Source organism: Macaca nemestrina, chromosome 1 (assembly GCF_043159975.1).
Source record: "Macaca nemestrina isolate mMacNem1 chromosome 1, mMacNem.hap1, whole genome shotgun sequence".
Taxonomy (NCBI): domain Eukaryota; kingdom Metazoa; phylum Chordata; class Mammalia; order Primates; family Cercopithecidae; genus Macaca; species Macaca nemestrina.
In genome coordinates, this window is record NC_092125.1 from 84,366,973 (window position 1) to 84,607,554 (window position 240,582).

General features: G+C 42.7%; 3 protein-coding genes, 1 long non-coding RNA gene, 2 other non-coding genes and 5 pseudogenes across 10 annotated transcripts; 3 read left to right on the forward strand and 8 right to left on the reverse strand.

The window, feature by feature from the left end:
• Positions 1-708: 708 nt before the first annotated feature.
• LOC112426120 (uncharacterized) lies at positions 709-2,366 on the reverse strand (annotated as a pseudogene).
• LOC105478581 (acyl-CoA binding domain containing 3) lies at positions 709-47,142 on the reverse strand. The gene is made up of 8 exons (XM_011736041.2): positions 46,719-47,142; positions 24,071-24,212; positions 23,023-23,163; positions 19,801-19,959; positions 16,042-16,216; positions 10,899-11,085; positions 8,575-8,859; positions 709-2,580 (listed from the first exon to the last, which is right to left on the reverse strand). Exons 1-8 carry the CDS (start codon positions 47,002-47,004, stop codon positions 2,369-2,371), a joined length of 1,587 nt encoding a protein of 528 aa, XP_011734343.1. The 5' UTR covers positions 47,005-47,142; the 3' UTR covers positions 709-2,368.
• Positions 16,230-18,384, reverse strand: LOC112426127 (probable ribosome biogenesis protein RLP24 pseudogene; annotated as a pseudogene).
• LOC105478574 (uncharacterized) lies at positions 47,140-57,540 on the forward strand. Of its 2 annotated transcripts, none has more exons than XR_011614908.1 (2): positions 47,140-47,269; positions 57,202-57,540. It is a non-coding gene; the product is annotated as an uncharacterized lncRNA (long non-coding RNA). The 2 variants fall into 2 exon arrangements; XR_985368.2 differs by having other exon boundaries at positions 47,268-47,407.
• LOC112426126 (large ribosomal subunit protein eL34-like) lies at positions 49,265-49,635 on the reverse strand (annotated as a pseudogene).
• A 30,545-nt stretch (positions 57,541-88,085) lies between the features above and the next one.
• LOC105478590 (Mix paired-like homeobox) lies at positions 88,086-91,825 on the forward strand. Of its 2 annotated transcripts, none has more exons than XM_011736062.2 (2): positions 88,086-88,496; positions 89,945-91,824. In XM_011736062.2, exons 1-2 carry the CDS (start codon positions 88,104-88,106, stop codon positions 90,248-90,250), a joined length of 699 nt encoding a protein of 232 aa, XP_011734364.2. In that variant the 5' UTR covers positions 88,086-88,103; the 3' UTR covers positions 90,251-91,824. The 2 variants fall into 2 exon arrangements, with proteins under 2 accessions (XP_011734364.2, XP_011734355.2); XM_011736053.2 differs by having other exon boundaries at positions 88,104-88,496; positions 89,921-91,825.
• A 4,188-nt stretch (positions 91,826-96,013) lies between these two features.
• LOC105478599 (lin-9 DREAM MuvB core complex component) lies at positions 96,014-184,530 on the reverse strand. Of its 3 annotated transcripts, none has more exons than XM_011736076.2 (15): positions 183,999-184,394; positions 176,137-176,169; positions 172,350-172,444; positions 170,403-170,507; positions 162,401-162,534; positions 161,074-161,199; positions 154,161-154,318; positions 143,427-143,560; positions 141,731-141,850; positions 141,053-141,154; positions 127,401-127,481; positions 103,388-103,513; positions 98,225-98,404; positions 97,977-98,074; positions 96,014-97,484 (listed from the first exon to the last, which is right to left on the reverse strand). In XM_011736076.2, exons 1-15 carry the CDS (start codon positions 184,075-184,077, stop codon positions 97,379-97,381), a joined length of 1,677 nt encoding a protein of 558 aa, XP_011734378.2. In that variant the 5' UTR covers positions 184,078-184,394; the 3' UTR covers positions 96,014-97,378. The 3 variants fall into 3 exon arrangements, with proteins under 3 accessions (XP_011734378.2, XP_011734386.2, XP_070937577.1); XM_071081476.1 differs by lacking the exon at positions 183,999-184,394 and adding an exon at positions 184,516-184,530 and having other exon boundaries at positions 96,028-97,484; XM_011736084.2 differs by lacking the exon at positions 170,403-170,507 and having other exon boundaries at positions 183,999-184,393.
• On the forward strand, positions 179,174-179,273 carry LOC112426182 (small nucleolar RNA U13). The gene has a single exon (XR_003017470.1). It is a non-coding gene; the product is annotated as a small nucleolar RNA U13 (small nucleolar RNA).
• Positions 184,531-192,149: 7,619 nt separating the features above from the next.
• Positions 192,150-192,253, reverse strand: LOC112426185 (small nucleolar RNA U13). The gene has a single exon (XR_003017474.2). It is a non-coding gene; the product is annotated as a small nucleolar RNA U13 (small nucleolar RNA).
• Positions 192,254-193,541: 1,288 nt separating this feature from the next.
• On the reverse strand, positions 193,542-201,887 carry LOC139355380 (Y-box-binding protein 1 pseudogene; annotated as a pseudogene).
• A 1,032-nt stretch (positions 201,888-202,919) lies between these two features.
• On the reverse strand, positions 202,920-216,228 carry LOC105478886 (signal peptidase complex subunit 3-like; annotated as a pseudogene).
• Between the last annotated feature and the right edge of the window lie 24,354 nt (positions 216,229-240,582).

Sequence of the window (240,582 nt, forward strand, 5' to 3'; positions counted from 1 at the left end):
AGTGGGGTCATCAGGATGTAGCAACCTCATTCTGGGACTCCACATCATACTGACTGGGCACTTACCCACAACTGCTCTGCAATCATCCACCCCGAGTGAGTGAGGGCTCTGCCTCTGGAGATCCATTAAAGTGTGCTGGGTCCATGTATTTCATGGAACACACTACGTACATGGTAGTGTAGAGAAACAGCTTTATAACCTAGTCATTTTCAAGAAGAAAAATCAGTGCTAGCCTTTGCATTTGAAAGTGTAGAAAAATTTAAATCTATTTTAACTCAGTAAGGTAATTAATAGTAAAACTAAATAATGGGCCAGAAAGAGTTGTTTTTCAACCACAGCCTTTAAAAAAAAGATATTTGAAACATTTCTTTTTCTCCTACCTGAATGTTGAAATACTGAACTAATGCTTCAGAGAGTAACTATATTAATGAAACATCAACAAGTTACAGATAAACATTTTAATTGATTAAATATATTACTTTCAAGATCTTTCTGAAATCGCACTTGTACTGTACTAATCAACAGCCAAAGGCAATAAAAAAGTTTAAAACCAAAAATATTCTGACATGAACACATGACAGGAACCGCTGCTATGTAAAGTAACATACACTGCTCCCAAGAACAATCATATTTTTAGGAGATAGTTCATCTTAACATGTGCAAGGACAAATTTGTAATCAAAGGCTGGAAGAAATATATATTAGTGCCTGCTTTTTAAAAGTTTATTTTACATTTTAAATACAGTATTTTCTCATAAAAAAAAATCCAGGAAGTGCCTAACTCCATGGTTTCTATACCGTATGTACATGAGAGCTGACAGCCTGACAAATGTTCTGGATGTAACAGTATGAACACCTATGAGCTGGGACTACTTCTGAATCAAAATTAAAAAACACAAATTAAGCACTGCCTAAGAAAAAAATAATCCAGTTTCTGAACAACCAAAAGACAACAGAGTTAGATATGTACAAAACCAGGTATTAAAAAACAGAAAGAAATACAGCACACAAAAAACTCAAACAACCCCTATGTAGTGAACTGTATATATTGCAGCTAGTTAATGAAAACCCTCCTACAAGAAGTGATTTAGGATTTGAAATTTTAAAAATCTAAGTATTTCAGTAACAACATGTAACAACATTAAGTGTATATTGCCATCTTTGTCATTTTCTATCTACACCACTCTCCCTTCTGAAAACAAGAATCACTAGCCAATCACTTATACAAATTTGAGGCAATTAATCCATATTTGTTTTCAGTAAGGAAAACAAAGATGTACCTCTTCCCGCCAATAAAGAAATAATACAAATTAAAGCTATAAAATTTAAGCATGGGCATATGTATTTCTAATTCTCCTTAATAAGTAATTCCAAACTGGAATAACATAGGATTTGTGACTAAGTAGTAACAAATTAAAAGAAAATAGACTGTCTCTGGCAGTGATTTCCATATTAGTGCAATGTTACCTCCCATATGCTGAATTATATTTAAATGATTTTATGTATTTTAATTCAGTAGGTGCCAATTTGAGTTTACAAAATCCCTAATTGTATTCTTTGTGCAGAAAGTTTCTTTCAATTTGAGATACTCTATGAAGCCAAATCAAAACAAAACAAAAAACTTGTATTTTGCTACTAGTAGTATGAATACTAAATAAAGATACAAAGATTCAAAGTTTGTGGAAGTTCCTGAAGAAAAATCTCTGAGGTGTTCTATGTATCTTGATACTTCAATTATCAATTAGTTTTGAACATTCTAGTTTAAGATTATCTCAGAAAATAATTCTCTGTAATATAACTCTGAACTAAACAGCTGCACCTAAAGCAGAAACAATCTGGGTCATTCCAAACAAGATCAAACTGAGGCCATTTCTTTTTCTATTATAATCTGTGAGGTCTTGAGTTTTTAAGTTTTAAAAATGACCTTTAATCAAAGCCAGCTGCACCTGATACAGACTTATTAACTTAAGGATTTCAAATTAGAGGTCACTGTAACTATGGGCTCTCATAAGACACATGGAGCAGGCAGCAAGGGGCTAACCATCAGCTGGGGAAGGTCAACGTTGGGGTGTTTTATTTTGGAGACTTTAACTATTTAACATGTAGCTCATGTAACTTCAGCATCCACTAGTGACTCTGATGGTCAGCACCCAAGGGCTGGATGAGTCTGAGGAATCTCCTTTAACCCCAAAGTATGAATGCTAAAGAGTCTCAAGGAAATTTTGATTCTCAGCAAGAGTTCACAAACCATCAGACCAATATCAATAAGGTAAACCCTGACTCTAATGCTCCACAAAAGTAAAAAGAAATTTCCAAATTAAATGCCATCTTCTGCCCAACCCTAGACTCCAGACTTTGTAACAACATTTTTATCTAGTATAATAGACTCTGTAGTAGACTGATTTTGACCTCCACAAAGAGTAGGAGTTGTCAAACTTGAGGAGATAGACTCCTCTCCCTGGATATTGGTGGCTGCCAGCATACACCTCCTCATGACAGTCCCGTCGGTACACAGGCACAATCTCATCCAGCAGAGGCTTGTTGGCATTCTTTTTGGCTTTCTCTTCACTACTGATGTTTTCTGTAAGAACAGAGACAAGTCAATGAACAGATTCAGGAAAACCACACTTGCATCAAGCAATTAAAATCTATCTTTTTTTTTGGAGACAGAGTCTCACTCTGTCACCCAGCATGGAGCGCAGGGGCGTGATCTCAGCTCACTGCAACCTCGGCCTCCTGGGTTCAAGCGATTCTCCTGCCTCAGCTTCCCAAGTAGCTGGGATTACAGGCGTGCGCAACCACACCCAGATCATTTTTGTATTTTTAGTAGAGATGGGGTTTCATCATGTTGGCCAGGATTGTCTCGACCTCCTGACCCTGTGGATCCACCTCCTCGGCCTCCCAAAGTGCTGGGATTACAGGCGTGAGCCACCACGCCCAGCCTATCCTTTCTTTGAGAAACTGCTCTTGTTGGGAATTCTGTTGAACCATTGAACAAGTTATGTGCATGTGAGCATTTATTAGTTCATTCATTCATTCACTCACTCATTCAAATACCTGAGTATGTGCTATATACCAAACCCTGTTCTGAGCCCTGGGAGCCCAGTGATGAATATCTAGTGGTAGCAGTGGTCAGCATCCTCTCTCTTTCTGTGCTTACTACCATTCCTATTTCTAGGTCCCATTTTCCCCTTTCCATAGCCATTCAATTCCTAATTCATCCCCTGGACTTTCACTCATCTGAGTAACAAGAAAATGTTGCTCTCATCATCCTCTTTCTGAACAATATGATTCCTCCCCATTTTAGAAGGATGGAAGATGATTTGTGAGGACTATTGCTTTTTGTATAACTTAAATAGAAGGAATAAAATGAAAAAACCATAGAAGAGAGACAGGCATTCAGAGATACTCTGAAAATTCAATTATTTTCACTAGGCCAATTTAACCCAGAGATGATCTAAGTGGCAAAAAAAAAAACGAGCTCTGATTATAGGTTTGCCCCCGGTTAATAGTTTTCTGAACTGTAATGCTATGAGGTTCGGAAAAAAAATACCTCTAGAAACCTACAGGAATGAGAAAATTATGAACCAGCTTTGAAGTCTCAGTTTAACATATTTAATACAAACTGGCTCAAAGAAAAGAGGTCAAGGGAGTATTCACTATAGAAGACAAGACTTTCAGGTTTATGGTTTTTTTTTTTTTTAAGAGACTGGGACTACAGGAATGGATTTTCAGGTTTATAACATGGCAGAGTGAATTCTGGCAACACAAATTAACTGAGTGATGCTTGTCAATGGCCCCTATCAGGAAATTAAAACAAGGTAAGTCTGAGAAATTCTCACCGTCTAGAGCAGATTAAGGAGATATGATGACTCACTATAATGTGGCATCCTGGAATGATCCTGGAACATTAGGTAAAAACTAAAAACATCTGAATAAATATGGACTCTAGTTAATTAATGAATCAATGATCAATACTGTTTCATTAGCTGTGATGAGTGCATCCCAGTACAATGTAAGATGCTAACAACAGAGGGAACTTGGTACAGGGTATATGGGTACTCTTTGAACTATCTTTGCAACTTTTCTGTAAATCTAAAACTATTCTAAAATTGAACGTTTATTTTAAAAAAGCAGATGGCACTCTAATAAATGTAGGTCAAAATCAGATTTACTGTACCACAGAAATACCTATAATTAAGCATGCTTCACATGCAAATGAGAAATACAGAACCATCCAAAATGTACACTATTGTTGACATTCAAGAAACAGAGTGGTCCATTGATTCAATACTCAAATTTTGTTCAAAATCTATAAAACTAAAGATTACTGGGATAGATGAAAAGGCATCTTTTATGAGTTTAAGCAAAGGTTTAGGACCTGTAAACAATAAAGTGGAGAATTAAAACAGGAGGATGTGTTACCATCCATGCTTCTTCAAAGAAAGCAAACTCCTCTGTCTACCTTTCAAGATCTAAGGGAGAAAAACCAAACCAAAAAACAAAAAACCCAGACTCTTCTACCATAAGAAATACAAGATACGGTAGGACAGTAGTTTCTAAGGCATATGGACAAATACAGTTTGTGAGCTAATCTTTAAATGGGATAAAGTTACACTCACTTAATGAACAATTCTTAGGAGTGATAAAGCTTCACTGCTGTGAGGCTAAAATGTTTTAGTGCAAATCATTTTATGATTAGGAATGGCACAAGTACAGGTAATGCTATCTTTCATTTGAGGGACACATTAGAGCTAAGATCAAGGATATCAAGGTTCTCATTTCTAGAAATGAACCCCTGCCATTTTCACCAGTGATCTTCCCAACACCAATATAACCCCAAAACTATCAACAGCTGAGGGTTCATAGGCAAGTCAGGAGAAACACATTACCTCAACCAATTTCTGAACAGAGAATTCTTATTCACAAAGCTCTTTCGTTTTTTTTTTGAGATGCAGTCTGGCTCTGTTGCCCAGGCTGGAGTGCAATGGCATGATCTCAGCTCACTGCAACCTCTACCTCCCGAGTTCAAGCGATTCTCCTGCCTCAGCCTCCCAAGTAGCTGGGATTACAGGTGCACGTCACCATGCCCAGCTAATTTTTGTACTTTTAGTAGAGATGGGGTTTCACCATGTTGGCTAGGCTGGTCTTGAACTCCTGACCTCAGGTGATCCACCTGCCTCAGGCTCCCAAAGTGCTGGGATTACAGGTGTGAGCCACCATGCCCGGCCATCTTTTTTTTTTTGAGATGGGGTCAGGCTCTGTGGCCCAGGCTGGAGTGAACTGACTTAATCTCAGCTCACTGCAACCTCTACCTCCTGGGCTCAAGCAATCCTCCCACCTCAGCCACCCAAGTAGCTGGGACTATAGGTGCACACCACCATGCCCAGCTAGTTTTTTGTATTTTTGCTAGAGACAGGGTTTCACCATGTTGTCCAGGCTGGTCTTGAACTCCTGAGCTCAAGCAATCCACCTGCTTTGGCCTCCCAAAGTGCTGAGATTATAGGCAGGGGCCGCCGTGCCTGGCCTCACACAGCTCTTTGTAAGTACAGTAATTTGTACACATACAAAAACTTTCCTTCCCAGACATCTGCAGAGTCTGACTTTAATGAGTCCCTGTGATGCAACAGAAAGGACAGAACAGGTTCTGACATTGCTGAAGATCACGAGAAAACAGTAGTGGCCCCTGGCCAATCTGCTACAGTCCCGCTCTCTAACCGCTTCTTGTTTTTTTTCATCTGTTTTTTTTTTTGTTGTTGTTGTTTAGAGGGAGGGCCTAGCTCTATCGCTCGGGCTGGAATGCAGTGGCGTGATCATATAGCTCACTACAGCCTCGAACTCCTGAGCTCAAGCGATCCTCTTGCCTCAGCCTCCCATGTACCTGGGACTACAGGTACATGCCATCACACCCAGCTAACTAAAAAAAAATTTTTTTTTGGACGGATGGGGTGTCACTCTACAAAACGGTTTGCCCAGGCTGGTCTTAAACTTCTGGCCTCAAGAGATCTTCCTTACTTGGCCTCCCCAAAAGCTGAGATTACAGTTGTGAACCACCATGCCCAGACAGGCTTTTTCTTTTTTTTTTTTTTGAGACGGAGTCTCGTTCTGTCATCTAGGCTGGAGTTCAGTGGTGTGATCTCGGCTCACTGCAACCTCCACCTCCCAGGTTCAAGTGATTTTCCTGCCTCAGCCTCCCGAGTAGCTGGGATTACAGGCACCCGCCACCAAGTTCAGCTAATTTTTATATTTTTAGTAGTGACGGGGCTTCACCATGTTGGCCAGACTGGTCTTGAACTCCTGACCTTGTGATCCGCCCACCTTGGCCTCCCAAAGTGTTGGGATTACAGGCATGAGCCACTGGACCCGGCCCAGGCTTTTTCTTTTTTTTTTTTCTTTTTTTTTTTTTTTTTGAGACGGAGTCTGGCTCTGTGGCCCAGGCTGGAGTGCAGTGGCGCGATCTCGGCTCACTGCAAGCTCCGCCTCCCGGGTTCACGCCATTCTCCTGCCTCAGCCTCCCGAGTAGCTGGGACTACAGGCGCCCACAACCGCGCCCGGCTAATTTTTTTGTATTTTTAGTAGAGACGGGGTTTCACCGTGGTCTCGATCTCCTGACCTTGTGATCCGCCCGCCTCGGCCTCCCAAAGTGCTGGGATTACAGGCGTGAGCCACCGCGCCCGGCCAGGCTTTTTCAATCTTTTATTTTTTCTTTCTGTCTCAGTCAGTATTATTTATGGGCAATGTTTTACCTTGCTTGTGGTACTCAGGAATAAAGACTGATGAAAACAAAATGCCATGTAAGACAAAGCAGCTCATGCTTCCATATTTACCAGCTAGAATCTGGACCTGTGGTATAATGAAGGATTTTAAATCTGCTTCTGGGGTAAGAGTCAATCTGCAAGATGTACTGAAACTTCTGGGATACTCTGATGATTCATGTAGATAATGGTACAGAATTATCTTTGGATTATCTTTTGATTAGCATTAAATTAAATATTAACTATTAAACTGAATATTAAACTTAATTTCAAGAAATGTTATGGCACACCTGCTATGTATGTTTCTGTAGATAGCCCCAGAGGCCCCAGGGTGTTGCATGGTATGGTAACATGATTGGACAACTCTGTATTTCACAAGTTGATAGAACTTTCAGGCTTATTCCATGTACTTCCAACAATATCTTTTTAACTTTATCCCACTGTAATCTGTAAAGCAACAATGCCAACCCTCTTCAAGAACAAGCAGTCTATTTACAAGCCACCTTGTAAATGGTCAGTTATTCCGGAAGAACTGAGACGTGGTGCTTTTCCATTCTCACAGAGCACACATTCCACATCACTTTGAATCAAGTCAACAAATAAGTGCTTATTAAGTGTACATAAACAAACCCTACATTCTAACTTTCCCTGGGTAACAAAAATACATCTTCTCAAAAACCTATTTCTTAGACCAAGATATTTTAGATTGTCCTTTAGACTGTCCTCTAAAACACCCAATTTTGTCTACTTATTCAGACAATAAGTCAATCTGCAAGATGTACTGAAACTTCTGGGATACTCTGATGGTTCATGTAGGTAATGGTACAGAATTATATTTGGATTATCTTTTGATTAGCATTAAATTAAATATTAACTGTTAAATTGAATATTAAACTTAATTTCAAGAAATGTTATAGCACACCTGCTGTATATGTTTCTGTCTACTTATTAGACAGAAACTTATTGTCTACTTATTACTTCTATTTTCAGAGGAAGTAAAAAATTCCACTCTAGCAAAATAGGGATTTCCAAATGGAAAAATAATTGAAATTTTTTTTTAAGTGGAATGTTCTGGTGAGTTTCTGTATTTACATAAAGAATCTTAGAATAATGACCTTAAAAGCTAATATCAACGATATACATTTAAGTAAATGCCAGGGTTGACAGGAATTCTTACTTGCTCCTTGAAAATTTTTCAAAGTGGGCCAGGCGTGGTGGCTCATGCCTGTAATCCCAGAACTTTGGGAGGCCAAGGTGGGTGGAGCACAAGGTCAGGAGTTCGAGACCAGCCTGACCAACACGGTGAAACCTCGTCTCTACTAAAAATACAAAAAATTAGCCAGGCATAGTGGTGTGTGCCTGTAATCTCAGCTACTCAGGAGGCTGAGGCAGGAGAATCGCTTGAACCTAAGAGGCAGAGATTGCAGTGAGCAGAGATCACGCCACCACACTCCAGCCTGGGCGACAGAGTGAGACTCCGTCTCAAAAAAAAAAGAAAAATTTTTTTAAATTTTTAAAAAGTGATCTTGCATATTTGGTTTTTCAACACACAAGGTTAGAAGTAAAACAGTATTCAGAAAGGAGTAAAATAGCGAATTGCCAAATAGATTCTGGCATTCTGAAAAATTCAGGTTCAGGCCCCAATCCCCTACAGGAGCCTGGCCTCACAACCTTTTCAGCCCAAGGTCCCACTAATGAAGAAAGTGTTCCCTAACCATGAAGTGTTAATCAGGAAGCATAAGGCTGGGTGACACCTGAACCATGTACCATTTCTGCCAACATACAACCCAGCAGCTACTGAATATGGACCAAGGTTCTACCTTCTTCCTCCTCGTCGTCATCGCTGGACTCACTGACATGCACGCTGACAGCAGTGTTTGGAGAGTCTGTCCATTCAAAATACACCCCAAACCCAATGTCATAATTGTCTGTAGCAAATTCCCAAAAGAGATATGATCCTTCTTCATGGGTGGGTACTCGAACAGTGACCACTTCTCCTCGGCCCACCGTAATCACGGAATCTGCATCCTGCTGAATCTTCTCTTTGAAGTCTTTGATCTGAGGTCGTGTCCACATGGATGGAGCTGCTATTACTGGAAGAGATTCTAAAGGCAACAGGAATTAAAACGCTAAAGAAAAAGAGCCTTCACCCTGCAGGTAGCCACATTTTCATAGGACTACCTGATCAGTTGTACTCAGGCACCAAGTACAATATGGTCTAGCTTAGATCAAGGAGGAGGAATAAAAAAGCCTCCCTATGGGAGTCTCTCCAGATTACTATGTTTAACAATGTTGCAGGCACTCAGAGGTCATCACACTTCTTCAAGTAACAATGGCAGCCCACAGTCTTAGAAACGAATTTTTTTCAACACTCCCTCTATGGGGATTCAAGAATGACCCTGGGAAGGCCCCAGCTGGAGTGAGGGAAATATTCTAGCAAGGAAGAGAGATTCTGGCTTTAGGAATAAATTACTCTTGTAGATGTGAACAAAGAAAGCTGGACTTTGACTTCAGCCTGTCTGCTGAAAAATTCTTCACCTCCAACTATCCCAAAGTTCTAGGGGCTATTCTAAAGGAGCTCAAAGAAACAAAAACTCAGACAGGATTAGAACCACTAGGGATTAAGAAAAAGGGGTGAAGTCTTGTTACTGAGCAGTATCTATACGTACTTGACTATGCAGTAAGTTTTTCAAAGTTAGTCACAGAGCTTTTGAAATATTTTCTCTCATTTGAAAACGCTAGTATAATCCCCTGATAAGAAAAAAAAGGCACGGGGGCAGTAAACCAAGGGATTTCAAAGCCTTTTCTGAAGCAATTATTACTTGTTCTAAACAGACAAGAAGATCTCTGAAACCAAATTTCTTATGAACCATACCACCATCCGTGACCACTGTCACTGAAATGCTCTCCTCTTCCTCCTTACTTAGTTAATTCTTCTTGCTTCAGATATCTTAGGTCAATGTCCCTTCCTCTGGGAAGCCTCTGGTGGCCTCTCTGACTAGGTCACACTTTCCTGTTTTACATTCTCTCAAAGATAATGTACCTCTCTCTCCATCACCGTACTTACCACAGCTACAATCTACATTCTCTGTGTGTTATTTTGCCTCACCACTGTACTCCTAGCACTCAGGAAACCTTCAACTAATTGCTGAATGAACAAATGAGCTGCCCATGGAAAGTTAGTAGAGCTTTGAAAATGCAGTTATTTTCTAGGCAACATAAGTTAGTCTCAAAAATATATATATTTATATGGTAGCCAGCCTCCAAGATGGTCCCCAGGGATCCTCGCCTCTGGGTCTTCATGCACTTGTGAGGTCACCACCCATAATATATTAGGATTGGTATGTGCGACCAACAGATGATGGTGAGAAGTTCCAAAGTCAAGGCATAAAAGACACTGCCACTTCTGCCCTATTCTCTTTTAGATCATGTGCTCTAGCGGAAGCCAGTAACTGTTTTGAGGACCCTCAAGAAGCCCTATGGAGAAGCTTCATGGGGCCAGTAACTGAGCTTCTGGCCAAAAGCCAGTCATGTGAGGGAACCATTTTGGAAGCAGATCTTCTAGTCTCGGCACCAACACCTTTACTGCAATCTCATGAGGGAGCCTAAGTCAGAGCCATTCAGCTAAACTGCTCCTGAAATCCTGACCCACTGAAGCTGTGCAAGAAAGTAATAAATGTTTATTGTTATTTCAAGCTACTAAATTTAGGTGTAATTTGTTTTTGGTTTTTTTTGAGAGTCTTGCTTTGTCACCCAGGCAGGTGCAATCATACTTCACTGCAGCCTCAAACTCTTAGGCTCAAGTATCTTCCCGCCTCAGCCTCCCAGAGTGCTGGGATTACAGGTATGAATCACTGCGCCCAGCCTGTAATTTGTTATGCAGCAATAGATAATTTTTATATATATATAAAATAAGACAAAACATAACTTTTGTCTTAAAAGTGTCCAAAGACATCTGATTTGCTCTTCTACACTGGTCTATGAGTCACCTGAGCATCAGATTCAGACTAAAAAGAGTAAAAAAAAGGTTCAACTCTCACAAAGATGTAATTGTTCTCAAAAGCTAATTATAACCTGACTTCTTGACTTTTGCCTTTCACAGATTTGGAATTATGACATCCGGACAAACATATGCAAAACCTACCTTTTGGTCCATTCTCCAGGGCTTCTTCTGCAGCTTCTGGTTCCAGTTCTTTTTCGGAGCTGTCAGCGTGTGTTTTGGCCTGTCCATTAACTGACATCACATCACTTGGTACAGTTGCATTTACTTTTGATGATGTAGGCAAGGAAGACCCAGCCACTACTACTTCCTGTTGTTTCTGTAATGCTGCCTACAAATCAAGAGAAAGTGAAGACACACTGACCAGGAAGGCTAGCAAATAGGACACCTGCCCTGGAGTACATCTGATACCATGCTTTTGCCCTACCAAAGTGCTATGCTCAAGAAATTATTAACAATTTTTTATCAGTTTTTATCCTGTCTATAATGAATATTAGTAGTACAATATCAAACTGACAGCTAAAAATAATAAAAAATCAATAATAAAAAATTAATGTAGACAAAAACCTAAAACTAAGGCTCAAATTTCTGTGATCTGAGAATCACTATAAAAACTAACCAGGAAAAATTGAAGTAAGTAAGGCCATTCGAAGTGGCTCACAACTATAATTCCAGCACTTTAGGAGGCCCAGGTGGGTGGATCACTTGAGGTCAGGAGCTCAAGACCAGCCTGACCAACATGGTGAAACCCTGTCTCTACTAAAAATACAAAATTAGCTGGGCATGGCGGTGCATGCCTCTAAGCCCAGCTACTTGGGAGGCTGAGGCAGGAGAATCGCTTGAACCGGGGAGGCGGAGGTTGCAGTGAGCTGAGACTGTGCCATTACATTCCAATCTGGGCAACAAGAGCGAAACTCCGTCTCCAAAAAAAAAAAAAAAAAGAAAGAAATAACCCAAAATAAAACTACTAAAGGCAAAAACTGAACACAGTAACTCGTGCTCTTAAAATTGATGGAAGAAAAAAATCTTGATAAACTTTACACAAAATTTGAATTAGAAAAATTAAACTTGGTAGAAATAGTCACAGAAGAAAATTCACAAAGGCAGAAGCTATAATTGGTAAAATCTGGTATGGGCCCCCAAAGTGATAAAAAAAATCAAATATGGACAACTATTCTAACATAATTGACCCCAAAAAATCAATAAATTAAAACTTCAGGGAAAAATTATGATCACAATGAAACTGAAAATTGTTAATCGTGTTGATCGTGTTGTGAAATGCTGACCTAAGAATTAAACAGGCTTACAGGATGCAATTTGAGGTAAAAATATTTTCTCAATGAAAATCTGTCACTGTTTACATAGTTATGATTGAAACGTGTATTCATAAATACAAAATCAAAATGTCCTCTGAGTCAAAATGGCAGTAAAAACATCTTAAATCCAAAGGACTATTTTGGGACATTCCTCTTCTAAATCAATATGGACAGATACTACTTCAAATATCTTAGTATTACTTAGGTAATTTTGGTGGGGAACTAGAAATTGAATTACAACATACATGTAGAAAAGTGTACAAATGATAAATTACACAGCTTGATCAATCTTCATAAATCAAACACATCCATGTAACTAATACTCAGATCAAGACAGTATCTGCATCCAGAATATTCCCTGGTACCCCTTTCTGGGCACCTGCCCTGAAGGGTAACAACTATTCTGACTTATAACACTATAGATTTGCTTTGCCTATTTTAAAACTTTATAGAAATGGGTTGTATAGTATACGTTCTTTTTTATGTCTGGCTTCACTCAACATTACTTTTATAAGCTACATCTATAGGGTCACAAGTAATCGTATTTCGTTGTTTGCATTACTATTAAGTTATTCCATCATGAAAAGATAAAATCTATCCATTATACTGTTGATGAGCATTTGGGCATGTAAGCAATGTTTTAAACTAAAACACTGTCACAAGCAAGCAAGTAAGCATATGTTCACTGCAGGAAAAAAAATACACACACACACACACACGGAAAAAGTCTTTATGATCCCATGGGGTAGGGATAATGATAAATTTTGGCACATCTCTAAACACATTTCATTGAATGTATCATTTACAAGTCAATTACTTAAATGAAAAGCAATGCCTCTCTTTGCTTTTAATATAGGTTAATAACACGCTTAAGATTTTAAGATATCTTCTTCCAAGGTCTGGATTTTCAGTAATTTCCACATCAGTATTCTAGAGGGGATACTGGCCTTCCAGAAAAAGTACCTAAAATCAAAACAAGTCAGCACACTCAGAGCATTCACTGCATGACAGGAAAGCAAAAGAGCATTTTTGATGATCAATAGGCCCAGCTCAAATGGTCCCTCATCTCCACTAATCCTTTCTTGAAAGGCTCTAGCAGAAAAACAATTTTCTCTGGGATCCCCTGACCATGAGTCTATTGTACTACATGTAATAGATTGTACTGATATATTTACATACTCTTTCCTGTTTTTAGGAAGTTCAAAAAAGCACAGAAAGGTATAAAAGCAATGTAACAAACACCCACAAATGTATCTACACCCCAAAATTAACAAATGTATTCATTTTGCTATTTATATAAAAATTAATATTTTATAGGAGTAAAGTTCCCTTTGTTCCTTCCCCAGTCCCTTTCCTTTTCTCTTCTCAGAAGCAACCAATCAATTTGATAAACTGAGTTTGATCACTCTAATCTCAAATATGGCTTTTTTTTTTTTTTTTTTTGAGATGGAGTTTCACTCTTGTTGCCCAGGCTGGAGTGCAATGGTACAATCTTGGCTCACTGAAACCTCCGCCTCCTAGGTTCAAGTGATTCTCCTGCCTCAGCCTCCTGAGTAGCTGGGATTACAGACATATACCACCATGCCCGGCTAATTTTGTATTTTTAATAGAGACGGGGTTTCTCCATATTGGTCAGGCTGGTCTCGAACTCCCAACCTCAAGTGATCCACCCACTTCAGCCTCCCAAAGGGCTGGGATTACAGGTGTGAGCTACCACACCTGGCCTATGGCTTTTTTTTTTTTTTTTCCAAGACAGGGTCTCGCTTTGTCACCCAGGCTGGAATGTAGTGGTGCCATCACAGTTCACTACAGCCTCAAACTCCTGAGCTCAAGTGATCCTCCCGCCTCAGTCACCCAAGTAACTGGGACTAGAGGCATGCACCGCCATGCCCAGCTGATTTTTTTTTCTTTTTTTAAGAGATGGGGTCTCCCAGTGTTGCCCAGGCTGGTCTGAAACTCCCGGCCTCAAGCAACCATTTTGGCCTTGGCCTCCCCAAGTGCTGGGATTAAAGGCATGAGCCACTATGCCCAGCCTCTATTATGGCTTTCTAGTTTCATTTCAAAGATTTGTGGTTTTGTCCTACTTGACTTTCTTCTCATTAAGTGATAGCAACCTATAAACAGGACAGAGCAAAGTGTATGTGCTATTAAAAATGATCTCACTGCCTATCAAAGCAGGAGGAAAAGTGAAACTAAAGTAGAAACAGGCTTCAGAGGAGAGAGAATAAATCTCTCAAAAATACCACTTATTATCTTGAATAAACTCTGGTTTGGCATCTTTTCCTCCTCTTCAGGATTACAAAAAACTTGCAGTGCTTTTTAACTTCTGATGCTAAAGACTCAGGAGAAAACGCTGTTTAGGTAAGAATACACATTTTCAAGGAATTTAAAGAGTCTGGCAAAAACGACAAAGATTACTTCATGCAATAAGAAATGCTGAGCGGCCGGGGCCAGTGGCTCAAGCCTGTAATCCCAGCACTTTGGGAGGCCGAGACGGGCTGATCACGAGGTCAGGAGATCGAGACTATCCTGGCTAATACGGTGAAACCCCGTCTCTACTAAAAAATACAAAAAAACGGCCGGGCGCGGTGGCTCACGCCTGTAATCCCAGCACTTTGGGAGGCCGAGGCGGGCGGATCACGAGGTCAGGAGATCGAGACCATCCTGGCTAACACGGTGAAACCCCGTCTCTACTAAAAATACAAAAAACTAGCCGGGCGTGGTGGCAGCGCCTGTAGTCCCAGCTACTCGGGAGGCGGAGGCGGAGCTTGCAGTGAGCTGAGATCGCGCCACTGCACTCCAGCCTGGGCGACAGAGCGAGACTCCGTCTCAAAAAAAAAAAAAAAAAAAAAAATACAAAAAAACTAGCCGGGCAAGGTGGCGGGCGCCTGTAGTCCCAGCTACTCGGGAGGCTAAGGCAGGAGATTGGCGTAAACCCGGGAGGCGGAGCTTGCAGTGAGCTGAGATCCGGCCACTGCACTCCAGCCTGGGCGACAGAGCGAGACTCCGTCTCAAAAAAAAAAAAAAAAAAAAAAAAAAGAAATGTTGAGCAACTATAATGTAACACTTTTCTTCCCTCAGATTTTCTGACAGGTGGTAACTGCTTTGTAAGTGAAAATTAAGTAAGTTAAACTAAGCTAGGTTAAGTCTAAGGAGGTATTTTATGCCTGCACAAGATGTAAAAAATGAATGTAAAATTAAGTGTCTTCCACAAGTACAAAAATGGTAACTCTTCTCATTTGACTCCTCTGATAGTCCTGTGAGGTTAACAGGACAAGTGCTTTGATTTTATATCCTATTGTTACGGACTGAAAGAAAGCGCAGAACAATCAGAGCAGTCATAACTTGTCTGAGATCAAACAAGGTAACGTCAAAGCCCGAAGAGAATTCAAATGTTATCAGACTCCCAGTCCCATGTTCTTTCACCTAAAGCAACCTCTCCTAGGTGGAAGCAAAATATTTGGGGGCAGGCAGTTGGAGGAGGAATAGTAATGTGCTGTCATGAGCACTGCCTAACTATGGTGCCTAACACAAAGTCAAATGGACCCAAGCTAGCTCTGCAGAACCATTCCATGGTCTTAGGGCAGGGGAGTCCTCCCACTGGAGGCTGTCCGAGCCTCTGACAGTGCACTGCCTGAAGGACATCTCTGAACTAAGGCTACTTACTCAGGTCCTCATGTTCCAGAACCACCATTAGGGTCTATGCCAGACTCACAGTAAAGACACTCAACCCATACCACTCCCAAATATCCTTATAACAATATAGCATCATCAGTTGCTTTGAAAACACATATTTTCTCTCACAATTGCCTGTGCAATTCTCAAGTCTGCCTAAAAGATCACCCAAAAGTTACTTTACACCTTAGAGGCTAACTAATGCAAAATTCATCTGCGACTGTTAAAAAAGAACTTGGGTTCCAATGAAACTAAAAACTCTCTCTAAGGCTGAAGTCTAGGGTTGTCTATCATACCTGTTGCTGTGCAAGTTGGACTTGATACAACTGCTGCATATACTGCTGATAGTGTTGCTCCTGCAACTGGCGGATGAGAATTTGCTGCTGTTCGTAGTTCCCTGGATACTGTTGGGCTGCATACTGCTGGAACTGCACGGCAGTCTGGGAGTTTAAAGCTGCCATTATCTGCTGCCTAAAAACATTAAAAATATATATACTAGTCTGGCTATAGGAGATTGTTCATGACAAAATAAAATGTCCTTATTACTTACTTTCATAGTTTGTAACTCTTAAAAACAACTAAGCTACTAATGTATACCAATTAGTATGTGTTCTGGGTCCAGAAGAAAGATTTAAGAAAATAAGCCTGGCCTCTAATTTTGTACTTAGGATTTTCCAGGAAAATTTGGGATGGAAGATAAGCATATGATCATCATCATTACCACCATCATAATTACTAACACTTATTGTGCCCTTACTACGTGCCATGCAGGGTTGAAAGTACACATACTAACCCATTTAGTCCTCACAACAACCCTATGACAGAGGGTTCAGTTACTTGCCCAAGACTATACTGCTAGCAGATGCAAATCCAGGACTTCATTTACTTGCCCAAGACTATACTGCTAGCTAATGTAAATCCAGGCAGTTTGGCTCTAGAGCTATACTAATTAACCATGATGCTGTAAGATGATGGATTGTCATCTCTGACATAGATGAGGTATTTAACTGTTGGTTATGGCTTCTCTACCTAAATACATAAAAAACAGTTAAGAGGCTGAAGAATAGCTGGAAGATGTTACAGGTGGCCCTGGTAAGTATAAATAAGGCCAGTGAAAAATTGAGGGTCCACAGCATTTAATTTAAAGCCTGTCTTAATAAAGGAAATACTGAAAATATCTTGGCATGCTTAGTTTAGAGACACTCATATTCTTTTACAGATAAACCACATGCTGTTGCTGCTTTTTTCTTTTTTTTACTTTTTAAATGGTTTTATTTTATGTACAAATAATGAACATATGTTGTACCCACAAATTCTACTTTCCAAAAACAGGAGCTTTTTAAAAGACAACCACATAATAACTTTTCAAAGGTGCTGGGATTCCTCTGCTTCTAGATCATTGCTGGGCTAGAAAAATAAAGTTTGTTCTACCAGGAATCACAAGTTAGAACTGAATATTCTCCAAAGTGGAAATTCTATAGTGTAGTGTCACCCCAGGCAAAGATTATTCAGTTCTCATCCCCAACATCCACAACTACCTATCAGAAGGGTTAAACCAGGTCAAAACAGTCCAGCATAATTTAGGCTGCATCAAACAATGTCATTATGCTCTTCTAAGATGCAAATAAACCAAAACAGGAAATAATAAAATTAAAATAATATCTGACACTGCCATACAAACTGTTAGTTTCTTTTTGTATCCCTCCCTTCTATAACATTAATAAAGGAAATATTTTACTGCAAAGAATATTTTATTTTATACATCACTAGCCATGAATTTTTGCCATTAGTTACTATACAAATGCTGCCTAGTGCCATTATCCAAATGGCATAACCATTTTACATCCACAATTCACTTCTATAGTTACAAGGAGAATTTTCATGATTTACTTAAGTACATCTATCAGTGAAGATTTAACACTGAGATGCAATCTAACATCCGTAATATCTGATGTTAAGTAGATGGCAATGCAGGAAAGATGTATTTTAATCGCTTTTCATTTAAGTGACCTTATGTAAAAAATAAAATAATTTAGCAGTTCCAAGTATCCAAAGGGCATTTTCAAATGTACACAAAAGAAATGGTTACAGAGATTTTTAAGGAGCATCTTTCCATGTCCACATCCTCTTGTAACTGCTGTACCATTTTCTCTTCCAACTGCTTCCCTTTGCCTGCAAGAAGGGCTCAGATAAGATGGATGTTTTGCTTGACTTCTTTAATATCCTGAACTTTCTGTAGCTCTTTATTTTTCTTCAATCTGTTCATTATAAATTTAGCTTGGCGTTTCTGTTTGATCTCTTCAACTCTCTTCATTGCATCAATAGTCTTATTCCATAGCTCTTGCTGGTATTTGATAGGTTCATTTCTACGTTTTCCAAATTCAAATGAATTATCCACTGTAAGCTCTTTGCCAGCTGCTTTCCGGAATGCTTTGGTCCACCTAACTTTGCAAGGATTTCGCTTCTTTTTAAAGTTTTTATGACATTTAGATTTGCAAAATCTGAACACCTTGCAATCGTTGCGGACGAACATCATGCCGTGTCCAGGGTAGATGGGCCCCGAACAGAAATAACACTTCTCAATATGCTTGTTGAACCTGCGTGGGACCCCACCAAACAAATGCCAAGCTTGAGAGGAAGTCCTTTTTTTTTTTTCTTGAGACGGAGTTTCACTCTGTCACCCATGCTGGAGTGCAGTGGTGTGATCTCAGCTCACTGCAACCTCCACCCCCCCGGTTCAAGCGATTCTCCTGCCTCAGCCTCCCAAGTAGCTGGGATTACAGGCACCTGCCACCATGCCTGGCTAATCTATATTTTTAGCAGAGATGGTTTCACCATGTTGGCCAGGCTGGTTTCAAACCCCTGACCTCAAGTGATCTGCCCACCTCGGCCTCCCAAAGTGCTGGGATTACAGGCATGAGCCACCACGGCCAGCAACCACTTATGTGACCAACTTAACAGAGACCTCACAGCCATCTATTAATAGATAACAAAGCAAAGCCTCACAAACTCCTGCACACAGCACAACACTGGATCCACCTAGGACAACCTCCCCGCAAAAAGAACTGCATTCATAGTCTTTCTCCAAAGTTGAATGAGGCCCTGGGTGAGTTTGAGGCTAGCACTAAATCTTTTTCTGAGGAACTACCCAGAAATAATGAGAAGAAATCAATGGACTCTCAACTTCTCTGGTTTAACCTATAAGCCATGCCACCCCTACAACCTCAGACTTACTTCCCACAGTGCTCTATGGGTGTTAAATCACTGCCTCTTTGTACCCACAGTTCCCTCTTGAAGAACCGTCAGTCCCTGTGTCTCAAAGCCCTTACTGAGTAAGCAATAGTTGCAGCCACCAAATCTTGTACTAAGGACCATAAATGGATATCTGACATAGACTGGGCCAAGAAGATTCTCTGTCCTGAGAAGTTGCAACTGGGTCTCACAGATTCCAGCCAGTCTCTGTCAGATGCATGGAAACATGGACCAAATAAATTCTGGGATAGACTTGCATATGCCAAAGCAGACAGTGACATCTTGCAGAGAGCAAGAATGAAGCAGAGACATAAGCTGAGAGAAGCAGAGACAAGAAACAGCACAACCAAGCAACCTCAGTTCCTGCTTCCAATCTCTAGGTTCTGCAAGTGAACCCCAAAACCTTCTAACACATTCCTTTTTTCTTTTTTTTTGAGACGTAGTTTTGCTCTTGTTGCCCAGGCTGGAGTACAATGGCACGATCTTGGCTCACTGCAACCTCCGCCTCCTGGGTTCAAGCGATTCTCCTGCCTCAGCCTCCCGAGTAGCTGGGATTACAGGCATGTGCCACCGTGCCTGGCTAATTTTTTGTATTTTTTGTATTTTTAATGGAGACAGGGTTTCACCGTGTTAGCCAGGATGGTCTCCATCTCCCAACTTCAGGTGATCTGCCCGCCTCCGCCTCCCAAAGTGCTAGGATTACAGGCGTGAGCCACCACGCCCAGCCTGCTCATTTCTTATTTTTATTCTTTTTTTTTTTTTCCATTTCTTATTTTAAAACATAAGCCATATAATAAGCTTACTTTTGCTGCTCCAACCGAAGCCTCTCTTCTTCTATCCGTCTCCTTTCTTCTTCCTCCCGTCGAAGCCTTTCCTCTTCTTCTCTCCTACGTTTCTCTTCCTCCTGTTGCAGACGTTCTCTTTCTTCCTCTTCACGCCGCCTTCGCTCCTCTTCCTCCTTCCTACAAAGCAAAAGATAGAGAATGAACACTATACATTGAATCCTTTTTAAATATAAAACTTTAGTTCCCAGTGAAAACTGACATGACCTTTTTAGAGAACAATGTGGATATATATATCAAAATTTAAAATACACACACTTTACTAGCAGAAACTTATAGGGAATCAATCTCACAATATACAAATCACATCAAGAATAATTCCTGCTGCACAGCAACAGAAATGTGTCCAACATAAGACACTACTTAAATCATTATAATATTCCCATACCCTGAAGGATCCCCTCTAATACAGGCTCACAGCACTAAAAGCTTTTCCTTCATAATACCTGCTGTCATTGTAATTAAATTTGTGTGATACATTTAGCAATAGATCTGCCTTACCCATTAAAGTAGATGCTTCATAGGGAAAGAGACTGCCTATCTCACACCACTACATCCTCAGGGCTTAGCACAGTGCTAGAAAAAACAAGCACTCGACAAATGTGTATAGAAGTAAAAAATCCACCCTGAAACACCGCAGAGCCAAAGGATAGAAATACATGCCTAATATGTAAAGACATTTAATACATTTGCTTAATGAAAAAAAAAAAAAGGTGAATACAAAGGAAAAGATCTGGAAGGATATACCCTAAATTTATCAGTTATTATCTACACAAAGGAGAGTGGAATAAAAAAAAATGTGGGAAAAAGATTTTTTTCAGTTTGTGTTTCACATACTGCCATAAATGAAAATCTTTATATTGAATATATTTGTGTATTATTTCTGAAATTAAAATTTTTTTAAGCTTTTAATTTAAAAAAGAATGGCTAACCTCTCAGTGCGGCCCTTGCCCAGCTTTCACCCATCCCACAAGACCCTTCCAAAAAGAACAGATCCTATTGTGCTAGGAAGGGACATCTTCAGGGTCTGAGACTGGTATGGTGTCCAGGGAGGCTGCAGACAGGATGAAAGGGAAGATTTCTAAGGAGTATCAGATAAAACACCATTTCTTGTTTCTACCACGAGAATTGTCTGGGCTACCTCACCTTTCTCCCCTCTAACTCCTATAAGTGATTAACAACTACCTGAGCCACAGCCAAGGCTCAAAATAAAACAATAACATGACCTACTTTTTTTTTTTTCTGAGACAGGGTCTTACTCTGTCACCCAGACTGGAGTGCACAGGCACGTTCCTGGCTCACTGCAACCTCTGCCTCCCAGGCTCAAACGATCCTCCCACCTTAGCCTCCTGAGTAGCTGGAACTATAGGAACCTGCAACCACACTCGGCTAATTTTTATGTTTTTTTTGTAGAGATGGGGTTTCGCCATGTGGCCCAGGCTGGTCCTGAACTCTTGGACTCAAGTGATCTGCCCGCATTGGCCTCCCAAAGTGCTGAGATTACAGATGTGAGCCACCACAGGCGTGAGCCACTGCACCCAGCCATGACCTACTTTTAATGTGTCACAACTGGTACAGGGCAAGAAGGTTCACAAGCCAGAGCTTAAGCTTCAGGACAGGTGAAATCTACTCTTCAACACTTTAAAATAATTCTATATGGACTTTATCCCATGACAAAAGTATATTTTTAAAAAGAAAATGCAGCTCTATATGTTGAGTAGTAACTTTTGACAATGCTTAAGAGAAATATGCATATATATCATTAAAATAAGAACTTAAAAAGCAATAGATACTTATTCTACAGACATCATAGCGATACCTGATTGATCCAACATCACTACACAAAGGACTATAGGACATAAATCAATTTTCCAGTTAAAGAAATCTCATTCTATTCTCCTAAGAACCAAAACCTTTCTTTTAGATTAAAAAAAAACTTTCTTTGGATAAATATCTTCTGAAAATGTAATTAAGCCATTTCCTATTATCTTAAACAGGAATAAATCATAACTAATGTTCCATCTCTTGATGACTCAGGGGTTACAGCTATAAACATAAAAACTGTACATCATACTATTGTAATGGAGTTTACCTTCATATTATATGACCCCTGAATGCCATGCTTTTATAATTCTCATGTCTATTTTTCATGCTTTCTATTATGTCCCTCATTATCAAGCTATTTTCTCTTCTAATCTGTTATTTTTAATCCAGGTTAAGGCAGGAAACCAGAGAATCAATTGTTTTTAAAGAATAACATCTGTTGGGCAACATGGCTCACGCCTGTAATCCCAGCACTTTGGGAGGCTGAGGCAGTGGATCACCTGAGGTCAGGAGTTTGAGACCAGCCTGGCCAACATAGTGAAACCTCATCTCTACTAAAAACACAAAAATTAGCTGGGTTGGTGGCAGGCACCTGTAATCCCAGCTACTCGAGAGGCTGAGGCAGGAGAACTGCTTGAACCCAGGAGGCAGAGGATCATTTCACTGCACTCCAGCCTGAGCAACAGCAACGGAGCAAGACTCCGTCTAAAAAAAAAAAGTGTAACATAACCTGAAGAAAAATTGGTTTTGTAGCATCATTTTCATCACTTAAAATTTTAGGTAGTCAAAACTGTTGAAAATATAGCTACTAGATAAATAAGGTGTAACTATAATTCTAATTCACAACTACAACGGGGAATCCCATAAACATAAACAGCACATTTAGTAGCTCCTCCTCCAAAACGTGAAAATAATCAATAAGCCAGCTGGACGCCAAAGCCAACATGAATGTCTATATAAGGTAGCATAGTTGCAAACAATGAAATGGAGCATGAGTATTCTAGAAGCTCAAGGGAGACTGCAGCAAAGGGTATGTAAGACCAGAGGATAGGGAGGAGGGAGTGGTTGAGTTTATGGTGGGGCTTATTCAGAAACTTACTGTAATAAAACAAAAGGAAGGCCATGATGGATGGGAGGTTTCTTTTAAGGCACAGCCAGTAGGAAGCAGTTCTCCCTCCCCACAAAACTCATAATATAAATACCTGCTCACATCAGGAAGTTTGAACAATTGCCACAAGAAATGGGGATCCAAGGAAAGCAAAACACCTGATCTAGAACTAGAACAGACACTCCATAAAACAAAAGCATCAGTACACTGGGCTGTGCAGCAGTAAAGTATTCCATGCCCTCAAACTTCACCTTTTTTTTTCTTGCTCTTCCTTCTCTATTTTGTGGGACGCAACGTACGTTGAAAAGAGATGGCAACACCTATTTAAGAGCTTGACAAACTCCACCATGGCATCCTCTTTAGACATGTTTCCCAAGGCTGCCCATTCTCTCCTGTAAGGAATAACAAGAAAAGTTACCTCCCCTTCTTAGTAGAAAGAGAACTTTTAAATTTAAACTAAATATGAATAATTCTCAATTGTAACTAAAATGAAGAATGATTCTACTGTAAGCAAAAGGCTCAAAACTTCAAGTTTTAACAAGTATGTATTGATTTACTAGATATGCCACATACAATCCAAACAACTGCATTGCTGATGATTCCCATACAGCAAAAGGGTATCAATTTTTTTTTTTGAGACAGGATCTCACTTTGTTGCCCAGACTGGAATGCAATGGCGTGATCTTGGCTCACCAAAACCTCTGCCTCCCAGGCTCAAGCGATTCTCCTGCTTCAGTCTCCCAAGTAGCTGGAATTACAGGCGTGCACTACTACCGCTGGCTAATTTTTTTATTTTTAGTAGAGATGAGGTTTTATGTTGGCCAGGCTGGTCTTGAACTCCTGACCTCAAATGGTCCACCCACCTTGGACTCCCAAAGTGCCGGGATTACAGGCGTGAACTGCTGCACCCGGCCTACTTTTCTTATATAATATTTGAACCTTAATTAAACAAAAATACTCAATGTATTTTTTTTGTCACAATTTTTTTATGCCTCAATAACGCAATCAATTACTATGTATTTTAAACGGCTACTTTTAATATTATTTGGGAAGAACCAAATGAACCTCTACTTGTCTTATGTTAATAATCAGATGAATACAGTTCTTCCACAATATTTAGCCATAAACATCTCTAAACTAAAAACAGATAAATATCTGAAGACTCCAGAAGCTACAAGAAAAAATGTTAAGTTCTTATTTTAAGCTAATGAGCCAGCTATTCACGTCTTAACCAATACACATTGTACCCTTTGCCAACATCATTCTCATTAAATTCACTACACAGAAAAACACTGTTACCTCCTGTCATTCCCCAGCACATCAAAGAATCCAACCTCAGGACAAGTGTCTGGATTATATGGGCCCATAAGAACCTGCTTATGCAGTGCCACAAGCTTCAATTTTTCTTCATAAGTTGAATGAAATGCTTTGCCATCTTTTTCTGTAAGAAACACAAAGAAAACAATTAGCACTGGCAAAATACATGATTTTCAGCATTATATACTAAAGTTTTACTACAAAGTATGTCACAAACTGCCTGTAATAGACACAAACACTATTATAGTGAAATTTTTATTTCAATTACTTTTTTAAAATGTTTTTATTTTTAGACATAGTCTTACTCTGTTGTCCAGGCTGGAGTGCAATGGTGTGATGACGGCTCACTGCAGCCTTGACCTCCTGGACTCAAATGATCCTCCCACCTCAGCCCCCCAAGTAGCTGGACTATACGTGCGTGCCACCAAACATGTCTTTTTGCAGAGACGGGGGCTGCCCAGGCTGGTCTCGAACTCTTGGGTTCAAGCAAGCCTCTCGTCTCAGCCTCTTTTTCAAAAGTGCTGGGATTTGAGCCAGCATAGTAATTGAGCCCAGCCCAATTACTACATTTTATGAATAACAGAACCTAAGACAGAAATCCTGTATGATGGTTTTTTTTTTTTTTTGCTTTTTTTTTTTTGAGACAAGGTCTCACTCTATTGCCCAGGCTGGAATGCAGTGGCATGATCACAGCTCACTGCAGCCTCAACCTGCTGAGCTTAAGTGATCCTCCCACCTCAGCTACCCAACTACCTGGGACTACAGGTGGAGCATGTGCCATCATCCCTGGAAAATGTTTTTATTTTTGTAGAGACAAGGTCTCACTATGTTGCCCAGGCTGGTCTCAAACTCCTGAGCTCAAGTGATTCTCCCGCCTCAGTCCCCCAAAGAGACGGCATTACAAGTGTGAACCACCATGCCTATCCTGAATTATGTTGTAAAAATAAGCCAACTATCAATATTCACGCTAAAGCTACTACAGAAAAACCCATCTGTCAAGCTGCAGTCAGCATCTCCCAGGCTTAAGCAATCCTTCTGCCTCAGCCTCCTGAGAAGCTGGGACTACAGGCACGTGCCACTACATCTGGTTAATTTTTTATTTTTTGCAGAGACAATGTCTTACAATGTTGCCCAGACTGGTCTTGAACCCTGGGCTCAAGCAATCCTCCTGCCTCAGCCTCCCAAAGTGCTGGGATTACAGGTGTGAGGCACCATGTCCAGGCCAACAATCGGTTTTTAAAATAGCTTTTAAAAATAATTTTTAGCCAAAAGAGAAAAGAAACACTTAAAATAATTTTATATTAGTCCCTTTTAACACGATCATGCATAAGAGATTACATACACTTTGAAAGGCTGTATTCAAAAATGTATCCATCCCACTGAGGCAGTACAACGTGGTGGAAAAGGCTTTGGAATTGGATGGCCTGGGTTTAAATCTCATCTGAGACACTTCCTAGCTATGTGACCATTCAACCTCTCAGTTTATTCATCAATAAAGAGAGGGTTACACTTCAGAGGTTGCTACTTCAGAGGCAATAGGATTATTATTATTATTTTTTTTTTTTTTGAGACGGAGTCTTGCTCAGTCGCCCAGGCTGGAGTGCAGTGGCACGATCTCGGCTCACTGCAAGCTCCACCTCCTGGGTTCACGCCATTCTCCTGCCTCAGCCTCCCGAGTAGCTGGGACTACAGGCGCCCGCCACTACGCCTGGCTAATTTTTGTATTTTTAGTAGAGATGGGGTTTCACCGTGTTAGCCAGGATGGTCTCGATCTCCTGACCTCGTGATCTGCCCATCTCAGCCTCCCAAAGTGCTGGGATTACAGGCATGAGTCACCGTGCCTGGCAAACAGGATTATTATTATTAAAAACTATTAATGCTTTTCTTCCCTTCATCTGATTGACTCTGGTAAGTTTCCATATAGGCAATGAAGAGTGCGACAAGTTTGACCTATAAAGACTAACTGCTACCAACATTTAAAAGCCGTATGATCGGCCGGGCGCGGTGGCTCAAGCCTGTAATCCCAGCACTTTGGGAGGCCGAGACGGGCGGATCACGAGGTCAGGAGATCGAGACCATCCTGGCTAACACGGTGAAACCCCGTCTCTACTAAAAAAAAATACAAAAAACTAGCCAGGCGAGGTGGCGGGCGCCTGTAGTCTCAGCTACTCCGGAGGCTGAGGCAGGAGAATGGCGCAAACCCGGGAGGCGGAGCTTGCAGTGAGCTGAGATCCGGCCACTACACTCCAGCCCGGGCTACAGAGCAAGACTCCGTCTCAAAAAAAATAAAAATAAAAATAAAAAATAAAAAATAAAAGCCGTATGAAATTAGGTTCTAGTAAAATGGGAAATACTCAGTTCTGCTTCTTTGATAAATGGCAGCATTAACTACTGGTTGATTCCAATGATAACAGACTACCAAATTTAAAGAAAATGGGGAGGGGGCTTGAAAGTAGTATATGCTACCTATATGTCTCATTCATGTATATAGCGGTGAAATAAAATCACTAATGAGTGAGAAGAATATGAGTTAAAGAACAACAGGAAACTCAGAAGAAAAAATATAGAAGCTGCCAATAAATATCCAAAACGATATTCAACCCCACTAGTCAAGAAATACAAATTAAAAGCATTAGATAGCAAGACCCCCCCCATCAGATAAACAAAAAAGATAACATCTAAAGTTATTAAGATCCTACAAGTACCCATTCTCAATAAAATATAACAATTATATAACAATATACAACAATAAGTTATGTGAATGTGGGATCTCTCTCTCTCAAAATATCTGACTGTACTCTACTCACCTATTTTCAGACCTTGATTAACCCTGGGTATCTGAAACCAGGGAAAGCAAAACCATGGACAATGAGAGACACCTGTATTTCAAAATTATAAATGTGTATGCCCTATGATCCAGTCATTCCAGTTCTCATTACATATGCTTGACAAGCACTCCCAAACATACAGAAGGAGGCAGATACAAGGACATTCATTGCAGCACTGTTTTCTTGTGACTGGAAATAAAAGGTTATCAATAAGAGAAAGTCGAAACAATGTGGTACAGCCATGCCTTGCATAATGGCATTTCAGTAAAGGACAAATTGTTTATATGACTGTAGTCCCATAAGATAATAATGGAGCCCAAATTTTCCTATGGCCTAGTGGTGTGGTAGCCACCATAACACGGTGCGACACATAACTCAAGTATTTATGGTGACGCTGGTGTAAACAAACCTACTGTGCAGCCAGCTGTATAAAAGTATACAGCACATATAACACATAATATGTGATGACATTAATCATCAAATACTTAACAAGTACATTAATCACCAAAAGTTTTCTTACACTACTATGACACAGGTGATTATTAGAGAAACACAGCCCAGAACAACTTCCTTCTCACTGTTTTTTGAGACGGAGTCTCGCTCTGTTGCCCAGGCTGGAGTGCAGTGAGTGGCACAATCTCACTGCATAAACTCACTGCAGCTTCCATCTTCTGGGTTCAAGTGATTCTCCTGCCTCAGCCTCCCGAGTAGCTGGGACTACAGGTGTGTGCCACCACACGCAGCTAGTTTTTATATTTTTAGCAGAGATGGGGTTTCACCATGTTGGCCAGGCTTGTCTCCAACTTCCAACCTCAGGTGATCCACCCACCTCAGCCTCCCAAAGTATTGGGATTACAGGCGTGAGCCACTGTGCCCACCCCCTTATCACTTTTAACAAATGGTGATAATTTGAAAAATAGCTCCCGATCTTAGCCTCGTGATTTAGAGAGTTTTTGTTTTTTAAAACAAAAAAAAAAGGCATTAAGCAGCCACTGGCATTAAGCAGCCAGGCACAGTGGCCCACACCTGTAATCCCAGCGCTTTGGGAGGCCAAGGCAGGTGGATCGCTTGAGGTCAGGAGTTTGAGATCAGTCTGGCCAACATGGCAAAACCCTCTCTCTACTAAAAATACACAAACTAGCTGGGTGTGGTGGTGCAGCACATCTGTAATCCCAGCTATTCAGGAGGCTAAGGCAAGAGAATCATTTGAATGAGACAGAGGTTGCAGTGAGCTGAGATCATGCCACTGCACTCCAGTCTAAGCAACAGAGTGAGATTCCATCTCAAAAAAAAAAAAGGGCCAGGCGCGGTGGTTCAAGCCTGTAATCCCAGCACTTTGGGAGGCCGAGACGGGCGGATCACGAGGTCAGGAGATCAAGACCATCCTGGCTAACACCGTGAAACCCCGTCTCTACTAAAAAATACAAAAAACTAGTCAGGCAAGTGGCGGGCGCCTATAGTCCCAGCTACTCAGGAGGCTGAGGCAGGAGAATGGCGTAAACCCGGGAGGCGGAGCTTGCAGTGAGCTGAGATCCGGCCACCGCACTCCAGCCTGGGCAACAGAGTGAGACTCCATCTCAAAAAAAAAAAAATAAAGAAAGAAAAATAAAAAACATTAACCTATGTCATTTTATCTTGAGCCTATAAAAGAACATATTCTGCCAATGATTCAAGAAAAAAAGATGTGGTGGGCCTGAGAGTGCATTTTTCCTTTCTTTTTTTAAGAATAAATTCAATTAAGTGGTTTTATCTAAATACATGTCAGTAAAGATAAAATCACATGGAAACTATGCACCTGAAGACCACTTTTCTGATTAGTCATGCAAAATAGCAATTTCGAACATATGCACACAAAATTTTTTTTTTTTGCCGCAGGAAGGTGATTTGAACTAATAGATGGGGCAAGTGGATATGAAAAAAATTTTTTGAAATCTGTGACTATTGCTATAAAGTTATCTGTAAAATACTGCTATGTGGGTTTTCTACTAATGGAGGGAGGGTTCATTTCCTACCAGATGATAAATTTGCTTCTCTTTGAGACAGGTTCTCACTCTGTCGCCCAGGCTGGAAGGCAGTGGCATGATCACAGCTCACTGTAGCCTTGAACTCCCGGGCTCAAGAAATTCTACCACCTCAGCCTCCTGAGTAGCTGGAACTATCAGTGAGTGCCACTATGCCCAGTTAATTTTTGTTTTTGTAGAGAGAGGGTTTTGTCATGTTGCCCAGGCTGGTCTCGAGCTCCTGGCCTCAAGTAATCAATTGCCTTAGCCTTCCAAAGTGCTGGGATTATAGACATGAGCCACCATGCCTGGCCAACTTGCTTCTTTATTTCAAGCATTTGATAATGTGAACTAAGTGCAGGGGCTTTGAGGGATGGTAAGTAAACACTTTTTTTTTTTTTGAGACAGAGTCTCGCTCTGTCACCCAGGCTGGAGTGCGGTGGCACAATCTTGGCTCACTGCAACCTCCATATCCCAATTTCAAGCGACTCTCCTGCCTCAGCCTCCCTAGTAGCTAGAATTACAGGCATGTACCACCACGTCCGGCTAATTTTTGCATTTTTTAGTACAGACGAGGTTTCATCATGTTGGCCAGGCTGGTCTTGAACTCCTGAACTCAGGTGATCGGCCCGCCTCAGCCTCTCAAAGTGCTGGGATTACAGGTGTGAGCCACCGTGCCTGGTCGAGTTTCAGTACTTTTGGATGTTATTTTAACATCTGCCCTTTTTACACCTGACAGAATTAAAAATATAGTGCAAATTTAAAAAGTGTTTTTATTTATTTATTTTGAGATGGAGTCTTGCTCTTTCACCCATGATGGAGCACAGTGGCGTGATCTCCGCTTACTGCAACTTCTGCCTCCCGGGTTCAAGCGATTCTCGTGCCTCAGCCTCCTGAGTAGCTGGGACTATAGGTGTGTGCCACCATGCCCGGCTAAATTTTGTATTTTTCATAGAGACGGGGTTTCACCATGTTGGGTTGGCCAGGCTGGTCCTGAACTCCTGACCTCAGGTGATCTGCCTGCCTTGGCTTCCCAAAATGCTGGGATTACAGATGTAAGCCACCATGCCTGGCCAATAAATGTATTTTTAAAAAGAGGAATACGTGGCCAGACACAGTGGCTCACGCCTGTAATCCTGGCGCTCTGGGAGGCTGGGGCGGGTAGATCACCTGAGTCAGGAGTTTGAGACCCGCCTGACTAACATGGTGAAACCCCATCTCTATCGAAAATACAAAAATTAGCCGGGCATGGTGGCACATGCCTGTAATCCCAGCTACTTGGGAGGCTAAGGCAGGAGAGTCGTTTGAACCTGGGAGGCAGAGGTTACAGTGAGCCGAGATTGTGCCATTGTACTCCAGCCTGGGCAACAAGAGCAAAACTCCATCTCAAAGAAAAAAAAAAGAGGAATACGTTTTCAGTATTAGTTCTGGTCAGGCAGTCAAACAGATTCGTTCACCTCTGTGAACTTCAGTGCTTAAGCCTATGTTTTTGTTCACAGGCCCTCATCAAAAAACACGCCCAGCAAATCTCACAAAAGAAATTGACTTTATGGGTCAACTACTATGAGAATGAACAAAACAGTATATCCATTCTTGTGAACTGTCCTGGCATTCCCATTTACTCTTTTATGCACTTACTAGTTTTAAGAATTGCTCTGTCGCCAGCTGCAGCGGCATGCACCTATAGTCCCACCTATTCGGGAGGCTGAGACAGGAGGGATCATTTGAATCCACAAGTTAGAATCTAGCCTGGGCAATCCATTGAGATTCTGACTCTGAAGAAAATAAAAATAATTGCTCTATAATCCTTTCTTTAAATCTTACTACTAAATCTCCAAATTAACATTTTTTCTATATGAGAGCCAAATTTGTCTCAAAAAACAAAATCAAGAAAACAAACAGCCAGGTGCGGTGGCTCACGCCTGTAATCCCGACACTTTGGGAGGCTGAAGTGGGAGGATCACTTGAGTCCAGGAGTTTGAGACCAACCTGAGCAACACTGCAAGACCCCACCTCTACAAAAAAACTAAAAAACAGCTGGGTGTGGTGGCATGCGCCTGAAGTCCAGGCTTCTCTGGAGGCTCAGGATTGCTTGAGCCTCAAGGTCGAGGCTCCAATAAACCATGAAAGCACCACTGAACTCCAGTCTGGGTGACAGATGAAGACCCTGTCTAAACAACAAACAAGCAAACAAATAAACCCAGCAGGGACTGGTGGCTCATGCCTATAATCCTAGCACTTTGGAAAGCTAGGGCAGGTAGAGTGCTTGAGCCCAGGAGTTTGAGACTAGCCTGCGAAACACGGTGAAACCCTGTCTCCACACACACAAAAAAACCCAAAAATTAGCTGGGCATGGTGGTGTGTACCACAGTCCCAGCTACTAGGGTGGCCAAGACGAGAGGATCCCTTGATCCTAGGGGTTGAGACTGTGGTGAGCCATGATGGTGCCACTGCACTCCAGCCTGGGTGACAGAGTGAGACCCTGTCTCAAAACAAAACAATGTTAATACTAATAATTATTTTTGAAAGACTGTATTACAAATTAATTTTATTTTATGTATTCATTTTTTATTTCCCCAAATTTTCAGTAAGCATATGTACTTTGTAATCAAACACACATATACATTACCTTTTTTAATACACATTTTTAAAGTCAAAGCAATGTATTTTCAGCCTTTGGGATTAGGTTAAGAGATTATTCTCCCAAGGAATATACAAAACCCAGGAGGCTGTGCTAATCCCAACCAGTTTTGGTATAGCACAGTTCACACAGTACTGAAATCCTAAGCTTCAAAAAAAAAACCCACAGAAAAATAAAAATCCTTCATAATCTATATTGTTAGGCAGACTACTAGTATTACACAAAAAGTTACTTCTCTCTTACTCTTCAGGTGGCTCTGGTTGACACATCACAAGAGTTTAGTCTTTTAAATCAGATGAGAATAATTTTCTTCTTCTTTTTTTTTTCTGAGACAGAGCCTCATGTCGCCCAGACTGGAGTACAGTGGGACGATCTCAACTCACTGCAACTTCCGCCTCCCAGGTTCAAGTAATTCTCCTGCCTCAGCCTCCCCAGTAGCTGGGATTACAGAAGTGCACTTACCACACTTAGCTAATTTTTTTTATTTTTAGTCAGATGGGGTTTCACCAATGTTGACCAGGCTAGTCTCAAACTCCTGACATCAGGTGATCCGCCTGCCTCAGAATCCTGAAGTGCTGGGATTACAGCATGAGCCACCACGCCCGGCCAAGAATAATTTTCTTCTAAATTATTTCTGGTACCGTAAACGTTAAATGTAGTTAGCAGGAAAGTAATAACTCCACTAACTGCACTGACACAAAAAGCCTTGTAGAAACTCAAAAATCTTTAACCAGGGCCCTATTCCTAAAGGAAAGTTCTATTTCAGTCCTCTCAGAAGGGAATGCAAGCATCATCCTCAGCTCTTCCACTCATTAATTATTATTATTACAAAGTTATTTAATTCAATCAATTTTGGAATTCTGCTTTCTATGGCAAACAAAAGCAAACACAAATCCTGCTTAGAAAAGAAAACATGCAGATAAACCTTCAGTTAAACATGATAGATTGAACACACACAATTACCCCTGATCCTTAATGAAATCCCACTAAAAGGAATAAGGAAGCCAATTTAGAGAACCCTGGAAAGGGCTGGGTGTGGTGGCTCATGCCTGTAATCCCAGCACTTTGGGAGGCCAGGGCGGGTGGATCACCTGAGGTCAGGAGTTCGAGACCAGCCTGATTAGTGTGGTGAAACCCAGTCTCCACTAAAAATGCAAAAATTAGCCAGGAGTGGTGGCGCATGCCTATAATCCTAGCTACATGGGAGGCTGAGGCAGGAGAATTGCCTGAACCCGGGAGGCAGAAGTTGCAGTGAGCCAAGATCGTGCCACTGTACTCCAGCCTGGGCAACAGGAGCGAAACTCTGTCTTGCAGGGGAAAAAAAAAAAAAAAAAAGAGAACCCTGGAAAGGTTCACAAATTAAAGGCATCAGGTTCTTTAAAAGCTGAAGTCTAGATGAAAACAGGAATCTGGTTTAAAGTCTATATAAGATGTAAGGAGCCACCCTCCCCCATCCCATTGCGTTTGCCAACCCCAAGCAGGCAGATGGCTACCCTGCTCCTACTCAGTAGAGGGCTGGATATTTACTACAGAAAAGGAATCAGGGATGCTCCAGATGTTAGGACACTTTGGCTTAGAGTATGCTATTAGACAGATAAATGAAATGTTTCCCCAGTAAATGGTAAGTACCTCCCACTCATCCCCACTTCTCCTGCCTAGTTTCTGAATGTTGGCAACCAGGTTCATATATCCCATGCAAGAGAGAGGAGTATTTTCTTGAAAAACTGGCTCCAAATAATGACCTACAGACACTGATTTGAAAGATGCTGACATTTGAAGGTTCTTCTACAAAACTTCTGTCTCATCACCTTAGAAAAAAGGTTCCTACTTTAATGTTACAATTAGGTGTTCTGTACCTTATCCTTTAACATGAAATACTCAAGGATCACCAGACATTTGAGGAAAGCTTCCAATATGGAAACAAAAAAAACTACAATAAATTTTAACAGTGAAATAACATTCAAAATTTATACTCAACATCCTCAGGAACAGAAGCTAATGCATCTATGAAGCAAAACAAGTTACTTAAAAAAAAAAAAAAAAGACAATTCAGAGAAAAAAGAACTCTTGGAAATTAAAAATGTAAAAAAAAAAACCCACAAAAACACAAAAATTAAAAAATCTAGAAGATGGAGCTGAGGATATTTCCTAGAAAACAGAGCAAAAATATAAACATGAAAAATAGGGAAGAACAGATAAGAGAATTAGAAGTTTAATCCAAAAGATCGATTATCTATTAACAGTACCAAAAAGTGAAAAGAGAGAAAATTACCAAAGAAATATGGCTGGGCGCAGTGGCTCACGCCTGTAATCCCAGCACTTTGGGAGGCCGAGGCAGGCGCATCACCTGAGGTTGGGAGTTCGAGACCAGCCTGATTAACATGGAGAAACCCCATCTCTACAAAATTAGCCAGGCATGGTGGCACATGCCGGTAATCCCAGCTACTTGGGAGGCTAAGGCAAGAGAATCGCTTGAACCCGGAAGGCGGAGGTTGCGGTAAGCCAAGATCGCACCATTGCACTCCAGCATAGGCAACAAGAGCGAAACTCCGTTTCAAAAAAAAAAAGAAAGAAAGAAAGAATACAAGAAAATTTCCCTGAAATGAAGGGCCCAAGTTTCTAAACTGAAAAGACTATCAAGTATTCATCAAAATCACTGAAAACAAACAAGGAGACAATACTTCTCTAATTTTTTAACATGGAGATAAAACAGGAGATCTACATACTTCTAGAAAGAAAAACTGGTCACATACACAAGACAAACAATTAGAATGACTATAGACTTCTTAAGAATATGAATACTACTGAGTGTGGTGGCTCACGCCTGTAATCCCAGCACTTTGGGAGGCCAAGGAGGGTGGATCACGATGTCAGGAGTTCAAGACCAGCCTGGCCAAATGAAACCCCATCTCTACTAAAACTACAAAAATTAGCTGGGTGTGGTGGTGGGTGCCTATAATCCCAGCTACTTGGGAGGCTAAGGCAGAGAACTGTTTGAACCGGGAGGCGGAGGTTGCAGTGAGCTGAGATCATGTCACTGCACTTCAGCCTGGGTGACAGAGTCAGATTCTATCTCAAAAAAAAAAAAAAAGGAATACTGAAAGCTAGAAAACAATGAATGGGAAGTTGGGTACAGTGGCTCAGGCCTGTAATCCTAGAACTTTGGGAGGCCAAGGCAGGCAGATTACCTGAGGTCAGGAATTCGAGACCAGCCTGACCAACATGATGAAACCCCGTCTAGCCCTACTACTAAAAATAAAAAAAAAAAATTAGCTGGGCATGGTGGCATGCACCTGTAATCCCCGCTACTCAGGAGGCTGACACAGGAGAATCGCTTGAACCCAGGAGGCGGAGGAGGTTGCAGTGAGCCAAGATCGCCACTGAACTCTAGCCTGGCAACAGAGTGAGACTCCATCTCAAAAAAACAAAGAAAAAGAAAATAGAAAAGAATGAATGGAATAATGCCTTCAAAATTCCAGAGGGAAACTATTTCCAATCTAGACTTTTATGCCCAATCAAATACATCAAAAGTGACAGTAAAACACATTTTTGGAAAGGCATGGTCTCAGGTACTCTTTTCACAAGAAGATACTAAGGGGTGTGCATTTCCAAAGTAATGGAATAAATAAAAACAACAACATAGGAAAATAAGTGATTCAGGGGAAACAGAATCCAACACAATAGGAAAAGGTGAAGGTAATTTCCAGGATGACAGCTGGGCAGCTGACTTAACTAAGTCTTACCACAAACACTAAGACTAGTTCAAGAATTTAAGGACATTTAAGATAGATGTCTTTACAAAAAGGTTTGCACAAGAACAAAAATATAATCAAAGTGCATGATCTGTTTCAGCAAAGAATAACATAAAAACAAACAGCAGACAACAATTTAACCACAAAACAAAAGTAGGAGTCTGAGAAGAGGAAAGGAGAAAGATATAGACATACATAGGTTAGAATTTTTTTTTTTAAATTAAAGCAGCAGTAGGAAAATGGAAGCAAATACCAGAAGAAACAATTAAATAATGGAAAGTAGTTGCCTTTGGGGAGAGGACCTAGGAAATGGGAAAAACACCAGAAAACAGGGTGACTATTTTTCATTATAAATATTGTAGTACAATTTCACCTTTTCAATTGCTCTGGTTTCCATTTTTAATAAAAAGGTAAAACGAATAAACTCATGCACAATTTCAGTAATCAGTTCATAAGCTACTACAACACAAGTGGTGGGCAGAATAATGGCTCCTTAAAGATGTTTAACTTCTGGAACCTGTGAATATGTTAGGTTACTTGCAAAGGCAGAATTAAGGTTGCAGGTGACCTTTTCCTGAACTACTTATGTGGGCCCAATGTAATCATAAGGGTCCTCATAAATGGAAGGGGAGAAAGAGTCACAGATTTGAAGAAGCTCTGGTGGCTCTGAAGATGGAGGAAGGGGCATAAACAAAAGCTTATGGCTGGGCGCAGTGGTTCACGCCTGTAATCCCAGCACTTTGGGAGGCCGAGGTGGGCAGATCATGAGGTCAGGAGTTCAAGACCACCCTGGCCAACATGGTGAAACTCTGTCTCTACTAAAAACACAAAAATTAGATGGGCGTGGTGGCACGTGTCTGTATTTCCAGCTATTCGGGGGGCTAAGCCAGGAGTATTGCTTGAACCGGGACTGGGAGGCGGAGGTTGCAGTGACCCGAGATTGCACCACTGCACTCCAGTCTGGGCTACGGAGCTAGACTCTGTCTCAAGAGAAAAAAAAAAAAAAAAAAAAAAAAGCTTGCAGGTGCTCCCTGGAAGCACATGGAAAAGACAAGGAAACAATTCTCCTCCAGAGCCTCCAGAAGAAACAAAGCCCTGCCAACACCCTGATTTTACCCCAACAGGACCTATCTCTAAGTGTGTGTGTGGTTTTTTGTTTGCTTTGCTTGTGGTCATATTTATTACTACAATTTTTTACACCTTCTTTAACAACAGTTGTGATCCTGGTGGTCTTCGGCAAGAGGGCACTCAGAAAAGCACGATCTAACTTTTGGTATTATGAGTGAGTGAGACATTACTATCATAAAAACTGCGACTATATGAATATGAAAAGTAAAATATACGTGAAGAAAAAAATGCCTCAAGTTCTGTGCATATAATACTGACTCACAATCAAATGAGCAAAATTATAAGGCTAATTATAAAGTTTATCTGATCCAGGACTGTCAATGAGATATTTTAATATTTCTTCTCAGTAAATTAAAAATATATATATTTGTTAGTAGATAAATTGTTAGAAATTGTTTATTAACTGCTTTCAAAGAAACATGTCCAGCAACTTTGAGGAAAAAATGCACATTCTTTTTAATCACCTATAATCAAACATAATTGATAATCTACTGAAGATTACATTCAGCCGTGAATAATAGGCAACATCAACAATATTCCTGATATGAGGAAAGTGCTTATTCTCACATTAAAGTACTGGGTGAAACCAGTCACTGCACAATGCGGCAGAGGAACAAACTTCCATGTAGCTGGATTTTTTTTTTTTTTGAGACGGAGTCTGCTTTGTCGCTTGAACTGGAACTGGTTCAAGTGGTCCCAGTTGATGCTGGAGTGCAGTGGTGCCATCTCAGCTCACTGCAAGCTCCACCTCCCAGGTTCACGCCATTCTCCTGCCTCGGTCTCCCGAGTAGCTGGGACTACAGGTGGCCACCACTCCCAGCATTTTTTTTTTTTTTTTTTTAGTAGAGACGGGGTTTCACCGTGTTAGCCAGGATAGTCTCGATCTCCTGACCTTGTGATCCGCCTGCCTTGGACTCCCAAAGTGCTGGGTTTACAGGCATGAGTCACCGTGCCCAGCCCCATGTAGCTGTTTTTGACAGTACCATTGTAGCTGTCATCTTGAATCAGGAACAGTCAATACCAGTATGAACAGAGGAGTTTACTATACAAATCAGATCTTCTATCAATTTAATCCATAGACTAGGAGAGTCAGATCATCAGAGGATATTCCCAACCATGAGAGTCTGAATTGGTTGTCTGGTACACACGTCAGGGCTTGCAGGAAAATCTTAAGTACAGATGGATTTTTAGCAAGAGTTGTTTTAAGCCACAGATTTTTTGTTTGTTTGTTTGTTTGAAGACGGGGTCTTGCTCTGTAACCCAGGCTGGAGTGCAGTGGCACGATCTTGCTTACTATAATCTCTGCCTCCTGGGTTCATGTGATTCTCCCACCTCAGTCTCCTGAGTAGCTCGGGCTACAGGTACAAGCTACCAATGCCGGGCTAATTTTTGTGTTTTTTTGCAGAGATGGGGTTTCCCCATATTGCCCAGGCTGGTCTCGAACTCCTGAGCTCAGTGATCCACCTGCCTCAAACTCCCAAAGTGCTGGGATTACAGGCATGAGCCACTACACCCAGCCCAAGCCAATAAATTTGTGGTAATTTGTTACAAGAGCAATAGGAAACTAACATGATATACAAAACACATTTTTCAGGCAATTAAAAACAGATAATGGGATCTACATTATGTTCTTACTAAACTTACAAGTATTTAACTTTACAGTTCAAATAGGACAGCATAATTTGATACCAAGCCCAAAGCTCTGAAAGATTACAATTAAGTCCCTCCCACCTGAAATTAAGTATACAAAAGACTATTAGGCTCACACTTCAACTGCTATTTTATAGGATAAATAATATTTTTTCTCTTCTCTCTGGAGGAAAAGGAATGTACCAAATTATTTCAGTGTCCCTTCTAGCCTTCATGTAATGAAAAGACCATAAAATCTACGGCGTGGAAGGGATATTAAAGGTAGGTGATTGAATTGCAAACTAAAGCTCAAATCCTCTCTACAATATCCACCCAGCAATTGCTAACTTATGCTTGAATACTTCCTGGTAAAGAGAACTCACTGTCCCAAAGCAGTCTAATCCATCTCTGAATAGCAGTGATTCTTAGCTCTTTATTCTGAGGTGGTATCTCTCAGCTCCATCCACAGGGTTTATTTCCTGTCCTCAGCATTAACTAAAACACATCTAACTAATTAGACCTCAAGAAACTCACAAAATACCTACTATGTTTGCCCTGAGTTCTCTAATCTCTTGGCTAAACATTCTCAGCTTAATCATACCTCAAATTTAAATTTAATTCCCAGCTCTGCTATTAAGTATACAACATCGACAAGTTATTTAATCTTTTGAAATCTGTTTTGTTATCAATAAAATAAAGGTAATACTGCTCCTTAGGGTTCATGCGAGGGTTAGAAATGTGTCCCAAAATTTTGGTATAGTGCCTGCATAGAGCAGACACTGACTAAACAGCAGCCATTATGATAATAATGGCAGGGATTTGAATTCCCACTAGATACAAGTTGCTCTCTTCTGAATGAGCTCCATTTTGTCTTTAACCCTAAAGGATGATGCCTCAAACAAGCAGTATCCAGGGCTTGAGGTGTACTCTTTGGTGCAGAGGAGAGCAGGACTATCTTTCTCTTTCCCTCATCCTAGGTACCATAGTTCCATCAAAGCAGCCTAAGATCAAATCTGTTTTATTTCGTGGCCATATCACACTGTCGCCTCATAGAGAATACACTTTGATTAAAATCCATCTTTTAGAAATATTAAAACTGGGCCAGGCGTGGTGGTTCATGCCTATAATCCCAGCACTTTGGGAGGCCGGGTGGGCGGATCACTGAGGCTGGGAGTTTGAGACCAGCCTGACCAACATGGAGAAACCCCGTCTCTACTAAAAATACAAAAATTAGCCAGGCATGGTGGCAGGTGCCTGTAATCCCAGCTACTTGGGAAGCTGAGGCAGGAGAATCGCTAGAACCCAGGAGGCAGAGATTGCAGTGAGCCGAGATCATGCCATTGCACTCTAGCCTGGGTAACAAGAGTGAAACTCTGTATCCACAAAAACAAAAACAAAAACAAAAAAAACCCTAAAACTGAAAAACCGCCCGGGTGCAGTGGCTCACACCTGTAATCCCAGCACTTTGGGAGGCCGAGGCAGGCGGATCACCTGAGGCTGACAGTACGAGACCAGCCTGACTAACATGGAGAAACTCCGTCTCTACTAAACATACAAAATTAGTCGGGCGCAGCGGTGCATGCCTGTAATCCCAGCCACTCGGGAGGCTAAGGCAGGAGAATTGCTTGAACCCGGGAGATGGAGGTTGCGGTGAGCCAAGATTACGCGATTGCACTCCAGCCTGGGCAACAAGAGTGAAACATTGTCTTAAAAACAAAAACAAAAAAACCTGAAAAACCACATCTTCCTCACGTTGGATTGAGAAAAAAAAAATCTCAATTGACAAATGCTTATACTACCTATAAGAAAGGATAACATGGCAGGCGCAGTGGCTCACACTTGTAATCCCAGCACTTTGGGAGGCCGAGGTGGGCAGATCACAAAGTCAGGAGTTCAAGACCAGCCTAGCTAACATAGTGAAATCCTGTCTCTACTAAAAATACAAAGATTAGCTGGGTGGTGTGGCATCTGCCTGTAGACCTAGCTACTCGGGAGGCTGAGGCAGGAGAATTGTCTGAACCCAGGAGGCGGAGGTTGCAGTGAGCCAAGACAGGGCCATTGCACTCCAGCGTGGGCAACAGAGCAAGACTCCGTCTCAAAAAAAAAAAAAAAAAAAAAGGATAATACAATGCAGTATTCCTGAATCAATGAGTAGGAAATACTCTGGGAATTGCCTAGCATGTACTAACTGCTTAGTAAAACTTTCAAGACTTCCCCTCCATTAACTCAAAACATCCATAATCAATTCTCAGAAGTATCTCCTTTTCAATAACATAAGCAGCCACAAAAATACCAACAGCTAGGCATTCTGCTAAGAGTTTATATATATAATTTCTTATAATTCCTAAAACAACCCTTTGAGTACAGCAAAGCACAAAAAGTTAACACAATTAAGTGGCAGAGCAAGGAAAACACACCCTAAAGAGTGTTGACTCCTGAGCTTACCTTTCTTTCTTTTTTTTTTTTTTTTGAGACGGAGTCTCGCTGTGTCGCCCAGGCTAGAGTGCAGTGGCCGGATCTCAGCTCACTGCAAGCTCCGCCTCCCGGGTTTATGCCAGTCTCCTGCCTCAGCCTCTCGAGTAGCTGGGACTATAGGCGCACGCCACCTCGCCCGGCTAGTGTTTTGTATTTTTTAGTAGAGACGGGGTTTCACCGTGTCAGCCAGGATGGTCTCGATCTCCTGACCTCGTGATCCGCCCGTCTTGGCCTCCCAAAGTGCTGGGATTACAGGCTTGAGCCATCGCGCCCGGCCCGAGCTTACCTTTCTAAATACTGATTCACAGTAGCTCTTGTATTAGTTAACTGATAAAACATCTGCTCCCGGGCATTGGCTACACTGTCCACTTCGTGAAAATTCATCAAGCTACACACTTAGTATTTGTGTACTTTAGTGCATTGCATGTGTGATAAAGGCAAGCCTCAGGAAAATGTTAAAATCACTTACATCAAAAACACATACGCGCCGGGCACAGTGCCTCATGCCTGTAATTCCAGCACTTTGGGAGGCCGAGGTAGGTGGATTACCTGAGGTCAGGAGTTCAAGACCAGCCTGATTAACATGGTGAAACCCCGTCTCTACTAAAAATACAAAAATTAGCTGGGTATAGTGGCATGTGCCTATAATCCCAGCTACTTGGGAGGCTGAGGCAAGAGAACTGCTTGAACCCAGGAGGCGGAGGTTGCAGCAAGCTGAGATCGCGCCACTGCACTCCAGCCTGGGTGACAGAGTGAGACTCCGTCTCAAAGCAAGCAAACAAATAAACAAACAAAAACAACACATACACACCCCTGAATCCAGTTAAAGGAAAGTTTTGGTTCAGCTCAAATTTAACATGAAACTGGTGGCTATAATTGTTTTTGTCTTGTATCTGTCTCTCTTAGGTCTATATATCCTCCTACAGTATTACATACTTATGTCTAAAGGTAAAGATAACAAAAGGGGAAAAAAAATGTAATAGATGTTCCATAGTAACAAACTTGAAATTATCTGAGGATAGACCACTTAAGTCCAGGAGGCATGCTAATTATATATGTTTCCAATGAATAAATTACAGCTGTACAGTATTTTAAAACATTAAGGAAGCCATTTATAAATGCTCTTGTAGTTGCCTATGTTTAAAGACAACAGGAAATGGAACCATTTCAGTTGTCCATTTGATTGCGCTCATTAATATAATTCTCTCCCAACATAAAATACTCCGCTATCAGTAATATAATTGGGTATAATCAATAGCAATGCTAGTATAATTAACTATTCCATAAAGAAAACGAGTCCAAGACTTACCTTCCAAATAACTGAGGGTCCTGAGGCAGGATCCTTAACTCAGAAATGGGGTTAATACCCTTACAGAAGGCCTCTTGGAGGATTAAACAGTAATGCATATACAGTTTGTGGCACCGTACCTGAGATTTAGTAAACATCTACTCAACTATTGACAATTATTACTCTGAAATTTTAAGTTAATGTAAACAATCTACCAGCTTAATGTAATAGGGTAACAAAGTATTAGAGAAGGAGAAGTCCACCCCAAAGAACTCTAAAAACCAAAATACAATTCCCCAGGTCAACTCCATCCAAGAAGTATAAAGGCTACAATAAAACGAACCCACTGGATTCCTGTGGGTCCTTAACCCATGGAGATAAGAAAACCTAGCTCAACATTGCTAAAATAGAACTGGGCAACTCTGGCTGGGCGTGGCAGCTCACACCTGTAATCCCAGCACTTTGAGAGGCCACAGCGGGTGAATCACTTGAGCTCAGGAGCTCAAGACCAGCCTGGGCAACAAAGCAAGACCCCTGTCTCTACAGAAATTAGCCACGCATGGTGGCTTGTGCCTGTGGTCCCAGCCACACAGGAGGATGAGGTGGGAGGATGGCTTGAGCCTGGGAGACACAGGCTGCAGTGAGCCAAGATCGTGACACTGCCCTCTAGCCTGCATAACAAAACCAGACTGTCTTAAAAAAAAAAAAAAAAAAAAAAAAAGACTTAAGCAACTTTGCTCCTCCCTTTAAAAACCTCCAGCAGTTCCTCATCTTCTCATTTACTGACAAAAAGGCCGAACTACTAATATTTACATGGCCAGGCGCGGTGGTTCATGCCTGTAATCCCAGCGCTTTGGAAGGCCGAGGCGGGCAGATCAACTGGGGTCAGTTCAAGACCAGACTGGCCAACATGGTGAAACCCACCTCTATTAATAATACAAAAATTAGCTGGGCGTGGTGGCACAAGCCTGTAAGCTCAGCTACTCAGGAGGCTGAGGCAGGAGAACTGCATGAAGCCAGGAGGCAGAGGTTGCAGGGAACAGAGATCATGCCACTGTATTCCAGCCTGGGTGACAGAGACTCCATCTCAGAAAAAAAAAAAATTACAATGGCATGCAAGTCCATCCAAGATCTGAACTCAGTTACCTTCCCAGCTCTCTCCATCAAATTGCTTTCTATTTTCCATTCTGCAAACACACATGCTTTGCCTTTTCATGGCTTTCATGGCTCTTGGCCTTCCCCCACCCTGGAATGGCATCTGCTCCCTCAGTCCTCCACACTGTATTGCAGTTGTCACTGGGTCCTTAACTCCTCTTTTGGACTCTAAGCAAAACTGAATATACTATTCATTTATAGTTGTAATCTAATACAAAACTATCCATACTGAGGAGTCAATAATGTTTGAAAGTTAGATGGTAAAATGCTAACTTACATTTACCCATATCTTCATCTATTTTACTTTTACTGTCATAAAAAATTAAGAATAGTTGACATAATCGATTCAGTCACTGGTCTATTACCACCCTGACAAGGATGGAGTAAGAAATAGGGCTTGTCATTTCCAATCCAAGCTATTTGCAATGGAAAAATATATCCATGCTTGCAAGATTCGTATTTATTCCACAGTGGAAAAGAAAATGTAATGTTCTTTCCTTTTTTTTTTTTTTTTTGAGACAGAGTCTCACTCTGTTGCCCAGGCTGGAGTGCAGTGGCTCAATCTCAGCTCACTGCAAGCTCCGCCTCTCAGGTTCACACTATTCTCCTGCCTCAGCCTCCTGGGTAGCTGGGACTATAGGCGCCCGCCACCACGCCCAGCTAATTTTTTGTATTTTTAGTAGAGATGGGGTTTCGCCGTGTTAGCCAGGGTGGTCTCGATTTCCTGACCTTGTGATCCGCCTGCCTCGACCTCCCAAAGTGCTGGGATTACAGGCGTGAGCCACTGCACCCTGCCGAAAATGTAATGTTATTTCTAATTCCTGTGAGATACTGGTACAAAACCATAGAACAGTGATTAAAAGTCCTTGCAAGACTGACAAAACACCAAGTGTTCCACTAGAAAAATCCACACATTAAAACAAAGGTGCCAGGCGCGGTGGCTCACACCTATAATCCCAACATTTTGGGAGGCCAAGGCAGGCAGATCACCTGAGGTAGGCAGTTCAAGACCAGCATGGAGAAACCCCATCTCTATTAGAAATACAAAATTAGCTGGGCGTGGTGGCGCATGCCTGTGATCCCAGCTACTTGGGAGGCTGAGATGGGAGAATTACTTGAACCCTCGAGGCGGAGGTTGCAGTGAGCAGAGATCGCACCATTGCATTCCAGCCTGAGCAACGAGAGTGAAACTCCGTTTAAAAAAGAAAAACCCTCAAGCCTGTAATCTCAGCACTTTGGGAGCTCGAAACGAGTGGATCACGAGGTCAGGAGATTGAGATCATCCTGGCTAACACGGTGAAACCCCGTCTCTACTAAAAAATTTTTTGTATTTTTAGTGGTAGCCGGGCGAGGTGGCGGGCGCCTGTAGTACCAGCTACTAGGGAGGCTGAGGCAGGAGAATGGCATAAACCCGGGAGGCGGAGCTTGCAGTGAGCTGAGATCCAGCCACTGCACTCCAGCCTGGGCCACAGAGCGAGACTCCATCTCAAAAAAAATAATAAAATAAAATAAAATAAAATAAACAAACCAAAAAAAACAACAAAAAAATAAAGGAAGCATTGCTTGGCTCACTCCACATTCCATAATTCTTCTGACTGCTTTTACATCCTTCCCTTTCTTTTTTCAGTTAGTGTCTCATATACTAAGTCTCCAATGATCCATGCAGAAAGGTAGCTTTTAATTGCTATGCAGCTATTTCTCCTTTTTAGTACCTGGATATTGCTTTGAGAACTTAATTTAGGAAGTGAGTGAACCACACCTATCAATGTAGCTTTATTCTCTAAGGTGACTAACACCTAGGCGCCAAGTTTTAAGTTTCCCCAGGATTCCTACCACTCAAGACACATGCTAAATAATCTGTTAGGTTTAGACCACTGAATCTTAAATCTGAGACATCATATTTCATCGAATCCAGCTCCCTTTATACATATGAAACTGAGTCTGGAAAAGTTAATTGTCTAGTTTACAAGGTAACTAGAATCCAGAGCTTCCTGACTCTCCAAACAATGCTAAATGTACTACACGTTATAGTGTTTTAATCTTTTTTTTTTTGAGACAGAATTTCACTTTGTCGCCCAGGATGGAGTACAGTGGTATGATCTCGGGTCACTGCAACCTCTGCCCCCCAGATTCAAGCGATTCTTTTTTGTTTTTAGACGGAATTTTGCTCTTGTCACCCAGGTTGGAGTACAATGGTGCCATCTTCGCTCACTGCAACCTCTGCCTCCCAGCTTCAAGTGATTCTCCTGCCTCAGCCTCCCTCAGTCCTGCAACAGAGCAGGACTCCAGCTCAAAAACAGAAACAAAAAGTTCATTTTTAGTCTTATTCTCTGCTACAATATACTTTACTGAAAAATAAGTTCCAAGAATAAAAATTTAAAGTGGAATGTAGCTATATGAGTTGTACAGAAACCATCTGATTTTTATAAAGTGGTAATATATCATCACTACAGCAAACTCTAAATTCAAGCCAGTGATCTAAAAGTCAAATGATCCAAAACCCACTAGCCATTACCAATTCCCCAAGCTAGTTAGTACACAGAGGGCTACTCATTGTGCAATGACCACGAATATGTCATTGAATGTGAAATGATCAAATGTTCTGGAGAATTTATAAAACTTTCACTAGTTTGCACGATTAAAGTTATTTTGAGAGAAAACAACTTCCGTGTGTATCATTACATTGAACTACTCAATTTCGGCTAGTAAAGTATGTACTCCAAAAGGTACCACCTCAGGGGAAAGTGTCATAAATATGCTGTTCTGGAACGTACGTGGAACCTAGCAACCACTTTTAAAGTTTCATTTGCTGATGTCCCTCCCTGTCCGTTCGCCCTAAAAGACTAAGTATCTTTAAGAATCAAACTAACGGGCTTTTCATCAGGTTTTCCCACTGACAAAAATCATGTGATTGGTCTCTCCACTATTTGACTAAGTGAATCACCCAATTAAAAACAAACAAACAAAAAAAAAAACCCAAAAAACCCGCACACTACAATCTTGTTCTAAGACAAGAGACGTTTAACAATTAATCATGCGAAAAGCACAGAAGGTACTGTTAGGCCTTACTCTGAGAATTCACTCTTGCACATTGCTTACAATGTAAAATTTTAACCACCTAGAAGTTACTAGAACATAGTGGACATCCCTCCTCAAGAGTTTGACAAGCCGGAGGGGATGATGAGCTTAACATTTTACTTCCTCTCTGCCACATCAATCTGCCTGGGGATCAAGTCCTATTCGAGTTTATGGTTCCCAAGAATGGCTGCAAAGGCTATATACGGAACCTCTTGACAGATTTCTTCCACTAAGGGTAAAAATCGGCGGGTCCTGATGTGACAAGCCACGGGAAACAGGAAAAGAAAAGAGTCAGTAAAAAAAAAAATAATACAAGGCAATCCCAGAATGGGATCCTTTGGAAGAAAGTGGGCCCATTCTTCCACCCTGGCTCCTGGAAATCCCAGAAGCTAAATCAGGTAAAATGCCCCAGTAACCTCTGGGAGGCGAGACATGACTGCTAAACCAAGGTTGCAGGCTCGTCAGGGGTGTGACCTAGTGGCCAAGCAGGTAGTGACAAACTTGGGGTACCCCCAAGGAGGGAACCCCGCTTGAGTCACCACGGCCCAGTATGAGTGGGTGAGGGTAAGTCTGGTCCAGTCACCCTGGAGACCACAGCCCGTGCCGGGCTCCCGGGACCGGGCAGAAGCGGCAGGGGTGGGGCTGGCCCGGCTCACCTTTGAAGAAGCGCAGTGCCAGGCCGTACAACTCCTCCAGGCCGAAGCCCCAGCGCTGCTCCAGCCGCCGCGCCTCCTCCGCCGCGCCCCCAGCCGCCGCCTCCCCGGGCTCGGGCTGCTCCCCTGAGGCGCCCGGGCCGCGACCAGATCCGGGTGGCGAGGGCGGTGGCAGCGGTGGCGGCAGTAGCGGGGCGCCTTCCGCGCCGGGCCGCTCCTCCGGGTCCGGGCTGAGCGTGAGGCCGTCGACGGATACCTCGAGTCGCTCTGCGTTCAGCACCGCCGCCATCTCTGGCTGCTGCGCCTCCTCCGCGGGGACAAGCGGCGGCCACGTATCGACTTCCTGCTGACCTCTCACCTCCGCTTACCGATACCGGAACTTCCGCTGCTGAAGAGGCTGGAGGGCTCCGGGAGAGGGGCTGAGGCTTGGTGCCCCGCCCCCTCCGGAACCATCAGTTGCCCCGGCTCCGCGACTATCTTTCAGGCTCTCCAACTCCCATTGGTCCCGACCTCCACTCCACCCCCCCCATCCTTTCGGATCCCAGTTGCTCCAGGTGGGCGGGTGCTACCACCCCCACCCCTCGGTTCGGTGCTGCGGCTGTCAGTGCCCAACAGGGGCGGGGTCAGTGGATCCCAGCGCGGGGGTCGGAGCAGGGAGGATTGACTAGGTTGGCCAGCACCCAACCCTCCAGGTCAGAGACCCTTCACATTTGCAGGGGTTTGCGTGGTTTGCAGAGCTCTTTTGCCCACCACAATCTCGTTTGGCCTTCACAGCAACTCTAAGGAAATGCAGGGCAAATTCCCAATTTTTTAAAAAGGGGAAACTGAGACTGCAGAGAAATTCAGTGACTTTGAGGTTGCAGACGGGGCTGATCCTGGTTTTGCAGGAAGCGCAGCTCATACAATTTGTGGGGACCCTCATTAGGAAAGAGTACAAAAAGTTACCATAGAGTTAATGAAGCTCAAGCTTCAGGGCCCCTTGCTTACAGTGGCCCCTCCCAAGGCCCTTAGAGTGGCCTTAGCAGTATACGCTTCTGTAAGTTTTGAGAGTAGGATATTCAAGACCTCTCTCTTCGTTTCTAACTTCCCTTCATCATCCTCCTCTGGTTAGGAGGTACTGAAATGGCTTATTCACCCCTTCAGTTATTCTCTGAAGCCCTAGAGAGTTTTTTCAGGACAAGATTTGTATGCCACATTCAGACAGGATCTGATCCATTAAGGTGAAATTAGGAGGTACTGAAATGACCCAGCGGTGGGGGTGGTAGCACCCGCTCACCTGGAGCAACTGGGATCCGAAAGGATGCGGGGGGAGGGGAGTTCGGGACCAGTGGGAGTTGGGGAGCCTGAAATGTGCAGAAGGGTAGGAAAGTGAATGTATATTTAGAAAGAGAAAGAAATAACAAATGACATTTTAAAAGTTAACAAAACCCACAAACTGCACACATAACTGTAATGTTTTCATTGACTGCCTGATATTCTTCTACAGGGCTTCTGAGAGCCGGGAAACCAATTTTTTTCTAAAAGATTGAAGTCTCCCCCGACATTATGTATATTCACCTGTGTTTCCAGACTTTGGGAGCACCATTTATGATCATTTTTCCCACCTTTGTTTTGGCTGCGTACTTTTGATTGCCTTTTCCTATAACAATTATTTTGTAACTTTTTTTTTTTTTTTTTTTTGGAAATAGTCTTGCTGTGCCACTCAGGCTGGAGTGCAGTGGCACAATCTCGGTTCACTGCAACCTCTGCTCCTGGGTTCAAGCAACTCTCCTGCCTCAGCCTCCTGAGTAGCTGGGATTACAGGTGCCCGCCACCACGCCCGGCTAATTTTTGTAAATTTAGTAAAGTCAGGGTTTCCCCATGTTGGCCAGGCTGGTTTCGAACTGCTGACCTCATGTGATCTGCCCACCTCAGCCTCCCAAAGTGCTGGGATTACAGGTGAGAGCCACCGTGCCCGGCCTATTTTGTAATTTTCTGTAAAGAAAAGAGAAAGATCAGTCTTTTCTCCAGTATGGCTGATTAAATTTGTTTCTTAATAATTGTTTATAAGTTTATTTCAGCATCACAACTCATTACTGATATTGTTATGTACTTTTTTAGGGCTATTGTTCAGTTTGGGAAACCTCTCTCAAGTTTCATAGATGTGCTATGAGATTTTATGGCTGTTTGGCTGCTTCAGTGACAATTTTGTGTGTGGTTTTTACTGAAGCCCTAGAGAGTTTTTTCAGGACAAGATTTGTAGGCTACATTTAGACAGGATCTGATCCATTATGGTGAATAAGACATATAACTTCACATACAGACAGACTCACTGTAGTACAACTATAAGTTTATGTCCCATAAACATAGGGATTCTAATCTATTCCCTTTTGCATGATTCACATAAAAACAGAAGTATGGTGCAGTTATAATTGCAGATATGACTTAGATTCTCAGTGAGTGAGAACCTTCATTTTGATTAGGCTTTGAGAAAATTGATCCCTCTCCTTATAATTTTTCACTTCTGATGGTTGGAAGCATTTTTTTTTAAGTCTTCTAATTTTAATTACTCAAAAAACCTTCATTTTTTGTTTAACTTTCTGACCCTGTGCTTGAGCCTTCAACACTCTCACAATGATTTTCTTTTCCTCGATAAGGAAAACGTGCTTGATCCAGTCACGAACACATATAACACATATGGAACCACCATAGGCCCTGCTGACGGTTTTTCTTGTTTTGGACAATTTCATAAGAACTTTGGGTCTTACAGCACGAACCCCTTGAAGTCTGCTTGGGTACACACCACAGTAGATTTTGGTGCTTTCCCAGCCTTCTTGGTATAAAGGTAAGCAATTCTATTACCAGGGGTTCAGGACAGCCTAGTTTTGTTAGAAGCTGTATTGTAGGAAAGCCTACAACAGTATGTCAAACGCTGGACCATTCTGTGTGCCTATAGGCAACGTCCCCAGAGGAGGAAAAGCAATGGAAGAATTTTACTAGCTCTTTCTTTTCTTTCAAACCTTGTTTCTCCTCCACTACCCAAGTACTTCCTGTGTCAGGCAACATAGGACTCCTTCCCCCTCTGGCCTTGCACTTTTGTGACATGGTGCTGGCTAAATTGACATAATGGGCAGTAGGTATATTCCGAAAAGCCATTCCTACACCCACGGTGAACAAAAATTTAACAGCATGCAGAAGTGACTGCAAACCACTTAAATGCATGCCACTAACTCCAAATTAAATGTATCCCTATTCATTGTCTCCTTAGCCAAATCCCCCACAAAGCCTATAGCCATTTCAGCAGCTCCTAACCAGAGGAGGATGATGAAAGGAAGTTAGAAATGAAGACAGAGGTCTTGAATATCCTACTCTCAAAACTTACAGAAGCGTATACTGCTAAGGCCACTCTAAGGGCCTTGGGAGGGGCCTGTGTAAGCAAGGGGCCCTGAAGCTTGAGCTTCATTAACTTTATGGTAAACCCACTTCTAGCTGTAGGGGACTAAAAACTAATTCTACTGCTCTAAGGTCTGTGTTCTTCCCGCTTAGCTTGGATCTTTATATTTAGCTTTCATTAGCTTAAAAATATGCATATTATGTGCCTAACCTTCAAAATGTTATAAATATATTCCCTTGTGTTTAGCTCAGTGTCCTACCTTTAACATTCAGTAACCGTTGGGATGATAATGAGTAGGGTAAATACAACCCTTCTTCATGAAATGATAGATTCTGTTTTCCAAGTTTTCACAATAAGCATTTCTTTTGTAATCAGAAAAAAAAAAGGTTATTTTAAAAAGTATACAATAATTATTAAAACCTATAGAATACACCTAGGAAGGTAGGTAAAATGTGCTAATTAATTAATTAATTACGTGGACTTTTTATACAAAAATTAGCCGGGTGTGGTGGTAGGCACCTGTAATCCCAGCTACTCAGGAGGCTGAGCAGGAGAATTGCTTGAACCTGAGAGGTGGAGGTTGCAGTGAGCCGAGATCGCACCACTGCGCTCCAGCCTGGGTGATGGAGTGAGACCCTGTCTCAAAAAAAGACATACATTAAAAAAATTATATGGACTTTTTTATTGTTTTGTAACTTAACATATTGAATATGCTTGGAAAACCCAAACATCCTCCAGACCGAGCATCTGAACCTCTTGCTTATAGAACCGTCAAAGGCCATTGTGTAGGTGGTTGCCCTTAATGACTAAAAACATTAGGGTTTGGCACAGTGCATTATGCCTGTAATCCCAGCACTTTGGGAGGCTGAGGCAGAAGGATTGTTTGAGCCCAGGAGTTTGAGAACAGCCTGGGCAGCATAGGAAGACCCTGTCTCTACAAAAAATAAAAAATTAGCTGGGCATGGTGGCATGCACCTAGGGTCCAACTACTTGGGAGGCTGAGGTGGAGGGATCACTTGAGCCTGGGAGGTCAAGGCTGCAATAAGCCCTGATGGCGTCACTGCACTCCAGCCTGGGCGACAGAATGAGACCCTGTTTCTAAAAAATAAAATAATTAGAGAATATAACTTCCCTTTACAGTTCACTGTGGGAGATGAATTCCAGACAGGCTCACCTGAATGTCTTATTAAACTGCAGATTCTGACTCAGTAGGTATGGATGGAGGCCTGAGAGAATACACTTCTCATAAGCTTTCTGGTGATGCCGATGCTGCTGTCTACAGACCACACTTTGAATAGCAAGGCTAGGAAACGTGTTTTTCCCATGCTTTATTGAGTGTAATTGTTGTATAATAAACTGCAAATATTAAAGTTTACAATATGACGAGTTTTGGCACAGCCATATAACTGTATAACCATTACCATAAGATAACAGACATCAATTACTGTTTTGTAATTCCTCCCCCAAGGCTTTTCAATAGATCTTTGTTATAATGCACTTGTCACAATAGAATCTAACTTACATAAACAGTTCAGTGCAACTACCTGTTTTTCTTTTTTTTCTTTTTTTTTTTTTGAGATAGAGTCTCGCTCTGTAGCCCAGGCTGGAGTGCAGTGGGGCGATCTCAGCTCACTGCAAGCTCCGCCTCCCGGATTCACGGCATTCTCCTACCTCAGCCTTCTGAGTAGCTGGGACTACAGGTGCCCGCCACCATGCCCGGCTAATTTTTTGTATTTTTAGTAGAAATGGGGTTTCACCGTGTTAACCAGGATGGTCTCGATCTCCTGACCTCATGATCCGCCCACCTCAGCCTCCCAAAGTGCTGGGATTACAGGCGTGAGCCACCGTGCCTGGCCAACTACCTGTTTTTCTATATCCCTATCTTTTATATGTGAGGAGGCACACAGATTGATCAAAAAGGTGTATTTTTGAAACCTTTCAAATATCTTTTCCATGTCTGTTCTTTTATAAAAGAGGATACTTTTGGGTGTTCTGCCTATGGTGTACCCGTTCTTTTATTCCTTTACTTTCTTAATAAACTTGCTTTCATTTAAAAAAAAAAAAAAAAAGAAAGGATAGTTTTTTTTTGAGATGGAATCTCACTCTGTTGCCCAGGCTGGAGTGCAGTGGCGCAATCTTGGCTCACTGCAACCTCCACCTCCAGGGTTCAAGCAATTCTCTTGACTCAGCCTCCTGAGTAGCTGGGATTACAGGAATGCACCACCATGCCCAGCTAATTTTTGTATTTTTAGTACAGATGAGGTTTCACCATGTTGCCCAGGCTGGTCTCGAACCCCTGATCTCAGGTGATCTGCCTTCCTTGGCCTCCCAAAGTGCTGGGATTCCAGGCATGAGCCACCGCACCCGGCCAAAAAAAGGATACTTTCCAATCCGCCAACTTTGCTGTGTGAATTTCTTAAGCTCCATTCCATTCAATAATTTTCCAGATGAAGTGTTTACCATTTCTGAAATGCTTTCTGAAATTTAGACTTTCCATTTGTTCTCTCCACATATTTTCATCTTTTCTGTAAATATCATGGATCACTAGATAGGGACTGAGTTCAACTTTTTGTTTCCTCCTTTTTCTGGTGAACTAATAATCAGTACTCAGTAAAGTTTTGCAGTTAGTCTTATTTAGTAATGCAGTACCCTTTAGTAGTGAAAATTATTTTGTACTCCTGACTGCAAGCACTTAGAAAGAAAGGACTTTTGCTCTCTTCTACAGTCCCTAGCACAGGATAGGAAACATAGTAGGCACTCAGAATGTTTTATTGAGTGAATGAATGAAGGTGTAATTACACTATTACATACAGTATCAGTTCAGCTCAACATACGTGTAAGGAGTGCCTTGTATACCAAGTATTTTGTTTCATTTTATTTTATTTTTTATTTTTATTTTTTTGAGACGGAATCTTGCTCTGTTGTCCAGGCTGGAGTGCAGTGGCATGATCTTGGCTCACCACAACCTCCGCCTCCCAGGTTCAAGCGATTCTCCTGCCTCAGCCTCTTGAGTAGCTGGGACTATAGGTGTGCACCACCATGCTCAGCTAATTTTTGTATTTTTAGTAGATACGGGGTTTCACTATCTTGGCCAGGCTGGTCTCGAACTCCTGACCTTGTGATCTGCCCACCTTGGCCTCCCAAAGGGATTACAGGTATGAGCCACCATGCCTGGCTGTATACCAGGTATTTTAGAATATAAAGGTGAGCGCTGTGGTGTCTATACCCAAGGTGTTTATGGTCCAGTAGGTGAGACTGTGGCAGAAGCACCAAATTAGAGCCAGGCTTCCAGTGCTGGAATTTTACTTACTAACTCAAACTCGTGACCTTGAGCCAGTTACTTTACTTCTGTTTCCTCCTTTATAAAATGGAAATAATAATACTATCCCCCTCTTAGGCTGTTGAGAGGACTGAATCTATGAATACTGTACGTGTAAAGCAGATAGAAAAGGACCTGTTTGAGGCTAGGCACAGTGGCTCACACCTATAAACCCAGCACTTTGGGAGGCCAAGGTGGGAGGATCACTTGAGGCCAGGAGTTCGAGACCAGCATGGGCAACACAGCAAGACTCTGTCTTTTCAAAAAATTTTAAAAATTAGCCAGATGTGGTGGTGCACACCTGTAGTCCTAGCTACTCAGGAGGCTGAGGTAAGTGGATATTTGAGGTTATAGTGAACTATGATCGTGCCACTATACTCCAGCCTGGGCAACATAGCAAAAAGGACTACCCTGACACATACTGAGCCTTTAGTAAATTTTGTCCACTATTCTATACAATGTTCCCTTACAATGTAAAAGAGAGTTTGCACACTTGGAGCTCCCAAGATAAACCCTACCCACTAGTATCTTTTATTTGGCTTGGAAGAATTAGCCCGTATAATGCTTTAAATTTGAATTGGTTGCTAGAATTTTAAAATCTGGAATTTTAATGTAAAAATCCAGATTTATGACTTACCTTAAAAAACTAAGAAATCTGGCAACTGTGGGCCTGACATTGGTGCTTGACAACAGTGAGGTGGAGTTGTGTAGAGAACGCCTTCTTCAGGAGAGACGTGCGCTCAAGTTCTCAATAGTCCCCCAGCCCATAGTGACAGACACTGTCCATGCTATCTATCATGGACCTATATTTGGTTTTATATAAAATGATAAAAATCAGTTTATCAGCTGGGCGCAGTGGCTCACACCTATAATCCCAGCACTTTGGGAGGCCAAGGCAGGCAGATCACCTGAGGTCAGGAGTTCGAGACCAGCCTGGCCAACATGGCGAAACCCTGTCTCTACTGAAAATACAAAAATTAGCCAGGTGTGGTGGTGTGTGCCTGTAGTCCCAGCTACTCAGGATGCTGAGGCAGGAGAATCACTTGAACGTGGGAGGCGGAGGTTGGAGTGAGCCGAGATCGCGCCACTGCATTCCAACCTGGGCGACAAGAACAAAACTCTGTCTCAAAAAAAAAAAAAAAAATTGGTTTATCATCCTATACAGCTCTCTATCGATTTATATTGTTACTTGCCTGACCACTGTCTTAGTCTGCTGGAATTGCTATAACAAAATACCATTTACTGGGTAGCTTAAAAACAACAGAAATGTATTGCTCACCATTGAAGAGGCTGAGAAGTCCCAGATCAAGGCTCCAGCAGATTCAGTGTCTGGTGAAGTTCTGCTTCCTAGTTTATAGATGGCCGTCCTCTGGCTGAGTCCTCACATAGTAGAAGGGACAAAGGAGCTCTCTGGGGTCTCTTTTATTTTGGAGACAGGGTCTCATTCTGTCACCCAGGCTGGAGTGCAGTGGCATGATCTCACTCAGGTGAGATCCCAGGCTCAGGTGATCCTCCCACCTCAACCTCCCAAATAGCTGAGACTACAGATACACTCCACCACACCTGGCTATTTTTTGTATTTTTTTTGTAAAGATGGGGTTTCTCAAGCTCATCTTGAACTCCTAAACTCAAGTGATCCACCTGCCTCAGCCTCCCAAAGTATTGGGATTACAGTTGTGAGCCACCATACGTGGCCTGGGGTCTCTTTTATTTTATTTATTTTATTTTATTTTTTTCTTACCTGGGGTCTTTTTTATAAGGGCTCTAATCACATTCATGAGGGCTCTCCCCTCATGACCTAATAACCTCCCAAGGGCCCCACCTCCTATACCAACACACTGGAGATTAGGTTTCAACATACACATTTTAGGAAGAGATAAACATTCTGTCTACAGCAAACTGTAGGCATTCATGACTCCCTAAGATAGAAGAAAGAGGAATGCACACTGTCTGGAAGGTTTGCAGATGGCTTCCACAGAGGATAGAATTATTTGATTGGTCCCCGTGCTCCTTTACATCTGAAGGATGTGGAAACAATCGGATAGGCAGAAGGAATACCATCTGCTAATGCCCTGAGGTCTAAGAGAGCCTGGCATGTTTAGTTACCCCTGGCTGGAGCATTTACTGCAAGGGCGGAGAGACAGGAGATGAGCCTGGGGAGGCCAGCAGGGGCCAGGTATGCAGGGCCTAGAAAGATTGGCCCGCAGTGGTCCTGTAGGTGGTGGGGAGCCAGTGAAGGATTTTATGCAAGGGAATGTCATGAAGGAGAGGCTGGTAGCAGGGAACTCAGAATGGAGGCTCCCATTACAGTCCAGGTGAAGATAATGAGATCCAGAAGAGGAGCAGGGTAGGGAGATGACAAGAAAGAGGAGATCAGCAGCTCTGTCAGTAGAGCCAGCAGAGCCATCCAGAGTAGGTGAGGGAATGGGAGTCCATTACATTTAACTGTGGCAATCTGAGACCCACTTTTTGGACCTCTGTGTCTTTATCTGTAAAATGTAGAAACTGTTTCTGCCCTGGTTTCATCACATGATATTGATAGGTCTGAGTTAATTTATCTCTGTGAAAATTCTCTAGAAACTTTAAAATATGATAAATAGAAAAGATATGGTTTTTATAGTTGCTATCATTATTTCTCTCTGGTCTTCATGTCCAAAACACTTTTTTTTTTTTTTTTTTTTTTTTGAGACAAGGTCTCACTCTGTTGCCCAGGCTGGAGTACAGTGGTGTAATCACAGCTCATTGCAGCCTTGACCTCCTTGGGCTCAGGTGATTCTCCCACCTCAGCCTCCCAGGTAACTGGGATCACAGGCACACATGCCTGGCTAAATTTTTTTGTATTTTTTGTAGAGACAGGATTTTGCTGTGTCACCCAGGCTGGGCTCGAATTCCTGGGCTCAAGCAGTCCACCCACTTCGGTCTCCCAAAGTGCTGGGATTACAGACATGAGCCACTGTGCACAGCCCCAAAACACTCTTAAGGACCACTGTCCATTATGAAATTATACATATTTTTTTTCAGATCCAAAAGTAAAGATGATTCTAACAACAAAAAAAATCAAATACTGGTGGGCAGATCACTTGAGGTCAGGAGTTTGAGACCAGCCTGGCCAACATGGCGAAACTCCGTCACCACTAAAAATACAAAAATTAGCCTGTCATGGTGGTGCATGCTTGAAGTCCCAGCTACTTGGGTGGCTGAGGCAGGAGAATTGCTTGAACCCGGGAGGCAATTCTCAGTTGCAATGAACTGAGATCACGCCACTGCACTCCAGCCTGGGTGACAGAGCAAGGCTCCGTCTCAAAAAAAAAAAAAAAAAAGAAAAAGAAAAATCAAATACTTACAGCAATTTGTTTTTTTAAAAACAAGTATCTGGCCAGGCACGGTGGCTCACGCCTGTAATCCCAGCACTTTGGGAGGCCGAGGCTGGCGGATCACCTGAGATCAGGGGTTCGAGACCAGCCTGGGCAACATGGTGAAACCCCATCTCTACTAAAAATACAAAAATTAGCCGGGAGTGATGGCGGACGCCTGTAGTCCCAGCTACTCAGGAGGCTGAGGCAGGAGAATCGCTTGAACCCAGGAGGCGGAGGTTGTAGTGAGCCGAGATCGGGCCACTGCACTCCAGCCTGGGAGACAGAGCGAGACTCAAAAAAAAAAAAAAAAAACACCAAGTCTCCCATAATCCCATAACATTGACAATGTTGGGAACGTTCTTCCACTTGTCTTGCAAACTAACATTCATATAGTAATAATAACGATAATTAATATGAAAAAATATCCTCCAATTACAGCAAGAAGGTGTGAAAGTTTGGGAAAGGACACCTCTGATTCCGAGATCAAAAGATGCTGAGAGACCGAGGCTTAAGCTTCAGGGCCCTTCGGCCCCACCTGCTGGCCGGAGACGGTAGCGCTGCCCCAGCCGCTCAGTGCTTATGGGGCTGCCAGTCCCGTTTCCACCTCCTGTCAGAGAGATGGGATGGGGCTGGCGGGGAAGAGGAGGCCGCTGAGGCCCCGCCTGGGAGCTGCAGAGCTGGGGCAAACCTGGGGCTCTGGGCAGGTCTGCCCCAGGCAGTATACTGTGGAGAATGAAACTTTTCTAAATGATCAATAAAAAAGCCAAGGTGCAGTCAGCCGTGCTGGAGGAAAGACTGAATTATCTTTCTATTCTCTCTATAGACAAATTATGAACTTATATGGAGACCAAAGAGTATGCAGTCAAAAAACATAGGAAGAAAAATGAGTACAGAGCTGTGTCACGAAGTTAAATAATACTAGCAACAATAATATAACAGGCCAGGTGTGGTGGCTCACACCTGTAATCCCAGCGCTTTGGGAGGCCAAGGCGGGCAGATCACTTGAGGTCAGGAGTTCGAGACCAGCCTGGGCAACACGGTGAAACCCCGTCTCTACTAAAAATACAAAATTAGCTAGCTGGGGTGGCATACACCTGTAATCGCAGCTACTCAGGAGGCCGAGGCAGGAGACTGCAGTGAGCCAAGATCGTGCCACTGCACTCCAGCCTGGGCAACAGAGTGAGACTCCATCTCAAAAAAGAAAATAAAATTGGCAAGTGCACACCAATAGGAAGAGTGGGAACTGGGTCCCCATGTGCTGAAAGGATGATCAGGAAGGGGCTGTAATAATTGCTTAGTGCACTTTGCGAAGGCTTCCTGGACGAGGGGTATTTTAGAGACTTAATTAAAATCAACAAACAAAAAGATGTGAGAGGTGCAGTAAAAGGATCTGGGATAAGGAGGTTGAACCTAAGAATGAGATATGTCAAGGAATCCATGATGGCTATAGTTATCCCAATGACTCTCATGTAAACAGAAGCTGGTCTTCTTTTTTATTCGGTTGTGCTCACAGACCTGGCCCAGTTCCTGGCACACAGGAGATGCCCAATCAGTGTTTGTTGAACAGGCTGGGCACGAGGGCTCACACCTGTAATCCCAGCACTTCGGGAGGCTGAGGCAGGTGGATCATTTAAGGTCAGGAGTTTGAGACCACCTTGGCCAACATGTCAAAACCCCATCTCTACTAAAAAAAAATTACAAAAATTAGCCAGGCATGATGGCATGCGCCTGTAATCCCAGCTACTAGGGAGGCTGAGGCAGGAGAATCCACTTGAACCCAGGAAGTGGAGGTTGCAGTGGGCTGAGATCTTGCTACTGCACTCCAGCCTGGGCAACAGAGCAAGACTCCATCTCTTAAAAAAAAAAAAAAAAAGTTTGCGGAATTACTGAAACAGTATGCAGAATTCCTGGCTTAGCAACACCAGGAAGTTATAGGAAACCGATGTCATCTCAATAGCTTTCTAACTATTAGAACTGACCATTAAAGAGTGCCCGTAATAGCTACCAAACACCTCAAAAGTGCCAGGAACTAGGCTAAACTCTTTATATACATTGTCTCATGTTAGCTTACAATAGCTGTTGAAGAATCATTGTCCCTATTTATTTATTTTGAGATGGAGTCTTGCTCTGTCACCCAGGCTGGAGTGCAGTGGCGTAGTCTCGGCTCACTGCAACCTCCACCTCCCAGGTTCAAGCGATTCTCCTGCCTCAACCTCCCAAGTAGCTGGGATTACAGGTGTCTGCCACCACGCCTGGCTAATTTTTGTATTTTTTTAGTAGAGAGTGAGGTTTCACTGGGTTGGCCAGGCTGGTCTCGAACTCCTGACCTCTCGTGATCTGCCTGCCTTGGCTTCCCAAAATGTTGGGATTACAGGCATGAGCCACCATGCCCAGTCTGTCCCCACTTAAAAATAAGGAAGTTCCAGGTTCAGTTCGATTAAAACATAAAATAAAAATTAGGAAACTAGGCATGGTGTCTCTCACACCTGTAATCTCAGCACTTGGAGTTCTGAGGTGGATGATAGCTTGAGGCCAAGAGTTGGAGACCAGCTTTGGCAACATAGTGAAACCTTGTCTGTACCAAAAAAAAAAAAAAAAAAAAAAAAGGAAACTAAATTACAGAGGTTAAGCAACGTGCATAGGGTGCATGTTATCTATTTACCTGTAGATAGACTTTCAGATTTCTTCAAATTCTGGGCTAATACAAATTAAACTGCTATGAACATGTAGGTACAAATTTTTGCATAGACATGATTTCATTCCTCTAGAACCTGACATGTGTCCTGATCCCATCCTGAAGGTCTAGCAGCGCCTCCAGCCCTGGCTGGTCTTTGCCTCATGCATCTTGCTCACATGTGACGTGAAATCCATCATTTTCCCTCCATAGATCTGATCAAGAGCATTCCTCAAGGGTATATCCTTGGAAGGCCAAGGTCCATATATAGCACACCTCCCAAACCCCCATCCCTCTCAGTGGGATCTCCCAGGATATTAATAATGGTTAGTTAATTTTTTTCTTTTTTTTAATCTTTTCTTCTTCTTCTTTCTTCTTCTCCTCCTCCTCTTTCTCCTTCTTCTTCTTCCTCTTCACTCTCCTCTTTTTCTTTCCTCTTTTCTTTTCTTTCCTCCTCCTCCTCCTCCTCCTTCTCTTCTTCTTCTTCTTCTTTTTCGACAGGGTCTTGCTTTGTTGTTCAGACTGGAGTGCAGTGGCACTGTCACAGCTTACTGCAGCCCCCATCTCCTGGGTTCAAGTCATCTTCCTGCCTCAGCTTCCCAAGAAGCTGAGACCACAGGCATGTGCCACCATACTCAGAAAAATTTTAAATTTTTTTTGTAGTGGTGGGGTCTCCCTATGTTGCCCAGACTGGTCTCCAACTTCTGGGCTCAAGCGATCCTCCCGCTTTGGCCTCCCAAAATTAGTTAATGTATTTCACATACACTATGCCCTACACACTTTATCTATTTGGTCTTATTTCTCAAATTTTTCTGGAAGTAGATGTTTATGGGTGAGGAAACAAAGGATCAGGGAGACCTATTATAAAAGAACATTACTCAACAGAGAGGTGAGAGAGGGCAGTGCTAAGCAGAGTAGAATCTAGAGCTGGTTTGCACAATTTTGGAGCCAGTTCTACACTATACTAGCTGTGTAATCTTGGGCATGTTGCATAACCACACTATGCCTCAGTTGCTACGTCTGCAAAGTGGAACAATAGTGATAGTACCTAAACAGAATGTTGTGTATGTTAACACATATAACCACAGTTAGAATAGTAGCTGGCACAGTTAATTCTCTGTAAGTGTCAGCTATTTAATTATTGCTATTTTTATAAAACCCTCCCAGAGTCCTGAGTCAACAAGGGGATAAGAAAGATCCTGTCACCAGATGCCAGAACACAGGCAGAAATCCCAGCTCCCACTCCACATCCAGGCTGCTGTAGGTAAACCACTCAAGGGAACACTGCACAAGAAGGAAAAGGCATTCCTAGCTGCCAAAAAACTATTCAAGATAAAATCTAGGTGTTTTTCTTTTTTACTGTAAAAGTACATGTTTGTTGTGGAAAAATTTTGTTAACACAGAATAATATAAAGAAAAAAATTTAGATAGAATTCTGCCACCAGAAAGCTTCTATTAACACAGGTTCTGTTAACACCATTATTTCCTAGTGGGGTGCTTTCTTGGCCTGGCCCAGCAGAGGTTGCTGTTTGAGAAACAAAGCCCTTCTCCCATCTCTTTGCTTGGGGTTGGCCAGGGGAAAGCAAGATTTAAATCCAGTGTCTTGGCGAGGAGTGCAGAGAGCTCTCAAAAGTGTGCACGGGATAGAGACACTGTCGAGTCCCCATCAATAAGGGACAAGTGACATACATTATGGTACGTCCATTCAGTGGAGTATCTGTTAACAAGCATGCCGTAAAATGGAAAGATCTCAAAAATATATTACTGTGTTACAAAAGCAAGATGCAGAGCCGTGTTTATAGTATGGTTCTTTTTTCTTTTGTTTTCTTTCCTTTCCTTTTTCTTCTCTTTATTTTATTTTATTTTATTTTATTTTATTTTATTTTTGAGACAGAGTCTCTTTCTCTCTCTGTCTGTCGCCCAGCCTGGTATGCAGTGGTGCAACCACAGCTCACTGCAGCCTTGACCTCCCAGCCTCAAGCAATCCTTCTCCCTCAGCCTTTGGAGTAGCTGGGACCATAGGTGTGTGCCACTATGTCTGGCTAATTTTTAAATTTTTAGTAGAGACAAGGTCTCACCATGTTGCTCAGGTTGATCTCCAACTCCTGGTCTCAAGAGATCTTCCCTACTCAGCCTCCCAAAGTGCTGGGATTACAGACGTAAGACACCATGCCCAGCCGTATAGTAGGGATCTTTTGGATTGAAATATTTATGTAGATTAAAAAATAAAATATATGGGATATATATGAATGAGATTTAACCTTTCATTTCCTACTTTCTATACTGTTAGAATTTTCCAGTCTTCCACATGCATTATTTTTTAAATGTCACTGAGAATTAACTGGGAAGGAAGATTATGGCTAATTTCAAAAATATTTATATTGTGTACATACTTGTATTTTTTTTTTTTTTTTTTTTGAGACAGAGTTTTGCTCTGTTGCCCTGGCTGGAGTGCAATGGTGTAATCTTGGCTCACTGCAATATCCGCCTCCTGGGTTCAAGCGATTCTCCTGCCTCAGCCTCCCAGGTAGTGGGGACTATAGGTGCCCACCATCACGCCCCGCTAATTATTGTATTTTTAGTAGAGACGAGGTTTCACCATGTTGGCCAAGCTGGTCTTGAACTCCTGACCTCAGGTTATCCACCCGCCTCGGCCTTCCAATGTGCCGGGATTACAGGCATGGGCCACCGCACCCAGCCCATACTTTCATTTTTTAAAAATCGTCTTTTTCTCAAAGCCTATTGTAGGATTTTTTTGAGCCACAGCACCTGTCGCTACCATAGCTGCTATGCCTCCTAGTGCCTGACACATAGTAAATATTGAGCAAACATTTGTTCAGTGGGTGAATAAATCTAATATAAAGGTCAGAAGCATTTCTTCTTAGCTTTATTTCCCTTCAGAGAATATTTCCTGAATTAAATTTACTGCATCATCCCCTCAAGTGTTCCTACAATCCCTGAAGGGCAGGTTAGGTGACAAGGTTATCTTAAACCTATCTTTTGCAGCTTTCCTCTTCTGCCAAAAGCTCAACCATCTCACTCATTTCAAAATTATGTAGCTGGGCACAATGGTTCACACCTGTAATCCTAGCACTTTGGGAGGCTGAGGTGGGTGGATCACTTGAACCCAGGAATTCGAGACCAACCTGGGCAATATGGCAAAACCCCATTTCTACAAAAAATACAAAAAATGAGCTGTGCGTGGTGGCATGCGCCTGTAGTCTCAGCTACTCAAGAGCCTGAGGTGGGAGGATCGCTTGAGCCCAGGAAGTTGAGGCTGCAGTGAGCCATGATTGCACCACTGCACTTCAACTTGGGTGACAGAGAGAGACCCTGCCTCAAAAAAAAAAAAAAAAAAAAAGAGAGAAAAAGAAAAAAGAAATATGTATTGGTCACTTAGTGCAAAGGGCTGGTGCTAATTTCTTGGAAAGATTTTCCTAATGAAGTTATTCATTTAACAAACATTTATTGAGCACCTACCATATATTCCTGGTGCAGGATGATTGGGGTGGTCTCTGTTCTAATGTACCCTAAGGCCTGAGTGCCATGGATCTCAGCCCTATCAGACCCAAAGCCTCTTTGTTAAACACACAGTTTTTAATATCCCTTTTACCATCTGAAAGAAATTCATAGGTAAAACAACATATCTACCCAATGAATTTGTAAATGTCCTAATTGTAATATAAAGGAGAAATTACAGGGAAAATGACTAATAACAAAACTGTGAATGTTTGTACATGACTCCTAGGATGATCATGAAATGGTCAGGGGTTTGAACCTATCTATGGAACCACCCTGAATATATCTGCTGCAAATGCAGATGGATACCAGCTTCTCTGTGGGTGATGTGATCTTTTAAATTTCAAAAAACCCTTGAGAAACAAATTAGTTTCTATAGTAGATATTTTCTTGAAAAATTTAGCGTATGTTAAAACCATGCACAAATGCACTGTGTTTATTTATAAAAACGCAGGTTCTAGGCTCAGATAATTATAGATTGTGTTTTTGTCGCCATAACTGTCCAGAGACGAGGGATGTTGAGTGAACTGATCTGTGCATTGCAGGACATCTGGCATCCCCTGCCCCACACAGCAATCACCAGGCCCATCATCTCCAGGCCTAAGCCTTTTCTCCTCTGAGGAGAGATCCCCCACTGTTGAGAACACTGGGTCCGGGGGGCTGCTATGCAAGGCATCAGAGGCAGGAACTCTGAAAAGTCAGAAACAGCCCTGTCTCACTGCATATCTTCAAGCACCAGGAAGTCCTGACACCCAGGAAAATGTGGTGTGCAAACCCCAGAGCAGGGACTAGGGTGATGGATTCCCAGGTGTCACACAGCAGGATTCTGGCTGCAACAGACATAAAGGTGATAATCGAATAAAACCCCCAGTAAGAAGGACCTTATAATAAGTACCAAGAGAGCAGGCCAGCCATGCTCTTCCTCATGGCACAGGCATGTGTGCCAGGCTACATCTATCTAAAACAAAACAACTTTTTAAGTTGTCTGGGAAGCAGGGCTATGACGGCTGTTGTATTAGGTGCAGAACAGGTGAGAGGCTCATAGTACATGCAGCACACATCAGTCAAAAGGCAGACAAGCAGGGGATAAGGCAATATTTTCTTATATAATTTTTATTCCTTATGTGATTTATTAATCCTTAATATTAATTATACTTAATATATTTTAATATATAATGTATTTTAATAAAAATAAAATATATATTCTACAACCGTAATCAAATAATATAATCATATAAATATTAATGATTAACATTAATTATTAATAAGGAAATACACCAGCCACCAGGCTTGGTGGCTCATGCCTGTAATCCCAGCATGTTGGAAGGTTGAGGCAGGAGGATCATTTGAACTCAGGAGTTCGAAACCAGCCTGGGCAACATGGTGAAACCTTGTCTTTACCAAAAAAAAAAAAAAAAAATATATATATATATATATATATATATATTGTGTGTGTGTGTGTATGTGTATATATATATATATATATATATATATATATATATATATATATACAAAAATTAGCCAGCTATGGTGGCTCATGTCTGTAGCTCCAGTTATTCAAGAGGCTGAAGTGGGAGGACCGCTTGAGCCTGGGAGGCGGAGCTTGCAGTGAGCTGAGATCGCGCCACTGCACTCCAGCCTGGGCGACAGAGCGAGACTCCGTCTCAAAAAAAAAAAAATCCTTTATTCTTATTAACTTCTTTTCTAATAATATATTTACTTTTTTATTTTATTATTATTATTATTATTTTTTTTTTTTTGAGACAGAGTTTCGCTCTGTCGCCCAGGCTGGAGTACAGTGGTGTGATCTCGGCTCACTGCAAGCTCTGCCTCCTGGGTTCACGCCATTCTCCTGCCTCAGCCTCCTGAGTAGCCGGGACTACAGGCGCCCGCCACCTAGCCCGGCTAACTTTTTTTGTATTTTTAGTAGAGACGGGGTTTCACCGTGTTAGCCAAGATGGTCTCGACCACCTGACCTGTGATCCGCCTGCCTCCACCTCCCGAAGTGCTGGGATTACAGGCGTGAGCCACCACTCCCGACCTTACTTTTTAATTATCACAAAATAATACATATTTGTGGAAAAAAATAAAATAAAAGATTAACACAGTACTGAAAGGTATAAGGGTGAAAAGTAAAATTCCTCTTCCCTACCCGAACTTCCCAGTCCCACTTCCCAGGATTGAGTTTCTACTTATTTATTTATTTATTTATTTATTTATTTATTTATTTATTTTTCAAGGCAAGGTCTTGTTCTGTCACCCAGGCATGATCGTGGCTCACTGCTGCCTCAACCTCCCAGGCTCAAGCAATCCTCCTGCCTCAGCCTCCCTAGTAGCTAGGACTACAGGGCTGTGCCACCACACCTGGCTAATAAATTTTTTTTTTTTTTTTTGTAGAGACAGGATCTCCCAATGTTGCCTAGGCTGGTCTTGAACTCTTGGGCTCAAGGGATCCTCACACCTTGGCCTCCCAAGGTGTTGAGATTACAGGCATGAGATATCATGCCTGTCCCAGAATTGGGTTTCTTATGTGTCCTTCCCTGATATTTTTTTCTATACATATGCAAACATATACATATATAGTCAGTATAGATCCTTTTTAAAATCATACAGATGTGCTTTTAGTATACATCCTGTTGGGCAGTTTGCTTTTTCCATTTCACAACATCTTGAGGAACCTCTTTCTATGCTATTTAGAGCCACAGATTTTTTTCTGTTGGGGTCTAGGTTTCCTTTGAATCAATGCACCCCAGTTTATTTACCAGCGAGGAGGCACCCTCAGGAACCTTGAGTGGTTGAGGGCACAGCACACAGGCATGATGAGCTCACTCAGGCAGGAGTCTCCCAGGCACACCTGGGAAAGGGCAGAGAGGCCGTGTCCCAGAAAGTGGCTGTGCTGGGTCATGTTAAAGAAAAAAATGACTCAGTATTACGTTGTTGTTGTTGTTTGAGACGGAATTTCGCTCTTGTTGCCCAGGCTGGGGTGCAATGCTATGATCTCAGCTCACTGTAGCCTCCATCTGCCAGATTCAAGCAATTCTCCTGCCTCAGCCTCTGGAGTAGCTGGGATTACAGGTGCCCACCACCATGCCTGGCTAATTTTTTGTATTTTTAGTAGAGACGGAGTTTCGCCATGTTGGTCAGCCTGGTCTTGAACTCCTGACTTCAGGTGATCTGCCCATCTCGGCCTCCCAAAGTACTGGGATTACAGGTATGAGTCACCGTGCCCGGCCAAGTGATAACTGTTAAAGCACAGCAAGGAAGACTTCATTTAGGACCCTCGTGATAGGTATAGAGCCCATGGCATCAGGTCTTGTAGTGGGAGAGAAATGCTGGGCTCAGCTCCAAACACAGCATGGGCAGGTGGGTATTTGTAGTCAAGGAGCAGGGTGGGGTCAGTGGATGGAAAATTACTAATAGGAAACATCAAAGTAAGGGTGATTCCGGCTAAACCTAACTAACAGATTCTTGCTGAAGACAGGCCAGGGTGAACAGACATCACCCGGAGGGTGGTGGAAGACGAGGAACCAGATAGGATATTGAGGGTGGCTAGATAGAAGGAGTTGGGGTCCTTGCTAAATTGACAGGACTTTACAAGGAAGTGCACAGATGGGCCTAGAAGGTGTTTCAGAAGCCTGACTAAAGTTTGACCAAGCAAAGACCCTTTGTCTGTAATTATTCCTCTCCCCAGTGATAGCTAGGTAAGGGTTTGAGTCACGGAGTTAGAAGGAAACTAGCAGTCCAGTGCTCTCACTATATGGGTGAGAAATCAGGGGTTAAGTGTTGGCCCAAGCCACTGCAAGCTGATGGAAGGGCCCATACTTGACCCAAAGTCCCACTCGCCCAGGCGACCCACCAGATCTGCGCTGGATATCAGTCCCTCCCCGGCCTCGCGCCCCACCTGGAAACTGTGGCAGCCTGGCCTTCCATCAGAGAAAGATGGGTTCTCTGGTCCTGTACCCAGTGTCAGAGCCCTAGGGACAGCAAACACCAAGGATTCAAATAGGCACGGGAAGATCTTTGAAAACCATTAAGGGGGTCCTCATGGGCAGTGGGGATGTGGCAGCGAGTGCCCTAACTTTGAGCAGCTTCTTTGAGGGGGTGAATTCATCTGACCGAGGGATTTTTAAAATAATGCTTAGCCAGGTGTGGTGGCTCACACCTGTAATCCCAGCACTTTGGGAGGCCAAGGCGGGCAGATCACGAGGTCAGGAGTTTGAGACCAGCCTGGCCAACATGGTGAAACCCCATCTCTACTAACCATACAAAAAATTTGCCAGGCGTGGTAGCAGTAATCCCAGGAGTAATCCCAAGTAGCTGTAATCCCAGCTACTCAGGAGGCTGAGGCAGCAGAATCGCTTGAACTCAGAAGGTGGAGGTTGCAGTGAACTGAGATGGCACCACTGCACTCCAGCTTGGACAACAAGAGCAAAACTGTGTCTCAAAAAAAAAAAAAAAGGGAGTATTTCCTCCCAAAAATTAATAAGCGAGTAAAACCTGTAATCTCATTATCTAAAAATAAGCAGAGTTAATATTTTGGAAAATGCTTCCTCCCGCCAGAATTTTTCTGTGAGTATGTACATGCATGTGTCTTTTTAATTTAAGAAAATGGGGGCCGGGCATAGTGGCTAGTGCCTGTAATCCCAGCACTTTGGGAGGCTGAGGTGGGTGGATCACTTGGGTCCAGGAGTTTGAGACCAGCCTGGCAACACGGTGAGACCCCATCTCTACAAAACAAAGTAAAAAAATTAGTCGCTGGGTGTGGTGGCTTATACCTGTAATCCCAGCTCTTTGGGAGGCCAAGGTGGGTGGATCATCTGAGGTCAGGAGTTTGAGACTATCCTGGCCAACATGGTGAAACCCTGTCTCTACTAAAAATACAAAAACTAGCCGGGCATGGTGGCGGGTGCCTATAATCTCAGCAACTCAGGAGGCTGAGGCAGGAGAATCGCTTGAACCTGGGAGGCGGAGGCTGCAGTGAGCTGAGATTGCGCCATTGCACTCCAGCCTGGGCAACAGAGCAAAATTCTGTCTAAAAAAAAAAAAAAAAGGCTGAGCACAGTGGCTCATGCCTGTAATCCCAACACTTTGGGAGGCCGAGGTGGGCAGATCACGAGATCAGGAGTTTGAGACCAGCCTGACCAACATGGTGAAACCCCGTCTCTACTAAAAATACAAACAAAATAGCCAGGAGTGGTGGTGAGCGCCTGTCATCCCAGCTACTCAGGAGGCCGAGCAGGAGAATCGCTTGAACCCAGGAGGCACAGGTTGCAGTGAGCTGAGATCACGCCACTGCACACCAGCCTGGGCGACAGAGGGAGACTCCGTCTCAAAAAAAAAAAAAAAAAAATAGCCAGGGGTGGTGGCACATGCCTGTAATCCCAGCTACTCGGGAGGCAGGAGAATCGCTTGAACCCAGGAGGTGGAGATTAAAGTGAGCCGATAGGCCGGGCGCGGTGGCTCACGCCTGTAATCCTAGCACTTTGGGAGGCCGAGGCGGGCGGATCACAAGGTCAGGAGATCGAGACCACGGTGAAACCCCGTCTCTACTAAAAATGCAAAAAAAAAATAGCCAGGCGCGGTGGCGGGCGCCTGTAGTCCCAGCTACTCAGGAGGCTGAGGCAGGAGAATGGCGTGCACCCGGGAGGCGGAGCTTGCAGTGAGCTGAGATCGCGCCACTGCACTCCAACCTGGGCGACAGAGCCAGACTCCGTCTCAAAAAAAAAAAAATAAATAAAGTGAGCCGAAATTGAGCCACTGCACTCCAGCCTGGGCAACAGAGTAAGACTCCGTCTCAAAAAAAAAAAAAAAAAAGAAAGAAAGAAAAAGAAAATGGTATCTTGGCCGGGTGTGGTGGCTCACGCCTGTAATCCCCACACTTTGGGAGTCTGAGGCAGATGGATCACCTGAGCTCAGGAGTTTCAGACCAGCCTGGCCAACATTGTAAAATCCCGTCTCTACTGAAAATACAAAAATTAGCCGGGCATATTGACACACGCCTGTAATCCCAGCTATTTGGGAGGCTGAGGCAGGAGAATCACTTGAACCCAGGAGGCAGAGGTTGCAGTGAGCCAAGATCATGCCACTGCAATATAGTCTGGGTGACAAAGCAAGACTCCGTCTAAAAAAAAAGAGAGAGACAAAAGAAACTGTATCTTTTCCATATTGTTTTATTGTGTAGCTTGCTCCCCCCTCAGCAATATATCATTATCCCATGACAATCAGTGTTATTTCACAACACAATTTTAATTAATTAATTTTTTTTTGAGACAGGGTCTCACTTTGATGTTTAGGCTGGAGTACAGTGGCTTGATCTTGGCTCACTGCAGCCTTGACTTTCTGGGCTCCAGTGATCCTCCCGCCTCAGCCTCCTGAGTAGCTGGGACTATAGGTACACACCACCACGCCTGGCTACGTTTCTGGACTTTTTGTAGAGATGGGGTTTCTCTGTGTTGCCCAGGCTGGTCTGGAACTCCTGGCCACAATCCATCTGCCCACCTTGCCTCCCAAAGTGCTGGGATTACAGGCGTGGAGCACCGTGCTTGGCCACAACACATTTTTTAATAGTTGCACGGCATTCTGTCTTATGGATGTACCGTAATTCACCCAAGCAGTCCTCTACTTGTGCTGATTTATAATCAGATCAGATGTGGAGAGGTCAAGTGACCAGCGACACGTATTCCCTGTGCACCTCTTCTGTGTTCAGTGTGTGCTGAGGGGAGGAGAGAAGGGTGGGTCATGGGCCTGTCCTCAGGAAGCCAGCCATCCACAAACACAGCTACAGGAATGACCCGAGGCTGTGTGTTGTTAAGCTGGGAGGTTAGGAATGTGCTGGAGTTGAAGAAGTGAGTGATGGAGTATTGGAGGTTTGCCGTGGTGAGGAAGTTAGACTGTGGTATCAGGCAGATCTGGGTTTGAGTCCAGGCTTGGCTGCCAAACAACTTGGGTAACCAGGTTTTGGGTAAGTTATTTGGCCCTGTCCTAAAGCCTCAGCAACTTCATTTGTAAAATAAATTGTAGTATCTATACAATGGAATATTATTCAGTCATAAAAGGAGTAAAGTTCTGATACATGCCATAACATTAGATGAATCTCAAAAACACTACACTAAGTGAAAGAAACCAGGCACAAAAGGTCACATCTTGTATGATTCCATTTTATTTTTTTAAGAGACAGGGTTGGCCAGGCATGGTGGCTCACGCCTGTAATCCCAGCGCTTTGGGAGGCCAAGGTGTTCAGATCACTTGAGGTCAGTAGTTCAAGACCAGACTGAGAAACATGGTGAAACCCCGTCTCTACTAAAAATACAAAACTTAGGTGGGTGTGGTGGCACACACCTATAGTCCCAGCTATTCGGGAGGCTGAGGCATGAGAATCACTTGAACCTGGGAGGCGGAGGCTGCAGTGAGCCAAGATCATACCACTGCACTCCAGCCTGGGCAACAGAGCAAGACCCTATCTCGGAAAAAAAAAAAAAAAAAAAGAGAGACAGGGTCTCTCTCTCGCCCAGGCTGGAATGCAATGGTGTCATCATAGCTCATTGCAGCCTCAAATTACTGGGCTCAACTGATTCTCTGGCATCAGCCTCCCAAAGTGCTGGGATTACAGGCACAAGCCACTGCATGCAACTCTAACCATTCTATTTAAAATTGTAATCTCCACCCTATTCCCTATCCTCCTTCCCAGACTATATGGACAAGAAATCAGGGGTTACGTGTTGGCCCAAGTCACTACCAGCCGATGGAAAAGCCCCTACCACTTCTAACAAAAAACATAATTATACCATACTAAATGATTTTATAATCATGGATTTTTTTTTTTTTTTTTTTGAGACGGAGTCTTGCTCTGTTGCCCAGGCTGGAGTACAGTGGCCGGATCTCAGCTCACTGCAAGCTCCGCCTCCTGGGTTCAGGCCATTCTCCTGCCTCAGCCTCCTGAGTAGCTGGGACTACAGGCGCCTGCCGCCTCACCCGGCTAGTTTTTTTGTATTTTTTAGTAGAGACGGGGTTTCACCGTTTTAGCCAGGATGGTCTCGATCTCCTGACCTCGTGATCCGCCCGTCTCGGCCTCCCAAAGTGCTGGGATTACAGGCTTGAGCCACCGTGCCCGGCCGGATTTATTTTGTTTATTGTCCCCAAGATGGCTGAGATTTTGCTGTTTTGTTACCTGCTGTGTTCACAGGGCCTAGAACAGGTAAGCTCAAGTGAGGTGCTCCATGAATACCTTGTGAATGTGTCAGTTCCGGGAGGCCAGGACATCTTCCAGGAGATGCATGGAATGAAGGAGCCAGGGCCAAAAAGAAGGTCTGGGGCTGAGTGAGGGACCTTAGGGGCTCAGAAATCTTAAACTTCTGGCCAGGAGTGGTGGCTCATGCCTGTAATCCCAGCTTTTTCAGAGGCCAAGACAGGCGGATCACTTTAGGCCAGGAACCCTGTCTCTACAAAAAATACAAAAATTAGCCGGGCTTGGTGGCGCCTGCCTGTAATCTCAGCTACTCGGAAGGCTGAGGCAGGAGAATCGCTTGAACCTGGGAGGCAGAGGTTGCGGTGAGCCAAGATCACGCCACTGCACTCCAGCCTGGGTGACAGAGTGAGACCCTGTCTCAAAAATAAAAATAAATAAATAAGTAAATCCTAAACTTCTGTTTGATTGTTCTGATTGTTCTGAGAGAGGTTGGGAAGGAGGGCACTCTGACCAGATGGTAGGTTCCAGCAGAGCCAGGGCATGACATTTTCCCCAAATGGATTGTCTGATACACAATTGTCATGTCAAGGCCCAGTCCCTCTGGGGTTCCCGGGGAAGAAATAGCTTCATTCCTGGATGCTCCTAAGTGGCTGGAGGGGAGCAGGAAAGCTCTGAGGCAGGTGACTCTGGCTTTCCCATGGTCTCCAGTGGAGTGCCAGGAGTCCACAGGGTGGTGGCAGAAACGGAGTGGGGTTTGGAGGGGGTGAGCAGACCCATCTCTACCACGTACAAGCTATAGAAGCTTGGGCACTTCATCTACATTCTCAGAGCCTCAGTTTCCCAACCTGTCAAATGGGAGAAATGGTGCATAAAGAGTGGATTGTCGGGGAATTTGTTGAGGTAATAATGTGTAGAACACCTAGAAAAGTGCCGAGCCCAGCACAGACACTGCTTTCTCCTTCTTGCCATAGGCTGCCGTGGGCTGTAGGGCTTCACTGGATTGTGGAGTCACCGCTCATTTCTAGGTGGGTGTGTTTGAGAGCAAAGCCTCAGCAGGTTTGTGACTCGAACCTCCATGCAGCACACTGTTGATCAGAGTCCACGAAAAGATCTTGTAATAAAAGCCCAACATATTCATTCCTAAGGGTTTTTATCAGTGGTCAGAGGAACACACGACTCCATGTCCTGTGGAGCCGTGGAAACGAGGGGAGCTGCCTGGGCAGTTTGGGGCCACCTTCTGTCTGCCAGGCCTCGTGCGATATGGTCAGTGAGGGCCTGCCCCAGGGCCTTCTACAGAGCCTCAGACACTGGGAGTGTGGGGAGAGTCTGGATCATTGAGGGGACACGCATCCAGTCCCAGCACAGGAGGGTCCAGGTGGCACCAATGAAAAGCCCACCGGGCATTTGGCCGTCTCCGCCTGTCCACGCTGTTCCTGCAGCTCTCAACACAGCGCCAGTCTTTTTCCGTTCTCCTAAGCTGCCTCTGACAGATGGCTGAAATACCCCTCTGAGCCAGGAGGTACCTGCGCTATGTGTGGGAAGTGGTTGGATTCCCAAGGTCATCTCTTCTCTGGAGTCATCTCCTCTCCTGAGATGACAACTGTGTTCTCAGAGTGTCCTTGACACTCAGGCATTGCAGGTTCCCTCTCTGCACCCAGGGTTCCAGGACAGGTCCAGAGCCCCATCATGGGACTTGGTGAGGATCTGGAGCTGGTGCTCTTCTGGGTCCACTCTGGACAGGGATGAGGAAAGTTCATTGGAGTCTCTGAGGCAGAGAGAGGGAGAGAAGCCAGGCCTCAGGCTTTCCAAACCCTTCTCCTTCTGGTGATTTGAGGCTGGTGGATAGTCCTTGTGCTGCTTCCCTCTCCCGGCTGCTGACTTTCAGATCATATTTCACTGTTCATTGAGGTTTCTACCAAAGAGGGCCAGGAGAAAAGAAAATAAATAAAAAATACCAAATCGTTTAATGAGATTATCTACTTGCAACTCTAAGTTTAAAAAAAAAAAAAAAGGCCAATGGGGAGAATAAAACCTGACCAAAAAGAGTACTGGAAAGATTACAGATGGATTTCAGTTCTGCCATATTTTACCTTCTGATGTACAATTGAGAAATGGTTGAAAATAAGTTAATACTTGAGTACTGCACACATAGGGTGCTCCAAAGACTCAGACAGAGCAGTTAAATTTCCAGATCCCCTACCAAAGCTCCCAGAGCCTGCTCATGTGGTAGGAAAGTGAGTTATGATTATGGAGTCACAGAATTCTAGAAATCCTCTATTCCAGTCTTCGAATCAGGCCGCATATTGGAATCATCCAGGGAGCTTTAAAAACTCCTAATATCGGGGTCCCATCCCCCAGAGACCCAGATTTCTTCCATCTGGGGTGCAGCCCAGTGTCCAAATTTTAAAAATGTCCCCAGGAGATTCTGATATGCAGCCAAGTTTGGGAACCACCCCATCTCCTCCTTTGACACATCTGGAGACTGAGGCTCAGAGAGGAAAGGCCTTGCCTGAAGTTACCAAGGCGGCCTTGTGGGCCTCCATCCCTTGGGCCCAGTTTCCTCAGCGTGTTGCCACAAGTCCCCTCCTTGGGGAAATGACAGATTCTCATTCCTGATAAGGCTCTCCTCCCGCATCCCATCCCCCTCGCGCCCTCGGTGTGACTGATTGACATGCTAATTCCGCACCGGCATCACCCTCTGGGGGGCTTCACAACTACCTGTCAGCTGACCACTTCCTCTTGCCGCTCCTCCAAGGCTTCAAAAACCCAGGAGAAACTTAATATGGCCCCAAGACCCTTTCATCCCATGGCTGCCTTTCATCTGAGCCTTTGAAAGTGCTGTGAAAAGTTTCAACTATCAAAGAACCCCAAAGAAGAAGGCAGCAGGCAAGGACCACTTCCCCATTTCACTGCTGGCAAAACTGAGGCTCTGGGAGAAGCTGACAGTTGCTCCAGACTGTAAAGCTGCAAATCTTCAGCTCAGCCCTCTGGTTCCTTTTTGAGATAAGTTAGTTGACAGAAACCTGTAGGGGCTGAAAGAACCCCTACTGAGTCTTCCAGAAAGAGATAGTGAACCAGACAGTTGCTCTTGGGTGGACATTGTCCCTTGTCCTTGTCCTTATCCTCTTGTATCTCAGCATCTTGAATGGGTTCCTTACTTCTGCACCCTCAGAGTGGGAGTTGGGGTTCCAGCTTTTCCTACAGCCAGTACCTGAGCGACCACCATTTAGCTGGTCACTGAGTCTGGCATTAACATGGAGTCCTGCCCACCAGGAGCTCACAGACCAGATGGGGTCCAAGATGAGCACACCTGAAAAAACACTGACTTTGCAGAGCAGTGTGGTGAGATGTGACAGACTGGCAGTGTGAGTGCCTGCCAGGGGCCTGGCCAGGTGGAGGCCACGGATGGCGGGAGGGGCTGTCGACCGAGCTAAAGTGAGTGTCTCCACCTCATGAAATCTGCAGTATCAATAATATCAGCACCAACATTAGTGTAGGAAGAATCACCAAGATACTCCACGAGCAGTGGTTTGTAATGTGTTCATTACTATGCACATGTTGGCTGTGACTTGTATAGGTAGGGCTATACAGCTTAAAAAATGTAAATATGCCAGGTGCAGTGGCTCACACTTGTCATCCCAGCACTTTGGGAGGATTGCCTGAGGCCAGGAGTTGGAGGTAAGCCTGGGCAATATAGTGAGATCTCATCTCTATTAAAAAAAAAAAAAATTCAAAATTAACCAGGCATGGTGGCACTACCTATAGTCCTATCCTAGGACTATAGGCACCACCTATAGTCCTAGCTACTTGGGAGGCTGAGGTGTGAGGATAGCTTGACCCCAGGAGTTGGAGGCTGCAGTGAGCTATGATCGCACCAATGCACTCCAGCCTGGGCAACAGAGCAAGACTCCATCTCAAATAGTAATAATAATAATAAAATTAAAAATAGGACAAAAACAAATTCAAGAACCTGTACCATTTGTAGCGTTAGAGTCTTGACCTGGTGAGGGCAGGACCTGTCAGAGCTCATACAGGAGGCCAGCAACAGAGGCACCCTCACCCCTGCATGTTTATTCATTTCTGAAGTGTTCATTGGGCTTTATGCAGTACCACATTCTGGGCTGGGGTTGGAAGTGTGGTGAACAAGTCAGACCTGGCTTCCGACAGTCTCCCAGGGATGACAGCCCATCACACAGGGAATCCCGGACCACGGAGATGAAGAGTACACACGGGAGGGCTGACGGTGCCCTGCAGAAGACCTTGACCTGGTCTTGGGGTCTGGGCTCTTTTAGTGTGTCTTCACCCACCTTTCCACGTGGGACAGACCTCAAGCCATCTACGTAGCTCAGGTCAGGAACTTTGATGGCCGTGTGGGTGGAAGGGGGAGTCATTGGACGGAGCTGTGTGTGAGGGGGTGCCCTGTCTGGATCCTGGCTGTGGAATGACACACAGCCACCGTTTAGTATTAGGCCTGAATGCACGCCTGCTGTGAGGAAAAGCTGTGGAGCTAAACCAGGGAGATTACTTTTAGGGTCTGAGATGGATGCTCGCCCAACAGCCTCCACCAGCCCTTCCTCCCCCAGGCCCTGGCTGGCTCAACCCCTTCACCCCTCAGACTTAGGGTGCCTCATGGAGGCCCAAGTAAGAGATGCAAGCTTGTCCTCACACCATGCTCTCCACCACGCCTCGTTCTCTTTCTAGGAAGCAGAGGCCTGCTCACGTTCCTGATCTTCTGACTTAACGGCTTTCGAAACATCTTTGAGTCTAAACAAAGGCTGTCCCAAAGTTCCTCGCTCAAGACAGATCTCTCTCAAGGCCCTCCTGGAGTAAATGTAATTATGTTCCTCTCCCACCCCCAGACTGAGCAGGCCTGGCCCTGGGCACGGCAGGGTCTTCTGGGACCTGGAGCTTTTGGGAGATTTCCCTGGGGCATCCTGAGTCCTCTCGAACCTACAACATACAGATGATCACAAAAGTTTAAAACATGATTGCTGAAAAAAAAATACAAATACTTTAAAAGTGCATAAGTGAGAAAGCTCCTTTCACACCCATTTAATTCACTTTCCCCTACAGATGTGCATACACACAGATTTTGAATTGTGAGTGCAAAAGTTTATTTCAATTAATTGATCAAATATGTATTGAGAGCCTATTACAGATTTTGTAACATCCTAGGCATACAGCAGACACAGTATTACCAAATATTTGTGCCCTCAAAGAAATGTTATTCTGCCTAGGGGAACAGGATTAGTTTACATAAAAACTATACATGAAATTTACATATATGTGTGTGTATACACACACAGAGAGAAGGCTTTATTTGAAAGGGTTGATAGTGGCTGCCCCAAGATAGATTTATTTATGGGTTTTTTTATGGTTTATGTTCGATTTCTCTGTAGTAAGGATAGAATATTTTGTTCTTTGTAGAGACAGGGTCTCCCTTTGTTGCCCAGGCTGGTCTTGAACTCCTGGGCTCAAGCGATCCTCCTGCCTCAGCCTCCCAAAGTGTGGGATCACAGGTGTGAGCCACCAAGCCTGGTCTAGCATAGAATACTTTTATAATAAGAGAAAACCTTGGCCGGGCATGGTGGCTCACGCCTGTAATCCCAGCACTTTGGGAGGCCGAGGCGGGTGGATCACGAGGTCAGACAATCGAGACCACAGTGAAACCCCGTCTCTACTAAAAATACAAAAAATTAGCCAGGCGTGGTGGCAGGCGCCTGTAGTCCCAGTTACTCGGGAGGCTGAGGCAGGAGAATGGCATGAATCCGGGAGGCGGAGCTTGCAGTGAGCTGAGATCTTGTCACTGCACTCCAGCCTGGGTGACAGAGAGAGACTCCGTCTCAAAAAAAAAAAAAAAAAAAAAGGAAAACTTTACAAAAAATAAGACTAGCATAAGCTGATAGAGAGCAGCACATAACTAACAGAGAAACTGTGATGTGGACAGCTCCGGGCAGAGAAACTTTTGGTTTCCAAGGGAAGGAGGACTTGAACCAGCCGTGCAGCAAGGTGGGTGGGACTTGCAGCAGGAGGAGGAAACGTCTTAGGCTAGAGAAGGAGCAGGGAGTGGAGAGTGGGGTTTGCAAGGTGAAGAAGGATGGCCTAAAGCAGGGCCAGATGGCTAGGCCCTGGATTTGGTCCACCTTGTTCTGATTCCAACAACCTGGTGCCTCCTGAGCCCGTTCCCTCCGCCTGGGTCATCCTCCACCCCATGGAGTACAGGGAGGAAAGGCCACATCTATGAAATCATACATAAAAGGCCTGTCTTTGGTGCCTCTGAGAGCCACTCAGGGACTTCCAGGCTGGGCAGCGCCTGGCAAATCCTCCGTTAGGCCTGCGGGAGGCAATGTGGAAAATTTAAAGCAGATTCTTCTGCTGCGGTGGACCGAGAGTGGTCCACCCAACTGGAAATTTCCCAGGCTGGGCTCCTGGGCTCAGCACTGCCCAGACAAGTACCTGCTTGCCCCAGTCTGTGCTTCCAGCCCAGGAACCCAGGACCGAGTGTGCAGGAGGTGGGAGTGGCCTTCCAGAGTGGGCCCCCTACCCGCAGCTGCTTCCCCAAGGTGAGGCCTGGGCCTGCACACCCCATCCCTGCTAGAGCTACCAGAAAGGATGCACCCTCGGTGTGTCCCGATGGTGAGTGCGTTTCTGATGCCTCACTGAGGGTCACTGTGAGGAGCTGTGGTTAGGGGAGTCCCTTCTCCCAGACTTCTAAATGAACAGTTTTAAGCTGATCAACTGTGCGGCCATCTTGCCACCTGTGCTGATACAGTCTCTAGCGCCTCATTTGGAGTAAATTTAACAGATAAGAGAAAATTCCTGGAGACATCTAGAACTCAACCCAAAGCCCCCAGAAACTTGCACAGGACAACAGGGGAGAAGAAATGGCCCTCCCAGGTAAAGGGTTGTTTGTGGAAGGAAAAGCGTCCCCCTTGATTTTCCTTGTCTGTGTGTCCCAGGTCTTCCTCTGGGGCCGCTGGTCCTCAGGGTCCATGCCCTGCAGCCTCATGCCTGTGCTGGGGGTAGCGTGCAGTCTTCCAAGCCTGGGCCCCAGCCTGCCTGCTGTGCTGGCTCTCCACAGACCTGGCACATTCTGCATTTGCACTTTTGTTCACACCTCTGCTCCCAGGGTCCACCTACCTAAACCCTGCCTCTTTCAGGCTTGGCCCTGGCCCCCTTCATCCAGAAAGCCTCCTCCCCACACTCAAACCTGTCCTTACCTCTCCACCAACCCCATATCTCCCAGACACTGAGCACAGCCAGGTGTTCTGTGGTGGGTGTAGGAACTAGGGCTTGGTGGCTGTGGCTTGTGCAGCCTGCCCTGGGGCAGATTCCCCAGAGGAAAAGTCATGCTCACATCCGGCACTGCACTTCTCCAGCCCCTCGCTCCCCAGGGAGGGACTGGGGCTGTCAGCTCTCCTCTGGGTTCACAAAGCGAGAGCCACCTCAGACCAGAAGACCTTGCCTTCCCAAAATGGTATTTTTGTTCTCATGCTCACTATCTTCTACTTCTCTCAAAGACGCATTTTTTTTTTATAGCTTTTTATTCTGGAAAATCCCAAATATACACAAAAGTAGAGAGAGTCGTAGAATGAATCCTCATGACCTAGCTTCAACTGTTACCAGTTTCCAGCCGCCAACCTTGATTCTTCTCTGTTTTCCTCTCCTTCCGTTAGCCTCAAACTAGATTATTTTGAAGCAAATCCCAGACATTTTATTATTTCATCTGCCAAAATTTCTGCATATATCTCTAAAAGACGAAGAGGCTTTTAAAATCACCATATAAACTAAAAGAAAATTAACCACAATTCCATTATCTCATATCTAATGCTTAAATGTCCCAACTTTTCCTAGAAATAAATATTTACAGGTAGTTTGCTTCAATCAGGATCCAATCATTGCATTTGGTTCATATGTGTTTTAGGTCTCTTTGAATCTATAGGTTATTTCTTTTTCTGCCTCTCTCTTTTGCAATCGTTTGATTATCTGATGAAGCAGCTGGCTGTTTATCCTGTAGACCCTGCAGCAGTCTGGTTTTTGTTGGTTGTCTTCCTGTAGTGATGTGGGCGGAGTTCTTGTTCCCTGCAGTTCTTTTGAATGGGCAGTGAGTTCCAATGCTGGATTCGATTCTGGTTTTATATTTTGGCAAAAATGATTCATAGGTGGTAGTGTGTATTTCTACAGGGAAGTAGTTATCAGTGGCCACGAAGGTCATTGCTTAGGCCCATTATTTCATCAGAGGTTGCAAAATGGGGTTATTCTAACTGTAGCATCTCTTCTTCATTTACTAGCAGAATATTTACATAAGGAGGAACTTTTCTTCATCAGCAGTCTGTTTACCTTGAGTTGCAGTAATACAGAAAAGGCAGGACAAATGCTTGCCTCCTTCTCTTGGCTTACCAGTTTGCAGAATTAAGCGTTTGTTCCCTAGAACCTTCCAAGGGGATCAGTTTTTTTCCCCCAGGATCATCACGAAATAATGGATTTTAACACATTTAATGTGTTTCAGTCTACTGCTATTATTTTTCTTATTGATGCTCACACTGTCCTATGTTTGGCCAGAGGAAGCCTCTTCAAATTATTTATTGAGAGGATTTGCTACCTCGGTAGATTAATGTTACAGTTTTCTTGTTTTCCACTATGACTATTCCAGGCCTGTGGTGTTTTTGTTGTTGTTGTTGTTGTTTGTTTTTTGAGGCAGAGTCTTGCTCTGACACCCAGGTTAGAGTGTAGTGGTGCGATCCGGGCTCACTGTAACCACTGCCTCCCGGGTTCAAGCGATTCTCCTGCCGCAGCCTCCTAAGTATCTGGGACTATAGGTGCGCACCACCATGCCCAGCTAATTTTTGTATTTTTGGTAGGGATGAGATTTTGCTATGTTGGCCAGGCTGGTCTTGAACTCCTGACCTCAAGTGATCAGCCCGCCTTGGCCTCCCAAAGTGCTGGGATTACAGGCGTGAGCCACTGCACCTGGCCCAGGCTTGTGTATTTTTTGGCCCAGGCCTAGAATGAGCCATTTCTCACTGGAATGTTTTTTCCTTTTAGTGGGAAATGGTATGGAGAGACCAGAGTCCGAGTGCTAATGGCTGTCAATGATCGCACAATAGGCAACCACGTTATAAACACGGCTCTCTTTGGCACTATTTGTACAAGTGATAAACCCAAAGTGAACGCAGATTTTGGGCAGTGTATGGGAATGAGCTGAGTGTGGGTCTAAGGGAGATCCCCGAGAGGGGTGAGTTGGCTGAGCCAAATGGGCTTCCTCAGTGCCGGCCAGCCACTCACCCAAGCAGCCAGGTTGCTAAAACAGAAGAGATTCTTAAGTACTGCAACTCTGGGCCTGGCCTGACACGAGTTGGTGCTTGCAGCACGTGAGTTCAATGTAAAAGAAAAGGTCAAAGTTATTTCCTCTTCCATCTAAATGAGTACAGAAAGTTCAGGTTACTATGAAGGCTAAATGCCCAATTGCCTGAGAGAGTAGAATTGTAGATTTCAAACCACATCTTCCTAGTGCACACTGAAATGAATGAGGATCTATTTGAAAGTATCTTATTATATCCCAGATCCACCAAGAATCTGTGTTTGATTAGATAGCATCCTGCATTTTACCTGCAGGATGTCTTCCAGCAGTTATAGGCAATCCAAAGAGACAGTGTTTGGGAAATACACACCCAATGCCGTCCAGAATTGATCTTAGGTTACTCTGGGTGTCTGCTAACACTTTAATAAATTATTTGGGGCAGGGTGCAGTGGCTCACGCCTGTAATCCCAGCCATTGGGAGGCCAAGGCGGGCAGATCACCTGAGGTCAGGTGTTTGAGACCAGCCTGGCCAACATGGCAAAACCCCGTCTCTACTAAAAATACAAAAAAGTAGCTGGGCATGGTGGTGTGCACCTGTAATTCCAGCTACTAGGGAGGCTGAGGCAGGAGAATTGCCTGAACCTGGGAGGTAGAGGTTGCAGTGGGCCGAAATTGTGCCATTGTACTTGAGTCTGGGCTACAAGAGCAAAACTCTGTCTCAAAAAATAAATAAATAAAAATTTTAAAAAATAAATTATTTGGGAGCAGAAAAGACAAATATTGGCAGGTTCTATGTTCTCCTAATACCTCTCTCTTTACTTGTCCTTGTCCAGTATGACTTCATGCAAGATATGTGATACACACGAATTCAATATCATGTCACATCCCACAGAGTCAGTGAACGATAGCAGAGTTTCAGTGTATGGTTAGAAAAGAATTAAATGAAGCTGAAGTCAAATGACAATGTTAAAGAAACTTGTATTATTATTCCTTAGTAGTATCATAATTCTTTAACCAGCAAGTGACCTCAAATTGTCACTTTTGAAGAAATACAATTTATGAATGCTACAGTAACGTGTTTTTGTTTTTTAAAGACAGGGTCTTGCTCTGGCGTCCAGGCTGGAGTGCAGTGGTGTAATTATAGCTCACTGCAGCTTCAAACTCCTCCTGGGCTCAAGCAATCTTCCCACCTCAGCCTCCTGAGTAGCTGGGACTATAGGTGTGCACCACCATGCCCGACTAATTACAATAATATTTAACACACTTTTGCCAAACCTATAGGAGTCTGTCGGGTATAAAATGAAGTAACAGGCTTGGTGCGGTGGCTCACACCTATAATCCCAGCACTTTGGGAGGCTGAGATGGGCGGATAACCTGAGGTCAGGAGTTCAAGACCAGCCTGGCCAACATGGTGAAACCCCATCTCTACTAAAAATACAAAAATTAGCTGGGCGGGGTAGCACATGCCTGTAATCTCAGCTACTTGGGAGGCTGAGGCAGGAGAATTGCTTGAACCTGGGCGGCAGAGGTTGCAGTGAGCCGAGATAGTGCCACTGCACTCCAGCCTGGGTGACAGAGCAAGACCCTGTCTCAAAAAAAGTAAATAAAATAAAATTTAAAAGTTATCAAAAAAGGGTGATTTGCTGGTTGATGGTTTAGAGCTGTGCTGGTAGATATGGGTGTTATTAGCCACCTAGGGGTAAATTCAAATCTGCTAAAATGAAATGAAAAATTCAGTTCTTCAATCACAGTAGCCCCATTTCAAGTGCTCAGTGCGTACACTGAAGAAAGGAATATCAGTCAAATGTCAGGTTTGAGAATATTCTGCTAGTTGTTTCAGTTCTTCATTTCAAGTATGCAGACATAAGTTTGGGAAACTTCTGGATTCTGTTCTCTGAGGTTGAAATGTTATTTTAACTTTATTGGTTAACTGTGTGGATTGGGGTTGCAAAAGACTCCTCTGTGTGAGAAGAGGCTTCAGCCAGAAACAGTGGGAGGAAGGAAAGGAATCACTATTTTAAAAAACACGTTGGGTTCAGCATCTATTGTGTGCTTGGTTTTTTAATGTATATGGTGCCAAATAAACAGCAATAAAAAAGGCTTCTTAATGAGGGGATTTAATCACTTTCCTGGCACATTAATACCTTTTGGGGGGTGTTGTCTTTCAGTCTGTTGTAACCACTGGTTCTGAAATAAACTTCAGGAACTGCGGAGGCCTGGGCAACCAGAGGAGAGGATATCAAAGTGAGGCCAGGATCAAAGGGGCTAACAGCACTGCGGATCTCAAGGTGGAAGCAGAGCTGTTGACTCCCCTCGGCTGCCTTTTCCTGGTTTTCCCTTTAATGAATACCCAGGCTCTCGTGCCCGGTCTTAGGCAGTGGAGGGCCTGACTTGAACAACAAAGAGAGGCCGGGGAAGAGAGTATTTAGCACTTGGGGAGGAAAGACAGGCCTCTGTGATATTTGGGTGATTCAGTGACAGGAACCTTGGTGGGAAATGCTGAGGATGCAGAACGGGACAGTGACCCCGAGTGGCCCCATCCTGCCCAGCCTGGGCTGCTGTAGAGCCAGCCTTGGATCCAGATAATCATGGTTTTTTTCCCCCTACTCCTCTTGTATTTACTGGTCTTCCCCCATTATACAGGAAGCATCTTTGAGGATTGTCTTCTATTTCACCTTGCTTTCCCTTGTGTCTGTTTCAAATTACTGACAGACTCAATGTAAATAATGGCCAAAATCTCTCAGCAAATCGAGTGGTGAGCTCGCCCAGGTGCTGGAGAGGGAGGAATCCAGATCCTAATCTCAGTGATTGCTGTCTTCAGCTAACCCTGAACTTCAGTTTGCTATGCTGAAGCTGGTCAACTGACGTGCTTCTGTAGAAAAAAGCACTTTATGGAGCTTTATATATCACAGGGTATCTGTTTTGGGAAAAAACTTGCAATAATTATTTTAAAAATTATATTGCCAAGGATAGGGCTATTCCCATTTTCCTATTGAAAAAATGAATATAGAAGAATTAGTAAATGGATATATGACATACATATCCATTGTATGCCTGCAGCAGGGTAACTGAGTCAGGAATCTAGAACTTGGATATAGTGAAAACCACTTATGCGTTTATAAGGGTCTGTCAAAGAAAAGAGAAGTAGCAAATCATTTTAATTTCAAGTGAATGTATAATACATAGCAGTGCTTTTACAGAGACCCAATATGGCTTCTATCTTTCCAACCCTAGTCAATGAAAATCCCAAGTGAAACGGGAAATCCACTTGTATAGAGAAGTAATTTCTTTTTTCTTTTTCTTTCTTTTTTTTGAGATGGAGTCTCACTCTGTCACCCAGGCTGGAGCGCAGTGGCGTGATCTTGGCTCACTGCAACCTCTACTTTCCGGGTTCAAGCGATTCTCCTGCCTTAGCCTCCTGAGTAGCTGAGATTACAGGCATGTGCCACCACGCCCAGCTAATTTTTTTTTGAGACGGAGTCTCATTCTGTCACCCAGGCTGGAGTGCAGTGGCATGATCTCGGCTCACTGCAAGCTCCGCCTCCCGGGTTCATGCCATTCTCCTGCCTCAGCCTCCCGAGTAGCTGGGACTATAGGCGCCCGCCACCACACCTGGCTAATTTTTTTTTTTTTTTTGTATTTTAGTAGCGATGGGGTTTCACTGTGTTAGCCAGGATAGTCTCTATCTCCTGACCTCGTGATCTGCCCGCCTCGGCCTCTCAAAGTGCTGGGATTACAGGTGTGAGCCACTGCACCTGGCCAACGGATGTTGGCTGTTTTGGAGATGCTGGGGAACAAACTCTTTTTTTTTTTGAGATGGAGTTTCACTCTTGTTGCCCAGGCTGGAGTGCAATGGCATGATCTTGGCTCACTGCAACCTCCACCACCTGGGTTCAAGTGATTCTCCAGCTTCAGCCTCCCGAGTAGCTGGGATTACAGGCATGCACCACCACGCCCAGCTAATTTTGTATTTTTAGTAGAGACAGGGTTTCACCATGTTGGCCAGGCTGGTCTGGAACTCCTGACCTCAGGTGATCCGCCCGCCTCGGCCTCCCAGAGTGCTGGGATTATAGGCGTGAGCCACGGTGCACTGGCTGAAAAGTAATTTCTCTTTCCAGATGTATTACACTGCATCCTCTGCTTTGGTTTTGTAGAATTACTTTTTTTTTTTTTAATTCAGATTTTACTAATTTTCCAGCTAGTGTCTTTTTTCTTTTCCAGGCTCCAGACCAGAATACCACTTTACATTTAGTCATCAAAAACTAGGGTTAAAAAATGTACTTATAGCAATAATACATGCAAATGATTAAAAAATAATAAAGCAGTCCTGAAGGGTATAAAAGTCTCCCTTTCCAACCCTTGTCCAGTATGACTTTATGCAAGATATGTGACACAGGCTAAGTCAATACCACATCCCACAGAGAGTCAGAAAACTTCTACAGAAGAGTTTCATTGTATGGTTAGAAAACCAAGTGAGTTATTTGTTCATTTAGTTAGAAATAACTATTAATACATGAGGTTTAAGTCAAATGGTAATGTTAAAGAAACTTGTAGTATCAGGTCAGGAGATCGAGACCATCCTGGCTAATGTGGTGAAACCCTGTCTGTAGTAAAAAATACAAAAAATTAGATAGGCGTGGTGGTGGGCACCTGTAGTCCCAGCTACTCGGGAGGCTGAGGCAGGAGAACGGCGTGAACCCGGGAGGCAGAGCTTGCAGTGAGCTGAGATTGTGCCACTGCACTCCAGCCTGGGTGACAGAGCAAGACTCCATCTCAAAAAAAAAAAAAAAAAAAAAGAAAAAGAAACTTGTAGTATCATGATCTTTTAACTGATTCCAACCCTGACTTTCCACTGTATCCTTGTGGAGGTTGTTTTTTAGACATATATAAGCATATTCCATAAGAACTTCATTTAGAGCAAAAGGAAGAGAGAATGGGAGAGGCTGAAATCTTATTTCACTTATACAAGATTATGATCTAACACAAACTCCCAGGAAAACATTCATAAGAGAATAATGCCTGTTTAGTCAGTTTGGAGGATTATCAAACCACAAAGTGAAAGCTGGAATTTCTTTTTTCTTTTTTTTTCTTTTGAGACGGAGTCTTGTTCCATTGCCCAGGATGGAGTGCCGTGGCACAAGTTTCGGCTCACTGCAACCTTTGCCTCCCAAGTTCAAGTGATCCTCCTGCCTCAGCCTCCCAAGTAGTTGGGATTATACGTGTGTGCCACAATGTCTGGCTAATTTTTGTATTTTTTTGTAGAGACAGGTTTTCACCATGTTGACTAGGCTGGTCTCAAACTCCTGACCTCAGGTGATTCGGCCACGTTGGCTTCCCAAAGTGCTGGGATTACAGGTGCAAACCACTGAGCCTGGCCTGAATGCTGGGATTTCTTCTCATGAGTTTAGATTGCTTTACCTGTATGTTTATGCTTCACTAAACTACTGCCTGCTTCTGTGATGAGCAGGCACTTTATTTGTCTCTGCAGGTCCATGTTCCTGGCTATGACAAAACAGGCAGGCTCTGGGTCCCCTCACAAGTGAGCAGATGGCGGCAGAGGACCGAGGCCTGGACGGAGGACCCAGGGGAAGGGAGTGGATTTCCACACGGTGGGCTGGAGAATTCCTATGACACCTAGCTCCTGGGCAGAGTTTCTGGGCTGCTCAAGCCATCTCTGGCTCTTAAGCTTCAGCTGGCGGCCAGCAGCCAGCAAACCTCCAGTGTCCTCCTGGGGCTGGCCTCCTGGTCCCTGTAGCTACATGCAGTAATGCATCCATCACTGCAGCCTGCAAATAGGAACCTGAGGGGCCCAATGTGCCTGAAAGATGACAACCCCCGAGACTGGAGTGGGGCCAGGCTTCATCGTCCTCCCGAGGGAGACAGAGGAGCTCCATGTAACCATGGGAGTCATGCCTCGAGGTCAGTTTGGCACACAGGCTCTATAGTTATTTGGGCCTCTGTGTAGATTGTGGCATATCTCCTGATTTGTGAAGTTGGAATAGGAATAACACACACAAAGCCTGGCCTGGCACAGTGACACTTCACACATTTTTTTTGAAATAGTGAATGAATGAGCATAGAGAAATATTCCTGAACTCGTGTTCCCAGCATGAAAACCTCAATGAACTGGCAAAGGAATAAAAGAGAAAGAAAAGAAGGGGAAAGAAAGGAGAATGGGTGGAAGGAAGATGGAAGAGCAGACGGTAAGCATATCAGCTGCCCAGAAGGGCCTCAGGGGCTGCACAGGACACAGTCCCTGCCAACCCCACCCCTTACCCCAGCCAGGAGAGAATCGAGCCCAAAATTCTTCTCTGCAGCAGCTCCAAGAATACTTTCTGCTTTGCCACGTGGAATGTCCACGCAGGATAGAAAGATCCAAGATCTTCTGAGACTGTCTATTGACCTTCCAGAATGCAGACAGGACGGGGATTGTGCCCTGAAAGATCCTCCCAAGAAAGATCTCCCTTTGAGTCCGCTACAGTGAGTGAATCCCGGTGAAATCGGCGCTGAGGTGCTGGGAGCAAGAAGACCTGGGCCTCTATGCTCCTCTCTTGAGTTCTTGCACTGTGGTGGGGCAGTTCCCATAGTGGATCATGGGTTTCTCTTTCAGTAAGGGGAACTCGGTGACATCCAATTCGACAGACATTCACTAAGGGCCTAGCACCGCGCCTCACGCAGAATAGGTGTACAGAGTAGACACTTGATAAACTCAGAAAGGGAGACGTGGGTTCCTGCTTGCTAAGACTTTATAATCTAGCAGGGGAAACAGAGAAACCATAACCATAGCACAAAGTAGAGAAAATGGGAGCTTTCAGAGCCCCAAGGGGCAGAGGAAAGAATGACGATTCAGAGCGCGTGGAAACTTCATGAGGTGGCTTTCATCTCCTCCCATCCAATGGATGGGTCTTGTGCATTGTTGAGTAGCTCCAGAAAGGCCAAACTGCTCATCTCCTCTGCTAATGGGGCACGTTGCCAGCCCCGTCCTACCTAGGGTATCTTTATCGGTGGGCCCATGTTCATTCCGGCCAAACCCCCCTACTCCCCCCACCCATTTAATCAGGAGGAATGTACTGCCCCCTGGATCCCTTTATCTTCACCCCCCTCCCCGCTTGGATTCAGGATGTGTTAGGGAGGCTTGCAGAAGACAGGGGCCGGGCTGTTTGACCAACCTGGTACAGGGTCTAGCACATAGCAGGGGTGGTAAATAAATAGCTTTGATGAGAACAGACGGGACCAGGGCAAGGCACAAGGCCCGGGCCATGTAAAGCACAGGCCAAGCAAGGCCCTTCCGCTGTTCATAGCTGGGATCTGACCCGGAGAAGAGAGTTCTGTCGCCTGCGGTCCGCGCACCCGGGCCCCTCCGGGCTGCCCTCCCGGGCAAACCGTCCTTCGGGAATGTGGATTGCGCCGGCGGGGCGGGTGGGCGGGGAAGGACACTGAGGGGGCCGGGACCCAAGTTCACGCCTCCCTCCTGCATCCCGCGGCCGGCGGAAGCGATTATCCCCGGCGTCTGGCGGGGCCGGGGCGGGCTCGCACCCCGAGGAGACACGGGCCTCCCCGCGCCCACCTTTGATCGCGCCGCGCCGCCTTCCCCGCCCCCGGCTCGGGAGGGTATAAGTGGAGCCCGCGCCCCTCCGGGCGGCGCGCTGGGCTCCTGAGCGATGGCCGCAGCCGAGTCCACTGAGCTCCAGTTCGCCGAGGGCGCCGCGTTCCCAGCGTACCGGGCTCCCCACCCCGGCGGGGCGCTCCTACCGCCCCCGAGTCCCGCCGCAGCCCTGCTCCCCGCACCACCCGCGGGCCCCGGCCCAGCGCCCTTCGCTAGCTTCCTCGGCCGGGATCCCGGGCCGGCCCCGCCGCCCCCCGCCAGCCTGGGCTCGCCTGCGCCCCCCAAAGGCGCGGCCGCCCAGTCCGCGTCGCAGCGCCGCAAGCGCACGTCTTTCAGCGCAGAGCAGCTGCAGCTGCTGGAGCTCGTCTTCCGCCGGACCCGGTACCCCGACATCCACCTGCGCGAGCGCCTGGCCGCGCTCACCCTGCTCCCCGAGTCGAGGATCCAGGTGAGGGCCCGCCGCGTTCGCAGGTGCGCCCTGGAGCGGAGGCGCTGCGGCGTCGAGGTCTGGACTCTGGGCTCCTGAGGCCACACCCCGGGACGTTGCAGGCAAGGTGCTTCCCCTGAGGCTCTGTGTCCTAGACTGAAATAGGGCGTGATATCGGCACCTGCTGCACAGGGTGATTGTGGGGCTTATGTGAAATAATTCAGGCCTGCACTGAACGATTTCTAACTCTCATTATTAAATATAACAAGGGCTCCTAGGAGATTAGCCGGTCCCTTGAAATGGCCAAAAAATAATTCCCAGCAGGAAGATAAGAAGTTTTATACTTTTTCCTTATCCAGGAAGAAGACACAGATGAGGGGCAGTTGGGGTTTTCCTCTGGCTTTGAGTGTGAGAATGGTAGCTGAGAGCGGGGAGGGCTGGCTTGCCAAGTTACCCCCTATGCTACTTTCTTGGCAAGTGTTACGTTTTGGGATTAGATTTGAAAGGATGTAGCGAATTGAGGTAAAGCGAGAAGCACCTGGAACTTGTCAGTTTGAAAAATCCAGTCCAAGGTGTGTTTATTTTTATTTATTATTTATTTGAGACGGAGTTTCGCTCTTGTTGCCCAGGTCGCCCAGGTTGGAGTGCAATGGCGCAATCTTGGCTCACTGCAACCTCAGCCTCCCGGGCTCAAGCGATTCTCTTGCCTCAGCCTTCCGAGTAGCTGAGATTACAGGCGCCAGCCATCACGCCCAGCTAATTTTTGTATTTTTAGTAGAGACGGGGTTTCACCATGTTGGTCAGGCTGGTTTCGAATTCCTGACCTCAGGTGATCCACCCGCTTTAGCCTCTCAAAGTGCTGGGATTACAGGCGTGAGCCACCGCGCCCGGGCAGTGTTTATTATCTAAAGTAATCTAGATCAAAATCTTAGAGTTGGTAGGGAGAAGCCTGCCTTTTTGTCTGTCTGTAGCCCCTTGGTCGGTGTCCAAGCGCGGTTTTAAGTAGCAGCCCTCATTTAAACACCGGGACAGTGGACTTGTTTTCTTTGCACCGCTGGCGGTCATACAGCTGTCAGTCTCAACAGCTGGCATGAGCAAAATACCTCCTTGATTAGTCTGACAAGGGAGTATAGACCTTCAAAAACCGATTTTCTTCATAATTTAATGCAGTTTTCTTCTAAGAATTCTAAGGGCTTCCATTTTTGTGACTCCATTTTTCATGAAAATTTCTCTAACTAAAGAACAGATAGAACTAGGCATTATTCCAATATTTGCATCTGGGAATGGGGAGGCAAGGAAAGCCAGGTGCTCTGAACTTCTAACCGTCAACCCAAGTGCTTTATGAAGACAAGACTCTGGAGAGGAAGCCAGGGGATGTTAAACTGGAACTTACTAGTATGAACTGTGAACATAATGTTAGCATAAAAAACTCCAACCAAAAGCAGCTTTTATTTTCTCCCCTCTTCCAGGTATGGTTCCAGAACAGACGTGCCAAGTCCCGGCGTCAGAGTGGGAAATCCTTCCAACCTTTGGCTAGGCCGGAGATTATCCTCAACCACTCTGCTCCTGGAACTGAAGCGAAATGTCTGAAGCCCCAGCTGCCTCTTGAGGTGGATGTGAACTGCCTGCCCGATCCAAACGGGGTTGGAGGGGGCATCTCTGACTCTAGCTCCCAAGGTCAGAATTTTGAAACCTGTTCCCCTCTCTCTGAAGACATTGGTTCAAAACTGGACTCATGGGAGGAACACATCTTTTCTGCCTTTGGTAACTTTTGAGGATTCTGGGAGAATTCGGGATAAGCTCTGAGGAGTCATGACTGATAGCCTGGGAGAGACACATCAGCATACTGTCCTTTCTGACTTCCATGCTAAGGACATGTGCTTGTTAACCTTGATGATGGTTTTGACAGCACCTCTCACATTTGAAAATACCCCGCGACTCTGTCAATGAAGTAATTTTAAGCCCACACTCCCACCCCAGAGTTCCGGCATTCATTTTTACCTGTGTTCTCTCCAAGCCTGCACATTCCACTTGGTCTGCATCCCTGTGCCTTCTTGCCAGGCCTGTTCTTCGTTTTTGGACTGGTTGTTCAGAACTCATTATTTTCTTCACAAGAATGCCTCAGCTTGACTCAGTTTCCCCTTGTGCTTGATAGCTGCCATTTTCTCCTGGTCCCTCCAAGGCTTATAATCTTAAACTCACTCTACACCCCGTCTCTTCAACCCTCATCCTAGGTTTATTACTTTTTAAAATTGGGCCTGTTATCTTCGCGTTCAACCATAGCTCCAATGACTCTGCATGCAGATTATTTTGACAGCCCCCCCCCCCACTGCCTCTAGCTTCTCAACTACTTAAAAAAAATTACCCTCTGTGGGCCAGGCATGGTGTCTCTCTCCTGTAATCTCAGCACTTTGGGAGGCTGAGTGGGTGGATCACCTGAAGTCAGGAGTTCAAGACCAGCCTGGCCAATATGGCGAAACCCCATCTCTACTAAAAATACAAAAATTAGCTGGGCACGGTGGCGGGAGCCTGTAGTCCCAGCACTCAGGAGGCTGAGGCAGGAGAATCACTTGAGCCTGGGAGGTGGAGGTTGCAGTGATCTAAGATCGTGCACGCCACTGCACTCCAGCCTGGGAGACAGAGGGAGACTCTCAAAAAAAAAAAAAAAAAATTACTTTATGGTTCTGTGGTAACCTCCAGTTCCTACCACATTATAAAAAGCTTTCAGTTATCCTCCCAGATAACCGATACCCTTAGCCTGCAGGACAGCTACGCAAATCTGAAGGTCAACTTTCCACAGCATACATTTTGGTCTTAAGGTCACTCCTTTCAGTTTTGAACCAAATTCATACCTTTCACTTTCAAAACACTCGAGGACTCCCCGCCCGCTTTCTGAAGTCTGAAATTTTCTCTAATCCTGATTTGGCACCTGTTACTTCGATCACTCCAATGTTACCCTTAGCACTTGTTACTGTATTTCCTATGCAACTTTTGTGGATTATTAAATGTCTTTCACAAATGTTTCAATGTAATTTCCATTTAAATGAATTCTTTTAGATAACTCTTAGTACAGTGCTTCACTCCACAATTGCTCAGTACATACTATGTGGCCATGAAAGACATTTCTAAAAGTTTCTGCAAATGTAGTTTTTAGCCAGTAATTGATATTATATCACTAGGCCACTGAGCTGAGAAATTTAATTTGGTTAAAAACATATTTTTGCAGGCTGGGCGCGGTGGCTCACGCCTGTAATCCCAGCACTTTGGGAGGCCGAGGCAGGTGGATCACGAGGTCAGGAGATCGAGACCATCCTGGCTAGCATGGTGAAACCCTGTCTCTATAAAAATACAAAAAACTAGCCGGGTGTGGTGGCGGGTGCCTGTAGTCCCAGCTACTTGGGAGGCTGAGGCAGGAGAATGGCGTGAACCCGGGAGGCGGAGCTTGCAGTGAGCCGAGATCACGCCACTGCACTCCAGCCTGGGCAACAGAGCGAGACTCCATCTCAAAAAAACAAAAACAAAAACATATTTTTGCTTGAATATTTAATAATATTTTATGAGTATTTGGTTTTGGGAGATTTCTCTTTGCAATTTATAATTCTAAATGTATATAAATAACCATTTCTAAGTCAGTCTAAGATCAATTAAAATATTTTGATATTTTGAGAGTTTTCGAACTCCTTTAGAGTCAAAGGAAATGGTCTGTGTTATGAGGTAACCCATAGAGGTGAGGTTTCTTTGTAAACTGTGCTTTGAAGTAGGCTCATGGGATGCCATAGCTAGCGAGGGCCAGGACATCATGTCTTGATGGTTACTAGAAGAGCCTGAGATTATATATGCCAGATGCCCTAATTTTCAGAGATGTTATTCAAGTGGTTTGTACTTTTCTTTTTTCTTTTTCTGAGATGGAGTTTTGCTCTGTCACCCAGGCTGTAGTGTAGTGGCATAATCTCGGCTCACTGCAACCTCCGCCTCCTGGGTTCAAGCAATTCTCCCTGCCTCAGCCTCCCGAGTGGCTGGGATTACAGGCACCCGTCACCACGCCCAGCTACATTTTGTATTTTTAGTAGAGACAGAGTTTCACCATGTTGGACAGGCTGGTCTTGAACTCCTGACCTCAGGTTATCCGCCTGCCTCGGCCTCCCAAAGTGCTGGAATTAGGTGTGAGCCACCGTGCCTGGCCTGTACTTTTCAGGGTAGCAAATCTACCATTTAAAACAACCAAGAGCTGGGAGACAGAGCAAGACTGTGTCAAAAAACACCACCACATACAAAAATTAGCTAGGCGTGGTGGCACATGCCTGTAATCCCAGCTACTCGGGAGGCTGAGACAGGAGAACTGCTTGAACCTGAGAGGTGGAGGTTGCAGTGAGCCAAGATCGCGCCACTGCACTCCAGCCTGGGCAACAAAGCAATAATCCATCTCAAAAAACAAAAACAATAACAAAAATAACAAAAACCAACCAAGAGTTTCCAAGCACTTATAAGTTTAGGAAAAAAGCAAGCACGCAACCAACCAGGAAGTTGAGCACAGTAGCTCATGCCTGTAATTCCGGCACTTTGGGAGGCTGAAGTGGGAGGCTGTCTGACCCCAGGAGTTTGAGACCAGTCTGGACAACATAGCAAGACCCTGTCTCAAAAAAATAAAAAGCCAGGCACAGTGACTCACACTGTAATCCCAGGACTTTGGGAGGCCGAGGTGGGCAGATCACTTGAGGTCAGGAGTTCAAGACTAGCCTGGCCAACATGGTGAAACCTTGTCTCTACTAAAAATACAAAAATGAGCTGGGCGTGGTGGCAGGAGCCCGTAGTCCCAGCTACTCGGGAGACTGAGGCAGGAGAACTGCTTGAACCCAGGAGGCAGAGGCTGCAGTGAGCCGAGATTGGGTCACTGCACTCCAGCCTGGGTGACAGAGTGAGAATCTGTCTCAAAAAAAAAAGTCAGGCATGGTGGCATGTGCCTGTGGTCCCAGCTACTCGAGAGGCTGATGTGGGAGGACCGCTTGAGTTCAGGAGTTCAAGGCTGTAGTGACCTATGAGCGTGCCACTGCACTTGGCCTGAGTGACAGAGACCTTGTCCCTGCCATCCCCCCAACAAAAAGCAGCCAAGAGAACATAGTTGAGGCCTTAGCAGCAAAGTGTACTTCTCAATTCTTTGAAAACTGTTTGAAACCAAAAATGAGCTGATAAACATTAGCTATTAACATTATGCTCAGGGCCCATCCTGGAGGTGCTCAGGAGGTCTCACAATCACATTTAAACTTGTGACACGGCCAAATGACATACTACAAATACATTCACAAAACTGAAAGACATATAACACTTTAAATTATGGTCCACTAAGAATCGCACTTACGAAAAAATCTTGTAATTATTGTATTATTGCTTTTATATTGTTTTATGTTGTTTCCCCAGTGAACAACTGTAAAAATCTACAAATATGTAAATCCTGTTGTCACATTTTAAATTGTGGGATCCTCTACGAAGTAGCCTGCAGCTCTCTCAAACTTTCTAAGAGTCCCTAACTGTTAAATGTGTTACAGACATTATCTATTTTATTCTCACACCTACCATGTAAGACAGGGACTAATCTTCCTACTTTAAAGATCAAGAAACTGAATCTAAGTAGTGGTTCACAACTGTACAGCTTATAAATGGCATGGCCAGGACTCAAACTCAGCCCACCCATTAGTCTACCACCATACTCCTATATTGCACTGGTCTTGTTAGTCAGGACTAATGATACTGATGATAAAGTAATGTGATAGGTTTAAAAGCAATCCCCAAGTCAGAATTTCTACATGCCAGTCATTACTGTCTCATCTTCCAAAGAAATCATCACGGAAGACCTCACTCTTATTCTGATGATATTAATGATGCTTAGACCTTTTTTAAACTCTCATTTGCCCACTCATTACACAAATATTTATTTGTTGCCCATGAACAGGCACTTTACCAGGACCTGGAAATAAATGGTGAACAAAAACAGAAACAGTCCCTCCCCTCATGGAGCAGAGGCCAGTAGGGAGACAAAAGACCTCCAGGAAATATTAATATTAAATTGCAAATGTGACAAGTGCTGGAAGGAGAGAGATATGATCTGGAGACATTATAATAGGAGATGTGTTGTGGTCAAGGAAATCTTCCTTGAACAAGTGATGCTGAAGGTGAGATCTAGAAAATGATCAAGAGTTACCAAGGAAAGGAGAGGGAACGTAGGTACTGCATGTGCCAAGACCCTGTGAAGTAGTGAGCAGATAAAGAAGTTGGGGAGGGAGGCAGATCATGCATGACTTTATAGGTCTTGTAAAAGAGTTTTGAATTTGTCCTGAAAGCCAAATGAAGATTTTAAAAACATTTATAGACAGAGGGGTAACATGATTAATTCCGCATTTTAAGATGATCCCTCTGGCTGCATTTGAACAGGGCTGAGTAGATGCTGGGAGATGTTAGAAGACAACTGCAGTGTTCCAGGTCACTGACGATGGCAGCTGCGCTGCAAGTAGTGGTGGTAATGAAGATGGAGAGAGGTGCATGGATTCAAAAATGCTAATGGGCAAATCTTTTTGTAGATTCTCAGTGGTTACGAGTGAATGTGACTTTTGGAACTAGCTTAAAGTAACTCAGAACCAAATCTATATATAAAAAAAGCCATGTATGTGCTTGCATATTTGCTCAATCTGGCTTTGATAGCTTTCTTTAGAGCTCCAGAAGTGTGTTAGGCAGTGGCATATCATTCAAATCAATGTATGGCTGACCCAACATGACTACTTTGAAATACAGATTTCTTCCTCCCTAAGCAGAAATAAAATTCAACTGTATTCTTCAGCACAGTCCCTGCTGTCAACACATGAAGGCACTGAAAGACAAACAGTGCTCAATTAAATATGTGTAAAATGAGGTACTATTTAAGTGTGACAAGTAAGCCTTAAGAAATATAAGAGAGGCCGGGTGTGGTGGTTCATGCCTATAATCCCAGCACTTTGGGAGGCTGAGGCGGGTGGAGCACTTGAAGTCGGGAGTCCGAGACCAGCCTGACCAATACGGTGAAACTCTGTTTCTACTAAAAATACAAAAATTAGCTAGGCGTGGCGGCGCGTGCCTGTAATCCCAGCTACTCAGAAGGCTGAGGCGGGAGAATCCCTTGAACCCGGGAGCTGGTGGTTGCGGTGAGCCGAGATTGCACCACTGCACTCTAGCCTGGGTGACAGAGAAAAAAAAAAAAAGAATGTAAAAGAAAAAATGCACAAAATACTTACCCAATTCTAGGCAGAATATATTGCAATCAACCTTTCACTAGGTCTATACCAGGCCAAATAACTTACCTGCTCAATACCATACCACTGGATGGTATGGCAATAAATAAAATCCATATCACTGGATGGTATGGTAATAAATAAAATCCATACCATTGGATGGTATGATACTTCAGAGAGGCTCGGTAATTTGTACTGTTTCCCCTAAAAACATAACTTAATGGAAATTATAATTCTTCAAAACTTTTTAAACAGAAGGTATGCATATCGACTCGAATTAAATGAAAATATAGAAAATAATTTTCATAGATCAATTTATTTAGAATTACAAATATTAAGAATAGAAGATTTATGCATTTCTTAATTAACATAACAGTTTAGCTAAATATAAACTCTGCACTAAAGTTTTGCAGTGGCACAATACCAACAAAGAATACAGAAGCCTTTTTAAACTATACAAAAATTCCAAATGGAAAATAATCTTGTTTATTATACATTAACATATAAAAAGTCTCATTTTATGAGACATCTAAAGGAATTAAAACCACCTCTACAGCTATATCTTAAACTCCAAATTTGAAAAAAATGTATTATATTTTGACTTTATAATATTCTATATTAAAATGAAGAAAATTCCAAATACATACTTTTTACAAGATTAACATTTTAGGCAAGGTTTTCCTAAAAAAGAAAAACAACCCAAACAAACCTTTCTTCTGCATTTCACAGCACTGGTTATTATATTTGTTTTCTTTATAAAATCTTTTTACTTTATAAATTGTGTACTGTTGGATTTTAACCAGTAATCTGGTTTAAAAGTTGTGCAAATAAACAACAAAAAAATATGAAAATAGTGTGTTATCAGTCTTTTTTTTTTTTTTTAAATAAATCTCATAACAATGCACTTTTGACCTGAACTGACGGGAAGACATGCCAAATCCATTTGCAGAAATTTAGCATTTTGCACCTTTCTTCCTGTTCCTTCATTTTCTTTCAACAAACAGCAAAGGTTTCTTTTATATAAGTTATGATAAATTAAAATATTTATTATTATAAAATGATCTATAGAACCATGTCACATTGCAAGTATATATAACATATACTTGTATAGTCCACATTTCCCATCTATATTTCAGTGGCTTCCTTAAAACTAGGACTTCCCACACCTCATGTTATCTTTTGAAGACTGAGATGGTGATCAACTAAATCAAGTGGAGTTGTAATTTTCTGGATGGAATTTCCACACTGCCACCGACATGAACAAAAAGACCAGGTTTCTTCATACTCTCCATTGCAGCAGTTGTCTGCATGTGTTGCGGTGAATTCATGCACATTAAAAAAAATGGTCAATGTATTCTTCCATGAAATTATATTATGTTCAGATATTTCAGTTTAAAAATATTTGTGAATATAAACATATGTAACATAAGCAATGCTACTGCATCAGAATAATAAAAGAAAAATAAATATAATGCTGGTCAGCAATGCTGGTTTAAGAAGCAGTACAGTCTATTAAAATGCCTTATTTGGAGAATTAAATTTCCCTTGTTTTCCAGCAGTTAGGTTATTTGGTGTTGGAAGCCTATATAAAGGAAAAGAACTTCTCAAAAACAATGTCCCGTGCAGTTGGAATAATGAAATCTTTACTCAGTCTCTGTTGGTGTTATTTGCTGCAAAGGCATGTAAGTTTCCCATCTGGCTCAGGCCACTCTGAATATGTGCAACATGGATTTCTACATTATTCTGAAAGCAACTAGAGAAAGAAGAAACATGGTTAACTACTTTATTTCAAAAAATTAAGAAATAATTTTTAAAAAAAGGAAGAGCTGAATTTTAGTTAGGAAACAGCTATGATAAATCTTAGGGAAGGAATAAATCTCCTATAATACATTAGCCATAATTCTACTTCAGTAGTAGTTGAACAAATATGCTCTAAAGAAGCAAAGGAGCCATGTGGGGCTGGAAGGAGAAGATGAGCCTCTCACTGACTGGGGAAGCTCTACTTCTAAGCTGAACCTCCATGCTAACCCCAAACCTAAATACATCTCTTGATTTCTTTATATACAAAATCCATGTGAAATTTCTATTCTGTCAATAGGCTGGATATAAGTGAAAAGCTCTTAAAAATATATTTAATGGATAATAATATATGAGTACTTCACAAATATGCATAATTCTTAAAACTTGGACAGAAAATCACTATGAACTTCACATTAAAATGATTAGAGTGTACCTAACAAATTACCTGATATTAGAAGCATCTATTGTACTCTTGATATCATTTAATGAGTCTGTAAGTGATTTGAATTCAAAGGAATTCAGGTCTCCTCCTTCTGCTAGACACTAAAGGGAAAAAAGTTTCAAAATTTAATTGAATTATAGTTCAAATACAGTCATAAAATACCTGATAGAATCAATTAATTAATTTCTTAGCAACAAGTCAGCATGGGTTGCTTTGTGTCAAATTAAGAAAATATTTTCTCTAAGACTTACCTTAATTTGTAACAAAATAGCTGTAAGCCTGGAAATTAAGTCTGTCAGATTTTCATTTTCCACACAGGGCTGTCCTGTTGAGGAATTTGCATGCCGAACAATTTCCTGTGCTTCTTCCTCACACCTGCGTCTCATATCTGTTGGCTGATCTGCAGGCTGGAGCCCCTGGTCTGGAGCAAGCTGAATACAGATGATTGAAGCATGAGATGCATGTTCAAGAAGCCATGATTATTTCTGTGTTTCTGCCCTCTTTTCAGATTTTAATTTTTATAAAACTAGCATTTAAACTAAAATGGTACTTTTACCTTACAAGTTTTTTTCTTTAACAGTTTCGGATTTATTTTCTATTTTTTGTAACTTTTAATTTTGATATAATTTCAAACTTCTAAAAAAAGTTAAAAGAATAAAACAAAGAACTCTTGATAACATTTACTCAGATTCACTGTTTATGTTTTACGACATTTGATCTGCCATTTGATCTCTGTGAATGTATAATTCTTCCCATTAGTAATTTAAGAATAAGTTGCAAACATTGTGCCTCATTACCTCTAATCAATCCAGTTTGTATTTCCTTGGTATTTTTGAAGAGTACGAGCCAATTATTTTGTGTAATATCCCCCAATGTGGGTTTGTCTGTTTCCTTATGATTAGACTGAAGTTACGCATTTTTGGGCAGAAATACTACAAACATGGTGCTGGGTTCTCTGGTATCTTTATTAGAAGGCACGTGATGTTGACCTGTCCCATTACTGGTGATGTTCTCTTTGATCAATTGGTAAGTGTCTGCCAGATTTCCCTACAGTAAAGGATTTCCTTTTTGTAAGTACTAAGTAGTTGTGAAGAGAAACTTTGAGGCTATGTAAACATCCTATTTGTCATCAAACCTCTACCTACCAATTTTAGCATCTGTTGATGATTTTTGTCTATATCAATTATTACTATGATGGTTGCAAAATGGTGTTTTTCTCACTCTTAACACTGCTTCTGTATTTATTAGCTGGCATTTTACTACAAAGTAGTTTCCCTTAAAAAATGAATTAGTATGAACCCATACTGATATGACTTTTATTCTATGGGTTATAATCTCTTACTATATTTATTTATTCTGAAGCTCAAATTGTCCCAGATTTGGCCAGTGGGAACCCTGTCAAGCTGGCTCTTTTTGACACGTCCCCATAATTTGGGGGCACATTTTACTTCCTTGGCATAATAAGGTGGGCCAGGCTCATCTTCTTTCTCTGCCCCAGGTCTGGAATCAGTCTCTTTTTCAAGGAGTCCTGCTTTTTAAAATTGGAGAACAGAGTTGAGAGACCAAGATCTGGGTCTAGGTGTGTTCTTTGCTATTAGGGTGTATTGCTTTTGGCCCTCTCAGCAGACATATACACTCACTTATACTTGTATCATAAAGATAAAATAAACCATGAATTCATACTGATTCCCCCTATTCCCATATAATGCCACAGGGTTCACTCTAGTCTTCTCCCTCTTCATAACTGCCTTCTTCAACAGTGAGAAACCTGGCTTCCATTATCCTCAATTTTTTTTTTTTTTGAGACAGTCTCACTCTGTTGCCCAGACTGGAGTGCAGTGGTGCGATCTCAGCTCACTACAACCTCTGCCTCCCAAGTTCAATATACTTACTTGCTTCTTTGCTGTCCTAGAGTACACAGTAAGAGTTTCAGAACTGCTGCCGGGCGTGGTGGCTCATGCCTGTAATCCCAGTACTTTGGGAGGCCAAGGTGGGTGGATCACCTAAGGTTAGGAGTTCAAGACCAGCCTGGCCAATATGGTGAAACCCCGTCTCTACTAAAAATATAAAAATTAGCTGGGCATGGTGGTACGTGCCTATAATCACAGCTACTGGGGAGGCTGAGGCAGGAGAATCGCTTGAACCCGGAAGGCGGAGGTTGCAGTGAACCGAGATTGCGCCACTGCACTCCAGCCTGGTGGACAAGAGCGAAAATCCATCTCAAAAAAAGAAAAAAAAAAAAAAAAGAGAGAGTGTTTTGGATTTAGGATTTTTTAAAATTTTAGAATATTTGTATTATACTTACTGGTTGAGAATCCCAAATACAAAACTCCAAAATCCGAAATGCTCCAGTGAGCATTTCCTTTGAGTTTCACTTTGGCACTCAAAAAATTTTGGACTTTGAAGCATTTCAGACTTGGGATGCTCAACCTATGCTATGTTCAAGCTATCTGAATCAGTTTTTATCCCCTTCAGTAACAGTAAGTTAATGTCACTCGTTTGAAATATAGTTAGGTTCGTTTATTTCTGTTTGTACTATAGAGTTTACTTGTATTTGTTGGGGAAATGAACACTCAGAAAAATGTCATTCCTTCTTACTCACCAACTCCTACCCCATTCCCAAATTAGTTTCTAATATAACCTTTCTGTGTTTCCTTTTGAAAAATTAAGCTGATACATATATATACTATTTCCACTTATTTCCTACTCCAAAGGTAATATACTTTGGAATATGTATGTGTATTTTTGTATTTGCTTTTTGCATCTAATAACACATCCTGGAAATCACTCCATATCAGTAAAGTAGAGAGCTTCCTCTCTTACAGCAGCATAATATTCAATTGTGTGGATGTACCATAAATAGTTTCCTATGTGTGGGCATTTATGTTTATTTCTAACATTTTATAATTACCAATACTGCTTCAATGAATAACTGTATCCTCTAATACTTTTGTAAAATTTAAATTAAAGCACACATAAATACATAAAAGTACACAAATCATGAAGTGTACAGGCTAATGAGTTTTCACAAATGAAACATTCTCAAAAATGAGAAGTCAGCAACTAGATTAGGAACCAGAATACTACCAATGCCCCAGACCCCCTGATAATGCCATCTTCCAGTACCACCTCCCTCAGGGTAACCACCATCCTGACTTCTAGCATCAGAGGTTAGCTTTTCAGTTTTATAAAAATGTAATCATACATTATATATTCTCTTGTGTCTGACTTTATTTGTTCAACATTGTATTTGTGAGATCCATCCATGGCGCTGAGTTGTAGTTGAGTTCTTTCATTCTCACTGCTGGGTAGCATTTCCATTGTGTAATTATACCATGTTTATCATTCAATTGTAGTACTGATGGGTATTTGGGTAGTTTGTGATTTCTGGCTATAATGAACAGTGATGCTATGAATATTCTAGTATATGTATTTTGGTAAATACATGTTGATGTATCTTTTTGGTATATATTGAGAAGTAGAATTGCTTAGTCATGGTGTACTCTCTGATATGTTCTTTATTACTATAACTTCTATATTGTAGTTCCTTAAGAGTTTTGAGAGGATTACATCACTTTACTTCATTAGGAAAGGAGCCTATCACAAATGGCCTTGGGTACTACAAAAAGATTGATGAGCAACCCGTTTCTGCATGTACCATCGGCTTTGTTATGTGTCATCCTGGACTGCATAGTCTGCATGTCTTGTGAATAGCTGCTAGTCTAGGGGAGAAAATCTATTTACTAATACAATGCATATTGTTATGTGGATGACTGACAACCATTAGGAAAATAAGCCAACTGTTTAAAAATCTGATACTGCTGGGCGCAGTGGCTCACGCCTATAATCCTAGCACTTTGGGAGGCTGAAGCAGGCAGATCACCTGAGGTTGGGAGTTTGAGACCAGCCTCACCAACATGGAGAAACCCCGTCTCTACTAAAAATATACAATTAGCTGGGTATGGTAATGCATGCCTGTAATCCCAGCTACTTGGGAGGCTGAGGCAGGAGAATCATTTGAACCCGGGAGGCGGAGGTTGCAGTGGGCCAAGACTGTGCCACTGCACTCCAGCCTGGGCAACAAGGGTGAACCTCTGTCTAAAAAAAAAAAAAAAAATCTGATATCACGGCTGAGCATGGTGGTTCACGTCTGTAATCCCAGCACTTTGGGAGGCCGAGGAGGGCGGATCACTTAAGGTCAGGAGTTTGAGACCAGCCTGGCCTATAATATGGTAAAACCCCATCTCTACTAAAAATACAAACAAATTAGCCATGGTGGTGCACAGCTGTAGTCCCAGCTACTCAGGAGGCTGAGGCAGGAGAATCACTTGAACCTGGGAGGCAGAGGTTCCAGTGAGCTGAGATTGTGCCACTGCACTCCAGCCTGGGCAAGAGAGTAAGACTCCGTCTCAAAACAAACAAACGAAAAAAGAATCTGATGTCACAAACAGAGATGGCTTTCCTGGAAACACACAACCTCAAAGTATGCAAATGCAGGAGCATTTTAAACTCACCTGAATCATTTTAATTCTTACTCTGTAGTAGGAAACTCAATTGTTGAACCACTCTTATATAATCACATGTGAATGAAAATTCACAAATAACCCTGTTATCTATGTATTTGAAATTCAAGAATTCATAGTTCTAATGCTAATTTAAGGTTTAAAAGAGAAGGCAACAAAATTGTATAGCCAGCATGATCAGAACTTTATGAGAAAAAGCATGTATTGTTTAAAACAAAACAAAACACCAAAAAAGACTAAGGAGAAATAGACCAAAATTTGCTCTTTGGGGCTGGGCACAGTGGCTCACGCCTATATCTCAGTACTTTGGAAGGCCACAGTAGGAGGATCGCTTGAGCCCACGAGTTTGAGACCAGCCTGGGCAACATAGCAAGACTTCATCTCTACAAAAATAAACTGGGCATGTTGTGCACCTGTGGTTCCAGCTACTCAGGAGGCTGAGGTTGGGGGATAGCTTGAGCCTGGGGAAGTTGAGGCTGTAGTTCACCAAGATTGCAAGACTGTACCACTGTACTCCAGCCTGGTCAACAGAGCAAGACCCTGTCTCAAAAAAAAAAAAAAAAAAAAAAGAAAGAAAGAAAGAAAAAGAAACAACAACAAAATTTGGTCTCTGGGGTAGTGGAATTAAGAATAATTAGTTTTCTGGATTTTTCCAAAGTTTTTTGGAGGGCCTTATTTGTATCTTGAACCAAAAAACTCAAAATTGACAGCTTTCTATGTATAAAGCACTCTTCAACACTGATGCTGGGAGGAGTAAGAAACTTCATATAATACAGTTTTGCTAAAGGACTTTATGAAGATATTGGCTTGGTATGGATTTTCTAAAGTGTGAAGGTAAAAGGATTAAGCTTTAAATAAAAATATGGAGGGAAATCTATACATATCACTTACCTCATAGCAATACTGTTGAACTTTATGCAAAACTTTGTTTAGGTCCTTGTTCAGCTGTTCAAGCTCTAGAACAATTGTTGCATATCTCCGCTGAAATTCAATGCTGATGGGCATGGAATATGATTTCTGAGAAGAGAGAAAAATCAGATCGTGGTAAGAGTTTGTTTTTTAGCAATACAATTTCAATGATCTAAAAGATGTGACTTATCTAAAAAGCAAACTAAAGGTTATTAAATTTGTTCTAATTGTTATAGTTCTTGTCTGTGATAATGGTATTGTTATTTAGGAGACTGTCCTTGTTCATTGGAGCACCATGATGTCTGCCATTTGCTTTTTTGAAAAGGAGATCTTCTATAGAGATAAGTTAAACGGAGCAAAATGTTAATTGATAAACATGTATGCGATGTTCGTTATATTCATCTTTCAACTTTTTCATAGGATCGTTAGTTGTTAAATCGTATGTCCTCATTTGAAGCATTCTAGTTATTTAAACCAATTGATGCCGTACCTGGAATCAATTCAGTATAGCATAATGGTTTAAGAGCATGGGTGTTAGAATCAGATTATATATGTTCAAATTCCACCTCTATCACCATCTAGCTGTGTGATGTTAAGGAATTTCCTTAATCTCTCTGTGCCTCATGTTCCTCAACTGCAAAATGGGGATTATAAGAATATCTATCTAGTGAGGTTGTTGCAAAGATTAAATGAGATAATACATGCTAGCACAGTGCCTCCCACATAGAAAATGCTCAATGAATATTAACTTTTTATTGTGTCATCATTCCATATATGCTCCTTACCAAGGAGCATTATCAAATTATCCATTAACCAAAGTTAATGGACTTCGACGCCATTTCCTTCCCTCTCTTCACAGTACTTCCAATAAATTATACTCTCCATTTCATTCCTGCTAAAAATGCTGGCAATGAAACCTCTCTAGTCAAGGAAAATTTAACCACATTTCTTTTTTCAGGGGATTTCTGAAAAAGCACATTGTCATGTACTAAGGAAGCAAAGTTGCTCCTTTTAATAAGTATAGGTAGGGAAAGAAAACTTTCCTAGACCTAGGGAGGAACTACTTTATATAGATTCTAAATCACAGAATTATAGACTGAGCTAACAGAAACCTCAGAGATCATCTAGTTAAGCCATACCATTTTACAGCGGAGAAAACTGAGGACTAGAAAAGTTAAATGACTTAACAGCACACACTATTAATGATGTGTTGATTACTTAATGATGACAACAACAGATATACTAAATAGAGCTGACTAATGTGCCATGCACTAAGTGTGATTTTGTTGTTGTTTTGGGGATGGCATCTTGCTAGCCCAGGCTAGACTCGAACTCCTGGCCTGAAGCAATCCTCCTGCCTCAGCCTCCCAAGTAGCTGCGACTATAGGCATGTGCCACCACACCCAGCTTGTTCTAAGTTTTTTTTTTTTTTTTTTTTTGAGACAGGGTTTCACTCCCATCACCTAGGCTGGAGTGTAATGATGTGATCTCTGCTCACTACAACCTCTGCCTCCTGAGCTCAAGCAATCCTTCTGCCTCATCCTCTCGAGTAGGTGGGACTACAGGCACCAGCCACCACACCTGGCTAATTTTTGTATTTTTGGTGGAGATTGGGTTTCACCATGTTGGCCAGGCTGGTCTCAAACTCTGACCTCAAGTGATCCACCTGCCTTGGCCTCCCTAAGTGCTGGGATTACAGGCGTGAGCCACTGCGCCTGGCTTGTTTTGTTGTTTAGAGACAGGGTCTCACTCTGTTGCCCAAGCAGGACTGCAGTGCACCCTCAAACTCCTGGACTCAAGGGATCCTCCTGTCTCAGCCTCCCAAGTAGCTTGGACTACACGCATGTGCCACTATGCCTGGCTAATGTTCTAAGTGTTTTTAAAGGATTTCATTGAATCCTCACAATAACCCTATGAGAAAGATATTATTGCTTATTGTCTCCCTTTTACATATGAGGCCCATGTACCACAGCCAGTAATTGGTAACCTTGTGGGATCTGAAGCCAGTTTGCATCAGTTAGAATTTCTCTGCTACTATGGATCTGAAGCAGTAAAAGAGAAAGAGGGGAGGGAATGCCACAGTGGGAATAGGGAAGGGATAAGTTCCACATAGGCCTGGAATCATATCCAGGACATCCTACTTTTAGTTTACCATTGGTGCTTCCTGAATTGCTTCCTCTTCGTAAACCTCAGTTTTTGTTAAGTTAAAACCATTGGATCATCTGAAAGATTTTCTATAAGAATGCAGGGATAATGCAGGACATGCTGAATTTAATTTCATTTCCTTGTTGGGAACTGGGGGTTACTGAGGACATAGTGTAATGTAAATTATAACTAAGTATTTGATCAAGCCTCTTCTCGGGGATAAGTGTATACTTTTGCAGACTCAGAACTAGTTAATCAAAATCAAAATCATTAAAAGCTCTGTATCTCTTAGAGCGAAATTGAGGGTGTCAAGTCTCTATCTTCATCTTTCGTGTTCAACATTTTAATGAATTAAAGATGTACAAAGGGTTTACATATACAGCATTACATCAAAATGTACGAAACTGGGAGATGGCTAATGCATTACAAAATGGGGTGATGTAACTAATGAACCATAAAAAAAAAACTCCAAAACTAGACAGATATATACTTCCCGTCAAAATTATCATCTGGTTATACCTCCAACTTCTAAAAATATTTTTGAGCCCCCGTTTTTGAAGCTGTTCTCAAAGTCTTTATCTTTTTGAATATCCCCCAATGATGGAAAAAATTTCCCTTATCTTCTTAAACATCTAAATAATGAAGGGTTAATATAGAAGAATAAATGTACAAGAATGACCAAACCAATTTTGAAAGAGAAAGACAAATGGAGGTACCTGTACTGGTAGTTATCAAACAGTGTGGTATTGACATGGGAGACAAATACACCAATGGGAGAGAATGGTGGCCAGTCTTTATACTAAATTCCAACATATATGTATATGTATGCCTGGCACATATGCTTGTGTATGAATATATGTATATTAATGTTTGGAAATTTCATATATAATAAAGCTGGCCTTTCAAATCAGTGGGAAAGGATGAACTATTAATAAATTGGGACAATTATATATTTGAGGAAAAAAGGTCTTTACACTCAAATCATTCACAAAATTTTAGGATGTACTGAAGGTCTAAATATTAAAAGAAACTATAAAAGTATCATGAGAAGACAGGAGAATATGTTTATGAATAAGAGGGAGAGAAGCTATTTTAAACAAGTTACAAAAACCAAAACCAGGAAAAGGAACAGGCTGATATACAGCTGACCCTCAGATAACACAGGTTTGAATGGTGCAGGTCCACTTACATTACTTACATGCAGATTTTTAAAAAATTAATTTTTGTAACGGCCCACCAGATCGTATACATGCACTTTTTCAAAAGTTACACTGGTGTGCCTGCTTCTCCTGCCTTCCCTTCCATCTCCTCTACCTCTTCTGCCTCTGCCACCCCTGAGACAGCAAAACCAACCCCTCCACTTCCTCCTCCTCCTCAGCCTACTCAACGTGAAGATGACAAGGATGAAAACCTTTATGATCTACTCCCACTTAATGAATAGTGAATATGTTGTCTTTACCTTATGATTTTCTTAATAACATTTCCTTTTCTCTAGCTTACTTTATGTAAGGATACAGTACATAATGCATATATAAGATATGTGCTCATGTACTATTTAGGTTATCAGTAAAGTTCCTGGTCAACAGTAGGCTATTAGTAGTTAAGTTTTGGGGGAGTCAAAAGCTGTATGTGGATTTTTGACTGCTGGCGGGGGTTGCATCCCTAACCTCCACGTTGTTTGAAGGTCAACTGTATTTGACTACATCAAAATTTAAATTTTCTGTACTATAGTAACATGAGAAACAAATAATTTTGTTAACATTAATAGCCAATTAACACACAAAAAGATGCTTAATTCCACTAGTAGCCTTAGAAATACAAAATAAAACAATGACATTTATATTTCACCTATCAGACTGCTAACAATTTAAAGATCTTCTAACACTAGGATTGAAGAGAGTGATCTATATTTACTGATACTATAGAGTGAAAAGCAGAATGTTACATAGTATAAAATTTATTTTAAAATGTCTGCCCTTGGCCAGGCGTGGTGGCTCAGGCCTGTAATCCCTGCACTTTGGGAGGCCAAGGCGGGCAGATCACTTGAGGTCAGGAGTTTGAGACCAGCCTGGCCAACATGGTGAAACCCTATCTCTACTAAAAATACCCAAAATTAGCTGGGCGTGGTGGTGCGTGCCTGTAATCCCAGCTACTTGGGAGGCTGAGGCAGGAGAATCACTTGAACCCAGAAGGTGGAGGTTGCAGTAAGCCAAGATTACACGACTGCTCTCCAGCCTAAGCAACAGAGCGAGACTCCATCTCAAAAAAAAAAAGGTCCCCTCCTCAAAAAAACCCAAAAGTATATATTGTTTAGGTATTTATACATAGAAAATAAATACAAAGAAAGAAAAACATACATCAAACTCAATAAGAATGGAAAATTTTTAAGAAAAGTACATTCATTTTATACATACGCACACACAATTAAAATTATTATTATTTTTTGAGATGGAGTCTTGCTGTGTCGCCCAGGCTGGGGTGCAGTGGCACAATTTCGGCTTACTGCAACCTCCACCTCCAAGGTTCAAGTGATTCTCCTGCCTCAGCCTCCTGAGTAGCTGGGGTTACAGGTGCGGGCTACTGCGCCAGAATAATTTTTGTATTTTTACTAGAGGCGGAGTTTTACCATGTTGGCCAGGCTGATCTCGAACTCCTGGCCTCAAGTGATCCACCCACCTCAGCCTCCCAAAGTGCTGGGATTACAAGCATAAGCCACCGTGCCTGGCCTAAAAATAACTTTTGGAGGCTGAGGCGGGTGGATCACTTGAGGCCAGGAGTTAAAGTAACAGCCTGGCCAACATGGTGAAACCCCGTCTCTACCAAAAATACAAAAAACTAGCCGGGCATAGTGGCGCATGCCTGTAATCCCAGCTACTCGGGAGACTGAGGCAGGAGAATCGCTTGAACCTGGGAGGCAGAGGTTGCAGTGAGCCGAGATCGTGCCTCTCCACTCCAGCCTGGGTGACAAAGCGAGACTCCGTCTCAAAAAGTAAATACATAAATAAAATAAAAACAAGTCAAAAATATGACATTCAATTAGGCCTGCATGAATAAGGTGAGGCATTTGAACCATTAGAAATAACTAATACATTCTGATAAAAAAACCAGGTATGATCACAAAGTAATGAAAGATTTTCTTGTGTGGCTTACAGGTTCATGTTGAAGGCAGTCTGTAAACATATAAGCTTATAGGGGACAAGATGGAAAATACTAGATTTAGCAGTTCAAGATCAAGGGTATGGATTTATTTGACTAGTCCTCTACAGATGTTCGTTTAAGCATTTACAATTTTTTTGCTATTACAAACAATGCTGTGATGAACATCCTTGTATGCACATCTTCGGAATGGTACTCTAAAAGTAAAATTTCTGGCCCATCATTATGGCCAAGCTGCCTTCCGAAAAGACTTCAATTAACTTATATTCCCACCTAGAGTGTATAAATGTGCTCACTTCTTCACCCATTCGCTAATGCTTTATTTGGAACATTTATAAATCTGATGGGAAGACTAGTAATATTTAGTCTGAATAAGAATAGAAGATGGTAGAAATGTAGGTTGTCTTCAAATAATTTACTTTTTTCTTTTGTTTTACATGCACAGATTGTGTAATGATCAAGTCAAGAGTATTTGGGTATTACCTTGAGAAACAAGGGAGCTTGCAATGTACCTTAATACTACTAACAATAAAGTTGGAGATATAACCAGATGATAATTTTGAAGGGGATTACATATCCATATATCCGTTTTGTTTTAGAGTTTCTTCACGGTCCATTAGTCACATCACTCTATTTTGTAACATGTTAGCTATCTCTCAACTCTACCCTTTTTTTTTTTTGAGATGGAATCTCACTCTGTCACCCAGGTTGGAGTGCAGTGGCGTGATCTCAGCTCACTGTAACCTCCACCTCCTGGGTTCAAGTGATTCTTCTGCTTCAGTCTCCCGAGTAGCTAGGATTATAGGCGTGTGCCAACACGCCTGGCTACTTTTTGTATTTTTAGTAGAGACAAGGTTTCACCATGTTGGCCAGGCTGGTCTCCAACTCCTAACCTCAAGTGATCTGCCCACCTCAGCCTCCCAAAGTGCTGGGATTACAGGCATGAGCCACCATGCCCAGCTATTTTGTACATTTTTATGTATACTGTATATGAAAACCCTTTGTACATTTTTAAGTGATTCATTACAATATTGAACACAAAAGATGTAGAGACTCTAATACTCTCAAAAAAAAATTCTCTGTAGGAGATACTGAGTATTTAATAATTTTGATTAACTAGTTGAGTCTGTAAAAGTATACATGTATCCCCAAGAAGAGGCTTGATCAAATGCTTAGTTATGATTTATGTTACCCTATGTCTTCGGTAACCCCCAATTCCCATTTGAAAAGATAATCCCAATCTGAAAGACAAATACCTCATATTCTTACTCATGTGGGAGCTAAAAAAACATGAATTCATGGAGATAGAGTAGAATGATAGATAACAGAGAGTGGGAGGGAGAGTATTACCCAAAATACTCTGACTTGATCATTACACAATCTATGTATGTAAATACTCAAGGTAATACCATTATCTCTATGTGACTAAAATATTTAAAATCCTATTTTGAAATATACATTTTTGCTAACTATAGTCACTCTAGTCTGCTATCAAACATTAGAACTTACTTATTCTATTTGAAACTATTCAACAACCTCTCTTCATTTCCTCCTCATACCCTCTGGTTTCTATCACTCTACTCTCCATCTCCATGACTTCAAGTTTTTTTTTAGTTCTCACATGAGTAAGAATATGAGGTATTTGTTTTTCTTTGCCTGGGTTATTGTACTTAAAATAACAACCTCCAGTTTCATCCAGGTTGCTGCAAATGACAGGATTTCATTATTTCTTATGGCGGAATAGTATTCTATTTCTTGATCCATTTATCCATTGATGGACACTTAGGCTGATTGCACTTCTTTGCTATTGTAAATAGTGCTATTATAAACATGTGAATACAGGCATCCCTTTGATATACCGATTTTCTTTTCCTTTGGATAGACACCCAGTACTGGGACTGCTGGATCGTATGGTGGTTCTTAGTTGAGAAATCTCCATATGTTGTACATAGTGATTGTACTAATTTGTATTCCCACCAACAGTATGTAAGAGGTCCCTTTTCTCCACATCCTTGCCAGCATCAGTTATTTTTTGCCTTTTTAATAACAGCCATCCTAACTGGGATAAGACGATATCTCATTGTGGCTTTGATTTGCATTTTCCTGATGATGAGTGATGTTGAGCATTTTTTCACACACTTGTTGGCCATCTGTATGTCTTCTTTTGAGAACTGTCTATTCATGTCCTTGCTCACTTTTTATGGATTTACTATTACTTTTATTGTTATTTTACTTGTATATTCTGGATATCAGTCCCTTGGCGCATGAATAGTTGATACTTTCTCCCATTCAACTGGCTGTCTCTTCACTCTGTTGTTTTCTTTAATGTGCAGATTTTTAAGTTTAAAATAGGACCATTTGTCTATTTTTGTTTTAGTTGACAGTGCTTTTGAGGTCTTAGTCTTAAAATCTTTGCCTGAACCAATGTCCTGAAGGGTTTTCCTTATGTTCTATTCTATTATGGTTGTAGCTTCAGATTTTTTGTTTAAGCCTTTAATCCCTCTTGAGTTTTGCATATGAGATAGGGATCCAGTTTCATTCTTCTTCATATGGATTTCTGATTTTCCCAGCACCATTTATTGAAGAGGGTATTTTCCTCAACACATATATGTTCTTGGCACGTCTGTCAAAAATCAGTTGGCTAAACATAAGTAGATTTATTTCTATGTTCTCTACTCTCTTCTGTTGGTCTATGTGTCTATTTTCATACCAGTATCATGCTGTTTTGGTTACTATAACTTTGTAATATAATTTGAAGTCAGATAGTGTGATGTTTCCGGATTTGTTCTTTTTGCTCAGAATTGATTTGGCTATTCTGGCTCTTTTTTGTTTCAAAATGAATTTTAGGATTGTTTTTTCTATTTCTGTAAAAATAACATTGGTATTTTGATAGAGATTTAATGGAATCTGTATATTGCTTTGGGCACTATGGTCATTTTAACGATAGTCTTCCAATCCGTGAGCATGAGATGTCTTTCCATTTATTTGTGTTATGGTCATTTTAATGATATTAATTCTTCTAATCTGTGACCATGAGATGTCTTTCCATTTGTTTGTGTCCTCTTCAATTTATTTCATCAGTGCGTTTCCTTGTAGAGATCTTTCACCTCCTTGGTTAAACTGATTCCTAGGTATTTAATTTTCTGGCCAGGGGTGGTGCCTCACACCTGTAATCCTAGCACTTTGGGAGGCTGAGGTGGGTGGATCACCTGAGGTCAGGAGTTTGAGACCTGCCTGACCAACATGGAGAAACCCCATCTCTACTAAAAATACAAAAATTAGCCAGGCATGGTGGCGCATACCTGTAATCCCAGCTACTCGGGAGGCTGAGGCAGGAGAATCGCTTGAACCCAGGAGGCGGAGGTTGCAGTGAGCCGAGATCACACCACTGCACTCCAGCAGCCTGGGCAACAAAAGCGAAACTCCGTCTCAAAAAAAAAAAAAAAAAAAAAAAAAAATTTCTTTGTAGCTACTGTAAATGAAATTGCCTTCTTGATTTTTTGGCTACTTCATTACTGGTGTGTAGAAATGCTACTGATTTTTGTATGTTGATTTTTGTATCCAGCAACTTTACTGAATTTGCTTATCAGCTCTAAGAGTTTTTTGGTGCAGTCTTATGGTTTTACTAAATGTAAGATCATGTCATCTGCAAAGAGGGACAATTTGACTTCCTCTTTTCCAATTTCGATGGCTTTTCTTTCTTTCCCTTGCCTGATTGCTCTGGCCATGACTTCCATTACTTTGTTGAATAAGAGTGGTCAAAGCAGGTTCCAGTTCTTACAGGAAAGGCTTTCAACTTTTCCCCATTCGGTATTTAGCTGTGGGTTTGTTATCTATGGCTTTTATTATTTTGGGGTGTGTTCCTTCTATGCCTAGTTTACTGACAGTTGCTTTTTTTTTTTTTAAATCACAAAGGAATGTTGGATTTTATCAAATGCTTTTTCTGCATCTATTGGGATAATCATGTGGTTGTTGTCCTTCATTCTGTTGATGTGATGTACATGTTTATTGATTTACTTATGTTAAATCATCCTTGGATCCCTAGTGTAGATCCCTCTTGATAATGGTATACTATCTTTGTTATGAGATGTTGAATTCAGTTTGCTAGTGTTTTATTAAGGATTTTTGTGTCTATGTTCATGAGTGACATTGGACTAGTTTTTTTAGTTGTGTCCGTATCTGGTTTGGTATCAGGGTAATGCTGGCCTTGCAGAATGAGTTGGGAAGAATTCTCTCCTCTTCAATATTTTGGAATAGCTTAAGGATGACTGGTATTAGTTTTTTACATATCTGGTAGAATTTGGCCTGTATTCATGTGGTCCTGGGCTTTTCTTTGTTGGGGGGCTATTTTTATTACTACCTCAATCTCACAAATTGTTAATGGTCTGTTCAGGTTTTCTATTTCCTTCTGATTTAATCTTGATAGGCTGTTTGTGTCCAGGACTTCATCCATTCTCTCTAGGTTTTCCAGTTTGTTAGCATATAGTTATTCATAACAGTCTCTGATGATATTCGGTCTTTCAGTGGTACCAGTTGTAATGTCTTTTTTTCATTTCTGATTTTAGTTCTTTTCTTGGCTAGTATAGCTAGCAGTTTATACATTTTGTTTATTTTTTCAAAGAACCAACTTTTCATTGATCCTCTGTTTTATTTTGTTTAGTCTCTATTTTGTTTAGTTCTGCTCTGATCTTTGTTATGTTTTTCCTTCTGATAATTCTGGGTTTGGCTTGTTCTTGCTTTTCTGGTTCCTTGAGGTGCATTACTGGATTGTCTACTGGAAATTTCGACTTTTTGGATATAGGCATTTATTGCTATAAACTTCCCTCTGAGTATTGATTTTGTTTTATTCCACAGGTATTGGTATGTTGTATTACCATTTTAAGATTTTTAAAAAATTTTCCATCATAATTTCTTCATGACTTAATGGTTGTTCAGGAGCATGTTGCTTAACTTCCATGTATTTGTATAGTTTCCAAAGTTCCTCTCAGTATTGTTTTCTAGTTTTATTCTATTGTGGTCTCAGAAGATACTGGATATGATTTTGATTTTTAAAAAATTTGTTGAGACTTGTTTTGTGCCTTAACATAGGGTCTATCCTGGAGAATATTCCATGTTTTGATAAGAATGTACATTCTGTAGTTGTTGGATAAAATGTTCTGTAAATGACTGTTAGATCCATATGGTCTAAAGTTCAGTTTAAATTCAATATATACATATATATTTTTCTGAGACAAGAGTCTTGCTCTGTCACCCAGGCTGGAGTGCAGTGGTGCAATCTCGGCTCACTGCAATCTCTGTCTCCTGGATTCAAGCGATTCTTCTGCCTCAGCCTCCCAAGCAGGTGGGACTACAGGCATGCGTCACCACGCCCAGCTAATTTTTTTTGTATTTTTAGTAGAGATGGGGTTTCACCATATTGGCCAGCCTGGTCTTGAACTCCTGACCTCGTGATCCACCCGCCTTGGCCTCCCAAAGTGCTGGGATTACAGGTGTGAGCCACTGCGCCTGGCCAAAATCCAGTATTTCTCATTAATTTTCTGTCTAGATGATCTGTTTAATGCTGAGTGGGGTGTTGAAGTTTCCCACTATTATTGCATTGGAGTTTATTATTATTATTATTATTATTATTTTCTCTTTCCCCATCATGAAATAGCTCTGTCTTTAGATCTAGTAATATGTGCTCCGTGAATCTGGGTGCTACAATGTTGGGTGCACATATATTTAGAATTGCTGTATACTCTGGCTGGATTGATTCCTTTATCACTACATTATATAATTACCTTGTATTTTAAAAAAGCTGTTACTGACTTAAAGTTTGTTTTATCTGGTATAAAGTGTAGCCACTTCTGATTTCCATTTACATGGAATATCTTTTTTCATTCCTTTACTTTCAATCTATATGTGTCTATACAGATAAAGTGCATTTCTTTTTTTTTTTTTTTTTTTTTGAGATGGAGTCTCGCTCTGTCGCCCAGGCTGGAGTGCAGTGGTGTGATCTCGGCTCACTGCAAGCTCTGCCTCCCGGGTTCATGCTATTCTCCTGCCTCAGCCTCCCCAGTAGCTGGGACTACAGGTGCACACCGCCACACTCAGCTAATTTTTTGTATTTTTAGTAGAGACGGGATTTCACTGTGTTAGCCAGGATGGTCTTGATCTCCTGACCTCGTGATCCACCCGCCTCGGTCTCCCAAAGTGCTGGGATTACAGGCGTGAGCCACCACGCCCGGCCAAAGTGCATTTCTTATAAGCAGCATATACTTGGGTCATGTTTGTTTTGAATACATTCAGCCAGTTTATACAAGGAGAGAATTTAATCCATTTACATTTAAGGTTATTGATTTGGGTGTTTTTGTTCCTATCATATTGTTATTTGCTAATTGTTCTATATATTCTTTATTTCTTCTCTTAATGTTTGTCATTTTGGTCTGGTTGTTTTCTGTAGTGGTACCATTTGAGTCCTGCGTGCTTGCTTTACCAGTGTTTTATACTTCCATGTGTTTTCATGATGGTAAACACTTTCAGGTTTAGGATGCTCTTGAGCATTTCTTGTATGGTCAGTCTAGTGGTGATGAATTCCCTCAGCTTTTGCTTGTTTGGGAAAGGCTTTACTTCTTCATTTAAGAAGCATTAGTTGGCCGGGCGCGGTGGCTCAAGCCTGTAATCCCAGCACTTTGGGAGGCCGAGACGGGCGGATCACGAGGTCAGGAGATCAAGACCATCCTGGCTAACACAGTGAAACCCCGTCTCTACTAAAAATACAAAAACTTAGCCGGGCGAGGTGGCGGGCGCCTGTAGTCCCAGCTACTCGGGAGGCTGAGGCAGGAGAATGGCGTGAACCCGGGAGGCGGAGCTTGCAGTGAGCTGAGATCCGGCCACTGCACTCCAGCCTGGGTGACAGAGCGAGACTCCGTCTCAAAAAAAAAAAAAAAAAAAAAAAAAAAAAAAAAAAAAAAAAAAAAAGAAGCATTAGTTTCTTTCAGCACTCTAGATATATTATCCCATTCTCTCCAGGCCTGTAAGGTTTCTGCTGAGTGATCTACTCTTAGTCTGATGGGGATTCTTTACAGGTAACTAGATGCTTTTATCTTGCTATTTTTGGAATTCCCTCATCTTTGACTTTAGACAGTGTGACTATAATGTGATGTGAAGAAGTCCTTTTTGATTATTTGGAGATCTCAGAGCTTTCTGTATCTGGATGTGTACATCTATTGCTAGACTTGGGACGTTTTCCTCTATTATTTCATTAAATAGGTTTCCTAATCCTCTTGTTCTCTCTTCACCCTCTGGGACCCTAATAATTTGAATATTTGGTCACGTTATGGTGTCCCATATGTCATGAAGGTTTTGTTCACCTTTTTGTTTTTTTTTTTCCGTTAGCCTGAATAGGTTATTTCGAAAGACTTGTCTTCAAGTTCCAAGATTCTTTCTTCTGCTGGATCTAGTCTATTGTTGAAGCATTCTTTCTTCTTTTTTTTTGAGACGGAGTTTCGCTCTGTCACCAGGCTGAAGTGCAGTGGTGTGATCTCTGCTCACTGCAACCTCTGCCTCCCGGGTTCAAGTGATTCTCCTGCCTCAGCCTCCTGAGCAGCTGGAACTACAGACTCATGCCACCATGCCCAGCTAATTTTTGTATTTTCTAAGTAGAGATGGGGTTTCACCAGATTGACCAGGATGGTCTCGATTTTTTGACCTCATGATCTGCCCACCTCGGCCTCCCAAAGTGCTGGGATTACAGGCGTGAGCCACCACGCCTGGCGAAGCTTTCTAATATATTTTGTATTTCATTTAATGAATACTTCAGTTCCAGAATTTGTTTGTTTGGTTCTTAAAAAGTATATCTTTATGGTGAATTTATCATTCACATCCTGAACTGCTTTTCTAGTTCCTTTGTATTGTTTTTCAGAATTCTCTTCTCTCTCACTGAGCTTCTTTAGAATCAGTAATTTGATTTTTTTTCAGGATTTCAAGAATGTCTTTTTGATTGGAATCTGTTGCTGGAGAATTATTGTGTTCCTTTGGAGGTGTCATATTTCCTTGTTTTTAAATGTTTCTTGTCCTTAAGTTGATATCTGTGCATCTGGGTATAACAGTTGCTTCTTCCAAGTTTTTTGAATTTGTTTTTTTTTTCTTCTTTTAGAGTTGAAATCTTCCTCTATCACCCAGGCTGGAGTGCAGGGGCACAATTACAGCTCACTGCAGCCCAAACTCTTGGGCTTGAGTGATCCTCCCACCTCAGCCTTCCAAGTAGCTAGGACTATAGGCATGAACCACCATGCTTGGCTAATGGTTTTTTTGAGAAGGAGTCTTGCTCTGTCACCCAGGCTGGAGTGCAGTGGTGCGATCTCGGCTCACTGCAAGCTCCGCCTCCCAGGTTCATGCCATTCTCCTGCCTCAGCCTCCAGAGTAGCTGGGACTACAGGCGCCCGCCACCATGCCCGGCTAATGTTTTGTATTTTTTTTTAGTAGAGACGGGGTTTCACCGTGTTAGCCAGGATGGTCTTGATCTCCTGACCTCGTGATCCGCCCATCTCGGCCTCCCAAAGTGCTGGGATTACAGGCTTGAGACACCACGCCCCGCCAGCTAATTTTTTAAAAAATCATTTTTATGGGCCAGGTGCGGTGGCTTACAACTGTAATCCCAGCACTTTGGGAGGCTGAGGTGGGCTAATCGCCTGAAGTTGGGAGTTCAGGACCTGCCTCACCAACATGGAGAAACCCTGTCTCCACTAAAAAAATACAAAATTAGCCAGGCATGGTGGTGCATGCCTGTAACCCCAGCTACTTGGGAGGCTGAGGCAGGAGAATCGCTTGAACCCGGGAGGCGGACATTGCAGTGAGCCAAGATTGCACCATTGCACTCCATCCTAGGAAACAAGAGTGAAACTCTGGCTCAAAAGAAAAAAAAATCATTTTTATAGAGACGGGGTGTCACTGTGTTACTTAGGCTGGTATTAAACTCTTGGTCTCAGGCAATCCTCCTGCCTTGGCCTCCCAAACTGTTGGGATTACAGGCATGAGTCACTGCACCTGGCTGAAATTGCTTTTGTAGGGGAGGACTTTTTCCTGAATATGTATCTATGGTATTGGTTGGGTGGGACACTTTGGCTTGATTTTGGATGCATGCAGCAGTGTAGTCTATTTCTTTGACTGTAAACAGCATTAATGGTATCTATGGCTTCCTCAGTAGTTCAGGGTAGAGTTATTTGTGGATGCTCTGGTGAAGTTTTGCAGAGGACTGGGATGCCATGTAGGTCGGTCTTTGGGCCCCAATGGTGGCAGTGGTGGGCTAAGCATGCCTGTCCTTGGATTCCAAGGTGGTGTATGCTGGCACTGATGTTAAGAGGTCCAGGCACGCCAATACTTGTGGTTCCAGGTGGCTTACTGGATGCTGGTAGGGTAGTGGCAGCTGTGGGCTGGGTGGGTGGGCAGAATTTTGGGCCCTGAGGCAGCCAGTGTCACATGAACAATGACAATGACAGTGGCAAGATGACCTTCTAGGTCCCCAAGGACCCAGTAATGCTGGTGTTGGCAGTGGCTGTGATGGGCTGGGTGGGCCAGTCTCCAGGTGTGCAGGTGGCATGTGCAGGTAGGTGCCAGCTGTGGTGGTAGTGGCTGGGGGGTAGGCCCAAACTCAGGCCCCTGGGAGGAGTGTTCAGGTACAAGTGGTGGTATACTGGGCTGGGCAATAGCCTGGCTGTTGGACTGTGTACTCTGGCACAAGGGGCAGGGGGACCGAAGCTGGGCTGAGCAGTCTTGTTCTCAGGCTCCCTGATGGTAAGGGCAGGTGCAACCAGTGGCAGGCAGGGGTGGGGCAATTCCCCAGGCCACCAGTGGAATGCTTGGGTGGGGAGCTGCCCTGCCACACTGGGGAGGGAGGCATTGCCTTCAATGGTGGGCAGCCTAGGCCAGTGGGTGCAGAACACGCATGCCGCTTGTACTTCAGCCCCTGCTGCCATAGCCAGTGACTCACATGTGCTTCAGTCCCTGGTGCAGTAGCCCATGGTCAAATGCACGTAAACCCTAGGGGTAGCAGCCATTCTTCTCTTGCATCTCAGCTGTGGTGCCACTAGGTTCTGGGATAGTGCACAGTCTGTTGGGGCTGGGCTCTAAAATGGCACCTTGTTGTAGCTGCTTAGGTCTTAGGGAGCATGTGAGACGCAGTGCAAGCTTCCTCTCTGGAGCAGTGCTGTTGCACAAGATCCCGAAAGCTCTGTGTGTTAGTTTCAGGACCCATGAGAGTCAAGGGCTCTCCTGTGGCTAGGATTGCAGGAGCTGACAGTGGGAATGAGGACTTCTGAGGGTCTCTTGTTTACACTTTCCCTGTATTGGGGAGTCTCTCTTGGCTCTCATCTGATCCCAGCCTAGCAGGCTGTCTCACTTTCTTCTTCCTTGCTTTAAATATTTCCTGTCACTTTTCTGCTGAATTCCAGTATTCTCTTTTGGATGATCTATTTGAAGTGTGATTATCTACTTACTATTTTGCTTCTTAGTGGAGGAGTTGAGTACAAAAATGCCTATAGTCAGTCATCTTGAAGCCTCCCATCATATTCTCCAAATATCTTAATAGTTACCACATGGAAGATGTAGCAGACTTATTAAAACTGTTTCAGAAAGTGAAACTAGGATTAATGAAGGAAAGCTACTGAGTCAACATTAAGAGTAAACAGTGAGTTAGGTCACTTTCTTCTTTAGCTTTGGGAAATTTTCTTCTATCATTGTTTTGATAACTCCCCTCCCCTCTATTTTCTCTGCTCCATTTGTGGGTACCCTATTGGCTGAATGTTGGACAATGGAATTGGTACTCTCTGTTTCTTAATTTTTCTCTCAGATTTTCCATTTCTGGCTTTCAATAGTATGTTCTGAGAGAGCTCAACCTTTTCTTCTTAATCTTCTCTTGAAGATAATTTTAATTTTTTTTGGAACAGAAAATACATTTGCATGGTTTAAAATTCAAAAATTAGGTCTCCCCCTAATGCCACTTACTTATTCTCTTCTCTTTAGAAGTAATCAGTATAAAAAAAAAAAAAAAGAAGTAATCAGTATTACCAGTTTCTTAAGCATCTTTCCAGAGATAGTCTATTTACACACAACAAAAAAGGCACATATTTCCTCCTGAATCCACCCTTCCTTTTCCAAATGAATGGGAATGTATCATAAACATGCTCAGCACTTTCATCTTCTCACTTGAAATCTTCAGGTTTGTTCAAGTGAGCTTCCCTGTTACAGGGTGTTACACTGTATAAATATATTACACATGTAACCAGTTCCTTATTATGTTTTATTTTTAAAATTTATTTTAAAAACTATATATTTTTTTGAGACGGAGTCTCGCTCTGTCACCCAAGCTGAAGTGCAGTGGCATGATCACGGCTTACTGCAACCTCTGCCTCCCGGATTCAAGCAATTCTCCTGCCTCAGCCTTCTGGGTAGCTGGGATTACAGGTGCACGCCACCACGCCTGGCTAATTTTTGTATTTTTAGTAGAGATGGGGTTTCACCATGTTGGCCTGACCTCGTGATCCACCCACCTCAGCCTCCCAAAGTGCCAGGATTACACGCATAAGCCACCGCGCCAAGCCAAAAAACTATTATTATTATTATTTTTAGAGATAGGATATTGCTCTATTGCCCAAGCTAGAGTACAGTGGTACGATCACAGCTCACTGCAACCTCAAACTCCTGGGCTCAAGCAATCCTCCTGCTTCGGTCTCCTGAGTAGCTGAGACTACAAGCATCCGCAACTGTGCTTGGCTAATTTCCTAAACATTTTTGTAGAGACAGGGTCTCACTATGTTGCCCAGGCTGGTCTTGAACTCCTGGCCTCAGGCAATCTTCCTACCTTAATCTCCCAAATTAGCTCCTTCTCGATGAACATTCAGATTGTTTTTCAGATCTTGCAAACATGCTGCAATGAACATGTAGTCATTTTGGACAAAGGCAAACATATGTGTGGAAGTTTCCAGGAGTGCTACTGCTAAATCAAAAGACTTGAGCATTTTAAATCTTGACAGATATTGCCGAAGCACCTGTAGGGGCCAGAGGGACTTCCCCTTCACCTTCTGAAGGCTCACTGAAAATCACTGACAAAAGAGAGACTAATAGGAAAAAAGGCATACACATTTATTTGGTTATAACTTTATGTGACGCCAGAGTCTTCAGAACGAAAAATACAAAATACACTGTCAATTTTTGTGCTTAGGTTCACAAAGCATATGGACAGTGGTATGGAAATATGATTGGACACAGGAGGCTAAGGCACAAGTATTGCTTGAGCCCAGGAGGTGGAGGCTGCAGTGAGCTGAGGTTGCACCACTGCACTCCAGCCTAGGCAACAGAGCAAGACTCTGTCTCCAAAAAAAGAAAAGAAAAGAAGAAAAAAGAAATATGATTGGACAAACAGAGTATGATCTAATGCTAACAAAGTAGGGAAATCCAAGTAAGGCCTGTCTAGATTTCTCTTGGCCTCTCTCTGCAGCAATCCTTCCTATGGGTATGAGGCAGAATCCTGTCTGGAATGGGGGTCTTATGACCTATAGTCAAAGTAGGTCAAATAATTTCTTTATGACCAATTTTTACACACAAAGGTGATGGGCAAGCTGGAGTAATAGTCTCAGATTTTATATAAGGCTGGCTTCTGGGAAAAGGAGTTCTGGTTTCTATGACCTGCTTTGGGGAAGAGGGATTCTGGTTTCTACAGTTAGCCTCAGAAGAAAATGAGAGATCAAAGATAGGTGGGCAAAAAAAGGTCAGAGAGAGCTGCTCCTGAGGCCTTCATTTCGGGGTATCATTTTCTGAGACCCTGTACACCCTTCATAAAAAATGTACTAATTTATGTGTAAGAATGCCTACTTGTCCACATCCTCACCAACACAGTGTTCTGTTAAAGTTTCTTAGTTCTGCCAGTCGCATACTTTTTTTTTTTTTTTTTTCAAGAAACAGGGTCGCATTCTGTCACCCAGAATGGAGTTCAGTGATATCATTCTAGCTCACCACAGCCTCAAACTTCTGGGCTCAAGCAATGCTCCCCCATCAGTCTCCTGAGTAGCTGGGACTATACCATGCCTGGCTAATTTTTCTAAAAAATATTTTTTTTTTTTTGTTTTTTTTTTTGAGACAGAGTCTTGCTCTGTTGCCCAGGCTGGAGTGCAGTGGCATGGAGTGCAGTGGCAACCTCTGCTTCCTGGGTTAAAGTGATTCTCTTGCCTCAGCCTCCTGCATAGCTGGGATTACAGGCATGTGCCACCATGCCCGGCTAATTTTTGTATTTTTAGTAGAAACAGGGTTTGGCCATGTTGGCCAGGCTAGTCTCAAACTCCTGGCCTCAAGCAATCCAATGGCATGAACCATTATACCCAGCCCCAATTAAACATTTTTATTGTTCCATTTCCCATCTACTTCCCCCTAACTAGCTTGATATTCATCTTTTACTATTATTTTAATAGGTTCCTTAGAGATTAAAATGTCATCCATCTTTGATTTATCTAGGCCTATATGTATATACACCCCTACCCTGACCAACAGGCAATTATAGTGTATTTTAATTCTCTCTATACTTTAAGTGCCACAAGAATTATTTAATGTGTCACTTAGATTAATCCACATATTTACCCTTTTTGTTTCTTCATTCCCTGAATCTTCATGTTTCTTTTACAAACTTCAAGTTTTTTCTTCTATTTAAACAAAAACTTTAGTATTTCCTTTAATGTAGATATTCTGGTAAGAAAGTCCATAAATTTGTCTACAACTGTCCTTGTATTAACTTTATCCTTGAAGGCATTTTCACTGGTTATGGAAATTTAGGTTGGCAGTTATTTTGTTTCAGCCCTGTGAAGATGTCATTCCATTATCTTCTGTCTCCTGTTGTTTTTGTGGAGATGGGAGCTCTCAGACAAATTGTTGGTTGCTCGTTTGTACATACTTCTCACTCCCATCCTGCCCTGGGTACTCTAACATTTTTTCACTTTGTGTTTAGTTTCAGCAGTTTTAAGATAATGTGTCTAGGCTGGGCGCGGTGGCTCAAGCCTGTAATCCCAGCACTTTGGGAGGCCGAGACGGGCGGATCACGAGGTCAGGAGATCGAGACCATCCTGGATAACAAGGTGAGACCCCGTCTCTACTAAAAAAATACAAAAAAACTAGCCGGGCGAGGTGGCGGGCGCCTGTAGTCCCAGCTACTCGGGAGGCTGAGGCAGGAGAATGGCGTGAACCCGGGAGGCGGAGCTTGCAGTGAGCTGAGATCCGGCCACTGCACTCCAGCCTGGGCCACAGAGCCAGACTCTTGTCTCAAAAAAAAAAAAAAAAAAAAAAGATAATGTGTCTAGGCTGGGTGTGGTGGCTCACACCTGTAATCCCAGCACTTTGGGAGCTGAGGAGGGCGGATCACGAGGTCAGGAGATTGAGACCATCCCGGCCAATATGGTGAAACCCCGTTTCTACTAAAACAAAACAAAACAAAACAAAAAACAAACAAAAAATTAGCCAGGGGAGGTGATGGGCGCCTGTAGTCCCAGCTACTCGGGAGGCTGAGGCAGGAGAATGGTGTGAACCCAGGAGGCAGAGCTTGTAGTGAGCCGAGATCACGCCACTGCACTGCAGCCTGGGCGACAGAGTGAGGCTCTGTCTCCAAAAAAAAAAAAAAAAAAAGATAATGTGTCTAAAAGTCACTATCTTTTTATTTATCTCATTGGGGTTGATAAGAATCTATCTGTGGTTTGTTGTTTTTTGACAGTTTTGTAATGCCTTTAGTCATTATCTTTTAAAATACTGCTTTTGTTCCATTCTTTCTTTTTCCTTCTGCTATTTCATTACACATTAGACCTTCCTCACTGTATCCCCTATTTATCGTCTCTTCTCTTCTATATTTTCCACTCATTTTTATCTTCATGTTTCATTCGGGATATTTTCTTCTGATCTATTTTAAATTATTAGCTCTCTCTTTAGTTGTTTCTAATCTGCTGTGGTTGTATCCACCAACTGGGTTAATTCTGATTGCTAGAGTTTATAGTTTTCATTTGGTCTTTTTTATTGTTGTTTCCAGTTCTTTTCTAAAATTCTCAATTTTGTCTCATCTCTTTTAACAAATTAAGCATTTAAAATATATTTCTAAAAACTACATTGTCTGGAGTCTGCCTATGGTCTACAGTTTATTTTCTTTTTTCCTTAGGATTACTGTGTCTCCTATTGTGTCTTGAATTTAAATTGAGTGTTAGATACTATATATACAAATTTATAGAAATAATTTGAGGCCTATAAAAATGCTATATTCCTCCAAAGAGGACTTAAAAGTTTGCCAACTTCCCCCAACCCTCGGTGGGTCTCTGGACTCTAATTTTGGCCTCCAACCCCTATAAGCCTTTCAAGAATGCCACTTAGCTTCTCAGCTACCTTTTCTGGAACTTGCAGAAGCCCCCAAGGAAAAAGCAATCCTGAACATCAGGTTCCCCCTTACTTCTTTCCTTCTTTTCCCAGATCCTATAATTCCTTAATGCCTTGTTGTTTATTTTCTTTCTTTCTTTCTTTTTTTTTTTTTTTTTTGAGACAGAGTCTTGGTCTGCTGCCCGGGCTGGAGTACAGTGGCACGGTCTTGACTCAGTGCAACCTCTGCTTCCTGGGTTCAAGCGACTCTCCTGCCTCAGCCTCCCAAGTAGCTGGGGATGCATGCTATCACACCCAGCTAATTTTTCAATTTTCAGTAGAGACAGGGTTTTGTCGTGTTGGCCAGGCTTGTCTTGAACTCATGACCTCAGGTGATCCACTTGCCTCGGCTTCCCAAAGTGCTGGGATTACAGGTATGAGCCACTGGACCCGGCCTCCTCAATGCCTTGTTAATGCTCCAGTGTCTTCAAGCAGGTTATTTTAATATTTTATTCCAGAGGAAACAGCTATTCACAGCAGGAAGGTTAATCCAAATTACCCAGTCTACCCTTACCAAAAGCAGAAAAAAACCTTAACTTTCCCCAAATAGTACATTCAAATTCTTTAGAGAAGTGCTTCTTTCTCTCCTTTTAACTTGAGTAAATGCCACGTTTGAGTTCTGTCACTGAGATGAAGGGGAACAAGGAGAAAGACCTTGAATTAATTGCCTTTTAAAATACTAATCTCACTTCTGCACTTCATCATATTTGCCAACTCTGGATCTAGGGCCTCTTGTAGCCATGGTTTCTGTTTCATCTAAAAACATGCCAGAAAAAATTTTGAAATCTCATAGACATTGTTAAGCAGACTGCTTCATTTTTTTTCTGTTTACTTCTTTTTGTACTTCATATTCTATGTGCAATTATAAAGGATATGAAAAAAATATGTTCAGCCTACCTCTTAAACTAAGTTTCATTAAATCTTTCATTTTACTTTCTAAAATTTATCCTACAGATAGACACAAACAAATGCACAAAAATATTCACACTATATTAATAAAGTGATGGAAATAACTCAAATATCTGTTAATAGGAAGTTGTTTAAACTATGGTACAATACAGTCATATATATCATAATTTAATTCCATTCTGCATGAAAATAATTTTTAGTATATGCACAGAAAAAGAAATCCATATGGTAAACACATAAACAAACATATTTATAACATATGCTAACTTAATACTATTTATGGAGAAGGCATTATAAAGAACTACAGTTTGACTGATTAAATCATTTCATAATATTTGAATTTTTATATGGAAACTATTTTTACATAAATAAAACAAATAATAAAACATATCAAGCCAGTTAGATTACTTCTACAGAGTTCTCATATGCTAAGAAGTCAAGCCAACATCAAAACGGTCTCTGTGAATACAAATTCATTTTACACTGAAGGCTGCATCTTCTTGGTTTGCAAAACAACCCGAAATAGGTCGCTATTTGAAAGTAGATAAGATTAACTGGGCAAAGGCAAGCCCAGTGCTTTAAAGCATGGAACTTAGAAGAAAACAGTCCTAACTAGTGATATTAAAGGGAAATACTTCATTTATACATAAAGATAGAAAAGATGATAAAGCGACCAGAGAAAAATAGAAGTGGGGTGGAGGAGCACTGAAAAGGCATAGAATATAAAGGGCAGAAGTAGAACTGATGGAAACCAAGATAAGAATGAGTCCAGTAGTAAAGAAGCATGCACATACATTTCTGTGTTTAAGATATGTAATGGCAATACGCTATAGCTAATCTTTTTCACTTCTGGATGGCTTGTGTATCTGACAATACTAATTTCATATTATGCTTAAACGAGTTAAACTCAGAAATAAGCCCAAGTTTTAATATCTGTACTGCTAAAGAGAGCAGATGATCTTACGCTGAAATCACCCGACATTTGTGGTCTTAAAAATTCAGTACTTTTCAAATAAAAAAATTCTATAATCCTAAAAGAGAACTGTTCCTTATTCACTTAGGTATCTACTTTTGCAGCTGTAGATACCTAACTGTATCCACACCTATACCCTTACAACATTTCATTCCAGAGATTCCCAGTGCTACTACTCCCATTCTTGCACTTACAACAGACACTGATAATTAGTCACAGCACTTTGCCCCCTGAGCACAGTCACTGAGCCCTCCCTTTCAGACTTCTATACAGTCATTTTCAATAAACTGGAGATGGTACATGAGATAAAACCTATTTGCCATCCTACATACCCTTAAGCAAGATGTGAATTTCATTACAATTCAAAGACTTTCCTAGTGAATAGTGTCTACATAAACAGCTTTTTAAAAAAACTCTGGGCCGGGTGCTGTGGCTGGCTGGGCGCTGTGGCTCACACCTGTAATCCCAGCACTTGGGAGGCCGAGGTGGGTGGACCACCTGAGGTCAGGAGTTCGAGACCAGCCTGGCCAACATGGCAAAACCCTGTCTCTACTAAAAATACAAAAATTAGCTGGTTGTGATGGTGTGTGCCTGTAATCCTAGCTACTTGGGAGGCTGAGGCAGGAGAATCACTTGAACCCAGGCGGCGGAGGCTGCAGTGAGTCGAGATTGTGCCACTGTACTCCAGCCTGGGAGACAAGAGCAAAACTCCATCTCAGAAAAAAAAAAAGACTTCTGGTAATTATCTTATAAATAAAATTGGCTCTCATTTTTTGAACTCATTAGATTATTAGGATATAAATGTTGTCAAGATAACCTAAAGATGACAACACAGATATTTCCTGACTTACTTATTCTGAAACATTTTTTATAACCTGTCATTACAACTTCCTTGGTCACAGGTATCTGTCTGAGCAATTCCAGACTCATGTAAACTGTTCAAAGAACCTAATATACTCATTAATCCTATTCAACTGTACAGTCAATGGCATAATGAGGTCTGGGGCAATGCATTGCCAGTTTACTTAGCATATGTTCAGTATAACAAGAGATAGTGATAGCAATGAATATTTACTTTTTTATGTATGTATGTATGTATTTATTCCTGTATTCATTCATTTACTGAGATAGGGTCTTGTTATCACCCAGGCTAGAGTGTAGGGGTAGAATCATAGCTCACTGCAGTCTCTGACTCTAGACTCAAGCAATCCCTTTGCTTCAGCCTCCCAAGAAGGTGGACTACAGGTGTGAACAACCTCATGCAAATGAGGATTTAAAAATAGTATTTATCTGAATGTTTCCTCCCATAGATATTTTTAAATCAATAGATATAGATGGTCTCACCATTTTAAAATTAGACAAGCAAATGAAGGAAAAAAAAGAGAAACAAATTCTTACCAGTTTTTCTGCGTCTGTGTTCATTTCCCTTAATTTCTTGATATGTTCCTTTTTAATCATGAGAATTTTTGATAATCGGGTCTGCAAAAAAAGAAGAAATATTTTAGAATAAACAGAGGCATTTAGGTATATTGGTTAGACATTAAATTTCCAATTTTTTAGTAAGATATTTTAGCAATAGATTTTAGTGTTTCAACACATACATACATACATACATATATATATATCATAGCATTTTTTTTTTTTCTGAGATAGAGTCTCACTCTGTCACCCAGGCTGGAGGGCAGTGGCACAGTCTTGGCTCACTGCAACCTCTGCCTCCCAGTTCAAGCAATTCTCGCCTCAGCCTCCCGAGCAGCAGGGATTACAGGCACACACAACCACACCTGGCTAATTTTTGTATTTTTTTTTTTGAGATGGACTCTTGCTCTATTGCCCAGGCTGGAATGCAATGGCGTGATCTCAGCTCACTGCAACCTCCGCCTCCCAGGCTCAAGCAATTCTCCTGCCTCAGCCTCCCGAGTAGCTGGGATTACAGACACCCACCAACATGCCCGACGAATTTTTGTATTTTTAATAGAGACAAGGTTTTGCCATGTTGGCCAGGCTGGTCTTGAACTCCTGACCTCAGATGATCCACTCACCTTGGCCTCTCAAAGTGCTGGGATTACAGGTGTGAACCAGGGCACCCGGCCATTTTTGTATTTTTAGTAGAGACGGGGTTTCACCATGTTGGCCAGGCTGGTCTCGAACTCCTGACCTCCAGTGATCTGCCCACCTTGGCTTCCCAAAGTGCTGGGATTACAGACATGAGTCACCACACTCAGCCTCATAGCACTGTATTTTATATATCTGATTAAACTGACAAGCAAATATTTTTTAAAAAATCCATTGTAATGAGTACATGTCAAAAGGACTAAGGAGTCAATTTGAACAAGCTTTTTCACTGGTCCAAAATAGGGAAATTTGTAGACCAGTAAGAATAATAACGGTAACAAACTAAAGCCAAATGTTAAAATCCATGAGTTTACAATGATACTTAGGAAGAATAAATGACAGAGTGAGAGCCATTTTGAAATCTTATTGAATGAATGGATCTAAGCATTGATAATCAATGGCAGCTAATGTTAAAAAATAAATAGGTCAGAGATACAGTGGCTCACACCTGTAATCCCAGTACATTGGGAGGCCAAGGCGGGAAGACCACTTGAGCCCAAGAGTTTGTGACCAGCCTCAGCTTCCCAAGTAGCTGGGATCGTGAGTCCAGGAGTTTGAGATCTTATCTCCACAAAAAATAAACAAAATTAGCCGGGTTTAGTGGTTTACATCTGTAGTCCCAGTTACTCAGGAGGCTGAGGTGGGAAAACTTCTTGAGCCTGGGAGGTGGAGGATGCAGTGAGCTGAAATCATGCCACTGGACTCCAGCCTGGGCAACAGAGCAAGACCCCATCTCAAAATAAATAAATAAATAAATAAATAAATAAATAAGTAAATGCCTCCTATCAAAAGAACACAAAACCACCTGTAAAAGTAGTCACATGAAAACAAACAGCCAATCAAAAAACCTAAATCCAATCAAACCTCTAGATATAATTTTCAATTTACATAAAATACAAAGAACAAGTTAAATAATCCCACAAGGATTTAGTCAGAAAAACTGAGACTATGGGAGACTGTATGGATCCAGTTTCTTCAATAAGCTGAATGGAGAAAAAAGGCACTCAACATTTAAAAAACAACTGAAAAATCTGAATACCAACTGGATATTTGATATTGACATTTAAGTTTTTATAGATGTAATAGATAGTGTAGTTATGTTTCTTAAAAAAAAGAAATCCGCCTGTAATGGGGTTTCACCATGTTGGCCAGATTGGTCTCAAACTCCTGACCTCAGGTGATCCACCTGCCTTGGCCTCCCAAAGTGCTGGGATTACAGGCATGAGCCACCACGCCCAGCCCTTATTATTTATTTCTAAGAGATAACCCTTTTTTGGCCAGGCATGGTGGCTTATGCCTGTATGTAATCCCAGCACTTTGGGAGGCTGAGGCTGATGGATCACCTGAGGTCAGGAGTTCAAGACCAGCCTGGCCAAGATGGTAAAACCTCATCTCTACTAAAAATACAAAAATTAGGCAGGCATGGTGGCTCGAGCCTGTAGTCCCAGATACTCGGGAGCCTGAGGCATGAGGGTTGCTTGAACCTGGGAGGTGAAGCCGAGATCACATGACTGCTGCGTTCTAGCCTGGGCAACAGAGCAAGACTCTGTCTCAAAAAAGAAAAAAAAAAAAAGAAAGAAAGAAAGAATAAGGTCGGGTGTGGTAGCTTATAGCTATCCAGGCTGAGTGCAGTAGCGTGATCATGGCTCACTGCAGCCTCAACCTCCTGGGCTCAAGTGATCTTCCCATCTCAGACTCCCGAGTAGCTGGGACTACAGGGGCGTGCCACCACACCTGGCTAATTTTTGTATTTTTTGTAGAGATGGGGGTCTCACTATGTTGCCCAGGCTTGTTGTCAACTCCTAGACTCAATCCTTGTCTATGTTGCCCAGGCTTGTCTTGAACTCCTAGACTCCCAATCCTCCCAGCTTGGCCGCCCAAAGTGCTGGGATTGCAGGTGTGAGCCACTGTGCCTGGCAGCAAAACATTTTTAACGTGTCTTTTGTCATAAGAAAAAATATATTTGGAACAGCAAAAAATCAAAATATCAACTTCAACACTTAAGAGCAAAACTGAGTTTTATAAAACCTCACATACTATAAAAGGTAAGGACATAAAATAATTTTTATTTTTACCTCTTAAATATCTTAAAATAATAGTGGAAGTAGTGTTTTAACTAGGCTTTACATATAGATTATAAATTTTAAATTAAGTACTAAAATCAAATACATAGACTTTCAGTTTACAGCCTGGGATATAAGAAGCTTGGAAGATGCTACTCCATCCTAACACCAGGTAAAAAACTGAACATACTTAAAAAATCAACGACACTTCTTAGATCTCTAAGAGAATTGAGGGCCAAGGCAAACTGTCCATAAAATTAGAAAGAATGAAAGGCAAATATGTAGAAATCACGATTTACTGGAGCAGAAACATGTGAGCAAAAACCTCTAGGAACCAGTGCTGGGGTAGGAAAAACGGAACTGTAATTTATGTGGTAGGTGCGGGCAAGTCTGACCATTAAGCATTTACTCAATGGGACCCAGTTATGTGGGTTTTTTGAAAAGCATACTTTTGTGAGTTTTACTTCCAGGGGCTTAATCTGTTTCCTAGTGAATACTGCAGAAATACACCCTCTTGTTTCCTGCAAGGGGAAGAGAAAACTAACAATTTTGAATTAAAATGGAGCATTCTGTTCTTCTTAGCAAGGCCTGACCTCAGGAAAAAGTATTTAACCAGAAGCTAACATGCTAGGGTTTTATCAGAGGCTAGCTGACCTGGGGCAAGAGAAAAACCCAATCCCAGCCCACTCTAGCCACCCCGTGCCACCTAAAAGGAGGAAAAACTGAGGTGCATTTGTGAAGTTCACAGTCTAGAAGCTCAGGCTGACACAGTTCCTTTTACATAGTATATCTTGTTTGGCAATTAAGAAAAAATTACAAGGTACGAAAAGAGGCAAAAAACATAGTTTGAAGAGACAAAGCAAGCATAAAAACCAGCCTTAGATATGGCAGGGATGTTGAAATTTTAAAGAACTATGAGTAATAAGCTAAGGCCTCTAATGGATAAAATAGCATGCAAGAACAGATGGGCAATGCAAGCAGAGAGATGAAAATTTCTTGAGCTTGAGGATATATTATTTATTTTTCTTTTTTTTTTCCTTCCACAACAGTTATCTCAGAAGAGGATATATTAATAGGAACTTCCAAAACTAAAAAACAAAGAGAACAAAGACTGAAAAAGTCAGCACAGAATGTCCAAGGATTGTGGGACAGCTACAAAAGGTGTAACTTTATGCATTAATGGAAATACAAGAAGGAGAGGAAAGAGAGAAAAAAAGGAAGAACTATCTGAAATATAATGAATGAGAGTTTCCCTAATTTAATGTCAAATACCAAACCAAAGATCTAAGAAGCTCAGAGCATACCAAGCAGAGAAAATGCCACAAAAACCTCTAGATTTACACCTATCATATTCAAACCACAGAAAATCCAAGACAAAGAAAAATTCTGGTTCAGCTATGGTGGCTCACACCTGTAATCCCAGCACTTTGGGAGGCTGAGGCGGGCAGATTGCTTGAGCCCAGCAGTTCGAGACCAGTCTGGGCAACATGGCAAAACCCCATCTCTACATATGAAAAAAAAGGAAAAAAAAAAATCCTGAAAGAAAAGACTTTGCCGATAGAGGAGCAAAGATAAGAATTTCATCTGACTTCTTAGAAACCAGGCAAGCAAGAGGAGACTGGAGTGAAATGTCTTGTGTTGAGAAAAAAAATCTGGCAATCTAAACCCCTGCACCCTATGAAATTATCATTCAAAAGTAAAACAGGACTGGGCATCATAGCTCACGCCTATAATCTCAGCACTTTGGAAGGCCAAGAGGGAGGACTGCTTAAGCCCAGGAGTTCTGGAGCAGCCTGAGAAACACAGCTAGACTTCATCTCTACAATAATAAATAAAATAAAATAATTTTTTTATTTTTTTATTTTTTTGAGACGGAGTCTTGCTCTGTTGCCCAGGTGGGAGTGCAGTGGCACAATCTTGGCTCATTGCAAGCCCTACCTCCCAGGTTCACGACATTCTCCTGCCTCAGCCTCCCGAGTAGCTGGGACTACAGGCGCCTGCCACCATGCCCAGCTTATTTTTTGTAATTTTAGTAGAGACGGGGCTTCACCGTGTTAGCCAGGATGGTCTCGATCTCCTGACGTCATGATTCACCCGCCTCAACCTCCCAAAGTGCTGGGATTACAGGCGTTAGCCACCATGCCTGGCCAATAAAACAAAAATTTTTTAAGTGAAAGAAAAATAAAGACTTTCTCAGAGAAAGAAACTTGAGAAAATCTGTCACTAGTAGGACTGCCTTGTAAGAAATGTTTTTTTTTTCTTTTTTTTTTTTTTTGAGATGGAATCTTGCTCTCTTGCTTAGGCTGGAGTGCAATGGAGTGATCTTGGCTCCCTAAAACCTCCACCTCCCAGGTCCAAGCGATTCTCATGCCTCAGCCTCCCAAGCAGCTGAGACTATAAGCGCCACCATGCCCGGCTAATTTTTGTATTTTTAGCAGAGATGGGGTTTCACCATGTTGGCCAGGCTGGTCTTGAACTCCTGACCTCAAGTGATCTACCCACCTCAGCCTCCCAAAGTGCTAGGACAACAGGTGTGAACCACCATGCCCAGCCAGAAATGTTAAATGATGTTCTTTAGAGAAAAAGAAAATGATACATGTCAGAAATTCATATACAAATAAAGGAAGTGTATCAAAGAAAGAATACATTGAAGGTAAAATACAAACTTTTATTTTCCTTATTCCTAATTGTTCCAACAGATAACAGTTTGCTCAAAATAATAACAGCAACAGCATATTTGATTATGTATGATTATGTGTATATATGCTTATGCATGCTTAGGTATAAATAAAATAATGACAGCAATGATACAAAGGAAAGGAGGGATTAATTAGGATTATTTTGTTATTATCAGGTACTAATACTACCCATGAAGCTGTACAGTGTTATTTGAAAGTGGATGTGGATTAGTTGTAAAAGCTTATAATGTAAACTCTAGAGCAACCATTAAAGAAAGTTAAAAGAAAAAAGTATAACCTATATGCTAAAAAAGCAGAGAAAAATGGAATTACATAAATTAAACCATAAAAGGCAAAAAAAGAGTGGAATATAAAAATAGAAATAAAGAATATGAGCAACGAATAGAAAATAGTAATAAATATGACAGATATTACTGTATGATAATCCAATTATATCAATAATCACTTTGAAATCTACTTTAAACATAAAGACACAGATAGATTAAAAGTAAATGGATGAAGGCCAGGTGTGGTGGCTCACCCCTATAATCCCAGTACTTTGGGAGGCCGAGGTGGGTCCCATTGCTCGAGCCAAGGAGTTCAAGACCAGCCTAGGGTACACTGACACCCCATGTCCATACAAAAAATACAAAAATTAGCAGGTGTGGTGGCTTATGCCTGTAGTCCCAGCTACTTGGGAGGCTGAGGTGGGAGGATTTCTTAAGCCCAGGAGGTTGAGGCTATAGTGAGCCACTGCACTCCAGCCTAGGCTACAGAGGGAGACCCTGTTCTCAAAAACAAAAAACAAACAAACAAACAAAAAAAACAGGGCTAGGCTCAGTGGCTGACACCTGTAATCCCAGCACTTTGGGAGGCTGAGGCAGGCACATTTCTCGTGGTCAGAAGTTCTGGACCAGCCTGGCCAAGATGGTGAAAAAACCTGTCTCTACTAAAAATACAAATATTAGCCAGGTGTGGTGGACACGTAATCCTAGCTACTCGGGAGGTTGAGGCATGAGACTTGCTTGAACCTAGGAGGCAGAGGTTGCCTGGGTGACAGAGCAAGACTTCGTCTCAAAAAAAAAAAAAAAAAAAAAAAAAAAAGTAAATGGATAAAGAATATGCCATGCTAACACTAATCAAAAGAAAGGAGGAGCAGTTATATTAATTTCAGACAAAGTAGACTCCAGAGCAAGAAAAGGCGTCAGGAATAAAAAGGGGCATTACATAATGAAAATGGGGTCAATGTTCCAAGAAGACATAATATTTTTTCTGGTTTTTTTTTTTTTTTTTTTTTTGAGACAGATTCTTGCTCTGTCACCCAGGCCGGAGTGCAGTGGTGCAACATCAGCTCACTGCAACCTCTGCCTCCCAGGTTCAAGCAATTCTGTCTCAGTCTCCCGAGTAGCTGGGATTACAGGTATCTGCCACTACACCTGGTTAATTTTGTATTTTTAGTAAAGATGGGGTTTCACCATGTTGGCCAGGCTGGTCTCGAACTCCTGACCTCAAGTGATCTGCCCGCCTAAGCTTCCCAAAGGGCTGGGATTACAGGCGTGAGCCACTGCACCCGGCCAACAATACTTAATATTTATGTGCCTAATAACAGAACATCAAAACATGAGGCAAAATACATTAACTACTGACAAATAGATCAATCCACCAGTTGGAGATTTGGATACCCCCCATCAGAAATGAACAGATCCAACGGGCAGAAAATCAGCAAGGACATAAACTCAACAATATCATCAATTAACTGGATATAATTGGTATCTATAGACTACTTCATCCAACAACCGCAGAATATACTTTCTACTCAGGGTTGTACAGAAAATTCATGAAGATCTCATTCTGGGCCATGAAACATACCTTAACAAAATTAAAAGAATAGAAATCATACAATGTATGCTCTTACACCACAATGAACTTCTACCAGAAATCAATAACAAAGAAAGCTGTAAAATCTGAAGATATGTCTAAATAATACATGAGTCAAAAAAGCAATCTAAAAGAAGAAATGGAAAAATATTCTGAACTAGATAAAAATAAAGAGACAAATTGTCAAAATTTGTGTGATGCAGTCAAAGCAGCACTTAGTGGGAAATTTGTAGTATCGAATGCATTTATTAGTAAAGAAGATCTAAAATCAGTAATTTAAGCTTCCACCTTAGGAAACTAAAAAAAAAAAAAAAAAAAAGGCAAATTAAATACAAAGTAAGCAGAGTATCATAAATTAGAGCAGAAATCAATAAAATTAAAAATAGGAAATTAAGAGAAAAAAATCAACAAAACCAAAAGTTGGTTCTTTAAAAAGATCAATGATATTGATAAGCCTCTAGCTAGGCTAAGAAAAAAGAGGACACAAATTATTAATTTCAGAAATGAAAAAGGGGCCTCATTACAGATCCTATGGACTTTAAAAAGATAATAAAAGAATACTATAAACAACTATATGCCCATATATATATATATATATATATATTTTTTTTTATAACCTAAAAAAAAAAAAAATGAACAAACTCCTTGAAATTTCTAAAACTCGCACAAGAAAAAAGTGGAAGGCTCTGAATAGGTTTATATCTATTAAATAAATTGAGTCAATAATTAATAACCTTCCAAAACAGAAAGCACCAGGCCCAGATGGGTTCACTGAGGAATTCTACTAAACATTTGAGGAAGAAATTATACCCAACCTCTGTAATGTTTTAGAGGATAGAAGCAGAGAAAATACTTCCTAACTCATTCTCCAAGGTTAGCATTACCTTAATACCAAAATCTGACAAAGACACTGTGAAAGACAACAAGAAGCCATGCATAATGGAATGTACTCATAGTCCTAGCTACTGGGAGGCTGAAGTGGGAGAATCACTTGAACCCGGGAGTCTTAGCCCAGCCTGGGCAACATAGATCCCCTGTCCAAACATGAAAAGAAAAAAACTATAGATCAGAATCTCTCATAAACACAGAAGCAAAAATCCTCAATAAAATATTAGCAAATTGAATCCAATGATGTATACAAGGATTTAAGATCACAGCCAAGTGAGACTTTTTTTTTTTTTTTTTTTGAGACAGAGTCTTGCTCTGTCGCCCAGGCTGGAGTGCAGTGGCGTGAACTCGGCTCACTGCAAGCTCTGCCTCCTGGGTTCACGCCAGTCTCCCGTCTCAGCCTCCCAAGTAACTGGGACCACAGGTGCCCACCACCACACCCAGCTAATTTTTTTGTACTTTTAGTAGAGACGGGATTTCACCATGTTAGCCAGGATGGTCTCGATCTCCTGACCTCGTGATCCACCTGCCTTGGCCTCCCAAAGTGCTGGGACTACAGGTGTGAGCCACCGCACCTGGCCCCAAGTGAGATTTATCTGAAGTATGCAAGGCTGATTCAACATTTGAAAATTAATTAATATAAGTCAGGCGTGGTGGCTCACGCCTGTAATCCCAGCATTTTGGGAGGCTGAGGTGGGTAGATGATTTGAGGTCAGGAGTTCAAGACCAGCCTGGCCAACACAGTGAAACCCTGTCTCTACTAAAAAGTTACCCAGGCGTGGTGGCATGTGCCTGTAGTCCCAGCTACCCAGGAGGCCGAGGCAGGAGAATGCTTGAACCTGGGAGGTAGAGGTTGCAGTGAGCCGAAATCGTGCCACTGCATTCCAGCCTGGACAACACAGCACGACTCCATCTAAAAAAAAAAAAAGGAAAAAAAAAAAGAAAATTAATTAATATAATCCATCACATCGGTAGGCTAAAGAAGAAAAATCATATGATCAGATTGATAGAGGCAAAGTATTTGACAAAATTCAACACTCATTCATGATAAAAACTCTCAGTAAACTAGGAATAGACAACTTTCCCAACCTGATAAACAAAAAAAAAAAATCTACAAAAAAACTCCATGTCAAATATCATATTTAATGGTGAGAAACTAGAAGTTTTCCCACTAAGGTCAGGAATAAGGCAACGATGTCCTCTCTTATCACTCTTTTCAACATCATACTGGAAGTCCTAGCTAATGCAGTAAGACAAGAAAGAGGAATAAAAGGTAGAATTGGGAATAAAAAAAAAAAAATGTCTGTTTTAGGCGGGTGACACGACTGCCTATGTAGACAATCTGAAAGAACTGACAAAAAAAAAAAAAAATCCCTGGAACTAATAAGTGACTACAGCAAAGTTGCAGGATACAAAGTTAACATACAAAAGTCAACTGCTTTGTCATATACCAACAATAAACAAGTATGATATGAAATTAAAAATATAGCACAGTATCATTTACCTTAATACTCCCAAAATGAAATACTTAACTATAAATCTAACAAATATGTACAAGATCTATATGAGCAAAACTCTGATGAAAGAAATCAAAGAACTAAATAAGAGATATTTCATGTTCATGGATAAGAAGACACAACACTGTCAAGATACTAGTTCTTCTCAACTTGATCTATAAATTCAATGCGATACAAGTCAAAATCCCAGCAAGTTGTTTTATGGATTTGACAAAATGATTCTAAAGTCTATATTGAAAGGCAAAAGACCTACTATAGCCCACACAATATTGAAGAAGAAGAACAAAGTTGCATGGCTGATGCTATTCAACTTTGAAACATACTATAAAGCTACAGTAACCAAGACAGTGTGGTAGTGGCAAAGAATAAAATAAAATAGATCAATGGAACAGAATAGAGAGCCCAGAAATAAATCCACATAATCAATTATCTTCAACAAATGGGCAACAGTGGAGAAAAGTCAGTCTTTTCAATGAATGGTGCTGCAACAACTGGACACTCACATACAAAACAAAACAAAAAAAGAATCTAGAGAAAAACCTTACACCTTTCACAGAGAGAATCACAAACATAGATGTAAAATCCAAAACTATAAAACTCCTAGAAAGTAACACAGGAAAAAAAAATCTAGATGACTTTGGTTTTACGACAACACTTTAAATATGACACCAAAGGCATGATCCATGAAAGAATGAAATGATGAGCTGACCTTCATTAAAATTAAAGACTTCTGTTTGGTTAAAGATGTAAAGAGAATGAAAAGACAAGCCACAGACTGGGAGAAAATATTTGTAAAATATACATCTGATAAGGAACTGCTTTCCAAAATATACAAAGAACTCTTAAAACCCAACAATACGAAAACAAACAATTGGATTAAAAAATGAGCCAAGGATCTTAACAGACACCTCACCAAAGAAGATATACAGATGGCAGATAAGCATATGAAAAGATGCTCAATGAGGAAATGTATATGTCATCAGGGAAATGCAAATTTAAATAATAAGATACCACAACAAACCTATTAGAATTGCCAAAATCCAGAACACTGACAATACCAAATGCTGATGAGGATGTGGTGCAACAGGAAATCCCATTCACTGCTGATGGAATGCAAAATGGTACAGCCACTTTAGAACACAGCTTGTCAGTTTCTTATATAACTAAGCATACTCTTACCATATGATCCAGCAATTACACTCCTTGGTATTTACCCAAAGGAGCTGAAAACTTACGGCTACACAAAAACCTGCACACAGATGTTTATGGCACCTTTATTCGTAATTGCCAAAATTCGAAAGCAACCAAGATGCCTTTCAGTTTGTCAATGAGTAAATAAACTGTGGTACATCCCAACAATGTAATATTATCCAATGCTAAAAAGAAATGAGCTATCAAGCCATGAAAAGACATGAAAGAAACTTAAATGTATACTAGTAAGTGAAAGAAACCAATATAAAAAGGTTATATACTGTATGACTTCAAATATATGACAGTCTGCAAAAGACAAAACTATGAAAACAGTAAAAAGATCAGTGATTTCCAGGGGCTCAGGGGAAGGGATAAAAAGGTGAAACACAGAAGATTTTTAGGACAGCGAAACTACTCTATATGATACATAATGGTAGATACATGATATTATACATTTGTCAAAACTCTTAAAATGTTCCACACCCTTAAACACATTAATGTGAACTATGGTCTTTAGGTGAAATGATGTGTTAATGAAGGTAATGACTGTAACAAATATACCACTCTGGTGGGAGATAATAGGGGGAGACTACACAGGTGTGGGGTCAGGAAATATGGGAAATATCTGTATCTTCTTCTCAATTTTGCTATGAACCTAAAACCTCTCTAAAGAAAAAAGTGTACTGAATCAAAAATCAAATATAACAAGGATCGATAAAAATATCACTATGTAGACATAGCGTAGTAGTACTTAGCTTCTGGCTCCCTTTGCTTATGGATCTCTCTCAAACTCACACACACAACACCTGTTCAAATATAACATATTAGCTTTGTTTTTACTTCTACTATTTAAAAGAAAGAATTAAAAACAAGTGTCTTCTTTGTGAAAATAATAAGTCTTTGCTCTTATCACATTTTCAATCTTTCATATAAAAATATTCATCTGCCTCAAGAAGCCAAAGGTGTGAGAAACTTTATACTGCAAGGATAACTAACAATATATCATTGGCTGGGCATGGTGACTCAAGTCTGTAATCTTAGCACTTTGGAAGGCCAAGGTGGGAGGATCATTTGAGCCCAGGAGTTCGAGACCAGCCTAGGTAACACAGTGAGACTCCATCTCTATAAAACCAATAAAAAATATATTAGCTGGGAGTGGTGGTACATGCCTATAGTCTCAGCTACTTGGGAGACTGAGGTGGGAGGACTGCCTGAGATTGGGAGGTTAAGGCTGCAGTGAGCCATAATGGCACCACTATACTCCAGCTTGGACAACAGAGTGATACTTTCTCTCAAAAAAATAAATAGGCCAGGCACAGTGGCTCATGCCTGTAATCCCAGCACTTTGGGAGGCCGAGGGCAGATCACTTGAGGTCAGGAGTTTGAGACCAGTCTGGCCAACATGGTGAATCCCCGTCTCTACCAAAAATACAAAAAATTAGCTGGGTGTGGTGGCATGCACCTGTAATCCCAGCTACTTGGGAGGCTGAGGTGGAAGAATCACTGGAACCCGGGAGGTAGAGGCTACAGTGAGCTGAGATCGTGCCACTGCACTCCAGCCTGGATGAGAGAGTGAGACTCTGTCTCAAATAACATAAATAAATAAATAAATAAATAAATATTAAATAAAAAATGTGATTGAGGAACACAGAATGCTATACACAGACACACAACTGACAAGACTTTTCCTCAAAATAACATCAACTGCAAAAGAACACTGTGAATATTTTCACGGATTATGTTATAAACATTTTTATTTATAAAGATCGTATCGGCCGGGTGTGGTGGCTCACGCCTGTAATCCCAGCACTTTGGGAGGCCAAGGTGAAGTTAGGAGTTGGAGACCAGCCTGGTCAGCCCAGTGAAACCCCATCTCTATTAAAATTACCAAAAAAATTAGCTGGGCGTAGTGGTGCATGCCTGTAATCCCAGCTACTCAGGAGGCTGAAGCAGGAGAAAAGCTTGAATCCGGAAGGTGGAGGTTGCAGTGAGCCGAGATCGACCCACTGCACTCCAGCCTGGGCAACAGAGCGAGACTCAGTCTCTAAATAAATAAATGAAAATAAAGATCCTATCTATCCCAAGCCAAAATAGTTTTCATTTTCCAAAAAGGAAATGAAACAATACATTATTAGACTATGATTCAAACTAAAAAATTTATTTAATCTAATTTTCAAACTCATTACATTTTTAAGAGTTCAGCTATAAGGAAAATTTTCCAATATAATACTTATACTTATTTCAGTTTAGGCTTAGATTTCTCAGTGTCTAATCACTAAGTACTTAGCAAGTGAATACCTGTTTCTAGTCTCTGAAAAGAAATAAAATTTCTTCTAACCATATAAGCTAGCCAGGACATCATAACTGTTGAACTGACTAATGATAGCAGAATATGCTGAGGTTACTAAATAAAAGCCTTCATAGTTACCCAAGTTATTAACAGCCAAACATTCAGAATTTCACAGAACATATGCAAGAATGTTTGAACCCTTAAAATAGCAGAATAATAAGAACTCAGACACAAGACAAAGCTCAAGAAAAAGATCTGTAAGTCTTTTCTTTTTTTTATAACTTTTATTTTTAGGCTTTGTTGGAAATAGTACCTCTTAAAACCTACACGGTGATAAACCTACACGGCCCTAGAAAAATTTTCAACCTTAATAACATAAAATACATTGAGTTTTTAAACAAAGAGCCAAGATACTCAGAACAATTCTTACCACTTGGATAAGAAATTCTACTGGAAAACCACCTAATGTTTCAGTGTCAGAGCCAGAAATTTTACTTCTCCACGGCGACTGTCCCAATAAAGGATCATTATCCTGTGGGAATAAAAGGGAATTATTTAATCATTGACTATTCAGAGGAAGAAACTTATTTTTTTATTTTATTTTTTTAAACAGAGTCTCGCTCTGTTGCCAAATGTGATCTCAGCTCACTGCAACCTCCGACTCCCAGGTTCAAGTGATTCTCCTGCCTCAGCCTCCCAAGCAGCTGGGATTACAGGTGCGCACCACCATACCCAGCTAATTTTTGTATTTTTAGCAGAGATAGCATTTCACCATGTTGGTCAGCTGGTCTCAAACTCCTGACCTCATGATCTGCCTGCCTCGGCCTCCCAAAGTGCTGGGATTACAGGCGTGGGCCACTGCGCCCAGCCAGGAAGTATCTTACTTTTAGAAAAACAGAAAATTCTGTTAAAATTAATATTATATTAAAATCCAATAAAAAGGAAAATATTTCTGGAGGTGAAGCAACTATTTATGTTATTTAATATTTTCAATTCAAAACAGTCTGCGTATCTTTTGTAGTTGTAATAGATGTGTATTTCTTAAGAATATAGTTCACCTTCGTAATAATCAATTAAATTATTGATAATATTTCTAAAATATACTTACCATAATTGGTGACTGGAGAGGAGGAGTATAATGTAACCGTGGTGGGGTCATAAAAAATCGAGAAGGCCGCTGTTTCTGTCCAAAGGCAGCAATTGGCATTGTCTCATGAGGCTCATTACTCTGAGAAAACAGATTAATCCACAAAACTTAAAGAAATTTACCATCATTTAAGCTTTATAATTATTGTATTTCAGCTTGAGATATATATTCGCGCATATTCTATGATTCATATAGAATTTATTACTTATATATTTAATTATTTATAGAGTAGCATATTAGTCTATACAGATCAAAGGCTAGAACTTAAAACAGAGTATGAAAACACTACTTTGCTGCCAAAAGGATGAACCTCCAGAAGACAAAAAGAAATGAAAAAAAAAAGGGGGGGGTCAAAATAGTTCAGAGAATCAAAGATTATTATTAAAGTTTTCTATGGCCACCTTTGGTTATCTGCATTTAGACTTTCCGAATATATTCTACAATAATTAAAAATCAATTCTTATTTAGCCAGGGAGAAATATTTGGGTGACCTCATAAAAACAGTTAAATTAATTAAACAAAGAAGCAATTTACTTTTTTTTTGAGACCAAGTTTCACTCTTGTTGACCAAACTGGAGTGCAATGGCGCGATCTGGGCTCACTGCAACCTCCACCTCCTGGGTTCAAGCAATTCTTCTGCCTCAGCCTCCCAAGTAGCTGGGATTACAGGCGCGCACCACCACGCCTGGCTAACTTTTTGTATTTTTAGTAGAAATGGGGTTTCACCATGTTAGCCAGGCTGGTCTCGAACTCCTGACCTCAGGTGATCCACCCACCTCGGCCTGCCAAAGTGCTGGGATTATAGGCATGAGCCACCGTGCCCAGCCAATTTACTTTTTTTGAAAGGAGAGTTTAAAGATTTAATCCTTTAATGTAAAAACTTAAGAGTAGTGTATTCTGTTCTACATTTAGTTCCAACTTTCTTTCTCTCCTATTGTGGAGAGATATCAAGCAATATTGTATTTCTGCACTAAGGAGATATATATATATATATATATTTCTTTTAGGAAATATATTTACAAAGACAGACATACATATATAAAAATACATTCTAGGCAGAGGTTGCAGCGAGCCGAGTTCACACCACTGCGCTCCAGCCTGGGCGACAGAGCAAGACTCCGTCTCAAAAAAAAAACAAAAGATCTCGATTCTAGTCTCAGCCTAATAGGAAACCAGATCTAGAGCCTTGAATAAACTACGCAACTGTACTTATGTCTGAGTTTCATCATGCAAAAGCGAAGGTAATTAACACCCATCCTGCATACCTCTGAAAATAAAACAGGAGAACAAATAAGTACAAGATGTTACTTCATACTTTAAAAATAATTTTGCAAAAGGACTATACTTTAACCTAACAGCTGCAATGAAAACGTTATGTAGCTTCTTCTCCAAGGTTATTTAGTCAGGACTCATCAGTTTGGTTATACTGAAGTGCCGTGTCGTTAAGGTCCAACAGAGAAATTCTAGTTCCTGGAAAATGGAAGACTTAAGTATAGTTCCGAACCAGGGGTCTAGCAAATAGGGCTGGGGGCCCCTAAGGATCTCTTCCTCTGTGAGCTAAAGTCTTGATTCTAACATAAAACACGATTTCTAAGAAAACTCTATATAACACATTTAACAGGCATAAAACACAAATGTATTATGAAATACTACTTACGAGAACTTCATAGTCAGGGATGGTATGGGTTCCAAGCCCTGTCCTATCAAAAGTTACTCTATAAGTAGCATTAAGAGTATCCACAGCATCTATTTGTCCAGTGAACAAACCATCATGAACACCACGTAATCGTGCTGAGAAAAGAACAAAGGCATTATGATGTGTGGGAGATACAAAGAAGAGTCAAATATAAAACTGTTCCAAGCATGAAATTTAAATCATAGTACAGTATTTTGTCTATTAGAGTTTCAAAACAAGCATGCACTTTATTTTTGGCTTAGAGAAACAGCAAAGATTTTTCGAAACAAAAACCAAAACTATATATGATGATCCCTAATTTCACATATGAATAAAATTATATTACTCCCAAATTAAGAGAAAAATATTTTAAATAATTTAACTGCAAAAAAAAACAATAAAAGAACTTTGGTCATTAAACTCATGAGTGAAGCACCAGGAGTAGTTCAATTTTAAAAAAAAAGACAAAGATTTTGTGTAGAAAAGAATTAAAGAATTTAATACAGCAGGCCTGAGACTGCTATACTTAGGAAAACCTCCTTGCAAGGTTGGCCTTTGTCTGGTATCTGGGAACTTTGATTTCAGAAGTGTTCCCACTGTTCCCTAATTAATAATGGTGGTTTACTGTGTCTAGATCATGCAGACGATGTGGTTAATGCTGGATACCTGCTTTCCCTCTAGAAGACTGGAATTTTAATATGTACTAGGCAAAAGTTGCCTACATACTCAGCCCCCAGTAGAAACTCTGGTCACTGAGTCTAATGAGCTTCCCTCGTAGACAACACTTATAAGCGTTGTGACAACTTGTCTCTGGGGGAATTTAAAAAGTCTTGCATGACTCTATTGGGAGAGGACTTTTGAAAACTTGCCCATGGTTTCCTCTGGACTTTGCCCCAGGCACCTTACTCTTTTGCCAATTTTGTTTTGTATCCTTCACTGTAACAAATGTTACCCATGAGTACATGTACTGAGTACTCTGAGTCTTTCTAGTGAATCACTAAAACTAGTAGTCTTGGAACTGATGACACAGATGAACTCTGTCACTATTATTTAAGTCCAGCCTAAAATAACATCAGAGAAATCCAAACAAACATCCAACATGAGTAAAAAATTTAAGAACAGCAGCATCGATGGCTTTAAACTGGGCAAACTAATATATTTTAGACTAACCAAATAGTAATAGTATGATACACAACATTTTAATAGAACACAGAAATACACAATGCAAAACTGTTTAAAATAAAAGGATCAATTGATAAAAACACAACTGTAGAGGACGAAAATCCCTCTCAGTTTCTGACAGATCCTTTAAGGGAAAAGTAAACATGGATACAGAAGATGTGAATAATGAAGCTGAATAAACAAATATAAACATAGAAAAGGACTACTAGTTATGGTGGCATGAAGAGGCTGGTAATTCCTCTCCACAAAAAACAAGTACGAATGAGATTGTCATGAGATTGTCAAAAACCATTCCAGGGTACTGGAAATGGATCAAATGTAGAAAACAAGAAACGTTTATTGTTGAAAAAGTGCTAGAGCTTCAAGTTAGGGCAGGGGGACTCAGTGGCCTTTTTGTATGAGGTTATTCACATACCCACTACTACCATCAACGTGGTTGATGAGAATGGTTTTATTAGTTCAGGGTTGGTCACAAAAACCAGCCAGAATTTTGGTTGGTCATGAAAGACAGTCAGAAATTTAACAGGGAGGTCCTGGAAACTAGAGAGCTATAAAAGGGTGGAAATAAGCTCTCTCTACCATCCCTGGCTAACTGGGTTACTACGCAAATGGATGGGGAAGATCTAATAGTCTGGCAAAAAGTCAAAGCTAAAGATGACTTGAAAACTAGCAGCAACTTTGTATATACGTTCTCCAACTCACATATAAATCAATGTGAGGCTTTTCCCAATCAAGATGTTTGAGCATAACCTCTGTTCAAATCATTAGGTGATCATTAAGTTATTATTATTATTTTGAGATGGGAGTCTCGTTCTGTTGCCCAGGATGGAATGCAGTGGCATGATCTCAGCTCACTGCAACCTCCGCCTCCTGGGTTCAAGCGATTCTCCTGCCTCAGCCTCCTGAGTAGCTGGGATTACAAGTGCCCGCCACCACACTCGGCTAATTTTTTTTTTTTTTGTATTTCTAGTAGAGACAGGGTTTCACTATGCTGGCCAGGCTGGTCACAAACTCCTGACATCAGGTGATCCACTCGCCTCAGACTCCCAAAGTGTTGGGATTACAGGTGTGAGCCACCACACCCAGCCCTGACCACTAAATTATATGCAGACACAGGCACAACTCTTTGGAAGCCAAGTTTAATAATAAATATAAGAATAAAAACATGAAGCAAGACATCAGTATTTGCATAGCCAAGTTATTAAAGCAAATCCAACTCTCCAAAAAATCAGAATACATAGTTGCTATAATGTATTATCTGAAATATCAAGTTTTCCACTACTAGACATGTAAAGAAGTAGGAAAGTATGGCTCTTAATCAAGAAAAGTACAGTAACAAATTGATAGAGATAATATATTTAGCAAAGACTTAAAAAGCAGCTGTTATAAATATATTGAAAGAATTAAAGGAAGCTGGGCGCAGTGGCTCATGCCTGTAATCCCAGCACTTTGGGAGGCCCAAGTAGGTGGATCACTGGAGCTCAGGAGTTCAAGACTAGCCTGTGCAACATGGTAAAACCCCATCTCTACAAAAACATACAAAAACATTAGCCAGATGTGGTGGCATGTGCCTGTAGTCCCTGGAGGCTGAGGTGGGAGGAATGCTTGAGCCCACGAGGTAGAGATTGCAGTGAGCCAAGGTCATACCATACCACTGCACCCCAGCCTGGAAGACAGAGCAAGAGTCTCAAAAACAAAAAACAAACAAAAAACAAAAAACAAAAAAAAAGTTTGTGTATGTACGCACTTTTTTTTCTATTCATTTCTATTTTTTGAAAAATTTATTTGATAAATAAAATTTTTATTTATTTTCCATTTACTCCTTTAGATAACCTACAGAAAATCCCAGATAACCTGGAATTATTGTTCATTTTACGAAGATTACTTTCAGGACAGTTCAGATTCTTATAATTTCTTAACAAATCAATGATTTTAATATCTTTTTTAACACTCTCATTTCTCCAGGGGTAAACAACTGTGGCTTAAGTATCACGTCTCAAACAACTTCCTATATACTGTAGCTAAAGTATCATGTCTAGACATTTTTCCAAACTTCTCTACTATTCAAATTTTCCATTACTTTGAATACCCAGTGCATCTGTCAAACTCTTGTGCTTCTAACTCTGTATGTGACAATCACAAAGTCCAGTCACTTTTTACCTGCCAGATTCTTTGTTCCTACAGCAAAATCCCTAACAGAGTGACTTTTTTATTCTTTTTGCTCGTTTTTGAGGAATAATCTACTACTCTTTGTTTACTAAAATATTTTCTAAAGAAGGAATATGTTTAATTAAATTCTGTTGTGGTCAGAGAAATTCTCTATATGATTTCAATCTTTCAAAATTTATTGACATTTTTTAATGGGCCAGTATATGGTATATGTTGATAAACAAGTCATTTGCATATATATTCTGCAGTTGTTGAGTGTAGTATTCTAAAAATATTATTTAGATCAAGATAATTGATAGTGTTGTTGAGATCCTCTATATGTGTACATACATGTTTTGGCTTCTTCTACCTATTAATTATTGGAAGTGAGATGTTAAAACCTACAACTACGTTGTGGATTTGTCTATTTCTTTCTTTAGTTATCTCAACTATTGCTTTCATGTATTTTGAAGCTCTATTGTTAGGTATATAGTATATACATACATAATATTAGGATTGGTATATCTTTCTGATGAACGGGCCATTTTTATCATTATGAAGTACTTCTCTCTGACAATACTGTTTTGATACCTATTTTTCTCTAATGTTAAAATAGCCACTTTAGCTTTCTTCCAGTTACTATTTGCACTGCATATCTTTTTCATCTTTTCGCTTTCAACCTGTCTATGATTTCATATTTTAAGTATAACTCTTGAAGACAGCATATAGATGAGTCTTACTTTTTTTTAAATCCAGTCTCATAATCTTTACTTTTTTTTTCTTTGAGACAGAGTCTCACTGTTGCCCAGGCTAGAGTGCAGAGTGCAATGGGTGTGATCTTGGCTTGCTGCAACTTCTGCCTCCCAGGTTCAAGTGATTCTCCTGCCTCAGCCTCCTGAGTAGCTGGGATTACAGGCGTACGCCACCACACCCGGCTAGTTTTGCATTTTTAGTGTAGACGGGGTTTTACCATGTTGGCCAGGCTGGTCTCAAACTCCTGACCTCAAGTGATCTGCCTGCCTTGGCTCCCAAAGTGCTGGGATTACAGGCGTGAGCCACCATGCCTGGTCAATCCTTACTTTTTAATTGAAGTGGTTTTTTTTTTTTTTTTTTTTCCTAAAGAGACAAAGTCTAGCTCTATTACCCAAACTGGAGTGCAGTGGCATGATCATAGCTCACTGTAGCCTAGAACTCCTGTGCTCAAGTGATCCTCTCATCTCAGCCTCCTGAGTAGCTGGGACTACAGGTGCCCACTACCATGCTTGACCTTTTTTTTTTTTTTTTTTAAATTTTTGTAGAGACAGGGTCTCACTATGTTGGGAAAAAGCTAAGTGTTAGGAAAAAAGCTGAGGCAGGGCTTGCATGTCTGACATAATGTCCCCTAGAATGTGTCTAGACTTGCTGGCTTTCTTCTAACCCTCCTAGGCTCCTAGATTGTATTCTTGTTATCTCAAGTAGCAGAACATGTTCTATATAAATGCTAAGCTGTCACAGCTGTAGATCATGTGCCTGCCTTTTTGACCCCCACATTCTCACCACCTGTTTCTTTGTTGGATTACCAATAAACAGCAAGGGCTCCCAGAGCTTGGGGCCTTCACAGCCTCCACAATTGCGATTGGCCCCTGGTCCCACCTTCTTTCTCAAACTGTCTTTTTTCTCAATCCTTTGATTCAGCCGGACTTCATCGTCCCCACGACCTGGTGTTGGGTCTTATCACTGCAACACACTATGTAGCCGAGGCTAGTCCCAAACTCCTGGGCTTAAGTGATCCTCCTGCCTTGGCCTCCCCAAAGTACTGGGATTACAGGTGTGAGCCAGTGTGCTTGGCAGAAGTGTTTATAGTTCACTGGCATTTAATATAACAATAGGATAGCTAGACTTAAGTCTACCACCTTGCTATTTTCTATTTATCCCATTTGGGTTTTTTGTTGTTGTTCCTTGTCCCTTCTTTCCTGCCATCTTTTTTTAAAATCAGATAATTTTTTTTTTTTTGAGACAAGGTCTCACTCTGTCCAGGCTAGAGTGCTGTGGTATAATCACTTCTCCCTGCAGTTGAGACTCAGGTAATTCTCCCACCTCAGCCTTCCAAGGAACTGGAACTACAGAAGTACATCACCACACCAGACCAATTTTTGTATTTTTTGTAGAGACAGGGTTTCACCATGTTGCCAGGCTGGTCTCAAACTCCTGGGCTCAAGTGATTGGCTTGCCTCGGCCTCCCAAAGTGCTGTAATTATAGGCATGAGCCACTGCACCTGGCCAAATTCAGTATTTAAAAAATCAAATTCTCTTTTGACTTTTTAGCTATACTTCTCTGCATTTGTTTTGTTTTTGTTTTTTTTTAAAAAAGGCAGTTCCCAAACCTGCAGCATTACTTTGAAACTTGTCAGACACGCAAATTCCCAGGCCCTATCCCAGACCTTCTGAATCAGAAACTCAGAGGTAGAGCCCAGCAATATGTTTTATCAAGCCCTTCAGGTGATTCGATTCTGATGCATACTAAAGTTTTTCAGCCACAATGGGCTAGGAACTATAATGCTCACTCTCAACATTATTTTCTTTTTTTTTTCTGAGACAGAGTCTCACTCTGTCACCCAGGCTGGAGTGCAGTGGTGCAATCTCAGTTCACTGCAACCTCCGCCTCCTGGGTTCAAGTGATTCTCATGCCTCAGCCTCCCGAGTAGCTAGGATTACAGGCGTGCATCACTATTCCCAGCTAATTTTTGTATTTTTAGTAGAGACAAGTGATCCACTTGCCTTGGCCTCCCAAAATGCTGGGATTACAGGCGTGAGCCACTACGCCTGGCCTTTACTTTCTACTAAATTAATACTGTGTGTTCATACATAAAATTTAAGAACTTAGCAACACAATAATTTCATTTTATTCATATATTTATTCATTTCTGGTGTTCTATGGTCCTTTCTGTAGATTCTAGTTTATATACGATATCATGTAATGTAAAAAAAGTTCCTTTCAGTCTGAAGAACTTTTTTGGCATTACTTCTAGCATTTTTTCTGATATGAAGTTGGCTGCCATCCATATCAGTGCTCCTCTTACATAATATGCTGTTTTTCTGTGACTACTTTTAAGAGTTTCTCTGAAGATTTTCTGTGTTGTGTCTAATGATGGGTTTTGTGTATACGTGGGTATCCTGCCTGGGGTTCAGAGTACCTTAGATCTATACTTCTGGAAAAATTTCAGCTTTTGTTTTGTCTAATATTTTTTATGTGCCAATGCTTCTCTGTCTTTATGGGAACCACAATTACACATATGTTATCTTGCTTAATACTGTCTCGGGGGATCTGAGAGTCTATTTTTTTTTTTTCATTTTTTTCCTACCTGTTTTCATACTTGGATAATTTCTACTGATACATTCTCAAGTTCACCAACCCATTCTTTTACTGTTTCCAATTTGCTTTTAAGCTCATTCAGAAGTTTTTCTTTTCAAATATTATACTTTTCAGTTCTAAATTCATTTTCTTTATCTGAAAAATGTCCATTTATTCACTCAGATTTCCTGTGTTCATTATATTTATATTTACATTTAAGTTCATGAACATGTCTTATGATAGCTATTTTGAAGTCATTGTCTGCTAATCCCAACATCTGAGTCATCTCAGAGTCTATCTCTATTGATGGCATTTTTATTGACTATGGAATTGTCTTTTTTTTCCCCACAAGTATAGCAATTTTTTATTGTATGCTGCATAGGGTATTGAATTTTTTTCTTGTAGGCAAAAAAAATTACTGGCAGATCTTTTTGATCCTGTCACACTTGCTTTTTGTGTGGGTTGGTCTGTTTCAGTGGAGCATGTTTACTCCTTAAGGAGGCCCTGTGAACTTGATACAATTTCCATAAGTCACAACATATCATTATTCTTTTGATTTTTTTCAACCATTTACAAATAAAAAAAGTATTCTAGGCTCACAAACTATACATAAATGGGTGGCAGCCTAGATTTGGCCGACAGGCCATAAGTTTACTGACCTCTGCACTAGCCCAAAGAGAAAATGTAAAACATTGCTTTAAAAAAGCCCTAGGCTAGGCCAGGGGCGGTGGCTCACACCTGTAATCCCAGCACTTTGGGAGGCCAAGGTGGGTGGATTACGAGGTCAGGAGTTCGAGACCAACCTGGCCAACATGGTGAAACCCCGTCTCTACTAAAAATACAAAATACGTCGGGCGAAAATACAAAATATGTTGGGCATGGTGCCGTGTGCCTGCAGTCCCAGTTACTCGGGAGACTGAGGCAGGAGAGTCACTTGAACGTGGGAGGCGGAGGTTGCAATGAACCGAGATTGAGCCACTGCTCTCTAGCCCGGCGACAGAGCAAGACTCTGTCTCAAAAAAAAAAAAAAAAAAAAGAAAAGAAAAAAAAGGAAGAAAAAGAAAAAAAAGCTCTAGGCTGGGTGCAGTGGCTCATGCCTGTAATCCTAACACTTTGGGAGGCCAAGGCGGACAGAAGATCACTTGAGGTTGGGAGTTTGAGACCAACCAGCCTGGCCAACTTGGTGAAATCTCATCTCCACTAAATAAATTACAAAAATTAGCCAGGCGTGGTGGTGGATGCCTGTAATCCCAGTTACTCAGGAAGCTGAGGCAGGAGAATTGCTTGAACCCTGGAGGCGGAGGTTGTAGTAGGCCAAGATCGCACCATTGCACTCCAGCCTGGGCAACAGAGCAAGACTTTGTCTCAAAAAACAAAAACAAAAATAAAAAACACAACACACAAAACAGCTCTAGTAGTTTTCTCACATTTTGCTACAGCCTGTCTAACCTATTCACCACTGTAACAAGAGTACTTATATAAAAACACTATCTAAGATTTTCAGTCTTGTCAAATAATATCACCAGTCCTTAAAATTCTGAAACAATGAATTTTTAAGGATTTCCTAATATGTCTGAGAGTCACTCGACTCACGTCAGCATTTCTCTGGCATAAATCAGTATGTCAGCATTAGTACTTATACTAGACTTTATTGCTGTAGTTATTTATATGGAGTTTTTAGAACTAATATACTTTTCGGCCGGGCGCGGTGGCTCAAGCCTGTAATCCCAGCACTTTGGGAGGCCGAGACGGGCAGATCACGAGGTCAGGAGATCGAGACCATCCTGGCTAACACGGTGAAACCCCGTCTCTACTAAAAAATACAAAAAACTAGCCGGGCGAGGCGGTGGGCGCCTGTAGTCCCAGCTACTCGGGAGGCTGAGGCAGGAGAATGGCGTGAACCCGGGAGGCGGAGCTTGCAGTGAGCTGAGATCCGGCCACTGCACTCCAGCCTGGGCGACAGAGCGAGACTCCGTCTCAAAAAAAAAAAAAAAAAAAAAAAAGAACTAATATACTTTTCAAATATGCTGTCTACCCATCTCATCCCATTTCCACCTCTATTTCCTGACTAGTTTTAAGACAGGGATCATATCATCTATAATCTGTTGATTACACAGTAAGTTGTCAATATACACTCATTTATTACCAAATCTAGTCTCTCCTAGATAAACTGTGTTAGGATTTCATATGCATAATTTGGTCTCTTCTCTATTTTCTACATTTCCTCTTAATCATTTTTATAATAGAAACATGTACCACTTTTAGAGTCAGGAAGAATGACATAAATATGTAACTCCAGGTTCCCTTCCCTCCAAAAACTATTCTCGAATTACTCCGACCATTTTTCAATGGTTGAAGTCCACTTACAATTACTCAGTACAATTACTAGCCTATTCTATCCACTTAATACCTTATTTCTTGTATTACATATATTGTAATTTGCCTTCACCAAGTAATTAAGGATTAACTTAAACCTGAGATTTTGCACTTTCTCTCCATATTATAAGTACACAGAATCACATCTATAAAATGGACAAAATTTACACCCTTAAAAATGTTGAGCAGACTAGTGAATAATTCAGTTTTATTCGATCATTAGAAATGGACTATTTCTAGACCCAAAGTCCAGGAGAACAATGGTGTTTGTGAACTAACCAGACAAGGCTTGTTAGGAAAGGAAAACAAATAATGTAGAAGGAAAATATAGAATAATTTAAAATTTAAAAAATTTATGGCCAGGTGTGGTGATTCATGCCTGTAATCCCAGCACTTTGGGAGACTGAGGCAGGAGGATTGCTTGAGCCCGGGAGGTCGAGGCCACAGTGAGCCAAGATCACGCCACGGCACTCCAGCCTAGGTGACAGAGGGAGACTCGGTCTCAAAAAGAAAAAAAAAACAAAAACAAACTTTAAAATAATACATAGCTATACTTACTCCAATAGATTATTAAATTTCATCTTTGTGGCAGTTGGCTTTAGTTTACATTGTAGTAGATGTTACTTTGAACCAATACACTTTTTCCCAATTACTTTAAAAAATAGATTTCATGCATGAAGAAAGAATAACTTCTTTTTTTTTTGAGACGGAGTCTCGCTCTGTCACCCAGGCTGGAGTGCAGTGGCCGGATCTCAGCTCACTGCAAGCTCCGCCTCCCGGGTTCACGCCATTCTCCTGCCTCAGCCTCCCGAGTAGCTGGGACTATAGGCGCCCGCCACCTCGCCCGGCTAGTTTTTTGTATTTTTTAGTAGAGACGGGGTTTCACCGTGTTAGCCAGGATGGTCTCGATCTCCTGACCTCGTGATCCACCCGTCTCGGCCTCCCAAAGTGCTGGGATTACAGGCTTGAGCCACCGCGCCCGGCCAGAAAGAATAACTTCTATTGTAAACTGCACAGAGCTATAGTTTAAGCTTTCTAAATTTAAAAGCCATTTCTCGAATGGAGATTATCTGGTTTACTTACACCTTCAGAATTTTGTCCCATGTGTACATGTAAACACATCTTAGTGAAAAATCAAAGTCACTAAGGAAAAAAAAGATCAAGTGATGTGTACTACAGAACTCCTACTCCATCCCTGAGCATCAATCAGGCTCAGAGAGAGGTGAGGGATAGGGATAGGGTGAGGGTTAACGATGTCTATTGTAAATATTTCTTGGTAATTTTTTTTTTTTTTTTTTGAGACGGAGTCTCGCTCTGTCGCCCAGGCTGGAGTGCAGTGGCGCGATCTCGGCTCACTGCAAGCTCCGCCTCCTGGGTTTACGCCATTCTCCTGCCTCAGCCTCCTGAGTAGCTGGGACTACAGGCGCCCGCCACCGCGCCCGGCTAATTTTTTGTATTTTTAGTAGAGACGGGGTTTCACCGTGGTCTCGATCTCCTGACCTTGTGATCCGCCCGCCTCGGCCTCCCAAAGTGCTGGGATTACAGGCGTGAGCCACCGCGCCCGGCCTCTTGGTAATTAAAAATGAAATAAAATAATAAAATAAGAACCAAAGAAACAAAAAAGATTACCTTGATTAAAAATTACAAGTCAAAAGAGTAATTAGCTTGTTTTCATTTACCTGTAACTTTCGTTCCAATAACCAGAGGCAAAGGAATTTCATCTGGGAGATCTTTGAATTGTGAAACATCTGCAACTTTCCTTTGTTGTAAGAGCCTTATTTTCTGCCGTTTCTGTTTTAATGCTGATCTCTCTTCCTCAAAAAATGCAGAAGAACATCTAGAATAAATTATAAAAAACATACAAACTGATAACTACCCCATATAAAAACTTAAAATCTTTTTTTTTTTTTTTCTTCTTTTTTTTGAGATAGGGTCTGGCTGTCACCCAGGCTGGAGTGCAGTGGCACGATCTTGGCTCACTGCAACCTCCACCTCCAGCTCAAGCGATTCTGGGCTCCACCTCCTTGGCTCAAGTGCTGGGATTAAAAACTTAAAATCAGCTGGATGCGGTGGCTCACACCTGTAATCCCAGCACTTTGGGAGGCCGAGGTGGGCAGATCAACTGAGGTCAGGAGTTTGAGACCAGCCTGGCCAACATGGTGAAACCCCGTCTCTACTAAAGTACAAAAATTAGCCAGACGTGGTGGCATGCGCCTGTAATCCCAGCTACTCAAGGGGCTGAGGCAGGAGAATTGCTTGAACCTGGAGGCAGAGGTTGCAGTGAGCCGAGATTGCGGCACTGTACTCCAGCCTGGGTCTCAAAAAACAAAACATAAAGCAGGTTATTCCTTCCTACAAAGCAAAATAATTTTTTCACCATCCTGTGACGAAATTGTGCCTGGAATCTAGATCTCATAGGGACCAAGTTCAATTTCAATATTCTACCCAAAAGAACGTGACATTTTCTCTGTGACCCAGTAAACACACCAATGCAGGAGTTACAGATGAGACCTGCTACTATGTAAACTTTTAATCATGCTTTCTGCCTTAAAAGTATAAATGCTGAATTCCCTTTTATTTCTAGAGCCTATCTTGCTTCCATTTTCAAATCCCAGGATGAAGTAAAGTATTTAAACATCATGTTCATGCCATGTTATGGCTTTCACTTTCAAAGGTACATTATGAGCTCTATTGTCATTTAAGTTGTCTCAAAAACTAAACAAACATGATGAGAAAAAAGGATATAAAGACAAGCAATGTATAAAGTAAATTGTTGTAAGCAATGATGAATAAGGACTGGAATACACATAGATCTGAGCTGATAATATGACTTTTTGTATGATTTCTGAACTTGTTGAATATTGATTCAAGCTGTATATATGGGAAGAATATGAGAAGATAAAGCAAAGGATAATGGGTTACTAGTAAGCTAAGTAGTATCATAAAAACAGACTTGTGGCCTGGTGCGGTGGCTCACAACTGTAATCCCAGCACTTTGGGAGGCCGAGGTGGGCGGATCATGAGGTCAGGAGATTGAGACCATCCTGGCCAATATGGTGAAACCCATCTCTACCAAAAACACAAACATTAGCTGGGCGTGGCAGTGTGTGCCTGTAATCCCAGCTACTCAGGAGGCTGAGGCAGGAGAATCGCTTGAACCCAGGAGATGGAGGTTGCAGTGAGCCAAAATCATGCCACTGTACTCTAGCCTGGCAACAGAGCGAGACTCTGTCTCAAAAAAAAAAAAAAAAAATACAGTGAGATAGAAGGAGTAAGTTCTAGTATTTGACAGTATAGTAGGAAAATTATAGTTAATAATTGACTATTTCTTGTTTTTATTTTTCTTTTACTTTGTTTTTTGTTGACTATTTCCACATAGTTAGAAGAGAAAAATTATAATGTTCCCAACACAAAGAAAAATGTTTGAGGTAATGGATATCCCAATTACCCTGATTTGATCATTACATATTGTATACATGTACTCCCAAAATATGTATAACTATTATATATCAATTTTAAAAATATACCAAAAAACTCTTCTTGACATTAGAACCCAGGACCCATACTATTTCCCTATAGTTGACAATTTTTTTTTTTTTTTTTTTTTTTTTTTTTTTTTTTTGAGACGGAGTCTCGCTCTTTGCCCAGATCACAGTGGTGTGATCTCGGCTCACTGCAACCTCCACCACCTGGGCTCAAGCAATTCTCCTGCCTCAGCTTCTTGAGTAGCTGGGACTACAGGTACACACCACCACACCCAGCTAATTTTTGTATTTTTAGTAGAGATGAGGTTTCACCATATTGGCCAGGCCGCTCTTGAACTCCTGACCTCATGATTCGCCTGCCTTGGCCTCCCAAAGTGCTGGGATTACAGGTGTTAGCCACCGGTGCCCAGCCATTATACTTTTCTTATAGATCCTTCGTTGACACCTTAGACATATACAATCAAAAAATGCATATGTTCCTCTATTTTTCTCAAATAGTCACAATATGCACTGTTGTGTATTTTGCTTTCTTGACACAGCATAGCAATGTTTCCATATTAGTACATAGAAACGGTCTTCTGTTTTTGTTTTACGTTAAATGGTTTCACAGTTTTCTATTATATGGAGTACCATACTATAATCATTCCCCCATTTATGGACTTTTAGGCTGTTACCAATCTTTTGCTACTACAAACAATACTGCAATAAATACCTTTGTACATGTAATTTCATCTGTGTGCAAGTAGTTCTGTGTTATACATTTTTAAAAGTGCTATGTCAAGGGAATGGAAATTTGTAAATTTTATAAATATTACCAAATTGTCCTCCAGAGAGATTATATAAAATTAATCTCTCACTAGTAATACGTATGACTAACCATGCCATTACTAACCCAACACATTAAAACCTTTATGAACTCTGTCCATCTGATAGTTACAAGCAGTATCTTGGCTGGGTGCCGTGGCTCACGCCTGTGATCTCAGCACTTTGGGAGGCCGAGGTGTGCAGATCACCTGAGGTCAGGAGTTCAAGACCAACCTGGCCAACAGGGTGAAACCGTTGTCTCTACTAAAAATACAAAAATTAGCCAGGCGTGGTGGCGGGTGCCTGTAATCCCAGCTACTCAGGAGGCTGAGGCAGGAGAATTGCTTGAACCTGGGAGGCAGAGGTTGCAGTGAGCCAAGATCATGCTACTGCACTCCAGCCTGGACAACAGAGTGAGACACTGTCTCAAAAAAACAAAGCAAAACAAAACAAAACAAAAACTGTATCTCAGCAAACTTTGATTTTGCATTTCCCATTATGAGTAAAATGGAATTTTTTTCATATTTACAAGAGCCATTTCTTTTTCCTTTCCTATGAATTATCTGTTGCTGTTGTTTTTTTAAACAGTCAGTGTTTCCCTTTATTGCCCAGGCTGGAGTGCAATGGGGCAATCATAACTTACTGTAGTCTCAAAGTCCTGGGTTCAAGTGATCCTCCCACCTTGGCCTAGTGAGCAGCTAAGACCACAGTCAAGTGTCACCCAACAGGCTAATTTTATTTTTATTTTATTTACTTATTTTTGAGGCAGGGTCTTGCTCTGCTGCCCCGGCTGGAGTGCAGTGGCATGATCACGGCTCACTGCAACCTCAACATCCAGAGCTCAAGCAATCCTCCCCGCTCAGCCTCCCGAGTAGCTGGGACTACAGGTGAATGCCACCATGCCCGGGTAATTTTTGAATTTCTTTTTTTTTTGGTGGAGTTGGGGTCTTACCATGGTGCCCAGCCTGGTCTTGAGTTCCTGAGCTCAAGCAGTCCTCCTTGCCTCAGCCTCCCAAAGTGCTGGGATTACAGGTGTGAGCCACCACACTCAGCCTGAATCATCTATTTATAATCATTTTTATTATCGGTTACCTGACATTTTCTTATTGATAGGAGTTCTTTATATAGTAGGGAATTAGCTCTCTGTAATAAGATGTGATGGATATTTCTGTCACTATCTTTCAACTATTTATGGGCTTTTGTTTTTGGCCATGTAAAATGTTCTTATTTTTGTATAGTCAAATTTATTAATGTTTTCTTTCATGGCTCCTAGGTTTGAAGCCTGCTTTTTCAGGCCAGGCATGGTGGCTCATACCCATAATCCCAGCACTTTGGGAGGCCGGGGCAGGCGGATTGCCTGAGGTCTGATGTTTGAGACCAGCCTGAGCGACATGGCGAAACCCCGTCTCTACCAAAAATGCAAAAGTTAGCCAGGCACGGTGGCGGGTGCCTGTAGTCCCAGCTACTCTACTCAGGAGGCTGAGGTAGGAGCTTAGGAGGCGCAGGTTGCAGTGAGCCAAGATTGCACAACTGTACACCAGCCTGGGCGACAGAGCAAGATTCCCATATCAAAAAAAAAAAAAAAAAGGGAGAGAGAGAAAGGCCTTTTCCAATTCAGGATTAAGTAAAACTCTCCTATGTTTTCCTCTTGTGGTTTTATTCTTTCATTTAAAAAAAAATTTAAATCTTCAATCCTTTTCAAATATTGTAAGGCCTGAGAACAACTTGTTTTTTTCTTTTTTTTTTTTTTTTTTTTTGAGACGGAGTCTGGCTCCGTCGCCCAGGCTGGAGTGCAGTGGCTGGATCTCAGCTCACTGCAAGCTCCGCCTCCCGGGTTTGTGCCATTCTCCTGCCTCAGCCTCCCGAGTAGCTGGGACTACAGGCGCCCGCCACCTCGCCCGGCTAGTTTTTTTTGTATTTTTTTTAGTAGAAACGGGGTTTCACTGTGTTAGCCAGGATGGTCTCGATCTCCTGACCTCGTGATCCGCCCGTCTCGGCCTCCCAAAGTGCTGGGATTACAGGCTTGAGCCACCGCGCCCGGCCAAGAACAACTTGTTTTTTTCTATAGACTACTAAACAGTAGTCTCGATTTCCATTAAACCAACAATCCATCCTCTTCTTCACCATGTACTTGAGAGGCAACCATTGCAACTATTATACTAAATTCCCATAGACATCTGTGACTGTATCTAGATTTTCTTCTTTTTCATTCTTTTTCTATTTATGCACCACTACTACTCTGCTTTAATTATGATCACTTTATAATCTATTTTAAAATGCTCTTTAAAATGGAGTCTCTCTTACTTTGCTTTTTCAGAATTTTCCTGCTTGATTTCTCCCCTCTTAAATGTGAATTTTAGAATTAACTCATCTAACTTAAAAAAAAAAAAAAAAAAAAAAAAGAGAAAAAAAAGAGGCCAGGCATAGTGGCTCACACCTGTAATCCTAACACTTTGGGAGGCTGAGGTGGGTGGATCACCTGAGTTCAGGAGTTCAAAACCAGCCTGGCCAACATGGCAAAACCTTGTCTCTACTAAAAACACAAAAATTAGCTGGGTGTGGTGGTGAGCACCTATAATCCCAGCTACTCAGGAGGCTGAGGCAGGAGAATCACTTGAACCCAGAAGGCAGAGGTTGCAGTGAGCCGAGATCATGCCACTGCACTCCAGCCTGGGTGACAGAGCGAGACTCCGTCTCAACAAAAACAAAAAAGGCCTGTTAATATTTTTATTGGGACTGATTTTAACTTATAGACTAATTTAGGATGCTGAGTCTTCTTTTCCAAGATCCTGTATGTCCTAACATTTGTTCATATGTATCTTGCACATTTCCTCTTAAGTTCCTTCCTGGTGGTTTATCTCTCTTTGTTTCTTCCTTTTTGCCTTCCAACTGGATGGAGTTTCACCAATTGATTTTTCAAATTAAGATATTTTAAGGTTTACTGTATCAATAATTTGTATTATACCTAGCTTTCCTCAAAGAAAGAAAAACTACATATTTTATTGAGAAAAGACTTCAACTATTAATTAACCTTGATGAATTAAAGGACTATAAGATTAAATAATGTTATGGTAAGAGAATAGAAGATAAATTAACAAGAGAAATATTATGACACCCAAACTACAGAATTATGACAAAACAGTAAATAGTGACCAATATCTCACTCTGATGGACAATAATTAGAAATAGTGTAACTCAATTTGCTCAAACACACAAAATGACAGCAAAAAGCCACCAAATGGCCTACTGTAATTACCAAAGGCCATAAATTATGAGTATGAAACACACTAAATAACATACCAAACTTTAATTTTGTTATTATAAGAAATATTAAAAACATCACCATCAAGGTCTTTTAATACAAATTGGCAGTTTAATTAAAAGTTCTCTTTGTATTTCATCACCATCTAAAGAGATCATTAAATCTAAATTCCATTTCTATTTGACCAAATCACTTTATATTTACAGACCTTCCTTGAACTTTCCCACCATTTAAAATGAAAAAGTCTTGCACATTTTACCAGGCAGATAGACATAATGTGAGAACTAATGATCTAATTCTTCTTCTAACATATTTCCAATTTTCACTCAAAAGTAATATAGGGTTTTCCAATGTGTTACCAGGATAACACTGGAAAAGAAAAAATCATTTCGCATGAAGAGGAATTCCCAGGAACTAACATATTAGATAAATTTGTCTTCTACTTTTATATAAAGTAAAATAGGCATTTCTGGGAAGGTTCCTGAGATGATAAAGGATTTCACAAAAGATAACAAAAATGTACACAGAACTTTACAGTATCCTTAAATACTTTTTAGGACACTCAAGTATTTTTTGGAACACAGAGGGACATAGGTAACGTAAAACAAAAAAATTATGTTCAAAACCTGTGATCCTAACAAAAATGAAATTGTGCATTTAATTATAAGATACATAAGCATAAACAGCACCTACATTAAAGTTGGTTAACAGGATATATTTAATACATAATCAATTATTCTGAAAAGTTATGTTTTGGTACTAGTCATTTCAAAGATTAAAAAAAATCAATGTAGTAATGATACTAACAACTATTATTTATTGATTTTATTTTTTAATTCTTTTTAGAGGAAGGTTCTCACTGTGTTGCCCAGGCTGGAGTGTAGTGACTATTCACAGGTGTAATCACAGCATACTACAGCCCTGAACCCCTGGCCTTAAGCAAACACCCCATCTTAGCCTTCCAAGTAACTGGGATTATAAGTACATGCACTGCTCCTAGCTTGAATTCATTTTAAACAAAAACAAAAACATTATTTTTACCTCCGTGGTTTTCCCATAAGCCGCCTAATTTTTCCCCATTCTACTCTTGTTAACTTTCTTGTTTTCAAATTAGGAAAAGATTCCTTTAGACATACACAGAAGTCATTATCACCTTCAAAAAGCGGTCTGTAAAACAGAAATCGTATTTTAATGGTTACATACAATGTGTTACTTTCTTAAAACACATAAAATCACAAAATGCTAAACTTTCATTTCTACCCCATATACATAAAAACTGGCACAAATTCAAAGTGCTAAAACTAAATCCTTGGCATTTGTGAAACATCTAATGTGTAAAAGTTGCTCAAGAAATATTATTTGTGTTGTGATTCTAAAAGACACTGATTTTTGTTCAATTTCTTATACAGATATATCCTTTGGGAGGCTATCCTGGCCCTGGCCTTATATCAGGTGAAGATAAACCAAGGCAGCTACAAAGTATCTTTGTCCCAAAGGAATACCATCACCAAGGAGTCCTCTCTTGAATTAAACCAGTCTTGGGACACTGGAGGACTCTAGAGGGTTAGATTAGCTTGGGGGAATCCCAGAAGAACTCAGATCACACTGAGACACCCTGAAAACTCTCTTAAGCCTATGGACAAAAATAAAACAATTCTATTCATGAGTCTGGGAAACCAGGAACCAGTGTTGGCAATGATACATCAATGCCTTGGGCTCACATATGAACATTCATGAGATTCACAAGCTCCAGAGTAGGCAACTGGTATAGAAAACAGAGAAGGGAAGTAAACATAAATATCCAGCAGAGCAAGCAGCAATGACTGGCATATGAGGAAGGATTATAAATAAGAACTTTTCCTCAGTAAATTCCATTGTTGAATAACTGTATTTCAGTCAAATCTCATACTATGTTATACTTAAGCATATGTGTATACCTAACGTGCTTAAGTACCATATCCAAACTAGAAAGACTACCCTCCTAAAAATCTTAAGCCATTTTTACCATTAGTAATGGTTTCTCTATGATTATACCAACACTTAACATCTCAATTATAAAATGAATCTCATTCATTGCAAATAATGGTGTTTTAAGGTATCTCTACTCCATAGTCTTTAAAAATTATAACACAGAAATTATACTCTAATCAATTCTTCACAAAAATGTATAGTTTTCTTCCCCAACAAGGATAATGGGGAAGAAAACTATAACAAACAGAATAGATCCAACTGGAATGTGGAATAGAAAAATGAATTCAGGGAAAAATAAGATCAAAATAGACCTATAGAAAATGTTGTAGTTTAAAACACTTGAAAAACTTAAATTTACGATTCAAGTAATATTCATAATATAAGCCATGATACATACTTATCTATATTTGAATAGAACCACTCGTATATACACCATTTATGTGCTTTAGGAAGCTTGAGCAGATTACGTAATCGAAAACCAATCTTCTGTGAAGCTTTCTTATCTGGTGTTGACATTGTTGCTGTAAATTTCTATACAATAAAAAAAAAAGAGAGAGAGAGATTAATTTATAGCTCCATTAAGTAAAAATGAACATTTATAACCCTGAAAAAATTTGCAAAAGGTAAATTATGTTTAAGTACTCAAAAAGATTCACCAATATTCAACATGGAATTTTTGTTGCTGTTTTAAACACTCTGATTATTTTTGATTATTGCTGTTTTGGTTTTTTTTTTTGAGACAGAGTCTTGCTCTGTCGCCCAGGCTGTAGTGCAGTGGCATAATCTTGGCTCACTGCACCTCTGCCTCCCGGGTTCATGCAATTCTGCCTCAGTCTCCCGAGTAGCTGGGACTACAGGCGTGCACCACCACACCCAGCTAATTTTTGTATTTTTAGTAGAGACCGGGTTTCACCATGTTGGCCAGGCTGGTCTCGAACTCCTGATCTCAGGTAATCTGCCTGCCTCAGCTTCCCAAAGTGCTGGATTACAGGTGTGAGCCACAGCGCCCGGCTTAGATGGATACTTTTTTAATCTAGTAAAACATTTCTCTCCACTCCAACCCAAAAACCAGTATCATAATATTAAAAGACAATCAGAATGACAAGTATTTCAACTACCACCACTAACCTAGTATGACAAAGATTTCAACTACGACTGCTATTTCATAACACTGTTTTGAAGGAGTTGGCTAATCAGGTAAGAATAATAAAATTTAGAAAGAAGATAAAACTACCATTTTCTTGTAGCTGAAAACACAAGAAAATCCACTGTAACAATTAAAAACAGTAAGAAAATTTAATGAAATGGGTAAATACAAAGTTGATACACAAAAACCACAATTCAAAAAAATCACTATCTTTTCTATATATAAATAATAACTGGACAGGTCATTAGAGTTTATATCCTGTTTATCATAGCGAAAAAAATTGACATAAACAAAAAAATATTAAATATGTAGAAATATACTTAAGAAACATGCAAGACTGATATGGAAAAAAATGTTAAAGTCTGTGGAATACTAAGAACTAAGTGCAACTACAATCAGTTTTTAGGTAGTCTCAATGTTACCTATAGATATGTCATTTCTCATAAATTAATTTATAATATTAGTCCAACCCCAGTCAAAATGCCAACAGGCCATTTTTTTCCCTAGTCAAGTTGATTCTAAAGTCTACATGGAAAAATAAATGCACAAAAATATTTAGGAAAAAATCTTAGGCCAGGTGCGGTGGCTCACACCTGTAATCCCAGTACTTTGGGAGGCCAAGGCAGGTGAATCACAAGGTCAGGAGTTTGAGACAGCCTGGCCAATACAGTGAAACCCTATCTCTACCAAAAATACAAAAATTAGCCAGGCGTGGTGGCTGTGCCTGTAGTCCCAGCTACTCGGGAGGCTGAGGCAGAAGAACAGCTTGAACCTGGGAGGCGGAGGTTGCAATGAGCAGAGATTACACCACTGCACTCCAGCCTGGGCGACAGAGTGAGACTCCGTGTCAAAAAAAAAAAAGGAAAAAAATCTTAAAAAAAAATATGTGATAATATCTTAACAGGCATTAAAACATAGTATAAAGTCATGTTAAACCAATTTTGTGCATGTGTGTGTGTGTTTTGGTTTTGTTTGTTCTTTTGAGACAGGGTCTCTCTCTGTCACTTAGGCTGAAGTGCAGTGGTGCAAACATTGCTCACTACAGCCTTGACCTCCTGGGCTCAAGCCATCCTCCCACCTGAAACTCCCAAGTAGCTGGGACTGCAGGCATGTGTCACCACATTGGGCTAATTCATGTTTTTTTGGTTTTTTTTGTTTTTTTTTTTTTTGAGACGGAGTCTCGCGCTGTCGCCCGGGCTGGAGTGCAGTGGCCGGATCTCAGCTCACTGGAAGCTCCGCCTCCCGGGTTTGAGCCATTCTCCTGCCTCAGCCTCCCGAGTAGCTGGGACTACAGGCGCCCACCACCTCGCCCGGATAGTTTCATGTATTTTTTGTGGAGACGGGCTCTTGCTATGTTGCCAGGTTGGTCCCAAACTTCTGGGCTCAAGCAATCTTCCTGCCTCAGCCTCCCAAAGAGCTAGGATTACAGGTATGAGCTGCCATGTCCAGCCAAAATAATTTGATACTAGCAAATACAGAGATATGCTAGACGTAGAGACAGAAAGCCTAGAAGTAATCCCAAATACTTATGCGAATTTAGCTTTGATGAAGGCAGCATTTTAAATCAATGTTTAAAAGATGGATTACCTAATAAATGTTACTAGGATAACTAAGTAGCCCTCTGGGGGAAAAAAAAAGCTAGGTTGCAGTCTTACTTCATCCCTTATTCCAAAATAAATTCCAGATGTACTGAAGATTTAAACCAAAAAAATGAAATAATACGAGAGAATTCTAAAACTATAAATTTTAGTGTAGAAAAGGTCTTTCTAAGCATGACAAACTCGAAGCCATTAAAAGGTAAGAAAGTTATATTTGACCCTTAAAATATTTTAAAATCCCATATGTCAAAAACGACAGAAAGAGTCAAAAGCAAACTATAAACTCTAAAAAAAATTACAGCCATTATAAACGTCCAAAGGGCCAATATTTTTAATATATACAAAATTCTTATAAACTAGTAACAAAATGACCCACAATTCAATAGAAAAATGGGGAAAAGGCATAAACAGTTTACAGAAAAGGAAAGAAATCATTTTTAAACATATGAAAAGTGTCTCAACTTTGCTCTTAGATAAAATGCCAACTAAAACAAGTGATAGGCTATTTCTATATATCAGATTAGCAAAAATCTAGATGCTTGCTTCTGTACTGAGTTGGAGGCATTTGGAAAATAGGAACTCTAATATATATAAACCAGTATAATTTCTTTTTATTTTTTAATTTTTTTTAACACAGTGTCTTGCTCTGTCACCTAAGCTGGAGCGTACTGACACGATCGCAGCTCACTGCAGCCTTCACCTCCCAGGTTCAAACTATTCTCGTGCCTCAGCCTCCCGAGTAGCTGGGACTACAGGCACGTGCCACCACGCCTGGCTAATTTTTCTATTTTTAGTAGAGATGGGGTTTCGCCATATTGGCCAGGCTGCTCTTGAACTCCTAACCTCAGGTCATCCACCCGCCTCGGGCTCCCAAAGTGCTAGTATTATAGGTGTGAGTCACTGTATACCGTCCCAATTCAATTTATTTGGAGAGTATTTGGTACGCTTTAAAAACTTTAAATGTACATATTCTACGATCCAGCAATTCCACATTTTAGGCATCTGTCCTAGAAAAAAACTTGTAAATTTATGTAAACATGCTCAGGACGTTCACTGCAGCATTATTTGTCAAAGTAAAAATTTACAAACAATTTAAATGCTTCCAAATGGGTGAATTTATAAATAATGATATAAAATTGATACTATTCAACAGTAAAAAGAAATGAAACACTGAATTCTATCTATTTCAATCAATCAACATGGCCAGATCTCAAAAAAAGACGGTAAAAAAACTACAGAATGACACATGGCACAATACCATGAAAATGATATTACAAATGTAATTTTTAGAATACATACATTTAGAAAATGAAAAAATATATATACATCTAACAATATTATATATTTTCTATGAATACATTAAAAGTATATTTAAAAGGTCTCAAAAGGATAATCAAACTAATTATAGTGGCTATCACTGTATGAGGGAAGTACACATTGGGATGGTTAGTTAGGGTCAAAATTTAAAAATTTTTATTATAAACTTTGTATTTTGGAAAAGTTGTAGATTTACAGGCAAGTTGCAAAGATAGTGCATATTCCCATATGCCCTTCACCTAGCTTTCCCTAACATTAATATCTTATAGTAACTTTGGTATATTTGTCAAAACTGGTGTAATACTATTAACTAAACTACAGGCTTTATTTGGATTTTACCAGTTTTTTCACTAACGTCCTGTTTCTGTTCTAGAAACCAATTCAGGATATCACACTGCATTTAGAAAAATAACTTTGTTTTTCTTTTTCTTTGTTTTCCCTCAGTGACCATTCTCAGGAGAAAAAAAAATTTTAATGTAAAAAAAGAAAAAAGAAAAATTTTATAAGTGAGGAGATGTTTAGCATAAATAACCAAATTACTATATTCTTATCACAAAAAGTGTTATTTCTTTCTACTACATTATTGACCCAGATTTTTAAATAGGGTATACAGGGTATTAGTAGCTCATCGAATATAAAACTATATTAAGGACCCGCTTGTTGGGTATGGGAAAATAGATTCACATTGTTAAAGGGAATCTTTTATTGATTGTTTGAGACAGAGTCCTACTCTGTCACCCAGGCTGGAGTACAGTGGCGCAATTTTAGCTCACTGCAGCTTCCACCTCCCAGATTCAAGCGATTCTCCTGTCTCAGCCTCCTGAGTAGCTGGGACTACAGGAGTATGCCACCACACCCAGCTAATTTTTGTATTTTTGGTAGAGACAGGGTTTCGCCATGTTGCCCAGGCCGATCTGGAACTCCTGAGCTTAAGCCATCCACCTGCCTTAGCCTCCCAAAGTGCTACAGGCATGCACCACTGCACCAGACCAGAAACATAAATTATTAAAACAGACAGGATCTCTGTTCTATTGCCCAGGCTGGACTGCAGTGGTCTGAACATAGCTCACTACAGCCTCAATCTCCTGGGCTCAAGTGATCCTCCCACTTTGGCCTCCCAAATAGCTGGTACCACAGGTGTGCTACCACCATGCCTGGCCAATTTTTTTTTTCAATTTTTTTGTAAAGACAGGGTCTCACTTTGTTGCCCAAGCTGGTCTCAAACTCCTGAGCTCAAGCAATCCTCCCACCTTGGCCTCTCAAAATGAGCCACTGTGCCCAGCCAAACTGTATGCTTTAAATATATGATTTGTATATGTAAAGTCTATCTTAACAAAGCTGGGTTTTTTCTTTTTAAAGTAGGACTCTGGAGACAGGATGCCTGACTGTTATCAGTCTTTACTTCCTAGCTTTGAGTTCTTGAGTAAGATACTTATCTGTGTCTGTTTTCTTATCTACAAAATGGGAAATAATATAACAGTAACCTATTTCATAGTTGTTGTTGAAGATTAAATCAAAGTAATACCTATGAAGTGCTTAAAACAGGACTCAACACGTAAGTAATTAGTAAAAGTTTTCATAATTTTTCAGCTCTGGGTGGTGTTCTTTAAATAAACATATAGACAAAATGCAAGAGATTTAGAAGATATGACTAAGGAGGGTAAGGGAACAAGCCATGTCAGGTAAAGGAAGATGGAAAGAACTAAAGATGCTACAACTAGTAAAGAGAAAACTCAGAGGATATAAAAACTTTTCACATATTTGAAGAAGTCTCATATCACGTTTATCCTACATTATATTTGTTCTGTATTGCTCAGAATTCTCTCCATTGCTAAAAAGGGCTCTGTAAAATAGTCCCAGAAGGAGTGATGTGCTCAGGAAGGAAGGCAGTGGATAGAGTTGCAACAGGACAGTGTCACAGTCTTAAAGATCAGTTTTCTATATGCTTGTGAATCATCTAGATTATCTTAGTAACATAGCTATTCCAAAGTCTAGCTAACAAAATTGTTACTTAACTATTTCTTGTTCATTCAACCTTGTATACAACAGCTAACTTAGCCAAGAAATGCACATTGCATTTCAGTTTCAACAAGATCAAATTCCTATTATTTTAAATTTATTTTAGTTAATCTATTTTTTGAGACAGACTCTTGTTCTGTCACCCATGCTGGAGTGTACAGCTGTGATCTCGGCTCACTGCAACCTCTGCCTTCCAGGTTCAAGTGAGGAGCTGGGCTTATAGGTGTGTGCCACCATGCCCAACTAATTTTTGTATTTACTGTAGAGATGGCATTTTGCCATGTTGGCCAGACTGGTCTCAAACTCTTGACATCAAGTGATCTGCCTGCCTTGGCCTCCCAAAGTGCTGGGATTACAAGATCAAATTATTAGATGCTTATGTGCACTTGGCCTTGACAGCATTTTTTTTGAAGTTCAAGATACATTTTTGTTCATTCTACAGAACATGAACATATTTTCCTGTTTAAAATTATCACAAGGCATTTAAGAGTTTTTATTGGTAGGGTAGATTGCTGGTCATGCTTTTAATTTACTTAATGCTAAATCCTTGGGTCGAGTGCAGTGGCTCACACCTGTAATCCCAGCACTTTGGGAGGCTGAGATGAGTGGATTGCTTGAGGTCAGGAGTTCGAGACCAGCCTGGCCAGCGTGGCAAAAGCCTGTCTCTACTGAAAATACAAAAATTAGCCAGGTGTGGTGGTTTGTGCCTATAGTCCCAGCTACTCGGGAGGCTAAGGGACAAGAATCACTTCAGTATGGGAGGCAGAGATTGCAGTGAGCCAAGATCATGCCAATGCAGTCCCCTCCCCCACCCCCAAAAAAAAACCTGGCTGGGAGCAGTGGCTCATGCCTGTAATCTCAGCACTTCGGGAGGCCGAGGCAGGCGGATCACCTGAGGTTGGGAGTTCAAGATCAGCCTGACCAACATGGAGAAATCTGTCTCTACTAAAAATACCAAATTAGCCGGGCATGGTGGCGCATGCCTGTAATCCCAGCTACTCAGGAGGCTAAGGCAGGAGAATTGCTTGAACCCAGAAGGCAGAGGTTGCAGTGAGACAAGATCGCACCACTGCACTCCACCTGGGCAAGAAGAGCAAAACTCAGTTTCAAAAAAAAACCTAATGCTAAATTCTTGGTTGAGACTATCACCTCTACCATCTATTACACTAGAAAATCTTGTTTTATAAGACTTTGGAAAATAATGAAAGAGAAACAGGGAATGATTATATCAGAAGTTATAAAATGGATAAGACAAAAATTACATTACCCTTAAAGTTAATATTTCCTTATCTAATTTTAATTCCTTTGATTTTTACATGTCTAATTTTTTTTTTTTTGGAGACAGAGTCTTGCTTTGTTAACCAGGTTGGAGTGCAGTGGCATGATCTCAGCTCACTGCAACCTCCGCCTCCTGGGTTCAAACAGTTCTCATGCCTCAGCCTCCCAAGTAGCTGAGATTACAGGTGTGTGCCATCATGCCAGCTAGTTCTTTTGTATGCTTAGTAGAGACAGGGTTTTCTCATTGTGGCCAGGCTGGTCTCGAACTCCTGGCCTCAAGTGATGTGCTCACCTTGGCTTCCCAAAGTGCTGTGACTATAGTCATGAGCCACCGTGCCCAGTCCACTATGAGTTTTTAAATGCCAAAAATAAATAAGGAGATATGATTTCATGCTAAATATTTTCCTCTCGGCAGGGTGCAGTGGCTCACGACTGTAATCCCAGCACTTTGGGAGGCTGAGGCGGGCAGATCACTTGAGGTCAGGAGTTCAAGACCAGCCTGGCCAACATGGTGAAACCCCGTCTTTACTAAAACATAAAAATTAGCTGGGCATGGTGGTGTGAGCCTGTAATCCCAGCTACTCGGGAGGCTGAGGCAGGAAAATCGCTTGAACCCAGGAGGCAGAGGTAGCAGTAAGCTGAGATCGCGCCACTGTACTCCAGCCTGGGCGACAGAGTGAGACTCCATCTCTTGGATAAAGGAAGTCTTCAACGTACTTGTCTTGGTGATCAAGTAAAACATTTTTTCCCCCTTATTTCAGTGCAAATCTAAAAATTGATTCCATGCTGCCAAATTCTTCCACTATCTCCATGCTTAAAAGAAAATTGTGCATTTGTAGGACTAATGACCAGCTTTCTATCCTGTTTCAAAGTTGATCAAAAAAATAACGTTTTCTAGGTAACTAAAACAGGACCAGAGTAGCAGTACGAATTTAAAGAAAAGAACTTGTTACTAAAAATGTAACAGAAATATAAACTTTATTAGGTTGAGCATTTGCTTACTTCCTTTCCAATGAAACGAAATTTTAGCACACACATACCTGTGGAACCATTGCAACCCTCTGGTTTCTTTTAGGTGACCTTGTATTTATTTGCCTATCATCTTCATCAGAAAAAAGTCGACTTCGTTTTGAATTTCTGAAAGGCTATGATAGAAATGTTTCATTTAATGAAAAAGCTGAACCCTCCCATTTTTGTTCCAAAATACAATTCTATACTTGGAAAACTGAGCTAACTCTGGATTATCAGCAGTATGGAAGAATAAAGTATGGGCAACACAAAGCACACAAAGCCAAATATAAATAACCTCAGATTTAGAAAGCAGTAAGATGTATTTATGCAAGTTGCTTATGAATGAAATACCTAGCTGATGAATAAAGTAAAACTTGAACCCCAAGTCTCCTTAGTACACTGGCAGCCTTGGACAGTGGTGATAGGAAAATAAGTTCCAGAAATTCCAGTTCAAATTATGTTGGTGCTTGGGTTAATACCAATCAGGCGTGTGACATATGTCTGCTGCATAGGGCTGGGCTGGGCCAAAGATTCTAAACCACTCTAGAAGAGTAAGCCTAAATGTGTATACTATTATACTAGATCTGCTGTCAAAAATCGTTAACCAAATTTTCATTTGTAAATAAGAATACAAGATACACATGATAGATATCTGATAATTACCCATAGAACTAAAAAAATTGTTTAAGTACCAAAAGTACATCATACACTTAAGGGTCTGTAATAGGAAAAATTTTACAGTTCACCCTAGGTTCAGAGGTTTCATTAATAGAGAGAAAAAGAAATAATATTGCAATAAGACCTACACCCTTTTCAAAGCCTTCTCCCACTCCTCATGGCTATTTGGAAGAGAAACATATGCAGAGGGCTAACAACATATGGGCAACATCCACTCAGGTCTACAAACCCTTGAAATTAAACCCACTCTGGCTGGGCACAGTGGTTCATGCCTATAATCCCAGCACTTCGGAAGGCCGAGGCAGTAGGATCACTTGAGCCCAGGAGCTGGAAACCAGCCTGGGCAACACAAGGAGACCCCATCTCTACAAAAAAAATTTTTTTTTTAATTAGCTGGGCATGGTGGCACACACCTGTAGTCCCAGCTACTTGGGAGGCTGAGCGGGGAGCATCGCTTGGGCCTGGGAGTTCCTGACCAGCCTGGGCAACAGAGCGAGACCTCGTCTCAAAAAAAGAAAAACAAAAAGAAATTAAACCCACTCAGAGTCTTGATACTCTATAGTCCTGACAGGAAGTCCATTCTACACTGGCCCCCTTCCCTGACCACAAGCAGAGGAGGAAGGGAATGAAGATGATGGAATTGACATGTGAGGAAAGCCCCTCACATTCATTGTGGCCAGCTGCCCAGGCTACTGCGACTGCTGCTGTCTATCCCAACTCCAGGATTGTTTCAAGACAGACCCTTAAAACCTCCTGGCTACCTGGCAGGGCAGGAGAGAAACAGAGTTCCTAAAATCGTTAGTCATGTCAATTATATGCTCATCTCTACTTCCCATCTCTAAATGCACTTACCTTTGAGTTACACAATGATTTTTTTTCTTTTTGGCTATACAAGATTTTAATACCTTACCACTTATATATATATATATATATATATATATATATATATATATTTATACACATATATATATACACACACACACACACATATTTTTGCAGGTACTGAATGAAGCCATGTAAAATTTTTTGCATATCTGATAAAATTTTAAGTTGTAGTTTTTTGTTTTTCCTATTTAAAGAAACTATTACACAATTACTGAACAAATGCTTAATGATGACCAGATCATCATTGGGTACAAATTAATTTATCTAAATAAGATCAAACAGTGCTTAATGACACATGAGGTTGGGAAAAAAACTTGTACATTTTTTACTGTGCTGCGAGAATTTACACATGACAATAATACAGACAACTCAGCTATAATTATTCTAAAATGTAAGAAAAACTCACTCCTTACCATTTCCACAGCAGGGCTTGTATTCCTGCCTTTCCAAACAGGTGTTTTCTGTAAAGAACTGTACTTTTCATTCCATGTGTTAGATAAGCTTCCCTCTGTAATAAATAATTAATACTAATAAAATTTTGGCTTAGTTCAAAGGATTTCATACCATGAATACTGGCTTTTTCATAACAGCCATATATCTAAAATATTTACCAATATGGAAAAAATATACTTACTATAATAATTTATTATAAATGAAAAAGCTCTTCTGTATTTTTCTGTCAAACTCTCTAAATAATTTGATAAAGCAATGCATCTTGAAAGTATTAAATGTCCATACTGAAACATGTGCTTCTTTTTCTTTCTTTTTAGATTTTTAATAATTTCTCCATTCCAACTTGCCAAGAACTATATCATAAATTTTGGTACAATTCTGAAAGCCGGGGAATCAAAAATGGAAAAAGCCCTTTCTAACCTTGAATTTAGAGCACATTTCTTTTTTTATTTTTTCTTTGTGTATGAGACAGTACTTGCTCCATCGCCCAGGCTGGGGTGCAGTGGCACAATCTTGGCTGACTGCAACCTCTGCCTCCTGGGTTCAAGTGGTTCTCTTGCCTCAGCCTCCCCAGTAGTGGGATTACAGGTGTGTGCCAAAACACCTAGCTAATTTTTGTATTTTTAGTAGAGACAGGGTTTCTCCATGTTGGCCAGGCTGGTCTCAAACTCCTGACTTTAGGTGATCCACCTGCTTCGGCCTCTCGAAGTGTTGAGATTACAGGCATGAGCTACCACGCCAGACTGTATTTAGAGCATATTTCTAAATGTTTTCTGATTTAATATGTGAATCACTTGATATATAAAAAGGAAATTAGGCCAGGTGCAATGGCTCATGCCTATAATTCCAGGACTTTGGGAGGCCGAGGCGGGTGGATCATTTGAGGCCATGAGTTTGAGATCAACCTGGCCAACATGGTGAAACCCCACCTCTACAAAAAATACAAAAATTAGCCGGGCATGGTGGCGCACCCCTGTAGTCCCAGCTATTCAGGAGGCTAAAGCAGAGAATCGCTGGAACCTGGGAGGCGAAGGTCGAAGCGAGCCAGGGTCGAAGCAAGCTGAGACAGTACCACTGCACTTCAGTATGCGCAACACGGCGAGTCTCTGTCCCCTCACAAAAAATGAAAAAGTAAATCAGCGTGGTTATTTCGTTTTCCTTAATTCAGAGAAATGTCTTCAGAGTTGTACATAACCACAAAAAAAGTTGTATCAAATAGACATTATGATTACACACATTATAATGATTAGACATATTGTGAAAATAAAGAGGGGTGAGTTTAATTTTTGTAAAAAAGATGTTTATATAGAGGCATAGAAAACTAGGATGAATATACAAGATGGTTATTTTTATTTTCTTCTAGTGGCTCATCAGCATTTTCTCATTTTTTCCGTAAGAAATACATAATACTTATATAAATGTTTTTATAAAGATGAATGAGTGCCAGGTATGGTGGCTTACACCTGTAATCCCAGCACGTTGGGAGGCCAAAGTGGGAGGATCACCTGAGGTCAGGAGTTCAAGACCAGGCTGGCCAACATGACGAAACCCCACCTTTACTAAAAATACAAAAATTAGCCAGGTGTGGTGATGCCTGCAGTCCCAGCTACTCAGGAGGCTGAGGCACAAGACTCACTTGACCCGAGCTGAGATATTGTGCCACTGCACTCCAGCCTGGGCAACAAAGCAAGACTCAGTCTCAAAAAAAAAAAAAAAAAAAAAAAAAAAAAAAGGGAGAGAGAAATGAGTTTAATATTGGGAGAAAAAGAATAATGGAATAATTTTTAAGAATCGCAAAAGAGGCCGGGCGTGGTGGCTCACGCCTGTAATCCCAGCACTTTGGGAGGCCGAGGTGGGCGGATCACAAGGTCAGGAGATCGAGACCATCCTGGCTAACACGGTGAAACCCCGTCTCTACTAAAAATAGAAAAAATTAGCCGGGCGCAGGGGCGGGCGCCTGTAGTCCCAGCTACTCGGGAGGCTGAGGCAGGAGAATGGCGTGAACCCGGGAGGCGGAGCTTGCAGTGAGCCGAGATTGCGCCACTGCACTCCAGCCTGGGCGACAGAGCGAGACTCCCTCTCAAAAAAAAAAAAAAAAAAAAAAAAAAAAAAAAAAAAAAAAAAAAAAAAAAAAGAATCGCAAAAGAACAGAAGTGGGATGGAGTTGATCCTGCTAGGCAAAGAAATTGGGGTGTTCTGGAAGACAAGTGGTCTCCTCAAGCTAGAAGGATTTAATTTGGTAAATCACCAATCCAAAGAACAATATAGTAGCTTTAAAAACTAAAAGTACTAATGAACCTTTGAGAATATTTAACTTGGTTCCAAATTTATTGACCTACTAGAATCTTAATCAAGAGGTAAAATTTTAAAGGAACTGTGTTAAAAGGGTTAGTCTAATGTACCTGCCAAAAGAAATAGTGAGACCAAGGAACATGTCAAACTTTTTCTTAGAATGAGAAAAATACTATCATTCTTTTATTTCAGGGCATTATTACTTAGAAAGCAAGATTTTTTTTTTTTAATTTGAGACAGAGTCTCACTCTGTCACCCAGACTGGAGTGCGATGGCGCAATCTCGGCTTACGACAACCTCCGCCTCCCAGGTTCAAGCAATTCTCCTGCCTCAGCTTCTCAAGTAGCTGGGATTACAGGTGTCTGCCACCACTCCCGGCTAATTTTGTATTTTTAGTAGAGACGGCGTTTCACTATGTTAGCCAGGCTGGTTTCGAACTCCTGAATTCAAGTGGTCCACCTGCCTCATGAGGCCTCCCAAAGTGCCGGGATTACAGGCATGAGCCACCGTGCCCGGTGAAAGCAAGACTCTTAAAAATAAGCTATTACAGGCCAGATGTGGTGGCTCATGCCTATAATCCCAGCACTTTGCAAAACTGAGGCAGCAGGATCCCTTGAGTCCAGGAGTTCGAGACCAGCCTGGGCAACAAAGTGAGGCCTCCTCTCTACAAAAAATAAAGAAATTAGCTGGGCATGGTGGCATTTGCCTGTGGTCCCAGCTACACAGGAGGCTGAAGCAAGAGAATCACTTGAGCCCAGGAGGTCAAGGCTGCAGTGAACTGTAGTCACGTCACCGCACTCTAGCCTGTGTGACAGAGTGAGACCCTGTCTCAAAAAATAAATAAACAAAAAATCTGCTGGGCACAGTGGCTCACGTCTGTAATCCCAGCACTTTGGGAGGCCAAGGTGGGCAGATCACTTGAGGCCAGGAGTTTGAGGCCAGTCTGGCCAACATGGTGAAATCCCATCTCTACTAAAAACATAAAAATTAGCCAGGCATGGTGGCACATGCCTGTAATCCCAACTACTCAGGGGGCTGAGGCACGAGAATCACTTGAACCTGGGAGGCAGAGGTTGCAGTGAGCCAAGATTGCACCATTGTACTCCAGCCTGGGCAACAGAGAGACTGTCTCAAAAACAAACAAACAAACAAACAATTATGCTAACATATAGCTCAGCACAGTTGTTTAACAAATGTTTTTAATCTAAATATTTATGGAATGTTTAATTAGAAAAGTTTTTAATCAATAATTTTAGAAATTTTTAAAAACAATTTCTAACAACTGAGGATCAATTCTCCTATAAAAGCATATTTATTTAAGGTTATCAGTGAAAACCAATACTGAAAAGCTACAATGAATCATAACTTAGAAGGAAAAGGGAAACACTATATCCAGATGAATTTAATGAATTAGACTTTTAGCTATGGTATACCTAAAAATGCGATACTTCTTACCTTTTAAACTGACAAGGGCTTTTGCTGAAGAACCTGAAATTAAAAATAAAACAAATCAGTAATTATTTCATAACCAAAGTAAGAGAAAAAGACTTTGGTTTGGGGGTAAAAGTGATCCATTTAGTTTTAGTAATACTGAGTTTGAAGAGATGGTGGAATGTGCAATTAGAAATATCTAGCATACCATTCAAACTATAAACCAGAACTCAGATAAAGAAAGAACTGGAGAGAGACATATGAGAGTCTTGCTGAAGTTGTGAGAACTGGAGACCATTCCAGGAGAAGAAAATGAAGAAAGAGAAGAAAGAGCAAGAGTGGGGACAGAGGTAATTTTGGATCCTCATCCAGGTGTGCTGTGGTGCTGGAAGAAAAGAGAAAGGCAACTGACTGAGGCAAAGACTGACGTGGTAATGGAGTGGGAAAAACAGACAATGGAAATGATTCAGGGACTGTCATAGCAAGCGAAAGTCTAGAATGCAGGGATATGCAATACTTCAAGATTTAAGCTGGAAAAGGGAATACAGAATGGCCAAGAGGGGCTAAAGCTGGAGGGGTCCACTGGATAAAACAAACTCTACTGTACATTAGAGGCCAGGTGTGATGGCTAACAACTGTCATCCCAGTGCTTTGGAAGACCAAGGTGGGAAGGATCGCCTGAGGCCAGGAGTCTGAGACCAGCCTGGGCAACATAGGGAGATCCTGTCTCTAAAAAAAAAATTTTAATTCACTGGGTATGGTGGCACGTGCCTCCAGTCTCAGCTACTCAGGAGGCTGATGTGAGAAGCTTGCTGGAGCCTGGGAGATTGAGGCTGCAGTGAGCTGTGACCGCACCACTGCACTTCAGCCTGACAGACAGAGTAAGCCTCCGCCTTAAAAAAATAAAAAAGAAATTAGAATATCAAGGAAGCTCCTCATACACGCAGAATCTAGACTCAATCTATATTATTAATAAACAACAGGGGATTCTGTTGCAGGTAACCCCCTTTGAGAAACATCAGGCCACAGGTTCTGGTGTGAATGAATGATAGGATCTATGGGTAGGGAAAGTAGAAAAGTCAATAGAGAAAGAAGCTTTTTGAGAGTGAGAAAGCACTAAATTTAAAAATCTCAGAACTGGATGTATACATTGCAAAGTCCAAGTCATCTGAAAAATAATAATTAAGGATGATCTCAGGGGATTAAATAAAAAAGAACATGAACTAGGAACAAAAATCAGAGAGGACAGATTAATCCTCTTTGCTGTTTAACAAAAGCAGCCGTGATTTACACCTCCTATAAATGGGTAACAGACTTAAAATGAGAAGCAACAGATAAAGTATGGCAGTTATGAAACACTTCATCTCAGATCCTTAAACACTCTGCATCTCTGATCACTAAACTTCAACTGATTTGTTCCTCCACAGGTCAGTATAAGAGACTTGTAAAACAGACACCTATTAGCATTAAAGACACTTATTTTCACTCTACTCTCTTGCCTAGATGTGAAGAATAGTTAACAGGACACCATAACAGCTTCCGTACGGCAAATGAAGCTTAACGACACAAGGCAGTAAAGTCATGGGGGTGAATGACACAAAATCTTGCTAAAAAGTCTCAAACAACGCAACACAACTGTAAAGCAGCAACAGTAGATAATACACACATCTGTTTACCAACAGATATGTAGTGCATTTGAGAAAAAGTAGTAACCATTCACTCACTGAATATGTAGAGTGCTGATGGCATGCCAGTCCCTACCTGCTCTAGGCAATGGGAATACAACAGCAAGCAAAACAGTCAAAGTCCCCGCTCTCATGGAATGTACATTCTAGTGATGGGAGACAAACAAAAACAGCTATCGAGTCATGATAAGCACTCTGGAAAAAATAAAGCAGAAGAATATGCAGGTTGGGATGGGGGGGAAGGAAAACTATTTGTATATAAGGTGTTCATGATTAGCTTCTATGAAAGGTGATGTTTAAGCAGAGAGCTGAAGAGGTATAGGCCATAAGAATATCCATTCCTGCTCCATGAAGGCAGGAACCGTATCCTGGGGATTCTGACCAATCACCTTTAACCTTTTTTCCTTTTCCTTTTTTTTTTTTTGAGATGGAGTCTCACTCTGTCACCCAGGTTGGAGTGCGGTGGCGTAATCTCAGCTCACTGCAACCTCCACCTCCCAGGTTCAAGCAATTCTCCCTGCCTCAGTCTTCCAGGTAGCTAGGATTACAGGTGCATGCCACCATATGCAGCTAATTTTTGTATATTTAGTAGAGAAAGGGTTTCGCCATGTTGGCCAGGCTGGTCTCGAACTCCTGACCTCAGGTGATCCACCCAGCTTGGCCTCCCAAAGTGCTGGGATTACAGGCGTGAGCCACCGCCACCGGCCCTTTTTTCCTTTTTCTAGATGCAGGATAGCATAGTGGTTAAGAAAACAGGTTCTGGCCGGGCGCGGTGGCTCAAGCCTGTAATTCCAGCACTTTGGGAGGCCGAGACGGGTGGATCACAAGGTCAGGAGATTGAGACCATCCTGGCTAACACGGTGAAACCCTGTCTCTACTAAAAATACAAAAAAAAAAAAAAATAGCCGGGCGACGTGGCAGGCGCCTGTAGTCCCAGCTACTTGGGAGGCTGAGGAAGGAGAATGGCGTAAACTCAGGAGGCAGAGCTTGCAGTGAGCTGAGATCCCGCCACTGCACTCCAGCCTGGGCGGCAGAGCGAGACTCCGTCTCAAAAAAAAAAAACAAACAAAAAAAACAGGTTCTAGGTTGAGACTAGCTATGTTTGAATCTTGGTCCTGACACTTTCTTGCATGTTACCTTAAGCCAGTTACTTTGCCTCTCTGTGCTATTGTTTCTTCATGTGTAAAATGAAGATTAAATGAGTTAATACACGTAAAAGTGCATAGAACAACTAATATATTACAGTTAATTTTGATATAATGCCGTATTATTTTAAGCAATCAAAAAATAGGTTAAGAACATGGATTTTTCAGTCAGGTGAATCTGATTAAATTAGAATCTTGCTCTAACAAGGTGTTCATTAATCCAAAGATTCTACCCTTCGTAGTTCATAAGCATGATGATTGGGTTTTCATACTCATGTGTGAGATGTGTCTCTCAAACTTTGTGAAAAGTCAGCACATGACCCATCTGATGTGGAAAAAACATTTTATTGAATGCCTACCATAAGCACTGTTAGGGGCTAGGGTTACCCCAAAGAACAAGACAAACAAAGCCTCTGCTCTCAGGAAGCTTAAACTCTAGTAGAAAGACATATATATAATAAACAAGTACATAAAAATTATAGTTCATGAAAAAGGAAATAAACAGGGTGTTATTGGTGGGGAGGGGGGAATTACTCTAAGTACGAACTACTTTACTTTTGAGTACAAATGGTTTCTCTGAGGAGGTAACATCTAAAAAACTAGCTGTGACAGAGGAGGAAATCAAAGCTATGAGTCTGGGCAGAACAAACAGGTTAAGTATTAAGAAGGGAGGAGGGGTGACTGTGCTTGCATAGGGAAGAATAGTATGAAAGGTCAGAGGTAAGCCAGGTGTTATGCATGGAACTGGGAATGCAATTAGGGAGACAGAAACAATACCTGCTCTGATGGGGCTACTAACCAATCACATAAACAAATACAAAACTGCAACTGTTAATAGCTGTCACTAGGAAGTTGCATAGCAATGCAAAAAGATTTAAAGAAAATGGGCCCTGGCCTGGCACAGTGGCTCACACCTGTAATCCCAACACTTTGCGGGGGCCAAATGACTTGAGGTCAAGAGTTCGAGACCAGTCAGGTTCCACTAAAAATACAAAAATTAGCCAGGCTTGGTGGTACACACCTGTAATCACAGCTACTCAGGAGGCTGAGGCAGGAGAATCGCTTGAACTCTGGAGGTGGAGGTTGCAGTGAGCCAAGATTGCACCGCTGCACTCCAGCCTGGGTGACAGAGCAAGATTCCATCTTTAAAAAAAAAATAAAGAAGATAGGCCCTGCGTGGTGGCTGAAGCCTGTAATCCCAGCACTTTGGAAGGCTAAGGCAGGAGGATAGTTTGAGGCCAGGAGTTTGAGACCAGTCTGAGCAACATAGGGAGACCACCTCTCCATAAAAAATAGAAAAACAAAAACAAAAACCTTGTTGGGCATGGTGGTACATGCCTGTGGTCCCAGCTACTGGGGAGACTGATGCCGGAGGATCTCCTGAGCCCAGAAGATCAAGGCTGCAGTGAGCCATGATCATGCCTCTGCACTCAAGTCTACACAACAGACAGAGACCCTGTCTCTTTAAAAAACAAAAAACAGATTTAAAGAAGACATAATTTAGTCAGGGAGGATGGGAAATGGCTCTCTGAAGAAGCATAAAAGGGGATCTAAAAGATAATTACAAGTTAACTGAAAGTAAGGGGGGTGTGAGGGGTTAGCATTCCAGGTTGAGAGAACAGCATGTGCAAAGACCCTGGAGAAAAGGGGAGACTGGTGAGTATAGGGAATGAAAAAGGTCCAATTTAACCCAAAGGGATAGAATGAGGGGACAAGTGGTACGACATAAAGCTGAGAGGTAGGGAGCAGCCAGACCACAAAGGGTCTTACAGCTACTAAGGGTTTCTAACAGGAGGATGTCATATATTCATTTTGAAAGGATCCCACTCGCTTTGTGTTTGTGGGAAGGGGGCTGAATTAATAAGAGGCTGAGGTAATTGGTAAAGAGAAGAAATAGTGACAGTTTGGGCTATGGTGATGGTAGGAAATGGGTAGAATTGATAGATATTTAGAAGGTAAAATGTACAGACTTAGTAAAGGCTTAAATAGGGGAAGTGAAAGAGAGGAAAGTGGCCGGGGGCGTGGTGGCTCACACCTGTAATCCCAGCACTTCGGGAGGCTGAGGCGGGCGGATCACCTGAAGTCAGGCGTTCGAGACCAGCCTAGCCATGGTGAAACCCCACCTCTACTAACAATACAAAAATTAGCCAGGTGTGGTGGTGGGCGCCTGTAAACTCAGCTACCCAGGAGGCTGAGGCAGGAGAATCGATAGGAGGCAAAGGCTGCAGTGAGTTGAGATCACACCACTGCACTCCAGCCTAGGTGACAGAGCAAGACCCTGTCTCAGGAAAAAAAGAAAAAAGAAAACAAAAGTGAGAGAGGGAAGTGTCAAAGAAAATCTCTAGGTTTCTGCCCTGCCAGCTGAATGCACAGTGGAATCATTCGAATCACTAGAAGTATCTGTCATGGGGTAAGACTGAGGTGGATTTTAAACTCGTGCAGTTCTAGGGGCCTTTGAAGCATCTAAGAAGAAATGTGAAATAGGCAAGAGATATCAAGAAAGGGAGCTCAGGAAAGATCTGGGCTGAAGATAGCCTTAGTTTCCTCATATAAAATGTGAGCACTTACGTCAATTGAAATGAAGATTAAATGAGCAAATACATATAATATCCTTTGCATGGCATCTGGTTCATAGTAAATACTCAATAAATGGTAGCTTTGATTATTGATAATGTTATATTGACTACTGAATAATATATTGGCTAGACTCCTTGACTAAATGTGGCCAAAAAACATACTGTTATTTCCAGTATCAAATTGAAATTGCTTTTCCTTTTCAAGACCCTCCTCCAGTTTCATTAATAATACCTGTTACTTTGCATTAATTCCATATAAATTAAGTATTTATGTATACTTGATTTGTGGCACTGTATAACAAAGAAAGAAAATCCCTGGTTTCAACAAAGCTGAAGTCTGGTTAAACAAGACATACACACGAATACACATCAATGTACCAGAGATGTCACAAAGTAATATAAATGATTAGGTTATATTAATTTGAAAGTGGAGCTGGAATTTGAACCCTAATATAAATCCCAAGTCCCTACAAAGAACCACAGTAAATTCTCAATAAATGTTGGATGATATGAAGCAAATATTCCCAATGGCAGTTGTAAGAAAGCCACGTAAAACACCTCTCATTACAACAGAATGACTGCAGTAACCAAAATAGGAGCTCTAGTGATTGTGACATCCAAGAGGTGATAAGACATCTTTATGATAAAGATACCAAGGATGACGAAAAACATTTTCGGATGACAAGTACACTGTGCTTAGTAGGTCCACACTCATTTGGGAGCATTCAAAGTCACAATCAAGGCCACCCACGGTGGCTCATACCTGTAACCCCAGCACTTTAGGAGGCTGAGGCGGGCGGATCACCTGAGGTCAGGAGTTCGAGACCAGCCTGACCAACATGTAGAAACCCCGTCTCTACTAAAAATACAAAAAAATCAGGCGGGCGTGGTGGCTCATGCCTGTAACCCCAGCTACTCGGGAGGCTGAGGTAGGAGAATCGCTTGAACCCGGGAGGTAGAGGTTGCAGTGAGCCGAGATAGCGCCATTGCACCCCAGCCTGGGCAATAAGAGTGAAACTCCATCTCAAAATAAATAAATAAATAAATAAAATAAATCACAATCAATTGTATTCTACAAATAAACAATACAACTCATGACTGGTCAATAGCTGTTCCCTATCCAATACAGTGGCTACTAGCTACATGTGACTATACAAGTAAAATTCAAAATTCAGTTCCTCCATCACTCTAGCCACATTTGAAATGTCCCCTATGGCTAGTAGCTTGGCTACCCTATTGGCCATCACAAAAGAGAACAGTTCCATCACGGACAAAGTTCCTTTGGTACTTAGTGCTGCTCTCTATCAAATTTAAAACACAACACTTTTAATACGACTTTTCACCAACTTGGCAACTTGAACTTTTAACTTTATAACTTATTAAGAATACATGACCTCACAAAGAAAATGGAATCGGTATGTTGAGTTCTCTTTTTCAAAGTCCATTTGCCTTGTGCATAGATAGATTCAATAGTGATTGAGCCTTTCACAAATATGTATAAACTGAATAGTGAATGTGGATTCAGGACTTTTTTGTAATTAACTAACATATTTGCCTTTTCATATAATTTATGCAATACTGTAAATTACAAAAGTTCCATTGCCCTTAAACTACGGAATTGGTGCTTTTACTTACTCAACACAAGTGAGTATACACGTCTTAGATGTCAGGGTGAGTAAACACGGATAGGTGAGGCAATGCCCTAGGGTGGGTGTCAGGCAGGGTACTGCACATGTACGCTGTGTTGGTCACATCCATACATAAAGGTACCTTCATGGCTCTTAAGACACATATAGAATAAACTCTGCGGGACGGGGGCTACCTGAACACTGAGTATCCGGGCTGGATGATATCAGGAAAGGTCCACAGCCACCTGTGGTCCCAGGGGAAGGGGCCAACCCTCTGACACGGAAACACTTCCAGGGGTGGACACACCGGTGGGGGGGCGGGGAGGACAGTGAAGATCACAAGTGCCCGTAGAGGCAGGAGCTGTGACAGGACAAGATCAGAAGCTGGGGCAAGAAGAAGGGGCCGTGGACCACACCGTGCCCAGCCCGAGCCCTCCCCCGGCCCCGGGACAGGCGAGTTACATAACCCCGGCGGGCGTCTCTCGGCGCCGGGCGAGTGGTGCAGGCGGCGAGGACAGCCCCCGCGCCCGGGGGCCGCTCTTCCCCCCATCTCGGCTGGGGGCAGGAGTCGGGCCAGGGGAGCAGCCACCGCCTCCGCCTGGCACAGGCTGGACTCCCGGGCTCTCGGTTTCCGGCCCTGGCGCTCACACAACCCCAGAAACCAACACACAGACACCATAACAAAGGCGGCGACGCGGCGGCAACACCGGAGTGGGAGGACTAGAGGACCACAGTGGGGCTGGCAGTCAGCCCACCTGCCCAGCTGAGGGCACGGCCGTCCGTCCCGGCCGGTGCAGCCGTGGGGCAGGCAGCAGGCGGGAAAAGGCGGGGGTGCTTTGAGGTGCTACTCACTCTCGTCAGGCAACTGGTCGAGCTCCGCCATCTTGAACGAGCCGCGCCGCTTTTTCAAAGGCTGCCCGCCGCGGTGCATTGTGGGGCGGAGACTGTCTTTGCGAGGGAGGTTCGAATGCGGAGCTCGCTGCCCGCGGCGCTGCGCCGCGCTGCTCCCGCCGCGGCTGGCTGAGGCGGGCCGGGCTCCGCCCGCGCCTGCCTGGGGAGGAGGTGCCGCCGAAGGGGGGCCGCACCTCGCCCCTCCGCCGCCGCCTCCGGCCGAGCAGGGCGGGAGGAAGGGAGAAAGGAGGCCGCGCGGCGAGGCCCGGCGCCGGAGTGCTGGGGGAGCAGCACCAGCTCCGGAGTCCCGCCCGGGCCCCGCTCCAGGCGCGTGTTCCGCGGCCCGCGCTGCAGCTGCGGGAACTGCAGGCTGTTTGTTCCGAGTGGAGAACTGGAGGGAAGCCCTGGCAGGGGGAAAGAAGCCCTCTGTTCTGGGACGTATTGCCCGAGGGGGCTCTACGCAAAGTGAAATATTCACGGTTCCCGAAACCCACATTGCTCGGGCGCCTCCGTCCCCTCACTTTTCCCGAGAGCGCCGGCTGCAGCAGCCCACTGCGCGTGGCGACGTCCGGGACTCGGCCCCAGCGGCCCCTCACCGGCCGGGCACGCCTTTCCCGAATGTTGGAAGCTGAGCTGCGTGCAGCGGGGGAGCGAGACCTTGAGAGGTCATGAAGTTGGTCATTTAGGCCGACAGCTAAAGAACTGTTCTGCTCAGCTGTTTCATCCATTCGACACTAGATCGTGCAGTGGGCTGGAAGAGAATTAGGAAAGGAAAAACAGGAGGCTTCGAGAGGATACAGAAAGGAACAGTGACACTACAAGGTGATAAACTACCTGATCAAATGTTACGATGATATTGGACGAGAATTTAACGAAATTGAAAGAAGCCCTAGGAAAAAAATTCACAATATCTGTAACACTTTCCAGTAATAAAGCACTGTTGCTTTTCAAAAATTCATTTAACAAATGTCATTGAGCTCCAGTCCTTTTCTCCAGGAATTTATGGGTTTGGAGGAATGGGACCGCTAAGCAAACATGGGTGAATCCCAGGAACTACAAAGTTAAAAGGCGGTTTACTAAGATGACACAGAGGCCCGCCCAGGCTAAGGAGTTGAACTTGCTTAGTGCACTGGAGCAGTGGAAAAGTCGGGTTTTACCTAAAGATGGGGTATGTTTCTATTTGTGTTTTCGAACAAAAATATGGGAAATGGATTGGTGGGGGACAAGATGAGAGCCTAGAAACCAGTCAGGAAGAAGCTTATTGGGGGCATACAAAGGACAGAAGAGAGATGACTGCACTGGTAGCTAGAGAGGTGCAGAGGGTGGGCTCTGGAGCCCCAGGGCCTCGATGGGAAGAATCCAGATGGGCTGCTAGTTGTATAATCTCCGGCACGTTGGTTTCCTAACCGAATTCTCTGTGCCTCAGTTTCTTATCTGTAAAATGCAAGTAACAGAGTTGTTTTGAGGGCTAAATGATTTGATAGATGTAAGGACCTTATAATAGCTGCTAACACCCATCAGTTAGCCACTACCACCACCATCACCACAGCATAGGCAGTATTAGACAGAGGTGGCAGCATGCACTCCACCTTTCAAGACGTGGAAAATAAAGGATTGGGTGAGTCACTGGGTGTGAGGAGAAGGAAGTCTCATTGCTGATGCCAGCTTTGTGCCTTGGGTAACTGGGTGCTGCTATGCTAAGGTAGGAGGGAGAGCAGGGAGGGTGAAAGTTCAGTTTTACAAAGTAATCCTTCAGAGCTAGCTTAACCTCTCCTTTGCCTTCTAAACACACTCTGATCTGCTCTCTAAGAAGATTAAAACACTGGTCCTTGTTGTCAGCACCTGGGGGGCGGGCTGCAGCAGCTTGCACTTCACTATCAATTTGGAGAGGAGAGCAGGAAAAGGTCAGCCCTTTAAGAATGAAAGAATAGAAATTTAAACATGAGAGGCCGGGCGCGGTGGCTCACGCCTGTAATTCCAGCACTTTGGGAGGCCGAGATGGGCGTATCACGAGGTCAGGAGATCGAGACCATCCTGGCTAACACGGTGAAACCCCGTCTCTACTAAAAACACAAAAAATTAGCCGGACGTGGTGGCGGGCGCCTGTAGTCCCGGCTACACGGGAGGCTGAGGCAGGAGAATGGCGTGAACTTGGGAGGGGGAGCTTGCAGTGAGCCGAGATTGTGCCACTGCACTCCAGCCTGGGCGACAGAGCAAGACTCCGTCTAGAAAAAAAAAAAAAAAAACATGAGAGGTTATGAGTGGGAGAAGCAAAAGCCTTGTGTGAATGTCATGATGGTCAAGGTGTCATTAGACCAAGGCAAACCTGGTTTTATTATGAGGCAGTTTTCATGTACACGCAACAACACAACCACTGTTTAAATCAATGTTTTTAGACCCTTCCCTGATAATCTGCCTTTTAAACAAAAACTCTAAGTGACTCTTCTCATAAATCCAAAGCCTGAAGCTGTATCCTAGCCCCAGATCTAGCACTTAGCTGTGTGATCGAAGCCAAGGCACACCTAACTCTTCAATAAGGTTCGTTATTGAATATTTATGACAGATGTTACAAGGATTGGCTTACTTGATTCTCCCAACAACCTGGTAATTTGTCCAAAGACAATGGCAAGCAAGTACTAGAAGCAGGAATCTAGCCCACTTTTCGGTGCCTCAGTGACTCCCTCTGTGATGGGAGGATTACACGTATGTTTTTGTCCATTTGTGCTGCTATAACAAAACATCTGAGACTGGGTAATTTATAGAGAATTTTTTTTTTTTTTTTTTTGAGACAGAGTTTCGCTCTTGTTACCCACACTGGAGTACAACGGTGTGATCTCGGCTCACTGCAACCTCTGCCTCCTGGGTTTAAACAATTCTCCTGCCTCTGCCTCCAGAGTAGCTGGGATTACAGCTGCCTGCCACCACTCCTGGCTAATTTTTGTATTCTTAGTAGAGAGACAGGATTTCACCAGGTTGGCCGGGCTGGTCTTGAACTCCTGACCTCAAGTGATCTACCTGCCTCAGCCTCCCAAAGAGCTGGGATTACAGGCACGAGCCAGCGTGCCCAGCCAACAACAATAATTTATTTATCACCGTTTCAAACGCTGGGGAAGTCCAAGATCAAAGTGCCAATGTTGGCGTCTGGTGATGGCAGCTCTCTGTTTCCAAGATGGTGCCTCATTGCTCCATCCTCTGGAGGGGATGCATGATGTGTCCTCACATGGTAGAAGGGACAGAAAGGCAAGAAAGCACTTCCATCAACCTTGAGCCCTTTCACAAGGGTATTAACCCCATTCACGAAAGCAGAACCCTCATGACTTAATCACCTCCCAGAGGCCACACCACTTAATACTGTTGCATTGGGGATTATGTTACAATTGAATTTGAGAGGGAAAACCATCATTCAAACCATAGCAACATGCGACACGGGTATTAAATTTCCTGCAATCACTTATTCCCATTTTAAATGATGTGACTGTGTGTGTTGTTTGCTTTTTTAAAAAAACAAACCATGGTATGGATAAGGTCATCAAGTCGTGAAAAACCTAAATAAAAATACACCATAAGAAACATCTCATGTACCTCATAAATATATCCACCTACTATGTACCCATAAAAATTCCAAAAATATTTTTAAAATACCGTAAGAAAAATAAACATGGCCACATTTTAGAAATATCCGGTTTGACCATTATCTAGTCCTATGGTCTATTTATCAATTATTGGGTTAGATTATTTTTGTGAAAACAGTTGCAGTGACTAAAGATAAAACGTGTGTGTCGGGGGCCTGGTGCAGTGGCTCACACCTGTAATCCCACCACTTTGGGAGACTGAGGCAGGTGGATCACCTGAGCACCTGAGATCAGGGGTTTGAGACCAGTCTGACCAACATGGTGAAACCCCGTCTCTACTAAAAATACAAAATTAGCCAGGAGTAGTGGCTTGCGACTGTGATCCAAGCTACTGGGAAGGCTGAGGCAGGAGAATTGCTTGAACCCAAGCAGTGGAGATTGCAGTGAGCTGAGATCACACCACTGCACTCCAGCCTGGGTGAAAGAGTGAGACTCTGTCTCAAAAAAAAAAAAAAATAGTGTGTGTGTATATAATATGTGTGTGAATGTTTTTATAAATACTATTGATAAACTTTGGAATTTGAGTTAGTAATGAACAAATAAAGACAATTCAGCTTGCCTTGCTTGAGTATCTCAGCCAACAATGAGGTAAAAAGGCTCTCCAGCCTATACATATATATATTTTTAAGTTATGTTGCTGGTGGGACTCCACACTCAGCACTTCCTCTTCCAGCATCCAAGTACACCAGGAGTACTGATGGCCCCAGGATCTAGGTTCAAATTGCAGTTCACCTACTTCCCTTGTGTGTGTTCTTGAACAAATTACACTCAGTAGTAGTTTTTAGCTTTCTTCTCCCTTTCTTGAAGGGTTATTAGGAAGATTACATGATATATTATAAATTAAGTGCCTATCAAGATCTCTAGTGACTGTTGGTATCTTTCCTTAATGAGAACCCCTCTTTTACAACATAAATATTCTCAAAAATGTGCCCAATGGCCCTCCCGGTAATTCCCTTCAGAATCCTCTCCCTGAACATGTTCAGAGCAGTGGAAACAGGCACGAGGAGTGAGAGCAGAAGACATGGGTTCTAAGCCTTGCTTTACCTCTTGTGAGCACCATGATCTTGGACAAGTCATTCAACCTTTCTGCCTTTGTCTTTCCCGTTTGGGGAGTGAATATAACTACACTGCCCTATCTAGATCACAATGTGAGAATGCATGTCCATAAAATTGAGATAATAAAAGATAAAATTCTTTACATGTGCTAGATACTATGGATAACATCCAAGTTTAGTGGAGTTTAGTATGTTACACTACTCTAATGAAAACTATTACAAAACTTTTTAAAAAATCATATACAATACAAATGTGAAACTGATAATGAACCAAAGACCTAAATGTAAAAGCTAAACTATAAAAATTCCTAAAAGAAAACATAGGTGTAAATCTTCATGACCTTAGATTAAGCAATAGTTTCTCAGCTATGACACAAAAGCACAATCAACCAAAGAAAGTATAAATTGGACCTCATCAAAATTAAAAATTTGTGTGCTTCAAAGGACACTATCAAGAAAGCAAAAAGACAACCCTTAGAATGGGAGAAAATATTTGCAAATTTTATATCTGATAAAGCACTTGTATCCAAAACATTTTTTTTTTTTTTTTGAGACGGAGTCTCGCTCTGTCACCCAGGCTGGAGTGCAGTGGCCGGATCTCAGCTCACTGCAAGCTCCTCCTCTCGGGTCTACGCCATTCTCCTGCCTCAGCCTCCCGAGTAGTTGGGACTACAGGCACCCGCCACCTCGCCCAGCTAGTTTTTTGTATTTTTTTTTAGTAGAGACAGGGTTTCACCGTGTTAGCCAGGCTGGTCTCGATCTCCTGACCTCGTGATCCGCCCGTCTCGGCCTCCCAAAGTGCTGGGATTACAGGCTTGAGCCACCACGCCCGGCCTCAAAACATTTAAACACATTTAAAACTCTGATAGGTTGATAATAAAAAGACAAATAATCCTATTCAAAAATATGCGAAGGATCTGAATAGACATTTCTCCACAGTAGATAAGTCAATAAGCGCACAAAAGGCTGTTCAAGATCATTATTATTGGGGAGCTACAAATCAAAACCACAATGAGATACCAATTTACACCCACTGAGATAGCTATGATGAAAAAGACAGATAATAACAAGTGTTGGCAAGGATGTGAAGAAATCAGAACACCGTGTACTGCTATTGGGAATGTAAAATGGTGCAGCTGCTATGGAAAACAATATGGTGAGTCTTCAAAGATTTACACATGCAAAAGTACTATACTATTATGATCCAGCAATTCTACTCTGAATATAAATACCCAAAATAATTAAAAGCAAGGACTCAGATATTTGTACACCCATGTTCTTAGCAGTATTATTTCACAATAGCCAAGAGTTGGAAGCAACTTAAGTATTTATTGATGGATGAATGGAAAAAGAAAATGTGGTATATAAATACAATGGAAAATTATTTAGTCTAAAAAAGGAAGAAAATTCTGTCATATATGAGGGGTCTTAAGAAAGTTCATGGAAAATGCATATTATGAAAAAACTGGGCCGGGCGTGGTGGCTCAAGCTTGTAATCCCAGCACTTTGGGAGGCCGAGACGGGTGGATCACGAGGTCAGGAGATCGAGACCATCCTGGCTAACACGGTGAGACCCCGTCTCTACTAAAAAAAATACAAAAAACTAGCCGGGTGAGGTGGTGGGCGCCTGTAGTCCCAGCTACTCAGGAGGCTGAGGCAGGAGAATGGCGTCAACCTGGGAGGCGGAGCTTGCAGTGAGCTGAGATCTGGCCACTGCACTCCAGCCTGGGCAACAGAGCGAGACTCTGTCTCAAAAAAAAAAAAAAAGAAAAAAGAAAAAACTGGCCATGCATGGTGGCTCATATCTGTAATCCCAGCACTTTGGGAGGCCGAGGCAAGCAGATCACCTGGGGTCGGGAGTTCAAGACCAGCCTGGCCAAAATGGCAAAACCCCGTCTCTACTAAAAATACAAAAAATAGCTGGGCATGGTGGCAGGCGCCTGTAATCCCAGCTTTTCAGGAGGCTGAGGCAGGAAAATTGCTTGAACCCGGGTGGTGAAGGTTGCAGTGAGCTGAGATTGCATCACTGCACTCCAGCCTGGGCAACAGAGCAAGATTCCATCTCAAAAAAAAAAAAAAAAGGGGAAAAACTATGCATGAATTTCAAAATTTTTTTGCACAAAAATAAACTTGTACTTACTTGTTATAACATGTCTGAATGGGATCTAGTCTGAAACATCAATTTGAACAGAGTCGGCCGGGCACGGTGGCTCAAGCCTGTAATCCCAGCACTTTGGGAGGCCGAGACGGGAGGATCACGAGGTCAGGAGATCGAGACCATCCTGGCTAACACAGTGAAACCCCGTCTCTACTAAAAATACAAAAACTTAGCCCGGCGAGGTGGCAGGCGCCTGTAGTCCCAGCTACTCGGGAGGCTGAGGCAGGAGAATGGCGTGAACCCGGGAGGCGGAGCTTGCAGTGAGCTGAGATCCGGCCACTGCACTCCAGCCTGGGTGACAGAGCGAGACTCCGTCTCAAAAAAAAAAAAAAAAAAAAAAAAAAAAAAAAAAAATTTTGAACAGAGTCCCTTTCAGAGCAACATAAATTCTGCTAAAATTGAAGCAAGAACAAACATCAGTGGTGAAGCTTGATGGTGGACAAATGGAAGCTTTACAGTGAAGCTTGGGTGGAAGAATGATGAAATTGATGCTCTTAAAGCAAACTAAATATGGCCTGAGAAGAAGTCCATACTTCTATATTTGAGTCCTTGTGGACTAACTATAACCTACTGTAATAGGCAGACAAGATTAAAAACTTAGGAGTATGTGCCTGTAACAATCGCTGAGTCTTGGCCAATCCCAGCAGCCATACTTCAACCACTCATAGACTGCTGAGTGTTCAAACTGTGTTCAAATAAGGCAAACGTCAACCTGTAACCAATCCAGCTGTTTCTGTACCTCACTTCCGATTTCTGTATGTCACTTTACTTTTTTTGCCTACAAATTTGTTCTTACCATGAGGCACCCCTGGAGTCTCTCTGAATCTGCTGTAATTCTAGGGGCTGCCCAATTTACGAATTGTCCATTGCTCAATTAAACTCCTTTAATTAGGCTGAAGTTTTTCTTTTAACAATGATTTGCAAAAAGTTTTTGAGGATGATGCACCAAAGAATTCAGCAGTTTACAAATAGATAACTCATTTTAAGAGAGGACAAGATGATATTGAAGATGAAACCTGAAGCAACAGAGCATCCACATCAATTTTCAAGGAAAAAATTAACCTTATTTGTGCCCTAGTTGAGGAAGACCAATTATTAACAGCAGAAACAATAGCCAACACCATAGATACCTCAATTGGCTCAGTTTACACAATTCTAACAGAAAAATTAAAGTTGAGCAAACTTTTCATTTGATGGATGCCAAAACAGTTGCATTCAGATCAGTTGCAGACAAGAGCAGAGAACAGAGCATATTTTTTTCCTTCCATATCAGACAGGTAATGTGCCGATGTTGTAACAAGGTTCAAGGGTGGGACACCTCACAAATGAGCATGAACACGCAGTCATCGTGCTCAGCAGCTACAAAAGGATTGAGCAGAGCTTTCAATGGAAATTTTAAACAAGTGGGGTCAGGATCCTGAAGCACTTCCTTGAAAAATCATAACAGGAGATGAGGCGTGGCTTTACCAATAGGATCCTGAAGACAAGGCACAATCAAAACAATGGCAACCAAGAGGTGGTCCAGTCACAGAAAAAGCGGACCAGTCAAGAGCAAAGGTCATGGCAATAGTTTTTTGGGATGCTTGAGGCATTTTACTTTTTAACTCTCTGGAGGCCCAAAGAATGATAACATCTGCTTATTATGGGAGTGTTTTGAGAAAGTTAGTCAAAGCTGTAGCAGAAGATGCCTGGGAAACCTTCACTAGGGAGTCTTTCTCTGCCACAACAATGCTCTTGTTCATTCCTCTCATCAAAATGGGTAACTGTGCAAGCAAGACTTTCAACAGGCTGGACGCGGTGGCTCATGCCTATAATCCAGCACTTTGGGAGGCCAAGGTGGGTGAATTGCTTGAGCCCAGGAATTAGAGACCAGCCTGGGCAACATGGTGAAACCCCATTTCTATAAAAAATACAAAAATTAGCCAGGCGTGGTGGCGCATGCCTATAGTCCCAGCTGCTCAGAAGGCTGAGGTGGGAGAATTGCTTGAGCCCAGGGGGTAGAGATTGTCGTGAGCCGTGATTGTGCCATTGCACTCCAGCCTGGACTACAGAGTGAGGCCCTGCCTCAAAAAACAAACAAACAAACAAACAAACAAATAAATAGAGTTTCAAAAGGAAATCATTAGGCATCTACCTTACAGTCCTGATTTGCCTCCTTTTGCCTTCTTTTCATTTCCTAATCTTTTAAAAAACCGTAAAAGTACACCTATTTTTCTTCAGTTAATATCGTAAAAGAGACTGCACTGACATGGTTACATTCCCAGGACCCTCAGTTCTTTAGGGATGGACTAAATGGCTGGTATCATTGCTTACAAAAGTGTCCTGAACTTGGTGAAGTCTCTGTTGAGAAATACAGTTTATATTTTTTATTTTAATTTTTTCGACAATTATTTAAGATCTTTATTGACAAGTGCTTGCAGTTCATTGACTATTTTGAAAAAACACCAAGTTGTAAACTTTTATTACAAATTTAAAATGAAGTTCTTGTCTCATCTTGACCAGATATGAAACAATTTAAAAATCTTTAGAGACATATTGAGAAAAACCAGACTTTTTTTTTTTTTTTTTTAGAAAACCACATTTGTTATTACCGAAAAGAGTTGTCTCTAGGAAAAAAGTGATTTAAAAAACCCAAGCTGCATAGATAATGCAGATAGTTCTAGTAACTGGTCAGCAGCAAAAAGCAAACAATGTCTTCAGCTCCAATCTTTTGTTCATTTCTTATTGCTGCAGTTTCCCATTCATTTCTTCTTGTTGTATGACTAAAGGGGATGATGGTAGAGATGGTAAGTTGGTATTTACTCAGCCCTACCCTGCTCAGCCTTGGACATGGGCAAATTTTCAGCTGCTTTTGTCTCTTTGCCATATTGTGGTTTAGGGTTTTCTGGGTCTCCATCTGGGTACCAACATTGCTGCTGACCTGGGGTCTAATCTCCTTGATTTTTTTTTTTTTTAAATCCTCTTCATCACCATCCTCTCAAGGCTGTCTTTGGCTAGGAGGGCCCCAGCGGAATTGTGGCCTATAGCCACATACATATCTTGCCTCATTGGTCTACGTGGTGCTCCTGCACCCTGGCTGTCAACACCCCCCATCTCCGCTCCCTGCGCTGGAGGGCTGGAACACTGTGGTCCACGCCCATAGGGTCTCCTCAGGTAGTAGGGCAGGAACCCTCTCCTGAGGAAGGGCCGGTCTTGTTGGGCCTGGCCTTTGGGAGCACTCTCCCATCCTTCCTTCTTTTCCCCACGCTCACTGTTCTGGTAATTCCACTCGTAATTGTGTGGAGGACCCCCAGGATGTGGATAGCTTCTATAATGGTTACGACCTGCTCCACATTTACTGCCTTGCAGTGGAACTCCACCAGGGCTGTGACATCTGCTGCCTCCGCACCCTTTTCTCCTTCAGCGTCAGACTCCACAGTCTCTCCAGCTCCTACACTGCCAAGGTACTTCCTGGGGTTCTTTTTAAATGGCAGATGCGTTTCTTACATTGAATCATTTTCCTTTTCCCAAAATCTTTGCTATGACCTTCTTGTCCCTACCCAGAGGACCATGGATGTGAGGCCGCCAAGGCCAGTACTCCCTGGGCAGCCAAGGCTGGTGGTAGAGGTGTGGCTACTATCAGGGCTTTCTGGGGTATGCTCTCAGCTCCTGATCAAACTTGATTTTTTTATTTTTATTTTTTGAAACAGGGTCTCACTCTGTTGCTTAAGCTGAATTGCAGTGGTACAATCGTAGCTTACTGCAGCCTCAACCTCCCTGGCTCAAGGAATCCTTCCACTTCAGCCTCCCGAGTAGCTGGGAATACAGATGCGTACGACCACCCAGCTAATTATTTATTTTTTGAGACAGAGTCTTGCTGTGACGCCCAGGCTGGAGAGCAATGGCGCAATTTCGGCTCACTGCAACCTCCGCTTCCTGGGTTCAAGCGATTCTCCCGCCTTAGCCTCCTGAGTAGCTGGAATTACAGGCACGTGCCACCACGCCCAGCTAATTTTTGTATTTTTAGTAGAGACGGGGTTTCACCATGTTGGTTAGGCTGGTCTCAAACTCCTGGGCTCAAGTGAACCTCCTACCTTGGCCTCCCAAAGTGCAGGGATTACAGGTGTAAGTCACTGCACCCAGCCTTTAAAAAAAAAAAATCACTTAATTCAATTTTTCCACTAACTTCTTGAAGTCCTCTTGTACTACAGCATAGATCAATCTTGAAGACTTTATGCTCAGCCAAATAAGCCAGTGAAATAACACATAAGGATAAATACTGTAGGATTCCACTTATGTGAGGAACCTGGAGTTCTTAAATTCATAGAGAAAAAGCAGAATGGTGCTTGCCAGGGGTTGAGGGGTAGAGGAGTGAGGAGTTATTGTTTAATGGGTACAGAGTTTCAGTTTTGGATGATAAAAAAGTTCTGGAGGTGGATGGTGGTGATGGTTTCACAACAATGTGTATATACTTAGTGCCACTGAACTGTACACTTTAAAATGGCTAAAATGGTAAAAATTATGTGCATTTTACCATAAGAAAAAAATTCATATTACACAAACATTACAAGTACAATTCCAATTACTAAATATATTTGCATATTTAAAGCTCAGAACAAAAGATATCCAATGTTTATGGTGGTTATCTCTGTGTGATAGGGCTATGGGTGCTTTTAATTTTCTCTGAATCTGTATTTATAACAGAGAAGTTATAAGTAGTAAATTATATAAAATTATGAGCAGTAAAATGTTTTTTATTACTTTTGCCGGTAATGCAAGCCCGAAATATTTTGTATTATCTTTTTTTTTTGAGACAGAGTTTCTCTCTTGTCACCCAGGCTGTATTGCAATGGCACGATCTTGGCTCACTGCAACCTCTGCCTCCCAGGTTCAAGCAATTCTGCCTCAGCCTCCCGAGTAGCTGGGATTACAGGCACCTGCCACCACAATGGCTAATTTCTATATTTTTGGTAGAGACAGGGTTTTGCCATGTTGGCCAGGCTGGTCTCCAACTCCTGACCTCAGGTGATCTGCCCAACTTGGCCCCCCAAAGTGCTGGGATCACAGGCGTGAGCCACCATGCCTGGCCTTGTATGACTTTTGTAATAAAAGCAGGCATTGAAAAATGTGGTAAAAGAGGGGAACAATAGACACTTGAGGGTGGAGAGTGGGAGGAGGGAGCAGATCAGAAAAATAACTGTTGGCTAATAGGCTTAGTACCTGGGTGATGAAATAATCTGTACAACAAACCCCCATGACATGAGTTTACCTATATAACAACCTGCACATGTGCCCCTGAACCTAAAATAAACGTTAAACAAAAAGAAAAAAGTGGTATGTCATAAAATGAAGTATTATTCATCCATAAAAAGGAATGAAGTACTGGTAAATGTTACAACATGAATGAACTTTGAAAACATCATATGCTAAGTGAAAGAAGCCAGCCATAGAAGATCACATATTGTGTGATTCCACTCATGTGAAATGTCCAGAATAGGCAAATCCATGGAAAGAAAGGGCAGATTAGGGATTGCTTAGGGCTGATGGGAATAGGGGCAGGGGTGGGGGATGGGGAGTGACTACTAATGAGTACAGGGTTTCTCTCTTCTCTCTTTCTTTTTTAGAGACAAGGTCTTGCTTGCTGTTGCCCAGGCTGAAGTATAGTGGCCTTATCATAGCTCACTGCAGCCTAGAACTCTTGGGGCTCAAGCAATCCTCCTGCCTCAGCTTCTGGAGTGGCTGGGACTACAGTGTGTGCCACCAAGCCTGGCTAAATATTTTTTTTTTTTTTTTTTGCAGAGACAGGGATCTCATCATGTTGCTTATGCTGGTCTTAAACTCCTGGTGAGAGGTGAAGCCAGCTGGGCTTCTGGGTCGGGTGAGCACTTGGAGAGCTTTTCTGTCCAGCTAGAGGATTGTAAATGCACCAATCAGCACTCTGTGTCTAGCTAGAGGATTGTAAATGCACCAATCAATATTCTGTAAAAATTGACCAATCAGCACTCTGTAAAATGGACCAATCAGTACTCTGTAAAATAGACCAATAAACAGGACATGGGCGGGGCCAAATATGGAAATAAAAGCTGGCCACCCAAGCCAACAGCAGCAACCTGCTGTGGTTCCTTTCCGGTGTGCGGTTTAGCTCTTTATAATAACCCTTGCAGCTGCTTATTCTTTGGGTTCACACCACCTTTAAGAGCTGTAACACTCACCACGGAGGTCCGCCGCTTCGTTCTTGAAGTCAGCAAGACCACAAACCCACCAGAAGGAAGAAACTTTGGACACATCTGAAGGAACAAACTCCGGGACACAACGTCTTTAAGAGCTCTTAACACTCACCAGGAAGGTCCACAGCTTCATTTTTGAAGTCAGTGAGACCAAAAACCCACCAGAAGGAACCGACTCTGGACACGCTGGCCTCAAAGGATCCTCCTGCCTCAGCCTCCCAAAGTGCTAGAGCCACCATATCCAGTCCACTGTACAGGGTTTCATTTTGGGTTGATGAAAATGTCCTCAAATTGACCAGGTGTGGTGGCTCACGCCTGTGATCCCAGCACTCTCGGAGGCTGAGGAGGGTAGATCACCTGGGGAGAGGAGTTCAAGACCAGCCTGACCAATACGGTGAAACCCTGTCTCTCTTAAAAATACAAAAATTAACCAGGGGTGGTGGTGGGCAGCTGTAATCCCAGGTACTCGGGAGGCTGAGGCTGGAGAATCACTTGAACCCGGGAGGTGGAGGTTCAGTGAGTTCGAGATCATGCCACTGCATTCCAGCCTGGGCAACAGAGCAAGACTCCGTTTCATAAAAGAAAAAAACAACGTCCTGAAATCAACCGTGGTGATTGCACAACTCTGTGCCTACAGTAGTCCCCACTTCTCCAGAGTTTCTCTTGCCATGGTTTCAGTTACCCCTGAACCACTGAGGTCCGAAAAGAGATGAGTACAGTGTAAGATATTTAGAGACAGAGTTACAATATACAGTAACTTTTATTACAGTATACATTTGTTACAGTATATTGCTGTGATTGTTCCATTCTGTTTTATTATTTTTTTTGAGACCGGGTCTCTGTCATCCAGGCTGGAGTGCAGGGGTGTAGTCATGGCTTACTGTAGCCTGGACCGCCCCAGGCTCGGGTGATATTCCTACCTCAGCCTCCACAGTAGCTGGGACCACAGGCATGCATCACCACACCCGGCAATTTTTGTATATTTTATAGAGTTGGGGTTTTGCCATGTTGCCGAGGCTGGTCTTGAACTCCTAGGCTCAAGCAATCCGCCTGCCTTGGCCTCCCAAAGTGCTGGGGTTACATGCCTGAGCCACTGTGCCCAGCCTGTTCTATGTTATTGTTAGTTATTGTTAATCTCTTAGCTAATTTACAAATTAAACTTTATCATAGGTATGTAGGTATAGAAAAAACAGTATATATAGGATTCAGCACTATCATCAGTTTCAGGCATCCAATGGGGGTCTTGGAATGTATCCTCCAGGGTTAAGTGTGAACTATATACAATAGTATATACTAAAAACTATTGAATTGTATATTTTTAAATAGGTGAATTGTGGTATGTGAAGTATAACTCAATAAAGGTGTTACAAGGAAAATCTTGTTTTCAGACTTTAGGTTTTATCCCAATCTAAAATCTTTAGTAGTCATTTTGTATTAGACCCATTCCTAGGTACTTAATGAAGATGTGAAGTCAAAGAGAGACACTGCTGGGCAATTTTATTTATTTTTCGAGATGAGATCTCACTGTGTTGCTCAGGCTGGACAGCAGTGGCACAATCACAGCTCCTGCAACTTCAGCCTCCCAGACTCAAGCCACATCCTCCCACCTCAGACTCCCAAATAACTGCAACTACAGGGGTATGCTACTACAGGGGCACACTGCTATTTTTTGTAGAGACAGGGTGTTGCCATGTTGTCCAGGCTGGTCTAGAACTCCTGAGCTCAAGCAATCTGCCATCAGTCTCCCAAAGTGATGGGATTACAGGCACTTGGCCTGTTCAGAATTTCTTTCTTTTTTATTTTTATTTTTTGTGAGACGGAGTCTCGCTCTGTTGCCTAGGCTGGAGTGCAATGGTGCGATCTCGGCTCACTGCAAGCTCCGCCTCCCAGGTTCATGCCATTCTCCTGCCTCAGCCTCCAGAGTAGCTGGGACTACAGGCGCCCGCCACCACGCCCGGCTAATTTTTTGTGTTTTTAGTAGAGACAGGGTCTCACTGTGTTAGCCAGGATGGTCTCGATCTCCTGACCTCGTGATCCACCCACCTCGGCCTCCCAAAGTGCTGGGATTACAGGCATGAGCCACCGCGCCTGGCCCAGAATTTCTTAAATGAATTAGCAAATATAAGCTAGAGGAGCCCACCAGCCCAGGCTACCCAAGGAGGAATACCTTGTTATCAGAACTGCCCAAACCAGAAAGATTGGATGACTCAACACAGTGCAGATTTGTGAATTCTAACCCAGAAAGATTACCCCTTCAGGACACGTATGTGTCCAAGGAAACATTAAGAGTTCAATAGCCTGGGCAACATAGTCAAACTCTGTCTCCACAAAAATTACCTGGGCAAGGTGGTGTGCGCCTGTAGTCCCAGCTACTCAGGAGGCTGAGGTGTGAGGATCAGATGGGCTGGGTAGGTTGAAGCTGCAGTGAGCTATGATTGCACCACTGCAGTCCAGCCTGGGAAACAGAGCAAGACCCTGTCTCCAAAAAAAAAAAAAAAAAAAAAAAAAAGAGGTTTATAGTCATCAATTCTGCTTTCTCTTCATAACCCCTAGTATTCTAGGCAATTTAAAATTTAATAGGGTACAATTATCCAGTAGTTGGCCAGCAAATACTTATTAAGCACCTACTATGTGGTAGGAACTAAGGTTGCAAAATTCAATGTGACATAGTGCCTTACTCTTACAGAGCTTTCAGGCTAATAGAAGATAGAGACACATGCCATAAGCAATTGCAATAGTTTGACAAGAGCTACCCTAGAGCTGAGGTCAAGATACTGTAGGAGCATAGTGGAGTGTGGGGTGTAGGATAGGAAAAGAACTATTTTTTTCCTTGATAATCATTGGGTTTGTGGCTGAAGCCCCTATAACAAAAGATAAACAAGAAAAGTATACACATTTATTTATTTAAGTTTCATGTGACATGGGAGACTTTAAAAGGAAACAGGGCTGGGCACAGTGGCTCACACCTGTAATCCCAGCACTTTGGGAGGCTGAGGTGGTCTGATCACCTGAGGCCAGGAGTTTGAGACTAGCCTGGCCAAGATGGCAAAACCCAGTCTCTACTAAAAATACAAAAATTAGCCGGGCATGGTGGTGTGCGCCTGTAATCCCAGCTACTTGGGAGGCTGAGGCAGGAGAATCGCTTGAACCCGGGAGGCAGAGCTTGCAGGGATTCGAGATCAAGGCACTGCACTCCAGCCCAGGCGACAGAGCAAACCTCCGTCTCAAAAAAAACAAAAAAAGGAAATAGCCCAAAGAAACAGGTAAATCTGTGTATATTTTGATGGAGAAGTGGATGGTCATGGAAAAATATAATTGGATAAAAAGTATGATCTAATGTTAATAAACTGTGAGGGGACCACTTAGCAAGATCTATTTGTTCCAATTTTTCTTTGTGTCTCTGTGTGTTCAGAGATAAGGATGTCCTTTTCCTCTAGGTATATGGATGGACCTCTCCAATGAGGTCTCATGACCTGCTTCAAGGGAGAAGGCTGAGAGGAAGATGAGAATGACCTACTTGCTTCTGCTGTTTTCTCAAATACCAAAGTGCCGTATTTGTGGGTAGGATGTCCTAAACTTATTCAGAGGTTGGTAGGGGTTGAGGTAAGAAATGTTTTCCAGTCTTTGAACTGAGACCTGAAGCCTGAGTAGAAGTTAGAGAGAGGAAGTGGAAGAAGAAAGTACTATGATTGGCAGAAAGTCATGCGTAAAGGCCCAGGGCAAAGAAAGAACATAGCTTTTATCCCAGGAACTTTACGTAGTTGAGGATGGTTGGAGAGTTTAAAATTAGATGTGGCAAAAGGTAAGACTCAAGAGATAAACAGGGGCCTCATAAATATAGAGGGCTTTTGAAACCTTTCCTGAAGTGCGTTTTGATACCTATGGAGGTGCACCACTGTTAGGGTTCTCTAGAGAGAGAGAACCAACAGGGGATGGTTAGATAGATAGATAGATAGATAGATAGATAGATACCTAGATAGATACCTAGATAGATACATATACAGACAAAGGAGAAGGGATTTATTAGGGAATTGGCTCACATGATTCTGGAAGCTGAGAAGTCCCATGACAGGCCATCTGCAAGCTGGAGACCCTGGGATGCTGATATTGCGGCTCAATCCAAGTCAAAAAGTCTTAAAACGAGGGATGCCAATGGTGTAATTCTCTCAGCCCAAGCCCCAAAGCCTGAGAACCTGGTGAGGTGGTGCTCATGAAAGCCCTAGAGTCTCAAGGCTGGAGAGCCTGGGGTCCTGATATCCAAGGACAGGAGGAGAAGAGTATGTCCCAGCTCCAGGAGAGAGAGGAAATCCTTTTCTCTCCTTTTTTTTTCTATCTTGGCCCCGAGCCAACTGGATGGTGCCCAGCCACACTGAGGGAAGATCTTCCCCTCTTAGTCCACTGACTCACAAGCCAGTCTGCTTTGGAAACCCAGACAGACACACCGAGAAGGAATGTTTTACCATCTCTCTAGGTGTTCCTTAATCCAGTCCAGTTGACACCTAACCTTAACCATTACAGCCACTGAGATCTCCAGCCTCCAACTGCTGCCCCTAAGATCTGCCACAGTATTCATATCAACACCATGCTCTCCCCAGGCTGCTCCTAGCCAATAACTGTGCATGGCCGAGCTGCTCAAACCAGGCCATATCCATGCCTCCTCTAATGAGCTGTCTTGGTTGTGGGGACTCCTGTGTGGTCTGGTCACAATAGGCTGCACGCTTACCTGTGGAGCTGCCTGGAGCCTGATGGTGACCCTTGGCCAACACTATGGAATATATCAAATGATGTTCTATAACCATCAGTGTGTGGATTGTTTGGGGAACAGGACATACTGGCCTATCAGCATTGTTTAATAATTGTTTCTTTGATGGAGCCTGGAGGATTTCAATATTAAGGCTGGTCACGGAGCTAAAACATGCCTACGTGACCAATTCACTCTAAGAGATCCCACCATGAGTGAACTTTGGACTTCCTGGTATATACACACATGACGGTTCAAGACCTGAGCATGTAGCACATCCAGTGGGAGTCAGCAGAGGGAGGACAAAGAAGCCTGTGCCTGAGATCTCTAGCCCCTTCTTTGCATAACTTTGCCTGCTGTTACCATACTGTATCCTTTGCCTGTTAAAAACTGATATGTGAGGGCTGGGTTGGGTGGCTCATGCCTGTAATCCCAGCACTTTGGGAGGCCAAGGTAGGTGGATCATGTGAAGTCTGGAGTTCAAGACCAGCCTAGCCAACATGGTGAAACCCTGTCTCTAATAAAAATACAAAAATTAGCTGGGCGTGGTGGTGCACACCTGTAATCCCAGCTACTCAAGAGGCTGAGGTGGGAGAATTGCTTGAACCAAGGAGGTGGAGGTTGTGGTGAGCCAAGATCCGCCACTGCACTCCAGCCCCGGTGACAGAGCGAGACTGTGTCTCAAAAAACAAAACAAAACAATGCAAAACTCATCTGTATGAGTATAGAAACTGTTGGAGTCCTGTGAGTCCTTTCAGCAAGCAAACATGGAAGGTAATCAGAGCATCATGGACACAGTCCCCCATTGGCCTAGCCAAGATTTTCGCAGAGCTGCACTCTGTTCCGAGGCTCTCCCTGCATACTCCTGCTGTCTCTCTGCTTTATCCCTCAAAAGCATTTCCCCGAATAAATAAATCAATCTTCTGCACATCTGATTGTGTCCTAGCCTCTGCTTCTCAGAAAACTTGAACAGGAACAGGGTATCAAGAGTGGCTGGAAAAGCACACAGTTTAGGATTGACTGATTTCTCACCTGGCTGGCAAGGAGTATCCCATCCCAAGTGGAATGTGGGGCACGGATAATGCCTGATTCAAGGTGTCCCAAAATATCCAAGCGGAGGGGAACGCCTTTGCTGGTGAGATGATTCAGGCATTGAAAGACAGGGGAAAGACACCGCTGTAAAAGCCAGTGGAGTTGGCTGGTTGTTAATGCCCTGTATAGGAATAATGAAAAGCGAGAGTTAAACACATACCAGCTAAGTGGAGAGCCAGAGCCCTTATTGGTAGCTTACAAAGAGGTCATCATTGCCTTTACCAAGAGTGAACACAGCTGAGGAGCAAACTAGGTCTTAATGTTACTGAACAGAATTGGGGTCCGCTTGCCTGGTGCAATAAGGCCAAAACAACCACACTGAGGTTTGCAGCAGGAGAAAGGAGGGAGTCTATTTGCAGAGTGCCAAGTGAGAATCAAGCAGCTCTTGCTTAAATCTTGACCTCCCTGATGACTTGAAAGTAAGGACGTTTTGTTTTGTTCTTTGAGACAGCATCTCGCTCTGTCACCCACGCTGGAGTGTGGTGGTGCAAATCATAGTTCACTGCAACCTCAGACTCCTGGGCTCAAGCGATCCTCTCATCTCAGCTAGGGCTATAGGCATGTGCCACCATACTTGGCTAGTCTTTAAATTTTTTTGTAGAGATCCGGGGCAGGTGTGTGTGTTTGGGCGGGGCGGCGGGCGGGGGGGGGGGGGTTCTTGCTATTTTGCCCAGGCTGGTCTTGAACACCTGGCCTCAAGAAATCCTCCTGCCTCAGCCTCCCAAAGTGCTGGGATTACAGACGTGAGCCACTGTGCCTGGCTTGAAAGAAAGAATTTTTAAAGGTAGAGGTAGATTTTAGGAAAGCAGAAGTTACAGGCAAAATCATAAATCAATACATGGAGATTATACACTGGTTTGGCCTAAAAGGGTGGGATGTCTTGAAGTGGGGGCTTACAGGTCACAGATAGACTCAAGATTTTCTGATCTGAAATTGGTTGAGGAAGAGAAGCTTTGTTTAAAAATGTGGGGTCAGCAGCAAAGAATGTTAGCTCTGGCTTGTGGGTGTGACCTCCTCCAGGCCCCTCAGGAAGAAATTGAGAACAAAGATAGTGGGCAGAGTTCAGTTCTCAGCTCCCTGTTCTCTGAGGTCTAACGTGCCAGCAGATCCATTTGGTAGGGGTTTGAGTTCCTGAAAAATAACTCAGAGACATATGTTAAGATGTCATCTTTAGTTTCTGTAGGGGAACCAAACATCCTGTGATTCTAACTACTGTTTTAAACTACCATTACCTTCTTATCAAGTTGCTTATTTACTTCTCAGGACTAGCTAGGAGCCTGGAATTTCCCTTGAAGGAATTCAGGATTTTCCTTTATTTCCATGCTTGGGTGCCTGAAGGCCTCAAAAAGGGGTGGTCCCTGCTCCCTCTCATTAATAGTTAAAGTCATTGAGTTCCAGAGGCATTTAAATGCTCAGCCAAGGCTGGGCAGGGTGGCTCATGCCTGTAATCCCAACATTTTGGGAGACCAAGGCAGGCAGATCACTTGAGGTCGGGAGTTCAAGACCAGCCTGGCCAACATGGTAAAACCCAGTCTCTACAAAAAATACAAAAATTAGCTGGGCCTGGTGGCACGCGCCTGTAATCCTAGCTACTCAGGAGGCTGAGGCACGAGAATCACTTAAACCGAGGAGGCGGAAGTTGCACTGAGCTGAGGTCACACCACTGCACTCCAGCCTGGGCAACAGAGTGAGACTCCGTCTCAAAAAAATAAGTAAATAAGAATAAAAAATAAATGCTTAGCCAAGACAAGTTGTTTACACAACCTCAGAGCCCTAGTTGAGAAAACTTGGGAACCTGACACTTAGGAAGGAGACATCTGGGGATGTGTCCTAAAGGATTTGGCTCTGCAGACTCAAAGGTTACAGAGGTATCCAACCTTCTCCATTAAAAGATAGCACTCCCCGGCCATGCGCAGTGGCTCACGCCTGTATTCCCAGCACTTTGGGAGGCCAAGGCGAGTGGATCACAAGGTCAGGAAATCAAGACCATCCTGGCTAACATGGTGAAACCCATCTCCACTAAAAATACAAAAAATTAGCTGGGCGTGGTGGCAGGCGCCTGTAGTCCCAGCTACTCTGGAGGCTGAGGCAGGAGAATGGCGTGAAACCGGGAGACGGAGTTTGCAGGGAGCCGAGATCACACCACTGCACTCCAGCCTGGGCAACAGAGCAAGACTCCGTCTCAAAAAATAAATGAAATGAAATAAAATAAAATAAATAAAATAAAATAAAATAAAATAAAATAAAATAAAATAAAATAAAATCTCCCTGCATGCAGGAAGACCTGCAGAGTTCTCTATCTGACAAAACAATACATTTCCCCCTCAGGAGCTTCCCCCGCCTCCTCTCTTGGCTTCCAGGCTGATAAGCAGGATTAAATTCTATTATAGCATAACCTGGCAGAGACTATGTTGGGCTTGATAAGGAAGAAGAGATATCACACCCTCGTGGAGCTTCAAGAATTACCTAGCATGTATTGGCAGGACCGGGACAGTATACCTGGGATTAGATTTTCAGGGTTGTTAATTAGAAAGACCAGAATATAAAACTGGATGAGTGGCTGGGTGCGGTGGCTCATGCCTGTAGTCCTAACACTTTGGGAAGCTGAGGCGGGCAGATCACCTGAGGTCAGGAGTTCGAGATCAGCTTGGGCAACATGGTAAAACCCATCTCTAATAATAAATACGAAAATCAGCTGGACATGGTGATGCACACCTGTACTCCCAGCTACTTAGGAAACTGAGGCTGAGGCAGAAGAATCACTTGAACCTGGAAGGGGGAGGTTGCAGTGAGCCGAGATCATGCAACTGCACACAGCCTGGGTGACAGGGGGAGACTCTGTCTCAAAAACGAACAAACAAACAAAAAAACCAAAAAAAACCCAAAAAACCAAAAAACAAAAACTGGATGATTGAGAATTCATAGACTTGAGGACCTCTTCTTGGGACACAGGATTTAATGCCCTGGCAAGGACATTAAAGGCATGCTGGAGTGTAACTGAGAAGTCTGGAGAAAGCAATGGCCCACAAAGAATAAAGTGGAAATTCTTTAGTTGCTCTGGCAGATGATAGAGGAAGGAATAAAAAGGCTCAGGGAGGGCTGGGGGCGGTACCTCATGCCTGTAATGCCAGCACTTTGGGAGGCTGAAGCGGGCGGATCATGAGATCAGGTGTTTAAGACCAGCTTGGCCAACCTAGCGAAACTCCTTCTCTACCAAAAATACCAAAATTTAGCCGGGCATGGTGGCGGGTGCCTGTAATCCCAGCTACTCAGGAGCCTGAGGCAGGAGAATCGCTTGAACCTGGGAGGTGGAGGTTGCAGTGAGCTGAAATCACGCCACTGCACTCCAGCCTGGGTGACACTGCGAGACTCTGTCTCAAAAAAAAAAAAAAAAAAAAGGCTCAGGGAGATGGGCAGACTGGACTGGATATATTATATGGGGTTAGAAGCCGCACTAAGAGAATTATGTGACTCCGGGAGGCCCAGAGGACATATCATTTGCCAAGACCAGCAGGAATGTGCTGATGGGAAGGATAGCAGCATCGAAGGGAAATTCAGGGGTGACTACTCTGTATGCTGGGTGATAGGAGAGGCAGTCACAGGTTGGGTAATGGGTCCCCACTGGGAGTAACAGAGACCAGGTGGTATGCTTAACCAGAAGTCAGGGGGCCGTATTGACCATAAAAATTGGCAAGGTTGGACGAACAGCCAAGGGACGCTGATCCACAGGGATATGTGGAAATGGGAATGGTTCATGGAACATGGTGTCTCTAGTGGCAAAATGGCCAACAAGGGTGCTACTCAATGTCTATAATCAAAAGAAGGCAAAACTAGAGGGGCAGGAGGCCAAGAGCAATCACCCCAAGAAGCCACTATCCCTTGCCCAGTTCTCAGACCTGCACCAACTTTCAGATCTGGAACTCACTGATTGAACACATGGCCAGGACCCTAAGAGGAAGGGTGATGGCACATGTTTAGTACTGTAATAATTCCCAGCCATTCCCCAATGGGACCACTTATTTAAGTGACTGCACACTGAGGAAAGAGGGATACCCCGATATTTCAAGGGCCATTAGAAACAGGGTCTAAGTTGATATTAATAGTCTACACTGGAAGTCATCATAAACCGTCTTTAGAGTTGGGGAATTCAGGTTGGAGGCAGGTATTAAATAGAATCCTGATTACAGTGTAGCTTACAGCACGTCTAATAGGTCTGTGGACGCACTTGATGGTCATTGCCCCAGTCCCTGATGGGAGAACTTGGCAGTTGGAATAACCCCTCTCATTAGGTCCTTGGCTACTATAGTGAGGGAAGGTTAAAAAGGTAGGTAAAAGTCCTAGAAACTTCTCCCTGCTTTCCCCACAAGATATTTAAAAAAAAAAAAAAATTGGTTGGGCACAGTGGCTCACGCCTGTAATCCCAGCACTTTGGGAGGCCGAGGTGGGCAGATCACAAGGTCAGGAGATTGAGACCATCTTGGCTAACATAGTGAAACCCCATCTCTACTAAAGCTAAAAAAATATTAGCTGGGCGTGGCAGCGTGCGCCTGTAGTTCCAGGTGCTGGGGAGGCTGAGGCAGCAGAATGGCGTGAACCCGGGAGGTGGAGATTGCAGTGAGTCGAGATTGCACCACTGCACTCCAGCCTGGGTGACAGAGCAAGACTCCGTTTCAAAAAAAAGCCTGGGCACGGTGGCTCACACCTGTAATCTCAGCACTTTCAGAGGCTGAGGTGGGTGGATCACTTGAGCTCTGGAGTTTGAGACCAGCCTGGCCAATGTGGTAAAACCCCGTCTCTACTAAAAATACAAAAATTAGCTGGGTGTGGTGGTATGTGCCTGTAATCCCAGGTACTCGAGAGGCTGAGGCAGGATAATCACTTGAACCCAGGAGGTGGAGGTTGCAGTGAGCCGAGATCCTGGGCAACAGAGTGAGACTCCATCTCAAAAAAAGAATTAAATCCTGGGGTGAGGATGGTGAAGATCAAGATGCACCATCAAAGATCTAAAGGGACTGGGTGCAGTGGCTCATGCCTGTAATCTCAGCACTTTGGGAGGGTGGGGTGGGAGGATCACTTGAGCCCAGGAGTTTGGGACCAGCCTGGACAACATAGCAAGACTCCATCTCTACAAAAAATAAAACAATTAGCTAGGCATGGTGGTGTGCCATTGCACTCTAGCCTGGGTGACAGAGCAAGACCTTGTCTCAAAAAAGATTTAAAGGATGTCAGGTCTGTTGTTTGATGTTTTAAAAAAATCACCCTAAATTTAATATAGATAAGTTTTTTTAGCATTTGTAAAATCATTCAGCCACACTTGAATGTTCTAAATATTTTCCCATGTTCAACAAACTGATTTAAATGAAGTGATTCCACCACTTAAAGAGAAAAGTCTGTGCAATCACTTTAAACCTTGTAGTTACTTTAATTTCATCATTGAGATAGCAATAGCTCTTAATCTCACTAGGATCTGGATCCAAACTCACATTCTTCCTCACAAAATGTAATCAATTTTGTGTTCACCCAAATATCATCAGATTGAGCCTTGTGAATTTATCTTAAATAATTAACATCTTCTGGGGAAACTTGTTCCACTGGAATTCCTAATTCAGCTTTTAAAGGCCCCTGTGCTGCCCTTTCTACTCTGATTGCATCATTTTTTCAAGGTCTCTTGGATGGATGACTACAGGTATTGATAAACAACCTGGAAAGGTCATTTTAGTGTATGATCTCGCTGTAGTAGTAGCTGATTTTCTGTGTTTAATAAGATGACACTGGCAGTGTGAGATGGTTCACAGTGGTAATGCCAGCATTTTGGGAGGCTTAGGTGGGAAGATTGCTTGAGCCCAGGAGTTTGAGAGCAGTCTGGGGAATATGGCGAAAACCCATCTCTACATAGAATTCACACCTGTGGTCCCAGCTACTCCAGAGGCTGAGGTAGGAGGATCACCTGAGCCCAGGTAGGCTGAGGCTGCAGTGAGCCGTGATTGAGACACTGGATTCCAGCCTGAGTGACAGAGTGAAAAAAAAAAAAGAAAAAGAAAAGAAAAATGAAAAAAAAAGTCACTTAAGGTGCAATGCAATAGTCCTTTTTCAATGTTTTCATTCAGGTGAATGAAACAATTTGTTTTGGTTCCATGTCCAGTTGTATTGTCATTGGAATCACTCAAAATATACATCACTAGGCTGGGTACAGTGTCTCATGCCTGTAATCCCAGCACTTTGGGAGGCCAAGGCGGGTGGATCATTTGATGTCAGGAGTTCAAAACCAGCCTGGCCAACATGGTGAAACCCCATTTCTACTAAAAATTACAAACATTAGCTGGCTGTGGTGGCATGCACCTGTAATCCCAGCTACTCAGGAGGCTGAGGAAGGAATTGCTTGAACTTGAGAGGCAGAGGTTGCAGTGAGCTGAGATCATGCCCCTGCACTCCAGCCTGAGCAACAGAGTGAGACTCTGTGTGTATATATATATATGTGTATATATATATATATACACACACACACATATATATACACACACGCACACACATATATATATGGGTATATACACACACACACACACACACATACACATCATTCCAGAATTGGAAAATTTTGTTCATCAAAATTGTCAATATTTATTTCAGGCATGATTGAAATATGTGTGTTCTGTCCTCAGTATCCTTGCTCCAGCTCCAGCTACGGCTGAGTCAGACAGCAAGAACCAAACACATTCCTCAGGGCTTAAATGTGTCTCCTTCAGGCCTGCAGTAGAATGGTTCACAACCAACTCCTACCAAAGATCTTCTTTCCTATGCCTTGACATACTTGCTGATTCAAGGATAGGAACCTAAATCAAGGAGTCTGTTCCATAGGGACTGGGAAATGGATCCAGAAAAGTGGATTTAATCACTTTCCAAGTGGCTATACCAAAACACACAAACCTGTCCTTTCCTTTGGCTATACTTTTCACCAAGGGCTAGAAGCAGCAGAAAAGGCCAGTGCACAAAGAAAAGGTAGTGAGCTCTCAGGAGCCTCCAAGAGCGAAGAGGGAAAAGCTGCAGCAGTGCTCTCTGCCCTGGTTCCATCTCTCCTTCCTTAAGCCCGGCTGCACTCTCACCCTGGGGTTATTTGCAACCCAAGGCCTCACTAACCTATATTTCTATGCTGACATCAAACTAAACTATGCATATATGCAGAGGATGGCAAGCAAAGTAGAAAAATGAAAACAGCTTAACTTCTTTAGAGGGTGTGATCATGGATGAATGTTTGTCTTTATTATTATTATTATTGTTAGTTTTTTAGAGACAGGATCTTGCTATGTTCCCCAGGCTAGTCTCAAACTCCTTAGGTTCAAGGGATCCACCCACACCAGCCTCCTGAGTAGCCGAGATTACAGGCATGCACCTAGCAGGGGAGGCATATTCTTTTTTTTTTGAGACTAAGTTTTGTTCTGTCGCCCAGGCTGGAGGGCAGTGGCACAATCTCGGCTCACTGCAACCTCAGCCTCGGAGTTCAAATGATTCTCCTGCCTCAGCCTTCTGAGTAGCTGGGAATTCAGGCAGGCATCACCATGCCCAGCTAATTTTTGTATTTTTAGTAGAGATAGGGTTTTGCCATGTTGGCCAGCCTGGTTTAGAAGTCCTGACCTCAGGTGATCCGCCCACCTTGGTCTCCAAAAGTGCTGGGATTACAGACATGAGCCACTTTGCCTGGCCATGGCAATATTCTTTTTTTTTAAAGACAGAGTCTTGCTCTGTCACCAGGCTGGAGTGCAGTGATGCGATCTTGGCTCACTGCAACCCTCTGCCTCCCGGGTTCAAGCGATTTTCCTCCCTCAGTCCCCCGAGTAGCTGGGACTACAGGTGTGTGCCACCACGCCCAGCTAATTTTTGTATTTTTAGTAGAGACGGGGCTTGACCATGTTGGCCAGGATGGTCTCGATCTCTTGATCTTGTGATCTGCCCACCTCGTCCTCCCAAAGTGCTGGGATTACAGGTGTGAGCCACCGTGCCTGGCCGGATAATCTTTTTATCCTAAAAATAGTTTGCACTAAAACTAATCTTTAGGCCTGGCGCAGTGGCTCATGCCTGTAATCCAAGCATTTTGGGAGGCCAAGGTGGGTGGATCACCTGAGGTCAGCAGTTCAAGACCAGCCTGACTAACATGGTGAAACCTGGTCTCTACTAAAAATACAAAAATTAGCCAGGTGTAGTGGTGGGCGCCTATGATTTCAGCTACTCAGGAGGCTGAGGCAGGAGAATCACTTGAACCCGGAAAGCAGAGGTTGCAGTGAGCTGAGACCCCACCATTGCACTCCAGCCTGGGTGACAGAGTGAGATTCCGTCTCAAAAAAAAAAAAAAAAAAAAACAAAAACAAACAAACAAAAAAACTAATTTTTAAAAATTGAGGCTGGGCGCAGTGGCTCACGCCTGCAGTCCCAGAACTTTGGGAGGCCAAGAGGTCAGGAGATCGAGACCACCCTGGCTAACACGGTGAAACCCCGTCTCTACAAAAAATACAAAAAACTAGCAGGGCGTGGTGGCGGGCACCTGTAGTCTCAGCTACTCTGGAGGCTGAGGTAGGAGAATGGCGTGAACCCAGGAGGTGGAGCTTTCAGTGAGCAGAGATCGTGCCACTGCACTCCAGCCTGGGCGACAGAGTGAGACTCCATCTCAAAAAAAAAAAAAAGGAAACATACATTCAGTAAAGTGCACAAATCTTTAGTGTATTACATCTTGACAATTTGTTTCTTTTTAAAATCAACTATTATTGAGATAAGAATTATATATAATAAAATGTACCTATTTTTAGTGTATGGTTTGATGAACTTTGACATCTATGTATGTATCATCATAATGAAGATATATAACATTTCCACCACCAACAAAATTTCCCTCATACTCCTTTGTAGTCAATCCCACCCCTCCCAGTACTAGGCAAACACTGGTCTGCTTTTTGCCACTATATAGTAGTTTTTCCTGTTCTAGGACTTGACATAAAAAAATCTTACTCTCTCTATATATGTATTATACACACACACACACACACACACACACACACACTTTTTTGGATCTGGATTCTTTAGCTCAGCAATGAAGTTTTCAAGATCTATTCATGTTGTTGTGTGCTGTGTCTATCAGAAGTTTGCTCCTTTTTATTGGTGAATAGTATTCCCTTGTATGGACAAACCAATTTGCTTATCTATTTGCCTATAGATGGATATATATTTTTTGAGATGGAGTTTTGTTCTTGTCGCCCAAGCTGGAGTGCATTGGCATGACCTTGGCTCATTTCAACCTCTGCCTCTAGGGTTCAAGGGATTCTCCTGCCTCCGCCTCCCAAACTGCTAGGATTACAGGCACTCACCACCATGCCTAGCTAATTTTTGTATTTTTAGTAGAGATGGGGTTTCACCATGTTGGCCAGGCTGGTCTTGAACTCCCAACCTCAGTTGATCAGCCCACCTTAGCTTCCCAAAGTGCTGGAATTACAGGCATAATACATTATATATTATAATATATAATATTATTAATAAAACTATTATTAATAGCTATAACTATTATTAATAATAGCTGCTATGAATATTTGTGTACAAGTCTTTTGGGGCTCATGGGATTTCATTCTCTTGGGTAAGTACCTAGGAATGGAATGGTTGGGTCATATGGTGGGTACATATTTAACTTTATAAGAACCTGCCAAATGGATTTCCAAGGTGGCTGTGCCATTTGACATCCCTATCAATTCTGGCCGCTGTCTATCCTCTTCAGGGGTTGGCAATGTCAGATTTTTGACTTTTTAAAATGATACACCTATCAGAAGGGCACACACATTGATACTGATTTCTAGATTCTTTTGTGGTCAAATAAAATATTCTATATTGTGGGCCAGGTGCAGTGGCTCACACCTATAATCCCAGCACTTTGCGAGGCTGAGGCGGGCAGATGATTTGAGGTCAGGAGTTTGAGACCAGCCTGACCAAAATGGTGAAACTTCTCTACTAAAAATACAAAGAAATTAGCTGGGCTTCGTGGTGCATGCCTGTAGTCCCAGCTACTTGGGAGTCTGAGGCGGGAGAATCGCTCGATCCGGGAGGCGAAGGTTGCAGTGAGCTGAGATCGCGCCACTGCATTCCAGCCTAGGCAACAGGGCAAGACTCCGTCTCAAAAACCAAAACCAACAGCAAAACAAAACAACTCTGTATTGTGACAGTCTTTTTCATTGTAAGATTTGTTTCATGCCCAGGACATGGACTGTCTTGGTGAATGTTACATTTGCACTTCAAAAAAAAATGTTTTTAGCTTTTTTTTTTTTTTTTTTTTTTTTTTGAGACGGAGTCTCACGCTGTCGCCCAGGCTGGAGTGTAGCAGCGCGATGTCGGCTCACTGCGATCTCCGCCTTCCAGGTTCAAGTGGTTCTCCTGCCTCAGCCTTCTGAGTAGCTGGGACTACGGCATGTGCTGCCACGCTTGGCTAATTTTTTTTTTTTTTTTGAGAAGCAGTTTCGCTCTTGTCGCCCAGGCTGGAGTGCTATTTCGCCATCTTGGCTCACCGCAACATCTGCCTCCCGGGTTCAAGCGATTCTCCTGCCTAAGCATCCTAAGTAGCTGGGATTACAGGCATGCGCCACCATGTCCAGCTAATTTTGTATTTTTAGTAGAGATGGGGGTTTCTCCATGTTGGTCAGGCTGGTCTCGAACTCCCGACTTCTGGTGATCCACCCGCCTCAGCCTCCCAAAGTGCTGGGATTACAGGCGTGAGACACCTTGCCTGGCCCATTTATTCTTAATCTATTGTCTTTGTATTCAAATTAGATTTCTATATATATAGTTTGATCTCACTCTTTTTTTTTTTTTTTTTTTTTTCAGACAGGGTCTTCCTCTGTTGCCCAGGCTGGAGCGCAGTGGTGTGACCTTGGCTCACTGCAACCTCTGCCTCCCGGGTTCAAGCGATTCTCTTGCCTCAGCCTCCTGAGTAGCTGGGATTACAGGCATGTGCCACCACACCCGGCTGATTTTTGTATTTTTAGTAGAGATGGGTTTCACCATGTTGGTTAGGATGGTCTCAATCTCTTGACCTCCTGATATGCTTGCCTTAGCTGGGATTACAGGCGTGAGCCACCGTGCCCGGCCTCATTTTTTTTTTAAAGGTCAATGAGATACAATTCATTAAGAATAAAAATATATTGTTTCGCCAGGTGCAGTGGCTCATGCCTGTAATCTTTGGGAGGCCAAGGTGGTGCGTCATTTGAATCCAGGTGTTTGAGACCAGCCTGCCCAACGTGGGGAAACCCCATCTCTACTAAAAATACAAAAATTAGCTGGGTGTGGTGGTGCATGCTTGTAGTCCCAGCTATTCAGGAGGCTGAGGCACGAGAATCAGTTAAGCCTGGGAGGCAGAGGTTGCAGTGAGCTGAGATTGTGCCACTGCACCCCAGCCTGGGTGACACAGCAAGACTCTATTTAAAAAAAAAAAAAAGTTAGCCAGTGTGGTGGCCTGTGCCTGTAATCCCAGCTACTTGGGAGGCTGAGGCTGGAGAATCGCTTGAACCTGGGAGGTAGAGGCTGCAGAGAGCCGAGAGGGCACTGCACTCCAGCCTGGGTGACAGAGGGAGATTCTGTCTCAATAAAAAAATAATAATAATAATAAATAAAAATACATTGCTTCAAACTTAGAATAATTTAATATTTTCTTTGTTATTTCATATGTATCTGGAAATGGGATACATGTTCTCATCCTGTCCTGAGGTAGCATTCTACCAACTGGTACAGGGCTCCCAGATAGAGTCAAAGTGACATTCCTCTTGCAACCATTTCCATTGTCAAAAAAAAATTTTGTTTTCATATATTTCAACAGTAGCTTCAGATTAATATCTCTCAGAAGAATTTCATCCTAAAGCCCAATTTGGTTTAGAGCCTTTAACTGCAAATAATTTCCAGGTGACACTAACGACCAACATAAGGATAACGCAGGTAAAAAAACATATAGGTACATTTCAGTTCCATGGATTTCACTTTCATATTTTAAGTCTATCACTTTATACCTTCAGTATCAACATTAAAATAGAACCTAAGAAGATTCCTGTTTGAGCAACGTTCTATATAAATATCTCCACCTCTACCCTACTTGCAACAAAAGTTCTAAATCAGACTAGATTAATTAGCTTTCAATTATAATAACTGATATCTTTAATAGATTTTTAATCTAAAGTTTAACAGCTTTTAATTATAAAACTTATTCTCAATTATAATTTATAATTTTTTAATTTAATTTTTTTTGAGACAGGGTCTTGCTCTGTCACCCAGGTTGGAGTACAATGGCACCATCATGGCTTACTGCAGCCTCAACCTCCTGGGCTCAATCAATTCTCCCACCTCAGCCTTGCCAGTAGCTGAGACTACAACTGTATGTCACCATACCTGACTAATTTTTTAAATTTTTTGTACAGACAAGGTCTCACTATGTTGCCCAGGCTGGCCTTGAACTTCTGGGCTCAAGTGATCCTCCCCCCTCAGCCTCCCAAAGTGCTGGCATTACAGGCATGAGCCACTGCACCTGGCATGTAATTTACAATTAAAAAGACTAGTTCAAGTACTTAGGTTGATAAATCCCATACAACACAAAAGCAAAGGAAATTATTCTCAATAGGCAGAGATACAATTAATTGCAGATATATGGCTTACTAAGATTACTAAAACAGCTCATGCTGTATATTGAAACAAAAACAAAAAAATGCCTGAGGCAAGGAGATTGAGGCTGCAGTAAGCTGTGATTGCCCCAGCCTGGGTGACACAGTGAGATACATCTCTTAAAAACAGAAAAAAATTATGAAAAGAAAAAAAAGTTGTACTGAGATGGATTTTAAAATAATCTCAGAAAATACAAAAATTATTAATAATCTTTACAGCTTTTGATTACATATCTTCATAATGATAATTTTAATCACAGGTCTCAAATTTTATTGCAAATATATTGCCATTAGGTCTCTAATCGTAGATTATTTTTTGTTGAATATTCTGCTGATAAACAACTGCTTAACATTCCAATAAAACATATTCTCACAATTAACTATGAGACTGGTGCCACCACTGGGAAATGAGCTGAGTTAATCAGCAGTTACATCGAATGTAACGAATCCCAAATCACTTCTTTCTCTAGGTCCGCTGAAGTCATCTAAGTTTTTCAGCTTGATCGGCGAGTCATTGCCACCACACCCGGGATGCTTCCGTCTTTGAAGGCGGTGCTGATGGTGAAAGCAGCTAAATATGAGCGCCGCCATCAGGCTGAGAAGTGGCAGAGAGTTCACCTGCGACACCACCGCGTTCATCTCCCATGACCCTGCGTCCACATGCATGCTTGGGCTCCTGTTTCAGGAGTGTATCCCGTAACTTTAAATATTGTTATGCTACTTTACATATCATGTAAGAACCTTTTAATAATTCAACTCCATTTTTCCTTTGGAACCTTTGTGCTATTGTTTTAAGACATTTCATTTCCATTTCCATTAGGAAATTTAAAATATATTTTTATATTTGCTTTAAATGGTTATCTTTTTAGAGAAAATTTTTAAAATGAAAAAAGTATTTTATATTTACCATGTATTTACATCTCTGTATTTCTTTCTTTTTTTTTTTTTTTAAGATGGAGTCTCGCTCTGTCGTCCAGGCTGGAGTGCAGTGGCATGATCTCGGCTCATTGCAAGCTCCGCCTCCTGGGTTCATGCCATTCTCCTGCCTCAGCCTCCCGAGTAGCTGGGACTACAGGCAACTGCCACCAAGCCTGGCTAATTTTTTGTATTTTTAGTAGAGACGGGATTTCACCATGTCAGCCAGGATGGTCTCGATCTCCTGACCTTGTGATCCACCCACTTTGGCCTCCCAAAGTTCTGGGACTACAGGTGTGAGCCACTGTGCCCGGCCACATATGGTTATTTATTTGTGTAGATCTCATTTTTCTATCTGTCACCCAGGCTGGAGTGCAGTGACACAATCATGGCTCACTGAAACCCCAAACTCCTGGGCTCAAGCAGTCCCTCTATCTTGAGCCTCCTGAGTAGCTGGAACTAAAGGTGTGTGCCACCATACCCAGCTAATTTTTCTCTATTTTTGATAGAGATTGTGTCTCGCTGGTTGCCCAGGCTTGTCTTGAACTCCTGGCTTGAGGCAATCCTCTCCCTACGGTCTCCCAAAATGATGGGATTGGCTGGGCGCAGTGGCTCATGCCTGTAATCCCAACACTTTGGAAGGCCAACGGGGGCAGATCACTTGAGGTCAGGAGTTCAAGATCAGCCTGGCCAACATGGTGAAACCCCATCTCTATTAATATAAAAAATATTTTAAAAACAACAACAACAAAAAGCCCAAAGTGCTAGGATTATATGCATGAGCCACCGTGCCCAGCCAAAAAAATATTTCTTATAATGCAGTTCTCTGGAAATGACCTCACAGCTTTTATTTATCTGAAAAGGTCTTTCTTTTATTTTTTTTGAGATGGAGTCTTGCTCTGTCGTCCAGGCTGGAGTGCAGTGGTGCACTCACCGCAACCTCTGCCTCCCAGGTTCAAGTGATTCTATTCTCCTGCCTCAGCCTCCCCAGTAGCTGGGATTACAGGCGCATGCCACCACGCCTGGCTAATTTTTGTATTTTTAGTAGAGATGGGGTTTCACCATTGTTGGCCAGGCTGATCTCGAACCCCTGACTTCAAGCATTCTGCCCACCTTGGCCTCCCAAAGCACTGGGATTACAGGTGTGAGCCACTGTGCCTGGCCACAACATTGGTAGTTTTGATATTTGTCTTTTTTTTTCTTCACACTCACAGACTCAGGTCACAACTTTTGACATTTGGATTGACAAATTCTTGGCACTGTTGACATTTCTTTGTTGTGGAGGCCTTTCCTGTGCACTATAGGATGTTTAACAGCATCCCTGGTGCTATGGTCTGAATGTTTGTGTCTCTTCTAAATTAATATGTTGAAGTCTAAGACTAGTAGTATCAGAGGAGGTGGGGTGTTTGGGATTGGTGTCTTTATGAAAGAGGCCCCAGAGAGCTGCCTTGTCCCCTTTCACTATGTGAGAAAGCAGCAAGGACACATTCTCTAAACCAGGAAGCTGGCTCTCATCAGACACCAAATCTGCCAGTGCTTTGATCTAGGTCCTCCCGGCCTCCAAAACTGTGAGAAACAAATTTCCGTTATTTATACACCACCCAGTGTTTTGTTATAGCTGCACAAATGGACTAAGACACCTGGCCTCTACCTTCTAGACAATGGTAGCATCTTCCCAGTCATGACAATATAAATTGTCTCCAGATATAGCAAAATATCCTCTGGGGAGTAAACTCACCCCTGGTTGAGAATTGCTGTTCCAGGTCTATTTTAGTTCTACTCCTAAGGTGTAACACTTCACAGATCTTTACCACATATCCTGAGTGTTTAATCAGGTCTCTTCACTCAGAGTCGGAACTCAAACATACCCCAGTAGTGTGTGGGCTCTGGGAACTGTCCAACTTACATTTCCCCATGGTGATTTTTTGCTTGACTTTGCGGAGTTTCCTGTTAGAGATACAGTTTAATATTTAGCACAAGATTCCAGGGCACTGTTATGCGGATTTCCTAGGCTCTTTCTCTGGACTCTTTTCTCTGTGTTACTTTGCCTTGCAAATTCCAGCCACCTTAGCCTCCTGAAACCAATCTCTGTCCTTCAACTTGGTGAAATGACCATATTCTGTTTAGGTTCCCTCTTCTTGCACCACAGCAGTCTGGGAAGTATCTCCAGGCAGACAGCCTAGGTCATTTTTGGACTCATTCCATTTCTTTTCCTTCTCACAGTCTTGAATTGCCTGTAGTATGTGTATGAACATTTGTTTCGTATATTTTGCCCAGTTTCCTTATAGCAGGAGGGCATGTATGGTACTTGTTACTTTGTCAGGGCTGGAAACAGAAGTCTCCCTCAATAATTACATTTTTAAACATTTCATCTACTAACATGCCCTGTTGGTGTTGGTCTTTCTTTCTATCACTCTTTACTACTTTTCTTTTCTAAACACATAATTACTGAATAGGCCAAGAAAGACATTTCAATTAAATGCTACTTTGTTTTCTATGAGATCACCTTTTCTAAAATGCATCAGATCTCTATTTTGCTTTTGGGCAGTCACATTCATCCTTGGGTAAATACTGACCACATCCATTATTTGCTGTACCCAAGGCAGATACACTTGCATTTCAAATTAGAGGTAAGCAGAACGGTCCTCTGTTCATTGATATAGGAAAATGATGGGCCAGGAAAATGATTATCCAGGTGTGATGGCTCACGCCTGTAATCCCAGCACTTTAGGAGGCTGAGGCAAGAGGATCACTTGCATCCAGGAGTTTGAGACCAGCCTCGGCAACAAAGTGAGATCTTGTCTCTACAAAAATTAGCCAGGGGTGGTGGTTTGCACCTGTAGTCCCAGCTACTTGGGATGCTGCACTGGGAAGATCACTTGAGCCCAGGAGGTGGAGGCTGCATTAAGCCATGTTCATGTCACTGCACTCCAGCCTGGGTGACAGAGCAAGAACCTATCTCAAAAAAAAAAAAAAAAAAAAAGAAAAAAGAAAAAAAAAAAAAAAAAAAAGAGAGAGAGAGAGAGAGACTTAAGATTGAGATAGACCCCTATCCCCTTCCACCATTTGAGGACATAACAAGAAGGTGGTGCCTGTGAACTAGGAGACAGGCGCTCACTGGATACTGAACCCGCTGCATCTTGATCTTGGTCTTCCCAGCTTCACACCTGTGAGAAATAAATGTCTGTTGTTTATCAGCTACCAAGTCGATGGTATTCTGTTATAGCAGTCCAGACGGATGAAGATGATAATAGTAGTAGTTAACATTTACAGACTACCCACCACACACTAGTCACTAGTTAACACTTTACCTACATGTTTCTCAGTTATCTTCACAGCCTTTTGAGAGGGCCAGCCTTATTATCTCCATTTTACAAATGTACCAAGAGTTGAAACAGCTTTCCAGGGTCACACAGCCAGCAAGCAGCAGTCAGGTGGCTCATGTTCCTCACCATGGCATGGCTGTGACAGCTCCACCGTCTCTACAACGTGGGCACCAAGCTTTACAAAGGCTCTCTCTTTCAGCGAAGCTTCTACATGGTGTCCATTTATTAATTAAAAAATGTAAAAGTCACTAACATTGAAATGAGTGATACAAGGATTGTATTAGTCACTCTCGAGCTTTTTCATACATTTTTCTGTTAGAATGGAATAATTTGCATTTTTTGAAATAGAAAACAATGAGTCACACATCAAATTCTACTGCATCACTAATACACATGTCTCACGAGCATACTACTAGGAATTATTTGGCCTGCCATGGCTGCCAGGGATCTACAATTAAGAATTCACCCACCATGTTGTTTTTAAGTCTCATTGCATTTCCTGTGCCCAGATAAATCCTCTGTCCCTAGTTGATTCAAGAAATATTTATTGCATGCATCTTGTTTGCAGGATAAGTGCTCTCCGGTTGTTTTTGTTTGTTTGTTTGTTTGTGGTTTTTTTTTTTTTTCTGTTTTGAAAGCAAATCTTGTACTTTGGTTGCAAGTGTTCTTATATTTATTGTGTCACCTGCATGAGCAAACACAGACTAGGTATTTAGTAACTATCTGTGCATTCACTGACTCCCACCCCTAGTCCTGGAACTTGCTCTTTTTCCTACTACCGTAGTTCTATAATTCTAATCCTTCCCCTGGGCCTCTGTGTTAAGGAAACCATATTACATCTCCATTAACCATCAGTGTCCTTAAGTTCTCAAAGTTATTTAGGACCTCCTCTTAATTTGTTCCTGTATCATTCTCATTCCACTTCTAAAGCATAATTTCCTCTCAAGCTATATGAATTTTTCTCTATATTTAGCTCTTGGTTTTTCTAATCCCCTACCCCTCCCTTCCTCTCATGTTTTGCTTCGTTTGCTCCTCATACATTCCTGTTCCTGTTCCTTTAGGGAGAAAACTGACACACATACACACTCACTGAGGTCTCCCTCCAGTAGGGAATTTTTTTTTTTTTTTTGAGACAGAGTCTTGCTCTGTCACCCAGGCTGGAGTGCAGTGGCATGATCTTGGCTCACTGCAACCTCCGTCTCCTGGGTTAAAGTGATTCTCCTGCCTCAGCCTCCCAAGTAGCTGGGATGACAGGCATGCCCCACCATGCCCAGCTAATTTTTGTATTTTTAGTAGAGATAGGTTTCACCATGTTGGCCAGGGTGGCCTTGATCTCCTGACCTCGTGATCCACCCACCTCGGCCTCCCAAAGTGCTGGGATTACAGGCGTGAGCCACTGTGCCCAGCTCTTTTTTTTTTTTTTTTTTTTGAGATGGAGTCTCGCTTTATTGCCCAGGCTAGAGTGCAGTGGCGCGATCTCGGCTCACTGCAACCTCTGCCTCCCAGGCTCAAATGATTCTTGTACCTCAGCCTCTTGAATAGCTGGGATTATAGGTGCAAGCCACCACATCTGGCTACATTTTGTAATTTTAGTAGAGACGGGGTTTCACCATGTTGGCCAGGCTGGTCTTGAACTCCTGACCTCAAGTGATCCACCTGCCTTGGCCTCCAAGAGTGCTCACACCGCCATACCCGGCTTTTTTTTTTTTTTTTTTTTTTTGAGATAGGGTCTTTTTCTGTCACCCAGGCTGGAGTGCAGTGATGCAAGCACTGCAGCCTCAACCTCCTGGCTCAAGTGATCCTCCCTCTTCAGCATTCCAAGTAGCTGGGACTACAGGCGACTGCCACCACACCGACTATTTTTTGTAGAGATGGGGTTTCATCATGTTGCCCTGGCTGGTCTTGAACTCCTGGGCTCAAGTGATCCACCTGCCTTGGCCTCCCTAAGTGCTGGGATCACAGGTGCATGGCACTACGCCTGGCTAATTTTTAATTTTTTGTGGAGATGGGGTCTTGCCATGTTGCCTAGGCTGGTCTTGAACTTCTGGGTTCATGCAGTCATACAGGCATGAACCACTGAGCCCAGCTGGGAAGTCTTTCTAAAGACCTTTATGTATTGAGAATTCTTCACTGTATCAGTTATACCTTTTGTTGTAAATAACAGAATCCCCTCACTTGAATGGATTTGGTTTCAGGTAATGAGAATCCTGGAGGAGGACATCTTCAGGTTGGTGGATGTGCAGTTTGGGGAGGTTACCAGGGACCTAGGGGTATTCTCTCCTTACTCTCCCTTCCCCCAGCACATCAGCTTGTCCTTGGGAAAGCTCTTCTTAGGGCACCAATGGTTATGACACATCTAGGAATCCTGACATCGGCATGCCCTTATTGTACCATCTCAACTCACTGGAGCCTAGACCTCCTGGGCTCAAGCAATCCTCCCACCTCAGCCTCCCGAGTAGCTGGGGTCACAGGCACATGCCACCATGCTTGGCTAATTTTTAATTTTTTTTTTTTTTTTTTTTGGTAGAGACAAGGTCTCACTAGATTGCTCAGGCTTGTTTTGAATGCCTGGGCTCAAGTAATTCCCCTGCCACAGCCTTCCAAAGTGCTGGGATTACAGGCATGATGAGCCACCACACCTGGCCACATTCACTTTTTTAACTCATGCACTAGTAAGGGCAATGGGACAACCACGATTGACTTAGACCAGAGGTGTCAAGTTAGCAACCAAGTGCCAGGTGTATGTGGAATCATCTGTGTAGTTTTAAAAAACGACTGATGCCTGAGTGTCCATGCCCCCATCATCCATTTTCATTGGGATATGGTCTGGCTGTGTCCCCACTCAAATCTTGAATTCCCACATGTTGTGGGAGGAGCTTAGTGGGAGGTAACTGAATCATCGGGGCAGGTCTTTCCCATGCTGTTCTCGTAATAGTGAATAAGTCTCACGAGGTCTGATGGTTTTGAAGATGGGAGTTTCTCTGCACAAGCTCTCTCTTTGCTTACTGCCATCCATGTAAGATGTGACTTGCTCTTCCTTGCCTTCCACCATGATTGTGAGGCTTCCCCAGCCACATGGAACTCTAAGTCCAATTAAACTCTTACTTTTGTAAATTGTCCAGTCTTGAGTATGTCTTTATCAGCAGCATGAACATGGATTAATACAGTAAATTGGCACCCGTAGAGTGGGGTGCTGCTGAAAAGATATCTGAAAATGTGGAAGTGACTTTGGAAATGGGCAACAGGCAGAGGCTGGAACAGTTGGAGGGCTCAGAAGACAGGAAAATGTGGGAAAGTTTAGAACTCCCTTTAGTTTAGACTTGTTGAATGACTTTGACCAAAATACCAGTAATGATAAGGACAATTAAATCTAGGCTGAGGTGGTCTCAGATGAAGATGAAGAATTTGCTGGGGACTGGAACAAAGTTGACTCTTGTTATGTTTTAGCAAAGAGGCTGGCAGCATTTTGCCCCTGCCCTAGAGATTTGTGGGACTTTGAACTTGAGAGAGATGATTTAGGGTAGCTGGTGGAAGAAAGCATTCTAAGCAGCAAAGCATTCAAGAGGTGATGTGGATGCTGTTAAAGGCATCCAGTTTTATAGGGGAAGCAGAGCATAAAAGTTCAGAAAATTTGCAGCCTGCCAATGTGATAGAAAAGAAAATCCTATTTTCTTTTTTTTTTTTTTTTGAGACGGAGTCTTGCTGTGCCCCAGGCTGGAGTGCAGTGGCGCGCGATCTCGGCTCACTGCAAGCTCCGCCCCGCCGGTTTCACGCCATTCTCCTGCCTCAGCCTCCCAAGTAGCTGGGACTACAGGCGCCTGCCACCTCACCCGGCTAATTTTCTTGTATTTTTAGTAGAGACGGGGTTTCACCGGGTTAGCCAGGATGGTCTCGATCTCCTGACCTCGTGATCCGCCCATCTCGGCCTCCCAAAGTGCTGGGATGAAAATCCCATTTTCTGAGGAGAAATTCAAGTTGGCTATAGAAATTTGCAAAAGTAACGAGGAGCCGAATGTTAACCTGCAAGACAATGGGGAAAATGGCCCCAAGGCATGTCAGAGGTCTTCACAGCAGCCCCTCCCATCACAGGCCTAGAGACCTAGGAGGAAAAAATGGTTTCGTGGGTTGGGCCCAAGGTCCCCATGTTGTGTGCAGCCTAGGGACTTGGTGTCCTGCATTCCAGCTGCTCTAGCCATGGCTAAAAGGGGCCAAGGTACAGCTTGGGCTGTTACTTCAGAGGGTGGAAGCCCCAAGCTTTGGCAGTTTCCATGTGGTGTTGAGCCAGTGGGTGCACATAAGTCAAGAACTGAGGTTTGGGAACCTCCACCTAGATTTCAGAGGATGTATGGAAACGGCTGGATGCCCAGGCAGAAGTTTGCTGCAGGGTCAGGGTGCTCATGGAGAAAGAACCTCTGCTAGGGCAGTGTGAAAGGGAAATGTGGGGTCGGAGCCCCCAGACAGAGTGCCTACTGGGGCACTGCCTAGTGGATCTGTTAGAAGACGGATACCATTCTTCAGACCACAGAATGGTGTATCTACGGCTTGCACCATGTGCTTGGAAAAGCCACAGATGGTCAACACCAGCATGTGAAAGCAGCCAGGAGGGGGGCTATACCCTGCAAAGCCACAGGGGCAGAGCTGCCCAAGACCAAGGGGACCTACCTCCTGCATCAGCGTGACCTGGATGTGAGACCTGGAGTCAAAGGAGATCATTTTAGAGCTTTAAGATTTGACTGCCCTGGGGGCGGTGGCTCATGCCTGTAATCCCAGCACTTTGGGAGGCTGAGGTGGGTGGATCATGAGGTCAGGAGTTTGAGACCAGCCTGGCCAACATACTGAATCCCTGTCTCTATGAAAAATACAAAAATTAGCCAGGTGGGGTGTCGGGCACCTATAATCCCAGCTACTCAGGAGGCCGAGGCAAAAGAATTGCTTGAACCCAGAAGCAATTGTTACAGTGAGCCGAGATCAGGCCATTCACTCCAGCCTGGGTGACAGTGCAAGACTCCATCTCAAAAAAAAAAAAAAAAAAAGATTTTGGAGGACTGTTGGGAAGGCATGATTGATTTTGAAATGTGAGGAGATGAGATTTGGGAGGGGCCAGGGCAGAATGATATGGTTTGGCTGTGTCCCCCGCCAAATCTCATAATGAATTCCCACGTGTTGTGAGAGGAACCTGGTGGGAGGTAATTGAATCATGGGGGCAAATCTTTCCTGTGCTGCTCTGCTGATAGTAAGTCTCATGAGATCTGATGGTTTTTATAAGGGGGAAGTTTCCTGCAGAAGCTCTCTCGGCCTGCTACCATACATATAAGACATGACTTGCTCCTCCTTGCCTTCCCCAACCACATGGAACTGTAAGTCCAATTGAAACTCTTTCTTTTGTAAATTGCCTGGTCTTGGGTATGTCTTTATCAGCAGCGTGAAAATGGACTAATACAATTGGTTTGGGATGTGCCTGGATAGAGGGGTTTAAAAAATCTCCCCAGGTGATTCTAATGTATAGCCAAGGTTGAGAGTCATTGGCTTAGATTCCTCAGGATTTACTGAGTTGAGAGGGGTGAGGAGTAAATATCAGGAAAGAAATGGGGCCAGGAAGGAGAGAAATGATTGCTGGGACTGATGAAAAATAGTGTCTGCCTCTCTCATGCATCTTTATCAAAAGTAAAGTATGCTTCATTCATTTTTTCATTGAATCCTTTCCTTTTTCAGTAATTTTTGGGCTTCTACAATGTTTAGGAGATGAGAAATCAAAGGACACTGTTAGGAAATTAGAAGAAGTTATATAGGTCAAATAAAATAGAAAAAGTATACTGCCTCCAGGCAAACACAACCCCAAGGCACGGGGCTTGACTAGGGAAGAAAAGGCTGGATTTCAGCCCTCATTCGCTCCTTTGACTAGGCATCCTCATGCAGGGTGCAAACTCAGCTGTGCAAGGAAGCCAAAAGCATCCAAAGATAAACAGGACACAGGTCCTGCCTGTCAAGACCTCATCATCTCTTGGCCAGGTGCAGTGACTCACGCCTGTAATCCCAGCACTTTGGGAGGCTGAGGCGGGCGAATCACGAGGTCAGGAGATCAAGACCATCCTGGCTAACACGGTGAAACCTCATCTCTACTAAAAAGCACAAAAAAATTACCTGGGCATGGTGGCGGGCGCCTGTAGTCCCAGCTACTCGGGAGGCTGAGGCGGGAGAATGGTGTGAACCCAGGAGGCAGAGCTTGCAGTGAGCCGAGATCATGCCACTGCACTCCAGCCTGGGGGACAGAGCAAGACTCCATCTCAAAAAAAAAAAAGACCTCATCATCTGAACCAGGGAAACAAGAAGTAAACATACTGATTGCTTTTGATAGTTTAAGATCCATCCTAGGGGTAGTCATAGACAGTAGAAGGCATCTGAAAGTTATATTGTTAGATTACACGTTGCGTTTTTTCAGGATACAAATGCTTTTAATTTTTTTAGCCAATTTTCTAACTAGAAGAGTAATTATATACACATATATATTTTAGAAGACAAGTTCTCACTCTGTCGCCCAGGCTGAAGTGCAGTGATGTAGTGGGGTGATCATAGCTCCTTGTAGCCTCGACTTCCTGGTTGCAAGAGATCCTCCCATCTCAGCCTTTTGAGCAGCTGGGACTACAGGTGCTCACCACCACACCTGGATGATGTTTTAACTTTTTTTTTGTTTTGTTTTGTTTTGTAGAGATGGGGTCTCCCATGGTGTTGCCCAGGCTGGTCTTGAACTCCTGGGCTCAAGTGATCCTTCTGCCTTGGCCTCTCACAGTGCTGGGATTATAGGTAGGAGCCACTATGCCCAGTCTTGCATATCCTTATGTAATGACATCCTGCACAGCACTAATTCATTAGAAGGTTTTTTGTGTTTTTGAGACAGGGTCTCACTCTGTCACTCAGGTTGCAGTACAGTGGTGTGATCTCAGCTCGCTGCAACCTCTGCCTCCTGGGTTCAAGCAATTCTCCTGCCTTAGCCTCCTGAGTAGCTGGGATTACAGGTGCACATCACCATGCCTGGCTAACTTTTGTATTTTTGGTAGAGGTGGGGTTTCGCCATGTTGGTCAGGCTGGTCTCGAACTCCTGACCTCAGGTGATCCACCCACCTCAGCCTCCCAAAGTGCTGGGATTGCAGGCGTGAGCCACTGCACCCGGCCACAGTCTTAAAAAATAAAATGATTTTTAAAACTTTAAATGTTAAAAAAAACGAAAACCAAAACTCTTCACAGTATTTGTTAAAAGTCTTTCTTTTCCCTGCTCTGAGAGTACTGAGCATGGATGCATCTCAGCCAAGGAGAGCTGGTGGTGCTTCCCACCCAGAGCCATTGAGCCTAAGCAAGTGCGGCGAAGGCACAGCTCTCAGCCAATGAGTCTCCTATGCATTCTGCCTGGTTGAGTGAGTTCTGTGGCTCTCTAGTTTCTTTTTGCATTTATTTTGTCTCTGGCAAGTAGTTCTGACCCGCGAAGCCTGGCTGTAGAAGTAATAGGGCTGCAACTATTTCAGAGAAGCTAAGGGAAAATATGTTGGATTTTAACAGAGACTGAAGGGGCTTGCAAGGAAACAGTCCAAAAAGAGAGATAGACAGGTCAGTGAGGATTGTGAGAGTCCTCTGACTGCATGAAGGAAATAGAGATGTCACCGCCCCTCAAGAGAACTGACAGGAAGAATTATGGCTTCAAGTATGATATGGTTTGACTCTGTGTCCCCACCCAAATCTTAACTTGAATTGTACTCCCATAATTCCCACATGTTGTGGGAGGTACCTGGTGGGAGATCATTTGAATCTTGGGGGAATTTCCTCCGTACTGTTCTTGTGATAGTGAATAAATCTCACAAGATCTGATGGTTTTATCAGGGGTTTCTACTTTGCATCTGCCTCATTTTCTCTTGCCACTGCCATGTAAGAAGTGTCTTTTGCCTCCCGTCATGATTCTGAGGCCTCCCCAGCCATGTGGAACTGTAAGTCCAATTAAACCTCTTTTTCTTCCCAGTCTCGAGTATTCCTTTATCAACAGTGTGAAAACAGACTAATACAAAGCATGTCCATGACCTCAGGAGACTTGGAGAGAAAGGACGAGCAATTGGCAGTGACTAATGCCCAGAACACCAGCAGAGGCCTGCACCAGCAGGGACTACTCAGAACTGATTTGCCTAATGCTCCTATTTCCAGAAGTGCTAAACAGAATATGCTCTATCTTTTGCCAGCTAATACTTTCAGAGTAGCAAGAATTAGTTCACCCATATCACGGGTTTTTTTTAAAAAAGCAAGGGGCCGGCATGGTGGCTGAAGCCTGTAATCCTAGCACTTTGGGAGGCCGAGGTCGGGGTATCACCTGAGGCCAGGAGTTCAAGATCAGCCTGCCAACATGGTGAAACCTTATCTCTACTAAAACTACAAAAACTAGCTAGGCGTGGTTGTGCACACATGTAGTCCCAGCTACTTGGGAAGCTGAAGCAGGGGAATTGCTTGAACCCGGGAGGAGGAGGTTGTAGTGAGCCGAGGCCATGCCACTGCACTCCAGCCTGGGCAACAGAGCAAGACTCCATCTCAAAAAAAAAAAAAAAAAAAAAGTGAGGCATAGAAAAGCTAAGTCTTGAGAGGGACTGGGGAGCTGGGAAAGAAATTTGAAAAAAACACAGGTCACCTGCCACGCAGATGGGAGCTGAGGTAGTAGATTTGGTCTCCACATAAAATAAATTTTTCTTGCCAGGCGCGGTGGCTCATTCCTGTAATCCCAGCACTTTGGGAGGCTGAGGCAGGCGGATCACCTGAGGTCAGTTCAAGACCAGCCTGGTCAACATGGTGAAACCCCATCTCTACTAAAAATATAAAAATTAGCTGGGTGTGGTGGCAGGCACCTGTAATCCCAGCTACTTAGGAGGCTGAGGCAGGAGAATCACTTGAACCTGGGAGGCAGAGGTTGCAGTGAGCCGAGATTGTGCCATTGCACTCCAGCTTGGGGGACAAGTGTGAGACTTTGTCTCAAAAATAAAATAAAATAAAATTTTCTGTTTAACAATACACTGAGCCTTATAAGGTATGATTATTAGAATTATTCAATTATAACTGACCTTATAAGGTATGATTGTTAGAATTATTCAAGCAGTGTTGGTTTGACCAACACTCAAGGAAGCCATGCAAAGGGGTCACACATTGGCTAGAAGGCTGGCCTATATCCAGGGTTCTTACCCCTAAGACCCCAAAGAAAGGTAAAGTCCCGGCTGGATGTGGTGGCTCACGCCTGTAATCCCAGCACTTTGGGAGGCCAAGGCGGGTGGATCACTTGAGGCCTGGAGGTTAAGACCAGCCTGGCCAACACAGTGAAACCCCGTCTCTACTGAAAATACAAAAAATTAGCTGGGTGTGGTGGCACACGACTGTAGTCCCAGCTACTCAGAAGGCTGAGAGGCATGAGCATTGCTTGAACCCGGGAGGCTGAGGTTGCAGTGAGCCAAGATTGCACCACTGCACTCCAGCGTGGGTGACACAGTGAGCTCCGTCTCAAAAAAAAACAACAAAACAAAAAAGGAAAAAGAAGGGTGAGGACCCTTCTTTTCCTCTGAAAAATTCACATACTCATTGAATTGATAATTTATTGCTGCATAATAAATCACCCCAAGAACATAGTAGTTTCTTATCTCACAGCTTCTGTGCGTCAGGAATTTGGATGCAGCTTAGGTGGGTTATCCTGGCTCATGAGATTGAAGTGAATGTCCACCAGGGTTGCAGTTATCTAACACAGCAGCTGTCAGCTGGGGTGGGGGGGTGATTTTGCCCCTCAGGGGACATTTGTCAACATCTGGAAACATTTTTTACGGTCACTAAGTTGGGGGAGTATGCTATTGGCATCTAGTGGATGGGGGCCAGGGATGCTGTGATAGCTCCTACAGCACACAGCACAACTCCCCACAACAAAAATTATCCAGCCCCAGATGTCAATAGGGCACCCTGATCCAAAGGCTCAAATAGGGCTGCAGGGTCCCCTTCTGAGAAGGCTCACTCACACGGTGGGTAAGGGCTGTTGGTGTGCTCCTAACATGGCAGCTGGCTTTCCCCTGAGCAAGTCAGCTAAGAAAGAGGGCAAGGGGGCCGGGTGCGGTGGCTCACGCCTGTAATCCCAACACTTTGGGAGGCCGAAGTGGGCAGATCACCTGAGGTCAGGAGTTTGAGACCAGCCTGGCCAACATGGCGAAACCCCGTCTCTACTAAAAATACAAAAATTATCTGGATGTGGTGGTGCATGCCTGTAGTCCCAGCTACTGGAGAGGCTGAGGTTGGAGAATCACTTGAACCCAAGAGACGGAGGTTGCAGTGAGCTGAGATTGCGCCATTGCACTTCAGCCTGGGTGATGAGAGCGAAACTCCATCTCAAAAAAAAAAAAAAAAGAAAGAAAGAGGGCAAGGGCCAGGGGGCGTGGTGGCTCACGCCTATAATCCTAGCACTTTGGTAGGCTAAGGAGGGCAGATTGCCTAGGTCGGGAGTTCAAGACCAGCCCAGGGAAAATAGTGAGATACCTGTCTCTACCAAAAGAATGTGTATATATTAATAAAAAGAAAGAGGGCAACAAGGAAGCCTTGCATGATGAGTTTGTTAGAAGCAAGTTACTGAGTACAGTCTTCACTGAAGGGAGAGGACCTGGCTTCCACCAGTTTTTTTGTTTTTGTTTTGTTTTTCAACCCCTCTCCTTTGGCTTCCACCATTTGAGGAGGGAATCATCAAAGAATTTGTGGACATTTGAAAACCAGAAAGCCTATCCACAACACAATTCTACACATTAAGTTCAATGTCACAGATTCCAGAGCCTGCCCATGGAATCCCTAAATTAAATACCCCAAGATTCCTTCCAGCTCTATCAGATAAAATCTAGTAACTTCCAATCAAGACATCTTCAAGGACAGGTTAAAAACTAACAAGCAGCAAAACCTTCAGGATTCTATCCCCAGCCCGTGTGTTCACATTATACCCTTCCTTTCCTCCTCCTCCTGGGCTTTCCTGCCAAGGTCCTTGCAACTTACTGTGTCACTGTATTTCATTCCAAAGCAGGACTGAGGGGCTGACATTTACGCATGAACCTTGAGACTCCACTTCAAGAGAAAGATTAGCTAAGGATTCAAGGATTCAAGACACCCCCTCCCCCCTACCTGTTAGACTTAATACAAGTAGGACTGACAATGTTGCAAGTAAAGGTAGTTCTTATTGTCTGGTCAGAGGAAATGAGGTACAGCCAGGTTCAGCGACGCACAGATTCATGGATGTCATGGCTGATTTATTTAATTTCAGTCCATTCATTTATTTGCTTTCCATTAATCATGAGCAATATTCCCCCGGAATGGTGGTCCTAAGAGGGTTCTTGGAAAAAGAAAGCAGCGTCCATTTGATTTTTTAACTTAGTTCTCAAGATTTTCTAGAGAATCCTTTCTTGGTAGTGATTTTCTGTTTTCAAAATGGAGAAGGAGATGCTTATAGGCTTCTGGGTGTAAAGTGGCTTCGTCAATCCAGCGCTTTGATGGATCAAAGAAGGGAGACAGTAATAGACTATTTGGTGACCCGCCCTTGAAGCGTCAGGGGATCTCAGTTGAGTACTTGGGGGAAAATACCGATGGAGCAGAGGGTTTTTAAAAACAGCGCCCAGGTGTTTTTCCTGGCCTAGAAATGCTGCCAGTTTTACTTCCTGCCACCCCTTTGATCACCTTTGGAACAAGCAGGGGCTGTGAAGAGAACAGTAAGGCTCAGGCACCGCCGTCCCTTGCCTTAGAAGTCCGAGTGTTACTGAGAGATGCTGACCAAATGGCGTCTGTGTGTCGGGGTGGTGGGGGGCCCTCCCTTCCCGGGGCCTCTCAGGATGGGAGAGGACAGTGCTTGTGGCCTGAAGGCACTGTGGAAGAGGAACAACGAGCCTACTCCTCAGGAAGCAGATACGACCTGTGGGTCCCTCACACACGGGCAACGAAACCTGTGTGTGTCCTCGTGCCCTAAGCTCACCCGCTGCCGGCCCCATTTATCACCCGAGAGTGAAAGAGAGGACGGAGCACAGCATAGCCAGGTGGGTTCATTGCACAAACGGGACCCAAAATGGGACCCGAAAACAGGAAGGTCCCGAGGTTTATTTATCAGTTAGGGTCTGGCTGTCACCCAGGCAGTGGTGCAAACACTGCTCACTGCAGACTTGACCTCCTGGGCTCAAGCAATTCTCCCGCCTCTGCCTCCCAAGTAGCTGGGACTTACAAGCCTATCCCATCATGCCCGGCTAATTTTTTTGTTTTTTTGAGATGGAGCCTCGCTCTGTGGCCCAGGCTGGAGTGCAGTGGCGCGATCTCAGCTAACTGCAACCTCTGCCTCCCGGGTTCAAGTGATTCTCGTGCCTCAGCCTCCCAAGTAGCTGGGATTACAGGTGCTCGCCACTACGCCCAGCTAATTTTTGGTATTTTTAGTAGACAGGGTTTCCTTATGTTGTGCAGGCTGGTCTTAAACTCCTGATCTCAAGTGATCCCCTGCCTTGGCCTCCCAAAGTGCTAGGATTACAGAAGTGAGTCTCTGTGCCCGGCCTCCGGCTAACTTTTCAAATTTTTTGTTTGTTTGTTTGTTTGTTTGTTTTTGTAGAGACAGGGTCTCGCTGTGTTACCCAGGCTGGTCTCAAATTCTTGGCCTCGAGCCATCTTCCCGCCTCGGCCTTCCAGTGTTGCAATTCAGGCCTGAGCCACTGTACCTGGCGAGATCCTGGGTTCTGAAGAAGCCTTCTCGGAGTTCACTGAGGGTGTGGGGTTGTGCTGGGAACTCCACCCTGAACTTTGCACTCCTCAGGCCCATCCTGCCTCCTCCTCTCCTCTGCAGGAGGCCCTGACCCAGGCCTCCCCTCCAGGGCTGCAGCATGGGGCCCAGACTCCCCTGCTTCCCCTTCCTGCAGCTACTAAAGGCAAATAAACAGACCGTTTTACAACTCTAGAGTTTTCCTGCCTGTTGTTACGGGGGAGCAGGCAGCTGTTAGCAATCAGCAAACGTGGGCAAGTTCCTGAGGTGCCAGAACTGTACAGCGTTCTTATGGGGAGCCCTGCTCCACAGGCCACTGCTCCCTTATCTTCAATCAGCCGGCAGGTTTCCTGGTTTCCTCACCTCAGAGCCTACCTTTGGCCAAGGGGAACTTCTTCTCCACAAAACCCACGTCACAGTCAGAAATCACAATAAGCCCTTTGGAAGTGATTCAAGCAGAAAAATGAGTGCCGCTTTGTTTCTCTCCAGCGGGTAATTATGCTCCTCCAGGGGATGAGGCCTGAGGAAGAAAGTTTCCTTAGAAACGGAGGCCAGCAGCAGTCTTTCAGGTGTGTGTTCTGGGAGTAAAGGCCAGGAGCTTCTTGGAGGTAACCAGCAATGGCAACGAGCTTGGCAACCTCGATCTGGCCAGTGCTACAGAGCCAGAGGAACCAGGAGATGCTTGCTGTGGAGAGGAGGCACCAGCAGAAGCCACCCCCAGGTGCCCACGTCCCCAGCCACAGTGCCTTCCGTCCTGGGCTGAGGGCACCACAGTTAACAAGGGGAAAGTGAAGGGACTTGGGAAACCCAGGCCCAGTGCTTATCTGTGGTAAACAGTAGGGGTAATGAGAGTGTGACAGGAAAACAGAGACTTTCCAATCCTATTTAAAGATTGACAGTTTTTATTATCTGATTGTACAGGCTTATTGTGAAAAAATGTGAAAAACCCCAAAGATAAAAATTACTCTTATGTTTACCACATACAGGCTGCTACTTTCCCATTTTGGGGTTTTCTTCTCAATCCTTTTTTCTAAAATGCATGTTTTAATTTTTTTCTCACAAAATTACATCACGCATCAGGCAATGATGTGCCTGGCCAATTTTTGTATTTTTTTGGTGGAGATGGGGTTTCACCATGTTGGCCAGGCTGGTCTTGAACTCCTGCTGGGATTACAGGCATGAGCCACGGCGCCTGGCCTAATCTCCATATTTTATCAAATTAATATATGTACATATAGTGTCATAAGCAAGTGCAGTAGTTGAAAGGTTTACAATAGAACGAGGGGCCAGGCGCAGTGGCTCACGCCTGTAATCCCAGCACTTTGGGAGGCCGAAGCGGGCAGATCACCTGAGGTCAGGAATTTGAGATCAGCCTGGCCAACATGGTGAAACCCTGTCTCTACCAAAAATACAAAAATTAGCTGGGAGTGGTGGCAAGCACCTGTAATCCCAGCTACTCAGGAGGCTGAGGCAGGAGAATCGCTTGAACCTGGGAGGTGGAGGTTGCAGTGAGCCAAGATCGTGCCACTGCACTCCAGCCTAGGGAACAGGGTGAGACTCGGTCTCAAAAAAAAAAAAAAAAAAAAAAAAATAGAACGAGGGCTGGACATGGTGGCTCACAGCACTTTGGAAGGCTGAGGCGGGAGGATCCCTTGAGTCCAGGAGAGAACAGCGTGGGAAAAATAATGAGACCCCTCCTGTCCCCCGCATGCTGCACACACTGTCAAGGCTCTTGGATGGAGAAGGCCCCCAGCTGGACTGACTCAAGAGGAAACTTTATGAGAAAGTGACGAAGGCTCTGGGTATCCAAAAGAAGCAGAGGATCAGGTCTGTGGGAAACAGGAAGTGGAAGCAGGAAGTCCTATCTTCTCTCCTCTGAGGTGCGAGGGACATGGCCTCTGGAGAGCTGCTGGGCTCCCCTCTTCCCTTTGATGACTTCTACCAACTCACTGTGCAGAGTCTAACTTGGTCCACCTATGACATCTTAGCTCTAATTTTTTTACCACTGAAGGGCAGGAGTTGATGTTGTTTTTTGAATGGCATTTAAAGTCAACTTTTATTTATTAAGGTGTAATTTATCTTCAGTAAACTAAAGTGTGCAACTAAATGGATTTGACATCATAATCGACACGCACATTTCCATCACCCCCGAAAAGAGTCCCTGGAGGTGCAACAATTTTTTCTTTGTACAAATTGCCGAGCGTATTGACTGCTGGCTTTGGGTTATGTGAAGGGAGTTGTCACTTGGTTCACTCCATAAGCAGGATTTGTGTAGAGGCCAGGCAAGGAAAGGCCCATCTAAACAGTCATCTGTGTGACCTTGGGCAGGTTAGTCCCGCTGTGCCTGAGGTTCCCATATGTAGACTCAATCATAATGTCCCTCATGGGGTTGGTGTGAGGATCAAATTAAAAAATGTGCAACAGAATGTTAAAATCAAAGTTGTGGCCAGGCACAGTGGCTACACCTGTAATCCCAAAACTTTGGGAGGCTGAGGAGGAGGAGTGCTTGAATCCAGGAGTTCACAACCAGCTGGTCAACATAGTCAGACCCCATGTCTACAAACAATAAAAATAAAAATTAGCCAGGTATGGTGGCATGTGCCTGTAGTCCCAGCTACTGGGGAGGCTGAGGCAGCAGGATCACTTGAGTCCTGGAGATCAAGGCTGCAGTGAGCCAACTTTGTACCACTGCACTGCAGCCTGGGCAACAGAGAAAGACCCTGTCTCAAAAAAAAAAAAAAAAAAAAAAAAATCGAAGTTTTAATGGAGACTTCAAGATAAAATATGTGAAAAGGAAACGGTCTGCGAAGAGCGCCATGATTTTTGGGAGCTTCAGCTAGGTGGGGGATAAAAAAGGGTCCAGAGTGTGGAAAGGGAGGGAGCATTTGCTAAGGCTATCCTAGGCCAAGAGTGGAAGGGAGTGATTGTCTCCTTGGAGTTTACTGGTAATTCCTCAGCTGCAGGTGTGGTGGTCCGGGGTCAGTCCCCTCTTCTGGGAGACACAGGACTAACTGCTTTTCAGGGAGCAACTGGAGAGCTGCGTGGGGGATTGCCTAAGCTCCTGGAGATGGTCAGGGCCAGGGATGTGTGAGTGAGTCCTGTGGATCAGGTGTGGGAGTCCAGTGGGAGACAGCAGGGTCTTGTCCAATGGAGACCCCAGCAGCAGGGAGCTGGAGTGACTAATCACTAAGAACTGCACAGGGGGCTACCGTAACAGGCACCTGCCTGGTTTAAGGGAATGCCCTCTGAAAGACCCAGCAGGGACCCCCTGAAAAGCTGATGAACGTACCCTAAGGAAGAGCCAGTGACACATGCCTGCCAGAGCTAAATTAACTGGGTGCTAGTGCAGGGAAGTCCTTTCCTATCCCCCAGCGGCTCCCTCCCTTCACCTTCCCTGAAACTGCCTAGAAAGTAGGACGAGAAGAGGAGAGGCTGAGAAATGGAGGAGAAAGCAACTTCTTTCCTTTCCTACCGCAGGCCTCCAGCCCAGGGAGAGAGAAACGTTAATGCTAAATCAAGTTGAGACTTGATTGTTACCATGGACTAGACATCCCAGTTACTGAGCTGGAACTGTCTGAATCTGAGAGTCACCAGGGGAAACTGTCTTTTACAGAAGGGAAGGCCTGCAGAATTTTCTTCCAGTGGCAGGGGAAGGTGACTCCTTGAACAATTTTAAAGGACCAGTGGGAGAAAAATAAATGGTTTGTTCACACGTTGTGTTTGTTCAACATAAGGTAGTTAAGACGTGTTTTGTTGAGTGTCCATTCGTTTATCAGAGGTCTCATGCATTTCATCAGTGCTGTCACAAGCCAGGGCCTGCCTGGAGATGATCCCTGCCCCGGGGACCAATGCGGGAGATGCCCAAGAAGGCCACACTGCAGTTCACTGGGCTTGCCCTTAGGGAGTTGCGAACCCTGCCCTGGAGATCTGAGGTCATCACAGGCCCTCGGGGCTGGTCCTGGTGTCCTGGGCACCACTGTGGCTGCCCATCCTAAGAGGGAATGGAATTGCCACCAGTATAACTGGAATCCAGTAACTGCTCAGGCAAAAGATTGTGGCCCCAGTCAAGGAAAGCAGGACCATCTCCTGGGCAAAAACATGAGTTCACAGCAAAAAGACAAGCTAGGGAGGAAAAGAAGAATTTGGTTGACAGTGACCTCCGCAGTGTCATCAAAGCCTGGCTGAGCCTGTGAGATTAGCACTAAGTACCGCCACTTAAACTATTCTGGGCAACTGTTTCTATTTCTGTGACGGTTTACATCTTTTTTCACAAAATCAAAGAATGTTAAGCAGCTGAGGGAGCCTCAGTGATGATCTGTACCTGAAGTTCTAAAGACCTTGAGCTCATGGGCCGCTGAGAATCTGATGGGCTTATGGACCCACTACCCACAAGAGTGCCTGTGTCTCAGCTTCTGTGCACAATTTCTAGGGTATGACATGCTCCCAGGCCACGTTCTTCACTCCCTTTGTCCTTGCTGATGGCCTGCACCGTGCCTGTGTCCAGCCTTCTGACAGCTGTGGGGCACGGGCATGTGCCCCAGCCCCTAGGCAATGAGATGAAAAGAGAGGACTATTGGGAACAATGGAGAAAAGTTTTCCTCCCTGGAAAAGGATGAGGGGGTAACTCTCCTTTCCTGCCTCTGGATGGTGGTGCTAGGTGTCCAACTGCCATCTGGCAACCATGAAAAGAAAAGCCAAGAGAAACAGAGAAGCAGAATTAACCAACCCTGCAAGGGTCAATTTTAAAAAAACTTTTATTAAAAAAAAAATTGAGACAGAGTCTCACTCTGTCGCCTCACCCAGGCTGGAGCACAGTGGCTCACTGGAATCTCTGCCTCCTGGGTTCAAGCGATTCTCCCACCTCAGCCTCTTAAGTAGCTGGGACTACAGGTGCGTACCACCATGCCTGGCTAAATTTTTGTATTTTTAGTAGAGGCGGGGTTTCATTATGTTGGCCAGGGTGGTCTCGAACTTCTGACCTCAGGTGATCCTCCCACTTCAGCCTCCTGAAGTGCTGGGATTACAGGCGTGAGCCACCACACCCGGCCTTGTTCGTTTTTTAGAGTCAGGTTTCGCTCTGTCGCCCAGACTGGTGCAGCGATGTGATCACAGCTCACTGCAGGCCAGAACTTCCGGGCTCAAGTGATTGCGATCCTCCCACCACAGCCTCCCTAGCAGCTGGGACTACAGGCACACGCCACCATGCCTGGCTAAGTTTTTCAATTTTTGTAGAGACAGGGTTTCATTATGTTGCTGGGCTGGTCTTAAACTCCTTGCCTCTGGCGATCCTCCTGCCTTGGCCTTCCAAAGTGTTGGGATTACAAGTGTGAGCCACAATGCCTGGATCCCACTTCTTGAAAAGTGAATGACATATCCTTACTGTTTAAACAGTTACTTTGGCTTTCCTTTTATTTTTTTTTAAGCTGAAAGCAGCTCAACTGACAAACAGATTCCCCGAAGACCACCCAAACCATCTTTTAAGACTTCATGGACCCAGTTTAGGAAGCATGACTAGTCTGGTCTCCTCATTCTACTGTCTTCTCTGGCCACTTCTCCAAGCCACTTTGTGTTGTCCCTGAACTCTTTGGGAGAACTGGGATGAAAGGCAGTCTTCACATATGAAGAATGAGGAAGAAACCTCACAATGGAAAAGACACGTTAACCTGGCTGTCTCAGCCTCTGTTGGGACCTCTTACATCTCTGAGCCTGTTTCCACATCTGCCTGCTTCACATTAGGTTCACGAGGGACTGCACATGAAAGTGCCAAAGTAGGTTCTTGCTGGCATCTGGCTGATTTCTTCCCAACCACAGTCGTTCCACAGCATGAAGATGTAGCCTGCCACCCACGAGTGGTTCAGAGGATGTTCCAGGAGGCTGAGTTGGCTGCTGCCTTCTTTCACTTTGGCCAGGGGAGCAGTGAGAGCACAGTGCACCCAGGATACTGAGACCCTGCCACCCGCCTGTCATCAGGGAGAAGAGGCAGGAGTTGGTGCCACCATCTGCTTCTTACCACCCTCCATCAACACCCTGCTGGCTTGACTGCCTGCTGGCTCCATAGCTGGGGTTCTTGTTGGTTCACAGAAACAAATCCTTTAAAATTGTATTTCTGGAATCTTATAAAGTGCTAGGCAGACACAGAGATCACAACTCCAAACTTTGTTATTGGCTCTAAACCAAAGTTGTACACTGGCTTATTCAAATCTAAAAAGCCCAGCCTGGTCCCTGGGTATCACATGGCTAAAATTAGCCTGGCCATCTGCTGAGACAGCAGCTGGGCTATTCTGAGCCCCAGCAGGCCTGCCTGAAGTGGAGCTGGGCCTGGGAGTAAGTGCCGGAGAGGCTGGACACTTCACAGTTAAGGGGACCACAGGCAGGGACATGGCGGATGAGGCCACACTGAGGGGAGGCCACACTGAGAGGGAAGGCCAGTGTCATGGTGATGGTTTCACAGCATAGAAAAAGCACAGGATGGTCTGTGTCTTGTTCTCTAGTTTCTCCTCTTACCTGGAGCTTCCTTTTTGGATTCAGACTTAAGCAAAACCACTCCGGGATTTTAGCAACAATGGCTAAGATTTATGGAGCACTTATTAGAGGTCAGGAACAACACGAAGTCCTTCTGGGGAATCAGCACACACACTCTAAAGACAATTCTAAGAGGGAGGTACAAGATCTGGGGGATTCAGAATGGCCTGTTCCTTTTACAGAGTCCTTGAGAAAGAGGTTTGGTTGAAAGCACCAGACAGGCATGAGCCCTGGCTCAGACAACCCCAAGAATATAGGCATTCCCTCCTGTAGGCCCTGACCCCTGCCTTACTTCATCTCTGGAAAGGACCAAGAGTATCCTCAGAATCCAGAATCCATTGAACTAAAGGGCAAGACATTTAGCGGTACAAATGTGACGTACACATTTATAGGTACCCTATAAGAAAGAACTCAATTTGAGTGTACGTAGAGCCATTGTAACTCATCATCAGAAGCCCTACACTTCGGCTAGACTTGTTCTGTGGCTTAAAACTGCAGCATCTCGGTTGGGCGGAGTGGCTCATGCCTATAATTCCAGCACTTTGAGAGGCTGAGGTGGGCGGATCACTTGAGGCCAAGAGTCTGAGACCAGCCTGGCCAACATGGTGAAATCCCACTTCTACTAAAAATATGAAAATTTGCCGGGCGTGGTGGAGCGTGCCTGTAATCTCAGCTACTAGGGAGGCTGAGGCGGGAGAATTCCCTGAACCGGGGAGACGGAGGTTGCGGTGAGCCGAGATTGCACCACTGTACTCCAATTTGGCCTGGGCAACAGAGTGAAACTCTGTCTCAACCCCAAAAAAACAACAACAAAAAAAACAAAACAAAACAACAAAAAAGCAAAATCCAAAACCTGCAATGTTTCTGCCCCTCTAACTGGCTGCTTTGGTCTTTTTTTTTCTATAATTGGTCATGAAACTATAGTTGACATCTGTGACTTTCCTTTTGGTACCCATTCCTTATTTCCTTTGCCCTCAGCCAGAACCTCAGTTGACTAAAGTGACCCAAGCCTTCATTCCTAAAGGGTCTGAATTTTCCACAGTGCTGTCATTTTTTGGAGTTGCAGTGTTTTTAGTTGCTGTACTTCCCCTTGCCTTTACCACTGGACATGGTGGCACTAAAGACATCCTGAGAATCTACTGGACTCTAGACATAGTCCTGCTTGTCTCCCTGTGCAGCATCCCACTTTCCCCTTGGTAATGAGGATCAGTCACTCCTGCCAGTAAGGTCACCCCCCTCCTCCGCACATTGCTTCAGTGGTACAAGGAGGAGCCCCAAACAGCCAAGTGGTAGCCTCATCTTCTAAGTCAATGAAACCATAATTGTGTCCCCTAGAAGCATCTCTCCCTTATGGACTAAGACCTCCAAACACAAGCCCTGTGAGTGGGGTATCAGATGTGGTAACAGCAAGAGGAACTACTCCCACTTCACCGACTGGTTCCCAGACCCATGTGCTTTGGCTAGGGG

Bases quoted from the DNA above. Each gene is read 5' to 3' on its own strand.
- LOC105478581 (XM_011736041.2), bottom strand. From the start codon at position 47,004: ATGGCGGCGGTGCTGAACGCAGAGCGACTCGAGGTATCCGTCGACGGC. The intron at 23,164-24,070 runs GTAACAGTGTTT...TATTCCTTACAG, and splicing joins GTGCTGGGGAATGACAGGAG to GAGAGAATGGGCAGCCTTGG. The intron at 2,581-8,574 runs GTAGAACCTTGG...CTGTTCTTACAG, and splicing joins TGACGACGAGGAGGAAGAAG to AAAACATCAGTAGTGAAGAG.
- LOC105478590 (XM_011736053.2), top strand. From the start codon at position 88,104: ATGGCCGCAGCCGAGTCCACTGAGCTCCAGTTCGCCGAGGGCGCCGCG. The intron at 88,497-89,920 runs GTGAGGGCCCGC...AACCAAAAGCAG, and splicing joins TCCCCGAGTCGAGGATCCAG to CTTTTATTTTCTCCCCTCTT.
- LOC105478599 (XM_011736076.2), bottom strand. From the start codon at position 184,077: ATGCACCGCGGCGGGCAGCCTTTGAAAAAGCGGCGCGGCTCGTTCAAG. The intron at 162,535-170,402 runs GTATGTGTGTGC...TTTATTGTATAG, and splicing joins GGGTTGCAATGGTTCCACAG to AAATTTACAGCAACAATGTC. The intron at 141,155-141,730 runs GTAAGTATATTT...TTATTCCCACAG, and splicing joins CTCTCCAGTCACCAATTATG to GATAATGATCCTTTATTGGG.